Source organism: Thunnus thynnus, chromosome 6 (assembly GCF_963924715.1).
Source record: "Thunnus thynnus chromosome 6, fThuThy2.1, whole genome shotgun sequence".
NCBI lineage: Eukaryota > Metazoa > Chordata > Actinopteri > Scombriformes > Scombridae > Thunnus > Thunnus thynnus.
In genome coordinates this window covers 26,482,447-26,714,774 of record NC_089522.1, presented here as the reverse complement: position 1 = coordinate 26,714,774, position 232,328 = coordinate 26,482,447, and the positions used below count along the sequence as shown (strand labels likewise).

Below are 232,328 nucleotides of genomic sequence, written 5' to 3'. Positions count from 1 at the left end.
GGTCTGAAGCCATAGGTGGCCGTCATAGTCATGTACACAGAGAGCCATGACCTCATGTATGAGGTCAGTCAGAGGGGACAAACACATACTTTGGGAATAGATAATACTGGTATCAGCTGTTAGTCATTCTCTCCTTTACTGTCTGCCTTGAACTGAACAGCTCTTGCGTTATCTACACACACAATTATCTATTTGATCCCTTAAAGGATCATGATTTGACAAGAGAAATATTCCTTTCAAGTGTTTTGCCCCCTCTGTGTGTGTGTGTGTGTGTGCGCGTGTGTGTCATCCAGTAGCAACTTAACCTGCAAGCCAGCACATATAAAAGTGTATTCCAACCGTTTGCATATTTTGTGTGTGAAGCCAGAGCCTGATTCTGCTTTTGGTGATGCGTAATTGGGTCTGGCTAACTGAACAATATTTTCCATCTTGCTCTAACTGTGATTTCCGTTGAAAAAAGGGGGTGTGGTTTTATTCCAGTGCCTCAGCTTTGACATCATCACTTGGCCGCTATGGCAACAGATCTGAAGTGCAGCAAAACACTTATGGAACATTTCACAGGACTCTACACAGCTGGCCGACTATTTTAAATATAGACCTGACAGATTGGCACTTCTGCAAGGCCAGGCGCGTATATATTGTATGTACATGCACGTAGACACACACACAGTCCATGAACACACACATTCAGCGACTCCTATTCCTCCTCTCTGGTAACTGAGCATATGTTTTCCGATATATAGTGAGACAAATTATTAATAGAGTTACCGCAAGGCCTCTTAGTGTCGTCATCTTCACACAGTTATATCAAGATATGAGGGTGTGAACTTAGTGTGCTCACACTGCTTCTCAACTTTTTTTTATTTTACATATTTTTAACAGTTGACATGATAGGTGTTATAAGGTCTTCTTATCTAACTAACTAACAAGAAAAAATGAGGAACTATTCCTTTAAATAGTGGCAGACTGGTGACAAGTGATGTTTCCTTTCATATTTAATTAAATCTGTGTAATTGCCATATAATGATTTGTAATGTGTCACTGAAAGGAGAAGCAGCTGCTTGAGAACAGAGTTCACACCTTCATATTTTGATGACTGTGTGAAGATAATGACACTAAGAGAGGCCTTTGGGTGGTGCCCAGATGTTGAATGATTACTTTAAGTGTAAATCTAACTTTTACAACTCCTTCGCCTTCAGCAAGCAGTCACTATTTTTATCTTCCTCTTTCAAATGATCTTTATACCCGGAGTCCACAGCCTACACCCCCGTCCTCATCTCATTTCTCTTTCTGGCACAAACGGTGAGCTGACGTTGATGGGCTGCATGGGGGCGGGGTGGAAAGACACCCTGATGGCTGCCATTAGGCAACTGTTAGCCTTTTAAGTCGCAAAATAAACACCATTTTACCACTCGGGAACAGACAGTAAATAAAGACCACAACAAGCGACTCAGTAGTTTGTACACAGAAGCCACCAGTCACAACAATCAGGAGGATTTCACTTCTGTTTGTTCCTTTAAGCAGTTTGCCAGCTCCTTTTTGGGCTGTATTGGATTTGTGATTTAGTTGTGGATAAAAAGACTTGTTGAGTGAGGAAATTGGGGGGTAATGATGGAAAATGTGGTTGGTGAACAGAGGGCTATACTGTTGTGAGAGGTCAGCTCTGAATCATATAAATCTTTGATTCAAACCTGCTCTTCATCTAAACCTTGAGCCAGAAACCTGTACTGAAATGCCTTTCAAACACACAGTGAACATTTCGCTTCCTCCTCCTCCTTCCTCTCTCTCTCTCTCTCCGTCTCTCCTCAACTGTAGAAACGCTGTGATACACATCTTAAAGGCAGGAAATTCCTCCAATGTAAAAGCCTGCCTGGGCTTCCTGTTTCAACGAGTTCCTTCTCTTTGCGTCTCTGTTCAACTCGCACACAAACACACACACACGCTTAAATACACTTACAATCCCTATCCTCTTTTCTTTCCCCTCCTGTTACATTCCCCATATACAAGGAGGAAGGGTGGTGAGGTGCTGCTGATTGCTCCAGCCAGTCTGAGACATTGCATACTGGATGACAGATTTGTCATGAAGAGGTGGAAGTCTTGAGCTGGCCAATGTTGCTGAGTGGACCGTCCATTGTTTTCAATACAAGCTCTTAGCAACGTAGTGGCTGAGTGAATCATATGATTGTTTTAGATGGAGAAATCATCCCGGAGGCTCCTTACAAGGCAAAGATCACCCGCCCTCCTGCATTATGGTTTCCTCTTGTGAGCTTTTACTGTCAATCCAGACAAATTGAGACAACGTGTGTGGGGAGCAAGATGATCCAAACAGTGTCCATTGTTTAGTTACCTTGTTAAAACAGCCACAAAAACGCTTGAAAATGAGCAGTTGTGTTTTTTTTATGTACATCTGCTAATCAGTCTGAGGGAACAGAGCAGTAAAGCAGCAGCATACAAGCTGCTGGGGGGGGGGAACTACTGTGCTCCCAGCGCCTGCAGCCTCATCCTACACCCAATAACATACACAAGTATCCCGAAACAGTCAACATTTACTGCCAGCGATGCGCTTCATGCAGTGTTTAGTCTCTGTCCTACCTCACTGAACTTGTTTGCTTAAAAAACGCAACTTTTTAAGAGACTGCATAAAATGCTTGACATCATTTAATGAGAGGTCACTGAGGCAGAGTGGCAAACTAAGACTAGATGCGAGCACTCGACTGCAAAACATGTTACAAGGTGGGCTTATGAGAAAATCCTTTTTAAAAACCAGAATCAACAGTGAAACATAAAACTGGATCACAGCAGGCGATATTTGCAGGTTAGCATAATGAAACAATGAGAAATAAACCACAGGAGGATCCCGAAACCAGGTCAAACCCCCGTTATAGTGAACAGGAATGTTTGAACTGGAAGATAGCGTCGCACAAGACGTGCGTGCACAACCCGTGGTCCAGTTTCACGTTCAGGTCCCGTGTTCAGGGTGTCATGTTTTATTTGGATGGCCTATTTGTCTCTCAGAGTAATGGTGTGCCCCCTGACCCCCCTCCTGTGTTTTCCTATTGGGGCGGCCGTGCTGCAGGGCCGCCGACAGGCCTCGGAGTGAAGGAATGCGGCTGTAAAATGTGTGTATCTGGGGGTACAGCGGGAGAGGGCAGTGAATCAGTGTGATCACTGGAGAGCCTCGGGGTATTGTTTCACACACAAATATACTCACACACACACACACAAACACACACACACACACACACACACATATATAACCATTCACACATTCCCTCCAATTTGCTGCTGTTGCTTTCCCACACCCACACCGCTGGCAAAACATGTCTGACACAATACATATGGAAACAGTCGCACCCGGCTTCCCATGACAAAAACAAACTGCACTTAATGTGAAAATAGATAAGTATAGCTACTGCTTCTTCTTATATTCACAGACGTAAACATAAACATGTTCTTTTTTTATTTTTATAGCCTCGGGATAAAAGAAAACAGAATCAAGCGCATACATGTTTGTAGATGAAAGATTGAAGAGGGCACAACGCTCATAAAAAGGCCTTTGTATTCTGACTTGACGACAATCGTGCTATTTACAAATCAGGAATAGTTAAACCAATACTCCAAAAAAAACAGTTGTCCACACCACTTATCCACACCCTCGTTTCCTCTCGCCCAGACTACTCTAATTCTTCATTTACTTATCTGAGCAATGCAGCAGTTGCCCGACTACAGTTGGTACAAACACTAGACATAGAGAACATATCTCTGCAGTCCTGGCCAAAATACATTGGCTCACATTTGGCTTACATTTGTCTCAGAATTCAACTGAAGACTTCTCTATGTTTGACCACTCCTTGAAACTTCTTCTCTTATATATTCTATGATATTGTATTTTTCTGTGCAATTGTGAAGCACCTTTAAACTCTGGCGCTATAGAAATAAAGTTCACCCACATACTTACTTACTTGAGAAATCTCACGGTAAAGAATTGTTGATGGCACCAGTAGACACAACACCGCGGTGGTGCCTTTCAACATTTCATCAGCCGAATGGCGACATGTTTTTCCTGCACTGATGGAGACATTTCTGGATGAGACTGATGGAACAACAATGACGGCAGAAACAAAGGCTCCCTATGTCTCCGCCACATGTTTGTAATAAGACAGATGGACAATAGAGCATGTTATTTTTTCCTGCATGTATCATCTACATTATAACAGATTAGACTTGAGTTTCCTCAATCTTTCTGTTTAATACGTTCAAGTTGTCTCCTCCCTCTTATAGTGGAAGTCCACATTTATCACTTTGATTTTTTTCCATACACTCATGCAGCAACAAAGTACTCAACACAGCATGCCAAATGCTTATATACAGTACTTTGATTGTTTCCTTTTTGATTCATGTAGTAAAAACAGAATCCAAAACCTTTAACATGATGTGTTCTGGGGACTCATACTTTAAGAACTGCAATTATTTTTGCTTTATCTGTCATCTGACTTTACTTCCTGATGTATTGTGTGGTGCGTCCGGTCCAGACTACGCTCGAAAGAATGCACCCTACTTCAGCTGTGTCACATTCTGTAAACATTAAAAACAATGTTTGGGATGGTGAGTCACAATGTCCGTTAAAATGTTACACCTACCCCCCTGACTCCCCTTAATCTGTCTTGCTCCTCCTTATAAGTCAATGTTGATGTTAATGCTGTCCAGACCACCGAGGTGTCACACACGCTCGCACAGCCTTATATAGAAGCCATCAGGGGTTTATGATCAGTGCATTAGTCGTATCAGCTGGTGTGAACCAACATGCATGAGGGTATTCTGTCATGTTACTAATGTACAAGTCAGAGCGAGGTCACACAGTGGTGGTCTGGTGAAGCTGTTTAGTAAAAGCTCATACCCTTCCCTTATACAAGTCCTTCCCCCCCTGCTCAGCACAAGCGTTGGACGAGGGGTCCTGGGATTTGATTGGCATGGTAATATCAGTTTTTGTGGCGGGTTCAGATGAATTAGGGAGTCAGAGGAGACTTGGCACGTATAGCGTGTCCTCTATCTAGATAGGGTTACATCCCAAACAAACCAAAGCATGCACACAAGCAAACAGCACAGAGGGGAAGTGAAGTGTCCTCTCTAATGAAAGAGTGCGAGGTCAGCAGCGTTATTATGGTTCAACTGCAGGTTTTTACCTCCACTTGTGATCTGACTCACCCTTCAGGTCCATGTGTTAAATACCAATAAATCTCCACCTGTTTTCTGAGTCCACCTTTTAGTTTAAATAAAAAGAATTTATTTGTTCAACAGTATGATATATATTGTGAAAAGGTTGCTCCTCTCCTAATATTACTAGTGCTTGTGTTTGTGTGTTTGTCCAATATTTATATCTATTTATCATATATCTTATATTTATCAGTCATGCTGCACAAATAACAGAATGCAAGGTTCAGTTGAGTAATTTATGTTTCACAAATTTAAGTTATATTTGTAGAATTTCTCTGGGTTAATTTTTGCCCGTCCCATTAATATTTTTGTTGAACATCAGCGCTTTTCTGCTTCGTCAACATACCTTTTTTTATATATATAGTTTTCCAGTTCCAGACAACATCATCTGCCCTTTTATACACAGACACACACACACACACACATATACATATATCATACATACATACAGACATGAAGTTAAGAGGAGTTGATATGAACATAAATTCATTGTTGAAATTCTTAAAACAATAGCCAATAGAGTGAACAGGCAGGTATTTTTATTGTTGCTGAATCGAGCTCTGGCACATCTCCATGGAAAATCTTTTTAGTAGGCCGTTTGCTTTTGGGACAGTCGTTAATTCTGAATCTGCTACAGCTTGTACGACTGCTCTCCTGGCTATAAGGCATCCATAATTCAAACAGCCTGCTCTTGACTAAAAATAGCTTCTCCATCTTGCTTTTTTATTTTGCTCAGTATAGGTATCCAAACTCACATCCCAAGCACAGAGCGAGGTCCTGTTCACCTCTGTGTAACGCTGAATTGTAGAAATCGTATCGATTGGCCACTCTTTGGTATGCTTTTATCAGGGAACACATGCTGCATCATTAGGAGGTTGCCATGTTGCCACAGCTCAGGACTGCAGTCAAACAATCCTAGATTTCCTGCGTTTGTGTTCAGGAATGTTGTGTTTTGGTCCTGCTGATGAATCGCCAGCTCTTCAAAGGGAAAAGAGACTCATTTCACAGCTTATTTAACGTCACATGTTGTTCGGGGCAAAAATGTTGACATCTCTATGTGTGACTACTTTATCTGAGGCCATAACGAATGCTGCATTAATGCTGTCATTGGAAAAACATGACAGTCTCACCCACTTTTCTTTAATCCACCATTTGCGTAACGCTGCTATAATTATATTAAATGCATTATGGTTATTATGGGTATAGCATTGACAAAATGCATTTTCCTGACCACAAACCGTGTAACAGGCATAACTGGTAATGTAATATAAAATAGCTTAGGGCTCAGTGAAGGACCACCTACACACTGGAGCTACAGTAGTGTCTTCCCTGTGGGGAAAAGGACAAAATATACATTTTTAACAACAAAGCTTCCTCTTATTTCACTAAAAACAAATTTCAGGAGTGGAACACCCAGGTGGAAAACAACAGGAAGACATTATCTTGCTAGTAGATAACTTCCCATAAAACTACTACAGGAGACGGAAGGTTTATATCACATATTTCTTATTAGGGTCAGATGCAACCAATAAAACATTCAGTAAGTTAGAGGCTCTTCATTTAAACTTTTTGGATATATATAGAAATTCAGGTTCAGGTTCATTCCTATTTTTGACATATCATGTTTTTTTATGATTTTCTGTTATTTTTATACAGATACACATATGATGTTGGATGTCTATGTTAAACATGGTCAAAGTTCCAAAACTTGTGGAACTTTGAACGTGAACGTAAGTAAAAATGCTGCCTGAAGGTCAAAAGTCAGGGCTTCAGCCTGTGCTGAACACTTCGTCTGCAAAGTTACCTCCACTTCCTCCTCATGATAACATCAGATTTTCCATGCACGCCAATAAACGGCCATGCATTCGATAGCATTTGTTGCTAAGGTTGTTCCACAGGTTGTTCACGTTGTCCACTTGCATATTTCAGATCAGATTTGGGCTCCAACATATACAGATGTATTTGAGAAGTTTATACTTTGAGTAAAGAACAAGAGAAAGAGAAAGAGCTGTTGTTTGTTAACGTAGTCTCCAGAACTGCTGCAGAGAGCTGGAGAGACAGGCGCTAAAACTGCCTGTTTCAAGCAGAGGCTGATCTGAGGAGCTGCATAAAGAGCCAGTAAAAAGTAAATAAGGAGATTTTGCTAATCTTCCAAAGTCATACTAGTACAGCCTCGAGATATAAATATAGACCTGGAAATGAGTCACTTTGCAAGGCAGCTGGATGCGCGAGCTCACAACATCCCAATATCAAGAATCCATCTTGTCAGGTTTCAAGTTATGTGCTTGTTATGACCAATCAGCATCCTATGAGGATATCTCATGAGATTACAAGATCACGCAAACCCAGCTGCCTTGCAAGGTAATACAGCAATAGACAGCGATACACAGATGGTTCATCCAATCATTTGCCAGATATTTTTTGAAAGTGCCTGCTCTTTTCCAAACAGTTTCCATGGACGACTTCTCAGATGGTTCTGTGAAACAAACCATCTAACGCGTCAGATTAGGAAATGAGCATGACACGTCACCTTTAATGAGTTTCATGGACACAATAAAGCATTTATGAGCAACTTGCAGCTTTTTCCATATAATCATTTCATTGCAGTTTTTTTAAAAATGAAAATGAAATAATATGTAACGATCATTTTACCAGTTTTTAAGACTTATTCGGGAAGTGATGGCCCCTGCTCTGAATGCTGATTCATCTCTTCCAACTGGAGACTAAATGCCTCACTCCTAGCAGGAATTGACCATTCATGGTCATACCTATCTTATGTAAAGTCTGCAAAGCATAAATACCAACACCTAATGTTTGTACTAAAATGCTGATTCATTCTCCCTAACGAATTCCCTCGGGAGAGATTATGCTGCCGATGCCTTGTGACTCAAACCGCCATCCAAATGTGATTCTAAATAAGGCAGTGTACTTCTCGGTACCGTTTATCAGCGTGTTCCCCACTCACTAGCACTCACTGTCCCTGCTTATGACCTGACTAACAGTACAAGCAGGCAGAAAAAGACTGAAGTGGAGCCACTGTTCTTACACAGCGGATGCCTCACACATGACCAGCATGGAGCTTCTCCAGGAGGCAAAGGGAGAGGGGTAAGATTGTAGAAAATATGAAACGGAAGTCTGCTTTATACAGTAAAAAAGAGGAGAGGAGGAGAGGAGAGGAGAGGAGAGGAGAGGAGAGGAGAGGGGAAAGGCAGCTGTAAGGAGGGTAAAAGGTCTGGTGGTCTTGAGAAAACATCTGATTCACAAAATTACAATGATGAGTCATCTGATCTGATGTCCCAATGTCCCAAATTACACAAGTACTTAAATTCTTCCCCCTCTATTCCCATATCACACATAGTTTGTCTCATAAGAAAGCATGATTACACCATATTCAACTTTTCACATGTGCAGTGGTTATCTTCTACAATACTGATGGCTATGTTTCAATATTCTAGTAAGTTCAAAGTTGAAGAAGCTGGGTGGTTATTGTGTGTGTGTGTGTGCATGTGGTTGTAGTTAGGAGCTTTATCCGTTAAGCCAATCAAAAAGATGTCAAGTGGTGGAGTATTTTCTCACATATACAGTAGACAGAGTTTCAAAGAATTATCTCAGTTAAGTGCTTTGCTGGCTTCCTCCTTATCAGTCAGCAGTACTCATCTTGTGAGTGGATGGAGAAATCTCAGATACAAAAAAAAGGGAGTTAACGCTCCCGTCTCAGCCAGTCTCCGGGGGGTAAATGATAGTTGAAAGTTTGTTATCTGGTTCGGTTTCTTTCTTTCTTTCTTTCTTTGCCTCCTTGACTTACCCTTCCCACCTCCTCCTCCTCCTCCTCCTCCTCCTGTTCTCTTCCGTCACTCCTCCAGTGGTTCCCTCTGGAGCTGTGCAGTGAAAGCCTCACTCCTCATGCGCCATGCGTCTGGTTTCTATTAGTGATTTGGCGCAGGCCTCTGCGTGCGTTCTGCCTAGGTACGGGAGCTGTTAAGGCAGAAATTTCCCTTTTACAACACAGCCCCCATCCCTCGGTCTGTCTCTCTTAGTTTGTTTCACGCACATATGCACATACAGTATATATATACGATGCATAAATCCACATCTGCCCCCCCCCCCCCCCCCCGCTGTCCCACCCCTGCGACCAGTGGACAGGAACGACATGGAACATCTGAGTCTCCAAGTAAACTTGTGTCCATTGGTTTCCACTGGTAACAAGGAGGGGTGGACTCCCCGAGGAGCTGCTGTCATGGGCGCGCCCGGCTTTTTTGGACGGACCCTCTTCAACTTGTCATGATCTGGCCGAAACACGGCAACTGAGGAGTTGGGTTAGTCTTGGAAGAGGTACCTTGTTTTTTTGTAATACCCCATGTGATGTGAACGATAATGACCTCTGCCTGAAGGAAAAAAATAGTACTGATATGATGGGAGGATCTGAGAAAATGCTGGATAAGCCTGTGAGAAGTAAGTGGTGAAGAAAAATTATCGTCTGGATTCGGAAATGATTACATGGACTTTATGAGAATCAAAGTCGTTGGTGTGAATCCAAGAAACAAATAGTGATTTCAAGGACCATATCATTGGTCTTGCATTTTTTTAGCCCATTAAGAACAAATTGCGTATACTTGACATTACTGCTAACCATTTTCAAAGCGTACCATAAATTCCTAGATTGAAATGCTTTCCTCAAGTCGTTACATTATGAGTGGGACTTGGGGATTCAATCATTCATCATCATCATCATCATTCAGCTGCTTTAATTTGTCAACGTTAAAATATTGTTTCATGGCACTGAGAACTTTAGAAGGGACAGCTTTTAAAAAGTCTTTTTTGGCTGCTCTGACATCTCAGTCAGCGGCTTAAGACCATTGCACATGTTGCATTGGGAAATCAATCCAAGGAGAGATAAACAATGATGAAAACCTGTGAAAAAGATCGTGTTACTTTGTTCATTTCTTCCAATAAATTTTGGACATTGGACTATCCTTGAATTCAGTTTTTTTTAAATACTTCAGTATCAAATTTAAATTCTCTGTTGGCTCATGTTCATACTTTACTAGAATGAATAGAAGTCAATCAAAAAATGCATGAAGTGCTTTGGAAAAGCATTGAAGGTGATGTAAAGTATAGATAGTTTGTAGTTAATGGGATAAAACATGCAAAAAGTGGGATACTCCAGGAATGTATTGCTCTTTACTGTTTGGGGCCTTGCAAGAAACATTTACATTTACAAAAGATTCATCAAAATCAATGCAGCAGACACAGACTCCATTAGACAAAAGCGGGAAAGAGACTTAGAGCTTAAGTAACGAGGAATGATCTTTTTATGTTTAAAAACTCCTAATTGTTTCTATGATTTAAGGTAAAGTATGAACTCTCTCAAATCGAAACTGTACATAGAGGATATTACACAACAGAAAAAGCTCCATAGAATCAACTTTTATGTGTTGGCACTTTAAAAAGCAGAAGCAAATTTTTCCTTCAAATGTTGTAGCCCTGCAGTGTGTTACAACATTTCTTTATGTCGACATTTTGATATTCAAAAGTCACCTCGCCTTTGTCTATACTTGGCACAAGCAAGTCAGACCCTCGGGATAAGATTTTAAAAGAAATATATTGGTCTTTCACTTTTAGCTGCAAGAAAATGTATAACAATTAACTGGAAATCTGAATACCCACCTACAATCTCACATTGGCTAAATGAAGTTTTACACCCTTTGACAAAATTTATCATAACATTCATTGTAAAAAAAAACCTTTTTGAAAAACTGGCTCTCACATACAGAGTTAATGGCTAACAGAGCTGCTGGTATGAAAAGGTTCTGATTTGTGCTTTGCTGCTCATTTATATTGATATGCATATATACATGTAGGTATACTTTTTATTGTTATTTATTCATTTTTCTTTCTTTCTACTGTGTTGTTTGTGTCTGTCATAAGTCTTTGTATGGCATTTCTCCAGGGGTTGGGTCAAGTTTGAGGATGGGGAAAGAAGGACGGTGTCCATATTTGTTAGGTTTTTTTGAAAAACTTAAAAATAGGAAAGAAAAATCAGTGCAGCAGAGGCTGAGCTATCACTGACTTGTACTCTGTAAACTACACTTACTCTCTAAACTACACTTACCCAAAATGTAACTTGATAGCATCTTTCATTATACCTCCCTGTCTGGTAAATGCCCATGTCTTTTAAACTCCACGCCCCGGTTGGTAATGTAATTTTCCTTTCAAAATTGAAAGTCTCCAAGCCCAAGTTGAGATCACTTTGATTTCATCATCAGGGTTATTTTTATCACTATAACTTCTCAAAACTTCTGCAGAGCCACAGAAAACTATACAAGTTTTCACAGGCTGAGTATTTCCTCTGATAAATGACCTGATCCTCTTCAGTAAAATAGCTGCCCCGTTAACTAACATACGCTCAAATCCCTTTGTTTTCTTGGTACAAGACATTAACAAAAAGTAAGTTTTCCTTCTCCTAACACCACTTTTCCTGATAATTTTTCTTAGGTTGCTCAGATTTGACTTCACCCTGCCTATACTGTATGTTCCTGTGCCTGCTGCTATAATTGCTTCCATGTCTCTCAGTTGTGGTGCAGGCCATGCTGATGATGTTAGTGAGAGGTGGAGAGGGGAGGTTTTGGATGAGCACAGCAGAGCCCAGCTGGGTGGGGTCATTTACTGGCTGTGGAGAGCTTATTCTCTCAGCTGAGAGTCCTGCACGCTGATGACACAGCTATGGAGACCTCTCTGTGTGTGCTGTATGAGTAAGGCTTTCCTTTGCTCATAACGTGCTATTTCCATGGCAGTCATGTCGGGCGTCCTTACGTCTTGAACCGCAACCTCCTACAGCCAATTAAAGTCACCACACGCTTAGCCAAAGTGGAATGAAGTAAATTCAGCACATGAAAACCTCTTATAGTTTTTTTTTTTTTTTTTTTGTTGAAAGATCCTCAGATGTGAAGTGGAGATAGTTAGATTTGAAACACATTGAAAAGAATTTCTTTAGTATCATGCTTCCAGTTAAAGAACTCTTTTTGATCCGTGGAAATCTGCAGAAGCTTCTGAAGATTTTTTTTTTTTTCACTTATCAACACATGTCAGACTGATAAACCCGCAGACAGACAGACCGTCAAAGTCAGATATTTTTAGGGCAAACAGACTGAACTCAGTGTCCAGACTGTCTCCAGGTGTTTGGACGGACGCTCCACACCCCCTGACAGCAGGTGAGGAGGCTGAATTCCATCCGCAGGTGAGATCTGGTCGTCCGTCTGCCAGGTGTTCCCATTTCTCAGAAGATGCCCTTTGATAAGAGCAGACTTTGCGGTGATACCAGGACAAACATGTGTGCCTTTCTTGAGAAGCAAAAAGAAAAAGGCACTGACGATTGAAATGATTAACTGATACCAACCTAATTCTATTCCCACATCACAGAGAAACTCAAGCAAGTCAAGCTGTAACAGCAATTTCATGAGAACAACCAATTGTTCCCCACTCCTGGGATCTGTGTCTTTATCCACCACATTACCACCAATTTGAGGGTGGCCTGCACTTTCTTTTCCAATGTTTACCACATAAAAAAACACTCAGATCATCTGTTAATAACACAACTCAGTGTGTAGTTAAAGGGGTTTGGTCGCTGACAGAGTCTTACATATGAGAAAATGTTGCAGTACAGAGAAATAGGATCTCATCTGCGTCCTCAGTCTGTGACTCCACACCTACTCACTTCCACCGTCTGGGGGTCTGCTGACTCTTCCCGTGGTTGTTTTTCAAACATACTTGACAGAATGAATAACAGGATAGCTGTTAAAATTGTTTATTTGTTTGCTCACAGAGTGGTGTGAGAGAGAACAATTTCACAGTTGTTGAAATATGAACCAGACAGGAAAATAAATAATAAAATAAATAAATGAGATACATGAGAGAGACAGAGATCATCTGTGACCTGATTCGTGACTGTGATGGGCACAGATTACTTAGAAATCATTATAATGTGAAACCTTTAAAAAAGATTTTAAAGGAATAGTTCAACATTTTGATTTTGTTTTGTTTTTTATCTGCACAAAAATGTAAAAATGACAAGTTGTGGTTTTACAGGGAGTTATGCTGTAACTATCTGCGGGGTACAGGAAAGTATGTATTAAACAAACAAGATATATTGTGTTAAATTCTACATTTTAGAGGTGCTGGTAGGTGGATTTTTAAACTTTAGACAGAACCAGGCTTACTTTTGCTCCCTGCTTCCAGTCTTAATGCTAAGCTAAGCTAACCGTCTCCTGACTCCAGCTTCATTTATAACAGACAGACATGAGAGCAGTATCGATCCTGTCATCTAACTCTCAACAAGAAAGTGATTAAGAGATTTTCCAAAATGTGAAACTATTCTTTTAAACCATGAGGGGAAAAAGAAAGGTTCCCTATTTTACAAAGAACATTATACTGCACAAAGATATTTTATGTATTTTATGATGCAGCACCATTGCAAAGTATGGCAGTGCACAGCAATACAATTCAATCTGTACAGTAGGTGGATGAACATCAACAGAAAGACTAATAAAGTAATGTGCTGTAACACCATGACTGCAAAGCAACACTATGCAGAAGTTCAGGGTGTGTATCCTCCTGTATTTGACTAACACGTCTATGAGAAAGAAAGCAGTTTGAGGTCGTCACATTTGACACAATGACTAATTTTACTGGATAACTTGCAAAGGTTGTACAATTTGAACCGACCTTGAGGCGTCTTCGAGACAGTGCTGTCTTCACTGCGAGTCTGTGACTTTATTTTCCTTTCAAGGGATAAAAAAGACAGATTTAATGCACTACGCTAAAGGCTCTGTAAACTGGAATGAAAAAAGCAATAAAGCTTATCTTAAGAGTGCTATTCTAAGAACACAGACCGATGTATGACGCCAGTATTCCTCAGGCCTCCTATTTATGTAGATATGTACATACACAGTAGCTGAAGAAATCAAGGGTCAAACAAAAACAGAGATCAATGTAAAGGAATAGTGCAACATTTTGGGAAATATGCTTATACATTTTCCTGCCATGATTAAGCTAAGAAGATCAATACCTCACTCATGTCTGTTATATCAATCTAATGGTGGCAGCTGGTTATCTTAACTTAGCAAAAAGACTTGAAACAGGGGATACAGCTAGCCTGGTCGTTTCCCCTGGTTTCCAGTCTTTGTATTAAGCTAACCAGCTGCTGGCTGTACCTTCATATTCATAGCTGCGAAGCGTATTAAGTGTATTTCCCAAAATGTTGAACTATTCCTTTAAAAAATGAAGTGTTTAATGTTCATACACACTGTTATACAAACAGCTCAAAGTGTCCTTATGCTGACTTTCTATAAGACTGTGGAACATTTTTTTCTCAGTGCTTCTGGTAAAGAAATGATCCCTGCCCTGATCTTGTACACTTCCTCACACTACAGCTCAATTTTCCCGCAACCTCCTCCGCATGCAAGAGCACCCATGCTGAGTTAAGGCACCGGGTACCTTCATTAACACAGCATGGGGCTCCAGCTTCCTTATTCTCAAATAGGGGACACACCCTGCTCCAGCAGTGATTTAAAGCCAAGCGTTAACGACATGGGTTCCTAAACTTTCCACATTCATATATCACTTCTATTTCTTCTAACCTCTCATCACTCTTCACCCTCCCGCTTCCCCTCCATCACCATTCTCCCTTTATCCCTCTCCTCTATGTAATCTGACTCATTATTTTCTAATCTGCACTAACTTTTGTTCCATTCATCACTTTTTTTTTGAGGCATAAATTAAAGATGATACAGACAGAGAGAAACTGGAGCATTGCTTGGTTTGATTCTAAGCACGCAAGCATAGATGACCACAATAAATACAAGAACATGCCTCAGAAGAGTCCTCCCTTATGACAAAGAAAGAAAGGAAACATTAATGTAATGAATGAGCTGCAGCTGTTAGTTCAAACTCAACAAAGGTACTCTGACTCACCGGCTTTTACCCCATAATCAGCCAAAAAAAAAAAACAGACATTCAGGTGATTCGACAAAGAGTGCACTGATTCACCTGCCAGCTGCTGGTGAGGGGGGGTCTGGCTGCTCAGGAGGGGAGGCTGTGATTAGTTAAAGGCTGGGAGATGACCTCTCCTCCCTGGGTGAGTGGCCACACTCTGCAGGGGCCTAATGAAGGGGCCTGAATGCAAAGAATGGCCTGCAGGGTCAAAGTCTGATGTCAGTGAGAAACTACAGAACCCTCTAATCTAGTGACACCAAACACAGGGCGCAGAGGAACGGACACGTGTGTGTGTGTGTCTGTGTTTGTGTGTGTGTGTGTGTTTGTATGAACATATGATGTACCTGAAGGGTTCTTTAAACTGTTGGCTCACCCACAATGCAAAAACAATATTTTTCTCTCTCACTGCCATTATTTTTACTAATTTATGTGTCTTGTAATTAATACTCAAAATGTAAAAACAACAACAAGTAATTTTGCGGTGGGTTACAGTACGAGTTTGAACAATTTCTTTGCCAGGAAAAACACGCCAACAACACACAAAACCGTAGCAACAACATTGGCAACCAAGGCTACAGATCAGAGGGCTGTTTATGGGCATGTGTGAGCCAACATCAGCTCGTTTGCAAGGTAGAAAAAATCGTCACAAACGAAGTGGCTTTTAACTTGCAGGGAGCATTTCTACATACATTAACCTCAAGTTTTGTAACTTTGACCTTGTTTAACATAAGCATCTGACATCATAACAGCATATAAATAACAGAAAACCAGAAACGGCATAATATGCCCCCTTTAACGGTTTTTATTAGGTCTTTTTACTTCAGGAGAGAGCAGTTCCCATTAAAATTGGCTGATGGGGACACTGTTTCAACGTTATGAAAACCAAAAATAGAATTTCACTCACCTCACTTGTGTTGGAGGGGAGACAGAAATCTCTTGACAAAAATCTCTGGACAAATAAAACCAAAATTGTTTGTTGGCAGAAACAATTTCACCTCTTGGTCCATTTAACCCAATTATATTATATGATCTTCATCAGCAGAGTTTGCTAAATTGTCATGGAATTGTAGAATAACTACTCGTAGAAATCTTTCTGCACGTGTACAGCGCCGGAGGTAAGTGAAAAAATATGTTTTCGTAATTTGAGTGGACCAACCCTTTAAAGGGCACGAAAGGTTTCACATGGAAACCAGACCCTTTAAAGAGGAAATGTATTTTAATAGTGACTCAGTGGGAAAAAGTAATTCGGCTAAAGATGTGAAATACGGGGATTACCCATCACTCACTGGGATGTAAGCCACGGTGTCTGCTCAGAAAAGGATCAGTATAAAATAAGTGTATCCGCTAACACAGTCAAAACATCCCTAAGAAGTCTGTGCCCACCCCCTAAAGATCCACATTCCCCCAGGTCTTCCAACACCAAATATATACAAATTTTTCACTTTAGTGTTTCATCAGTCCAGAGGGAAAACGCTAATGGCGTCTATTTTTAAGCCCTTGTGCCACACCAAACAACGTCTTTTCAGCACTCGAGCTACAACATGATGGAAAAAAGTGGTGGCCTGTGGGAACCAACACCAGAGGGTGAAATGAGGCGTATCAGGACATATTCTAATCATTAACCATCTAGCTGCTCTCCAGTTCACATTACTTCTCCGAGAATTTATGGCAGTTTGAACTCCTCATCTCTCTCTCTCTCTCTCTCCATCGGTATCTCCGCTGGAGTTTAATCTCGGGGAGGTCGTTTTGGGTTTCTATTGAAATATTTTATCAGCTCCCAGGATGCTGTCTGACACGGGAGTCAAGTAAATCTGTACCAAGATCACAGCGGAGCCTTCTGATGTTTTTCAGGAACGCCTCGTCAGTCTCTGTTAACTCTTAAAACCCAGACAAATGAAGATCCCCCGGTAACCAGATTTCTTTTGCGATTCCCTTTGAGGCCCGGTGGGAAAACCATGAACCATGACGTTTTTTTCTGGGAGCAGCTGGGAGTGTCTGGTCAAGAAGAAGAAGGAGATCAAATTGACATTCAGCAGTGTCGTGACCCTCTTACTTTGCCCTCTTGCTGCCACATAATCTCCCCTCTTTACCACTTTACACAGCTCAGGTGACTCTGCGTGCCAGTACTGGTATCTTTCGAATCCTGCTGACATGGATACTTGCAACATCTTCTAGAGTGGGTGTTTTTTTTTCAAGCAAAGCACATTGTAAAGCAGGGAAATAGGATTTTTCTGTTCTGCCGTCTTTATTTTGCACCTGGTTTAGTTTTCACTGATTTATTCTGAACATAAACTTTAAAAATGATCCAGAACAGAGGAGCAGCGTAAACAGAAACCAACTCGCCATTCCAAAGCATTTAAGAGCTTAACCCCGTGTTCATTTGGTTGAACTGATCTGTTATCTGTTACTGATTGCTAACACTTAAAAATTGACATCAGCTCACAGATGCGGAGCAGATCTTTAAACAGCCCAACTCCGAATGACCTCACATTACTTTGTTAAGCCCACAAGTCGAAGGGATGTCACTCAGTGTCCGGATGAGCGGTTTATTCCTCATAGAGAGGCCTCCGATACTTCCATTCTCTCAGAGGGGATCTGCTTTCCACTAAAACCCTAGAGAGAGGCTATAAATAATCGCCTGAAGTCATCCCTGATGTGTAATTAATTTTCAGTAGTAGTCCCCTACTGACGAAGCGCTGCAGTGTTATGACAAGCCCCTCCATCAAGCCCATCACCTGTTGGACTCACGCTACGCCTGTTTTTCCAGCAGTAATCTGAGAGCAGGCCCTGATTCCCACTCAGCACAACTTGGCACCAATGAGACAGCAGGTAAAAAATAGCATTTGTGCATTTCCTGACATTAAGGACACAAAAATATATTTTTAGATATTGTTATATACCAGTTAAGATCTAATATGTAAAATTAGAATTACTAGCATTTTTGCTGGTGAATTTGAACCCGCTGCAAACTTTTACCACAAAAACCTAAAGTTTCCAAAGCAGGAACCATGTGGGAGTACTTTATAAACAAACCAGTGTGTAACACGGATGTGCAATTAGAATCCGTTCAGTAAACTTAAAGGGTTTACCAGAAATCTGTGATTAAAGTTTAAATTTTATCACATCACTTTAATCACCATTATCACCGCTTTTACGGGGAATAAGAAGCAGTCAGCCAAAATACAAGATTTCTTATCAGCTTCAAACTAAACTGCACCTGTAAGCTTAAGCGGCACGTTTCCTGAGTTAACTCTACCCTTTCAGGTTATTCCACGAATGGAAAACACCCTCCACCCTCCAACATCCCACACACACATAAACATACACATACACACACCTCTGCCTGCTCCTGTATACATGTTTCCATGACACCACAGGCAACGAGAGGGGAAAAAAAAGTGTTAGCCCAGGGCACACAGTATGGAAACTCTTACCCACAGAGACGACAGAGCAAAGCATTGTTTTTACAGGTATATCAGCGAACCCCTTTGTAACAGGAAATGAGGTCATTTGGATAAAACAATCAATATATAAGACCGCTACTGAAAACTGAGCTACCATAAATGCCAGCACAGTCTGACTCCTGCTGAGAGTGACTATGACTGACCAGTTTTATACCATGAGAGAACCAAAAAGTACTGCAGGAATATGGCATTAATTAAGGGGTGATTTGCCTGCCGTGATGGGGGGTTAGATATTTGCCACAAGCAGGGACTTTTACATGATTCACTTAATTGTCCATTAGGGAATAGGGCACATGGACAGGAAGTGATTCTGCTTCCTTTCCCAGATTTTCGCAAACACATATCCCACTTATTCCCACAACTTCTCCAACACAAAGTCTGACCCCCACAAACATGCCATTGATCATGTGAGCCTGAGGCGACAGCAGCGGGACAGAGTTACAACAGCACTGTTAGAAAATGTAAGTGCATTTAGACAAAGGCTCATCTGTTGTAACACAGTGTAAACACATTGTTTCCCCTTCTTTCTTTTTCATTCTCAGGCTTCAATGTTTTGAAGGAATTACTGTAAAAACAAGAGTACACAGCCACACTAACAGCTCTGTGAGGGTGCTCTTAGGCACAACGTGGCCTCAGTTTGGGCCTCTCGTTTATTACGTTACAACCACGTCACAGAGCTTAGCATCCATTTCTCTTAAAAATAAAGATTTTTCAAACATCACTGGATATTTAGAGGAACAGATGCTTAGCTCTGTAATTTGTATATAACACTACATGGGAGGCACAAACTGGAGCTAAACACAGCGTTGCTTTCAGCTAAATGCTACCATCTGCGTACTAATATCACCAAATATTTACCAGCTTAGTTTAGCATGTTAGCAAGTTAACATTTGCTAATTAGTACCAAACACAAAGTACAGCTGGGGCTGATGTATTTGGTCATTAACCAAAGTATTGGACAAATAATAATTTACATAACCAAAGTTATTACAATTCATCTTGAGGGCAACTTGAATTTGATGGTAATCCATGCAATAGCTGTCAAAACATTTCACACAAAACCACAAATGTCAGCCTAATGGTTGCACCAGAGAAACAGTCAGGGGATCAACAACTAAATCATGATATACTAACTTTTGTGGCACTCCAACCAGTAGATGTGGAGATATTTCACTGAAAAAGTTTAAACTTCGGTTGACTGACTGACATACCGACAGTTCCATCTCTACAGCCTCACTGCTAGTGTGGCTAAAATGTGGTTTGGAGTGTAAGAGCATGAATTACATTCTTATGTAATTTGCAACATCATGACATAACAATACCATACTAGGAGGATGATATCACACACCACCTATGAGTCCCTGAACCTTGAGATCTTTTGTCACATTACCGTCATTCGCTGTGACTGTTCACGTCCCATCTGACACCTTAAAAAACAAAACAAAAGTAACCATGAACAAATCCTCAAACAGGGAGACAATCAACAACCAAAATTACACACCGCTTTCATCAAATTCAAAAGAGACAATTTGTAAAGACTGTCTTTGTGTTTACACTGATTAAAAGCATCCTCAAGGCTTCACGGGTCAGACAAGACATGCGGATTCCTCTTTCTCCAGATACCTCTGATATGAAGTCATTTCTTTTCTGTCCTCGGGTAAGAAAGAAAACATTCAGATGAGGTTACCCACTGGTTGTTGTTAAGAGGCTATGTAAGCATATAGATATTTAAACTTCCACCTCGAGGAAAGCTGGGCACACAGCCAGTTGCTTAGCTAATGGGATGGTTTTTATTACAGGACTGAAAGGAAGCAAGAACATGTAACATTCAAAAAAAAAACAAAAAAAAACCACATACACAAGGAAACATGCATGGAACAGAAACTACATGCTGATTTTTTTTTTACAGTCACCTCCATTGTGTATGCTGTTTTACAGTCATTGTTGTTTATACTTTATTTTTTTCAAAACTAAACTCAAAACTATATTCATGACAAAGAAAATATGTAATCAAATGTGTTAAAATAAGCAAACAAAACAAACAACCAAAAAGTGGGAGATATGACCAACAGGTTTAACTTTTTGTAGGCTGTGTTAAATACATTCACATATAGGCTACATATATATATGTGTTTCCCATACATATACTTCTGTGTATGCACACCTGAGGATACACGCTAATTGTAGAAAGTGGTCAGATATTCAGTAACATAGTCGTCCATAGTAGAGAAGAGTTGTTGCTGTTGTTAGGGAACTTGGATGTAGCATGACGGACATGTCCTTGGGGACCAGCAGGCAGAGCAAGACACGCCATATTTCAAACAGCTGTGGACACACAGCTGTTTTTCTGGTTCGGCTGGGAGTCACTTGCCTGTGCTGCCGTGTTTTGTTTTCATTTTTTACTTGTTCTGGCAGTGCCATCTTATAGAGGCTGATGACATACAAGAAATCATCTGGTTTTGGCTTTACTTTTTCTCACACATTGAAATCCTTATTTAAAAACACACATTAGAACCTGGACTGCATTCATAGATATGGTGTCAGTTATCACAAATGAATTGTATACAATGTTTTGTTCTGTTACATGCACATAAAACGTATTTTCACTGGTGTTAATGATGATTCAGCATCTTTTGTACAGAATATTTTCTAGTTATACCTTATAAGTTTTTCATTATGACCACCTTCTCCCCTGTGATATGGAGGACCACAGGTGTCATGGCACAGTTTTAAAGCATTGTTTTAATTTATATCTATTTGAACAATAAAAACAAATTAATATTTCGATAAATTGATTGAATTATTTGATTCAATTGAATCAAACTCTCTGCAAGTAGTCAGTTGATCAGTGTACTTTATCTTCTGTTCCTCACTATCTCTAATCTGACGCACCAGATGGTTTGTTTCACAGAACCATCTGAGGAGTCGTCCATGGAAACTGTTTGGAAAAGGGAAGGCACTTTCAAAAAGTACTTGGCAGGTGATTGAATGAAGCATCTGTTTATCACTGGATTTGCAATGCTGATTGGTCCGAACCACTGGTGGTTTTGGACAATTTGGAGAAGCTCATAACTTCAAGCCGGCCAAAATGGATTCTCGTGTGTTGTTGTAATGTCGTGATCTTGCAAATCCATTGGCCTTGTAAGGTATGACTACAACATCCTGTTGTTCTATTAGTACAAGGTAGCAGTTAAATATACATTATGTGTCTATATGAGTGATGTAGCTATATTTCTATATGTATATGAGGATAAATGTATGTAATGTCAAATGTACTTATATGTTTTTTTCATTCAACTTGTTTAACATGCTTTCTTTTAGTTTATTTTTGCTTTGCCTTTTCTGTTATGAATACTTCTACTCCATGAGTTGTTGAAATTGGAAACGGCATGTATAAAAACAGCAAACAAATCAAAAAAACACATAAAACTATCTTCATGTCTAAAGCAACCCTTTAAGGCAATGGTTTCCAACATGGGGGGCCGTACCCTCTCAAGGGGCCGCAGGACAAATCTCACAAGTCATTAGATGACTAAGAGGATGTAAAAAAAAAGAGAGAGAAAAGAAAACATTCATGTTCCACAAAATTGATTATCTTTCTCCAATTTTTTGTTTTTACTTTGTGAAATACTGCTCATTTCACCTCTTCAGGCCTAAAAACGCCTAAAATGAAACAATCCGAGAGAAAAAAATCTAATCTCTAATGTCAACATGAAGATTATAACCTGTGATGAGGTATCGTCCTCTTTTTATGGGGTCACAAGGTCAAAAGGTTGGGACCACTGCTTTAAGGTTCCTTATAATATACGGTACATATTCAATAGGTACAATATGTACAGTACCAGTCAAACATCTGGACATGCTTCCTCATTCAAGTGAATGACTAGTACTGTATTAGAGAAACTGTAAAAGCATATATTTAGGGAAAGTTTAGGGATATATATATATATTGCCAAAGAGAAAGTTTAAGTAGCTACAGGTATTGTTGACATTTACTGCCCTCATTGTTTCCTTCTTCCTGGTTTCAGGAGAATATTTAGATCCTCCCTCCTGAGCACACAGAGTGAACTTTTGTGCTGGAGGGTCTGGATTTCCCTCCTCAGTTCAGCCAGCATGTGAAGAGCAGTGCAGACTAGTGAAAATACCACGGACCAGTTTTATGAATAGTGCCATTTAAAAGGGATTGGTTTCGGTGAAGGCCTAATGATGCCATAGTGCTGGCGTCACAGAGAGAGAGGGGGGAAAGAGAGAGCATTCTTTCCAGGCGCTGGAGCAGCACTTTCAGACTGGTAGACTGGAGTGAGGTGGTCTGGCAACTTTCCATTTCACATACGTCACTCCTAATGCCCAGTTGCTCTCTATGTCTCTGTCCAGTCACAACAGTAAAATTGAAGCCCAGATAAAGCTGGTGATTTTGCACATCTGTCAACACCGGAATTTCTGGTGAGCCTTGAGATGACTGTGGGAGCCATTCTGTCCCCTGATTATGATGTTTTTTTAATGTCCTCACAGAATATTTCCACAGTCTTGTGATGGGCTCTATCACCAGCCCTGAAACTATCAGACCCGCCTAAGTTCTTCCGGCCATTGGTAAGGTACAACAATAGAAAACCAGAGGCCGGAAAGGTTAAACAGATGATGCATAGTTCTCAGAGCTGTGGACCGCTGCCACAATTGTTCCATGGGGTTCCAGAGGTAATTTGTTTCTGCGTGTTTGTGGTGTTTGTGTGAGCCTATTCCCAGTCCACTGGCTAACTAGATAATGATGTACACACAAACACAAACATACGGTTACTGGCAAAGAAAGAAAGAGACGGGGAATTTTAACTTCAAGTATAGAGACCCTTAAAGAGTTACTTCAGCAATTTAGTGTTTCACTTCCACAAAACTTCCAGGAAACTTGCAAGAGGCATGTTGATAACAGAAAGGTCAAAATTAAAGCAGCACAGTCTGAGATATGCTGGTCCTATATTTCCCATAATGCAACTCAATAGCATCTTTTGTTAGACCTTGATAAATACCCACATCTTTCAAACTCCACAATCTCAGCTTGTAATATAGGTTTCTCTTATAAATTAAATAAGTATACCAACCTAAGATAACCCTAACAATGTCATCGGGTTTTTTGGGGGGGGCGCGGGGGGATTTGGTTATTTTTTGTTTATTTAGAAACCTCTTCCAGAGCCACAGAAGACATTATACAACAGGGATTTTACAGGGTGAGTAATACTTCTCAGGGTAAACACAATGAACTTCATGAGTAAAATTAGTGCAATTCCCTTTAATACGACAATATGATCTTCCTCTTTACGATAATAGCTGTCTCTGAGGAAGTCTCACAGTCACTGATGTTAATGTTATCTGTTCTAGGGTTATCAGTATTTATTTTGCAAAGCTAGTTTAAGGGAAGTAAATGAGTCACCCTGCGTACATCCTGCATCCCAGAGCAGAGACCTCACAGTTGTGTGGCACATTGGCAAAAGGCAGCGCATAGGAAGCCACTTCTGGCTCATGAGCATGGGTAATAAAGGGGAGACATTGTGTCACTTTACCCAGCTAGCAACTTCCTGCTATTGAGGAGAAAAAAAGAGCAGATATTTTGGCTTCTGCAATCAGTTTTTATACCCAGTGTATAAGCGAGAGGCTCCCCTATAAACTATCAAATAATGTGTAATCTGCTTGTACAGATGCTGAAAAAGGTGTTTACTTACAGACACTGATCATTTAGAAGAATTAAAGTCAGGCTAGTGAGGGTGGAAACTGGTTTGTAAAAGAGGCTGTCCTACTTTTACAAAGTTTGCATCACATAGATAAAGGAAACACTTTAAAGATGGACTATAACTGGATATGTTTATATCTCCAGTGGTACTATAAGTCAGTGGCATGGATAAGATGTAGAGCCTCAGATTTCAGAGGAACAACTGGACTGAATGAACACTGCATGCAGCTGCATGCAGAGAGCAGGTTGTGTTTAGTAGGAATTTGCTGAGTTTATGCTGCCATCTAGTGGTCAATAAGTGTGCTGCACCTGGCAGACAGTCATTGTCATGACCTCCAGAGTCTGAATGAGGACAAAGGCGTTTCATTTTCTGCTATGTTCCCCTCCCTTTAGTGTGACTAAACTTATCCTACAGATTTGACACATTATTAGGTCAATCACATCAGTTCCAGTGGAAATAATCTTTCCTTAGATGCACACTATCAAGGGAAGTTGATTAGATTCAAAGACTCCCTGTTAGTACAGTAATATTGAGAACAGTAAAAGCACAAAAATAGATCATCGTTATGGGAGTTACCCATTTTTGAATACATTTTATATATGTCATCTTCTACACACTTCAGAATAGTTTGTTTTACATATAGTTACAGTTACTTCTGTGTAATAGTAATCCTTCCAAATCCAGCTCATAGCAAAAGATGATCAAAGGCAGAATGACCCTGTAACCTTTCAGTTGTGATCACTCACCTACTGAAATCAACACACATGAATCTTTTTCCTTTTTGAAATGAGTACTTTATTGTTTTTATTTTGTATAAAAACCTTTTTGTCCACTTTAGGCAACAGTTAGCATGAGAGTACTTCTCACAGCTTTTAGATGAAGTCTAAACTTATCAGTCTTTTCAACAATCACACACACACACACCCCTTTCACACAGAGAAACACACAATCACATAGTGTACTGGAGTTAATTTGATGCAGTGATCCCAAACCTAAGTCTATTAGTAGAAAGCCGAGGACAATAGCTCAACGATAGGCAGCTTGTAATCATCATCACTTCAAAGATGGTACTATGTCAAGGCAAGTCACGCGAACACAAAGGGCCACAATCAATCTACAGCCTCACAACAACAACAGGAGACTGCTTTGTTAAAATCTGATGGATGAATGCATCGTTTCATTAGGTTTGAAACCACTGCTTTGGTGCAACTCTTAAGCGGGTTTATATTAAGACAATAACACAAAAAAAGAAAAGAAAAGAAAAAAAAAAAGGCAAAGAAATACATCAGACATCTCATACACAGCAGCACATCCCCTGTTAGGCAAGCTGTTGCAAAAAAAAAAAAAAAAAAGCAACAGCTGTAATTGTAGGCAACAAAACAAAGGACTGGTTTTGTGTAAGAAGAGTCGGCACACTTACGCAGATCAGTATTAATCAGACATAGCTTAAAAAAGACATTTAATGACCAGAAATGTTATACGATTGCATTTTACATACTCAATGACAAAAAACACCTCATTCCATAATCACCGTGTTAATGATTTGCAGTGCAGTAGCTATTGCGTTCCTACGAAGAGGCTCTCCAACCCTTTCGCTTCTTTAACGTCAGTCATCGAGAAACATATCTCCTTATTCGTTATCATAATATTTCTCGTGATGGTAGGGAGAAAAAGCAGTGAATTGTAAATCTGTAACATCAGCACCTTTCAGGAATAAAATATGTATCCTCACTAATATACTCCCCCCCCCACCCCCACCCCCATTCCCCTAATACAGTACATACACATGTACATGCACACACAGATGCATACACACCTTTCTCTCTCATACAGACACACACACACACATACAGATTGAACAAAAAAAATATACAAATTCAGGGTGTCATCAATCTGCTCCATAAATTAGTAACGTCACATCATGTCGTGTAACTACTTTCACGTTTTTTTCTTTGACTCTTTAAATGCTATTTTCTTCATATGAAATTTGACTCGGTTCAGAATTAGCTCTTCCTTCCGAGCGCAACTCGTCGAAAGAGGTGAAAGACTAGGAAGGTCTATTCTGGTGTTTTACCGTAACATGACATGACTGACTACATGGCATTACAGTCTAGGAGTATTAAAGAAATAACGTTTCCTTTCACTCGAAAAAAATAATAATAAAAGCAAAGACTGTGAGGACCTCAGCTTGCTCAAAACCAACAGTATCTAATCCACAAAAGACACGTTACTCAAAGAAATAATAAGTAATATCATAGGCATTGCAACTATTACAGGTAAACTAGTTTTTTTTTTTTTCTGACAAATCGACTGCATTTGCAGCCCAAGGTGAGCAAGAACATCAGCTAAGGCCAGTGCTCGTCTGCTGCTCTGTTTGGGTTTACCTTCATGTCTCATTGCAGCAGAGCCACAACGCTCGCTGCCCCCCCCCCTCTGTTCACAATGTGCATACAGATCAAAAAAAGCAGCAACCTCGGCTCTGTCTTGCACATTGTAAATGCATATACAGTACACAAAAACAAGTATTTCCAGGATTATTAGGTCTATTTTCAGCAGAGGATACTATCAGAGGCCTTCATTTGGCTTGACTACAGCACACGAGTTTGCTGTAATGGAAAGTGAGCCAGTAAGTATCTAACTACATCAGCTTCTTGCGCGCACTGCAAAACAATTTTGTGTTTAGTGTTGATAGCTTTATACATCACCAAACTAAAGGCTTATGTCAGCATTCACACACTGTGTTTTCTGTTTGCTTGCGTTTGGAAATTAACAAAGCACTACGAGCTGTACGGTCTCGTCGACAAATGACTCCTAAACACGAGTGTTTTTAATTTTTTCCATTAAGGCCGCATTCATCACCCCCGACAGAATCACATACGATGTTGCCCTGTAACTGCATCCATATTACTTCTGGGGAGTGATCTCTATGTGCTTTCAGCATCCCCCCCCCCTCCCCCCTCGCTCATGTATTGTAATACTCATTCTCCACATAACTCAATGACAGTCACTATTAGAGATTGCAACCTGTAGTCATTCTTGATGATAGCAGTAATAAATGTGAAATGTGTAATTTATTCATCTTAGATGAAGCTATTGTGCAAAATATCTGCAGAGACGCTAATACTAAACTTCAGGAGGCAGTGGATCCACTTCTCCCTCCAAGCAGGACTCCACGTGGCACTGCTCTTCGGGGAGGCTCTGCTGCAGACTCGAGGGCCTCTCCTCCACTACTTCCACGCATTCCTCTGAGCGCAGAATCACATTGGTCAAAGACTTGCCCAAACTCTGCCTGCAGGAGACCTCTTCAGGACTATCATCCTTCGACTTCTCTCCTCTTTCTAGTTTGCCCTCCACACACTCGCCTCCTCCTGCGTCTTGTTCTCTCGCCGAGCGCTCCTCCTGCTCCACCTCCGCTGCTCTGGGCAGGGTCTCAAAGGCTACAGGCTCTATGGGACTGAGCTGGTAGTAGAGCAGAGAAGAGGAGTCTTTAAGGAGGTCAGAGGGGCTCTCCTCCTGGTTGTCAGTGATGCAGAGCACTGTGGCGCCCGTGGGGAACGGCCCCTGCAGGAGGACCTGATCCACACCCGGCACCTCTGCTTGCTCGGGCAGCTCCCCTCCCAAAGCAGCGGGCAGGAGGCAGAGAGGCTGCTCGGCGAGACCTCTGGCGCCCAGCTCCTGCTGCACCGCTTCCCCGTCGGCCTCCTCCCTCTCCCTCCTCTCCTGCTCCTCGGCGCTCTGCAGGTGCAACACGGCTGTCTCGTTCTCTCGCTCCAGAATGTCCTGCTCCGCCAGGAGATCCTGAACCTCCATGACCGTCTGCACCTCGCTCTCCTCCAGCTCAGAGTCCAGGCCGGCGACTGAGGATAGGTCCGGCGATGTGGGGCAAGTGGAGGAAGGGGAGGACGTCGGGTCAGATTCAGCATACTGGTCCCCAGTCCCTTGTATCAGCATCCTCCTCTTCTCCAGGTCCAGCTTCATGATGGTGTGCAGGTAGTGAGTTCTGACACGGAGAGGGTTGAACTCGATACGGCCCGCCATGTTGCCACAGCCGTCCCTCGAGCATCCACACGGGAAAGACATTCGATCCACCTGAGGGAACAAAGCAGAAGTTATTTCAGTTTTACTTACAACATGACTTATAACAACTTCCATAACACAAGTGGCATGGAAGTTGCAGAAATGTTTATAGCTTGACAGATGACACGGTACATGTTGCGGTGGGGAAAAATAAATGAAACTGAGCGATTATCCGGTAACTGTGTAATAAGTCAGGTTGAGACAGATGTGCACTTTCTACTAACAAGTAAAAACAGAGTCATTTATAAAGTTAAACACTCCGATTTCTAACCTCAACTAACTAACTAATTAAGCTAACTGGAGAAGAAAAAGAGCAGCTCAGGCAAAATATATGTCAGTATGTCATAACCTGAGGGACCAAGCATAAAGAAACCGCCTTTGATGTTTTATTCTCCTTCTTTTTCAATGTGAAAATATTCATCTTTTAATAGTTTTATTCATTTTAACTACATACACACACAATCATAAACACTACTAATTGTTCAGTAGAAGGAACCAAATCATGCAGCAGCTCTGATCCTTCACTGTCAACACACTGACTCATACATTTACACACAAAAGGGTAAAATGATCTTAATATTCTGACTGTATCATTGTGTATCAATGCTATCTTGTCTTGAGGTTTTAGAGAGATGAGGTCAACAAGTAGATTGATTGATGATGGATTCCATACATCAGCGCATTGATTTAAAAATACTTCTGATCCCACTTTACTGATCAATAAACAACGGATGCATTTCAATCTCAATCCATCGATCTGGCGGCGAACCTGTATCATACGGAAATGCTTTGAATATAATATGCGTTTCTTGTCTGTATCTCTGCTACTGTTGCTATCGAATGAAAGCAAAAAGAATGAAAAACAAACAACAAAATGACACAGTAAAATCTGCCGTAACTACTCTGCACATGTGCGACGGGTGAACTACAGCACGGAAACTGGATTTCAATGCCAACGCAGACAGACAGACGGAGCGATCTGGACATTTTCAGTCGATGGCAAGCAGCACTGTGGTTTCCAAAAATATCACAGTCAACTATATATACATATGCAGTGTGTAAATTTAGCAAAATTACAATGAAGAACTGCAGGAACACATGTGATCTATGCGATCACTTTTTAAAGCGACACATGTTTTCATCTTTTCAAACAATATGAATAGTCTAAATGGAAAAAGTGAGCATATTTATTTCATGCATATCCAAAACTGGCTGATAATTCAAGCAAAACATTTGCTCTTCAGATGAAATAAATGTGAAAATAAATGCTGGTACATATGACTTTACTGAGCAGTGAAGACTGACTCATTCGGGTTTCTTCTTCCTTCACACGCACACGAGATAAGCCAGCAATCCTTACCTGGCACTTAATGCCAGCTTGGCTGCAGCCACAGTGGCGAGGGTCACAGTACAAGCGGCAGTCGCAGCCACATTCCTCCCGTGAAAGGCGGATCGCTCTGAGCTCAGCTTTCTCTCGCGCGTCTATGCGGGCGATGCCAGAGGCTCGCAGGAGGGCTCGGCGGCGTTTAGTGGGTAAAGGCTGGAGGAAGAAACAGTCGTCAACCTCCACCCCGTCCACGTCCAGGTCCTCGTCTGATACGTCCTCCAGAGTCAGCAGGTCTGCCTGAGCGCACTCCACGGTGCCGTTCCTCGTCAGCTGTGGATGACAGTCGGTGTAGAACCGTGAGCTGAAGACAATACGAGACTGATTCTCTATTCAGAGCACAAGTGGTTGATAATTATCCTCAACACTGATACTTCAAAAACAGCTTCATCTGCAGCTTCATATTAAAACTTTTAAACAGAAAACGTACTCAGATCCTTGATTTAAGTAAAAGTACCAGTACTAGATTGTAAAAATACTCCTTTATAAGTAAAAGTCCTGCATTTGAAATCCTACTTACATAAGTATAAGAGTATTATAAACAAAATGTACTTCAAGCATCAAAAGTAAAAATATTTGCTCTGCAGGAAATTTGCCCCTGTAGTTAACATATTATTATAAATGTATATTACATTATTAGATTGTTAATACTGTTGCCTTAATATATAAGCAGCATTTTACTGTTGCACTACTACTAGTACTACTACTACTACTTTACATATAATTTGGTTGCTTAGTTTCTAAACTGGGGTTCGGCTCCCTCTAAAGATAAACCTGAGTGGTGTTGAGATGATTAATGAAGTAGGAAAGGAGAAAAATGTTCTGCCACACAAATATTATTCATTTTTCTCTAATCTTTGTTATTTTTGTTAAATATTGGAGAGGTTCACCTCTATTGAGCTTCAAACAATAGGGGTATTGAATGAAAGGGAAGTTTAAATGGTGGAACTGCTAATAAATAATGTGACAAAGGGCCCAAAGTAGACGCTGCTTGTCAGGAGTCACAAGCCAGAAAGATTGGGATTACATGAAATCTTAATCTGAAGAGTAACTAGTAACTTCAGCTGGCAGATAAATGTAGTGGAATAAAAAGCATCTCAAAACTGTACTTGAGTAATTGTGCTTAATTACTTTGCACCGCTGCAAAAGGAAACATCTGCTTTTCAAAAGAGACCACTGATTGGGCCAGAAGTTTTGTCAAGACACTTGACCCAATTCCCGACTAAATCTATATTTACAGTTACAAATAGTAATGTACCCTCATTTTTTAAGATGTTCTACATGTCAAGTAAAACAAGACACAGGGCTCACTAACAAAAATTCTGATCAATAAAGGCTGCATAACATTTTGTAAGACATCATGTCATGCCGTATACTCGACCCAAAGAAAGAAAGGCACAAGATGTTATCATCAGACTCATCCCTTTAATCCACCGATCAGATGAAATGTCTTAAATCTACCTTCATCTTGCGGGCATTGAGCTTTTCTTGGCGCAGATGCTGGCGTAAAGTGTGGCGGTGGCTGGTTTCCTGTTCGCGGGCGAACTCGCCCAGCGTGTAGCGTCTGATGGAGGAGTGGTGACGGGCCATACCCAGGGAGCTGCCCCCTTGGCTGGGCACGCTGGTGAAGCCCTGCCGCCGGGGGAAGTAATACACCGTCACCACGTCGAAACGTACCCGTTTCCCCCCCGGTGACGGCTTGTGCTGTCTGAGGATGGAAGTGGCTGATGTTGTGGGGGGGCGGGAGATGAGGGAGAAGAGATTTGGGATGCGATGTTACACATGAGTAATTCAATACGTGTGCTAATTAACTGTTTGATTTCGAGTGGGTATATTGCCTTTAATGTGTGTCTTCTGTTGTTCCTTACGGGTAAATGCGGTGCTGGAGGGAGGGTTGAGGCTGTCACAGCTGTCAGCGCTGTCACTACTGGAGATGTCATCGTCAGAGTCCTTAGGTGTAGAGAATGGAGAGCTGTTGTCCACCTCTTCATATCTTCGTTTGAGGCTGAGGGACGAACCTGCCTCCATGGAAACTCGGTGTCTGAGGGGCACAGAGTCGAGCCACAGTCAGCATCGGGGTGTATGAATGTGATGAGGATGATGATAATTTGCATCAGAGAGAGACTGAGTGAATATTAATTTGTGGAGCTGTGTTTAATACTTGTTTACTAACTGAAAAGCTTAAACACAAACTGTTCCTGTCTAAGGTCACGGAGGAAAAAAAAAAAAAGTGACATCTTGACAGCTTTTGGCCCTGTCTCCTTTCATCTGTATTCCAGCTCCATCATTTCCTGTCTCTGTACCCCCCCCCTCCCCTTCCCCGCACCCCCCTCTCCACTTTGAAATCATCAAGTGAAGAAACGTCACCATGGCAACTAGGCAAGCACGGTTTATGCGAACAGCCTTGAAGCAAATTATCTGTATGGCTTCACAGTCATTTTTTTTCTTCTTCTCTTAATTCAGCTATAAACAGTGCGGGGAGGGGGGGGGGGGGGGGGGGGGAGTCAATATGAATGAATCTGAAAGCTAATCAATCACATCAGCGGGGGGGAGGTCAAACAAGGTGAATGAAAGCAACTGAATATATTATATCTTAGACTATATAACGTCCTGAAGGTTTGTGGTCGAACTGCATCTCGCAAAGTTTAGTATCTTAAAGATCAATCAATCCAGATGAATGAATACTCACACTGACTTTACATAAAAACTGTGCCTTAAGCTTATCTTCCTAGTATGAGTAAGATACTTCTAACTGTAATTAATGATTCACTACGTCTGCACACATCTTTACTGGGCCTGTGTTAACATGTCACACGCTTTATCTTCATTCCTACATGGGACATCAAATGAGCTGTTATCTGTTCTGGTTTCACAGTTATCAAAGAGAAAATGCAAACTTAAAGGAGAGGTTCACAATCTTTTCAAGTCTGCCCTTTAAAACAACAGTCAGGAACCCAAATGAACATTGAAATTCTTGCTGTAATCATTCCTCCTGTTCGTACTGACCGTTAGAAGATCCATTGTGAAATGTGCTTACGACGTAAGTGACGGTGGATAAAATCCACAGTCCTCGTCTTGAGCGAAAATGTATTTTAAAGTTTATCTGAAGATAATATGAGGCTTCGGCCATGTGAGTTATTCAAAAAAAAAAAAAGGGAAATGTTCCACAGTTAGTTATTTTAGTAACAAAAATTACCTCTTTGTGTTTCCTCAGACAGTGTTTTCCTGTTCAGCTGCAGTGGGAGGATTGTGACTAAAAAAGGGAATTTTGGCACTAAAAAGACTTTAACTTTACAAGATATTGACTTGATTTGCCTCATTTGGACAATTGAAGCATATTACCTTCGAATAAACTTTGAAATGCACTTTTGCACAGAAGGAGGCTTGTGGATTTTGTCTCCCATCACTTAAATTGTTAGCGCATCATGAGGCTGATCTGTTAATGGTCATTATGAACAGGAAGGAATGATTACAGCAAGAAAAAACATGTGTCAGTGTTCATCTGGGCTCCTGACTGTTGTTTTAGGACAGACTTGAACAATTGTGGATCTATCCTTTAAAAAGGTTATTACTATGATATTTTACTGTACAGTGAAGTTTGTCCTTAAGCCAAACAGCGAAGACAGACTGTAGCAATGATGTCACACAGAGCCAGATCCTGGAGCTGCTCTGTGGACAGCGAATGACGAAACACCTGCCGTCGTAGTAATATTACTGGGATATGAGGATGCTTTCTGTGGAAAAGATACAAACCTGATTTAATACCTCTAACACAGAATATGTGCTCTCTCTCACCGATTCATGTCTTCATGTTCGGAGAGATGCTGCAGCTGTCTGTTGTTTGACATGTTACTGTGCACAGTCACTGAAACAGCGCAGAAATTCAGTTTTTATGTGGATTTTCCCTTTTTGAATGAGGTTCTGAACTAAATTTAACCCCTGAAGAGGCTGTGACGAACATGGGTTGGTCTTAAAGGTTCCTGCAGATCCAAAAATGAATCGTTTTGCAACTGGGACTCCAGTATAAATAGAGCAAATAGAGCAAGAGGCTGAATTTTTGATAGTAGGTTCATTTCCCTTATGAAAATCAAGAATCACCCTCCTGTTCCTTTAAGGACTTACAGTAGTTGGACTGTTAAGAGTGTGGCTACAGTGTGTTTACAGACAATTGTGACTTGATGGTGTATTTACATGCAGTGTGGATGAGGTATTTGTATAACTGGGTACACCTTTGGTGGATGCAGCGACTGACCAGGCCAACTGTGTTGGGGGAGGTTGGATGTTTATCAGCCTGACAGGCAAAGACAACCGCCCTCTCTCTCTCTCTCTCTCTCTCTCTCCAGTATACTGCCCAGTTTTTACATACACACACACACACACACACACACACACATACACCTACAGGCACACAATGGCAAACCGCCCGGTTAATGTAATACTAAACCCTCTTACCTGGGGCAGAATCAGGGACCCTTTTTCCAACCAACTCGTAGGTCGTTTCCCTTTTCCAACGCGAGCTGCACATCAATCTTTTAACGCCCTATGAAGATGCCTTTTTTTGTGTGCCAAAACCGATATCCCTGAACCGAGTATCCACACTGCAACCGTGGAGCAATGGTAACCCGAAGTGATTCGCCTGAAAGCTTTCCTGATTGTCAATCTGCAACACTTAACATCTGACTATAGAATAGGCTACTTAAGCTCCATGCTCATTGTTCTGCACACTGAAAGATCACGAAGAGAGCAGGGGCTTTCTGTGAGACCTGCGGGTTTCATTTAAATGTTGCATGCCTATCCACTAAAAAAAAAAAAAAAGAAAAAAAAAAAAAAAAAGACAGACGAAAGGGGGAAGAAAAGAGGGACGTCATATGATTCGCTGCGATTTATTTCCCAACATTTTCGGTGCAACATGAATAATGTAAACAGTCGAATGTCTTATCTTCCTGATGTAAGCCTTGAATTGCTTGCAATGGAGAAATCCGCTGACATCTGTGTTCGTTTATCCTTTTTTTTTCTCACCGGGGCGGGTTCAGTCGGTTAGGCTTACTTCGTAGTCTTCTTGCATTAACGCGGATTTGGCCCCGTTTCGTTTAGTGTCAGAAATGTTGCAGTGTGGGTTTTTTTTTCCTAACGAGAAGACGCCTTTCTCCCCGTTTCGCCCCTGCCCCGTTTGTTACAATGTAACAATGGAGGAAGAAATTCTTCCCTGTAGCCGTATATATACTTATTGTGACATCACAGGCATGCCCGGCGCCGGGGCATGCTGGGAAATGAAGTGATTTTTTTTCTTTTTTTTTTCTTTCTTCTTCTTCTGTTTTGTTTTGCAGAAAGCAAAGCAGACATAAAATTTTTACAGTCTAACCACATGGATGGCATTTAACACAAAGCAGCATCTTCTTCACTCATCCTGATTTACAGTGACATGACATTATCATTATTATGTCTTGTCAAAACTAGTTTCCATGGCAACAAAATGACTGTGCATGTGTGTAGTAAGCCTCCACATTTGTCAAACAAAGGAAAATATTCTGTGTATATTAAATTATATCACCTTTGAACATTATCTGGGGAGCTTAATAACAATTAGGACGTTGTTAAAAACCACATTTTTTTTTTATTATTTTTGCAAATATTACCAGGACAGAGACAACAGATGGCGGCCGTTACATGGGTAAGTATTTTAATAAGGCTGATGAGATGGGGCAAAGATATCTAAAATGTCAAGCTATCGATTTCATGTAAGCAGTACAATGGATTGAACATAAACTAACCATATCTTTTCACATGCAGCTCTGGTGTGCCCGACAACTCATTACATGTAGTAGTATCTGGAAGTGGTATTATCCAAAAAAACAATGACGGAGAAACATAAGTATGTTAAAAAGATTATAAAATCTGCCAACATAATGCATGATTCATTGAAAAAAAAAAAAACTTTTAAAACAACGATCTACATAAAAAAAAAGTTGGAAAATACCAAAAAAAAAAACAAAACAAAACAAAAAAAACTTAATGAAATGCTGATGTGCTAAATAAGCTGATAGGAATAGGAAGGACAAGGACCGGAGACGATTTGCTGGTGTTGCCGTTGCGATCGCTAACATAGACAGTGTTTCATCGTCATTCAAGATTCATATGTAACAACCATGAGTGCCAATACTACACTAACTACAAGATCCTAACAGTGTTTGGGAGTCTGAAAAGACACAGTTAGCCTTCCAAAGGAATCACAGGACAGCTGGATTCATAACAGTTTCGCTTAACGTCCTGATTGTTGATGCCTCTTGTGGTGCTTTCGTATAACGGTGTGATTGTATGAGCTATACCTTGTTTCTTGCAGTCCGGCTTACGTGAATCCCAGTAAGGCCAAATTCTTGTCAGTTTAACTGTCTCTCTTTTGACGCTTTGACTTTTTTTTTTTCCCTTTTTGGTTATTGTTTTCATAAAAGAGACAACAAACTCGATTCTGAAGCACAGAGCTTTGGCACACCAGATGCTCAGCAAGCTAACAGCGATAGCAGCTGTAAGTGCCACTAACCTCTTTCATGAGACATAAGTGACAAGAGGGAAAATGCAACCGTTTTAAGGGAGACGATGGCGGGGGGCGAGAAGGAGAATGTGTTACATCGCTGTGGTAACAGGGTCACTCCCTCAAAAAAAGTAAGACAGTAAGTGAGGAGAGGCCAGAGGAGAGGCCAGGTGCTTCAGTCGCGTGTTCCTCCTAGCAGCCTCGAGAGGTGTCTTGGGGGCATCTCCACATATTCCAGGAACAGCAGGGAGTATGAAGCTCTAGAGGGGCTGACTGGATCGGGTCTAAGGAGAACAAGGCTACGCTATTGTCCTGCCCAGTATTCACTTCAAGATGATGTGGTAGCCGTCATTTGTCTCATCTGGCAAGAAAAGGAAAAATAATCAGTAATAAAAAAAAAACGTTCATTATGGGTCTGTGTTAAATATAGAAACAAGACAACGTTCAAATACCTTTCATTGTGTCCAAAACAAAACATACTTCATCTTGGAAGTTTTGAATCATCTATGAAGAGGAGAGCAAATGTTAAAATGCAGAAAAGAGACACTCAGTAGTCCATAATCTCATTATATATAGTATTAATTCACAATATGTATGCGTAATGACAACTAGTCTCTATAGGTGTCATCTCATATGTCAAAGTGTCGCCTTGGTGGAGGTAGAAAGCAGAGGCAGCAGGGTCTCACCTCATCACTAACGAGTACATGGATGCCGGTGGGGCCCTGTTTAAAGATCTGGTTAATCTGTCTGGGTGAGATGTTGAAGAGCTGAGCGATCTTTTCTGTCAGCTCAGCAGCTGTGAGGTCCTCCAGGTAAATGGCGTGATATACTGCGGGCAGGTAGAGAAACAGGTCATTACACAGCAAGTAATGCGTTTTACTTTTTAGAGCTACACCAACAGCAACTTGTTTGACATTAATTCATTATCCGGGGGGAGTAGTCATGAGCAAAAGCAGCAACTGCAGCTTAACAAAAAAGCCTAGAGATACACTCGAATGTAAAGGAATAGTTTAATATGTGGGAAAGATTGCTACCACTCTCGTGTCAGTATGCTGAATATATAGAGCCAGCAGGCCTGCTTAGCTTAGCATAAGTTAGCATAGACTGAAAGCAAGGGAAAACAGCTAGCCTGGTTCTGTCAAATGGTAAAAATATCCCTGTACCAGCACCACAATGAAGTGTAAAAAAAACAACAATTTGTGGTTTTGTTGATTTCTATTACTTGATTAATCTTTATACTTTATACAATGTAAGAAATTAGTGAAGAATGCCCATGACAATTACCATAAGCCTGAGTTGATGTCATCAAATCACTTGCTCTCCCTGAACAACTCTCCAAAACCCCAGAAATATTCAGTTTACTATGAAATAATAAGCAGCAGATTTTCAAAATTGAGAAGCTGGAACTGGAGATTAATCTGTTATCAAAACACTGTTGTAATATGATTATTGTAATATATCAACAAATAAGAATTCATGTTCCAACATTCTCCAATTCAAGCTTCTCAACTGTGAGAATCTGCTCTGAATAATCAACTGATTGTTTTTAGCTCTGTTGCATTTCAGCAAAGATGCTGCCAAAATTTAAATGAACATAATCCTCAAAGTACTTTATGTGGATTACCACTTTTATAACTTTTTATTCCAATGCAGTGATGTGCATAACAATGTCTGCTAGACAGACACCAACGCCGTGTATATCAAACATTCATTTATTCACTTTGCTACCCATGAACTATGAACATGCACTCACCAAAAAAAGTGTTGGCGGCAGCGTCTCCGTTTTCATGTTTCGGTTGCTGCTCGCGTGCCTGCTGAGACTCCTGGCATACGTAGATGGTCAGTCTCGGACGCACCACCCTGTACGCAGCATCCATGGAGACAAACAACAAAAACGCCTATAAATTCAGACTCGCTTGTTATGTTTCGTAAGTGACAGGACTATAAAAAAAAAGAAGACCCACCGTCCCTTCAGAGCGTTGAAGAGTCTAATACCGTCAGCTGGACCACAGATCTGAATGACATCCTCCCTGGTCAGCTTCAACAGGTCTGCCCCTGGTACACAAAACAAGATATTATTCCCAACATCTATATGGTAAAATCCTTCCCTCTAAATGTAAACCTGAATAATACAACAAGTTTGTTTTGGAGGAGTGAAATATTTTACTACATGTGCAGCAAAATTATAAAAAAAAGACGACAAACCACAGTCATAGGGGGCTGACAGGGATTCAGTGTCTTGCTGAAGGACACTTTAGCAGATTTGTGTCATGCAGGTTGAGGTCTCGATCCCCACTACGCTACCCTGCAACACCTAAATAATACCTGATTTCTTCTCTATGGCTCTTTAATCTCTAAAATGTTACACAGGACCAGCAGCACCAGCGAGGGCTTCGCTTAAGGAACACCACCACTGAAAATGAAAGTGCTGAATTTGTAATAATTCTGCATTCGGTGGGGGGGGGGGGTGTTTTACCTGAGAAGTTCGTGAAGAGACGACAGAAGGGTGAGAAGCGGTTTCTAAGAAGCCACTGTTGTGCATCCTGCGGTGTGGCTGTGGGTAACAAATTCTGAGAAAAAGAAAAAAAGACAAGAGTTCAAGTCAAAACAACAACAGTGTCAAAAGGTGAACGTTCTCACTGAAGTTGTGTTAAAATCAGCGGAGTGTTTTTACAGCCACTTTATGTCATACATGTCCTGAACTTGAAAAAAAACATTAAAATAGAAAAAAAAAATGTAGGATGCACAAAGATGATTAGCAGATTTGACTACAGTTTCATCCTGTTTCATTAAAATGGAGGAATTTTTGAATAGTCATAATCTTGTGATTAGACAAAAGAAACAATTACAGAAACTGACAGAACATTAGACTCTTGTTAACCAATCTTGCTGACCAATCTTTGTACCATTGATTTAACTTGGAGTTAATTTATAATGTGGGCAACAAATTAATTTGTGCAGAGCTTTATTAATGTTTAGTCATCCTACTTGGGTTACATAATCTTTCCATCATTTCTCAATAGGTCTATGTGGGTAAAGCATAAAAACATATCAGCCAGACAGCTGCCTAAAGTTTCACACCAGAAGCTTTGAATCATTGGCTAGTTTAAGATATAAAGAATTGCTCCAGGAAGTTGAATATGACCCTTGTATTTGTGATTTATCATTAACAAATGTTATCACTCACACCTTGAGGCAGGAAAGGCTTATTTTTTTGTTTGTTTTAGGTTTTCTTTCGGTGCTTCAGTGAATCTACCGGGAGGCAGAGGTTTAACATCGAGATGTCAGCTTTGCGTTTGTGAATATTAATACGCAGCGGTTCGGTGCAGGCAGGAGGTAGCCAGGCAATAAATCCAGAAAGTGAAAATACAGTTGTACTCACGTCTGCTACCTGAACGACAGGCTCCGGCTGGTGGCTTGGTGATCCGTTTCTAAAAATGGATGGAAATGTGACCGTGTTAGAAAATACTGAGATCATGATGGTTTCCTTCCTCGTGGTCATCTACATTAATAAGGAGAATCCAAAACATCACGTGTTTTCCTCACTAATTGCACACAACCACAATGTGGGTTTTATGGTAAATTACATTAACGTACTGCAGCCGGCATTCATCGTGAAGTATTGTTAAACACACATACCCTTCCGCGACTGGGAAGCTGTTTTGTGTGCTGTTGAAGCCGGGAGATGGGGAGTTGTTGACATATGTGATCTCAGGCCAGGGAGAGCACTGCGAAAGACCAACACTTGTTATTATGACATTTAAATAACCTCAGAAATGAATTTTTGCTGCTGCCAGTTATGAGCTGCAGTTTGCTCCTCCGTCTGTTTGTGTGTCATCCACACGGTGGTCGTTATTTGCAGCTCTAGATGGAATACATACAGACTTTTTGATGTTGACCCACTTCCTATCACACATACAGTATATTCTTCATTGGCGTTCATGGGTAAATAAAGCTATGTTTATCATTGACGACCCTTTAAAGTTTAAAGTAACATGCTAACCTCTGTAAGGATTGTGGTTTCATACGAGGGCTGATACTTCTCCTTTTCCTGCGGCGCTCTCTTCTCCATTTTCTCCCTGTCTGTCTTCTGCTTTCTGTCTGCACCTTTAGGCTGAAACAGATCATGTAGAGGTCATTGAGGTGGCACATCACCATCACCAGGGACAATTAAAACAAATGTTTCCAAGACTTTTTTTCCCTCATCCCTCTCACCTTAAAGACTTTGACCTGGCAGGAGGCTGAGTGGAGATGTTCTGTGTACTCTCCACTCTCGTTCTCTTTGAACGTGTCGATCTGAACGCGAAAAGGAACACCCTTTTCCCCTCCGTGCTTGCGCATGGTAAATTCTGTGCTGATGCAGTGAACCTAAAAAAAGAATAGCGATGTAAAATTAAAATATATACAGGAATGATGACATAACACCAAACATAGATCAGAAAAACCGGTAACTTAACAGGATTTTGGCAGAATTGTATTAGTAATTCTTGCCTGCAGAATGACATTCAGATTACTTGCCATTTTGCCAAACACAATAGATGAGTAAACTTAATATTGACAAGCTTAGCTCTAAAATGCCAGAATGCTCTAAATTACCTCAGATTACTGTCATTGCTTTTAATGAATCAAAGTAATTCAGGATCAGTGTTGTCCATCATGCTACCTGGATAAAAACTGAGGTTCTTTTTGATGGTTCCCAAAGGAACTCCACAGTGTTAAGCTGAGTAGGGTTAGCCCTGGGGTCGATTATGCCAACTGACATGGGGATATCTGCAATGGATCAATGTAAAACAGGCTGTTATCAAACGAGTTCTTAATGCACACCATCTTGTCCACAATATCAGCACTGTCATCTCAACCTTGTGTTTACATTAAAGGTTAACAGTCAATATCTGAAACTGATTTAATCCAAAAACTATTGGATGGTTAATATACATACAAGGCCACACAGCAACATACTTTCCACACACAAATCTAATACAACACATAAGAACCAGAACTTTCTGGAACAATCAAAGTAGACGAGACATTTTTTTCATCCAGTGCTCACCCAGGTCCAGGATACGATCACCAGGCCTGTTCCAGCGCCAGCCTTCCAGCTGCTGGTGCTCTGTGTACTGAAGTCGTCTGTCGTGAAACACCACACGGATAATGCTCTAAAATTAAGAAAAAAAATCATCTTTACAAAAGGATTTAAGGCAGATGTTAACGCTATTGAAGCTAACACATGTATGCTTGTCCTGTGTAAATATATTGTAACGTATGATTGAACCGGCGTGTCAGAATCTTACCTTTACCATTTTACCAGTGATTTCCGGAAGTTCCCCAATTTTCCGATTGTCAAGCATTATAATTTCATAGGACTGCCCTGCAATGACAAGTCCACATGTGAATAAATCACTTAATTCCTACAAGGCTGTCACAAATCACCAAATATTCACAGCTGATATCTAACCTTGGTAGTCTAACTAATCACAGTCATGCTAACACAGTAATAATTTGCTTGGTCATTTATTTCACCTCAGATGGGAGTCATATGATATGTTTCCCGTGGTAACCATGGCATTACTATATAGCTAATTTTAAAATACCACATACAGTACACTGCCAGCAGGTAATCATTTATGATACATCACAATATCTGTGCTACAGAGGAGGAAAAGATATCTTATAAACTATTTACAGGCTTAACTGCCAGACATGAAAGTATTGCTATATCGGTGCCAATGTATCAAAAAATATTCACAGTCATCCAGGTGATAAATTATCTATGAGTACCAGGTTTGCCTCAAGGCACTTTTGACTTGGTATAGATATCAATAGATTTACTGAGAAGTACACTGTGGCTGGGATCCACATGCTGACCTTGGTTGAGGTAGGTGAGTGTTTCATCATGCAGTTTAACGGCTGGCGAGGTAGCTGCACACAGAACATACTGGAAGGGAAGGATCTTGTTGTCGGTGTCTGGAGGCAGGTTGGACTCCTCCTGCTTGAAGATGGGGAGGGCGAGTACATCGCTGGAGAACAGGCAAAACAAAAACGACGCTGTTAATAAACTGCCAGAGCTGTGACAAATTCACTCTTTCCTTTTCATAAAACAATTCTACAGAAAATGAATGTTGACAGCTGAAAACTGTTAAATTAAAAAGGAGACTCTCACACTGCCCACCGTCACCAGTTACCACTCGAGGCTGAATGGCCGGTTATTGTGTTCTCTAGCTTTGCAGTTCATTAGTTATAATGGAGGCAACTAGGGCAACACTACCAAATACCAAGGTATCCAGTCTGGATCTCATTGCTCCTCTCAACAGAAGAATTTCAGGAACAAGTGGGCACTTTGCAGCTTGTACAGTATCATATAACAGAGCACTTAACCAGCCAGGAGAGGGACACAAAAGAGAAGGATCTTTCACTAGCTGAGCAATAAGTCAGCAAAAATCTAAATTGATTTTACATAACTTCCAATCTCTCTGCATGAGGACATTTCAAGCAACAGGGATCATTAATATCTGTTTGGACATGTAGTCTTGAATAAGTCCTCTTCAAATGAAAAAACACCTAAACGGAGAACAGCTCGAATCATATTTCATCTTTCATCTGACTATCAGAAGTGTATTGCTTTCCAATTCATATGCATTTGGTAATTAATTTTCCCTTCTGCTATTCATGTTCAAATCCAAAGTGTAAAGACATTTCTCTGCTCAAAAGGCACAGAGACATGGACACAAAGCCTAGCTCAGAGGGAATATTATTATTATTAGTAGTAGTATTAATAATAATAATATTAATAATAATAACAACAACAACAATAACAATAATAATAATAATATATATATATATATATATATATATATATACATATATATATATATATATATATATATATATATATATATATATATATATATATAACACCTTTAAAAACAGTTTACAAAGTGCTTTGACAGACAAGAAAAAAGCAGGATACCCAAAAGGTAATATAACTACAAAAAGCCAAACAGTAAGGCCAAACAAAAGGAACACAAATGAAAATAGTTCAGAAAAAGTTAAAACAAGAAGACAAAAGACACAAAAACACAGTAGAGAGAAGACAGTAGGATGATGAAAGAAAAGACGGGGAGAGATAAAAGACAATTAAAAGAACATTAAAAAATGTAAATATAAATAAATACAAATCAAAAGAATAAAAGCAATAAAAAAATACAACATCACATAAAAGCAAGTCTGTAAAAAAGGGTTTTTAGAGATGATTTAAAAGAAGTCACTGATTCTACGAGCCTCATCTCCTCAGGCAGGTTATTCCAAAGCCGAGAGGCCCTGATGGCAAAAGTACGGTCACTCCTGTAGATTTCAACCTTGACTTGAAATGAAACACGGCACGTGAATAAATTTGATAACTTATCTTTAAACGTGAGCAAATATCTTCATAAAACAGCTCATACCCACAAAAACATGTTCTGCAAATAATTTTGAAAATAAAAACGTAAGGAACAAACTACAAGTCGAGGTCAGAAGTCATAAAATTGTCCTGTTAAAGCTCCGGGTCAAGTGAAAGCACAAACTGCTGACATTTAAGGTCAAGCAGGTGAGACAGTTTCACTAACTTTAGAAAGTGTCAACAGAAAGAGATATATCACTTTGTGGGTCGCATTACTACCACTGCCTTTTACAACTACACCCCCTTGAAAACACATAAACAAACAAGTTTTGACTGTATTTAATTAAGTCACAAATACATATCAATGAGCAACAGAAGAAGAAGAACTCAGTCCAACAGTATTCTTGACACAGAGGGCTCGACTTATACTGTACCTCATGCTGTATGCCCCAGCACCAAGCTCCTGACCAATGCCCGACAGACTGGCATCAAAGTCCTGGACCAGTCCGGACTCAATCACTTCATCCGTGAGAGGCAACTTTAGAGCCCAAGCCATGGTGACGATCTTACGGAGTGCCTTTCCGGTTAAAACTGGAGCCAAGTTTCACCTGTTTCCCACCAACCTTCAGTGGAAAAAAGTGAAGGAATTAATGTGCCATCACTGAAATGTGGCTGCAACTTGATTCCAGTTAAAATAAAGCAACAACCAACTACGTCTTTAATCGACATACGCATCACAAACAAGACACAAGGATCAAATTAGCAGTTTATGTGCTTGTCAGTAACAGGTTATCATTTTGAACAATGCAGAGCTGTTGTGGTTAACGGTAACGATAGTCTGTACTCATGTTTTATGCAACCGTGCATTGCCGCACAGTTAAGATGCATACAACTTGAGTTAAGCCATATTATTATTATTATTATTATTATTACGCGTCTTTATTCTTTTTATTTGGTTAAGTCACGTTAAATAAGTAAAGACATATAGCTTACCTTTAGTGAAAGAAGTGCAGCCACTTGCTATCACTGCGACAGTTTCATGCCATCATGTCGCGCTCCTTCGCCCAGCACTAAAATAAACATGTCGAGCTAAACACTTAGCTATTTTAGCCTGCAAGCTAACTTAGCTAGTCTGATGTTAGCCCTTCTTTTTTACTGTTATTGGGGCTTCAAGGGAACATATTGTCCCCGATATACATGCTTTAAATAAAATAACGTCAATACATATCTCAGACTACGAAATAAATGTAATATAATATCTTGCTTTTGTTTGTTTATCTAGCTTCGTCAGGAAAAGGAGCTGCCGTAATTTCCGCTTCGTCTTCTTCGTGATGTTATTTAATAGTACTAATAATGAACACGCGGGCTCATTACCGCCATCTACCTCGTCTACTTGATAAAACATGAGGTTGGGTTGTGTTGTTACATTTTTCTTGAAAAAATAGCTTTTTCTCCCAGTTTCTCCATTTTATAATAACCATTGGACACTATCAGCTACTCTAAAGGATACAAATGAGTTGTATGAACACACAACAATACAAAGTAATTAATAAAGACAGGGTTTATTTTATTTATTTGACAAAAAAAATGACAAAAACTTATGTCCCCCTCCCCATCTCGCAAAGACCTGAACTTTGTATGTGCTTTGCAGAGTCAAATGACTAATAAATGATATCTTATTATTCTAATTTAGCTCTTCTTTACTCTAGTCATAACTTAGTATAGACTATTAAACAATATCATATATTGTCTTCCCATATTGAACATGAAAGTATAACACATGTTAAAGCAAGACCTTTGCAATATTAATTATTATTGTTAAGGTGTATGTCCACTGAAAAATAAGCCTACTCAAAAGGCAAATATGAGATGGACCATAAAATGCACCATTCAATGTGTCACTGACAAAACCAAAAATCTTTTAAAGATGTGATTAATGCATATTAGCTTTAATATTTCATCTGCATAAAAATTACATTAATCTTAATTATCGATGTTGCTTGTCATGTTGATGATTGCAATTTTGCCAGTACTGCTACATTTTGCAAAGCTTTTTGCTGTCCAAGAACATTGAAATACAGAAATTAAATTCTCTCCCAAACATGACTGGAAATTTGCACTGTACAAAACCATTCGTAACCCTTTTACTCCTCCTGCTGTCACTAAAGTGCAAAGAATTCTTGAAGAATTGCCAAAGGTAAAAATAACTGCCATTATATTGTTCCTACAGAAAATAACTCCATACTGCACATGCAAACACACTCATTCAACTTAAAAGTCATGACACATTAAACCACAATACCCCTTCCTTGGCTGAGCAGTTATTCAAATAAATGTAATTCTGTTAATCAATTTGATTCATATTAGGCTTATTAAGGATATCTAAAAAAAAATCTGGCACTACTGTATCAGGCAATGCAAGACTATTTTAAGTTGAATGGGCCAATTAAGCTCCTATTTTAAAATATATACTGGATCTGCCTTGGGGTGAAAATGCAGCAGAAGCAATGTCAGGCCATTAAGGGAACAGTTACAACAACGAACAACGAGAAAACACAGAATACTCTCAGAGTATCATAAGCACATTAAACAGAATGTGTAAAAACAGGACGGACTGTGGTGAATTCACAATCATTTGTGTAACCACATGTACAGTATGTGTCAGCAACTCACAAATGAAACAAACTATATAAAAAAAAATGAAATATGTTTACAGTTCTGGCATCATAGGCAATAGCCTAAACTACAACTTGATTTTAAAAAGAACCAATTGTCCATGGAACGTCAGAAATGATTCTCGATATGAACACATTTCACACTGCTGAAGAAATGTACGTATCAAAGCCAAACAAGAGGACATGACTACAGCTTTAACTTCACCTTAGTGATTATCAATAATATCAAAATGATGATTGTCCCAAAACAGTTATTGCAGAGTCAGGAGTCCATGGAGGGTAACATGATTTCTGATGTTCCTTAGACAACTAATTCTAATTAAAATATGGTTAGGTTAGAGGTTACTGCCTACATATTGCCTACAGAATCTCTGCTTAATTTAATATATTCTATGTTTGTTTTTGGAGAGCTGCTCCTGTAGTACAAATACCATGTGAGTATAAAATAAATGAGCAGCAAATATTCAAAAAAAAATCCATGGTGGCAAAAGCATATTATTCAAATATCAGGGTAATATCAGTCATTGTGCCAAAGTGACATTTATGTGACTAAAATCAATGTGACTTAATGTAAACCAGAGGGGTATCCTAGAAAACCACTTGTATAAAAGTTCAACAAATGTTTTTTTTATGTTATTATCAATGTATTATCACTGTATATGATAAGAGGACCATGCAGTTTGACTTAGTACCCACCACACACAAGTAGTGAACACATATACAGCCTTAAAACACAATAACTTATTTCAGTACTCTTGCATAAGGCTTGAAATATGTGTAATTTCCTTCATTTTCTCATATTCTTTAAATCTCAATGGAGTTTAAGTCATATTACAGACAGACTTCAAAGTTCAACTTCCCAAAAGGACAAAAGATTTGTAGCAAGCTCTGCCAGAACTAGGTCACTACTGGACCTGGAAGACATTGATCTTGCTTGTGTTTTTCAGCGTCTGTCGCCGGTTGCAGAACCATACTCGTACAACCTCTCGGTCATAGTTTAGCTCCCTTGCAATTTCTGTAATCTCTTGGCCTGTTGGCAGAGCGTTCTTCTCAAAGTAGGAGTTAAGGACTTCTATTGCCTGTGGTGTGAAACTGGTGCGCCGCTTGCGTTTTTTTGACGGTTCACCGCCAACAAACTCCATCAGGTTCTGCTGGCCTTTCTGGTTCCAATGCTCAGCTTCGGCCAACCACTTCTCCAACACCGGCTTCAACTTCTGAGCGCTCTTCGGGGTGATATCCAGCTTTTCAAACCTGTGAGACAAAAGATAGTTCAATCTGAACTACTTCGTAAGAACACATTGCATATAACTGAGAAATTAAATCAATCCCATCCATTCACATAGACCCATTTAGCCGAGAAGTACCTTATACTGGACATTTTGGGTACTAGTCCACCAAGCTTTAACCAGACTATTGACAAATGCCTCATTACTTAACCTACTTTATTACCACTATATAATGATGACTCCATTGCTGTCCATATTAAAATGCCACTTTAAGATCTTGAGCCATTTGGACAATTTTTCAATTCATTTTCACTGACTACTTTATTTCTATGTAGAATAAAGCCCAAGCAAGGAAAATGTTGAATGTTATTTTTATATTACCTAATCACATCCACATTTATGCATTCATTAAAAGAAACGGTTCGACATTTTGAGAAATACTCTTATTTGCTTTCTTGCTGAGATTTAAATGAGACCATCGATACCACTCTCATTTTTGTACACTTCATATAAAGCTACAGCTATCAGCCCGTTATCTTAACAGCTGTTGCCTGGCTTTGTATAAAGGTAACATAATCCGCCTAGCAGCCCCTCTATAGTTCAGTAATTAACACAATATATCTTGCTTGTTAAATCCACACAAAACAAAAAAGTGTAAAAATAACTGTTTCTTGGCTGGGTGCACTGACTTCCTTCGCAGTGAGTCCCACACCCTGTAAAAACATAACCTCATTTTTTACACTTTGGTTTTACAACTTGGTTTTAACTTTAGAGGTGCTGGTAGTATTTTGTTATTATTATATTTTCAGTTATTTTCAGTATTTTGTTACCTTCAGAAAAAGCCAAGCAAGCTGTTTCTTCCTGTTTCAAGTCTTTATGCTAAGCTAAGCAAACTGACTGCTGCTGACTGTAACCTCATATGTAACAAGACGTGAGAGTGGTATTGATCCTCTCATCTAACTCTTGGCAAGAAGGCAAATAAGCTTATTTCTAAAATGTCGAGCTATTGCTTTAAGGATTTAATACCATCATCTGTTACAAATGTCACACTTCTGTTACTGCGATTGCACTTAACCCACTAAGCATGACTGTACTAACTCAATCAGTATAGATAAGTAGATGTTTGCAAGGCTGCCTACATTAATATTTTACTTGTATTACAACTGCAATTTATTATAGGCAAACAAGGTCAATATATGCACAAATGCACTCTTTACACCCTGACAATGATGCATCACTGATGCTTTACAAAGAGAAATAAATAGATCTTTTACAGTAAATTACTGAAAAAAGCTTCCATATTAAGAGGCAACATGAACAAGCTTGTGATTTACCTGCAAATAGCAGACTGGCTATAGGCTGGACCCTCAGTTGCAGTCAGGGCCTGCCCTACTTGTGTCTGAGTAAGCCCCAAGGACAGCCGACGGATCTTGAAATTCTTGGCAAACTCTCGAATTTCCTCGAGATTAATGCCCTCCTCGCTGCTGACTACCTGTTGGGGTTCTATAATTGTGAAGAGTCTGGTTAAAAATATCTACCTGCTTAAAATGGATCTATGTTTTGATAGGAGAAGCAGGTGTACGTACTGCTGACAAGCTGGCCCACTTTTGCCACATCTCCACAGGTGATTGGTACTGTGGAGGAGAGCGTGGTGGCGGTCTTCAGTACAGACGGCTGCGGTGCGATGACAACCGGTGACTGAGTGACAGCTGTTACTGAGGCCTGCGAGGGAACAAATAAATCCCGAATAAATACATAATAATCTTAAAACTGTAATAATGAAAATGGCAAAATGTCATAATATTTAAATACCTTCAGGAATTAATTATCTGCCAATCAACTGAGTCTATTTAAGGATCATGCAGTAATTTTTTTTTGTCTGTTTCAGCTTTCAAGTGTAGCTGCGTCCTCTTTAATCCTAAAAAAAAATTTGGACAGATTTTTGTTTGTCTACCTGCGTGCTTGGTTTGGAAAGTGTTGGAGTAGCAGCAGCTTTGGGCAGAACTGAAGCAGAAGTCGTGACAGTGGTGGGTCCGTTCCCTACAGTGGCAATGATCTGGCCCTGGGTGTTGAAAAGCAGCTGTGGGGTGACAGTCTGGACCTGGAGACCCTGGAGGGGAAGGGTGGGAGTCGCAGCCCCTCCAGCCAGAGAGGCTGGGTTCACCAAGAGCGGGAGAGTTCCTATGACCTATAAACATATGATATATTTGAATGCAACCCTCGGTCATAGTATTTACTTACCAAACCCACTTCAAGAATATCAAAGGACCTGTCATGACAGTGTTTTTGTGTCTCCAAAATAATCCTATTAGCAATTCACTTGGAAGGAAATCATGTCTTTCTAGATTAAACACTGCACTACTAACCCCAATGAGCTGCAATAATGATAAGATTGAGTAATGGAACTGCTTGAGAGGACAATCAGTTTTCACAGAGACTGTCTTATGCTCCACTGATTTGAAAAAGCACTGCTGATCATCCAGATGTTAACTGGAGACTGGCGCTTGTTTTAAGAAAAACAGAAACTAAGCATGAAAACATTCTGATTGTCCTTAAAGAGGGTTTGATTATCTCCCTGTATGAACATTTGCAAAAATGTGAATGGCAATAGGGAAAACACATTTTCAGTGAATTACTTGTTCTTATACCTTTGTCATTTTGTTATGAAGTCTGTTATGTGTTCTAGTCAGACAAGGGTCAAAGATTTCTTTTCGGCTAATGATACACTACTACAAGGACAAGGATGATGTTTTTTCCAGATCATTCATTATATGTAAGGCACATTCCCTTTAGCTGGAAGTATACAGGAGAGAGACTGCGGGCAGTTGGGGGAAGGTGCACAAGAGATGGATCATAAGTCAAGTCCATATAATGTGATACAATACAATACAATTCAATAATTTTAGGTTACCCACCTGCCCCTGGGCATTTGTGATAATCTGGCTGGTGATGCCAGCCATGCTGGACATGGCACTGGTGATGATGGGAGTGGAGGTGAGGGAACTGAGGAACTGGGGCTGCGCTCCCAGGGAAGCCGCATTGATCTGAGCACAAAATCACAACATGAGCATAGAGCATAGGAAAATAAACGCACATGACTGACTTATCAGATGTAAACAGTGCAGAGTTGTAGGAACAGATTTAAATCTTTGACTTGGCACTCTTACAATGGCAGGATTGATGGAGAGTCCTGCAGTCTGAAGAGCTGCTATGGATATGTTGGACTGAGAGACGGGGGTGGTGATCGGGGTCGCCTGCGTTGCCGCAACCTGAGCAGCAGTAACTTGTGTATTGGTCACCTGTGTTGGCTGAGACGTCACTTGCTGCATAGCAGCCTGCACTTGCTGTAAAGAAGCTGCTTGAGGCTGGAACACCGTCTGCGCATTTGTCTGCAGCTGGGGCTGGACCGAGTTCAGGACTGTTGCAGCTGAGAGAAGATTTAAAAATATGCAACCTGTTATTGTTCTGTGGTGAAGTTATTCATCGTGAGAAAACATTTTAACAAATGCTCTGTGAGCTGCTAGTGTGACACAGGAAGCTGTACTGAGACACAGCAGTGCTTTGAGCTAAATGCTAACGTCACCATAGTGACATGTTCACAGTGACAATGTTTGTATGCTCATGTTTATCAGATATAATGTTTTCTATGTGCAACAACTTAGTTATGCATGTTAGCATTCTAACATTTGATAATCAGCACTAAACACAAAGAACAGCTGAGGCTGATAGGAATGTTATAAACCAAAGTATGGCACTAGAAGAAAAGTTAAGAGATCACAAAAATATTACAATTCATCCCAAGGGGGGCATGAATGTTTGAACCAAATTTCAAACATTTCCATGTCTACATTTCCAATTTCCACCCAATAGTTGTTGATACATTTTACTGAAAAACACATATGTGAACCTCATGGTGGTGGAAAAGTCAGGGGATTATCCAAATCGTTGCAATTCATGCTCTGGGAAACAATCTGAACTATCTTCCAAATGTAATACAATCCATCAAATAGCTGAGATATTTCAGTCTGGACCAAAGATGTGGACTGATCAACTGATACTGCCAACCTATTGTCAATGTAAATTGAGTGTGCATATTGTTTCTTTTATTTGTGATCAGTTTTTTATTGGTATTTAAACATGATTATATAGAGGTGGGGTTACAAGTTAGTAGATCCCAGATAAAGTAGATGAATAGAATCGCAAATGTCCATTAATCAGCACAGAACTGGCAAGCAACTAAAACAAAACAAAAGAGAAGAAATAAGAGCATTTGTTTTGCAAATCCCTCTCCCATATCCTTCCCTTTGGCTCCCTCCCACCCAACCCACCTTATGGACCAAGAGAACAGTTATATTAAGGATGTTATTATAGTAATCGCTTGTTTCCAGTGTGAAATATTTTCTGTTTTTGCCTGGTGCATGTTGGCAGCCCAGAGTTCCACGCTTGCTATGTCTATGAAGTCAAGAAGCCATCTCTGTATATTGACAGAATGAGGAGCTTTCCATCTACAAGCTATTAGTCACTTGGCAGCTGTAAGACCAGCTAGCCAGAGACGTCTCTGCTTAACACAGAGCTCCAAGTTGGAGCTGTCATTAAGCAACAGGACTTCTGGCAAGTAAGGAACTGTTTTGGACAATATGCTTGATAGCATCTCTGAAACCTTCTTCCAGAACTCCGCAACCCTTGGGCACTCCCACACCTTATGAAAAAATGTACCCAATGCATTTTGATTGCATAAGGTGCAGTTTGGTGATGGTAAAGCTTTCATTTTATGCAATGTGCAGGGAGTGAAGTATGTTCTGTGCATGACATTAAAATGAATAATTTGATGGTTGGGGTTCCTGGAAGATAGTTGCATGTTATGCCAGATTAGTTTCCAATTTGGGTTGGAGCTATGAGAGGAGAGGTCCACCTTCCACAGTTTGTCAATAGATAGGGGCTTACAGGAGGCCTTATGCAAGATGGAATATATTGTCGAGACCAGTCCGCTGAGGACGGTCAGAGCTGTATGAAATAGAAAGATGCACCAGGTAGACTGAAATGTTTCCGGATGTCTTGAAATACTCAGAGGCCCACAGGACCATAAATGTCAGCCCTTTACTGCTCCATTGAGGGAATGAAATTTGTTGGCTATTGGAGGTTATTGTTATGAAAAATGCATATTGCGTTTATGTACTACATATGCACAAACAGTTTGTGTTTTACCTTGGAGGCCAGCAAAGGGCAGCTTGAGGAGGCTTCCAGCTGTGTTAGCTGCTGCGAGCCCAGGGAGAGTGGCGACGTTGGTGGTAGGAAGGGTGAGAACAGCCAGACCGCCCTGGCCACCGATGGAGCCCGCCATGCTGATGGGGATGAGCAGGGGCTGGCCCAGTGACCCTGTCTGGGCCATCATACCAGTCATCAGAGTGGCCAGACTTTCCTGGGTCAGCACCTAATGTAATATAGTAAAATATACGTTTTACATCAACTTTTGTGGCTGTAATGAACAGTCAGGTGGTATTTTTACCTCTTTTATCTACTTTCACTGGCATTCTGGTGTTTTTGCAGGAGGAATTTCACTGAACTAAAGAGTAATACATTTTTAATTGCACATGTGCTTTGTGTTGTTTAATTTTGCATTATTGCATGTTTTAAATTTTGTTGAGGCAGCAGTATGTATTAGTTAGAATTTTCTCCAGTTGCTGACTTTGTTTTGCCAACAGTTTCTACAACCTCAGACTATGTATTCAGGTGTTTGGGATCAAATTTGTTCCATTTATCACGCTGACGGTGCACTAGAGACAACTGCCTCTGCCAGAGACTTCAGTAAATCACCTACCGTAGCCTGTGGCTGACAATAGTGATATTAATCCTTCTGACACATGAATATTGGACAAGAAATAATATGTGAACAAGGTGAAATGCACAAAGGGTACCCTATGAATTGAAGGATTTACTTTGGCTCCCTCATTTTTATTTTACAGATATTTCCTGCGATGTCAAGGCCGATGCAACGGTCCACAGCCCTTGTTAATTTCTGACTCGGAGACCACCAAACTAATGACCACAACTGTCTCTGATGGCTAAAGATGTATACAGAAAGAGCAGTGAATGTGTTGATTCACAGTCATACCTACCTGTGGACAGCCTTGTACAGAGATGGGCATGGCGGCCTGGGGCTGCGGCAAGGACACACTGATGGGAACAGCAGGAGTCAGCGTTTGGATAGCAGGGGCCGGAGCTTCTACAGAGACCACCTGCTGCTCACCCGGCACTGCAAGAGCACAGCCACGGTTGGTTCTTACTGACATTTGAAGTGTTTCTCACAGCTGTCATCCCTATTTGCATTACAGCCATGTGTCATGTATGTATGTGTAATAAGACATCTGCTATCCATTGTCATCATAGTTTAACCGTGGCTTACCTACTCCCCCGGTGTTCTGAGGTACGGTGTGGCCATCGTCAGGTTGCTCTGCGGCCCGAGCTACTCCCTCCTCAGCTTTGCCTTCACTCTTCCCATCAGGTATTGATGATGGCAGAGATGCATCGACCTCTACCTCTAGCACACGAATAGTCTCATGGCCAGACATCACAATCACCTGCATAGAAATCAGGAGTAAAAGCTGAGATGACTCAAATCAAAAAAAAGGAGCTGCCTACTATATTCTACTTCTTCAGTGCTCTGTTAAGATTATATAATAAATAAATCACCAGTTTAAGTAAATAAAACATTTAAAAAGTGGTAAAAGCCTCACTTGATCTACCACCTGAAGGGTCACAAAAAATAGCCAAATTTAGTATTTTTCCACCTCACTTCTCCCTCTAACTACATGCAGCTACATGTAGTAAATCTGACTTTTACTTGACAGATGATTCATGGTATGCAATAATGAAAGGCCTAGAGGAGAGGCAGCGAGACAACCTGGGCCGGAGGACAAGGTGCAGAGAGACAATGCAGGAAGAGAGAGGAAGATGCATACCTGGTTGTCTTTGGCAGGGAATTTCAAAGTGCAGGGTTTAAATGGCTGAAAAAAGACTTCTGCAGTCAGACAGTGAATGGCTAAGGAGAACAGAGAAGCCGAGCACATGTTAGGACACAATGACCCAAAACAAACAAACAAACAAACAAACACACAAAAAAAAAAGAGACACAAATGAAAAGAGCATGAGTACACAAAAACAATGACAAGAGCATCAGCCAACAAGCAGCTCAAGCAATGCTTTCTTCAAGCTGCCCTCTGTGCATCCGTGAAGAGCATTGCTTTTGTTTGCTGACTATGTCTACACAGCATGTTACTAGAGAGAGAAAAAACACAATTAATTATTAAGCATGGCATTTTAAAGATCGGTAACCCTCACAAGCATAGAGCAGCAGGTATTAATAGGTGGTAAAACACGAAAAAAAAAAGTGGGTCCTGATCTCAATGAACTGCTGTGTGGAGTTAATCGTTCCATTATGATATGGTATGTTGTCGGCACATGGAGGGTGACAGGAGCAAACAGCAGCAAAGAACTTCAAGACAACATAAGTTATAGAGGGGGGGGGGGTTCGGGTCAGCTCAGTGTGCTTATAGAAGGAAGAGAAAGTCCTTCACTGTGCTTTAACAGACAGGTGTTTGTTACCTGCTCATTGACAGTGAGTGGGGCATCTTTGGCAGGGAGATCCTGGGAGTTCATGGCTCGCTGCTGCACCACCACGGTCACTTTCTTCCTGGCATTCTGGGCAAACAAACACAGCTTAGATAAATTCTGAGAAACTTATCTCTGTGACTAGTCTGTTTGTGCAGCCATTTAAGGAATAAAAACATATATCCAGTGTCATGATTGTGTCCCACGTTACTCCCAGTTTAGAGACAAATGTTGGCTTAGACAGACCAACACATGCAGAGGACTGTTTTTTTTAATTCATGGCTATTTCTGTCATTGCAAGACCACACTATTTAGAGGGGCCTATAAACAGGCCACACTGTGTTGCACTTAAGCTGCAAGAAAACGTGATGAAACACGCTGATCGTAGACATGAAGTGTTTACAAATTCATCACAGAACCAAAAAAAGATCCAAGGTGATGCATTTCCTGCTGCAATGCCCCGTTAGAAATGAGGATCTGTCAAAACTTCAGCGGGTGTTGATGGGCTCCCCACCCCCATCCTGGCCAATAAAAGTCTCGCCGCGTCGGCCACTTTTGAACACAAGCTGTAACCACCGAGCGCAGGCGACAGAAATCATCTCACACCCGTGCCTAGAGACCGAATATTATGTATTTCCCTCTCTTTATCATAAATATATAAATTATGCTAATTACGAACATTGCATATTAACCAAAACTCATTTCCTCTCGCCATTTCGCTGCTATGCGCGAAGAGCAGGCTACAACAGTGTCCGGTTATTGAATTCAACTTACCGCGTAAATGCAGCTTATTTTCTGTAATCCCCCGCTCTTATAAAGGTCCTTGTCACAGTTTGTTTCAGTCACACATAATTAAAAATTCATCTCAGCTCCCAGACAGGCGCTGTGACTGCACACAAAAGAGGTATTTGCATTGATAAGGAGGGTTGCAATGTTAGGATCTCCTCTCTCTTAATATTTAATGACGATGCCCTTTCTGCAACAGTTCAGACAATCAAAAATCCTCGAGGTGTCTCACAAAATCCTATTTGAGCTGTAAAGTCGGACAAAATTGCCACAAAATTGGCCTTTTGCACTACGTCATGAACATAATTTATGCAAGAAAAAATCTTGCATTGAAAAATGTCTGCCTGGACTTGAGAGGTGCCATGGTTCTCTTAAAGGGGACGTACCTCCTAATAAAAGCTCAACACTGAAAGCAGCAATGAAGCACTGACACATCCACATAATAGATGAAAGATGTTGCCGTTACACGAACAGTTTACTTACGTCTGTTTATTTAACTAAATCTACGGCAGAATAAGAGTTCACACCTGTTTACTTCTGTTAATGAGTACAAAATTATGAAAATAACCAGGGTGCAATTCGCAGGGAGGGGTAGGGGTGGTGGTGGTGGGGGGGTTGGTCTACATAGCCCTGCTTCACTGAGTTATTTATAGGGACAAAAATGTATCCCCTTCATAGTGATTTATGCTGCCTCACCCAGAGACCATATAAAATATCCAAAATATAAACAGGCTATTTAAAAGAATCTAAGTGAAGCGCTGCAATGTGAGAACAGTCATTGGTGCAAACAACAATAAAATCAGAAATGGACTTGACAATGAGTGACAGTAAAGATGACACTGCGTCTAGGCTACGTGGTGACGCAGTGAATGGACCAGTGAGTTGTCTCCTTCTCCCAGCTTCCCTGAGATTTGCAGGGTAAAAGAGGGGCGACACGCCACGGATGACCCCTCCACAAGACAGCATAAAAAGAAGACAGAAGCCCGTCATCAAAGCAGAACTGTGTCTTTAGTCTGACAAGTAGACATCTACTGTAGCCTGTTTATTCATATGATGACAAAACGTTGTGCTATTACATGTTGTGATTATTTTCTATTCAGTATGGAAGTTTGCTGAGTGCTTCGCAGAGAGCTGAATTAGGGTACATTCACACTGCAAGCTTCAAGGCTGATTTATGGTAAGTCACTCGACACTTTTCAACAGAAAAACGTATGGGTCGACACTTTCCGTTCATGTTGCACATTTTCTTGCTCTATTTGATTGGGTAGTGTCACTAACGTCGCCATAGAGATTGTAGTTTTCACTTAACTTCCTTATGGATATTTTGGTCTGTAACTTAAGATAATTTGTGACTAGGGCTGGGCGATATGGACAAAACCAAATGTCACAATATTTTTGACCAAATACCTCGATATCGATATTATGACAATATTGTAGGGATCGGTGCTTTCACAAAATGTGTACACAATGATATTTTTGATAAATAATCATCAGTTTTGTGGATATAATGACTATGTGGGTAAAGGCAAATAATAGAACAGCTAGAACAATCTGGTAAGTTCAGAAAATTACATCACTTTACTGTGATGCAGCCTTTAAGACGAGGAAAAGACAACACTTATACCACGATATTACAATATCCAATATATCCAATCTAGTCTATCACGATATCGATATATTGGCCGGGCCCTACTTGTAGCGTCCATGTTTAATTAGTCTGGGTTGGGATGATAAGGCTAATGTAACTAAACAAGACGACTGGAGGATGGCGTCTGGTTACCATGGAGACAACTGAAACCCTTTGCCAAGTATAAATTGAAAACTCTTTGACTCTTTAATTTCTGTTGAGCAACACTTGTCAAAAGTGTCAAGCAACCTACCGCAAATCAACCTTTTGTGCTCAATTCAGAGCTCAGAACCGTTTTGGGTTTTTTTGCTTGGTTGTTCACAGTATTATTTTTTTAAATGTGGACAATATTAGGTTCCAGGGTGAAATGGTCACGGTCCTGAACTGACCCGCATGCGCAAAAGAACAATAACACCGACGTCACACGCAGCACGCTGTAGTACGGAAGTAAACATGGAGGCCGCTGAAGTCAGCGTTTACGGTTTAATTTATAAGTTGACGTGCAGTGGAAGCGAGCGAGTTTGTGAGCAGATGATAACGAGGATGAGGAGAAAGAGAGCCACATTTTTAATTATGGCTCTTTGTGGCGAAATGGCTGATATACTTCTGTACAGAGGTGTGTGTGTGTGTGTGTGTGGATGCGGAGTCGGAGGAATCGTGACGTGAATGGCATCATAGAAACAGATTTCATCCAAAATTTCAAGATGTTAAGGACTACTTTTAAGTCTCTCCTCAAGACACAAGACAATCAGTCTCAGGCTACCAATCTCCCTGAGAAAGCGTGTAGGAGTTGAGTTGTTTTGGGTGGAGTGACGTTAAGTAACATGAATTCCGATATGACATATGAAAGTGGCAAAAAGATCAGATTCCATGTGATTTATGCTGTTCACACTGTTCTGAAACAAATAGATCTGAGGGGGAATTGAGCCACTGTTGCCTACAGTCTGAACGTAGCCTTAAACAGTAGTATTGGTATGTAACAAGTATATTGGTATGTCTGGTTGAGTGGCGCCATCCACAGTACTGAAGGGAGGCTGAGGGTTAATTCTGGCATGTAAAATTAGCATTTAACCTTTTGTATATGATCACATCTGCTGTGTGTCCAGGAAGGGATGTGAGGAAAGGATAAGTCAGGAACATTACATCACATCCCTGAGAATGAAAATATCACACTACTTGATGAATTATTTAAATTAGTTTATAAATGCTATTGTGACAGCTGCAGTGTGATTCATAGTCTATATAGGCCCACTGTGGTTCTGATTTATTTTCATGAATAAAAACGTTTCAAAAACACACCCCTCTGATATGTTTTCATAAATCACACCCTGTAAACAACATCAGAGGATTCCTCAAAACCAAAAAAGTACTTCCGTATAAAATGGAGAGGGTTTGTTTTTTGTTTTGTTTTTTTTACTATTGCACTGCTAATATATGTATGTATTTTTATTTATTGAAAACTCAATAAATATAGTCCTATTCATGGACCTTCCTTCCTTCTACCTAAATTACAATCTGACTGTGTGTGTAGTTGTGTCATACCTGCTTTGTCTTTGTGTGTGCTTTGTTAAGTTAGTTAAAAGAAAATGTGTACTGTATGTATTTCTAATTGGATGAACGTATTTTAACTGTTAATACCACAAATAAATAAAAAATATGGAAGAAAAACTGATCATTATTGTAACCAGATTGCTCACATATTAATGTATGATAGCCTACTCTATATATTCACCTACTACAGTAGTTTCTTTGTCAAAGAAATTACAGTCTTACCATTTGAAAACTAAATATTTGTAAGCTGAAAAAAGTATATAGATCTATTCATAAGAACATTGTTATTTATAAATCTGAATTTCTACATAATACGTAAGTGAATCACTTTTATCCTTTAGCATTTGGGCATCCCTGCAGCATATGAGATCAGTATCTGTGAATGTTCAGTGATGGAAATTAAGTATACCACCTTTTAACAATTGTAAGTCAGTAAAACTTTATTTATATATTGCTCTTTTCAAAACCAGGGTTACAAAGTGCTTCACAGTTACAAATGGAGAATGTGAGTACAAACAGTAACAAAAAGCATATAAATAAATATTTTAGTAAAAGATGTGTAAATTAAAAAGTAATAGTGCTAAAAGGTTAATAATACCTTGACTGTCCAATCCTGCAAACGCAGAATTATATTTAATGTGTGACTGGATGTGCCAACCTTACTTCCAGTTAAATAATGATTAAACTCAAATCATTGTGTTTGGTGCCAAAGAAGAATGATTAACTTTCAATCCCCAATGTCAAAGACCACAGACCAAGCCAGAAATTTGGCGTTAAGTTAAGAACACTTACCTGAGTCTTTTCATCCACATTAAGACAGTTACACAAAATCAGGCTACATTACTTTTATCATTAGTAGGCTTGACTTTTGTAATGGTCTCTTTACACATCTCCCAGAGACAGCTAAAGCTTTCACTGTTGGAGCCAAGAAAGTGGAACACATTACTGCGGCTCTCAATTTGAATACTACTATTGATTTAGAAAGAACTTCACGGGCCAAATATATATTTCTGATCCGCTGCTACCTTTTTGGACCACAAACTTGAAGAAAACTTGGGGCCTGCTCTAAACCCTGACAAGACAATGGAACAGATTGACGAACTTATAATTGAAGGCTTCTTCTTCTTGATCTACTGTGGCCTGGCTTGTAACTAATTTGTACCTCACTTTTGACAAAGGCATCTGCCAAATGAATAAATGTAAGTGTAAATCTATGCCTTGTCTTTCATGTCTTAAGTAAAGTACCTTTAATTGCCTTGTGGTTGAAAGGTGATATACAATCTTGCCTTACCTTGCCACAAAAGGCCTTTTGTTTTCTGTTGTTGCTACATAGATATTATCACTATAAAACAACAATGAACCAATACATTGTGTGAGCAACACAGATATTTCACTATGCCTGCCTATGAACATTTGTTTGTGAATTTCAGCTCGTGTTCTAAAATATGTCTTTGTCCTGTGTATATTTTACTATTAGTTAGTTAGTTAGTTAGTTAGTGAAAATGTCTCCTAGAGTGAAGTGGCAGCCAGTAAGCGTGTTGTCCATCAAAGAGTAAAACAATTAATTGAACGATATAGTGTTTTGAGACTAGCATTTGTTTTACTTTTTAATAAAATCAATATGAGGCCTAAAAGAAAATTCAGAATCAATCCAAAGTCCCAAGTATTCAAATTTATCAACTTTATTAAGTAAAGATCCATCAGTAAAACTAATAGACAACTCAGCAGATGAATGATTAAGATTATACCTACCAAAAAACATACTACAATACTTCTGTTTGTTTAATATGAGATTGTTATTTAAAACATTTTTTTTATCAAAAGAACATTCTGACTGCAGAGAGCTTTGAATTTTAGTTATATCGGAGTCAGATGTGTATATAACCGTGTCATCTGTAACTGAATAGAGCAATTAAACCAAATTTTTGGAATCATTACTGGATCATTAATAAATATAGAGAAAAGTAAAGGTCCCAAAATAGATCCTTGTGGTACACTCCTTTCAACAATTAAATAATCTAATTGGCTGTGATGAAAAGAGACACACTGATGACGGTTGTGAGGGTAAGAATTAAACCAAAATAATGCCTGTTGAGAAACACCAATAGCATAAGGTTTATCAAGAAGAAGATAATGGTCAACCAAATTGAAAGTCTTGGTTAAATCAATAAAAACTGAACCTGTAAATTGACCTTTGTATAAAGATCATCACTGTATCATTGGTAAACTTTACAAGGGCAGTAGTAGTAGAAAAATTCGAACAAAAGCCGGACTGAAAGGGGGATAAAATATTGAGATTATTAATATACAGTGATAATTGATTAAAAATGAATTTCTCAAATATTTTAACTGTGGTGCAAATAATAGAAATTGGTTTATAATTATTAAGATCTAGTGGATCTCCTCCTTTATGAAGTGGAGTTATTTTAGCGCATTTCCAAATACATGGAAGACTACAAGTAGATAGGGACATATATATCCTGATACGCTATACTTCTATGCCATTGTTTCTCTGTGAACAGCCATTTTTATATTTATACAGCCAGTTATTTTAAACTTCTCTTAGAAACATATACATTCCTGATTATAATATAATTATATATTTTTTATTTTGCCTTTTCAAAAAAAGTCACTGTTGAACTCCCCTCCCGTTCCCGCTATGGGTGCATCCGTGATTCCGGCCTGTAGGGGGAGCACGTTGGTGAAACACGTAGCACGTACAACCACAGATAGAGAACGAGTGACGTCAACACTCGACAACAACAAGAAGCTGAAAAACAAGGAAGTGAATGATTGTAAACCGTAATAAGGCCGTGACAAGATACGCAGAGCTCAGTTTAATCCGAAATTCCTCAGCCTCCGGATCAGTCGAGAACAATGAACAACAAAGGTATTTATCCGGACATTATTTAGTCAGCTGTTCGCTACATGACGTTGACGTTAAAGCGAGACATGAAGAGCCTCCGTTATGGCCATCTGAAGCGGGCTTCACGTTTAGCTACGTACACGACAATAAACTGACGTTTTCTGCATAGCAATGTAGCATTCACGTTGAGCTTTTATTACCTTTTTTATGATCAAATACGGTAATTGTTAATAATAAACGCTTAAATTAACCGTCACTGTGTATTACTATTTGTGGCCAGGTCACTTTTCAGTTGGCTAAACATGACTAAATACAGTCAAGGTTTTAAAAGCGAAGCTAACATGATTTCACTGTTTTGGTTCACCGTTTCCTCATGTTTTGTAAGACTCAAGCAAGGGACTCCAAATCTATGTCAGTAATGTTAATAGCATTAATCCTTATAGTCCGTTTTTATTTGCTAATTTGCACGTTTATTTGCACGGTTATCTATATGTTTTATCTTTTTACTCTGCTACATGCATCTCATTTTTGCACCCGAGTTTTGATGCACCCGTACACTTCAGATGTAGGCCGGTGTTACACCGTATTTGGTGACCCATCAGATTATGTGACCTGCAGTGTTGGAAGATGTACTTAGAGCCTTTTACGTAAGTACAAGTGGCCTTATCAATACCACAATGTACAAATACTTCATTACAAGTAAAAATCCTGCCTTTAAAATCATACTTTAGTGAAAGTATAGAAGTGTTACCAGCTAAATTTACTTAAAGTACTATTTTTGCAGAAAATCGGGATAAGACTGATATATTAAAATGCTGCCTCCGCATTGACTCATCAGTATTAATGATGTACTTTGCTAAATATATTTAATATATCAGATACTTTTACTCAAGTAAAGGATCTGAGTACTTCTTCCAACACTGCAGGTCACAGAATCTGATGGGTCACCAAATACGGTGTAACACTGGCAATTAATAATTATTTTCAATATTGATTAATCTACCACTTATTTTCTCCATTAATCATTTGATCTATAGAATTTTAGCAAATAGATGGAAAAAAGGCCCATCACATGTTTACCAGAGCTCATTGTGTGTTCTTTTGTTCACCAGAAGACAAAGAAAACCAGAAATTAGTCACATTTAAGAAATTAGAACCAGAGATTTTTTGCCATTTTTGTTTGCAAATTACTTAAACAATTAATTGATCATTAAAATGGTTGCAGATTAAGTTTGCATCGATCAACTAATTAATTAATTGACTAATCGTTTAAGCTCTATATAGATATTTTATAATTTCATGTTTTTCTCTTTTTTTTTTTTTTTCCAGTTTTACAGACTGGTCCTAAATACACCACATTTGCATTTTTTATATTTGGATTTGACAAACTTCAACCTGAAGTTGTGTACAGTTCTGTCGTGTTAACATTAAAGGATTTATGAAATAATTTATCTTAGGGTCCCTTTTCTGTTTTTTTGTGGTGAAAATACATGTCACTTTAGACAATAAGTAATTTAACCGATTTAAAGAAACTTAATCGGCAACTATTTTGACAATCAATTAATCGATTCAGTAATTTTTTAAGCAAAAATGCCAAATGTTCATTAGTTCAAGCTTCTTAAATGTGACGATTTGCTGTTTTTCTTTGTCATATATTACAGTAAGTTGAATATCTTAAGGTTTTGGACTGTTAGTCTGGCAAAACAAGCAATTAAAGACATCACTATTTTGTAGCATTTCATTGACAAAACAATTAATTGATTAACCGAAAAAATAATCAGCAGATTAATCAACTGTGAAACTATCATTAATTACAGACCTATGTGGAAAAATTCCTCCTATAAGATTTTTCTATTACTGATGAAAATCTGGTATTCCTCGCTGTAGTCTGCCAGTAAACATGTCTTTGTCGTGTCCTCTTTAGCATATTTTGCTATTTCTGAAAAACAGGTCTGACCTCGAAAATTCTTGTTTTACCGCTGAAACGTTTCACAACTCTTTACCACAAAAAACGCCACCGCTCACTGAAAGTCAAATCTTGTTTTGCAGGTTCATATCCACAGCAGGCTGTGTACCCTCAGCAGAGCACTGCACCTGTATACCCTCCTGCTATGCAAATGTCTCCTCAGGCACCTCCTTACACAGACACACCACCTGCATACTCTGAGGTAACTATAGCATTTATAAGTCAAATGATAACACAAGCAACAAACACCACATGAACACCATTGTAAGAGTTAAAAATATTTTCAAACCTGTGTTTTTTTTTTTTCACCTCTGTCTCTGCAGATATACCAGCCCAGATATGTGCTTCCACCTCAGGTGCCTGGTCAGGTGCCTCAGATGTCCTCTCACTACCCTGGTGCTCAGATGTTTATGCCCATGCAGCCACACATGTCTGTTGGGCCAGTGGGTCAAAATGTCCCCATGGCTTACTATCCCATGGGAGCTGTGTACCCCGCTGGCTCAACAGTGATGGTGGACAGCGCCTATGATACTGGTGCTCGCTTCACAGCAGGCAGCAGTGTTTCCATCCCAGTGAGTATCCACCCAGTTAAGTGATTTAAAGGAGGCAGATTGATCGCAATTAGGATATTGTTGAGATTGCGGTTCTATCTTATCTAATGCCTGGAGGACAGAATAAGCCAAATTCGTAAAGTTGATCAGCTCTCTATCTCTTGTTTGTGCTTATTTCTAGCCCCCACCTCCTGGACATCCCCCAAACGCAGCTCAGTTGGCTGCCATGCAGGGTGCCAACGTTATGATGACACAGCGCAAGAACAACTTCTTCCTGGGTGGATCCAGTGGAGGTTATACCATCTGGTAACAGCAACTCCTCAACTCCTCCTTCATGCCTAAACCGTGTCCCCGTCCCAAATGATGCCCCGGTTCTTTCCCCATCCCATACGCCTCCCTCTTCAGGCTGCTTGGCCATGCCACAATACTGATATCACCTAACGGAATGTAATATTTTAGAGCCCTTGTGTAAGGTACAGTACTCCACTTCTGACGTAGAGATCAAACGATGAATGCCACTGCCTGGAGAGGACAAATGCAAATTTTTAATGTTGTTGAATTCATTCCATAATCCTTCATTGGGTCTAACCTTTTTGGTCATTCCAGATAGGACCTCTTTCAGGCATCTGTATTTGTTCAAGAGACCTGGTCTCCTTTTGATTGAATGGATCACAAATTTACATTGAGATGTTCTTGTATACCTGTAAAGCTACGTAAATGAAATGTTGACATATCAGACCCGCATTAACTAGTTTAGCAGCTTTATGGTGAAAGTGAAACGCAGTTACAAAGTGGCAGTTAAAACGCAAAAAAGAAGCCTCCACTTGTCTTTTTTGAAAACTTTTAGTGTAGTTAAATTACTAGATGTGTAATAGTTCCATGTAAATACCAGTATGATGATCATGAGAAAATTACTTCTCAGCTATACAAAAAAAAAAAGAAACTCAGCATCTTGGATGCTTTTTAGCTAGAATTGTCTTGTCTTTTGCACAGTATCCAAAATACCATGGCAAATTTGTTGCATAGTGAACTGTCTAACTGACAGATTATTACATTTAAATCACTTGTAAATTAAATAAATTAAATTAAAGCAAATAGTTCAAGAAAAGATTCCATGCAATATCCAAAGTGGTTTACTGTACCTTGTTGGGCAACTTGTAGATGAACATAGTCAAGTGCCAAAGAGCACTGGGGATAGCCCTAATTTAAAGCAAATTAACTTCAGTAAACTTAAAGGAAAGAAATTAAGTAAATCCAAATAGTAAGTTGAATGGGAAGGGGTGGTTGGTGTAACATTTTAGCTTTTTTTTTTTTTTTTTTGTCTCCTGTTTCTATTTCACAGTCGGATACCCAGAGTTTATACACTAAATGTTTTAATGTACATATTTCAAGAACTCACCACCATTGTTTCTCTTAGTCTTTACACAAAGTATAATTTGGTATCATCAAACAGAGTCTTAAAGTATTTATTCACTGTAGAAACATAGGATAGCGTTGTGATAGCAGTAGTTTCTAGTCAACATTTTCAAAGGTTGAGGAGACTTTAATAAATATTCCATTGTTTCTTTTTTTTTTTTCCTTCATTACTTTTCCACATTTAAGTGATTTACAGAAGTAGTTAGGGTAATAAATTTGTTAGTATAACCAATGAGCTGGTTGTACCAAAGATTTGGTCTACAATGCACTTGTGTTTAGTTGTGACTTGAAATTTTAAACTTCACAATTTAAAAGCAAACATATCATCGAATAAACAGTCATGAGGTTGTCGGTTAGACCTTCAGTCTGACACGACGGCAGTCGTTAGTTAACGTCACTTTAAGTGAGTCAATTGCATCTTTAAGTTGTTGCATACTTTTGCACCTTTGCTATGTACAAATTTGATTAAATACTTTTTATCTGAGATGCACTGCTAAAGCAAATCTTAAGAAGTTGCAGACAAGGGGCTACTCTCTTTTTTTATTCTGGTTTCATGTCTTTTTAAAGAAAGCTGTGAGATTTTTGAACATTTTTAGATTTTAAAGATGCTACTTACACATCAAATCTAGTCCATTTAAAAAAAAAAAAGAAAAAAAAAAAAGAAGTAACATCAAAACGCGTCATGTTGTTCAGAAGCCTGAACGTATATGCAGACTTTTTGCAATGAGGCTATATCACTGTCAGTATAATTCTTCATTTCCAGGACATTTGTGTGCTGCTAATGAAACTCCTTTTAGAATCTTTACATAATTACGTTATCTTACAAACTTAAAAGTATCTGAAAGTAGGTAAGTCCAAGTACGGATACCATCAACTGATGTTTGTAGATATTCTTCATTTTGGTGTCTGGTAGCGTCAATGTGTCACTGGGTATCCGACATACCATATCAAGTTTTAACAGCTGTGGCCCCCCCAGTAAAGACACGCTGTTGCTGTCAACCAACATTTAGTTATTTCAGTGTTATTGAGGTCAGAAAGACCAGCTGTCTGGGAAACCTGCTTCATTCATTGGATGAATCTCCTCTCAAGCAGCGCGTATGAAAAGCTACTCTACCAGACCGCGCATTTATTGTGCCATCATTCCACGCAACGCTCCTGGGGAAGAAGCCACAGCTATTAAAACTTTTTTAAAAAAATTTTGATTAAAACAAAAATATTTTCTTTTTTTTTTTCCTTCCATCTCTGCTCTGATTGTGTTTGTAAAGCAGCATAATGGTGGCTTTGTCCCAGCAATATGAAGTACTGTAAACTACAGCTGACCAGTAGATGCTATGCCAACCACAGCCAGCAAAAGGATTACTCTTTGTTGAAGGATTATGGACATTTATAGTTCAGGGATTCTCTTTACAATATTTTGTAAAATAGATGTATGTACTAAAGTGATGTGATGGACTTTGGTACACATTCTATCTTTTAAGATTACTAAAGGAGACGAGCGTCACTACAGTTTGCTGAGACATGTCAAAGATGGAATACTTTGAAAAAAAAAAAAAGAACTTAGGTGCACTTAACTTTTTTATACTAAACTTAAAATTTAAAATGTAAGTTTAGAATAAAGGTTATTTTGGAAATTTGAAAAGCTGCGAGTTTGTTTAATTTTATTCATATGTATGATGTATTAAAAAAAACGGGGGCAGATATGTTGTGATTTTTAGCTTATATGTTGTCTTTTCACGGTCAGATTGCATCACAGGTATTTCATTGTTCAAGGTGAGTAAGATGATGATGATGACTTCCACTTACTTGGCCTTCATATTAACATCCCTAAAGATTTGTTGTAATTTTAGTCTGTAACCTGTACGAACAAACCAACAGTCACACCTAAATTTTTTTCCACTTTGATATAAAAGGTATTGAGTCAAAAATATGGATGTTTTTTTTTTTTCCCCCCGACCTAGCTGACACTCAGTTGCCAGTTACTCGTGTCCACCTACACACATCTGTTGCTGTTTAATCCAACAGCTCACAATAAAGCACACCTTTTATAAGCCTCATTATATTCAGTTCTTGTTGACATTGTCAGAGAGGATTTGACTCACATCTATGCTAATCATTTTGCAGGTGTGGTGTGTTGTATTAGGATTAATAATACTGAGAGGTGTTCATATTTTGTCCACCTGAATTTATATCAGCTTAAAAAACTTAAGCTTCATAATTGTGAGTTTTTGTATGGGATTATATTGGGTGTACCTCTGTATTTACCAAGCTGGCGACTCAGTGTAACGTACAGCGTGTTCTCTTTGTCTATTCAAAGTCAAATTGTGGGCAGCGACGCACAATGTATAGTGACAGCAGTCTGAAAACAAGTTTTATTGCCTTCCATATTTATCTCAAACAAGGAAGTCATTAGTAACCATGTCTGGAACTATACAAAAACAAAGCCAGGTACAATATTCATCAAATACAAACACAAAGTTTAGCTGTCTGGGACTCAGAAAAACAAGATATTTTCTGGCAAGCTTATAAAAAGAATAGAAAAACTATCATTTTTAAAATCAATAAAAAAAAAAAGTAACTGCCCCAAACAGCACCAGAACATCTTATAGAAGGTGCGTGAGAGGGAGAAAAAAAAAAAAAAAAAAGCACTGAGAAATACAGTATCTCTGAATAAAACAACATAGTGCAGATACTTGAAGAGATAAACAAACATTGCTGATAAATAGTGTAGCGGATGATCTAGTCTTACATTTTATTGCTACCGGAGTATTCACTGATCCGAGCGACTTTGACATTTTCAAATCCCACCACCTGTTTTCATGCCTAACTCTGCTAATCTGTGCACACCTGTTGCTCGTCACCTGCTCCACATCCATCAATATACACTTTTCCCCATTAATAATCTCTTCTTTGGTTTTACTTTTGCATCTCTCTGTGTGTTTTTTAAGAATATAAAAATCTCAAGGTGTTTTCTCTGACCAGTGTGCAGCAAGTAGATAGTGAAAAAAAACATTACTTTTTCACTCTTCAACAGACATTTTTTTTTCCTTCCTTCCTTAAGTCCCCACATCCACCAGGTTCATATGAAGTATTCCTTCTTTTCGCTCACAGCCTGGTTATTAAACTCCTCATCGGGGTCCTCTCCTGGAGCCAGTTCCCCCGTTGTCCTGTAGTCTCCCTTGTTATGGCAGAGATACCGGTAAAGCAGGGCGCCCAAAGCAGCCACCGTCAGCAGAATGAGAACAATAACCACTGGAGAAAAAAAAAAAAGGCATAATTTAAGAAAAAAGAGACATAACTGCACAGTGGGACAACAAATAGATCAGAATAAAGTGTTACCTGCAATAACTGCAGAGTCTGTACTTGAGGGGACTGCTGTTGTTACCACTGAGAAACAAACATTAAAACAAGGTTATAACTGAGAGGAAGTGCCTCACTGGTGAGTGGACGTCTCAGATGAATCCAGGCAGAGACTGTTTTTTTTTGTTTGTTTTTTTTACACCAGTAATAGAAAACATAAAAAAAGTGTATAAGTTACCCTGAATCATAGTGGTGGCTGCTTGTGTGGGAAGTGATGTTAAAGGCTCCATATCTAATGCTGAAAGAAAAACAACAAGCAATACAATGTGTTGATAAAACAGCACAAACTATAAGGTCATGATATCAGAATACTTGGCTACGATTCAGCTTTTCAAAACCAATTCAGTACATTCAGAAAGAGATCTAAAAAAAAAAAAAACCACAGCGTACTTACCCTCTGTTGTGTTTATGCCTGGGGAGATTGTTGTTAAAGGCGCCGTATCTGGAGCCGAAAGATAAAAAAGCATGTTAAAAATGTCCCATGGCTCTATCTTCGACTTGTGTAACTGTGCATAGCTGCTGGTCTGGCTGCGGAGGGCAATATTAAGTGTTGTGACACAGTAAATCAGATTATTAAGGGCTGGGACTGAAACAAACCTGTCAACTTCTTATTTATGTCTGAATACCCTGTGATGCAATGATTTAATCAGAGAACACGTTGTGCACAAGCTGGTTATTTTTTTTTAATAATCAAAAAAATCAAGTGTGAAAGAAGCAGTGGTGGAAGAAGTATTCAGATCATTTACTGCAAGTAAAAGTACCAATATAGCAAAGTAAAAATACAACATTACAAGTAAAAGTCCTGCATGATGAATCCTACTTATCAGCAGCTGATATATTACTGTATATGACATCATTAGATATTTAATATTGAAGCATCAGTGTGTGAGCAGCATTTAACTCTTGAACTACTTTATATACAGTTCGCTAGTTTAGTCCAGTGGTTCCCAACCTAGGGGTCGGGCCCCTCTAAACCGTCACCAGATAAATATGAGGGGTCGTGAGATGATTAATGGGTTCTGATACACAAATCTGTTTTCAGTTTTTTGGACTTTTTCCTCTAATCTTTGATTTTTGGTGAAATATTGGATCATTTGTACATTTATTAAATGAAACTATGTGAGAAGTTTAGAGGGAAAAATCACTATTTGGTGGAGCTGTTAACAACTCATAGACATCTGAAATGTGACTCCGACGACACACTGCTTTTAGTAAGACGTCAAAAGCCACAAAAGGTTGGAAACCACTGGTTTCATCTTTAACAATGTGTATTTTAAAAGCTTGTTATATTATCCATTGTGTCAAATCTTCATCTGAAAAGTAACTAAAGCTGTCAGATAAACGTAGTGGAGTAGGAAGTAGGGCTGGGCGATATGGGCAAAATCAAATATCGGGATGAAACAATACACAACGAGATTTTTGATAAATGATCATCATTGATGTTGATATAATGACTAAGTCTGTAAAGGCAAATAATAGAACAGCTAGAACAGTCTGATAAGTCCAGAAAATTACATTACTTTACAGTCATGCAGCCTTTAAAACCAGGAAAAGACAACACCTATATCACATTACAATATCCAAAATCTAAGACCATATCTAGTCTCATATCACCATATCAATATAATTAAGATATACTGCCCAGCCCTAGTAGAAAGTACAATATCTCCCTCTGAAATGTGGTGGAGTGGAAGTATGAATAAGCACCAAATGGAAATAGTAAAGCGCCTAAAAACTGGACTTAAGTGCAGCACGTGAGTAAATGTATTTAGTTACTTTGCACCACTGGAAAGGAGACATTTGCAATGATACAAAATAAAAACGTAATTGAAGTGAAGAAGAAAGGGGAACTTACCATTCATGGTTAGTTACTAGCTGGATAACTCTGTGGCTACCTGTAAGAAACACGCAGCGTTGTGAAAACCAAGAAACAACCACATATTGTTGACATTTCCGCAAACTTCTAAATCACGTTCAAGTAGGCCTGCATGTTAGACATTTTACTAAAAATGGAAAATGCCGGCCGTTCAACAGGTTTTCCTCCATTATCACCCGACATCAAACTTCACTGATCAGCTGTTTCTTTCTTTGTCTCCTTAAAAAGTAAACTTCTGACCTTTTAAGGGAAGACAAACACATCTTCACCCTTCATGAACTTAGCTTGCTTTGACACAAACTAACCCGGAGACAAACTCCACATGTGACCTACATTTTCAGGTAACGTATCCGCGATTTGAAATGAAAGAAGAAAAAAAAAAAAGCACATTGAACAATCAAGACATCACAGCTGTGGAGGGAGCTTACCTGGGCGCAGCCGAGCGCGTCACAAACCAACGAATCAAACGTGCTCACAAACTGAACTTTGACGGTGGAGAAAAGAAACGCACACTTGTGTCTAAAAGCTGCCTGAAGTTTGACTTTTAGACGCTGACTGACTCTGTTTAAAAAAAAGGCGTCTGAAACTGCGTCGCTGAAATACGGTAAGCAGTTATACTTTTTTCTCTCAGCGCTCGTGAGTCATGCGGCGCACGCTCTCGATTTCCGCCCCTCCCTTTCCTCTCGGTCTTCTCCGCGCGCGTCGAAGATCGTCTATAAACCAAGATGAATCACTTCCGAGTCAAAAAATGTGGATTGTGGAGAAAAACTTTCCACTACTTTACTAGGAAATCTTTGTTTTTTGGGTTTTTTTTAAAAGATCCCCTTCAGGTTTGTTATAAGATGTATACAAATACTACTCTGCTTTGAATTATTGTTTGTGTCTTGTATTTTTCCACCGAAAAAAGTTAAATTACCTCATGAGAATCCTTCAATCCTTAATCCATATGTATTAAGACATAAAAAATACTCTGTTTGAAACAATAAGGTGTGTCTGATATGATCCCTCATTAAAAAAATTCCCCCAATCAATAAACATGCAAATATGTTTTATTTCAGAAGTTGAACTACTGAACACAAGATGTCCATTCTCAGTGTTTGTGCACTGTGGAGGCTTAAAGATTTCACATCACACCGGTGTAGGTTGATTATTGGACCACAGTTTGCTTCCAAAGTAGTTGCGAGGTCACAAATTATGCTTGTGGGTTCACCTTTTCAAATCTGATTTTCAGTGAGCACAGAGGAACTTTCCACTTTCAGCAGATGAGTGTGAAAACAGCCTTTAAATGTCAAACACTGCACAGTGAAGCACAAACATCCAAGTGAAGTAAACACATTCTTGAGTGGAGGGGGTTACCTCAGTAGGATGTTTGTTGACTGATTGTGACAAAAAAAAGAGGGAATTTGGCACTAAAAAGACAGTAACTTTGAAAGATATTGACTTGATATGACTAATTTGGATGACTGAAGCTTCATATTAGCTTAAAATAAACTTTAAATACATTTTTGCACTAAAGGAGGATCACTTACATTGAAAGTGTGTTATGCAAAAACAAAATTCGTCATTGTTCATTTGGGCACCTGACTGTAATTTTAAGACAGACTTGAAAATACAGGGACACTATCAATGTAATGTTTGTCATTGTAAATTTAGTGCTTTTACCACTATGACAAACTGTCTGCTGTGAAAAAAGCCTATGTGGCTGTGTCTGTGTGCTACTTGTTACATGGCAACAAGAGCAGAGAAACACATAGAAATGGAGCACAGGTGGCATCAGAGGTGGCAGATATGTTGTTAAATCTCTATCAGCTGATAATTGAACAAAAGCAGGTGATGGAGACACTATTGTAAACTTTAATCCAATCATATCACAGCATTTAAGTGTTGCTAGAGACAGTAAAGTACCTTTTCCATTTGGATTCAGCCACAAAAAATGCAAAAAAATATGTGTTTAGTCCTATTGTTAACAATGCTGTTGAGAAATGTGCAGCACAGTGCAGTCATTTCAGGTCAGAACAAGAGGCCTTTTTTGGGTCCCAAAATTAAAACAAAACATCTTTCATACTCCACACTCAAGCAGAGATGATATCTCTAATGACACCATCAGGGTTATACTCTCAGAGTTTATGAAGCTCCCTTGAAAGCCAAACGTGTTTTCACAGGCTGATGACAAATCAACTGATCTTTGTGTGTAAAAAAAAAAAAAAAACCAAGTGTATGTGCGATGATGTATGTCCACCATACTGGAGGAAGTCTGCAGACACTTGCCTGGCAGTGATGCCAGATAATAAAGTTAGGCATCATTCCAAAAACACAGCAAGAAGATGATGCATGGTTATACTGTATACTGACATTGCCCAGTCATAAAAGCAATGCTCCTTCTCTTCTGTTTTTGTGAACAAAAAAAAAACATCCTCCAGTCCGCCCACTCTCTGTTGTTGGCTTTAAACTAACTGTGTGACAAGTAATACAGAGCTCATGTCACAGAACAATAAACATCCGGATGTCTTGACAGTTAAAAGAAAGGGTTTTTGAAAGGGTTCACTGATTCAAATTTGCTTAAAACTACAAAGCAGAAATGAGCTTCATAGCTGTCATTTGATATTTTTTCTACTCTGTGGTTGTTGTTAGTCGGCTTAGTCAGTTGACTTCACATTTCACAGAGAAGCAGGTGTTTCACTGTCACCCACGTAATCTGAGGAAGCAGCAGAGTAGTACCATAATAAACATTTGTGTTGTTACAACTCAAGAAGTGAGAGATATTCGGGTCAGTTGACCACACCGAATTTCAGGAAGCTCACACCTGTTGTATTTCTTTTATAACAAATGAAGCATAAATAAAAACATACATTATGTTTTAACATATTGATCCAGTAGAGGCTAACCTCTCTTAGCCAGACTATTCCTGACATTTTAGCTCTGGAATTTGATATTACGCTCAGTCTTGTTTAGAGTTTAGTCCAAATAAACCTCAGAGTATTTAAAATGATGGATACTCGTTGCAAAAAGCCATAACTCCCAGCTTGTCCAGTAATGCAAGTTATGTTGTTGACATTTTTAGAGCAGTGGAATCCGGGCTGAGTGAGACCTCGTTTCTCATTTTGAATCTCAGTGAGCAGAGCAGCAACCACAGCTGTTGACAAGTTTGAAATTTAATGCATTTTTATTATTTAACTGAACATATTTCACAATAATTCCTACATATATGTATATATTAACCTTATATATGCGTATCAATCATTAATTCAAATAGAAAAAATAGAAAAAGCTTTAGTATAAACATGATTCAAAAAAGATAGAAAGAAAGTTACATGTGGATTTATCTTCCTAGTGTGCAGCTAGTTCATAGATTCCAATGTTGTGAGTAAAAGTGATCAAATATACATTTATTTCAAGCTAAAATGGCAACAGAAGTTTTTAAAAAATAATTAATCTTAAGTAAATCCCTGCTATCAACTGGTTAAAATGGCAACGTGACAGTGAAACGTAGCTTAGTTCCTTATGAAACTGACACCACAGCACAATACATCTGCATACAGTGACTATGCTGTAATCAGTAAGTGTTTGAATAATGTAAACCTAGTAGTGTGTTAACAAGTATTCAGCTCATAAGATAAGTACTCTGATATGTACCTGCTTAGTGCAGAATATGATGCAATGAGTGGGATAATCACCCTGCCGTAATGTATCCATATTTGAAAGGATAATTAAGATGAAACAGATAAAACAGATGAAAGATGAAATTAAGTTTTGCCCATAATGTATACTGTGTGTGCAACTAATTCTAATAAAAGATACATTAAAAAAAACAAACTAACAGCAACAAGTCAACACGCAACATGTATCTGTGAAGCTCTGACGCCACAGTTGGATACTTGAGTGCGGCTGTCTCCAGATTTTTTTTCTCTTTTGCAGCTGTCGGCTTCAATCTCTTCAGGGCTATCCTGTTCAAAACAACATAGGGCAGACGCAGATGCATGAAAAACATCAATTAAGAATCAATGGAACAAGATGAATTATATTATGTGATGGATTATATGCATTAAAATTGCACAAACCTGTGCAAAAAGTGTAAGAACTTTAAACCTCTGTGCTTTTTGAGTCATGTTTTTCTGCAGAAGCATCCTAGAGAGGGCACAAAAAAGAGTCATGACACAAAACAATGCATAGAGGAGGCCTGCACTGCAGATCACCACATCTCATCTTTGTGCCAATCAAAAGACAAACCTTCTGAGCGTCAGGGTTAAACCCAGAAACTTCACCGTTCTTCAGTCTGCTTGGTTTAGGAGTGCTGAGTGTTACTGAGCTGTCGTCCCCTTCTTCAATGTGCAGCGGGTTGTTGTCTGCTGCAGACAGCTGGAGCTCCAAGCTCTCTGAATCACAGGAGTTGTTCAGTTCAGAGCTGCTATAACTCGGTGGAGCTTTCTCAGCACTCTTATTATCAGATTCTGCAGGAGGCTTTGGCTCAGACTCTTCTTCTTTCAGGCCCTTTTCCCCCTCCACCTGATTGCTGTCTGTGTCTGGCTTCAGCTCATTTCCAGCCGCCCCCGCTGCGCTGTCATCTTGTGCAGCAGGATCGCTTCGACTGGATTCTGCGTCCAGATCCCTGGACATGGATTTTGGGGAGACTGCATGGAAGCTGCTCCCTCTGGGCAGTGAACTATGGCGAGGTTTGTCCGGGGACTTAAAACTAAATCTCCCAGTTTTAGGACTGAGGCTCCTGTGAAACTCAGAGAAGCTGGTCCTCCATTGCCTAGGTGACAGAGTTCGTCTCTTCAGGGAGCCATACCTGAAATATTTAGCGAGAGTAATATCAGATGAAAAGCAATGATTTGGATGTTTAGCTTCTCTTCCCAAATACAGACATGAGCTTATAAAAAGAATAATTCAACCCGGGATAGAAGCAAGTTCACCGGTATGCAATTTATCAGAGGACTCAGCTCAGTGCTGTGTGTGTACAGAAACCAAAGCATTGCGAATGGGGAAAAATATAACAAATTATGAAGTAAATATTGGAGCTTTGGAGCCACAGTGCAACTGTTCCGCTGCAAAACATTTGGAATATCAACATTAAATGCCTTTAAGAGTTGGAAAAAAACAACGTGTTAACATCAGTAGTTTGGGAGAGGGCTGAGAAGAGACTGTGGGAGGTAATCTGTGAAATTTAGTGGAGCTTTAACCGTCATGAGTAAATGACATAATTTTGCGGCAAACTATGTCTTTTAAATTGCCAGGCATTAAAATAAAATGACTTCAAAACTCAAAGCTAAAAAGAAGAAACTAACCGTTGCAGCCCTTTCAAAGTAAACACTTTGTCTGGATGCTGGGCCTGCAGCTCCTTCATCACATTGTGTAGATCAAGGTTGAGCTAGAAAAAAAAGGAGAAAACACACTTTTTAAAATTGAGTGCTGTGTGCCAACTGAATTTAGTTGCTCAGCCAACTAAGAGCAAAACATACCTTGCTCATTTCCTTATAGAAGATGTCTCGTACATTTGATACGGCTGAGAAGACCGACACATAGCATCCGATGCGGCTAAAAAAAAAAGAAAAACATCAAAACAAAACATTAGAAATGAGTATATCCACACTTATCATATGTTAACAGAAACTATTCTATCAGACCTGTCACTGAGTGCAGGGAGCTCGTCTTTTAGCTCGTTGTTGATGTCTTCATAAACACTTTTGGCAGCGTTCAGCTCTTCCTCTGCCTGCAAGCAAGTGAAAGGAATTCATTTTCATGTATATTTTTGAAGAAATGAAGGTTTAAATACACAGTGAAATGAATCATTTTTTTCATGACCTTGTTTATCTTGACATCATCCTTCTTCTTAGCAGTCTGCAGTGCCTCCAGGTGGTGACGGGCAGAGTCGTAGTCGACCAGCTTTCTTCCCCTCTTGGCAACTTTCTCCTACAGATCGGAAAAGGCAGAAGATCCGGATGCATTATCTGTGTGATAGTGATAGTGTGTGTGTGTGTGGGAGAACTGCATGCACGCCTTTGTTGGTTTTCTACGTGTTTGCTCTCGGGCCTTTTGTCTGTCTGTGTGTTCGCTTCTGTTTGTTTGCACACTTAAGTGTCTCTTAACTTACCCTGACATCTGGGAATTGGCTCACATATGACTCCATGGTTCGTGCGGCCTGGTCTAATAGCTTCACCTCGTAGTCATTCCACAAGAGGTCCTCCCCCTTATTAAAAGGCGCAGCACAAATATTGCATTAATTATGTATGAAGAGAGGAGAAGAAAGGGGTTTTTTGGTCCCCTGGCAGTGTATGAATCTTCCAGCTTTTGCACTTATAAAAGAAAAAATGTGCAGTGGTTCATACTGGCTTATCTTATTAGATTTTTACCTCAACAATGGCTCCTAAGTCATCCTCTCCGACCCAGTCAGATTCATAAGCATCAAACAAAGACTGGGAAAGACGTCTTGAAGCTTCCCGCATGTCTATAAAAAAGCAGAAGTGTCTATTTGAGACCTACAAGAAACACACGCAATCTACAGTTCTGCAGCACGAAAGGATTTTTCACCTCTGACTGCATTAATGTAGGCCCTCAGATCCTTGAATATTCGGTTCCCGTCAGTCTGCAAACAGACAGAAAGGTTTTCAGGATGATTCACTGAGTGTATTCAATAAATCATCACAGTATTCCCACACATGGTGAAACAGCACTGGAGGATTGTTTGTTTTGAACTGAAAGCAATTTTTCTATATATATACTGTAAATCTTTTTCAGTTGTTTAAACCTTTAAATCTGTTTTACTGTCCAAATAAACACAGAAAAGTGACGCCATACTCTATTCTGTTTATTAAGCAGGGGAATGATTACCTGCTGGTCAGTAAACTGTTGGATACAATGTTCAAACTGGTCATCTCTGGTCTCCACGGTCTTCCCCAGCTTTTGCAGTACCTACAATGAAAAAAAATAAGAGTACATATCTCAAAGCAACATCAATAAAAAGGTTATATCTTCTTCTCCTGTCATTTGGGAAACAAGAACTTGCAGAGTATTACCTTTTCTTTGCCTCTGCTCAGCTGTCTTTGGACTTTTTTAGTAAAGACGCCAGAGTTGCCCTTTTGACCAGCGCTGTCTGCCATTTTTTTTTGTCTGTCTTTGTGTTTATTCCTGAGATGAAGGCAAACAGAGAAGAAAGAGTACATTATAAACTCTGGCCTGTAACACCATGACTGTCAAGTACAGCTCTGAAGAATTTAAAGAACAAATACTTTCCTCCTGAAAGTAATGTCAACATTTTTGATTATATTTTATTATCTTAACAAAATTAAATAAAATGATCCATCCTCTCCAACCTCTCTGGCCTCTATAGTGATTTTTACATAAGGACATCATTAGATAAGTCAGCGTTCGGCTTTAATGATGCACTCTGCCCAGTTTTCACACCTTTGCACTGTTTGATTCCTGTTTACAGACCACAGAAACAGTTTCACCTGTATGCAGACAGACAGTCCTTTTGTATCTGAAGCTTGTTGTGTTGTTCTTTTGTGTAAGAACATTGAGAGCCACTAAACCAGAGTCAGATTCCTTGTATGTATCAACATAGTTGGCCAATAAAGATGATTCTGATTGAAAAACACCTGTGCTTTATCCTCAATTATATATTTCTACTATTATTTTTATTATTACTATATGAGTAGAAATATAAGTGGTGGCAACATATCTAACTCTACATTGCAATGCATAATGTCATATAAGTACTATTATACCGTAACTTATACTATTATTATTGTACTTTTAAATTATATGCTACAAATCATGGTACTCTGTTATGGATATTTCATAGTATTGTATTATTATTGTATGGTGTATATCACTTGTACTGCACAGACTGGATTTGGGTTTGTCATTACAGGATTTAAATCTAATTACATTAGATAAGGACGCAACAATTGGGAGAGTGACGAATATGAGAGTAATGTCTCTGTGGTCTCCTCAGTGAGCAAAGTGAAAGTAGCAATACTACACAGTAAAAAATACTCCATTACAAGTAAAAGTCCAGCATTTAAAACTTGAGAATTGGTAAGTGTTATCAGAAATGTGTGCATAAAGGACGGATTCACAATTTTTCAAGTCTGCCTTCGAACAACAGTCAGGTGCTTAAATGAACACTGAATGAGGTGTTTCTTACTGTAATCATTCCTCCTGTTCATACTGGCTATTAAAAGATCTCCTTCAAATGTGCTTTCAATGTAAGTGAATCTAGAGTCCTTGTTTTAAGCAAAAATATATTTAAAGATTTGTCCGAGGATAATATGAAGCTTCATCCATTTGAGTTAGTCAAATAAAGTGAATATCTTCCTCATTTACAGTCTTTTTAGTAAAAAATTCCCTCTTTGTGTCATGGCGGACAGTGTTTTACTGTTCAGCTGCAGCGGAGGGATAGTAACAAAATGAGGAAATTTGGCACCAAAAAGACTGCGTGATATGTAAAATTATTATGTAAAATTAGTATTAAGTAACTAGCAGCCTAACTATAGCTGTCAGATAACTGTAATGGAATAAAATAATCTCTCTGAAATGGATGGCTGAATAGCTAGAATATGAAGTAACAGTAATGGTAAGTAAGTACCTCATAATTGTGATAAAAGTCCAGTACTTAATTAAAAAAAGTACTTAGTTACATTCCTCCACTGGCCATGTTGATACAGATGACATTGGTTATTGTTGAGGAATGTCAAGTAATAAAATAATGATAATAAAGAAAGAAGAATACAACAATAAATAAATAGATAAATAAATTGACAAAAAAGTAAGACATCTAATTCAAATCTCTTTTAAAAAATCTTGGAGCAAACTGCACATTTCTTATTATTAATAAAATTTAATAAAGTCAATATAATGTCCAAATTTAATGATGAAAAGTTAAAAAGATGGGCGAGCTTTAGAAAAAATTTGGGATTTATGGTTGTGAAACTTTCCATCACTGCCTCTCAATGACCAACGAAGGCTCCCTGCTGCTCTTAGTCTGCTGCTGCTCTAATAACTACAATACCCAGCGTCCCTTGCGGTGAAGCCATTCCTAGCAGTAGTATGGCAGCGGTGGACTTTAAACAGACGGTTTATTTTTCTTTGGGTGTTGGGGGAGTGGTCTTATGACAAACTTTCATATTCCTGAGCTGCTCTCCGGCCTGCAGGACGTGATCATGGGCAGCACTCTCGCCAAATGTGCCGTCACAGACCTGAGCATCCAGTGGGCCGGCTGGGCTCTGGCTGCAGCCTTCAAAACAGAGAAGTTCTACGATTTGGCAGGTAAAGCTAAAAAACAGGCGATCATTTCGATTCGCTGCCACGTGCTGACTAGTTTTGCAGGCTGGTTTGTTATTCAGCTGAATTAATTGGTGTAAACTCGACTCGACAGAAAAGCGATTCACATTTAAGCCTTTGTCAGCAAATTAAACCGTAAGTGAGCTGTTGATTTTAAAAAGAAAGAAGTGTTTTTGCCTCTGCGATTACAGGTTGAAGGGTCATCATTATAAAACCTGTGTTATCTAAAATAGATTTGTTGTGAAACAGCCCCAGAGCTCCTCCTTCAGCTTAACAAACGGCATATTGATCCAATCAGCTTAAAGCTTTAACTTAATGGTCCCGTGTCAGCAGAGGCGTGGAGAGGAAAAAAGGGGGCTTTTTGGGAGCCCAATCAAGAAGTGACACCCCAATATTGATTACACTGGTATGCTGGTAACCGAACAAATCATAATGCATCTTTGTCACTACCTGGTCTCACTTTTTCATTGCTAAAAAAAACTATTTCACCTCCAATTCAAACAGTCTAAACAGTAGTAAAAAGTAAGTAATGTCATAATTAACACAGCTGTTAACAATATTGATCAAATAAGAATTAGTATGTGCTCAAATTAATTCTTAATTTTTTCGTGCTTTCATTCTTTCACCATCTCTGTAACATTCAGCAAGTTTTATTTAACATTTGTGGCAACTTCTGAGCATAAAAAGCTGCAGCCAATGAGGAAGTCACAGATTTCTGATTAATTAGGTCAAATATCTAAATACACCTAAATAAAGTCAATTCTCAAATCATTTGTTGCATGTAGAACAGCGTAGCTTACCTGTCGACACCGTTGACCTGATTTCTTTTTAAATTTGGCAAACGGATCACCTTGGCGCTTCTTATACGTCCTCTTGTGGTGCTCCACTGTGCGCTGTGGCTGTGTTTTTACCCTTGAACTTTGGAACCAATCATCTGCAGTTACCCGGGTAGAAGATTTATCGAACACGCCTTACTCTGTGACAAGTAGAGCCATCTGCCATGCCCATGTCCCAACCGCCCTGAGTCTGCAGTTTTATCACCGTCTCTTGTTTTTTTTTTTTCCTCCAGGATCTGGCACATTTATACTACTTGCCCACCTGAGTCGGATCTGGGGAGGAGCCAAGCATATCCGTCAGAATGTGCAGACAGGGCTGGTGACAGCATGGGGACTCAGGTGAGTTGGCAGTATTGACCCCTCAGTATTATACATCCAGCGAGACCACTGAAACACAGTCACATAAAACTCCAGCAGATGCATGCAGAGATACCTCGTATATCTACTTGTTGCATTAAAACCCACAGAGTTTTGTATCAGTCCAGTCATGGAGGGTCACTGGCGAGGTCAGAGGAGGAACTAATGAATGTAAAACCTTACAGGCAAGTTAATGAATAATGCCTTGGTTAATGTGAACGGACGTTAACCTTGTTCTTTCTGCAGGCTGGGGACATTCCTCTTCATGCGGATCTTGAAGGACGGCCATGACCGCAGGTTCAACAATGTCAGAGACAGCCCAGGGACTTTCTTTGTATATTGGACCATTCAAGGTAATTGGAAGTGAGGTAAACGCTTTCCTCGCTGAAATTCTCATTACCATAGTCCTTGACCAACTGTTCGAAGGGAGGGGGGGGGGCGGGTCCTGTATAAATCATTGTCTAGTTTAAAGCTTTTTATATGCATTTATTCTAGCTAGGAGCTGTTGGTTATGTTGGAGTTAAAGTAAGCTTACTGTATTTAGTACGTGCAGTATCAAGGCAGTCATTTTTTCCCTGTTTCTTTCAGCTCTCTGGGTATTTATGACCCTCCTGCCCACCCTCATGCTAAACAGTGAGAAGCGAGACGTGCCTCTGGGAACGAGGGACTACATTGGCTGGGCTGTATGGGGCCTTGGCTTTGCTACTGAGGCTATTGCTGACCAGCAGAAACTGCTTTTCAAGCGTGACCCAGATAATGCTGTAAGTTAAACAGACTTCATGAGTTGTTTCTCCAGACTGCATCAGAGTATAACAACTGTAGCGCCCAATTTACTTTTCTGCCTCCAGGGGAAGTTCATCCAGAGTGGGCTCTGGGCCTACAGCAGACACCCAAACTATTTTGGAGAGATCCTGCAGTGGTCGGGTCTGTGGCTCTCAGCTTCGTCGGTAATGCAGGGTCACCAGTACCTGAGCGTGGCGTCACCTCTCTTCGTTTGGTTCTTGCTACGTTACGTCAGCGGCGTCCCTATCCTGGAGAAGCAGGCCATGAAGAAATGGGGATCAGACCCAGCCTTCCAGGACTACATCAAGAACACTCCTCTTCTCTGGCCATGGCCTAGATTTTGATGTTAGACATTTGTTATAACATTTAAAACACTTTCTCAACTGTTATCTACCAATAATTACCTCACAGAGTACATTATACACACTCAAGTCCAACAGAAATCACATTTAGCCATTCCTTTTTGCAGTCAAACATAATGTCAGTGTGTTTTTCAAAGGTACTGTTAATAGTTTTTCATTATTAAAAAGGAAGAAACAAAAGATCTTTGGGAAACTATCAGAAATGCCCCTTTTTATATTATCCGGCTGGAGGTGTGTCTGTTCGATTAACAGCAGCTGGCAGGCTGAGCTACAGCAGGAGGAGGGACAAAGTAAACAAATTTGTGCCATAACTACAAGTCACGGGTATGCAGTGTGTTATTATCAGTGATGCTGAAGAGAAAAGGACCACACCAGCATCTAAACGGACCAAAATAACATTTGCACCTACATTTACATGCTGTTTAATGGGCTGCAGCTAATTAGCAATCTAGCCTGCGAACTGACATTAGCAAGGGGGTTTTTTTCACCAGTAAATGTTTGTCTGGTGACTCATTCAACGAGCTACAGTGGAGGACAAGACATATGTTCATGTTTGTAGGTTAGATAAGGAGACTTAAGCGGGAAAGATAATGTGGGTTGTTCAGTCTGTGGTTCTATATGTTGAGTAGCAGGATGCTATCAGGCTCAGTGTGACCGTTTGCTCTCCCTACACATAAACAGATAACTGTTCTGGTGAATTAATGCAGAAATGTACTCATTTCTCCCTTTTGAGTTTCCTCTCAATGTCTCAGGACATGATTTACAGAACAGATATGTGTGCTGTAGCAGACAAAACATGCAATCTAATTTCAGTTGGACTTTTGAGTGTTATGAATAAAACTCAACTATTTTAAAATGAGTATGTAGTTATAATTCACATTTGCTGTCACTTTGTAAGTATTCTTTTAAATAAATTCATATGTATCACTACTGGTTTCCACAAATTATCTTCCTGTGTAAGATAAATAAATGCATTTTATTGGATGGAGCAGGACTGAACTATACAACTAACTTTATTTTGCCTTTTAGTCTCTACAGATTGAGAATCTCTACAATGAAGATGTCTGTTAAGATTCTCAATCATGTGAGATGTTGAATCATTAAACTGGTGGTTTTAAGGCGGAGTGTAGGAGGCCATCTTGGTCAAACTGGAACACCCATCAGTCCACATGATAATACACCACTTTCATTATGGTCTTGACATCCTCCCAGGCACTTTAAAGACCGATTCACACCGTGACTCATGTGATTACAGCAAATTTTATGACAGCTGAGTGAACTGATGACCCAGATGTGACTTTAACCACTCCCAAGGTGTGAATGAACATTTAGAGGTTAAATACCCAACTGCCAATTAAAACTGAAGAAGCTTTTTGAATGACAGGCGAAACATCCAATACAAATTGTACCTCAACAGGACATTTAAGTACATGTTTCTTATCTCGTTTCAGCCTCCAACTCAGGATTCAAAAAGTTAAATAAACAGCACTCAACATTCAAACAGAAAGGACACCAGACATTTTTTGTAAATGTTAGAAATGTATTTTATAAGTTACATGAATTTTAGAGTGTGTTTGTGTACAAAATTTGTGCCATGAGTTAATGAAATAATGCCACGGTAACTGAACTGGCTAATTTTACAAAGCAACTGCCTTTTGCACAGAGTTTCTCATGAGCAACCTCCCACAGTACAAACATTATACAGTGCAATAAACACAGAGGGAGCTAAACTATCCAACCAAGAGCCAAGATTACAGCCTGACATAAACCAGTGGACAATGTTCCTGATGATCACTGGCAGTGCAGGATATACTGTAAAAAACACAAGGACAGTTAAGACTCTTTGTCCCCTTTCACAAACAATAGCACCCATGAGTCATGCTTGCAGGTGACGATTCAAAGAATTAGTTGATGTGAAAGGTCCTAAAACTACTGTTTGTAGTTGAAGTATAAAAGGATTATAAACATTTACAGCACAATTCTCTGGGGGTGAGGAGGGGGGTGAAGACAATCGAACTTGAATAGAGATAAAAATGAAATACAAACATCAAAACTAGAAGATCTTACAAGCACACAAACATTCAATTACAACCTAGATTGAAATGCCAAAGAATCAGCTCTTCAACTTCTGAGTGACACATGAGTTGAAAAGCGAGAGAAATGATTAAATTTAGAAGCGGCGAACGATAAAAACTGTGCATATACAGTAATATTTTCAACTATGCGCACATTTCTCTAAAAGATTACAAAGTAAGTACATTCTCATTTGTTAAAGAGGTGAAATGAGAATGTCGTGTTAAACATTTAGCAAAAATTGCAGCTCTAAAGACACACAAGTGTGCCCATAGATGAGGAAACCTGCTATTTGGTTCAAAAAAAGAATCCTTTTACAAACATGTAAAATTGTCAAAATACAACTCTTACCATTGTGAAATATTAAAAATGATTATAAGTATATGAAGGAAGACTAAGATGGAGGTGTTTATAGTTATTATCAAAGCAGTACCATGTTGTGTATTATGCATAGATGCAAAAACGCTTTGCTCGTTTGTTATTGCAGTTTTAATGAAGGGTTAAGTGTAGCTGCTTTGGATTACTTCAGAAGTGGAGATGCAAAGAATTTCCCTTGGCGATTAAATCCGACTGCTGATTTGCTCTTGCTCCCAAATCTGCAACAAAGAGTGCACATAATGACGTTTAATGGAATTAGGAGTCAGTCAATAAAAGGGAGTCAATGAAGGATAATGAGATATTGTACAGTAGATTAACTTCAACGAAGATGTTTGAAGGAGTCAGCTACTCTTTAAATTTTAAAAAAACGTTACAGCTTTTCAGTACACATCAGCGCCGAATAATCTTTACATTATGGTTTGTAAAAAAAGAGTTAAAAAGCAGGGGCAGAGGCGGACTGTGCTTGTGTGTTTACCTGGGTGTCAGAGAGGATTTCATGCGCTGAGACAAGGAGCTGGAGGAGGGAGTTTTATTGAGCTGGTGCTCTGGAGTGGTCAGAGGTCCCAGCATGCTCACTGCAACAGATCAAACAGTCAATAATGCGATCTCAACCGTGCTCAGACTCATATTAAGTGCACTTCAGAACAACACACACACACACACACACACAAAAAAAAGTTTTGTGAGCCCGTACTTCTTTCAGGGGTGGCGTAGCAGTTTGCGTTCTCGATGATCAGGTGATCCAGGTTCGGATGCTCGTTTTCTGCCATCACAAACTGGCCCCAGTAATCCGCAGGCAGAGCCAACAGACGCTCCACAACCTGAACAGAAAGGGATTAGTAAAAAAAATGCAAAAGGATCAAGGGCATTTCAGTGTGTTGCCTCATCCTCTTCCAACAATGGCGAGCTGGTTATGAAGATGCCTCGGGCAAGACGGAGGGGGATTACTGAAATTGGGATGATTTTCTGAAGTGTAACATACAGTTAAGAGCTTTTTAGTGGTGTCCATCTTTTGTAATAGTTCAGTCTCATACATTACATAATTTAAATAAATACATTTTGCTTGATATTGTGAGCTGTTGATCACAGTTTCTGTTAATCTACATTGTAAATAACTTTAGTATAAAGTCAGGAAGTTGTGATATGTAGCACAACAAGCTAACAAACACTGGAAAATGAACTACATTCCTGCACATGCCACAGGGAACAACTCTCGGGAGACTAAAAACTGGCACAACATGGGGAAGCATTTACTGTGTAGCAGTCACCAAATCAACCAGGTCTGAAATCTTAAGGATTCTAACTTTAAAGCTTTGTGCAGAGGTTATTATATTATATGACTTAGAATTGAAGAAACATGATATACAGTTACACATGATCAATCATTCAGGTGTACCCTGGGTTGTCGTTTGGTGTCCTGTAGGATCGTCATGGGGTCGGGGTTGGGGACGGTGTGACCCACAATAGTCGGACCAAAGACCCGAGCCAGGTTGCTGATGTCCATCTTAGTGTCCAGACTCTCTGCAACTCTGAAAGATTTTATAAAGATCCAGTTTAGATTATTCAGTCTCTTTAATGATGGATATCTTTTTTTTTTCAAATTGATCAAAGTTTCTTTCATATTAAAATAAACTTTATTTCTCCAAGAAAACAAATCATTGCCTTGTTTAAAATTCAGGAAATTAGATACAGTTGATGTGCTTGGAACACATTTTTGCCTAAAGCAAAACAATTAAATTTAGATGGTACAGCAAAATTCAAAAAAGGTCAGACAGACTGGAGTGTTGTGTGAATATCAACATATCCCAAAACTGCTTTGATGGCTTGCATATTTCTGCTACAAATTCAGATCAAATACTTTTTAATTAGCTGTGTCGTGACATGCATGGCTCAGTTAGGTTTCCTAGTATTGTATTCAGAAGCTGCTGACCTCTGAAGGTGACAGACTAAGAAAGCCAGCGTGTCTCTGTTGGGCTGCGGCAGGTCACCGATGGTTTGGTACATCAGAGCTATGCTGTTGTCGTCATCTGAAACCTCTGAGAGAGAGAGAACAAAGAAAACAGTTTTGTCAGCAGGGATAAAAACCTAGAGGTTGTGTGGATTTATGAACAACTTGAAAGAAAACTTATCAGACTCCAGCAACAAAACAAATACAAAAAAAGGCTAACAAAGAGAAAGATCAATCTGTTTTTTTGTTCCAGGCTACTGCCCACCTGAAGTTTCCATCACTGCTCTGAAGAAATTGCAAAAACAAAGTAGACGCACTTATGAGACCTGCATTTAATGGGTCTGTTGGGGACATTTCTGCTGTTACAAAGGTTGCATTATTTAAAGGGGACCCATTGTATTTTTCCTTATTTTCAGTCATATATATATAATGTTACAATGTCGGATGTTTATATTCAACGTGGCCAAAGTTTCAAACAATGAGGTAAATGTATGTAAAAGTAACCCCTGAGGCTTCAGACTACTCTGAATACTAGGCTCCCAACGTGTTTTTTTTTTCTACATTCAAGACGAACTGACGGATCTTGTGATCATGACCGATTTCCTTATATGGTCATCTGCTCCAGGCAAAGTGTGCCCACAAGTGCTGCAGTGTGTGTTGGCGGGCTGCTCTCACAAGTGAGTTATATACAAATTGACATACAGTTGACAAGCACGGGGAAATTAGCTATAGAGACCAAAACCGTTTTTTTGTACCAGGCTGTAAACATGTTGCTGCTGTTAAGTTGGGCATTTTAACATGGGGGTCTATGGGGATTGACTTGCTTTTGGAGCCAGCCTCAAGTGGCCGTTTGGGGAACTGCAGTTTTTGGCACTTGCGCATTGGCTTTATTTTTCAGCCCTGGAAGTTGCCACCTGGCTGCCAGTACAAGATAAATAAGGATTCTTTTGAACTATGAATCATGCAAAGCTACTCTAGTGGAGTCCCAGAATAAAAATATAGAACAGAAAATTAGCATAACAACAGGTCCCCTTTAAGGTCCTGCTATAAATTTCTTTTATTTAGTCACACACACATACCGGCTGCCTCCATGAAGGGACGGTTGAGGCGGAAGGTGAGAAGAGGCTCCTTGAGGTTCCTCAGAAAGTCCTTGAGGAGGCCAGTGATGGCATGGATATCGTCCACCTTGCTGAGCACAGGAACAGTTTTGCTACGGAGGAACTTCTCCTTCAGGTCCTTCACTGTGCGATCAGCACCAGACAAACGGTACAGTCCAGCCTAAAAAGGGAATAAAGGCAATTAGTCACTATTCACTGTTGAATTTTTTTCCATAGAACTTTGGGATGTCGCTGCAGCCAGCCACTAGCCACCAAGAAATGGCTCTTCTGGCTCTAGCTTCATATTTCGCAAGAAAGCAAATAAGTATATTTTGCAAGATGTCAAACTATTCCTGTATGTTCTGCCTTTCCCACTATTTAAAAAGGAACAAATAACCAACATGCAAATTACCCACTTCCCTTAAAATCCCCCTTAAAAAATTGTCAGGTTTGGCTATGGAGCTAAGATATTTTATTGCAAAAGCAAAAAAAGAGAGAGAAAGAAGAGAATGTGAGACAGAAACAAAACAGTAAATTACAAAGAAGAGACAGCGACACAGTCACACAACAATCAGCCAAAGTTAAGTCATTTTAAGTAGATTTGGAGCCGTAACACCACCCAATTACAATTTTAATCTCCCAGGAACACATTGTAAAATCTTATGTGAGACGGAAACAAAACAGTAAACAAGAAAGAAGAGACAGCGACACAGCCACACAAGCAATCAGCCGGAGTTAAGTCATTTTAAATAGATTTGGAGCCCTACCACCGCCCAATTACAATTTTAATCTCCCAGGAACAAATTGTAAAATCTTAGTTACAGCTCTCCGTCTCAGCTCAAGGGTACGCAATTAAAGATAACAACTGTTATGTGCGACTTAACTACCTTTTACATTTCTGCATGACATTAGGACAAGAGAACATCACTCACCTCGTGCAGCCCCCTTTGCTCGATCTCACTGATACAGTGGACTACGAGAGGAGGAATCATGGGCGACGTGTCAGAGACGTAGTCTGCAAGCACGCCCTGAAAACAGACAAGAAATGGGGTGAACTGTCAGTACTATGTACCCGCACATCAAGAGAGAAATCAGGTATAAAAAAAAAGAAATAAAATATTACACACCTCCCCGATTTTGACCGGTGTACCACCCAGGTTGGGAATGCACGGCAGAGGGCAACGCTCGCGACACTCGGGGTGCGAGACCACCCTGCAGTCACGGCACTTCAGAGCAATCTTGCCAAACTTGATCCTCTTTCCACAGGGGACGCAGGATTCAGGCTTAATGACCTGTAAAAGACAACAGATGGCACTTAGGAGGGCTGGTAAAGATAGTGGGGCAACAGACACATTTATGTTCAGCTAAAGCTAAAAAACTGAACCTTGTTTTGGCAAAAAACTCAAGTAATATATACTGAATACATAAGGACAAGGAGCATTTTGAAATCTTTCCAATACTGGTGCCAATGAGGTGCTGCACAGTCACCAAAATAAGCCTATAAAAGTACAATTTAAGAAATTAATTATACTACAATGCAAGAACCAGATGATGGACAAATAAGTAAACTTATTGCCATAATGGAAAAAGGAAGCAATAAAATAACTAGGTTGAAAATAACCAGAATACCAGAACCTGAATATAGCAGAAAATTATCTTTTCTTGTCCTTTTAAAGCACTCAATTCTCACAATTTTCTCACACAAATGGCATTCTTACAGTTTTGGAGACAAACTCGTGATGACGGACACCTCCGTGGCTCTGAGGAGTGCTGGGCTCAGCTTTTCTCTGTTCCTCAGGGTTGCAAGGCTGCTTGAAGATATCCTCAGACTTGACAGATTCAGAGTCCCACTCCATGGCAGCTGAACAGGAGAGATAAAAAAAAATAAATACCTGCGTGTTATATACCATGACCATTCTGCAGTTATGAGAAAATATACAGTTGAATCACTGCTGCAGCACATTTAAAGTATATTCAGACTCAAGGAACCCATCAAAATAAGAGCATTGTGATTAATATGCAGATGAGCACAATCAGCTTTAATTAAGTTGTCATTTGATGTTTATCTGCATCACAACGGGGTCCTGATCGTATCTCGGTAATTGAGTTACGGTAAATTGATTTTGTGGTTGATAATTTGAAAGGAGCCTAAATTTTTCAGTTCCTCCAGCATGACTCAAAGTTTATAATGTTGCCATAATTTCATAACAGCCATATGCATTTAATAAATTTCATCAAATATTAATAGATTAATCTAGAGCGGAGTGACAACAATTTCACACTGATTTTCACTGCAAAAAGTATTGTATAATTATCCCCAAAAGGCTGAAAGAAAATTAGTCTCTTTGCCCTAAATTGATTTTTCAGTCTTACCAGTCTTTCTCCTGCTGCGAGTCCAATAGGGAACGGTCTCAATGGTAGAAACTGCCTCAACGGTCCCTCCATTCAGAGGCACAGTCACTGTGGTCTTTGTCAGAAGAGTCTCATTTCCCTGTCAGAACAACCACATACAACCATGTCAGAGCCCAACAATTATTCTTAAGACAAATTGTTTCCCAATAGCACAACATATTTCAGATTTCAGTCATGACAAAGTGATAAAGATATCCAGTCTGGAGCAAAGATCTTACCCTCTCTGAGGTTCTGCCTGTCGATCGGGACCTTTTGGAGGCCAGTGGAGGACCATCGACATGATTTCTGGAGGAGCGCTGAAATCCAGATAGCAGAAATTACATCTAAACCTCCAGAGAAGATAAAGCTATTCCTTCAAAAACAAATGTTTGAAAGAGGAAAAAGTGCACAAGTACTTAACATACCCTCTTTTCTCGTTTCTTGAGTCGCACCGTCCTCACAGTGGAGGAGTCCCAATCCTGTCACAAATCAAGCGTGCAAGAACGTCATTTAAAAATTACAGTTAAAGGAGAGTCTTTTAAATTGTAAAATATGTATTAAAACGTGACACTGAAAATCAAAGTACTTACAAGAGAGTCATCAGTTTTATCATAGCTGATATCTGATAAGATGGAGGCAGACTCATCTATCGTCATCAGTCTATAAGGAGCAAAAGAAAACGTGTGTTAGAGCTAGTCCGCAGTGTTCTCCACATGTAGAATTTATTTGAGCTGCCAACACATTTTTACTAATTGTTTTAATTATCATTTCATCCTTTAAAAAAATCTAAATGGAAATGCAGTTGAAAGATTTGGAATAATTAACTGGATGCAAATGAGAGCAGTTGGAAATAACTCCCCAGTTTAAAGTTAGCTTGTGAAAACAATCTCGTATTGCATCTCAAATCTAAGTGTCAGATGTTCCCACGTGCAAATTATCCCCCCACTGGGTTAACCAGCAGGAATACTGACGCCTGTATTATATCATGTGGCTCGAACATCAGCTATTGTAGCAGACACAGCACTGATAAGGCAGGTTTCCAAAATAGAAACTCTGTTGGCCACAGACAAGAACTATAAAACATGTCTACACTATATAACTGTATGAGAGTTTCTTACCTTCGGCTGGTATTCAGGTTGGCTGCTGCCTGACAGTTTGTGTTCAGGAAGGCCAGAGCTGAGCGCTGCTCCGCACTCAGCTGAATGCTGTTTGTGGATCCCTCGGTGGTCAGGAGGTCCCTGATCAACTGAATTTGACGGTCCTGCATTATAGAAACACAAGCAGAGCACAAATGAAAAACTACTTGAACCAGATGATAAACTAACAAGAGTAGACTTACTACATCAAGATACGTTAGCAAACAAGGGTTGACATTTGCTCCGACATACCAACTTCTCACAATCAGCCTCGGCCTTTTGTCTGCGCCGGATCTCCACATCGACTTGATTGCGGGCATGTTTCAGTTTGACCTCCAAGGCTCCCCTCTCCGTTTCGGCTTTGGTGAGAATCTCTTTGCAAGAGTCAAGCTCCTGCTCTGACCTCAGCCATTTGCGACGGCAGTCATCAAAGTTTTGTGCCATCTGAATGAAGTCTGGGAAAGAGGATGGACATAGTAAGGTGGCAGGCATCCGTATAGGGACCTAAGGCATCTGTGTCAAATGATATATTGTAAAGATAAATAAAGAACCATAAACTACTCACTGGGTTCAATGTTCTCGTTCAGAATATCAGCTTGCATCCTCAGCTTATCATATAAGCTCTGGAGGCTCAGCACAGCCTCCATGATGTTCTATAGGTTCAGACCCTGAAAGGGAATACTTTACAGGTTAATTACATTTAAATCATAGGATAACATGAGTTATATAGACAGAGTTGGTGTATGGTTGTAATGTAGCTATATTAAGACATCTGACAAATTAAGAGGAAATCAGACATAAACTTACAGCAAGTTACCGGTCAAAAGTTTGGACACACCTTCCCATTCACTTCAATGAAAAGGTGTGTCCAAACTTTTGACTGGTTACTGTAACTGCAATGAAAACAATGCATTAAAGTATCCAACACCCCCAAGTGTACGCACATGTTGATATCTAGATCTACAACGATTAATTAGTCGCTTGAGTTAATCGATTAGCTGCCGACTATTTAATTAATCTGCGACTATTTTGATATTCAATCAACGTTAATCGTTTTGAGTCATTTTTTTGACAGTAAACTGAATATTTTTGGGTTGTGGACAAAACAAGACATTTGATGTTGCATCATTGGCTTTGGGAAACAGCGATCACGTTTTCACCATTTTCTGACATTTTATGGATCAAACAACTAGTTAATGGATGAATCGAGAAAATAATCGATAATGAATATAATCGTTAGTTGAAGCTCTATTGAAATAACGTTATATTACAAAATTTCATCTTCGAAAATAGAACTATTTTGATTCTATCCTACTACTTCTCCGGGGAATAACGTTACACACACTAAACCCTTTGATTGAAAAATAACACGGCGGTTACGTTGAGTCTGACGTTAGCGGTTAACGTTAACTTTTGTTTTCAATCCCACGTAAGCAAAAAAAGATACCCAGCAGTTACTTACCGTTTCTGAGAAAACGTTGGACAGCAAAACCCTTTCGGTGAGGTTTATCAAACCGCTTATTTCCTGTTCTTTTTCTTAGCGATCACCAGCGTTGCACCTTTGTCCGCATCCTGAGCGCGTTGCATTTCAAATTTTGCCTTTGGCCAATGAGCTGCGACCTCACCGCGCTGCTGCGTCACTGCAGACAGAGAGGGAGGAGAAGTGACTTCCGTGTTCGTACTTTCAAATGTAAACCCCTGTGTACTGCACTCACACAACATCCAGAAACGACAAAAATCGATAATTAAATGTTAGTTAAAATATATAAGGTTATCAATTGGTTATCAATCTGTCACAATCAAAAAAAGAGAAAAAAAATAGAGAATCAAGAAGAAGAAAAATATTACACTTCCGGTCGCAACTTTCAAAATAAAATCCATACCAGCCATCTAGTCTATTACAGTAGTTCTCAAAGTGGGGTCCGGGGATCCCCAGGAGACCTTGAGGGAGTATTAAAGGGTCCCCAGCAAAAAGGGGAATAATTGATTTTCACCATAACTCCTCCATAAGTAGCACAATGACAGAATGTACGACTATTCTGGTCACAGGTTTCATACACTTTCTCTAATAAAACATATAAAAACAAAAATCTTATCAAATGGGAGTCTATGGTCTAATTTGTGTCAGTTTAGGGGTCCTTGATATGAAAAAGTTTGACCACTGGTCTATGATATTAGCAAAGGGACCTTTCATGCAGCATGTAAGTGGAAAAATAACGACCACAGAAAGTCTGCCTAAGAGCTACTGCATGCAGTTGAGCTGGCAATGTTTGTATGCCACGCCTGTGAGGGAAAGGTGTCCTGCATCTATGGCTCTGTGTCAAAAACTGTTTTTCAAAAAAAAAATTTCAAATGAGTCCATCCCTACAGCCATGTGTGGTTTGTCAAAGTGCCTGAATTTCTGTGGTGGAAGAAGAAGTACTCAGATACATAAGTAAAAGTAGCAATACCACAATGAAAAGATACTCAATTACAACATTCACCTTACTTCATCATATCTTACATAGGTAAAAGTCGGCTACATAAGTATAATCATCAAAATGTACTTAAAGTATCAAAAGTGAAGGTACTAATTTTTCAAAATGGTCACATCTAGCACATCTAGAGTGTTATATTTGTTATACATGTATGTATAAAATATGAATATTAAAACTCAGTTAATGTGTGCATGTAGGAAGCATTTTAACGTTGAGTTAGAGCAACACCTTACACCTAGTGTTGAATCTATATGAATCTCTATAACATGTTGTTATATATAACAAACTGATCATATATTTACATATAAAATATTGATCTGAGAAGTAACTACTAACTACAGCTGTGACATAAATGTAGTGGAGTACAAAGTACAATATTTCCCTCTGAAATGTAGTGGAGTAGATGTCTAAAGTAGCACAAAATCGAAATACTCTAGTAAAGTACAAGTACCTCAAAATTGTACTTAAGTTTGACCAAGACACCTACCCCAATTACCCCTCTTTTAAATAAGTTATATTTATAGCCTGTATTTGAACGCCATTGTGTTCATCTGTGGATATGAAATACTCTTAATTTGTGCTAAAATGTCTTTAAAGGTCTTTGAGCAATTAAAACACTGCAGCATTTCTCCAATTAAACGTATTCTATCGTGTTCTACTCTACATTATTGTATCATCAAACACACTACTAGCTTAGATGATGAGCTTATGATCATTATAATAATTGAACTGACACATTATTTTTAATTAGCAAGGATCCAATTGGGTTATAGAAGCAACATATAAAATGCGTATCAATAAAATTGGCTGTTGATGGTTCACTAAATATTATATTGTCTTATAATTACTGAATTTCGACTGTTAGGAATGCTGAAGCAGCTGAAGTCGCACGGTAGTCTATACCATCACACTGTCATGATTAATTTCTGAGCCAATCAATAGCCTATAAGGAGATTGGAAGAGGGCGAATTAACGAAGAGAGTGAGAGAGAGAGAGACAGAGAGAGAGAGAGAGAGAGAGAGAGAGAGAGAGAGAGAGAGAGAGACCACTAACCCAGTGAGGACAAACTTGAAAGAAGCGGGGCATGCAGAAAAAGCTCCGCAAGACAACAGTGCAGCTGCTCGGCGGGTTTTGAGGCTACAGAGGCAGCGGAGCTTGTTGCGGATTACAATGATTGCCACAACTCAACAAAACATGACCACGGAGCTGGTATGTGTGTGTTCATTTTTATTATTATCATTAATAATATTATTATTATTGTTTTATCCTCACTTCCTCAGATTCCTCAGATGTGTGAGTGTGTGCGCGCAGTGTGTGTGTGCGTGTGTGTGTGTGAAGAAGGGAGATCCTCTGGTGTGCAATGGGGAATTCCTCGTGTATGGTCACTATGCATGCATGCAATAACCATCGATTAGTATTTTAGCCTTTTCGCACATTCAGAGTTTTTCCCACATCAATATCCGTCTCACTCTGTGCACTGCGGTGCAGGCTGCTGTAGTAACTCGACGTCCAGTCCTGCTTACTCTGTTGTCTCTCTGTCCCATGCAGACTTTTTATAGCATAATATCTGCATCAGTAACATGCTCATTTTTCAAATATTCAGACATAAGTCTCAGCAGACTTTTCCCCCTACAGCTTGGACCTGCACAGGGTCTCAAAACTACAGCCTGCACTGTATGATTGATTATCCCTCTGCTGTGTAGGTGTATTGTCATTGAACAAAGACTATAATCCAACATCTTCTATTTTCTGATCACATACTATGCATTTACTACTGCATTTAGTCAAATATCTTTTATGATTTGTAAATTATTATTTAATGCAGCTCTGCTATTCAATTGTAACATACATGTCAGCTCCAATGTGACTTTGAGACTTTCTCTGGTTTATTTATAAAGCAGTTCATCTTTGTTTGTATGTCAGAACTTGTGAGCACACAGTGGATTTCACACATTACAGAGATTCATTGTTCGGATTTCATTCATTGGATTTTACATAATTCATAAGGCTTTTTATTGGCTTAAAGTGTATAGAATTCTTTAAAATATCAGTTAAATTTTTGATAGTGTTAAATGTTTGTATCTGAGTAATCATTACACTAAGATTTCATTGCATGACTAATATCTCTGCATAACAAATATGCTTTATTTCCTTCTTTGTATAAAACTTTCTTATTCTGTATTATCAGTCAATGTCCAGAAATCTTACTGTGGTGCTTCTGTTTCTGCACAGTGCAGTGCACAGTGCAAAAGCTTGCCAAGTTGACTAATTAACAAATCTAATCAAACTGTCACCCCTCTTGGGAAAGAGTTTCAATCATGAGATCATTAGTACACAGTTGCCCTGGTGGAGAAAGTGTTGTGTGAGAGAGTAGATAGGAGTAGTAAAAAATTATTAGTTTAATTATGTTTAATTGGTATGTAATATGATGCTGAGCACAGTGATGTTTGACGTGAAGTGACACACCGACCATTAGTTCTGTTACTCACATGCTAATGCGATGAAATCTTGGTGAAACACGCCTGAAGCGTCTGTGTGATAATCCTGCAGCATTGTTGTCTCCCCGAGGGGGCCACACATAGGGCTGCGGGGCGTACAGACAATCCATTACCTACAAATGTCGCAACATCTCATGTCACAGCCCCCAATCAATATGCTTTACACAGTGAAGCGATTAATGAGCTAAACCAGGTTTTGTTCATTTTGGGTTACAGTGTCTCACATGTGTCTCTGCTGAGTAAATGCAACGGTTAAGGGGATATCTCTGGGTGCTACTTATGTTTGTGTGTTGTAATATTAGACACATTGTGATACAGTGGGTGCAAAGTGCATTGCGGAGACCTTATAAATGTCTAATGATATCACACATTACCACATCCAACTAAAAAAGCAATGTCACAATTTCGTGCTAGAAAAACATAATACTTTTTGTTCTGGTTCAGTTAATCTAAAGGGGAAAATCACAGTGATTTAATTACTTTTTTTTATTAAGGCAAATATGTTTTCATTCTTGACACTGATAATGTGACAATATCTCATAGTAAATACATAGACTGTAAATCTTGAGCATATCATTTACTGATAGAGTATTTCTGTAGAGTCTCAGCTACCTGCAATACATATTCTGTCTCATATTCTACTATAACTGTACATCATGTCACACGCAGCTCTCCCGCATGTGTTTTACTGTCACTGCTCGTTTCCTAAGGCAGGAACACAGCCGCTATGAGTGGCCGGACATGCTGAGGAAAAGCTCCCTATACAGGACCCTTTTGTATAGTAATATTCTTATGCATGATGGGGAGCATGAAAAGAATAAGACAGTAGGGCAGCCTTGCAGCAGTAGAGGCTAAAGCGGCAGGTCTTTTATTTCACTAAGGCTTGTGCTGCATTGTCAGGCAATAGCCTCGAGGCCAAAAAAAATCTGCCCAGTTAGTCCCATATGGTGTCTATACCACCTACTACTTTTTTTTTTTTTTTAAAGATAAAAAACACCAGAAAGGAAGAAACGGTGGCGCAGTGAGTAGCAGCACAGATATTACTCTGGATGTGATGAAATATAGCCTGGATAGGAATCAATATCAAGCTGTAGTGTCTCATTACTTCAGCGGGTTGGTTACCATTTATTCCAAACTGGCTAAAGTTACAGCTTGCTCTAATGATGACCTTCATTCTAAATGAGGCAGTGAGAGATATTGACAAGGTAATACATACGTGGGTTACTTGCTAATCTACAGCTTTCCCTTGTGAGCAATTACAATGAATCATTAAAATCAGGTGCATGTAGGCTATATTGAGGGTTGTATGTGTCTGCCAATAGACCCCCCACCCCCCACCCCCCACCCCTTTTTATGGTGGCGGTTATATCTTTGATGCCTCTGCCAATGTCATGTATGTAATAAATATCATTCCCTGATGTTAAATTGGGGTTTAGAGGTATGTAAATCCACAGCCGGTATCCACAAACAGCCCACATTCGTTCCCTCATTCCTCTGCATGTGATTTATTGTTGGATTCTGTGCGCCTCAAAGACACAGAAGATGGAGTTAAGGAGGTCTCCTGAGCCTAATTTATGAATTCTTAGCACCGCCTGGATTCTGCAACCTAGTTGTGGTACATGCTGTGCAGATTGAGTAAATGTGTTTGGCGTGGTTTGCTCTTTGAGGCTGCATTCTCAATCAATACAATTGGAATTGTTTGATTTTGTTTGCAGCGCTCTGAGAAAAAGGCGCCAGTTAGCTGGAATCTGTTTGTGCACAGTTTAATAAACGGCTCCAATCCGACAGGTATGATTTTTAAGTTGAAACGGTGGAAAGGTCAGAATAGGTCTAGGTATTCCACATGGATATGTCACACTTTGCAAGAAACAGTGCTTAACAGAGCTCGCCTATCTAAAAGTCTGCTTTACGGCTGTATCCCCTCTATTAATTGTTTCCCTCTGGACCTTGTGCAACTGTACACCTTATCGATTCCCTTATTTGGTTGAGTGAAAATCCCCGAGCTCTGCTGGCAAAAGTAAAAGCTCTCTTTTCTCTAATGCAGTTCTGCATGGTCGGCCAAAAAGCCATCTCAAGGGGATTCCTTCAGGAGAGTTATCCATAAACATAAGGACCTTTGATTTGCATTCTAGCACTCTTAGGTGTTTGACTGACACCTCATCTTGGCTTCCACTCTGACGCCCACGGGATCACGCCAGCTGAATAAAATAGATGGCTCACTGAGGAAGGTCTACGTGTGATTCATGTTTGATCAGCAGAAAACCTGCTCTGAGATATATTTGCTTGTCCATCAGGGTACTGACTGAAGTCCGGTCTGTCACCCGGCCCAGCTCATCATCTGTTCACCTGTGCCAGCAGTTTGTACTATATTAGATTTCCTCGTACATTGTGACCAGCAGCCAGTCGTCACTATCAGCTTTGCCAGTGTTCACTCTGGGATTCTGCTCAGCGCGTCGGTACCCCATTTGCAAGTGTGACAAAACTCCTCGTTCACCCAAATGTGTGATACTCCCTGTCTGTCTTAACAACTATACAACCTTAATTGGAAGTGTGCTCTAATGTCTGGGCTCAAGGGAATGATAGGAGCTGTGCATTACATTAGGAGGATGTTTCAGCTCTCACGTTGCACAGAGTAATTAGAGAGAGGACTTGGAAATGAAAACACAATGTGATGGAATCAGTCAAGGGGAGAAATTTAATTTAAAGCGACATTTTCTACTATGAGATCTTGGAATCACTATATAATTCATTATATGTTTAAATGATATGTAACCATGATACAAAACCATTGCTATTCATGCAGTTTTATACAGTATAGGCCCAGTTTGCTATGTTAAAATTCAGTCATACAGAAAGTGCTGAAGTTGCAGTATGATTCAGTATTGACTGTATACTCCCAAAGCCCCTGTAGACTACTGTAGGTTTCATTTCTGATGGAAGGATAATGATGGTTCACTGAGAGATTGCGTGCCGCGAGGGCAAGAGAATAAGATAAAAACAGTGTTAGAAAGGCTAGTAGATACAGAGCCTTGGACATCAATCACCTAGCTCTGGCCTACACCGAGGGTTCAAATATCACTTAAAAGTTATCCCTTCAGGTGCAACTGGTAGTGGTTTTTAATTTGAACATGTTATTATACTGCACCCAAGGAGATCTATTAAAGATGAGACCTTGGCAGGAGTCCTACGCTGGCAACCGGTCGAGATAAAGCAGACCTCATATGTCTTCCATTCATCTCAGAATAAAGTAAACCTGCTTCCTTACAGTGAGGTGAAAGCTCCTGAAATGAATTCTGTGATTAAAAATGTGCATCAAGGATTTTACGCTATAATGAATTAGATGCCATATGGAGCCATAAAGGGAGTAAAGAAATCCCACTGATTCAGGTTCAACCGCAACAATCTTTAATCTTCTTGCAGAATTCATCATGTTGGACTACTCTGAAATGGGTTTTAAGACATTTTGACTCGAGTTATGTAAGTACACTATCAGTTTTTTTAGCACTTTAATACACCAAGTGCCAGATGTTCAAGGAAGATAAAGAGATGTATGTTTGTGTGTGTGAAGAGGAAGTGCAGGTGGGGGTATTAAGGCAAGTGTGGCCGATATCACAGATTCAGGGGAAACTGGTGTCACCCAGGGAGCACGGAGGAGTAGCAATCTGTCGACCAGTGAACCGCTTAGATGCCCTCCTTCCACTGCCCGCCTCCCCATGGCCTGGAGGAAGGTGATCGGGACAGGCGAGGCTGTGAGGGTTAAGCTAAAGGGGTGGCCAGCCATCAGGAAGGCTGAGTTTTATGGCTGCTCTGTGATTGAACTCTCACACTCCAGCAGGCATGTGGCTCCAGCAGCACCAGCCTCTCATTATGAGGGAGTGGAGCGCAGCCTGGGAACGGTACGCAATTGTGTTTAATTGTGACCGATACTTATGCTGGCTCAATCCATCAGTTCCCCCTGATCGCATATAGAGGGTACACAAGGACTTGAGTCTAAACTTTTTGTTTTGTTGGTTTTTTTTCTAAGTTTTGCGCTCTTGGTAGCTTTATTCATAACTCACCATATAGTTATACAGTCCCATCTTATTTTATTGCCTCATTAACAACTTCATCCAATGCTGTTGAATAAATCCTGATGTTCTGAAGTACCTCTTTGCAGATGAAGTAGCTTTTTCTTGAAAGCACACTATATTTTAAGACACCACACATTTCACGACAACTCTGCCACCAACTCCCCCCCCCCATATTTTAACCATACCACATGCCCCATCAGTCATGTAGCAGGTGAAATGAGGCGATAGTGAGGAGAAATTATGGTGTGGCCAAAATTGCTACCACAATTATAGTCTAATTTTTCATATGCGACAATTTAATGCAGTTCTCATATGGAAAATTTGTGTAATTCAGCAAGATCTCTGTGAAGCTGAAGACTGGTCTCAATCCCCCCGAGGCTCACTGTACTGATATGCCTGTCGGGGAGAAATTTCTGTGAGACTGTGGAAATGAAGCAGCACTAATGTCCTCCCCCTCTTCGGCTGTGCTTGCATTCATCACTGTGTTTGTGTGGGTGTGTGTGTGTGTTTTTTTCATGTCAGGACCTGGGGAGTTCAGACGGTCCTCCGCGGAACTGGAAGGGCATAGGAATCGCCATGGTGGTGATCCTGGCTGTCATGTCTTTGGTTATTCTCTCCGTCATCGTCCTCACGCCTGGTAAGAATGTTGAAAAAAGACATGACAAAAAGGGTGTGAAGAGATGAGGGGAAGAGTAGCAGAGTTAAAGGATAGGGCTTGCAATTTTTTCTACATTTTTCTTATTGTCAACAAATCTCATGTGCAGAGCCGAACCAAACAATGGACTGATCTACTTATAAATATTGTGTGTGTATCCAAAGCCTGATATATTGTATTCCTCCATGCCATAGACCTCCTTTATGATCCAAAAACTATCAAAAACACAATGAGACATGTTCCTTCATGATGAAGAGTTTTGGGCACGTGAGTTTGTTTAGAAAAGTTTCAAAAGACTATCGATCATGTTTTCAGTCACCAGAGAGTAGCTCCATGTAAGGCACTATGCATTTTGACTGTGTACTAAAGTTCTTTGAGGAATTTACAATGTAGTACAAAGTCAAGATTGTGATATGTAGCACAACAAGCTAGCAAAGCTCTGTAAACAGAACCACCTTCCTGCTCATGCTCAGTGGCCTTACACAGAACTTCTCTCCGGAGACTCTGAATCTGATCTGATGTCTTTTGAACCATTTCTAAACAAACATATGTGCCCTTCCCAACTGAAAACATGTCACCCAGTGCAACGTTGAGGCTCATTGACATGTTTTTAATTGCTGGTTTGGCTCCGCACTCTGAGAATAAAAATATAGAAAATCACCAGTCACATCCTTTACGTTGTAATGTGGAGATTAGAGGAAGGCGTAATGCATAAACATATCAATAGTGACATTGAAAATGCAAAAACTGAATCCAAGACTTATGCAGAAAGCCAGGATGTAAGCCAGGCTGCAGACATGCTTAGAATTCACTTTTCTGTAAACAGGAGAGACTTTCTGATGAGATAACTAACTCTGCCTGTTTACTTTTGAAGATGAATCTCACATGTTACTCCGTTCCCATCTCACCATGGAGGATCTGGAGAGTGAAGATTTCAAAGTTCATGACCCCAGTGTGGCATGGTTGAATGGTAAGACTCCTGACTGACAAAGTGCTCTTGACAGCTTATAACCACTTTAGTTATCTAGTGTGAAACTGAGCCACTAGTTTGCAAAAAAAAAGCAATTGTTGCTGCCTCTGTGGATTTCTGTCATCACTCTAATAACACAGGACCCTCTTCCCTGAACTGTCTTAACCCTGTCAGAACACGAAGTGGCTCTCCGCACCAGAGAGGGACACGTCCTGTCATTCAGCCTCAACAGCAATCTCACCACTACCCTGTTGGACAACAGCTCCCTGGTGAGTTGTAGCCATACAGCTTATGAGGACAGAGGACAGATTTCAGTATTGATTGGCTCATATCCACGGACAGCTGGACAAATTAACTGGCCAATAGAGAGGTGCTCCCAGATTGAGAGAGAGTGGCTTTAGAGCCCCACTGGTTCATGTTCCACAGTTGAGACAAAAAAAGATTTGGCTGACAATATCAGCTCATTTCTCCCCCAATCTGGCTTTTCTGTGAGCCCCTTCAAAGAGAATTTTCCAAGCAAGGGCATCATTTTGAACACCGCCTCTGCACGACACTGACAGACTTATATGGGTCATCACTGCGGAGCTTAAAGCAGGGTTGTGTTGTCAGGTTGAGAAGAAGTCTCTACGTGGTGTTGTGATATGGTGTGTCATCTCTGCTGCTCTTGTTAGTTCCAGAAAAAGATATTTGCTTGTGTGAACGCCAGCTGTTGGATTTCCCTACATAAATGAATAGCTGAGGCAATTTTAGCTAAATATAGTGTCAAAATACGAGATTAAGATTCACAGTGCACAAACAAAACTTTTTGTATATAGCACTTTTTAAAACCAGGGTTTCAACATGCTTTACAGTCACAAAAAAAGATAATAAAATTCATCTGAATGAATATTTAAATCAAAGACAAGCAAAAAATGTTAAAGAATAAGAGCAAATTAGGGCAAGGAAGCATTAATAAATGAGAAGGATTTTGAATTCTGTCCTGAATCTTAAAGAGAGCCAGTGTAGTCAAGCCATCAGGGGTTAATATGGGAAAATTAGGGAGTTTTAGATAGTAATCCTGCAGCAGAATTTTGAAGTGATTGTAATCATGCTACAGCTTCATGGTTTCAACAAGTTTACAATTCATTATAACAGTCAAAACGTGAGGAGATGAAACAATAGATGATGCATTTAAGCTGGTGGAAAGACAAGAAGGGGCTTAGTTTGAAGTGTTGCCAGATGTTAAAGTGTTGTACCAGAGGTTTAATATTATCATAATTTTCTTAAAAATATGAGTCATAATCAAGAGAACAAATAGGTGTAAATGTGTAATTTCAGAAAACACATTTATTGAGACAAACACATTTTTGACACCACCTACAAATCTAGACACATTGTTAAAAAAAAATAAAAAATTGCTGACATAGTTGTATGATGCGTGGAAGGGGGTAGTCTAGAGTTGTAGCCTATTCAGCATCTACATGGAAATTAAATAAGTAAAATGTTTACCTTATTAGCTCAAGTTTCACATAGCCTACCGTTGTGCAATCTTCAAATAGGCTACTCTATATGTCCATAACTCCATCGGTCTGATTCAGCACTCATTTTCTTCATTTTTTTCACATGGATGCAGTAGTAAATTATCTGGAATGACGTAGGATCCATATTTTGCTACCCTGATCGTGTCGGGAAATTAATTAAAATGAGATAGCCTAGACTGTTTGTACACTGTTGGATATTATAAAACATATTATAAAGGCAGCAAGTTAAATGATGAAACTGATGCCAGAAAGAATTCACTGTGAGAAGTGGGGGTGATCATTCCTCGTTCCCATGTTCACAACAGTCATTAATTAAGGTTTCAGCAACTCTTGTCTGAATAAAGCCGTAGGGAACATGAGAAAAAACCATCACTTTAACAAATAGATGAAGCCAGTGATGCTACTTATTCCATGCCTGAATCAGCATAGCAATGATAAGAGACACAGTTAAACTGACAGATAAGCCTGTTAAGGGAGAATAACAGTGGACCCAAGATTGACCCTTGGGGAACTCCTCAGGTGAGAGCAGCACAATCTGATACTTAATCAGCAATGGATACAAAGAAGTTATGATTAGATTAATAGGAATAAAACCCTTCAAGTGCTATACCAGATATCCTGACCCATTTCCCCCACAAGAGAGCAAATGAAAGTTGCTGATTATCTAATTTTGCTCTTGTTTCCTACAGGACCTGACCACTACTAAATTCCAGGTGTCTGCAGACAAGAGGTTTGTCCTCTTGTCATATAACATTAGACTGGTAAGTTTTCTCTTTATGCCAAGTTGACTATTCCAAAAAGCACCATCAAGATTTTTACCTTCAGGGAATATTCAGATCCATAAATTATCCACTAATATCAAAGACAAGCTGTTATTCATGACAAACCGCTGCATGTCTAGCAGGCCACTAGTGACTGTGAAACAACGGTGACATGCATCTTAATCAGGGCCCCTCAGAAACAACAGAGAGAAGGAGTGTGAACATGAAGGAGGAGGTTGAGGAGAAGGGGTGTGTGTTTGTGTGTAAGTGTGCTGATTCTTTTGCTGCAGTAGTCCTTAGCTCCAAAACGCAGCCCGCCAAATGACTGGGATAACATATGGGGAGTTGAATATTTAAACTGGCTGATGGAGGAAGGTGCAGGGGGTTGAGGAAAGCTTTGAGTGAGTGATCAGCGTGAATTGGATGGTGGAAAGGCGGGGGAGGGGAGATCAAGGAGAGGAGGTAAAGTTGGAGTTGCGGTAATGAAATCGCCCCAGTAGTTCGGTGGGGAATTTTAATGAGAAGCTGGCGAGAATCACAACTGCAGGTGGTTTCAGATAAGTGCCAGGGTTAGACACAAAACACAAATCTTTCACTTTACTTTAGCACCATATAGCCCCATTCCTCCACCCGCCCCACCAGCCGTCACACTCTGTAAATACCCGCACCATTAATAAATAGTTGACTCTTTCCTCAAAGGGCAGGCAAGTTGTGTAATGTGCTAGTAATCGCTGAGGGAAGAAAACAGAATTAGAAGGAAATAGAGCCCTCAGCACATTTCCCTCGCATTTTTATTAAAAATCTGAAAACAGATTTTACTGTTGTTTGGCTCTCTCGTACTCTCATTCGTTCAGTCCCTTCTCCCTCTCTGGGTTTCCTCTAAAGATCTGCTTCTGCTCTAATCACTGTGTGTCATATTTTCTGTGTGTGGGGGGAATGAGCCTGTTGCTGTGTTACGGCATTCGTCACACACACAGTGCATCCATTCTAACTGAATTATTGAGTGTTTAACATACGTTCCATCAGTTTTCAGTTATCTCGGTAGAGAAAGGGCTCAGCTCTTTGCCCAGTTTATGGGTTGCTTTGGTAGATTTATGCCATTTCATTAGCATACTTCCTTTGATATCTGCAGGCATTGTCTATTCTCATTTGTATGCTCAGTGTGTACGCACACTCAAAGAAATCAGCGACAGTGGGAATGCCACCTTGAATCATGTGAATATTTAGAAATGTGTATATGTGTGAGCATGGTTGTCATTTTATGCGTGGGGGCTATTCCTCCATTCTCCCCTTCTTTCTAGCTCCCTCCTTCTCTCTCCTGCTTCATCTTCATCGCCCTCACTCACTTTATTCTGTCTATCTCTGGGGGGATTTGTGCTGACTGAAGCAGTTTGCACCAGGCACCAGCTTTGCTGTTCGGAAGAGGAGCTGCTGAGAGTGGCAGAGAACCAGAGAGAAAAACAGGGAGAGCAGCAGGGAAAGCCACATGCAATGGAGGAGGGGGAGAAAAATGGGATATGTACAATTTGCCCAAATACACTGCCCAGTTAAAATCAATCAGAATGGCTATCAAAGAATAACAGAGATGCTATAAGACGAGTACTGCATTGGAGAGAAATGGATGAGCAGGCTGTGGGTAAAGTTAAAAGGCTTCTCTGGATTTTGTATTAGCTCTGGAGGCTTTAGGGAGGGTTTTGTGCCTGGTGGGTGAAAATAAATGGATTTTGATAAGGGGTTATACATAGAAGTGACTTAGGGATTTGACCATATAGGGACAACAGAAAGCAGATTCCCTACAAGAAAATGTCTTTTCTCAAAGCCTGTGTAAATTCAGCAGGATTGTGTGTGTGCATGAGAGAGGGGAGAAGGAGAAAGAGAAGACATACATATTTTTAAAAGAGCGATAGTTTAGAGGAGATGGAGGTTTTTGGGATTGATGAGCTCAGTTGAACTGACTGGTGCCTGCCAAGACAGTGCAGTTTAGGGACAAATAAAATGCCAAGAGAGTCGTGTCTGCACTCTGCAGCAAACGCTGATGGGTGCTGGTATCAAAGGCAGCGCATTGTGGGGCTGCTAAGAAATGCTTGTAAGGCAGGAACAATGTTGAGAAGGAAAGATACTGCTATCTCTGTATTGTCTGTCTTGCAGCGCACACTAGATCCCAATAGCTGCGCTCATGCAAAGGGTGTTTTAATCACTGTGTTTTCTTTTGTCATTCGAGATTCAAGAGATTTATTTGTCACATGCATAGTTGCACATGTACAACAGCAGTGAAATAAAATTCCAACAAATGTGCAAATAACAAACCATGTAAATAGCAATTGTGCAAATAGCAAATGTAAAGCTATATAGCCATATAAAAAATTCAATTAAAAAATATAAAGCTACACACAGGGAAAAGTAAAGGACTATAATAATATAAATATAAAGCTATATACAGGAGAAAATAACACATTATCCCAGAATCTATATTTACATAATAAAAATAAGGTAAAAATAAAATAAGTAAGAAATATGGCAAGTTATAAACAATCTACAGTGTGTAGGGGACAATGGGCAAAACGCAAAGTGGTAAGGTAACGAAGGTGCTGAGCTGCAAAAAAATACAGAGTGCAAAATACGTGCAGATGTGTGTTGTGTAGGTTTTAAGTGTTTATGGACTGTATGGCCTGGGGGAAGAAGCTCCTTCTCAACCGCAGTCTTGGCCATTAGGGAGGGGAGAGGCTTGCCAGAGGGTAACTACTGAAATAGTTTGTGACTGGGGTGGTGAATCTCCTTAATGATCCAGTTTGCCCCAGACCTGCACTGCCTGGTGTAGATGTCCTGGAGGCAGGGAAGTGCTGTCCTGGTGATGCGTTCGACACACCGGATCACTCTGTGAAAGGCTTTGCTATTCTGAGAGCTGTAATTACCGTACCAGGCAGTGATGCTTCCAGAGAGTACAGACCCTACTGTTGCGGTGTACAAGGATTTCTGGAGCACTGTGGAAATCTTGGATTCCCTCAGCTGCCTGAGGTGATACAAGCCTTGCCTTGCCTTTTTCACCAGGGTGGTGATGTGTGTAGACCGTGTCAGGTCCTCAGAGATGTGAACTCCAAGGTACCTGCAGGTGGTCACTTTCTCCACCGGAGTCCTGTAGATCCTGAGTGGTGTGTAATGGATCCCCTGCTTCTCCCTCCTGAAGTCTACCACCATCTCCTTGGTCTTGGAGACATTCAGGTCCAAGTTGTCCTTACACCATGATGACAGCACCTCCACCTCATGCAGATAGGCTGTCTCGTTGTTGTTTGAGATCAGGCCTACCACCACATCCATTCATGAATCTCACAATGATGGTGGAGCTGTGCAATCATAGGAGTAAACAGAGTAGAGCAGAGGACTCAGGACACAGCCTTGGGGGCTGCCAGTGTTGAGGATTCAGATATTGGAGGTGCAGGTTTCAACCGTCACCACCTGTGGTCTGTCAGTCAGGAAGCTCTGGACCCCAGAGTGAGGAGCTCAACCCCAGGTCCCTGAGCTCGGTGACCAGTCTGGCGGTGGGAGGAACTATAGTATTAAACGCTGAACTGTAATCAATGAACAGCGAGCACGCATAATTCCTATTGTCATGTTATCCCACGCTATTTTCTGAGTGTTTAATCTGTGTGTTGTGCCCCCCACCCCCGGTTTTGGCGGCATGGATTGGAGAACAGGCGGATAGTGAAAGGGGATGACAAGCAGAGCGATCTGGAGGATTTATGACATACTACTGGCAGCTACATTAGAATTCACTCTGCCGCTCTCTGACTGTTTATCACACCGACACACAATAACGTACGGTCTGTGCCGCCGGCTTCATGATGTTAAATCACGATCAGAATCACTGCGTTCCTTAACAAATCATAAACAGCTGATTGAACATGGTGCTCATGGCAATGCTGCCCCCTTTGGTCTCGAAGAGTGAGAGCCCTGCTCTCTCTAAAACTCAAAATACTGTCAACTCTGGCTGTCAGCCAGTGCCGCTCCCCTCTCTGCATCCTTTCCTTTCCTTCCTGTCTTTGTTTCTTTCTCTCTATCACCTTCCCTCACTTTTCCCTTCAGTGTTTGGTCAATCCATCCCTTCCTCTTCCTGTTCTTGCTGTTATATTTTGTTGTAACGCAGCTGTTTCCCTGTACACTGCCTTCCCCTCATGCTCACCGCAATCAGATTTCAATTTCATTTAGATAGCTTTAGAATTTATTTCCCCTCTTTTATCCCTGCAGCTTTAACCCTGCGTCACTCCACCCATGCATTTTCCAACAACAGACAAACAACACGGAAAGAAATCCAATTTCACTGCTAAGTGTGCTGTATAGAGGATGTGACATTTAATTTCTTTAGGGACTGCTTTTCTAGGAGGCTCAGGCTTTCAGAGGCCAGTGGGCAAATAGCCTGCTTCCAACCCTTTGTTTGTAAAAAAAAAAAAAAAAGAATGGTAGAAATCAATATATTACATAGAATTCATCAGGTAATGCTTTGATCAATTGCGGTTAACACATACACACATACACACACACACAGTCATTGATTCTGGTCCTTAGTCTTCTTCGGCGTGTTAATTTAATTATTCATCGAGCTGCTGATGCTTTTGTCAGGGTTGAGACAGACTTGTCAGCCACAATAGATCTCAGTGGGAAGGATATTAGCTGTAATGATGCTATTTAATAAGAATGTCTGTCTTACTTTCTATACTTTCCTTTCTAATCTCATGTCTCGTTGTCTCTTTTACTAAGTCTTAAGGGTCAAAGTGATACAAATTTTTATTATTCAGATATGATCTCAGTAATGATGTAATATGGATGAAATTGTTACCAGGGGTTTAATAACTGATATAAATCAAGTCTGGTAATTTCAGTAACAATCAAAGCAATATTGAAACACTTAATGTGCTAAAAATGACCACAGATAATTACAGTAAGAGGCTGTTTTTTTTAGATAAAAGAAAAACTCTAAATTATCATATATATAACTATTATCAACTAAATTATTTAATGTTTGTTGAACATTTTTCTTTCTAATTTTGTAGCTTTATCATGTGTTGCTGCCATTTTATAAAAGCAATAAGCCACTTGATGCAGTGCTTTGCAGTGATTGTAGAAGAACCTAGAAAATGCAAACACAGCTTCCTGTTGCTTATTGTTCATGTTAAAGATTGGCCTCAGCAGTGTCCTTCATAACCTCTGTTTCATTTTCATTTAACCTTATTTATACATGTGTACGTATGAGCATGTGTGAGCACTAAAATGTGTGTGTTGTCATCTTAAGTGTGGCACACCTGTATGCATGATATCCTCTACCTCTTTCAGGTGTTCTCTCAGTCCTTCACAGCCTCCTATGCTATCTACAATGTGGCTAATGGGTAGGTGGAATCATGAATGCTAATGCATGGGCTGCACTGGGCATGAGCGTTACCAATGCAAGCAGACCTGAGGATTGAAAAAAAGTACTTCGTTCAAGTGTGTCTCATCCAATCAGAGCCTCGTGTTTCTGTCAGACATGCATTCATTCATCAGTGATCCTTCCAGGTTCCATTTCCCAACATGAGGTTTGTACTGTACTTCAGATTTCACTGCTTGAGATTCATATACAGCATTAAATCAGTGATGAAACTCTGTGGTAGCTATGTGGATGATCCCTGGAACTTCTGAGGAATGGTTCTGCAAAGGATTTCAGGAGAGAGCTACAAAATTGATCATTGCCTGAGTATGCCTTGGAAGAAAAAGTGCAGCTAGAAATATGGGAAAAGAAATGTTGCACTCTTGCATGAATCAACCCTGTTCTCTGTTTGGTTTTCCCTCTCTGCATCTTGCTCTCTTGTCCTCACAGTGCAGTCTCTCTCTCTCGAGCAAAGCTCAAGGGCATGGATGGACCTCAGAGGGCTTTAAACAGGACAGTTGTCTCCTAATGGAAGGCTTATGTCTGAGCTGTGTGTGTGTTCCAGGGATCTGATGGAGCTTAACCCACCAGATATGGAGAAGGCAGTGCTACAATATGCCTCCTGGGGGCCACAGGGGAACCAGCTGGTAAGCCAGGCACTTCCTCATTCACCTGATCAATCTGTTTTTGTTTGTTGTCTGCATCTACTAACCTGTCAAAATGATTTAAAAACCCCTGCAGTCTATAATACTGTAGTCTGTCTATGAATGGAACCTCCTTTTGACATCATTTTCATAATGATAACATCAATGATACTGTGTCTTTGTGATTATGAGATGAACTCCAGCTGGGAGGTTATTGCAGAGACCGCTTTGCTATAATGGGTTTGTTTTACACTGATAATAAAATTCATCTACTTTCCCTGTATCGTAATTGGCGTCTGCTGCTATGTCGGTGCTCATCTGCAGCATATTAACTGGCAAGTAAAGATGTATTGGCTCTCACCCATGTGTGTGGGCCAATGATTCATTCATTCTTGGATGGCATCCGACGCTCGATTCATGCAGCCATCGATGAAGGCTGCAACCAAACTGTCTTTGATAATGGATTGGCACTGTCTGTCTGTGCTGCTCGTTCCAGGTTTATGTGTTTGACGGAGATATCTATTACAAGCCGAGTGTGACCAGCAAACCCCTACGTCTCACATCTACTGACCAGGAGCAGAATGTGGTGAACGGGCTCTCTGACTGGACTTATGAGGGTAGGATTTAGTCCAGATTCATGAAAGAGTTGAAAAATCAGCCAAACCAATTTGACAGCAATAGTCATGAAACACAGGTGTATGCTTTGAGTTTAAAAATGCTTTCTATCTTTTAAAACAGAGGAGGTTCTCTTGACATATGTTGCCCACTGGTGGTCTATGGACGGAGCCCGGCTGGCGTACCTCACCATCAACAACTCTGCCACACCTGTGATGGAAATACCCCACTTCTTAGGTGGTCTCTACCCCTCCAATGTGTTCTTCCCCTACCCCAAGGTGAAAACTAGTTCAAATAAAACTAATGCTGTGTCACAATTCTATACTACTTATTCAGTGCGTTTACATGCACACAAATATCCTGGTTTTGATCACATTCTGGATATGGCATTAACATGAAACATGAGAAACCTGGTTATTCGTAACAGTTGCAGGTTTTTAATTAATCATCTGTGTCCAGTTGTGTCTTTATTCTGCAAAATCTCAGCCACTCATTTCTCTACCTACAGAGAATATGGAGAAACCTGGATGAGGTGTTTATGTGACAAGGTATCCTGGTTTCTATTGGAGTACTCTAAGTGGCATATCCAGGTTTCTCAAAGTCAGAATAAGGTTTCTAAAACCTGGATAAGAGGTGCAACACATAACCGGAATACTCCAAAAACCTGATCATAACCAGGATAATGGTGCACATGTAAACACACTCACTGATTCTGAGCAGGTATTTAGAATTAAGTGTGTTTACACTGAAAATATTAAATATAATCAAAACAGACAGAATGGATACTAAATACGGTGGATTTGTGGGTGTGCTGTTGATTCACACTATTCTCCCGCATTGCAATGCACAAAGGAAATGGAGGGAGCGCATACTGTATGGATTTGGGATGCAGCTTTAAGGATCACAATTTTTCAAGTCTGTCTTAAAACAATAGGGAGGTGCCCAAATGAACACCGAAACAGGTTGTGCTCGCTGTAATCCTTCCTCCTGTTAATACTGACCATTACATTCCTAATGAGCTTTCAATGCATGGGATGGGGTACAAAATCCACAGTCCTCCTTCCATGCAAAACTACTTCAGCCATCCAGATTAGTCAGATCAAATGGATATATTTCAAAGTTACCGTCTTTTTTTTTTTACTAAATTCCTTCTTCTCTTCTCAATCTTCTCAATCTTCTCAACTCCTGTTGAGCTGAGGTATAAGGATTGTAGCTGTCCAGGGAAAGACCAAGAGGGAATCTTGTATTGAAAAGATATCCACTTAATTTTCTTAACTCGCCCTGCTGAAGCTTCATATTAGCTTCAGATACACTTTTAATCACCCTTTAATGGCTAGTATGAACACGAGGAATGATTACAGCAAGCAAAACATCTTTCAGCGTTGTAATAGGCACCTGACTGTTGTTTTAAGACAGACTTGAAAAATTGTGAATCTCTCCTTTAAGTCTCCACAGCCATGCTAGCGACTCTGTGAGGATGCACTGAGGTGGCACAGCAGTGCTGCATGCTAATACCAGCATGCTAACATGCACACAATACTAACATGGTGATGTTTAACAAATATAATGTCACCATCTTAGTTTAGCGTGTTAGCATGGTAGCATTTCCCAATTAGCACTACAGAAAGTATTACCATAAAGTACAGTTGAGGCTGATGGGGATGACATTGGTTTTACAGGTATTTGTTTGAGCCTAATTTCATGGAAATCCATTTCATATTTATTGAGTGGAAAAGAAAGGGGATCATTGGGATTCGTCGTTTGGGATCCATGTATGTCTGTACCAAATTTTGTGCCAATTCATCTAATAGTTGTTAGGATATTTCAGTCTGGATCAAAGCAGTGGAAGAACAAACCGACCCACATTGCCATCCCTAGGCCCACACTGCTAGCATGTCTAATAAGATTTACAAAACTTACACATAACATTATTCATGAGTTCATTTGATCATGAGCATATTGATTTTTTTTTTTTCTTTTACTTGTGCTCACAGGCCGGCTCAAGTATCCCATCAGTCAGTCTGTTTGTGGTGAATCTGTATGGTCCAGCTCACACTCTGGAGATGATGCCTCCTGACTCCCTCAGGACCAGGTAGTGCACATCTTTGTGAATAAAAGACCGAATAAACCTTTAGGACCTTAGGAGCTGCCTGTCATAAATGATTACATACTGTAGGTCCAGGTTCCTCTCCTCCTCATCACTGCTTCTTTTTTCCTTTGCACCACTTTCCAATCCTCATTTATTATTTTCTGCATCAACTCTTCAGAGACAGCTACATCTCCATGGTGACTTGGATCAGCAGCACCCGCCTTGCGGTTCGTTGGCTGAATCGTGCCCAGAACCAATCAGTGCTCTGCGTGTGTGAGGCCACCACAGGGGCATGCTCAGAGGTGAGCGGTCATCAGTCGTTCCACATTAGTAATCCGAAGCGCCTTGGCTGCAATGTACAGCTTTAATAGAATTTCACTTCTTTTACACAGTGTTGGGAGTTAGGATTGATTTCCTTAAGCTCTCAAATCTCTGCTGGCAGGATTAATATTTAAGGTCATTTGCTGCATGAGAAGAATTTTCAGTGATGTACTGCAGTATTTTATTTCTTGTTCCCTTTCTGTAAACCCACACAGATTTCAGTTTACCCATTGCCAATTACCTATTAATGCCATATTTAATAATTAATAAACATAATAAGCTTTGTTTATGCAATGCTGTTAATATCAGCCTTAGATGTTCATGTGAGTGTGTTTTAAATAGTGTGACTAAGACATTTATCTATATTGTGTGATTTTAAATCCACAGAAACACAAAATGGCCATGGACATAATGCAAAACCAGCGGCAGGTACGCATTGCTCATGTTATTTATCATTATTTATTGTCTGCTTTATTTCTCTCAACTCAATATTTTCCTCTGGCTCAACAGGACGTGCCGTTGTTTTCTGCAGACGGCTCTGTGTTTTATACGATCCTGCCAGCAAAACAGGGCGCTCGTGGAGAGTTTCACCACATCGCCGGTCTGTCAGCCCAGGTCAGTTCGAGGGTAGTTAACTTTTACTCCCTCCTGTCATCCTCGAATAATTTCTGACAAAACTGGTCGTTAACATTTCAGTAGGAGGTCACATTAAACAGAGTGTGATTACAGATCTCCGCAGCACAGAGCCAATGCCTTCCTCCTCCTCCTCCTCCTCCTCCTCCTCCTCCTCCTTCTCCCTCACTATCGAAGCAATTTGTTTGCATTTATTTTCTCCCTAATTATGCAAACAATTACTGAAACGCCATTTTATCTTAGGAGTTATTTCTCTCGTTAATACTTTCATGGTCGTTTGCCCTTTCCCTTTTCGAAGGAATTCAGTTCATTTCAATTAAATAACTCATCCCCCACAGGGCAAATTAAGAAAGTTTAATGATGCTTTTTTTTTTTTTAGAAACATAAGCAATGAAGGAGGAAATTACATCTGCTCTCTTTTTTCTTTCTCATTGAAGTATTAAGTTGTTTGAGTCCCACACCTTTAGGCCTAGAATTCACTCCCAATGTCAAAATAAACAATAATTAAAAAGTACTTCTCTGAACTCTCTCTGTAGCCATCAGTGTCTTCATTCGGTTTATGAACCTATCTTTCCCATCTTGTGACAGGCACTCGCTGTATCGCTGCACCTATTTTTATTCTGTATATGTGCCTGCTCCTACATTCATCTCTGTATTTCTCTGTAACGCAGCCTGCCATCCCTTCTGTCCCTCCTCGCTTCTTGACATCAGGGATCTGGGACGTCACCCTGCTCTGCGCCCTAGACGAGAAGGCTGGAAAGATGTACGTGAGAGCCACAGTGTGTGGAACGGGGTTGAATCATCCTTTATATCGCCTCACGCCTTCGTCAGCTCACAGCTCCTTACTATGAATGTACAAGTGACAAGAAGGGAGAGCAGAATAGCAACCACCATCATTAAAATAATCATTTCTTGCTGTAAGCTTAGAGCAAAGTCTAGATGCGTCAACTGCTGGGGAGCAAACTTCTTCATTTGGTGGGATTCTGGGAATGGTACACATCATTTAAGACAGTACAGTATAGTGTATAGCATTGATCTTGGTGAAACTGGCAAAAGAAATGTGTTTTCTTGAGGCATTTTAAGGGGACAAAGGATTACTTGCATTTGACCAGAACACATTATTGCTGAAATCTGTCTTTATCCTACTGGGGACAGAAACCCCTCATGAACACATTAACTGCAGTGTGAACGTCACGGAGAAGTAAACATAGTCAGTCGAAGATCTTTCCAGTCGTCTTCAGTCCCAGACATCACAAACAAGTCATTCTCCTCTGCAATACTCTTTTTACATTAACAAAGAAGTGGTCAGCATAATGTACACTGATGTATATCCACTGTTCAAATAATTTAATCCAACATCTCTAGCGGTGCTTTAGAAATTAAATGGGATACGCTGACTTCATCAACACATTGAAATATGTAAATATATGCAGATAGATTCCTGTCATGAATAATTGATAACCTGGATAATTATGATGAAGTAAAGACACCCAAAGGTGATCAGCAGTTTTCAAATAGTGTTAATTAACTTGCTGTGTCTGAGGTTCATTTTTCTCATCAACAGTTATTTCCTGAGCACAGAAGAATCCAGACAAAGCAGACACCTCTACAGGTAAGCACACTTTCCTGTGGGAAATGCTCTAACTTTGACTTAATACTGATTCTATACAACGCTATAAACAGATACAATACTGTCATTACTGTAAGATACAATGTCTTGTGGAGACTTATGTGTTCTTATTTGTTGAGTTTTGAGACTCCCTTTTATTCAGTCAAGCTGAGGATTATGGGAATGCCATTCATTTTGAAAGTGTTTGGTCATAAACCTGTTTTGTTTTTTTTTTAAATGACCTGAATGTGGCTCTGGAGAGAAAGTGAACGGATCACAAAAGTTATTACGATTCACCCTGAGGTGATCAGAGTCAGCTTTATTGGCCAAATATGTTTGAACCCAAAAAAATTTGATTCCAGTTTCTAGTGGAAACTCTCTCAGTGCACTCAGATACAATGTACTGAAAGATACATACATACAGAAGACATGCAGCTAAACAAGTACAGCAGGCTAACAGAGATAAGCAGTATAAACATATAGCTGTTATGTACAGGCATGTAGGTGAAAAAGAAGAAAATGGACAACAACATACATGCAATGTCTATACGGTCAAACTGTCACTGTAAACTTTGTACAGTAGTGCAAATAATATGGGTGATGTAATACGTTACATTAGGTGCATACACTGGGTTACGTACAGTATATGCATGTAGATATATACACATTTTTGTCCAGCATGTACAGTCATTTACAACAATTTGTACATGTTTATTGCACAATTTGAATCTAAACTGATTTGCATATATGATTAGTCGATGTAATCAGTTAGTGGTCAATTTATAGTACAGGGTTATTGCACAGAGAAACTTTGTTGTCAATCCATCTCGTAGATGTTTCAAAGGATAAGTGAAAACTTAGATGTTCTGGTGGCGTCAAATGTTGAAGTCATTATTCGTCATCCTCTGGGGTCCTTGAATGTCTTTTCAAAATTTCCTGGCAATTCATTCAAGAGTTGTTGAGATATTTCAGTCTGAACCAAAACAAACTGCAACCATGCTGCTAGCATGGCTAAACATTCAAAGTACTCATTTTGTTCACACTCATTTTGTTGATGTGTGAAGTCTTTATTCTTGTGTGCTGTAGATGCTCAAGGCCAACAGCTGAATTCACGCATTTATAACAGAAAAAAACCCACTCAGATGACAAGGAAGATCCTCTGTGCTGCTGAGGCCCGAGTCATTGACACTTATGGTCCTACCTGTCTGTGATAAACACACTTGTCTGTACCCTCATCAACCTCCAAGGTTTCATATGTTTTATTGGCTTACATAGCTTTGGGCTTCAGGAGACAGATCAGTATTATGGAGGAGGGAAGTTGTCTTGTTGAAACTGCCTGTGTGATTAATCCAGTATGAAATCTATAAGCAGCGGTGTGTAGAGGGACATCTAGAGACTGGGCACCGCCCAACAGGGCAATCAGTGTAACGGCTTTTATGTCTTACCTTACTGAACCCCATTTGTTCCCGAAAAGTCAGCTGCCTGACTAGTTTGTCTCTAGACACTGACACTTTTGCTTAATATCTTAGCAATCAATCGCCCCTCTCCCGGAGCAAATCAAACCGCTTTAGACTATCCAGTTCCTCTTAAGTGTTGTCAATAACCCTCCTCTCTTATTTCCAAGTGTGGACCTTGATGGAGTGTTTCAGCGCCAGTGCATCTCCTGTAACCTCATAGATGGGTGTCGCTTCTTTAAAGCTGAATTCAGCCCCAATCAAACCCACTTTATCCTCTACTGCTTAGGTAAATGAGACATACACTTACATGGGATGTGAAAGCTTCACACAGCTCTGACAGTTGGTTTTATAATGTTGTCATTTGAAAAACTCCCCAGGCCCGGGAATCCCTAAAGTGACACTTCACAGTACAAAGGACCCCTCCAGTGAGTGTTACATCTGCTTGTCTGACTAATGATGCAATTACACACATACACAGACACAAAAACACACACACACACATACACATAGGCTGTCAGCAGCTTCACATGACAGCCTGAAGAGGGCGCTATATTCAAGCAGACCAGAATAGAGATTCATTAATGTCATGTTTGTGAACACTGCCCTCTGTCCGTGGCTCTCAGTTAGAGACATTTCTGCAGACATAATCTAGATTTGAGCCACAACCTCATGGGTTTCTGTGTCTATCTTAATGTTCAGGATAAAAAATATGACACACTGGTGTTTTATCTCTTGTAGGATACGTTGTCTTGGAGGATAACGACGCTCTGTCTAAGGCCCTGGAGGACAAGAGCCTCCCTGAGACTCTGTTCAGGACACTTCCAGCTGACAACCATGGTACAGCAAGAAAAACATTGGCTATATTTTTTTTTGTTTTGACTCTCACCTTATTAAATAACCAGTCTGCTCTCTAAACAAGAGGGTTGTGGTTAGATATACTAGATATTGGTTACACAAATACAACCACAAAGCAGTCACATAAACCATTTATTGCCTTTCTCGAGCAATTAAGCGGTCGGACTAAATTCAGCAGTGACAATTGAGCTCTGGCTGCTAGTATCTCAGCCTGGAAGGGACAAATATAATTAAATACCAACCAAAGCGGTAATTTCTTCTATTTGGTGATTAGATAATTAGTGTGAGTCATGCCCACCCTCCAGCACCAGCGCCAAGTGTTCCTTCAGAGAACAACTGTGTATATTTGTTCATGTTTTGTTCAAATTAAGATTGTCTTTTTTTAGAGGTTCAGATGAGGCCCGAAATTCTTGTAGTTATCCTGATATGTAAACAGACATATGACCTTGTTCAACCCGTTTGCTCTCCTCAGATCTGCACCTGAAATTATCTCTACCTCAGGGTTACGAGGCCAACCTGCACCCTCTCCTCATCATTGTGTAAGTGTCATTGAACAAGTACGCTACGAGCTATTTTGTGTCACCTGTTTTGCAACCTATGATCCTTTAGCCCTTCCTTTACTCCTCCGAGCCGAACACCTGTCACCATACTAGCTGATCTTGTTCGTCTTGTCACTCAGAGACGGCCTCCCCGGCAGTCAATCGGTGACGGAGGAATTTGCCCTCGACTGGCCTCATGTCCTCTCCAGCACGCACAATGTGGCCTTGGCCTGGGTGGACGGCAGGAGTGGGGTGGGCCGTGGGCAGAAGACCACCGCTGTGGATCCACGCAAGCTTGGCTCACTTAAAGTCAAAGATCATCTGGATGTTGTAGAGTCAGTACAGTTATGCAACAACATGACAGACAGACATGTCAGAGTATGTGAGACTAACAGGCTTTTATGATGTTCCCACAGGTTGTTGATGCAGCTGCCTTATATTGATGATCGTCGGATGGCCCTCTATGGCAAGGTTACAATATTTTCTAAATTTGGCAACTCAATATTCCAAATAACTCTTTCTACAAAGCTGTAGCATGCTTTGTGTTTTTTAGCACTTTTCTATTTCTATCTACAGGCATTTGGTGGTTACTTGACTCTCAAGATGTTAGCTGCAACAGATAAGCTCTTCCAATGCACCGCCGCTGTGGCGCCGATAACTGACTTTAGGCTTTATAGTGAGTTGAGATCATGTCATTGACTATTTGTACAATGAGGTCATGGAAATTGCGATAAAACTCTGAAACAGTTCATGTTCTAAAGTAAAAGTTATTCCACTGTTTTCAGGTGCTGCCTTCTCAGAGAGATATCTAGGCCTTCCAGCAAAGGAGGAGCACGTTTATTCGGTGAGGCTCTGAAACCAATGCTCTGAACTGTGGATATACACTATCTTGCAAGTTTATTACCCAAAACATTATCTTCACAATGAGTATAATACTCCATTTTTGTTGTCTAATATTTTGTCCACCCCATTTATATCAATGAGGGTAGATTTAATAATATAAACATCTCTCAGTATAACACAATACAATTCAACTGCACCACAACAGCCTCCAAAATAACCATAAAGTTCACTAAAACAACAAAAACATTAAAGCCTTTATGACGGTGAGATTTATTTCAGGAATGTTGTAATAGACTGCATTACTTTTAGCCAGGTAGTGTTATCTCATAAACCACTTATATTGCGATGATATCTTTTCAGACTGCCTCTTTGCTGGAGGAGGTTAACAAGCTGAAAGATGAGAACTTCCTTATATTACATGGAACTGCAGATGGTAAGAGTTCATTCAATTTTATATGAACTTTTATATATTTTGAGTTTTCCTACTCCAGTTTATATGTTTGTGTATCTTTGTGCCAAAGCGAGGGTACACTTCCAGCACAGCGCTGAGCTCCTGAGCCGACTGGTGAAGGTGGAAGCCAACTACTCGCTGCAGCTGTACCCCGACGAGGGCCACATCCTGAGAGAGCCGCGTAGCATCCAGCACTTCCAGCGGACAGTGGTGAACTACCTCCAAAGCTGCTTGAAGCACAGCGTCCTCTTAGATCCCGTAGATGACGAGGAGGAGGAAGATGACTGAGCCCAGAGTTCCCCTTCCCTTCTTCTGGAAGGACTCTTTTCAGACTGTATGCCATCTTACCTTGGGTCAGATTACCAGGCACAAGAGCACAGGAGTGGGGACCAAACACATCAGATCACCTCCTACAACTTCTGGAAAATTTGATGTACTGTATACCTTGTTGCACACAATTATTTCTGCTGTTATACTGTATGTTTTGAGGCCCTGTTTGTTTACAAAATTCACATGAGATGATGTGTTTTAGTAGGCTACTGATTCTGCCAAAAGTTTACAAAGTTTAGACATGCATGTCGTAATGGCTGCATGATGTGGAGTAGTTTACATTGCATTTTCTGTGTTTTGCAGGTCTAAATCTCACCCATCAGGGTTAAAAGTGCAAAATCTGCCAACAGCTGGGAACACACTAGAAGACTTACAGTACCAGTCAAAACCAGTTTGGACACACCTTCCCATTCACTTGAATGAGAGGGTGTGGCCAAACCCTTTGACTTGTACTGTAAATAATCCTTGTTGATGCTTTGAGAAGACTCAGCATCAGTGTTACACTTTTAATGGCTGCATAAAATGACTGAAGTTCCTTACAGGTTTCTGAATAAACCAGCTCAGACTATCACATTCAGATTTGTGCAGATTCCAGTCATACAAATCAAGCAACTGGGACAACTCCGATGTAAGAGATTTGAATCCTAAACTTTAAGATAAAGCTGTCCATCACAACCAGCCCTACTGGTCACAGGCCAGCCCTACTGGTCACAAGCCAGTACATAATCTCCACAATCTTCAAGATGTCATTGTAAATTATTACAGGTATTTTGTACAGTGTGTTCCCAGCTTAGATAAAGTTAGATGAAGCTAGTTAGATTCTAAATGTGCCAAAAACATTTTGTGGACTTTATCCACATGTTTTATTAGCGTTACTTGCATTACTGTGATTAAGAATGATTATGCAACTGAGATTATTTACACCACAAGCTCCGATTCAAGAATGACTGCAACAACAAACAAGCATAAATTTCTGTCTATGTACGTAGGTCTGTTTATCAACTGTATATGTAAGAACGGTATGTTTCTGTTTTGATACATCTCTGCATTTGAATCATTTCTTGTACTGTATATTGCAGAATTAAATTTCATTGGACAAACTGTTGAGCAATTGCTTTACAGTCCACAAAGGCCTGACCATAAAACTATCAACCAAACCATAACGGTGAGCTGCATGCAGATGTTTTAGAAATGAATGCCCTTGACTCTAAACAACAGGCTACTCCTTTTTTTTCCAACAATCCTTGACAATAAAGATTGAACTTATGGTTTTACAGCAAAAATGTACTTTGGTTTCATTAACCTTCATGGCTATATTCTAAACTGAGCCATTTGGGAGGATAATTTAAAAAAAAGTATCATGTACTAACCAACTTTGATCCCTGAAAAGTACAGCTCTGGCATTCACAGCAAATATTATCTGCAATTATTACTCTAAAGGGCTACAAAGATCAGCGGCCGCTGATATTCATTTAAAGTGTCTGCCAATACTGATAATCGTCAGAGATTAGAGGATCATTAAATTCAGAAAATCAGGTCACTTGGTCTCCATTGTAATGTCCCTCATTGACCTTGTTACCACATTTTGATACTGGAGAGACATTTACATTTTTAGGTCTATTGGAGCCACATGTAAGATGCACCTGTGAAGAGAGAAGACTTTAAAAGACGGGTTCACAATTTTTCAAGTCTGTCGTAAAACAACAGTCAGGTGTCCAAATGAACATTAAAATAAGTTTTTCTTGTTATAATCATCCCTCCTGTTGATACTGGCCATTAGAAGATCTCTTCATAATGCACTTACAATGTAAGTGATGGGGGCCAAAATCCACAAACCTCCTTCTGAGCAAAAATGTATTTAAAAGTTTATCGAAGCTAATGTGAAGCTTCAGCCGTCCAAATGAGTCAAATCAAATAGATATCATTTTTAGCATTACAGTCTTTTTAATGCCAAAGTCCTTCTTTTTGTTACTATACTTCCACCGCAGCTCAACAGGGAAACACTGTCCGAGGAAACACAAACAGGGAATTTGATGCTAAAAAGACTGTAAATGTGGCAGATATCCGCTTAATATGATTAACTCAGACTGATGAATTGTCATATAAGCTTCAGATAAACTTTTAAATGTATTTAATGTATTTAATGTATTATATTTTTGCACTAAATGACTGTGTGGACACACTGTGGATTTTGGCCACCATCACTTACTTTGAGAGCACAATTGAAGGGGATCTTTTAACAGCCAGTATGAACAGGAGGAATGATTACAGCGAGGAAAACCTCTTCACTGTTCATATGAGAACCTGACTGTTGTTTTAAGACAGACTTGAAAAATTGTGAATCTATCCTTTAAATAATGGATTGTTGGAAAGGGATCGTTGGACCGGGTACTTTATCAACAGTAGTCAGTATCATATTAGTTTTGCTGTAACCATATGGAACAATAGTATGAGACTCATTCATTTTTTTATAAACAGCTTTATAGAAACAAATACACAACAAGTTAATAGTATCTTGTGTCTACAAACACACCAGGGGGTGAAAAAAATAAGAAACACTTAATTAAATATCTTGTAAAGCTTACAATAGTTATACATTTTAACAGCTTTTTTGCCTCAGATATTGAATAAATGTGTTGTTTGATATTGACAGTCAGCTCTGAAAATTTTGGCTTTTGCTTAAGAATACTGATTTGTGAATATAAAATTTGGTCAAAATAGAAAGTGAATTAATCAAATAGAATTGCGAACAGAGATTCTCGTCATATTCAGTGAATTCAAACAATACATTTTCCCAAAGTAATGTGAAGTGAGGGTAGATATGATCAGCAATAAACCGTGTCAATTTACTCCACAGTTGTTTTGTATGCCGGCAATGTTCCAGCGTTTCTCTGAGCTTCCCACAAAAGGTTCAACTTTCATCAATGTCTGAGTTTCTGCAAATAATGATTAGTTGGATAAAACCTGTGAAGCATTTTAAAAGACATCTCTTTGACTCATGATAATAGCAAAACTCAAATGTGGACCAATATGATAAAGCAGAGGGTGTACTTATGATGTCTCGTTGAAAAAATTGACAGATCATCTTATTTATACTCTCAGTTTGCCATGAAAAACAAGTTTTCCCAGCAATTGTTTCAGTTATATCTAACAGTGTAGGGTGATTGCCATTTCCCTTAAAACCTTTAAAAAGCTGAACAATACTCAAGGGGACAACATCAAAGACAACTGTGAAATCCTTTGGAGAAACAGAGATTTCATAGTGTTGAATAAGTTGAGTATAATTATAGAGTTGACCATGTTGGTTGACTGACTTTCACTCATTACTGCATATTTGAACAGACTGCAGACACTGTACACAACCACCTATTATATGTATATAAAGTAACATGTCTTACTTTTACCATTTAATAGTTTTCTCATCACTCCATGCACTCTTCACTTCTTTGCACTATTTGTATGCTGTTCAGTCATTCCTTGTGTATATTTCTGGAGATTGTTGTGTAATTATTCTGTGTAAGTAGATTGAGAGCCACTAAACTGGAATCAAATTCTTTGCATGTGTAAACATACTGTACTTGGCCAATAAAAATGATTCTGATTCTGAGACTTGTTCTTTTGTTCCTGTTTTTTCTCAATTTTATTGGTCAGAATATGACATACAAAACACACACAAATAATACACAAATACAGGAAATCATCACACAAAATAAACAGTCGAACAAATTCATAAAGGACAAAGAACAACATAAAAATCACAGGAATAAAATCATATATACAGTATGTATAAAAACAACAACAACAAAAACCCCAAAAGAAATAAGAGAACTGAAGACAATAAATAAGTAAATTACATGTTTACATAAGTTCTGAGTGTCAAGACAGTAGTCAGGCACTTATGTGGTTCTTCATATTGCTTAAGGATTGCAAGAAAACACAGAAAACTAGGGAGGGGATTTAGAAAATTTACGCTTGTGGATATAAAATTTAGCCATCAAAATATAAAAACTGACAATCTATAAGGAATTATGGATTATAGATCTATAAGGAAATGTTCTCATGTCAGAAAAATATAAAAACATCTTACAAAATAAAAGTATAAGGCTTATCAATGAAGCTGAAAATATGGGTAGCAAGTTCTTGCCAACAGGTTTATATATAAGACTTGTTCTTTTTCTCAGTTTTCAATATTCTAGCTCTTTGTTTCTTGACATAGATGATATCTTTTTTTCATCTCTTTATATATAGAAACCGTCACTTACAGCATGTGACATTAATTAAGACAATAACAGAAAACACTTAGGCATCATAATGAAATAAAGATCACATAATAGGCATGCCTTCACTTTCAATTGGTTGATAGATTCAACATGGTAACAGGACATAGGGTAAAAGTAATAATAGTAAAATTGAATAAAAAATAACATAAACAGAAATTAACAGATTTCTTTTTTAAAAAAATCTTTGGAGCTTACTGGCTGTATGTACGCTTTTCTTTTCGTTTATGAGTTGAATAGACTCAAAATAAAAAGTTAAAACGATGGGCGAGACGTCGAGAACTTGGATTCCTAAATGTGAAATTTTCCAAGTAAAATTAATAAATTGGCAGTCTGGTTTTTCTGGTTTTTGTTTTATTTGAGACTTGTTCTTGAACAGACCCTGGTCATCAGCTGTCGTCATACACAGCAGGGGGGCTTCTGTCCAATCAGCACACAGCCGATGGCGCTTTAGCCAATGAAATCTGTCTACGCTATTGTAACGATCCGACCCATCGTCCAATCAACAGCGCTGCTACTTGCGGGCCTGAATCCCTCTTCAACCTTCTGCTTTCCGGAGGGGCACCTTCAACCAGCTCCGCGGTGCACCGGCAGCGGCTTACTTAGTTGTAAAGAAGAAGTGGAAATAACACTTTGACACAGACACAATGTCTTTTCTGTCGGTCAGCAGGCTAGCGCCTAAACTCCTCAATTCAAAGGTAAGAGGGCAAGAAACGGCCGCGATGTCACTTTTCTCAGTCAAAGCCGTTGACGTTACTCTGAAAGCTAACGGAAGGTTAGCCGGCTAACGACGTAATGGCAAGCTAGTTAACAGTTAGCTCGCTTAGCTCTGTCAGCCACATTGTGAAATGCCAAGAGCGTGGCTAATATTAGCAGCGTAGCAGCATAAAACAGCGTTAAGAGTTTTATTAATAGTATATCTTGCTTGTTGCACATTGTTTATATAATATGTTAAAGCTTTTTAACACATGTGTCTTGTTAGCTACCGTTAGCTTCGTTGCTCTTCATGCTGGCCTGGTATTGTCACAGCCTGAACATGTTCAGTAGTGACCGTGTTAACTTGGTTTGATGGTAGTGACTCGCCTGTCCCGTTTCTTTTGTTATCAGAATTGCAAATAATAATTATTTTTAAGCCACTTACAGACACTGTGATTGCTTTTAGACTCGGCATCAACTTTGCGTCTCTTCACCACCACCCCGTTGACCTTCAAGTTAAGATTTCAGCCCAATTAATCTAATGTCTGATTATATGGTGAAGTCCTCAAAATATGTCTTATGTTCTTTAACATTTAAAAGTCACTCAGCACTGTGGAAGAAGGTGTGCATTCAGACATCTAACACCAGGCTGAAACATCTATTCTCAGTTGGCAGATTTGGCCATTTTAGAAGATGAGTTGGAAATGGGAACGGCTTTAATAGCTGAGTATGTTGTAATTATACCTCCTCAATTCTTAATATGCTTTTGCCTGCCAATTAGTCATCAAGTAAGCTTTGCCTTTCCATGCTGATTGTAACCTTCCCGTGACTATAACCTACTGTCTTACTCCACTGACCTCTCAACCCAGACAACTTACATTTAATGACCCTCATATCAACTTTTGTCACACACTACTGAAGAATTCATAACAACTTACTAGATATTCCTCGCCTCAAGGAAATTATCAGTGACTAGATAACTTCCTTCCTTGAACTCTGTACAAACTAGGGGGAAATGTGTCCGTTATCAGTCTTGTAATTAGGAGTATGTACAGCTAACCTTTGTCACACTCACCCCTTCCTCTCTTATCAGTTGTAATCTTTGCTCAGGAGATTTATTAGTGTGCATTTTTTGTGTGGTTATTACATAACATTCTTTGATCATAACATTTTTTTCTCTGAAAATCATATGATTCACATTTTGAGAGCAAGGACAGCATTCATGTGAAGGTCTCATAAAATTTTTCTTGCTTCAGATCACTTCAGTTCTTCAAAGGAGAAAGTAGACTTTCATGTATCTCTAGATTTTTATGTCACAAAAATTTTAAATGTCAAAACCTGTTCCCCTTATTTTAAAAAGTGCAGGAAAGAAATGAGTGGAGATGTGGATTCAACTAATTCTTAATTTTTCTGAACTTTGACTATTGATGTTAGAATAAATGCAGAGTTTCTCTGTTGTGTAGAAGTTAAAGTGTCACTAACAGATACAAAACACGCCAGGGTTTTAATCTCAACAATGGTTCATCCTCAAGTCAGGTTTCATGTTTAGTTTTGTTAACCTAAGAGAAGATTTAGATTTACAGAACATTTAGTTGTTTCTTTTACACACAGCCTCTGCCTTGCCTCCTATATCCTTCTTTTAGGTGTAGTTGCTCTAACCTTTCTCCCAGGCAGGTGGAAGCTGGGAGTGACTGAGAGAAACTGGCGCTCTATATTTAAGACCCTGAGCTGTTACATAACCTCTCTCTCAGCTGTGTAGTGACGCAAGGTCCTACCTTTTTGTTGCGGTGATCCTTGTCTGTCCTTTACTCCTCCCACCCATTGTGGTCATGGGAAGGAGAGCCTAGCGGGACCAGAGCCAGCTGTCCCCTGTCCCCCCCAGACTCCTCCCTCACCCATTGAAATTTTAAATAAGCTGACAGAGGAGTCCTGTTTCGGTGGTGAGCAGCAGCAGGCTCGACTTCTTGCTACTGTCACTGAGCTTCCAACAAGATTACTAGCCTCCAAACACTTTCATAACCTGGGCTGGCCTCAACTATGAGTCAGTGTGTGTTTTTTTTTTTTTTTTTTTTAATCTCTCTTATATCCCCTAGTCTTGTCCCAGTTGTAGCAACAGTTCATAGCTATTTTTTCCATTGCAGAGTTAATCTGAACATGGCAGCAGAAAACCCTTCAGAATATCCTGTATTTGATCAACTAGCATGAAATTCATAATAAGTTGTGATTTGTTAGGCTGACACAGTCCAAATTTGAGCCTGGAATGCCTTGAAGGGTATGCCTGTACTTTACTAAAGGTTAAATCTAAAAGTAAAATAAAAAGACTAGGAGCATTTATAACTGTGTCCACAATGCTATAAATGGCAAATGTTCATAAAGTATCTAAAAGAATTAGGGGATGCTTTGGATAAGAAATGAGAAAATCTGAAAATTCTCTGGATTTGAAAATATAGTTTGATTGTTTCACACTAGCTAGAATTATGGGAAAGAGAAAACCAAATGAACACATAAATCAATGAACATGTTGACATATTGTGGACTGGTGGTGTGATCATGATGTGGCATGTTGTTGGGTGTGTTTTTTTTTTTTTTTATTGGCACCCACAAATGTTGCTCCAGAAGTGGATATTGCTCCAGAAGTGGAGCAATATGTGTGCAACTCAGAACATCTTTACATCATTGTCAATCAGTTGCAAGCCTTCAGTTTGTGAACATATTTTTTTGGGGGGCAGGATAATTCTCCTTATGTCATGAGAGGAATGTCCAGCAATAGTCATCACCACATGTTACTTGTTGCAGCTGTTTGTACTAATCTGACCAATCACCTCATCTAAGTGTAAATTTTGGATAAGGTGGAGTAGAAATGAACCACTAATCAACTACAATGGAAACAAGATGGTCAAGCATCCTGATTGGACACTTGATAAAGATGAGGAGTTGAGGCTTCATACAGACAAGAAATGAAATGCTTGTCAATATAAGAGAGGAAGGATTAAAAATTTAGATCCTTGATTAATTTCTAGCATTCACATTGTTTAGGAGTTTATGATGATCCAATTACTTAAGGAGGATTGATTTAAAACCTATTGAGTTACTGAGTTCATAGATGTTTGAACTGGGAGACCGTTAAAAGAAAGAGCTGCAGTTCTTCATGTTTGACACAGTTGCAAGATCATCTGACTTGTGAACTAACAAGAAGTCATAACAGTATGATGTTATTGTCCAAAATATTTAGAGTTTTCAAACACGATGTAACTTTTAAGCTGCTGCAAGGTTGTCTCAGTTCATATGTGAGGAGCTTTAGTCATCTAGAAATGCAGCTGTGTCCACTAAATTATTTGTTAGGGTTTTTCATTGTGCTACTAATACCAATTCTTTGTCTGCTCCACAGAATGCCACTTACTTCCTTGTGGCTGCCAGAAATGCCAGCGCATCAACAACAGTAAGTTCACTACAAGGTCGTCTGCTTTATTTTTTTCCCCAGGTTGCCCTTCTTTTAGTATAAGAGGTAATCTGTGTGCATTATTTGGGGAAGATGTTGCATTTCATACTGTATTCTCAACACACTGACCTCTGTGGAGCTACAGATCAATTTTTTTGGTCCTGAAATGTTTACATAAACTGTTTGATTAACCCTTGTTCATATTAGAGGAATGAGTTTTATTTTAAGACTAGATGTTTATTTTAATGTTGTGTTTTTACAGAATTTGAAGGATGTTCTGGCAGACCTCATCCCTAAAGAACAGTCCAGGATCAAGAACTTTAAACAGCAGTATGGCAAAACCAACATAGGACAAATCACTGTTGACATGGTGAGTAACTCTTCAGCTCTGAAACCGCAAATAAATAAGTTTGCTCGTTTCCTGTGTGACACGTTAATATAGGAAGGAGCAGCATGTAGGCGTCAACCGTGATGCAAATTAGACATGGCATGTTAGTCTACTTAATCCGTCTGGGCCTGCCCAGCCTTATTTACTGTGTCAGGTATCACTGCCCGGTCATCTTCCAGAGGTCACAATATGAAACCACACTGCTCTCTAACATCAGAGACATTTTTAGCTGAGTCACTCAAACCTTTACTCTACATTGCCAGTCTCAAACTCGTAACAATGTCGTCCTCTTCTGTTTATCATCCGTTTCACCTCTGACCTCTGGATAGTTGCCACAGGGATTTTAGTCGAATTTCTTGGGTCACTGGGTCTGTTTCACTTTCACACAATGAATAGGCATCAATAAACAACACGTATTTCAGTTAGAGCTGCAATGATGAGGCGACTGTTGACTAGGACAATTTTGATAATAGATTAATTGTTGTAAGTCATTTTTATTAAGAAATCGTGCCAAAATTATCTGGTTTCAGATTCTTAAATGTGAATATTTTCTGGTTTCTTTAGTCTTCTATGATAGTAAACTGAATAATTTGGGTTTTGAACTGTTGGTTGAGACAAAACTTTACATTTGCAGTTGCACCTTGGGCTTTGAGAAACAATAATCAACATTTTTCACCATTTTATAGGCCAAGTTAAATACGTAAATTTAATTTTTCTAAAATTCCTGTTAACATGACAGGAAGAAGTTGATAACTCCTTACTGTCATTACTAACCAAAATTGGCAACTGTTGAGTTTCAAGAGTATGATGTAATAGTAAAACAGTCAGATCTTGCCTTAAAAGGTGTAGTGTTAAATAACCGCAGTTACTACAAATGTACAGCTGTATATATGAAATGTCTGTATAGGCTTATGTTTTCTATGTTCTGATCCACAGGTCTATGGAGGTATGAGGGGGATGAAGGGTCTGGTGTATGAGACCTCTGTGTTGGATCCTGAGGAGGTCAGTATACTGATAGTTGAAAGTAGCACAAAGCATTAAGATGGTAGACATTCTTGCAGTGGTTTTATATTTTGAACACCCTTGGTGCCTTTGAGATTAGCCTTCCTTTTAGGCACTTATCTTGATTGCTCTCTTACTTAACCTGAGAGCTTTCAGTGGCAGAATGGCACAGTTGTCGTATATCTTCCTTTTTTTTTTTTTTTTTTTTTTTTAAATCACAACATCTATTCAGTTTGCGTCTTTTCCTCTTTCTCCATTGATACACAGGGTATCCGTTTCCGGGGCTACAGCATTCCAGAGTGTCAGAAGTTGCTGCCCAAAGCTCCAGGAGGCGAGGAGCCGCTGCCTGAGGGCCTCTTCTGGCTGCTGGTCACAGGACAGGTGCCCACTGAGGAGCAGGTGAGTGGGAGAGGGGCGTTGCTGCTGCAAAGACCATTTTACACTATAATAATAAGAAAGAGGAGGGGCTGTGCAGATTCTGGCAGAAAATCCTCGTGTGTCATCATCCCTGTATTTTAGCATTTTCAGCATATTGCTGCAATGAAATGTCAGACAAGGTGACATTCATATACATTTATAAACATGGGAAGGTGGATCACAAGACGTTTGGCAGCCAAATGATTGTATATGACTTGTCTATCTATGACTTCAGACAGCTGTCTTATATGAGCTAGAGATTGTTTTATAACTGGGATAACAAGACGCAATCTGTACCTTTTACATAGGCCTTTTTAGTGCAGCCGGCTATCTCCTTAAAGGGTGATATGAGGATAACCTTACTGATAAGCCTTCTCGTTTTAGCTTACCACAAGTTTTCACTTAAAGAAATGCTTTCACCTCTTTGTCCTTTTGATAGTGTAATTTTTATAAATGAATCTGCTGTTGACTTAAAGGATTTGGCTGATCATTTTCCATTTTTTTCTTATTGTCACAAATTTCATGTGCCAAGTCAAACCATTAATGAACTCATCCTACATGTATCCAAAGCCTGATATATCTTATTCCTCTAAGCTGTAGACTTCTGTTGTTGTCCAAAAACTATTAAAAACATGTCAATGAGTCACACCGTTGCACTGGGTGACATGTTCCTTCATCCCTGAAAACCACAGTTACCGTAACTTGTTTAGAAACGGTTCCAAATACAATATATCAGACATAATACTTGTTAGTAGATAAATTCATTGTTGGTTTGACTCTGCATATGAGATTTGTTGACAGTAAGAAAAATAAAAAGTATAAAAAATCAGCAGCCAAATCCTTTAAAGAAGTCAGCTAAGGAGGATAGGTCATATTCATCTTTTTCTTCCATAACCTAAAAGTTTGGTCTCCTTGGCTTTGTGGTTGTACATGGTGAGAAAATAAATGAACGACTTAACCTCCCAACTCGTGTCTGTATCATGCTCTGTAAACAACATGTAAGCTTTATATAGAAAGGGCAGAAAAGCAAGTATTAAGGTCACTTACATTGTGTGCTCCTGTTTCCCAGGTGAACTGGGTGTCCAAAGAGTGGGCGAAGAGAGCAGCGCTTCCCTCTCACGTCGTCACCATGTTGGATAATTTCCCCACAAACCTACACCCCATGTCTCAGTTCAGCGCTGCCATCACAGCTCTGAACAGCGAGAGCAGCTTTGCACGGGCCTACTCTGAGGGTGTCCACAAGACCAAGTACTGGGAGGTGAGTTTACAGTTACACACACAGGAAACCTATCTTATCTGAAACCAAGTTGGTGACTTGGCACTAACGGAAATGTGAAATATCTTGACAGCCAGTAGATGAATTGTCAAGGAATTCGGTACAGTGTGTAAATCACATTACAGCGTTGCTAGCATGACTGTAGCCTGGTTTTATCTTCTGCTTCCTAAACCTTGACAGTGAATTACATACATAAAAATGTAATCCAACTTATTGTTTATGCTTGCTGCTTACACACGATCGTTCCTCTGTTTTCACATTGATTCTCTTAGTTTGTCTATGAAGACTCCATGGACTTGATTGCAAAGCTGCCCTGCATTGCCGCCAAGATCTACCGCAACCTGTATCGTGAAGGCAGCAGCATCGGAGCCATCGACTCCAACCTGGACTGGTCCCACAACTTCACCAACATGCTGGGCTACAGTGAAGCCCAGTTCACTGAGCTGATGAGGCTCTACCTCACCATCCACAGGTGCAACTTGAAACACATCCCACTAGATTATAAACCTTCATTTCTGTTTCTAGTCCCACTTTGATCAAAGTCACTCAGTTTTAATGTCGAGCTTGTAACAAACTCAAAGTGTTTTAAGAATTGGAAACCACTTCAAACAGAGCAAAACATAAGGTTGATAATGGTATATAATATACACAGTGTCATAATAGGATAAAAAAAAAAGTGAAAACATTTTGTCTAGTAACTGTAACCGAAATAACTGTCCAACATTAAGCTAATATACAACTAAATACTAAAATAATGAGCATAATGTGGTGACTCAGGATTGCTCCTTTTGTTAAAACTTGTCATCTTAAGAGCCCCAAAGATGAGCCTAAACCTAACCTGTAAAAGTCCTCTAGATTTAGACAACTTGACATGTAATTTGAGATTGTTCACTACATATTATCTCAAGGCACCTTACCTGATTGCATACTGGTTGTGATGGTTTACCGATGCCACATGTAGCTACATGAGGAGGTTTTCAGAAGCCTCCTCAGTAATGCAGCCGTTTGTGTGGTACAACTTCTTCTGTTTCTACCCCGAGCTACACTAACAACAGTCCTATCCTGTATTTCCTGTTACTCACACGAGTTCAAAGAGGTGAATTTACTAAAAACTGTAGCTTGTTTGGACATCAAACTGGTCCACCAAGCAGAACAGGTGCAATCAAAGTTGACATTATCAGAGTAAAGTGTACATTTGTGCACATGCCCATTTCAGATAGCAGCATCCAGATAGCAGCATTGCTGTCACCTAGTGTTGACATGGGCAGAACAACAGTATAATGAGACAATTTTAATCTTATGCTGCTGTAGAAATTATGCTTTTTTTTTTTAATTGCTTGATTTGTATATTTTTATTATTCTGTGATGTTACAGTGACCATGAAGGAGGCAACGTCAGTGCCCACACCAGCCACTTGGTGGGTAGCGCCCTGTCTGACCCCTACTTGTCCTTCAGCGCTGCCATGAATGGTCTGGCTGGTCCTCTGCACGGCCTGGCCAATCAGGTTTGTACCAAACAGCTCTTTTTTTTCACATACAGAAAATGCAACACTGCTGGCTATTTTCACACATGAAATGACATGAAATGAGTTTTTTTTCTTTTTCTCCTCACCACGATGTAGTTTTTTATTATTAGTTAATTAGTGTAATTAATGACTCTGCTGCCCATTTTAAACATCTGACAGCCCCCAAGCCCCTACAGTTTAAACAAGATGTCAGTTTTTGGCTCTCATTTTATTCTCAGTTTGGTCACATACTAATGAGTTTTACAGTAAAATGGCTTTGGGCTTCTGTCAAATATGATGCCAACATTTTAAATTGCCAGAACACCTACAGCATGGTACCATATGGTGGGAGGTGTGAAACAGGCTTTACTAGTTTCTGCTACACCCCCCTGCAGTGGTATTTGTACTGAAAAGCAGCATAAGCTTCATATCAAGTAAATGTATAATCATATACTTTGTGTTATTTAGGATGATGTATGATTATTGCACAGAATGACTGTATAGACTGATGACTGCAGACACACAAATTCAGTTATAACTCATCCATGTTTATCTTTCTCCTGCATTTCACAGGAGGTGCTGGTCTGGCTGACTGCCCTGCAGAAGGAGATGGGAGGAGAGGTGTCTGATGAGAGGATGAGGGATTACATCTGGAACACACTCAAGTCTGGAAGGGTAAAGACACACCCTGTTCACAACCAGTTCTAGTTGTCAATATGAACTGACATTCAGCAATATCAGGATACGCCTGGTAGTTTGGCAGATAAGGCCCTATCATCTCCTGTCATTGTTTCTGTGGAACTTATTAAGCCCTGTTTCAACCAGAAGTTCCAGGTACTTTGGAACAAGATGATCTAATCTCAGGAACTAAACTTGGAACTTTAAGTCCCTGTTGTGCAATCCTGTTTGTGTTTCCACCGTATCTGAGGAACCAGGTAGATCATGAGTAGACCCATGTGGGATTTAAAAAATTATGGCGGCGTTGAAATGTAGCTTTCACATATGAGGGAAAAACACAGATTTGTCCGGTTCTTTGTATTTTCTGTTGTATGAGGTTTATGTAATGAATGAATGAATGAGTGAATGAAAAGGAGAAATGCAAACGAGGAAATGAAACAGAAACTAAGAGCGTTTGTCACCACAGTAAATCATCTGTTGAGTGTCTGATGGTTATTTATTTCTGCTTTAGAACGTAACCGCCATGAAACAACCACAAAATAACGTTTTATTTCTCTCATTCACTGGCTTTGTTCTCACTACTGACACTCCCTCTCTTCATTTACTCTCCAGCTCGCTCAACCACCGCAGTGCTCTCTCTCTCTCTCTCTTTCTCTTGCTGGCTCATGTTCTGAGCTCACTCATACTCTCTCTTTTAAACGAGTCAGGAAGCCGACAACAAAACCCAACATTACTTTTAACGTTAACAAACACAAAGAGAAATGTCCTCCACTTGTCATAAATTGATACTAGAACACTTCCTTAGTTTGTGAATGAAGCGGTACACAAGGTGAAGCAGCCACGCTGTGTGTGTTTGACCAATCATCAATGGTCATCCCTGCAAACCCCACCCCCAAAGTTCCTGTTCTTTTGGAAAATACTAACCCCCCCAGCAGGGACTCTTTAAAACTTTTTTTTTTTTTTTTTATAGATTTGTCTATAACTTGCCTCACTTAGCTTGTTCCTTGTTGTTGCTTAGCTTATCCCATCAATTATTAACTGTTTGAAAAAAATGCTTTGCATAGATTACAAGCAATAGGAGGATTGTCAGTATGTTGGCAGAGTTCAAAAGTTGAGGAAAATTTCTCCTCTCTCTTGGCTGTAGGTGGTGCCCGGCTATGGCCATGCTGTCCTGAGGAAGACTGACCCACGTTACACCTGCCAGCGTGAGTTTGCCCTGAAGCACCTGCCCAACGACCCCATGTTCAAGTTGGTCGCCCAGCTTTACAAGATTGTTCCCAACGTGCTCCTGGAGCAGGGTAAGGCCAAGAACCCCTGGCCCAATGTGGACGCCCACAGCGGAGTGCTGCTGCAGGTAAGACACGCGGCGATGGCTTTTAATCATACATGTATGTCGTCTTACGGAAAATATAGATCCTGATGTGTCTTTGTTCACTCTGTGCAGTACTACGGCATGACTGAGATGAATTACTACACTGTGCTGTTCGGTGTGTCCCGAGCCCTCGGCGTGCTGGCTCAGCTGGTGTGGAGTAGAGCCCTCGGCTTCCCCTTGGAGCGCCCCAAGTCCATGAGCACAGAGGGACTGATGACACTGGTGGGAGCAAAGTCAGGCTGAAGAATAACCTGAGAGGAGTTGGGGGTTAGTGTAAAGGGTGGGAGGAGGTGGAGATATCAAAAGGCAGACATAAGTTGACCCCCTGTCATTCCCGACCCCAGGGATTCAATGGGATTCAAAGAGACAGTACGCTTTTAATGTCATTTCACAAAAGAAGGGCCTTTTAAATCGTCACACCATTAGTGTTTGAGTGTGTTTAGTTAACCACTGACAAGTTTTCCCGTCATGTCTCCATATTTGGAGCATGTGAGGTGAAAACTTAAAGACACACATACATGTAACCCATTGTAGGCTCAAATTACGAACCATTATAAGTCTGCTAGCATCGCTAAGATTTTCCCCCTGAGACATTTGTGCAGTGCCTGCCTGTTTGTCATTGGGCGCACTGGGTCTGAACTATGAATAGGCAGTGGCATTCAAAGGGAATTGTGGAAGTGAATTACACTTCCTTTGTATTTGTTTTAAAGATCTAAAGTTAAATACCTGACTGAACCTTTGCTGCTTTCGGCTAATGCTGTGATTCTTTTTGTTTTAGAGGACATCCCCAAGCAAAAGAACTTTTTTTTCCCCAAATTAAGACTTAACTTAGTTTCTTCTATGCAACGTTCCCAGATGTTATCCCACCCAGTCTATCCATGCGTTTCACTCCCATTAATGAACACTCCAGTTTAGAAAATAAAAACGGTCCTCACCAGTGAAATTAGCAAACTTTTCAAGTCATACATTAAAAACAACATGAAAATCGGTTAAAAGATACTGCCCCTTTAAATCTTTGGTCTCCCCTTTTTCTCCAACTTATAGTTCTTTTTTTTTTCTTTTTAATGATGACATGTCTTACCTCTATGATCAAAATAACTGTCTTGTCTATATAGAGATTACTTTCTTTACACTTTTTCATTAACATGCTTTACTATTTTTAATGGGGCTCTCTGCTCAAAAGGGTCTTCTGAATGGTAGAGAATCAAGAATAATGTACAGTAACAGAATCACTTTGAGCAAAGGGTGTTGTAATTGGCAGCCTGTCGTAAATCCTTAAGAGCAAGCTTGAATAAAAAAAGTGGGAAAGGGGGGGCTTTGTATTTGTTGAAGTCCTGTCTTATTTGAGTGTTATGTTTGTTAATTTATCCCCACAGGAGAGCGCTTTAAACATCAACTACTCCAAAATGAGCACTTGCTTGATTGGATTTCCTAATTTGTAGCGGTAGAAACCCCCAGATTGATTGTATCCCTTTTTACAGAGGTTTTTGGTGTTGAATATGTATAAAACTATAATCTTTGGGTTCTCATTTTGTGGTTTTATTTATACTTTGTGTACATAGGTATATATATGTATAGCTTGAATGTATGAGCTCAGTGCGACCATTTGCTTGTAATAACCACAATGATTACCATAGTTTACCAACAGCGTAGTAGTGTCCAGTCTCACTGTAGTGTTCAGTCTCACTGGTCACTGTGAAAATTTTAACAACGAACAAAAAGAAAAAACTTGCAGCTATCTTGTATATACACGATTTCTTGCCTAGCTCTGTCTGTTTTTTCAAGTGTTTCACTTGAATGTTTCAAGCTTGCTCTTAAGTCCTGCAGCAACTTTACCCGCTGCCCCTGGCTTTGTCAGCACTCCATTTTTGTGTAGTTTAAGTTGCATCTTGGATCTTTTCCCCCGACCCCCCCCCCCAAAAAAAACAAATACTCTTGCTGTGTTAGTCAGTAGTTCACTCAGATGTTTGGATCTCTCTGCTCTGCTTACCATCTTCCTTCTGGCTTCATCAGGTGTGTTTTGTGTTTTACTGTAGTGTTCGTTCCATGTGGTGGGTTGTTCAAGATGTGTGGTTATTTTGATCGTAGAGGAGCATAAAGGTTGTACATGATAACTGGGAGGATTCATCAGAGAAACACTTGGGGGATGGGGCTGGATGGGTCAAACGGGCAAGAAAATCTTGAAGAGCAAATATTGGAAAACCTAAGAAAAACTGAAAAACAATAAAGGTTTTTATTAACACTTGTTTGGTGTCTTTTGTTTCATGATTTGAGTGTAAAATAAAGCAGGTCACAGGCCTTTTTCACAGAAGATATTTTGAAATATCAGTAGAAAAGGCACAGGTGGCCTACAGAGCCATTAATATTTTAGTAACTGCTTTACTCTGCTGTGAAAAAGACACATGTTGTCTCACTTTAGGATACAGTAGTCACTGCATCTATCTGATATTTCTAATGAATAGAGCTGAAAACGGTCACTGAAGTCGAAGGTCGCAGTCGTGTCTACCTGATTGATGGACGACCTCGTCCCCTCTGGCTTTTCTGAGAATTCCAGTCATATCTGCATGCGGATGACATTCGAAACTGAAAACACACTTGCCTTGTTAAAGAGCAAATTCTTACTCTGCAGACTGTCAAAGAGTTCAAACATCTGTCATCAGACAGTCGAATTTTTGGGGACAAGTATTGTTTTCAATGCAATACCCAAAGTGAAAAGCCAGTATTTCTAGTAATAACATTCACATATCAAGACGACTGGTGCAGAACTTAAATATAAATATAAATATATGCTTCAGCTGCTCTGTGTCGTCTGATGTGATAAGAGAAGTGTGGAGAAGCCTGACTTTTACGTGACAAACGCGATCGACATGATCAAGGAAAGGATGGTCTAAATGCCCACCTCTCCCGTGTGCTGTTATTAATAACTGGCCCACATACCAGCACTCCACTCTGGTTTCTGTGGGTCAGCTGCTTTTTTGGAGCGCTGCGTCCGGCCTCCGTTACAGTTACCTATGACGACTCCCTCCTCTCTGCCTGTGTGTCTGTGCCTCTGACTCACTTGAAGCCCACGGACAGAAAGGAATAAAGAGCAAAAAAAAAGAGAAACCGCACACACACACAGATAAATAACACCTGTTTTTTTTATTTAAATAACAGCTCTGAAATGCACCCACAATATTTACAAAGATACATTTTAGCCTGCAACATAAAATAAGGTGATTGGACTGCGAAATGATGGCAATATTTTCTATTGTAGCAACTCTTCAGCCAGTGATAATAATAATACGTCTCCGTGTATAAATACTAGACTATCATTATTAAACAGTCAATCCTACACCTGCAACTTGACAATTACTGTGGAAATACACTGAGCAGGTGGAGGAAAAGGTGCTTATATACTTTAAAATATTTATTCTGTTTACACTGTCCTCTCTTAAAATATTTTCTCGATGTTTCTGCTGTGTATTAGCACCAACAATGATACAGATTGAAACTCGGAAGAAGTGAAGATGCATTCTTACATGATTACTGACAATGTGAACACCATGTCTGACCACTGAATAGTAGATTATATATTTTATTGTTTAAAAATATAACAATCTTCTGATAAGTTATAGGTTATAAGTTGTTGTTTTCTTTAAAATCAGTATGTAACAGTAATTCACAGACCCACTTTGATTTAATACACATTCTTCATGCATTGATGATCAACTGTCCCTTCATTTCCAATCACCTCACTAATGGATCAAATTAAGCCACATCAACATTGAAGCCAAAAATCCTGCTTTAAAAACCACTCAGCCATATTTCAGTTATATCAGAGTATGAGACTTGGAGCATGTGGACACAAAACCGTTAAGTTACCTAATATAAAGGAAGGACAAACACTTCTTTCATTGACCTTTTGGCAACATGAACAGGCCAGTCACCTCTAGAAATATGGCAAATACAATCAGTTAACTTTATGAGCCCTCTATCGTGGAATAAAGCAAAGGGCTACTTTTACATCAAATATAAATCCCAACAAAATGTAGTCATGCCCTAACAATGTAACACGGAAACACTACAGGATGCAGTAACTAGATTTGCTTCTGTGTTTGTTACATCCATGCATAATGTATTTAAATAAAAGCTAAAACTTCCCAAAATAAGCATGAAACCCATAGACAATGATAAATGATTGATAATGTTTTATTCTACAGCCCACCAGTATATTTAATACTAATAATGTACATGACAGAAGAGTTAACATGCTCCCCTGGTGTTCTTCAGAGGATGAACCACAAAATACAAAACAGCAGAGTTTGGGAAACTTTTTACAACATCTGTTACAATATCGGTTGCTATCACTCTAGTGATTGGTTGGATTATTATAACTGGGACATAATCAGACGACAATTAGTGAGTTTGCCACAGAATGACTATTTGGCAACCGGTTTAGCAGTGAGATAAGTTGATCAACCGAAGATTTATTGTCATGTCAAAAAGCAAAAAAAGTTAAAAATCCAGTGGTTCCAGCTTCTCAAATGTGAATATTTGATGGTTTCTTTAGTCTTCTGTGATGGTAAAAAAAAAAAAAAACATAGACAAAACAAATGACTAATTGAAAAAGAAAGAAAAAATTGGCAGATTAACTGATCATGAAACTAATCTCTAGTTGCTGAACTGTTTTATTTTCCATCTGTTACAACACTTAACCATGATTTAAAGCAGCACTCAATGTGATCATCTGAAATACCATCAGAAATGCAGTTTTTACCTACTTATTTTCAGCTATAAGTTTGCACAATCAAACAAAATATTTATCAAATATAAAGTTGCAGTTATCATATCACATTTTTTTCTTGTTGTCCCTTTAAGAGAATTCCCTCTAAACTGCAGATGGATTCATTCAAGTGACCTTGGTTTTGCAAAGTTACATTCCACCATGTTAATCTTTTGCTAGTTTCTACTGCTGGGCTGTAAAATAAGACATTATTAAAATTGGCAGGCCAAGTCTCAAGTGTCCAAAAACACAATCTTCACAGCACAACAAAAGCCAAATTAAAGCTAAATGTCCCAAACCTCAAAGTCAACTGAGGTCACAAGCTGGCTAATGAAAAAAAAAGAAGACCTTTTTCCCCCCTTTGAAAAATGTTGCACTTCAGTGAAATTGTCACAATATACAGTGACAACAATCTGTCAATGTCCCAAACATGGCACATTTAATTTGAAACCCAATATAACATTTAATTTGCATAAACCACTGCTGAATAAATTAAAAACGATCGAATAAACAAAGTTTTGCTCCAAGCTCACTACTACATGTCAAACAATATATTAAAACCTAAATTTGAAATAAAAGTAAAGGCAAAGAATACACTTGCCCACATACAGTATAATCAGCTGATCCAAGTGCTGAAGTGAAACTGACTTGATAACGTGTCAGCGAGGTCACATTGAACTATAAAGACTTCACCCAGAGCAAAAGTCTGGATCAAAGGGCCTCTGTGCCTTTTGTACAAAAGAAAAAAAGTGTGTTTTGTTCAGTGTCACTGTGCTGTTTGTTTAAAATAATAGTCGACTTTCTATCATTGGTAACATGATATTGCAATCATTTACTGTTTTGTTTACATAAATACAGCTGATAACTGCCATGGAGCGAGAGCAATGGCGGGTTCCTCCTGCTAAATGTGGATCCCTTCGGTGGAGGTAGAAAGTGGACTGACGTAACACGAAAAAAAGGAGGGAGATGAGCAAGAATTTGTTGAGGCTGGAATAAGAATGATCAATACTCCAAGATAATGCTTACAAGGGTTGGATGTCTAACATCTTCAGGAGCCGCTACGATGTCAGTGTAGCGGTGAAGACTCGGAAGGGATGGGCGACTAAGCAGCATCATGCAGGTTGGTGGGGAGAGAGGGAATAAAGGTTGGTGTGGTGCTATGGGTTTAAGGCCAGATGAGGACATACAGCAGTTGAGATCACGTCTGATGCACCTCGTGGAACATCAGCTCTCGGGGGATACGAGTCTCTGGGCCGTAGAGCTTACAGGCTCGACGCTCAAACGCAGCAACGTTCTGCTTTACAACCTCATCGAAGAACATGGTGGCTAACTGGGAGTGCAGCAAAGAGCGGAACTCAAAGGATATCTGGTAAAAAATACAAAAAATACGATTTCTTTTCAGTATATGCCACACGGAGTAGATGAGTCATAAAAAGTGGAAATAATAGAAAGCAGATGCAGAAGAAAGCTACTGGCTACTTACAGAAAAGTCTACTGTGCAGGTGCGAGGGTAACCAGGAATGCCAGGACTAAAGCGCCATATTGTCTCCAGGTGATTGAACAGCTTTCCATCCGTGCACACTGCCTAAAAATCAACCAAAAGAGAAACTCTGTGGTTACAAATGGGAGTTTGGGGAAAAGAGTACTGGCTGACATTCCAAACACTACTCTTGCTTCGACTAAAATTTGCTAAAAATTTGTTACATTCAACATTTAACATCATCCACACAACTGACAGACTCAGTGAGGCTACTGGCACTTACTTTGACTAGATGGGGTCGGACACTAGTGATCATAGATGTGTATCTCTCCACCACTGGAGGGAATCCCACTTCAAGATGAGCTTTGGAGTGGCCTGCTCTTCTCATGATGGTCTGGGACTTCTTACACCAGGGCACAAAATGCTTGTAATCATCGACATTGGCCACCACATCATACATCTCCTGCATAGAATACCTAAGACAGCAAGTATCACAAGTTTAAGGAATAATAATAATTTTAAAAAAACACTCAGAAATACAGTAATTGCTCATAATGTACTGGAAAATTACCCGAGTATCCTACGCTCCGAGTACTCCTTCCTTTTGTTGGTGAGGCTGATGAAGTTTCTGCTTTGAGGAACAGCCATTGTCATTGTGTCCCAGTCTTGAAGGCAAAGCACTCTGGGAGTTCTTGTCATTAATATGCCACATGATGACAAGTGTCTAAAAGGTAAGAGGAAATGTCCTGTAAGCCACATTCTGGAAAGAGTGCAACCTGCCACAGGCACAGTACACAACAAAACAGGCCCACTACATTCCAGTTTCCAGCTACCAGTGTCAATAAGTACACCTGTATTATGCTGGACCATGACATGTTGTGAGTTTGCTGGTAATTTCTGAGATGGTCCTTTAATATGAATAGAAAAAAGAATAGTAGTGTGACACCCACTCACTCTTGTTGCACCATTTCACAATGTGTTTTCTGGTAGGTGATTACAGGCTGACACATGTGACTAGAAAAATACATGATAACTTACTGAGGATCAGTACATAAATCTATCTCTATCAGCGGATACAAGGTTAAACAAGCAATACTGTAAGGGTCCAATAATTAGGTATTCCTTATAATTAGCTGATTATTTTAATAGTAGTGTGCCAGTATTGCATCTGTCAAATGATATTAAAACTGTTGAGGTCTTTTTATTTAGGAAAAGCAATAAACTGCCTTATGATACTACGCTCAAATATAAAAAATACATTCGCAATATTGACCAATATTGTGTTTGCTACCTCAAACTTAAACAAGCCATACTGTGTGGGTCCAACATTAATTAGTTTTTCTTTATAATTAGCTGATTGTTTTTAATATAAACATGTCAGTATTACATCTGTTTTCTTTTTACATCTTTTTATTTAGGAAAAGCAATAAGCCACTTGTGCTGGTGCGTTCAAACATAAATACGTTCTCGACCAATAATGGTAAGACAGTACTGGATATTGATCATGGCTTCAATAGCATATTTTGTTACATCCATGAGGTGTTAAGTGTTTGTTACTTAAATCTTGAAGTGTAAACTGTGACATTAGCCACCAGGGTTTAAAAGTCACAGAGCTCTTACCCTGGTGCAGGACTGTCACACTGTTTACATAAGAAAACATAAGTACGACTACCCTGATAACGTTACCTGATGACCTTTTCCTCTCTACACCATTTGATCCACGGGAACACACAGTGTCGGTCACTACGCACTGAAGGACTAGCTGTGTGTCATTATAATAATAGAGCCAGTGTTTCCGTGACAGGCTCACCTGATGTTTTGTCGCATGCATCCTCTTGGCACCGCTGTACGACCCGAGCGAGAGGAGCCCACAGCGGCAATCTGCAGATAGTCACTGAACGTCCGCACACCCATGGGTAACCTCCGGGCACTGGCCGTGGCTGCCATCAACCCAGCCACTCCGTTCAAATGGGTTAGGTCCTGGCTGGGTCTTTGAGGCTGACACCGGGGTTTCAGTCCCTGCTTACGCCCGTAACGTTACGACTTGTCAGAATAACCAGCTTTCACCGGTTGTCAACGTAACTAACGTTAGTTACGGCAGTTAACTGCTAGCTAACGTTAGCTAGCTAGCAGGGTTTCATAACGAGTCCGAACAAACGCGACGTACAGCCGCGTTCCTCTATTTTTTCAGCAATACTCACATCACTCCACCTCTCAGGACCCAAACGTGCTGCAAAGTTATACTATTTGTGTTAGTTTCGGTTTTAAGTTTCGTCAAATACGGCCCAGCTGCCGACGACCTTCTCCTGCTAAATAAAACGCCGGTGGGACAAACTGTTCCTTTCTTCTGGCCGTTGGTCTTCGGTTTAGCTTAACGGCTCTGTGGTGAAATGCTGCCCCCTCCTGTGCTGGAGGCTGAATGAAGCTTTTATATCTATTATATTTTAGTTCTATTTTTTATTTCTATTATATTGTTTTATTATATTTTATTTTGAGCAGTAGTGGAAGAAGTATTTATATCCTTTACTTAGGTAAAAGTACCAATAAAGCAATGTAAAAATACTCCATTAAAGTAAAAGTCCTCCATGAAAAATCCTACTTAAGTAACTGACTGATATATTATTATTTATGACATCATTAGATCATTAATACTGAGGTATAAGTGTGTAAGCAGCTGTTGTAGCTGCTGGAGGTGGAGCTAGTTGAACTACTTTATATACAGTTAGCTAGTTTAGTCCAGTGGTTCCCGATCTAGGGGTCGGGTCCCTCCAAAAGGTCACCAGATAAATCTGAGGTGTCGTGAGATGATTAATGGGAGAGGAAAGAAGAAAAAACAGAGTTCTGATACACAAATCACTTTTTGGACCTTTTCTCTAATCTTTGATTTTTGGTGAAATATTGGATCATTTGAACATTTATTGAAATGAAACCATGTGAGAAGTTTAGAGGGAAAAGTCCCTATTTGGTGGAGCTGTTCTCAACTCATAGACATCTGAAATGTGACTCAACTACACACTACTTTTTGTAAGACATCAAAAGCCAAAAAGTTTGGAAACCACTGGTTTCATCTTTAACAATGTGTTGTATTTTAAAAGCTTGTTATATTATCCATTGTGTCAAATCTTCATCTGAAAAGTAACTAAAGCTGTCAAATAAATGTAGTGGAGTAGAAAGTACAATATTTCCCTCTGAAATGTAGTGGAATGGAAGTATAAGAGCATAAAATGGAAATGCTCAAGCAAAGTACAACTACCTCTAAATTGTACTTAAGTACTTTGAGAGTAAGGCACGTCCCAACTTCAACAACTGACCATCAGGAGTTGTAGTCTACAATATTGACAACTGATCCATCTCCATGACAACAGAGCAAGTCCATGAAAAACATGAGATGCCGTTGAGAGCACCAGAAAAAGCTATTAAGTAGATATTATGTCAAACCTAAAGAGCCAAGTACGATTAAATTCTGGTAATAAATGTATAGGAAAATTTACCTTGTCATAATTTGGTAACCTGTGACCAAAATCATATCAAGTGGATATCTGCCACATTTACATGTCTTTTTAGCATCAAAGTCCCTCTTTGTGTTTCTTGGAGAGTGTTTCCCTGTTGAGCTGCAGTATAATAGCTGAAGTATAGTAACAAAAAGAGAGACTTTGGCACAAAAAGACTAACATTGAAAGATATATACTTGAATTGACTCATTTGGATGGCTGAAACTTCATATTAGCTTCAGATAAACTTTTAAATACATTTTGGCACAGAAGGAGCCTTGTGGATTTTGGCCCCCATCACTTATATTGTAAGTGCATTATGAAGGGATCTTCTAATAGCCAGTATGAACAGGAGGAATGATTATGATTATCACAGGCCCCAAAAGTTTCACCTCAGAGAAAATTGGTGCTATCATCACATCATATGTTTAGTTCTCTCAATCTTTAGCGGTGTATTAGGAGGTGTACGATGGAGTATTAGGGCCAGACTGAGAGGAAAGAAATTGTGAGATTTCGAGAAAAAAGTCATAATTTACGAGCATAAAGTTGTAATTCATGAGAATAAAGTTGTAATATTACAAAAATAAAGTATTAATTTGACAACAAAAAAGTTGTAATTTTATGAGAATAAACAGTCGCCTGCGTTAAAATGAGGAATGTGAAGCATTTTGTGAAGTTATACTTTAGGTTTCACAAATAACCAAATGATTTGGCACATCAACACCAGATTATTATGAGTATCAGACTTTTAAATGACTGTGTGTTTATTCCGAAGAAAGAAGCATACAGACTTGAAAGAACTTACCTCTTTTTGTGGAAAAGGAAATGACTGAAAGTGGTCGAATGCAAGACTACCAGTGGTTACATCTGATATTAGCACTTTTTTCTCATATAATTATGACTGTCTTCTTGTAAAATTATGACTTTTTTCTTGCAACTGTATACTTGTAATATTATGACCTTTTTCTTGTAGAATTACAACAGTATTCTTGTACTATTATGACTTTTTTCTTGTACAATTATGACTGTATTCTTGTAATATTATGACTTTTTACTTGTAGAATTATAACATTATTCTTATAATATTATGACTTTTTTCTTGAAGAATTACAACTTTATTCTTGTAATATTGTGACTTTTTACTTGTAGACTTATAACATTATTCTTATAATATTATGACATTTCATCTTGCAGAATTACAACTTTATTCTTGTGATATTATCACTCTTGTAGAATTATGACTGTATTCTTACCATATGACTTTTTTCTTGTAGAATTACGACTTTGTTTTCGTAATCTGAAAAAAAAATCTATATTTTCTCTCAGTGTGGCTTTAATACTCCGTCTTAGTGGAAGAGAACATTGTAACTTTTTTTTCTTTTTTTATGTCAATGAGCAGTGGAGCAGTGGAGCAGCAGCGTGCTCTGCGGGTGTCTGCCGCACGGTGTCGCCTTTTCACCCGAGAAGGCGCGAGCAGCCGCCACGCCTGTAGGCGGAGCGGCACAGTCGTAGCCAGGATCGTCAGACCAGACATAGGATACAGACAACAACAGTGACAGATCAAGACCGCATTTCTGACAGTTTGCAACCAGCTATGGGTGCAGTCTGAAAAGTGGACACAGTAGCGCACCGCAATATACCTCGAAGTTTTATCCTCATGAAGGAGCTCCGTCCTGGCTGAGTTTGGGAGATGGGAGTACTCAACATTGCAGACCAGGTACGCTGAAAAGAAAGCGCTCCGTGTTTGTGCTGTGGCGCAGTCTATTTGCTGGGAGATTCCTGCTCTTGTGCGCAGCATATTACGTCTTATCGGCCGAACGGCTTGTTTTCGTTTTTAGCTTATTGGCGGTGCATGTTTATTTGATTGGATATCGGCATCATAATGATATATCCCCTTACAATTAGCGATCCTCGGCGTTCATTACGTTGCTCTTGCCCAGGCCCAGTTCTGGGTCGCGGCCAGCTCTGGAGCAGAATTAGCTAACGTGAGCTAGAGCCGATGAGCTAGCTGACGTAAGACAACGGCCTGTAGTGCAGGCCTCAGCCAGGGCTCTGTGTATTTACTGGAGGGAAATAAGAATCGCATTCGGTTATTTACAGTAAACGCATTAAATACAACAACTAACATCACTATTAACCATGTCACTGAATTGTTAACGACTATAACGAAGATAAAGACGTGCTCAGAGGAATCAGACATAGTGGTGATGGTTATATCCGACTCGTCGCTGCGGGATCAGCTTTAACGTTATTTAATGCAGCGTTAACTGACCAGATTTTTCTATATTGCAGCCTCCTCTGGTCCAGGCCATCTTCAATCGTAATGCTGAAGAAGTTCAACTATTATTGCACAAAAAGGAGGATGTCAATGCACTGGTATGTATGTTGTGCAGTAAGTTTCAATGCAAAACGGGTCCAGATCATGAAGGGCCCCAGTACTATCAGTTAAACATGAAAATTAAAGATTGATTGATTGTATTTTTTAAATCCTACAGGACCAAGAGCGCCGTACGCCACTTCATGCTGCTGCCTGTGTGGGTGACGTCCATATAATGGACCTCCTCATTGAATCAGGTGAATGATTAAATGCATGCATTCCTGACACCTGGCTATGTGTTGATAATATAGGCTCTTCTGTGTTAAAGAAGTGTGGTGCATACTTAATTCTTTGTCACTATGCCAGCAGATATCCCCCCCCCTTCATTGTTAGTTCACCCTGCAGAAGCATTGCTCTTTCACCTGTAAGATCCTTGTTATTCTTTTGAATAATAGTTGCTTTCTTTGTCTTCCAGGTGCCAGTGTAAATGCTAAAGACCATGTATGGTTGACCCCGTTGCACAGGGCGGCTGCTTCCAGGAATGAAGTGAGCAATAAACTCTTCCCCTTTTGCCATTTTGAAGAGTCTAATTATCTCTCAGTCTGATGACTTCATTCTCTAATTCTATTATGTATTCCTCCATGGTGATTATAGATCTCATTTAGATTTATGCACCAAAATATTGCGCTGACTGAGGGAAATGCAGCAAACTGCAGATATGATATATGCTTAAAGCTCTTGCGATTGCTTCCCTCTCCCCAGAGGGCAGTGGGTCTGCTGCTGAGGCGCGGAGCAGAGGCAAATGCACGAGACAAGTTTTGGCAGACACCACTGCATGTGGCTGCTGCCAACCGTGCCACACGCTGCGCAGAGGCCCTGCTAACCCAGCTGAGCAACCTGAACATGGCAGATCGCACCGGTCGAACTGCCCTGCACCACGCTGCTCAGAGTGGGTTCCAGGAGGTAAGACATGGCACAATCTTTTTTTTGTTTGATTTATTGCCTTCCTTTTTTTAGACTCCTTAAAAGAGTTGTTCCTACAGTTTTATTTCATGTCTTACAGATGGTGAAGCTGCTGCTGAACAAAGGGGCCAACCTGAGTGCCATCGATAAGAGGGAGAGACAGCCTATCCATTGTGCTGCTTACTTGGGTAAGCGAGTTTCGCTCTCCAGCCACTGCTGCACAACACAAATTCCCATTGTCAAATAGCAGTAAAAGCTCCTATTGTTCATGGTGAGTTTTACTTAAACGAGAAGCAATAACATGGAGAAGTCCTTGTGTCACAGTCTGGGGGTGAAAAACGCCACAATAACCGTTTACTTAAACCTCTCTATATGTGGCTTTTATTGCATTGAATCCGTCAAAATAAATAGAATTTATGTTAGAGATAATCCTGAAATGTTTTCTCTGGTTTTGTGTTGTATCCTGTAGGGTATGTGGAAGTTGTGAAGTTGCTGGTGTCCCGCAGTGCAGACAAGAGCTGCAAGGATAAGCAGGGCTACACACCTCTCCATGCTGCTGCTGCAAGTGGTCACATCGAAATTGTAAAGTACCTACTGAGGATGGGGGCAGAGGTGAGTGATTCTGTATTCATTTAAAAAAAAAAAAAAAAAAAGATTTCGAAACTAACTAAATTAGTCTGCCCCTTTGCTTGTTTTTATTAAATGTCACGGGGTATAACCAGTAGCCTTTCAGTATGAGCAAGCAGCTGAAATCTGATCAAAGGGCTTTTATTTTAAGATTTCAGGCTCAAGGCACAGACTGAACTTGCGTCATGTTTGTCTTTTTTCTCTGTCAGATTGATGAACCCAATGGCTTTGGAAACACTGCACTCCATGTGGCTTGCTACATGGGACAGGAAGCTGTGGCTACCGAGCTGGTGAACCACGGAGCTAATGTTAACCAGCCCAACAAGTGCGGCTACACCCCTCTGCACCTGGCCGCCGTCTCCACCAACGGTGCCCTCTGTCTGGAGTTGCTGGTCAACAATGGGGCAGATGTCAACCAGCAGGTATGTAACAGGCTGAAAGGTCTCAATTCACTGTGCTGTTATTAATAATTAGATGATCTGGTGATAATTAAATCAGTCACTCTGGAGGAAGATTGTGTTCGAGCCACTTTGTTTGTTTCTCATTTACAGAGCCAGTGCTGTGTGTGAAGTAGAGCTAGTGGAGCGTGAGGAGATATTAGCTAGATTTGACAATCTGCCACCAGAATCACTGACTCTACCTTCTTAAGTCTTTATTATGTTACACTACAGACATGGCAGCGTAGTACATTTTGTATTTGTTTACTTCAATCTTTGTTAAAGTTGAAGATCATTTAGACACAGTTTGGTTTGTCCAACAAATTTCAAACCAAAGATTTAACAAAAATATTGTTTTAGGATTGGTCCTGTAGTCCAAAGTGGTTAAATCAACATATGGGGGTGGATATGGAGAAAGAATAAAGATAATACACATTTTATTCCTGCCTATAGAAACACTTTTTGTAAAACTGCCTAAAATTCAAACATTGCACACACACCAGTACATTTTTAAGGATTCATGTGCTATTGCTTACTCCCTCTGTGCATAGCTTACAAGGCCTTCAAATTATCTTATTGCCCAATTCCAATAACACTGTCACAGAAAAAAATATTGGTTTGTGGTTAAGACAACCATTCAGCTCCAGCCAAAAAAACTTACCACTTCAAGTATAATTTTCTAAATAGATCTTGTGAGCAGTTGAGTAAGAGTGGAAACAGACTATCTGCTGCTACCTACAAAAATGTAAAAAAGCAGATGTGCATGATCGTTATTTTGGTCTTATTTGTAAACTGGACATGTGGATCTGCTTTTGTTCACTGTGGTCGTAGCAGTTTTTCTGAAGCTTGTTCAAAAAAGTGAATTGTGATTTTTTTGTTTTAATGATCTCTGAACTACACTTCAAATGAAATATCCTGATTTTTATATTGTGTTTTTCTTTCACCCTATACAGAGCAAAGAAGGGAAGAGCCCCCTGCACATGGCAGCCATTCACGGACGCTTCACACGCTCTCAGATCCTCATCCAAAACGGTAACCATGACTATGCTGTCTAACTGATCAGTAAGAGTTTGGTGGTGCAGGATTTCTCTCTCCTCCATAATGGCTTTTCTTTTTAATTCACTCCCTCTTCCCTTACTTCCCATCAGGTGGGGAAATTGATTGTGTGGATAAGTATGGCAATACTCCTCTCCACGTTGCTGCTAAGTACGGCCATGAACTTCTGATCAGCACTCTGATGACCAACGGAGCAGACACAGCCAGGTCGGAGAAGCTTTAAGTGGTGTTGCTTAATGCTATGAGATGGTTTGGTTTAAGTGGGCTTGTGTTTTTGATATTGACCGCTCGGCTTCTAACGAACTCTTTGTGCTTTTTCCAGACGTGGGATCCACGGAATGTTCCCTTTGCACTTAGCTGTGCTGTACGGGTTTTCAGACTGTTGTCGCAAGTTACTCTCCTCAGGTTTGTCTTTGCTCCATCAACGTGTGCGCTCTGATTCATTTACACTTTTACAAAGCCGTTACCATCAGCTGTTTCTTCGTCTCCCTACAGGTCAGCTGTATAGTATAGTTTCATCCATGAGTAAGGAGCACATACTATCTGCTGGGTTTGACATAAACACCCCTGACAACTTTGGGAGGACCTGTCTACACGCTGCTGCCTCTGGAGGGTAGGACGCAGAATCTGCTTTGCATTTGCTTAAAATGTTCCGCTATTAAATGGCATCTGTTACTCCAAGTTAATTTCCTCTCTGTGTGCATCTTTCTTTTACAGAAATGTTGAATGTCTGAACTTGCTCTTAAGTAGCGGTACCGACTTGAATAAGAGGGACATAATGGGAAGGTGAGTTTCGTCCTCGTCTTTGTAAGATGTGCTAATTTTACTGATGCTGCAACATGTCTGTGCAGCTGACTGAAGCGTCGACTCACTGTATTCTCCCTCCTTGCCTTAGGACACCGTTGCACTATGCGGCTGCTAATGGGAGGTACCAGTGCACTGTGACCCTGGTGAGCGCTGGCGCTGAGGTCAACGAGCCTGACCAGACAGGCTGTACTCCCCTGCACTACTCTGCCGCCTCCCAAGCCTTCAGCAGGTTGGAAAAACAAAAAAAAAAAATCTCTCTCCTTCTGTGTTCTCTCAGTAACAGGAGAAGCAACACAAAACCACCAAATGTTCGAAGTCCAAGACCGTTCCAAGTCTGGCAGAAAGTCAACCATTGTTCCAGAACACTGATTGACTGGTTAAACTGTCAGATCGGTCGGTGGATTTTGAAATTTGTGTGTCTTTACTGTTTTGCTGTGGTTATTCCTCAATTCTCACACCCATTTAGTTCAATAAATGTAAAGTTTCATGAAGGCATAAATGCTCTAAATGCTTGGTTTCATAGTCAAGTCACACGCCCAGCGATTTCTCAACTTTTTCAGAGTTGATCGTCATTTTTCTGGGAACCATCAGAATGATGAGGATGAGGCGAAGGAGTCGTACTTGTGAGTTTTTTCCCCTGACTAACGTGATTAAGGCGTAAAATTCAATAAACTGAAACAATGTTTGTTTGTGGGAAAACAAATTTATCGCCACTTCCTCTTTCTTTCTCCGCATCCTTCATCGTCCTCTAATCACAGCTGCTTGGAGCATCTTTTGGACAATGGTGCTGATCCATCGATGGTCAACTCAAAGGGTTACAGCGCTGTTCACTATGCAGCTTACCATGGCAACAAACAGAACCTGGAGCTGGTGCGTTCCTCCGTCATATCATGTCACACTTTAAACATCTAGTAAAGGACTTCTTGATTGATATTAACATGTGCGGTTTGTTTTTTCAGCTCCTGGAGATGTCCTTTAATGCACTAGGAGACATAGAGAGCAGTATTCCAGTCAGTCCTCTGCATCTTGCTGTAAGTGTTTCACATTTCGCCAACTTTCTGGTTCGACAGCGATTCAAATCGGCCTCTTAATCTCAACTAAATGCAAAGTTGTGACCGTCTTCCTCTGCTCCCTCAGGCTGATAAGGGTCACTGGCAGGCTCTGCGTGTGCTGACAGAAACTGCAGCCTATGTGGATATGCAGGACGCTGCAGGCCGTTCTGTGCTCTACTTGGCCGCCCAGAAAGGCTACGCCCGCTGTGTGGAGGTGCTCTTGGCTCAGGGGGCCTCCTGTCTCCTCAATGACAACCGCCTCATGTGGACTCCAATTCATGTTGCAGGTACGCTGCACCCCCGCTGGAAGATTTCATAGCAAACCACCCACATAGAGTAAATATTATGTTATATATGAATGCATATTTAAAAAAAGACAATCTTTGTTTCATATCAGCTGCCAATGGTCACTCTGACTGCCTGCGCATGATGATTGACTACGGGGAGGAGGGGGATCTCACCAACGTCGCAGACAAATTTGGCCAGTGAGTGCTTCTCTTTGTTGTTTACTCTGAAAAGAATGGCTTCACTTTGTATATCCAGCTGTTTTGATCAATGAGCTCACAGTGGGAGGAAGAAAAAAAAAAACACTTCTTTATTGTTACTTCTGTCCCCCCTTCAGGACCCCTCTGATGCTGGCTGTTCTGGGAGGTCACACTGACTGTGTCCACTACCTGTTGGAGAAGGGTGCCTTGCCAGATGCTAAGGACAAGAGGGGCAGCACAGCTTTGCACAGAGGGGTGAGTCGAACACACTCGACCACACTGTGTGGCTGTACGTTCATGACATATAATCCATACAAGACTAATTGGTGGGTAAAGTGCAAGTGGTACGTTAATCAGTAGAAATCATACAAGCACTGTTGGTATGAAAACCATGGACTACTATAATAGACAACCTTCGTTCTCACTTCAAAATAAAATAGTTTAGAAAATATGTTTAAAACAGGGACCTGAATGTAAAGCTGCATCATTAAAGGAGTAAAATATTAACAGAGAGGAATGAAATGATGGTTGAAACTTCTTTTAAATCCCTTAGCACGATGTTATTGGCACCTAATCGGCATCAGCTGATAAAGGCTTAAAAATGAATGTCGGTCATATCAGCCTGAAATGAACATTTCTGTTGTTATGACAGGCTGATCAGATGCTTTAATTATGCGTACGTGTTGCGAATTGTTGACTAAATGCTCGATAAACTGTTTATCTGTTTGTCCCGTAAACACACTTCATGCAGGTGGGTGTTGTCACCATGTCGGGTATTTAAAAAGCAGTGAAATGAGGCAACCGAAGGATTTTTTTTTTAGTGATGCTGTTCTCTTTAAGTGTGTTAGGGATACATGTTTGGGGATGTAGCTGCAAGGCGAAGAGGAAAAGGGTTTAATGGATGAAGTTAAACTGCAACATTAATCTATAAGGCTTATATTTCTCTCTGCTGGTCCTGCATAACGTCCTGAGAAGGATGTCTCAGTGCTTGATGTAGTTTAAGTTTTTAAGTAAAAGTAGTGATTTGGTTCCTCTGACTGATACAGTTGTAAGCAAAAGTTTGGGCACCTCTTGACAAACAACATATTTTGAGGATTTTTTTCACTCTCTCTAGGATTTGGAACATAAAACACAATATTTTCAGCAACATTAATGCAGTTAATGTCATAAAAAATAATAATGAAAACATCATTGTGGCATTGGCAAAAGTTTGGTCCCCCTACATAATCAGTACTTAGTAACAACCCCTCTGGCAGAAATCACAGCTTACAAACACTTTTTGTTGCCAGATAAAAGTCTTTCAGTTCTTGTATTTGGGATTTTCTCCCAGTCCTCCTTGCAAAATGCTTCTAGTTCTGCAATATTCTTGGGCCGTCTTGCTCTCAGCTCTTTTGAGACCTAACCACAGATTTTTTTCAGTTATGTTCAAGTCAGTGGACTGTGGTAGAAGCCATCCTGTTTTCAGCTTCAGCTTTTTTTTTTTTTTACAGACGGTGTGATGTTTGTTTCCAGAATTTGCTGGTATTTAGCAGAATCCATTCATCCCCTCCGCCCGTGCAATGTTTCCTGTGCCTCTAGCTGCAACACAGCCCCAAAGCATGATAGATCCACCTCCATGTTTAACAGTTTGCAAGGTGTTCTTTTCATGAAATGCTGCTCCTTTTTATCTCTAAACATACCTTTGCTGATTGTGGCTGAAGATTTCTATTTTAACTTCATCAGTCAACAGCATTTGTTTCCAAAACACATCTTCTGTAGATGTTCTGTTGCATATTTGTGACGTTGGATTTTATAATGAAGATGCAGGTATGGTTTTCTTCTACCGACTCTTCCATGAAGGTCGTTGGTGTAAGCATCACTGCTAGTGTGACCCAAGTACTTTAAAGCTTCGTACGATGCCATGGTATTCCAATGGTGAAATAGGTCTACCCGCAAAACCTTTTTTTTTTTTTTTTTACACTCTGCCTGGCGAGCAAATATCACCCGTGCACTGACACCTGTCAAGGTAATGGGTAATACCAGTAGACAGACATATTGTGTAACCAATCAGAGAGCTAGAGTAAGTGGCCACGCTGTGACTCACAGTAAGTGACGCAGCAAGGTTGGTTGACAGCACTCTGTATACTGCTCATACTATGATGCTGTTGAGAAGTAAAACCACTTGTTCTGAGTGCAAATACGCTGTCAGCAGGCAGTTTATTTGACGATAAGTAGCCACAATGACATACTGGACAAAATACGTAGGGACATGGAGAAGTGCTCCGTGCTCAGTTTGTTGTTTTAGGGTTTCTGCAGACGTGGTGAAGCTTACAGCTGTGTGCGGTGAAGGTAAGCGGAGCTGTGTGTGCTAGCTAGTGGTGTGTGACCGGCAGCGAGCCCCTGTGTTGGGTGTGTGCTCAGAAAGACGTTGTTGTGCAGATATAAAGAAGTCACACAGCTGACACCAAAAGAAGCCCAAATGAAGGTACTAACGGTGTACCATCACTCCTATGTCTGCTAAATCTTCCTGCAGGTTTTTGCAGTCATATGGTGGTTTTGATTTGCCTTTCTGTGCAGCACACGAGCAGTTCTCTCTGAGTTTTCTTGGCCTTTCAGATCTCATCTTGACTTTCACAGTTCCCCTAAACTGCCAAACTGTGGAAACTGCAAGCTGACAACACTTTGCTATCTTCTTCTAGTCCTCTCCTGCACTGTGGACATCAATCACTTTCAATTTCAGAGTCTTACACAGCTGCTTAGAGGAACCCGTGGCTGCTGAGCGTTCGTACAAGGTTTGAACAGTCAGAGTATCTGTAAAGCTTTGAAATTGACATCAGCTGATGTTTCCTAATGACAGTTGTTGACATGCTCAGGCCTAACAAGTTGATTAAGGTTTCTGAGACTTGGGAACTCTTTGAGTGCCTGAACTTTTGCACATGCCACAGTGATCTTTTTATTTTTGTTCAGTTTATAACATTAAAAGTAATTATGCATTAATGAAAATATTGTTTTTTTTTATGTTCCCTATCTTAGAGATGCGGTGTTTACATCTTATTAATTAATAAAATCACCAAAATACAGTATGTTATTTGTCAAGAGGTGCCCAAACATTTGCATACAACTGTATATTATTATAAATGACATCATTAGAGTACATCATGTCTATTTATCTTCTTTTAGTTGGCTTTAATTGCAGTACACAGCCAACAGTTTCAGTTGGTTTTGCACTTACTCTCACATGATTCCTGTAGACAGAGATTACATTTACTTACTTGTTTTGCAACTTGTAAATGGGTCCGATTTGCTCTGGTTGTGGCTCTTGTCAGGATATTCTTAGGGAGAGCATCATCCGAGCCTGTTAAAGTAGGATGAATCTTAAAGTTTTGTTTGAAAATGTTACATAAAATGAAATATGGCGTGTTTTACACGTAACCTGTGAATGTGTACATTTTGAAAAGCATTGTATTTTATGTCTTCATCTGCCAGTGGGCCATCATGATAAGAGTAGAGATAATAATATGTTAATTCCACTACAAGAGAGACTTGTTGTTCTCTGTGATTAGCTGGTAAAAACATGTGCATATATCTGTATCGGCATCAGCAGTCAGACAAAATGAGTTGGTACAAAATTAACTTTTTTGTCCACCGGCTAAACGACTAGTGAGTGTTGAAATTTTACCATCTGCTCAATAGATTACCATTGGGGGGTTTTTTTGGCTGGTGAGTGAAGCAGATCTACCAGCCACTTGCATATTTAACCAGCATTTGGCTGTTGCCTGGTGCTAATTTTGTGCTCTGGTTGGAAAATATCAGCAAAAATCCAATATCATGCCTTCTTATAATGCCTGATAGCACCATCTGTTCAAGTCTTAATGTTCAAATCAAGTCCAGGGATACTAGGTGACCAGTTTCCTTGATGGGTATTTGTCATGGTCCTAGATTTTAAGAAGTGCCAATTAGCATCTATTGAATAACATTTTTAATCTAGGAATAGACTCAATCCTTGTCCAGGAAAGTAGTGTAGATGTAATTAATACTGCTGTGATCCAAGAGCAAAATACATAACAGAGAAAAGTGAAGGAAAATGACTAATAGGTAAAGAATTTGTGGTCATATTTTTCACAATCACAAAGTCTTTGTTGTTTATGTCGGTGGAGATTGTCTCATCGCTCCTCGCTGGTGTCTGTTTAGGCGGTGTTGGGCCATGATGACTGTGTTACAGCCCTGCTGGAGCACAAAGCTTCTGCACTGTGTCGGGACATCCAGGGTAGGACACCGCTGCACTACGCAGCATCCAGAGGCCACACGGAGATCCTGGCCAGTCTGGTGCAGGCCGCCATGGCAACAGACCCACAAGATAAACTGCTGGACAACAAACAATACACCCCATTACACTGGGCTGCTTACAAAGGTTTGCTCAGTTTGATTGACTGGAAATGGCTAATCCCCCAAAGCCTAAATGTTGTAATTAATCACTGTAACATCTGTCGTCTCTAATGCTGAGTGTGTTTGTTCTCAGGGCATGAAGACTGTTTGGAGGTTTTACTTGAATTTAAAACATTTATCCATGAAGAGGGAAACCCTTTCACCCCCCTGCACTGTGCTCTGTGAGTATTAACTTCTTGTCTTGTGTGTCACTGTGCCAAAACTAATAACCTTTACTCAAAAAAAAAAAACCCACATTCTGTAGGTTTAGATGAAATCATCATTTCATTAACAAGCTTGTTTTGCTGGTAGGATGAATGGCCACAGCGGTGCTGCAGAGAGGCTGCTTGAATCTGCTGGGGTCCACATGATTAACACCAGAGATGCCAAAGGAAGGTGAGACTGCAGAACGCTTGTAATGATCTTAAAGAAACAGGCAGTTATTAATGCTTTTCTCATCATAGTAGAGTTAGATTCATTATCAGCATCTGTTCCTTCTTCCGTTTTGTCAACTGTTGGGTCGTAAAGGCCCCACAGACACTAAACTGTAACACTGATCATATAGTAATTGGTTGGACTGTCCTGGTCTCTGCCTGTAGGACCCCACTGCATGCTGCTGCATTTGCTGAGGATGTTGCAGGACTTCAGCTGGTGCTTCGCCATGGGACAGAGATCAATGCAGTGGACAAAAGCGGACGCTCTGCTCTGATGGTAGCTGCTGATAAGGGACACAGTGGCACCGTGGGTAAGTCCGCTCAGGGAGATCATGTAAATGCGTCGATCCAACGTTTTCTCTGGTGACATTTTGATCTGTTATTCTCATGAGATTCTTACGAGCTGAGTGTTTTTCCTAAGAACACATAACTGCATGTCACACATTAGTCTTAAATAGGTCTGTTGTGCATCTCCTCTGACTATAATTGTCAGATAGGAACATATTTAGTCTCTCAGGAAATAAATAGTTTGTGTTGATGTCGTTCAGCCATCCTTCTTCACCGGGCCAAGGCTGACCTGACACTGCTGGATGAGAACAGGAACACTGCCCTGCACCTGGCCTGCAGCAAGGTACGCATCACAATCATAAAGCTCCACCGTACTTCAGCAAATACACTTTCTCTTCGTGTAATACGGTAGAAACACTTGCATTTTCTTTATGCTTCTTTTGTGTTTTGTCCTTTTTTAGGCTCATGAGATGTGTGCCCTGCTGATTCTGGGGGAGATCCACAGTCCCACTCTCATAAATGCCACCAACAGTGCTCTGCAAATGTGAGAATTTTTAAATTCTAAATTTTTACAAAAGCACAAAAAAGGCCAACAGCATTGAAATACTAACGCTGAATTGGAAGGGCGCCATTCTTAATGTTATTAGTAACACCCGTGCTTTTCCTGCTATGACCAATCAAAATGTCTGTGCTGTGATAAAGGCCTTTTGGTTTATATCTGGTCACTACTCCTCAGCTGGATCTTACGTTTAGTGTGTTTTTCACATAGTAAATTAGTTGGTGAACAGTTTGCCGGCTGTCTCTCAGACTCTCCCTCGTTCTCCTGCAGGCCCCTCCATCTTGCAGCACGTAATGGCCTGGCTACGGTGGTGCAGGCACTGCTGAGTAGAGGAGCCACTGTGCTGGCTGTGGATGAGGAAGGTGAGGAAGGCTCTGTTCATATGCACTTTTTCTACTCACCATTCTCCACAACACACCATACTGTAGTGTTTAGATTTTGGAAAAAAAATATATTTTCCTAGCTTCTAGACAGCCATTTATTGTGAAAATGAACTTATGAAGACCTGAAACTTGTCAGGATAAACGATCAATCACAAATGAAAATCATGACGGCTTTTAAGTCAACACTGTGTGGGAGTAAAGCTGAAAGCACAGATTAATGTTAAGTCATCTGTGTTCATGTGCTTGGTACATTTTTTTGGAGTTGATTACTGAAGCAACCATAGTTGTATCGCCGTCTAATCTTTTAGTTAGATTTCTGAGCGTGTGAGTGTGGTAGCTGACTCACCTCTTAGATGTTGAAGCTTTATTTGTGGTAAAAAGATTAAACAAGCAAAAACCTTTTTAAAAGTTGTAATTCACATGTGATTTTCAAGCGTTATATGTGTGCACTAACGTGACTTTGCCCGTCGACCAGGCCACACTCCAGCTCTGGCCTGTGCTCCCAACAAGGACGTGGCTGACTGCCTGGCTCTGATCCTCTCTACCATGAAGCCTTTCCCCCAGCGGGACCCTTCCTCCTGCTCCTGCTCCTCTCCCACCGTCTCCCCCTCCCCGGGTCTCAACTTGCTGAAGCACTGCGGCATCACCGCCGCCTGCGCCCCCTTGCCCAGCAACGGCCTCCACAACGGCTACGTCAAAGACCGTCACGGTGCACCGGTTGGCCTGGACGGGTGTCTGTCTGAGTGAGAGGTCTTTGTGCCCCCCCTGCCCCCCTCCGCCCCCCCGCCCCCCTCCCTCCTCCCTCTCCCCCCGCTCAGTCAGCTGCTATCACCATCATCACCACCAGGGGGCGACTCCCTTTAACATGGCCCAGAGGACCAGGAGAGCACCCGCCCACATGTCTGTTCTCTGTGTATGTATGTGTTTGTGCGTCTGTGTGTGCGTGAGTGTTTGGTCTTCTCTTGAGGTGCAGTCAAACCTAATATGCAATTAGATCCCATTCCTCCATCTCCTAGTAGTGCTTAATACATAGAGGCTGATTGCTCTACAAGGTCACTCAAGATGAAGTGTGGCATCCAAAACAAACACTAGCAATCTGGCCATCTCGAAAATCATTTAACCCTTTAAAACCATGTCGACATAATTATATAACCGACATTTAAGAGCATGGAAATCTCTGTATCCTCTACTGTCTTTCTCTTCATATCATTCAATATAAACGTCATATCATGTTTAATCAGTCGCCGGTGACCTTGTAGAGGAACAGCCTTCCCAAAAGAATGATCAAAGAGTTTCTTTGTTTGTTGAGATTTTTTTTTTTTTTTTTCTTTTTTCTTTTTTTGTTTTTTTTTTTTGTTTTTAAATGTCCGTTAGCATAGATTTTTATGAAGGAACCACACAAGGGAAAAAAAAATCTAAATTTTTTGCTTAAGAGTGCAATGCTTGTGTACTACAGTACAATCCGAAAATTTGGAAAAGGGTCACAAAGATGTTAATTCCATAGTGTACTTTAAATGTAACGGCCTAGAATTGTTTGGCATTTTAAGATAATTTGGATAATGCTGCTGAATACATTAGCATGTCTCCTTCTAAAAGGAGGGCCATGCGCCATGGTCAGCGTTGTAACATCAATTTGTTCTTAATGCTGACTTAATGTTTTAAAGATGCTAAATAAGTGTTTGTTAAGCTAGAATGTTTCTAAGCATATAAGTTATGACCAAAGTTGATCAACACTACTATGGCTATAAATTATTTATTTGAGATGAACTGTACTGTATAGAGAAAGACAATAGATCTTGATATACCTCGTCAACTCGTTTAGCAGCTGCTTCATCTTCACCCAGGGTCCGTAGGCCTAATGTTCTCTTTTTGTAGGACTAGAGAACTACTGTAGGATAGTGACTGACTGAGGCCTTGTTTATTTCTAGATGAAGGCTTTACTAGTAATATCTGCCAACAACACCTCATCAAAGCATCATATATCTGAGCACATAAATGAACAAGCCATTTCAATTTATTTCCCATCTCTTTAACAGTGGTTTTTTTTTTCTTCTTCTTCTTCTTCTTTTTTTTTTTTTTTTTTTTTTTGGAAAACGATTTCAGAATTAGGGGTGGCCTAATGATCGAAAAAGGGAGCGATCCCTTTTCGTTCCTTTTTAGGCACGTTTTTTTTGTTCTTTTGTGTTTTTTTTTTTTTTTCTGAAGTTGAACTGGCCATCAGCGTTGTGGTTTTAACGAGCTCTTACTAAAAAAAGGAGTATCTCTCGTAGCTGGTGAACTAGTCTTAAACATCTAATAGCTATATATATATATATCTCAACTTCTCGGTGGTCATCAATTTGAACAGTTAAAGAGTATCGTCTGCTATTTTTATTGGGCAGTTTTCAAGCAATATTTTCTTTTTTGGCCTTTTTTTTTGTTTAACGTTATTGAATAGACAATCACTGTCACAAGGGCTTTTGTTTCCCTGGAATGTGTTTATTTGTTTTTGTTTTTTTTTCTTTCTTCTTTTTAATATTTCATGAAAAAAAATTTACCTAAAGACTAAACGAATGGCTCTGTGTGTGCCGGGCATTTTACTGTCAGTGTCAACACAAATGCACTGGATTGCCTTTATGGCATCTCATGAAATGCCTTTTGACCCATGCCTTCCGTAACACATCATTTCAGTTGGATAGCGTTAATGGCAGAGTATGAGGAGCCCTGAGACTGATTATGTTTCCACCCATTTGAAAGCAACAGCATTGAACCACAGTTGCACCAGTAGTATCTAGTGGGGAATAAAAAAAAAAGAAAAAACATTGCCCGGCATATAATACCTTATATGTTTCGGCGCTATCGATGACCAGGGAGTTGATATCCCTTACAGAAGTAAATAGGGCTAAGAGGAAAAAGGAGAGGGATCTTTGCTTAGGCCAATACCTGTTGTTTAGATTTCAGGAATAGCAGAAATCCAAATATGTGCTTTTTTGGTGTTCATTTTGTTGTCTCCTCATCCCATTTCTGGTACTAAGCATACTAAAGATGATTGTATCGGACCACTAGAGCTGTTTGTGACTTTTCGATGTTATATCTATGCTATTTTGTCGTTTTTTTTTTTTTTTTTGGTTTTTTTTTTGACCATCCGCCGATGGTTAAATTACACTGAGTCAGATTGTTTTCATTGGCGTGATAACTTCATATCCACTGGTAATGAAGTGGCACAATTGCACACATTAGTTGACTGGATGAGAGATGAGGACCTAGACTAGGCTTTGTCGTTAATTACCCCCCTACAAAAAAGTCTTTCATGTTGGTTTTTTTTTTTTTTTTTTTTTTTTTTGGATATACTAAAACCGGCACAAACGCCGTTTCAGAGCAGTGATTTGATGTCGTAGATTCAGAGTTTGCATTTCAATTGACCTCCATAACTGACTGAATTGAAATGGAACTAATTGGTGACCCCCCAGCCTTCGTTCTCTTGATGGATTTTTATGTTTTTCAGGAGAACAGTTATATTATTAATATTAGGGATAGGTACATATTTTTCTTTGTAATCTCAGGATCTGTGCTGAAGCAGCAGGCAGAATTTATTACTCCAATCAGATCTCAGCAGGATAATTATGTCTATTTCTTTTTTTTTTTTCTTTTTTTTTTTTCTTTGGGATGGGATGTTCCATAATTTAATTCCTTTTTAACCCGAATCCCACAGCACTTAATTAGATAGTCAAGCACGCACTTTAGTACATTCAGGTTCTAAGTGTGCAAAATAGAGCAGATGTAATGTATGTACTTATGTTTACATGCATGTGTGTTGCTGCTGAATACAGGAAGGGGAGGGTTGCAAAAGACAAGCAAAGGCTGCAACAAAATTGTACTCAATGCATTAATTTAAACAAACAAACAAACAAAAAAAAAAAAAAAACAAGTGTCTCTAAGCACTTCGGGACAGTGTCCACTGCCCACTGACTTTTTTTGTGCTTTCTATTTCTGGGCGGCCGGCCCAACAAAAGTGACAAGGTTACATTACCCAGCCTACTGTGTTAACAATACAGACTCTGGCCTAAGTCACTTAAAGTCAGTCCAGTGATTCAACAGACACCTCAGGCAGGCTCCTAAAAATACTCTACATACTCACTCTGCCATCTGTAGGTGCTGTCAGACCAGTCTGTTCAGGCAGGGATTTTTTTTTTTTTTTTTTTTCTTCTCTCTCTTGTGATGTCCTTATCTGACCAGTAAATGGAGCCATTGCCCCCCTTTCAACTATACAAGTTGTAACTGAATCCTTTTGTTGTATCACAGTATTCTTATACATGCTTTTTTTTTGTGTGTGTGTGCGCGCGCGTGCGTGTATGTATGTGTGTGTGTACCAGTGATAACTTGAGTGATTGTGCATGGAGCTACATCACAATTTTGACATAGTAACGATGAAAACAAGTGGAGCATATAAAAAAAAAATATATATCTGGAGTCAGAAACGGAAAGCAATGAAAGGTCCAATTGTAGCAATAGAGAGTGTGTGTAATCGTGTGCAGCACAAATATTGCACTGCCATCCATTTAGGCCAATTCAGTAAATCATAGCATAAATGCCAATGGAAGATTTTAAAATGCGGGTTAGATGTTATAATCTTTGGTCACAAATAAGGCCTGTTTTTGCCAAAATGTGTGGCAAGAGGAGGGGGAAACCTCTTTAGTAAAGCAGCAATGGATTTATGCATATGTTCAAGCAGTTTACAGTCTGACCATCAAATCTGAGCCATGAATTTTCTGACTGAAATGAATGTAGGGTCAGTTTGGAGCAGGACAAATTTGCTTTCTCCTGACTTAAAACTGTTGCTCTTCATTTGTCTTGCATAGATACGATTATACAGGTAGCATGTAATAACCTAATTCTCTACATATTATACAGTATGTGTAGTAGTCTTCCTGCATTGAGAGACTGGATAGGGTTTTTTTGTTTTTTTTGGCATTATTGTTGGAGTATAGGCCTGCTGTTGTATAATATCGCTCTTCTTTCTCTATACATATACATATTTGTGTGGAGTGTAGCCTACAAGGTAAAACAGAGGACAAGAGTTCAGATGAATTTTAACATACACGTTCATCCATTTCATTGAGATTGCCTTACAGCACAGTAAAACAAGAGGGACAAAAAGGTCTACAAGTAGATATGATCACACATACTCGTAAATAGCCTATATTTGACAAAAATGCACCTAAGCTACACCCATTTAGTGCCATAGAAACCTTTATTTGCCTTTAGACATAAATCATATTACTTGGTCAGTAACTTCTTCAGACGTAGGCAGGATTATTACAGTTTTTGTGTTCGGAGCTGCATGTCCGCTCGCCAATTATACTAGTCAAAGAAAAACTATAAATATTTGCATGGAATATTATTACTCAAATGCAAGTATTCTGTTCAAATTTGGTGTTGGTAGAAGTCTATTTTATAATTGGACATTTTTGAATAACATAGTTAGTCCCTTTGGTATTGGCAAAGCAATCCCTAGGTTGTGTGTTTGTTTAACAAGATGGTTTATAGTGTGTGTGTGCGTGTGTGTTACCAGGAAAAAAAAAATAATACGTTTTTGATGTCCAAAAAAAAAAAAGAAAAAAAAAGCATGGTATATACAGTATAGAATTGATTTGCCTCAATGGATGTCTTGGTTCTTACTTGAAGTAACGCTGATAAATGGCAAATTTCAATTCAACTCTCTGATCCACTGTTGAGCCTTTTGCCTTAAAAGCTGAAAAAAAGGAAATGATACCTGGCAGTACCTGATAAGTCGCATCACCTGTAGAGTTATGCTACTTGGTTGGATTGCTTAAAAAACAAAAAACAAACAAAAAAAATATACAATTTTGGCTAATTTTGTTCTTACAGACATCCGTGGGTGTCGAGAAGCACACGAATCAATTGAGGTAGCACATAGCTCAAGGTTGCCATGGTGCAGAGATTGTTCTGAGAGGTTAGGATATCGCCATATTTGCCACTGTGAATGAATGAATTCAGAATTCACTCGTAAACAATCAACTTTGGCTTCTCTGTTATCCAGAGCCAAATGACACTGGGGATTAAAGTGGTGTACCTCAAAAAAAAAAAAAAAAAAAAAAAAAATTATTCAGACGGAAAGGAAATTCTTATGAAAAACGCTTGTACAGCTATGCTAACAAAGAGTTAAAATCTCGTGATCCATCTTGTCGTGGGGTAGTGTAAATCTGCTTAAACCAGCCTAAATCAGAAGTGTATCTACGCTGAAGTGTTAGATTAGTGTCGGCGGATATCTCATGTTTCCTACCTTACAAAGGGGCAGCCAACTGCACCTTGTACTTTTTATTGGACCTGCAGTTTTACCTCATCAGTGATCTTTTGTGTGACGACGCTGACATTGATCCTCTGTGATTTCTTCTTGTTTTTCCTGATGCCAGTCGTGTAGATTTCTCTCGTATTGTGCGTGTGTGTGTGCGTGTGTGAGAGAGAGAGTGTGTGTGACTTTTCAATATATGCATGCCGATCCTAAACATGCACAAGTCCCTTTTTTAAGTCCATAAGAGCATAGTTACCTTGTTTGAACATGTTTCTCATTACTACAAGCAACAGACGAGTCTGTTATCTGGTGCAAGTCATATAAGGTACACACCGTACATACATGACTGTACCTTATATATACAGTACGTATAAGGTGCAGTCATAAAGGACACGGTCTAATTCAAGGTGGGAAATGAAGGTAGCTATTAAACTTTACCTCTGCAAGTGAAAACAATACAATTTTACTGTATGACTAATGCTAGTTTGACCGCCTTCCCTGCCTGAACACTTGGTTATTAATTTCCCCCCACCAATAGGACCTGTGTAATATCGAGCACAGTGGTGGCATGGTGCCTTTTATTTGTTACTACCGAAAGGTACGGTCTTCCATTTGTATTTCCCAGAAGCCTTATAATGGGAAAAAAGAAATTACACTGAACGACTACAGTAGATAGGCTCATATTCCCTCTGAGATGATTATTTCAACCCTACGTGATCTGAGTTTTTTTCTTCTTCTTTTTTTTTTTCTTTTTTAATTTTTTTCGGAAAAGCCTAAATAACTCCTCCTTCTGTATCTGGATTTCATGATGCATTTCCAGTGACTGAGTGCTCCCTTAGGGTGGCAGAATAAATTGCACATTACTGATGCGATTTTTTTAGGGCACATCAAACATTGAATGGATGGGGATCAATGGTATGAAAGCACAAATCCAAAGAAGGCACCGCGGGGCTCAGTTGGCTCTCCCAACACCACCGAGTGAAGGAGCCTATAGACCAAAATTTAGGCGCAGACGTGAGGAGCAAAAAAAAAAAACAACCATCAGACTCCTCTGAGTGCAGAAAACATGAGGTTTGATTGTCAGTAACACATTAACTGTAGAAAGACTATTGTCTGGAATTTCAGAGCTGCTTCTGATTGTTCTACTAAACTCTTTTTTGGGTATTCATCGACGATTAGTAACTTCACAATACGAACAGAGTTGTTGTGAAAAAAAACGACGCGGTACCTGCATTCAAGATCAAGTGATTACATTTAGGCAAGCTGTTTGTTGTGACTGTGTTGCAAAATTGATTGTGGAGATTGTTTTGTGTTATTTAGGGTAGACTGACCACAAGTAGGGTTGCAGTAGTAGCTGTGTGCAGTGTTAATAACGGTGTGATCATACTATAGAAGTGACGTAACATTTGTTGTCTTACTACGACATTAAGGCATGAATCATCTTCTCTCAAGCTGACCTCGTTTGAAATAGACAAAAGATAAAAAGTGCAATAACCTTTTGTTTATCATTGCTTCCTCAGTTGAAAAAAAAAATTATTTAATATGCTCTTTTTTTTTTTTCTTTTCTTTTTTTTTTTTTTTTTTGTTAACACCAAAAGTCACTCGTCTGTAGCAAATGAAGGATTTCAGTGGTCCTCTTGTTTGCATTCAGAGAGGTGGTGTTTGATAGTGGAGTGTGTGATATTCCATTCTTAAAAACTGTGATCAATATCCGACTTTAAAAAGCTGCCTGCTCAGAGAAAGGACCGTGCACAAGTTGACTGATAGATACGAGTAGGTGCTTTTGTTTCCTTCTTCTTATGGATGGACTTTTGATGGTATTGTAGTTTGGACTTTAGACCTAATTCCTTGAATTCTGGTTTATAGCCGGTAGACATGTTCATTTGCATGTGTAGATGTATATGCATCCTCTTCCTCCTTGAATGAAATGTTTTCTCAAAAATATTTAGACCTGCTGTCAGTGATGTATGCGGATAAAAGGAATTATGAAATGCCTTATATTTGTTTTCAATGTTAAGCATTAAGGGTTCTTACGTGTCCCTCCCGTTTTCAGCGTGTAGCCTAAAGCTTGTACAGTTAAGAAACTCATGAGATTTATATCTACTGTATAGCCTATGTGTTTTCAGAATTTGTTACTTGGAGGTCCTGTGATTGTGGTTTTAGAGAAACATTCCCCTTGAAAGTGCCGTTTGTTTTCACCAGCAGAGGATATGTCTGGGGGGGGGGAAATAATGTAGTATTTACACGAAGGAAAACAAATGAAATGTTTCAAAAAAAAGAAAAAACACTTTCCGGTGTTTTTTTTTTTTTTTTTTTTTTTTTGTTGAACTGAATGACACAAAGTATTTGTGCAGGTGAAGCAAGGCAGCAATCTTCTGATGGAGCACCTTATCGACTCGCTCCTTCCTTCTGTGAGCCCACGATGGAAGTAGTCTCACACCAAGCTTCATTACTCTAAAGCAGAGCCATATCAGAGAATTTGCCCATTAGGAGCCCCCTTGAATGTGCTATTTAGGAATAGCCTACTGTAGGAAAGGATGTATACTGCATGTTCTGTGACATTTTAGTAGTGATAGTCCCTTTCATGTTTTTATGTTTAGTCCGCTTCACTGTAGATGTTGCCACCTCATTGCAACTCACAAGCTATTAACAATCCTCTCACAACTGGACTTAAAGCAGGCATTGATCTGCTGCTGAGGCAGCCTTAATTCATCGCAAATTTAAAAAAAAAAGAAAAAGAAAAAAAGAAGAGATGATAGATAATGGGTTGCCTGTTTTACTTTGAGTGGCTTATCTGGGGAAATATAAAGGAGCCCTTATCATGAGTGGAAGGACTCTGAATCAGGGCATGTGATGAGTTACAATCAAATAGTTTCACAGCGCACCTTCACAAAAAAATAAGATAAAAACCTTTAAAAAAAAAAAAACAACAACGTTGGCTCGTCCACCCAACATTCCAAAGTTGATTTCATTTTCCACAGTCCTGTCCCGCTGATTGAGGAAATCTTTTTTTTTTTTTTTTTTTTTTTTTTTTGCTTTGCTAGTGAATGAAGTGGGCATGTGTGTCAATGACAGGGTTCCCTATTTAGCCTAACGCTGATTACCTCATTTACAAATCTGCAAATATACTATTCTACTGTGTGTAAAGGAGTCAATGCCATCACCAGCAGCGTGGTCTCAAGACCTGTGATGACAACAGGACCAATGAAGTTACTCTGTTGAACTTAGCCAATTTGATATATGACCAGTCTGGGGGATTTAAAGGGTTAAAGACACGATTCAAATTTTGTAAGGCCGAATGGGCTGCTAAGATTTCTTCAGTTAGTAAATCACCACAGCTGCTATCCCGGTTAGTGTCAGGAGCTATCAGAAAAAAGCAATGACACCATTTTTTTTTTGGAGATTTTTGTCTTAATTTGACTCGAAGTGGTCAAATCAATATTCCGTTTTACAAAATCAAGGTGAAAATCTTAAACGTTACAGTTGTCAACACGCCGCTCCTTGAAACGCCGGCTGGAGTAGCAACTGTGGGGTACTAGCATGGTTCAAGAAGTCAAGCCGAAGCCTGGTGTATCTCACAATTATTTAAGCAAACGATCATGTTAGCATCACTTACTGTTTTCAGTAGCATTTCTCCTACCTCCTTGTTTTGCAGCCTTGAGTATTGTTTGTCTCTCCACCTGTTCTGACAAAGAAAAAAAAAACAGATTTATCATAAGCAATGGTAGTTATACATTAAAAAAAAAAAAGTGTGCTTGGTTGTGCTGTATGTGTATATGTCTATTTGACGTTGAAAAAAAAAATATTTATGAGAAGCATTTATACGACAAAATACCACTGGAATGTGAAGCCAGACAATGTTATGATGCAGATTATGATGATAGTCTATCCCCTTTAACATTCAGTGGCGAATGGTCAGAGGAGTGTCATCTTTTAGAAAATGAATAACCACGCATTGGCTTTTTTTTTTTTTTCTTTTTTTTTTTTTGTTTAAATATATATACCATCTATCACTTCGGTTTCCTCGTGTGCATATACTTCCCTGTCTAGCCCTATAGTGTACAGTATTTCAACGTTTACAGCTTCATTCTGGGTCAGCCATTGATTGCCCTGCAGTTGGACTCGATACCACAGGTTGTCACAAGAAAGATGTAAGGTGGATTTGTTAATTCAGTACGAGGGCGAGTTTGAGCCCCTCGAGCCGTATGCCTTTTGAATCCATCTGTCCACTCTGAACCAAAATCTGCTACATAGGCGTCTGTTTCCACACTGCCCCGACATTTTACTTTCAGTTTGACTACAAGGGGTACAGGACAAGGTGAAAGGTTTGAGGTTTTCTGACCAGGGCCCTCTTCTCTCCCCCCCTCCCTCCCCCCCCACATACCCTCCACCTCCTGCCCCACCCATGCCTACTCCAGGACAGGACCAGCCCACTCCCCAATCCCCGCTCCACCCCCCCACCCCCACACCCCACCCCACCCCACCCCACCCACCCGCCGTCTCACCTAAACCTCAAGCCATTCATTTTTCTGTTTTGTTTCTTCGACAATGCAATCCTGAAAGCACTTTGCCTTGTTATTCCTTTGTGTGAACATGTGAATGATAATTTGTTACAAAAATGTTAAATATGTAAAAGATCATTCACTGTTTTGGAAAAACCTGCATCTGTCTTTCTGACGTTAAAAGAAAAAAAAAAAACAATTTAGTGACATTAAACCTGAATCTATTTTATAAAATGTTTGCTGCAGCCAATTGGTCTTGTCATTCAGTATTGTGGCTTAGGGTTGTTTGTGTTCAATAAAGTGCTATTGCTAAATATTTACTGTGTCTGGAGTTATTTCTTGCTAATTGATCAACATTTTTGGTCACATAGGTGTTGTTTTACAGTGATGGAAAGCAGTCAAGTACATTTACTTAAATACTGTACTTAAATAAAATTTGAGGTAGTTGTACTTTACTTGAGTATTTCCATTTTATGCTACTTTATACTTCCACTCCACTACATTTCAGAGGGAAATATTGTACTTTCTACTCCACTACATTTATTTGACAGCTTTAGTTACTTTTCAGATGAAGATTTGACACAATGGATAATATAACAAGCTTCTAAAATACAACACATTGTTAAAGATGAAACCAGTGGTTTCCAACCTTATTCGGCTTTTGATATCTTACAAAAAGCAGTGTGTAGTCGAGTCACATTTCAGTTGTCTATGAGTTGTTAACAGCTCCGCCAAATAGTGATTTTTCCCTCTAAACTTCTCACATGGTTTTATTTTAAAACATGTTCAAATGATCCAATATTTCAACAAAAAACAAAGATTATAGAAAAAGTCCAAAAACTGAAAAGAGATTTGTGTATCAGAACTTTGTTTTTTCTTCTTTCCTTTCCCATTAATCATCTCATGACCCCTCAGATTTATCTGGTGACCTTTTGGAGCCCTTGGTTGGGAACCATTGGACTCAACTAGCTAACTGTATATAAAGTAGTTGAAACTAGCTCCACCTCCAGCAGCTACAACAGTAACATGCTGCTCTAACACCGATGCTTCAGTATTAATAATGTAATGATGTCATATATAATAATATATCAGTCAGAGGGACCAAACCACTACTTTTACTATAATACTTTAACTACATTTTCTGCTAAAACTTATATACTTTTTTCTCCAGTATGATTTTTCACACAGGACTTTTACTTGTAATGAAGTATTTTTACACTGTATTGGTACTTTTACTTGAGTAAAGGATCTGAAAACCTCTCCCACCACTGTGATTTCATTATTTCCAACACATCAGGTTTGGTTCACCAAAACACATGATACATACTGTGTGTATATATATACATGTACATATAAAATGCATTTCTCAGCCACGGACTGCAGCAGTGCTCTGTGGGTGATAAGAGGCTAAACAGGAAGGAGAGGAACAGCAGCCAGCATGCAGAGTCTGTGGGATACGGTTTAACAGAGGGACACATTGAAAACATGAGTCATCACTCACTACCACTGTGATTACATGTTCCAACACCGCCAAAAACCAATGTCATCACATTGCATGAGTACTCTTAACAAATAATGTGGTTTTGTTAGTTTTAAAATATATTCTGCACACTCTGTACTGTAAGGACTTTTTTGTAAGCTCATCTGGGCTTGGTACCCTTTTGGTGTTTGACATTTGAAGAAAAATACTGATTCATTCATTGTACTCCATCATTATTTTCAGGTCTATTTGAGTATGGTTCAGTCTTTTTTATTCTTGTCTTTGTGGACTGTTCCATTTTGCAGGGATGGATGAGATATATTAAGGTACACTGAGAACAAAGGTGTGAGCTTCAAGTTCAAAGTGTTTTGGATATACATGTATGAATAAATACTATGCTGACGTGTGTAAATCCAAGTGTAAAATGGGAAAAACGATAGATGGATAGACAGATAGATAGATACTGATGACTGACCAATCAAAAGCGCTTAATTTACGTCATGACGTTTCCACCCGCTTGCGTACTGACGACGCAGGGAAGCGTAGGATGTAGCACAGGACGTGGCTAGCGAGCTAGTAGTCAGAGTAGGACGACCGAAAATACATTTAAAATCGTGACTAGGATCTGTTTTGCTACATGTTCAAGTAAGTCAATCACTCGGTTATGATGTTTTATTCCAACGTGGCTGATTGTAAACAGACATTAGTCGGTGTAGTTTGCCCAGACTGAGCTCTGTCTGGTTAGCTCGATGGCTAATATCCAGAGGAAACCAACGGTGCCGTAGAGCTAGCTAGTTAGCAAGGCTTTTCCATATTTATTACATGACGAGCAAAGTACACTGAAATCTGAACTTGATTATTTTTATTCAGTCAATATGGCACCAGGTTGGGCTCGCTTATGACATTGTGTTTTTTAGTGTAACGTTAACAACGACAGAGGAATCTGTCACATACACACACACATACACGTAGCTGACGTTAGCATGAAAGGTTCGCTTGTTTGCAAGGCATGCTGAATGCGATGGGAGGAAAGGGATCTGAAAATCGCCTCCAGACCGGTGTGTGCTGCCTCCAACTGAAATTAGGTCAGCCACCAGTCAACGGGGACAACAGGATCCTCTGCTCGGATGTGGGAGCTCCACATGTCGAGGATAACGATAGAAAACGTTACGGATCAAGGACGTCGCTTCGAGGATTTATTGAGTCATTCTGTCTTAATTAATTTATCAATATGTGACAAAAATGTGTAGATTAGATATCAACATTCTACTATTTCTTACCTTTTATAGGGATATCCTAGTATATATATTTGTCAGTTCATGATAAGGCAGGTTGGAAATCACTAATGCCTCAGCTATTTAAATATGTCTGCATTGATGTTGTGTTTATGATGTTGGTTAGGATGACAAAGCATAACTTAGCTTGATATAACCATCAGCCAAGCATCAATCTTTTAAAAACTAAATAGTCAGTGTGGATTTTTTTCTTCAATGTATTTTTATTTTTTGCAGGGAGTCTTTGTGTCTCTTCAGCCAGACAGATGACCTGTGCCAGATGTGACCTGTCAGCAACACATCCAGAGCTGAATGGAAGCATTTGAGGCCTTTTGTGAGTGAGGTAGGCTCTAAATATTTTCTCCCTCTATAACTGAGTTTGTGTGAAATATCTGCAGTCATGTCTTGTTGCAGTTAAGTCGTCTGAAAACCTAATTTGCTTGGTTGTGTGTTGCTCAGGAGGTTGCGGCTCCCAGTAATGTACCATGGGGTACGACGTTACGAGGTTCCAAGGGGAGGTGGATGAAGACCTGCTGTGTCCTATATGTAGTGGAGTGCTAGAAGAACCTGTGCAGGTGAGTCATCTTCTGATGAATCATAAGCTCTTAACCGTATCAGCGCTTTGTCAGATTTTTAAATTTTTTTGGTCTCATTATAATTTTCAGGCCCCACACTGCGAGCATGCCTTCTGCAATGCCTGTATAACACAGTGGTTCGCCCAGCAGCAGATTTGTCCTGTTGACCGCACAGTAGTGACACTAGCTCACCTCCGGCCTGTGCCACGCATCATGCGCAACATGCTGTCTAAACTACAGATCAGCTGTGACAATGCGAGCTTTGGCTGTGTAGCCACACTACGGCTGGACCAGCTGCAGTCACACCTCAAGGACTGTGAGCACAATCCCAAAAGGCCTGTCAACTGTGAGGACGGGTGTGGGTGAGTGACTTCCGTTTGTCAGGAGATAGTTAGAGTTGAGTGCACTGATTATTAATTTGTCTGTTCAACCTTCAGAACCTAAGTTTCTAAGGTGTGGGAGATCGTAACTCAGCAGCTGCTCAACAAAAAATACAATAATCATTAAATATTGTGTCAGAAAATATAAGTATATGATTTGTAAAAATGTTGTATCACTTTGTATGGTATTCAATTTTCTTTTTTCTCTCTTGTTTATCGTTTCTTCCTCTCTCGGGCAGCCTTGAGATGCCCAAAGATGAGCTCCCCAACCATAACTGTATCAAACACTTGCGAAGTGTCGTCCAGCAGCAACAGACTAAAATTTCAGATTTGGAGAAAACTGTGGCAGAACATAAACACCAGTTGGGGGAGCAAGTAAGAACATTTTTCCTGCTTATTGATATATTAACCACCTAATATTTAATCTGCCTATTCCTGAAAGATATTGTTTACAAATGTGTGTGGATCAGATTTAGAAACAGCCAGGAGCATATTTCTTTTCCATAACAACCACTTTATAATGACTGATTAAATTTTATACTAAAATAAGCTGCACTGCACTCTATCTCAGTTACTCTAATGCTTTTTGGGTTTGAAACATTTGGTTACATATGATCATTTGTAGGACGGGATCTATCAGTATTTGAGTGTGATATGTCTGTGTGGTGTAGCTATCGACAGAGGTCTGTGTGTATGATGTTTGTGTTTGGTACTGCATTGTTTTCTTCATGAACCTATTTCTAAAAGTGGTATTAACACGTGGTGGTGGGAGATGTGGAGAAAAATGTGACTATTATATTGCGACTGTGGTGAATTTTTTTTTTTTTTTTGGTACTGTTATATAACATACTGTATATTCCAAATAGATAATTTTGAATCTGCCCTCGCTGAAAGAGTTGAGAGTTAGTATTTGTCCAGAAAAAGTGATTTAAAGGCAGAATACTGGATCCAAAGAAATAAAAATATTTTACATCCTGGTATGTGCGACTTTTCAAGGTGACTAGACCAGACTAGTTATTACCAGTTATAAATTCCTTTCAAAGCTTTTAGAAAGTTTGAGATTTTTCACTGACTCTGGTGCTCTTACACTCCAGAAACGGGACATTCAGCTGCTAAAAGCCTATATGAGAGCAATCCGCAGTGCTAACCCTAACCTGCAAAACCTCGAGGAGAGCATCGAGTACAATGAGATCTTGGAGTAAGTGAACTTTTGTCTTCTTTCCCACTTGTGGTATTCAACTTCAGTCAACTTTGTCAAGCTGCTGCAGCTCACGTCCTAATTTTTTAATGTTTTTTTTTTTAAATCTTAATCTACAGGTGGGTCAACTCCATGCAGCCTGCCAGAGTGACACGCTGGGGCGGCATGATCTCCACTCCCGATGCCGTGCTCCAGGCAGTCATCAAACGCTCCCTCATCGACAGCGGCTGTCCTCTCTCAATTGTGAACGACCTGATCGAGAACGCCCATGAGCGTAACTGGCCGCAGGGACTGGCCACTCTGGAGACGCGGCAGATGAACAGGCGTTACTATGAGAACTACGTTGCCAAGCGTATCCCTGGCAAGCAAGCAGTAGTGGTGATGGCCTGTGAGAATCAGCATATGGGGGAGGATATGATCTTGGAGCCCGGGCTGGTCATGATCTTCGCGCACGGCGTGGAGGAGATCTTATAACTGTACTGCTAGCTGAGCTGATCCAGAGACAAGTGGGGACGTTTTGCTTGGGGGTTTGCTGTGACGAGTAGGTTTTTCCTCGCTGGAGTGAAACCTTCCGAACAAATCTGGCTTATTTAAAATAAAATCTTATCAGAGGCTCACTCCTAAGCTTGATACCTATGCCTTAAAGTAAGGACAAATACATTATGAACCTGGCAAATAGAAACTTAATCTGACTGATATCAAAGATAAAAGGTGAGATATGATGTTTACAAGGTTTATATTTAGTGCATTATATGATCTGATTGTTCTGCTCTGTGTCCTAAATATAGTGATAAGCTTGAACCCCCATTTAATGTCCTCAGTTGTATAAATGCTTGTAAATACAAATACTATATTGAATTATAAATGTCATTCTCTTATTCCTCTCACTGTAATTAGGTTGTGATTTTTTTGTTTATCTCGGTTCTGTTTAGTCGGCTTGTGTTAATGTTTGCAGGGATGTCAACTCGGAAGTTTTTTGGGGTTTCTTTTGCGTGCTTGCTTTAGTATTTAGTTTCCTGTGAATATTTCACAAGACATTGTGCTTCTCAGTTTAGATTGTCCAAACCTTCTGTGCCATTCGTTTTATTTATTGTGTTGCCTTTTACACAAACATGCTTGAAGATGTTACCATTTGATGTATGGAAATCTGCCTTTTTCGGTGCATTTGAAGTACGTTGCAGGAAGAAAAAAATGATTTTGTGTTTTCTCTGTTGCCTCAGTTGTATATAGTCTGTATGTTGGGTCCAGTTGAATCGTTAAATTTGAAGTTTAACATCTGGGATTTAACTATGTATAATTAATTTTATTTGACAAATCATAATGGTTCACGTTATATGTTAGGTGATCCTTATGTCATGTTTTGATGATTGAAATATAGACATTGATCTTATTCTTCACGGTTAGCAAACATCTGTTCTCTTACATGTCACTACAAAAACCACAGCTTGGAGATTGTAAAAAAATATTCGTAAAGTCACTCTTATGGCTTTTGAGAGGTAAAATGTTTCACCATTAGTCACTTATAACAAGATATCAGATATTCGGTATAAAAACCCAAAAGAGCAGTAAACATAATTTCGGATTGTGCCCTTTATTCTTTTCCCTGTTAATGTTTTTATTTGTTTTGTGTCTGTTATGTACTGTGTTGTACAGGCAAGAAAGTAATAAAATGTCAAACGTCATCCCAAAAGAATGTATTTTCTCATTGGGATAACAAGATTTTAAATTTAGCATCTTAAGTAGAGGAAAAAATGCAGTTCCTTCCTTTGCCACACCATGTCATCAGAGACCTGTAAGGAGCCACGTTTCTTAAGGGCACATCAATTGAAGCACATTATATAAAGTCTTGTCTAAAGGAAGTTATTGCTGCTTTTTACAGCAGCGAGGAGTTGATGTGGGATCTGAAATGGTGCTGATCCAGGTTAAGATAATGAGGAAACGTTTAACCACAAAACTCGGAGTGAGAGAGAGAGAGAGAGAGAGAGAGAGAGAGAGAGAGGGAGGGAGGTCTGACCGCTCTGACCTGACTCATCTCCTTTTCTGTCTAACCAGACACCCACATGTTTTCCATGTCTGTTATTCTCTCTTGCCAGCCTTGTCCTCATTGTGGAGCATAATCCCTCACCATTGTGGTCACTGGAATGTGAAATCATGTGCTTTACCAAATACTGTGGCTCTGTTATAGTCCTACACACATCATTATGTGATGTGATTGGTCTCTAAAATGCATACAGCGGTCCCCCATACTGAACATGTTACATGAATATGTTTCAACATATAAATTACATAAAAATGTGTCTACATGCAGCTTATTTATTGAAAATGTACTGCACACATACGTAAGGTTACTATGCAGTGTTGAAGGAAGTTCTTAGATCCTTTACTTAAGTAAAAGTTGCAACACTAAAAATATTCATCATAAGTGAAAGTCTGTCTGCAAATGTTACGTAAGTAAATATATGTGAGTATTATTAGCTAACTGAACTTAAAGTATCAAAAGAAAAAGTACTGTAGAATAATGGCCTCTGTGATTGTATGTTATATTGTCAAATCCTTAATGCTGCATTAATTGACATTGTTGACATTGTTTAGGTGGAACTTCTCTGAACTATTTTATATGTTGGATTGTTAAATCTATAACAAAGCATCATATTTTACAAGCCCATGATATGTTTTATTGTAAACTATTCAATTGTAAAGTAGCAATAGTTGTGAAATGTAGTGAGGTAAAAGTTACAATATTTTCCTCTGAAATAGTAGTATTGCAAGTTTTAAGCGGTATTAAATGGAAATAATGAAAGTACAAGTACCTCAAATTTGTACTTAAATGCAGTACCTCATTATGAATGCAAATAGTTATACTGCTGTGCTGTAAGACAGCGTCATTAAAAATAGTCGTTTCTGATTGGCTGCTGACCATTAACCTACTCAACAGTTTAATCACTGCGCAATACACGTTAAACGGCAGGTAACCGTTTCCACAGCAACAATATTCGTTGAATATGTGAAAATAGCTAAACCATTGTTTAAGTGAACAACTTTATTCTATTGTCAGTGTTTATTTATTTTTTGTTAGTGATCATGGTAGCTAACGTTAGCTATAGCCTAAACACTAAGGTATAACAATATGGGAAAATAATGGACAGTGTTTTTATTCATATTTTAGGAGGTTGTGGCAGTTATGGCAGCTAGCTTGATACCCAAACACGTAAGTTATGCATAATATATAAAATACTACAAAGAAAGTGAATTAACTTAGCTAAAACATCTTGTGTACAGGACTAGTGGTAAATTAAAGCTCTATGGCATCTGTGAGGGGTTTATAGATCATAGATGGAGCAATCAGTCTTTAATCTTAAAAACAAATCTCCTTATTTTATATCAATGTTTGGGATATAACAGAGTAAAACTGACTTATGGTGAGTTGACAAGTTTGACTTGTAGATGAAAAATGTGCATTTTGTGTTTGCTAATAGGCTCGGTGAAACTGAGGTCAACAACTCTTTAACAGCATAAGCAAACAATCATCTTAATACCTATATTCATATATCTGTCAATCATTTACAGCAGGTTTCAATGTTGTGCTTTGAATTTTATTAGTGGGGCTGTAGTTTACATTTGGATAAAGTTAACAGATTAAAAATATTCCAGTCATTCCTCCAGATACAGCTGTACGCTCCTTATCAGGGAAAAATGAGACATCCTGGTATGTGTTATTTTCATAACACATTCTTATCATTCATGGATCGTTCGTATCAGAAATTCTTATCAAATTTGTTCATGTCTTTCCATCACCTTTGCTAGTTACTTACTTTCTGGTCTTTTGTCTGTCTGACATATTGTTATTTTGCTCCCCTTCATGAATGTTAATGGAGTGAGCAAAATATTGGGAACTTTTCAATATTTTCAATATAATGCACTCCAGTAAACCACCACCACCCACTACGACCTCAATAATAAACAAAAAGTAGAATTTCTGGCAGAGCTGTTGTATTGGATTTCATTAGATTGCACAAGTGTTCCTAATAAAGTGCTGGAGGAGTGTTCATTTATTACCTGCAACAAAAACACTTTATGGCCCTTAGTTTGTTAAAAGCACAGTGATAGAAAGTATAGTATATTCCATTTAATGCTACTTTGTACTTCCACTCCACTACATTTCAGAGGGAAATATTGTACTTTCTACTCCACTACATTTATCTGACAGCTTTAGTTGCTTTTCAGATGAAGATTTGACACAACAGATAATATAACAAGCTTTTCAAATACAACACCTTGCTAAAGATGAAACCAGTGGTTTCTAACCTTTGTGGTTTTTGATATCTTACAACATGCAGTTTTAGTCAGGGTCGCATTTTCAGAAGTCTCGAGTTGTTAAGAGCTTCCCTCTAAACTTCCTGGTTTCATTACAGGAAATGTTCAAATAATCCAATATTCCACCAACAATCAAATATAAGAGAAAAAGTCCAAAAACTGAAACCAGATTTGTGTATCAGAACTTTGTTTTTTCTTCTTTCCTCTCCCATTAATCATCTCATGACCCCTCAGATTTATCTGGTGACCTTTTGGAGGGGCCAGACCCCTAGGTTAGGAACCACTGGACTAAACTAGCAAACTGTATATAAAGTAGTTCAAACTAGCTCCACCTCCAGCAGCTACAACAGTAACATGCTGCTCTAACACTGATGCTTCAGTATTAATAATCTAATGATGTCATATATATAATAATATATCAGTCAGAGGAACCAAACCACTACTTTTACTGCAATACTTTACATTTTGCTACTGATACTTGTACTACTTGATACTTATACCGTACTTTTACTTAAGTAGGATTTTTCATGCAGGAATTTCACTTATATTGGAGTATATTTACATTACTGTATTAGTACTTTCAGTTAAATAAATAATCTGAATACTTCTTCCACCACTGTAAAAGCTCTAGCAACATATAGCGCACGTTACATTGATTTTCTCTAAGTGGGCAGAATGATAATAGCTCAGCTAGCACAGCTGCATAAACCTAACGAGCATTATCTCACAACTTTGCAGATGTGTGCACGCTGGTGTAACGTGTGTGTATTGGTTAGCAAAGAGGGTGCAGAGCAGCTGAGGCGGTGCTTGACAGGAGGGATCTGCTCAGTCAGTCTCAGCACTGCACTACTTCACCGCTTCCAGTCCGTCGACCTGCTGCCGCCGCTGCTGCTGCTGCTGCTGCTGCCGCCTCCATTTAAAGTTAACGGCCACTTTCCTTCGCATCGGAAAGCAGGATTTTTGACCGGCTGTTGAGCTGCACCGAGACGGTTTCCATTAAGACTTAACGACGGAGCGGCGATAGGAAGGTAAATAAACCTACAAAAACAAACAGCAAGAGGCGTATTGATTGAAGTTTGCAGTGCAGCTCTGGACGGCTTTTTGCAGCCAGAGAACGGACAGTGAAATACGGAGAAGGGGGGGGTGGTGGTGGATAATTTTAGCCTCATATCTTTTGTGCTCTTGTCAAGAAATGTAAAAATCCGAGGAGATGCATGAGGTAATTGACGGCTTTCAATCTTTGCATGGGTTGTTTTGTTTTTTTGAAAGTGAGTGCTGCGGATAGTCGTGTGTTGATAACAGAGTCATACACTCAACCGGGTAATAACCAGCAGGGTTATTGCATTTAAATGCACACTTCTCTGCCTCCTCTTTAATCCTCATAAACATCCTTTCAGCTCCCTTTTTGCAGTTGTGTCATAACATTATAATGTCAGGCTACTTAAGTTACCTGCGAGGGAACCCTTCACTTAGTCTGGGCTATTTAGAGAATTGAGCAATTCATCTGTCAGAATAGAGACCCCGGAGCAGTAAGAGGCATTTAAACTATTTGGGGTGTCATATCTGAGGATACTGTGGTGTAAAGCACTAAACCACTATTTGTTTAATTTGTATAAACCCCAGGAAGAGTAGCTGCTACCTTTGTAGTGGCTAATGGGGATCCAAATAAACAGTTAATCAATGTTTAAACTTGTCAAGACAGCTTTGTACATTGAGCAGCAGTAGTGTTATCATTTTATCAGAGTGACTCCCATCTGAGATTGTTGCAGGACACGGTGGAGACAGTGAAAGCTCAATCAGAATAGGTGTAGATAACACATCAGAGAGGGGGTTTCCCTGTGTTTTTGTCAGTTCTGGGATAGTAAAATCCTTCATGGTGTGAAGGAGATGAGGGTGGGCGTTGGTGGGCACTGTCACTGCTGTGTGTGTGTGTGTGTGTGTGTGTGTGATCATTGTTTACTACAACACTTCCCTTTCACTGTCATCTCACTGCAAATGGTGACTTTCCGCTCTCATGCTAACTGGCAAAACAAAACATACAGGAAAGTCTTGATACTTAGTCAAATCTGCATTTCCTCCCCTTTTTCTTTTTTCTCTTTTTTGCCTGAAGTCTCAGTTTCAGAGGAGCTTATTTCCCATATATGTGTAGTCATCATGAGCTGGTTGTTTAAAAGCTGATCTCGTCTGGTCTCATTAGTATTTGTTTGTTTTGTAGCTGCGAGAGAGTTTTCAGTCACAGGCAATCAATACTGTAGTCAGGTCAGTTGGCTCATTGTTAATGTTTAGATCAGAAGCTAGAGGCTGTAAATGAACTAGAATTCAACCCATTTTGTGATATCAGATTAGTTTGTGTTATGTTAGCAGTTGCGTTATGGAGTGCTCAGAGAAATGGTATGACCGTTTGTTTATGAACTGTTTCACTTCTCTAAATACAGCAGTGCTATCTTCTATTTAGCCATCACTTCCTTTATTATATTATTGCCGTGAGTCTGTTTAAATCCTGTATGAATGACTATCATCTGCTAAACTTCCATAGCTGATTCAATACGTTATTATCACGTCATGGAAGTGATTGGACTTTTCCACAGGGCAGCTTGAATCACAAATCCTGGAATTTATAATCTCACTTGTTCTCCTTCTGTTAGTCTCATTCTTATTCTCGTAATTACTCACATTAGCCAATCTAATTATTTATATTTTCAGTCTTTCTGAAGAGCCCCAGATCCCTGGAGATTACTGGCATAATAGCCGAGATTACTACGTGATTGCATTTTTAGATCGCATCATCGAAAACACTGAAAAATGTGACATTTAATCTTTCATTTTCACTTGCGGATCGATCTGTGGCCAAACCAGTCGAGACTCCCTGATACATGCACACATTTACGCCATAAAAGCAATGTGGTTGTTGTATGGCAGCAGGCACCCTCACAAGTCTGGGCAGGTTTGAGGTTTTGTTGTGTTTTTTTTTTATTTTGGAGAGCAGCATGGTGTTCTACAAGGCTGCCTCCACAGGAAAGAAAAAAAAAAGCTATTATATAAGTCGCATTCAAGTCTGAACTCAGAGTGATGGGCAGTCCTCACTTTGAAGCCGCAGAGTGAAGAAAAAAAAAAAAAAAAGCCTCGCCTACATTTTCCAAGAAATCTGTGATTCATACCGTGGTGAATGTCTTTTGGTTTTTTTTTTATTTAAGTGCTTTTGTCTCATTTACAATCCATGTTTATTGTGTTCAATATCTCCAGTCTTCCTACACACTGGTGTAGTTTACATAGCATTCAATTCTTCCAGTATTACAATTAAACATTACATGAGACCTTCCTTTTTTACATTATTACGCAACAGTCTTATTCAACCGATAAATCTTACGCTATCCAGATCATCTATCCAAAGAAAAAAACCCTTTCATGGACTATATTACTGTATGCATAACCTCATTCTACTTGGCAGCGCCACACTGATACTATACTGAACTAAAGCGAAAAGGTGAAACAACCAGGGGAAGTAGTGGTTACAGACTGTAGCTCTAGGGATACATAAAAGTTAAAAAGTGCCCTTTTCCTTTTTTTCTCTTTGATAGTTCCACTAAGTCAGTAAAATATAACTTGCGGCTTGTAACTTCTGGCTCAGCCTGTAAAGTGACCCGTTGAGCAAACTGTGTATTTATAGTAAGGGAGTATTCCCCTGTTCAGGCAATGAGTCACAGTAGCATCTGCATGTAGAATGCAATTTAGAGCGTGGCCTCTGGCTCAGAAGGCCAAACGAGGCTCATGGCGTGGGTGGAGGTGGAGCTGGAGGGGAAAGACTCAACAGTTACAGACTGGGCTCCCCCCTTCCCTGTGCTGGCTGCCTCCCTCTCTGTGCCTCCTCCTACCTGTTAGTCACCCGTGGCAGCGCTCTGACGGGGGAGCAGCTGATGGAGGGAAACACTTTCCATAGCAACCGAGCATGTCCGTCCTCCCCCCTCTGTTAACCTAATGCAATCTGTACACACTTCAGTAAGAGAATTGTCATAGTTTCTGGAGAAAAACAAATGCTCAAGATTAGATGCAGACTTCACTCTCTGTTCAGAGAACCTACGCAGTGTTTTCCAACCACAGAATGACGGAGTCAATGGCTTGCACCCTGCAAATGTTGCAAAACAGCAGATTTCCTTGACACAAGGCGTGGGCGTTATGACAGCTTGCACAAACATTAGCCTGCATGGAAAAAGGTCATCCCCAAGTATACCTTGAAATGCTTCTTTTAAAGAGATTGTTTTATGAGTTGTTGACATTTTTATATCAAGAAATTAAAGGTACATAATAAAACACACAGCATGTGTGAACGAAAATGCCAACTGAGCTGTCCACTCTAATTTTTTTTTTTTTTCTAAAGCAGTTGTTGGTGCAGTTTTTGTTTGGTGTTTTTCATTTGAGTGGTCAGAAGCAAAAGCAGAGGTTCTTTTCAGAGGTTTATGGGGGAGTAGATGTTGCTTTCATAAGCTGTTGCTGCTTGAAGAACCACTTTTAACATTTAAATTGCTCTTTTCTCTTATTTGAAGAACCACTGGTGGCCCCACTTAGAGCCAGAAGGCTGTAGCTCTTGTGCGTTTCTGCTCAGAACACGTGCTGCACTATAAATTCTGCACTGAATATACGGAGCGACATTTTGTTCAAACAGAATTCTATCTCTTCTATCTTTCAGTGGAGCGAACCAAAGTAAATTACTCTGAATGATGGCTACGTGACTCCTGTTAGCTCACGTTTAAATCCCTCTCATGTCGACTCAACACGTCTCTACCGCATAAATGTTTCTCTAAAGCGACATAAACAGTTCCCTCATAAACCATCTACCTTTTAACTTCAGCGCAGCAATGTGACCTTATCGAGAATCAGGCCAGAAGCAGTCGGTCACATGGTTTGTATTAAGACTTAGAAGCCTCAGACATTCCTGAAACCTCCTGAAATATTCATACCTGCCTCAGTAAGCTCATTTAGATGGTGCCGTTGCTTTTTCAAAACTCCATCCAGTGTTTGAGAGTGGAGTCACGGGATATATTACTCTACTCCTATCTTTTCCTCTTAAGTGTAGGGAATGCCTCTTCCTGTGCTATGTGCTCTGACTGGTTCTGATTCCCACTCTGCGTCGTGCATGCAAATCATTATCTAATCAGGAAGCGAGGAATCAGATTACTCAGATTGGCTCGAGATCATGTTGGACCAGACAATAATGATGATGATACTCAGCTGGTGAGGAGACAAAATAGAAATGATGATGCTCAGGACATCACGCTCCTGTGGAAAGCAGAAAAAAAACAACACCCAGGAGTTATCTAAAATAATAGATGTGTTTTATGTGACACCTCTGAAGCCTATTTATAGGTGTTTGAAGAGGGAGTCATGAGATTTTTTTTTTTTTAGAATAAAGTGCTCTGGCTCCAATCAGGCGATCAGCAGCTTTTCTCTTTTCATGATTCCTTCATGTGTCACTTTGCTGTCGTGGCCCACCTGATCGGCTGCATAAACAAAACTGCTAGGCAACGCTGCTGACCTTTTGAGAGAATTAAGTGAGGACAGTGTGAACCTTTCACAGTCCATCGAAAGCAAGTAGGTGTTATTTCAGATGATTTAATTTCCTTTTCTCAGTTTGTTCTTTGTTCTTCTATGATTTTCTGTTCAGTGCAGGCAGCCGTCACAGATACCTGCACTGGCTGCACTCAAATGTGTGATAACACCTATGGACAATGGTGTGAACTATTACGGTAATGTCGTATTCATCATCCGGGACTGAAAACCACCACACAGTCTTTTATTTGCTGTAGTTTTGTGTTTCTATAGCTGATGAGAGAATAGTCCTCCACATGGAAGATTGGATTTACAGTGTTTAAGTCTTTAAAACTATTAAACCAGGTTCAATATGTTTATTTATTATATTTTAAACTCTTTCTTCTCGCAGTTTCCTCATTAACAATCATATTTTTAAGTGGGAAATTACCAGAATCACAAGATGATACTTGGTTTTAAGCCAAAAGTCTGCTATTGTGGGCCCTGAAAACATCTCATTTGACTTGTAACTATGAGCGATGTGGTCCTACATAAATATAAAATATACTTTCAAAGTTGGAACAGTTTTGTTTATTTATAGTTTTGTTCCTTATTTGTTGTTAGCCAATGCTAACAGCTTAGCTCCAGGTCTGGCAGTTTCAGTCCACCAATGTCCCTGGAGGAAATATTCTAACGGTGGCGGCGATGCTCTGATGTTGCCTCTAACGCCACCAGCAGGTCAAGGATTTCACTTATACTGCAACTTGCACAAAATTTGGTGCAGACATTCATGGTTCCCAGACAATATATTCTAACAACCTTGGTGATCCTCTGACTTTTACTCTAGCACCACCATGAGGTGACTATTTTGGTACTTTATTGAAATAAGATGCCTATTAGATTGCTGTGAAATTTGGTTCACACATTCATGGTCCTCAGAGAATGAATTGTAATAACTTTGATCTCGTGACTTTCCATCCAGTCAACCACGGTCAAAATTTCATTTTGTCTAATACTTTCGGTTATAACCAAATACCTGCAAAACTCATGATAATCCCTCCAGCCTCAGCTGTACTTTGTGTTCTATTTTGCAAATGTACATAAATATTAAGACAATAAATCAACACGGTGAACATGATAAACATTGAACTTGCTAAACGTGTTTGTATTATTGCTGTGAGCATGTCAGCACGATGATATATAGCCTCACAGAGCCGCTAGCACAGGCTGTGGACTCTTTGTTTTTCTTGTTTTCTTCTCGCTTGTTTGAAGTGGGTGGGGCTTCGCTGGAAATCGGTGATGTCACATACTTCTGTGCACCAATCAGCAACATTTGAATTAAAACTTTGATGTGAAGTTGTTTGTTTAAGTTGACAGCGCTGTCAATATAAATAGTAAAATATTGTGTACATAGTGTAATAGAGTCTTTAACATAAGTTTGCTTAAGTTTGCTTAACATGAGGCACCATAACTTACTGGTCATACCAGACCAAGTAAGACATTAGCAAAAAAAAAAAAAAACCTTGAGAATATGAAATAGATTATGGGTGGATTTCCTTTTTTATTAACTTAAATGTTTATTTGTAAGTGGGATAACTTATTTTATCTTCAAAATTACATGCTCTCTTTAACACAATTTTTACGCCTCCACACCGGCAACAGATGTGGCTGGAGCGATATCACAGGAACGCCTTGAGGGAATTTCCTCAAAGTTGACAGAAACGTCCGCTTGGACTCAATAATCACTCACTAATTAGAATTTGGTGGTCAAAGGTCAAACATAGCAAAACATGGCCATAACTCAAGAATTCATACGCTAATTATGACAAAGTTTCACACACATGTCTAATAAGGACAAAATGATGAAATGATGACATTTTATATCCAAAAGGTCAAATGTCAACTTCACTGTGACATCATAATGTTCTGCAAAAACATGTTTATGGCATTTATTCAACACCATTACTCAGGAACAGAAATGGAGATTGTGACCATATTTCACATTTAGTCAGATACTGAATCTTTGACACTAATCTTAGGTCTCTACCCTGAAACTGCAGTGATTGTTCAGATCTGTGCTGGCGGGTTGAAGATATGTGTGAAGCATCACACATTTTTTAGAATTTGTAGCCTCTTTGCAGAAGCGTCCATATCTGAGGCTTCATCTGCTGTCATTGCTTCAACTTTGTGCTCTATCACAATCAGCTTTATTGGCCAAACATGCAAACACATACAAGGAAAATAAACTTAATATCTTTTATTAAATTCCTCACTACAAATATTATATGAGTCTGGACAGACATGCATGTAAACTGCAACTTGACTGGTTGGCTTCATATGACTTCATACTGAGAATAAATTTATTGATGCTTGTTATACTACACTTATCTGGAAAGATCAAATTTCTTAGCTAACATAATTGCAAAACATATTGATTATCAACTGCATTAGGCATTCTTCAAATTCTGTATTGATCTATTGTTATACTTCCTATTGCACCATTGCATCGGCACGCATCTACCAAAGCAACATCACACAGGATGTCAGTATGGCAACGTTCTCCTCTCCATTAGGTAGTTCCTCCCCTTCCTTCAATGATTAATTAACCATACATTTGTCTGTTTGTTTTCCCGTCATTAAAGAATATCCTTCCATTATGTGATAACAGCATGTTTGCTTCTGATAAAAGTATTCCACCAAATGTTCGTCCAGACGCCATCCTTCTCTGTGTCAGGTTTAAATTTCATGCTCACTTTCAGCCGTGTATGACATTTAAGTCTCTTGCTTTTGTTTGGAGGGGAGGTCCCTTGACAGTCCAGTTTCTTTTTTTCAGCCTCCCCGAAAGTTCTTATTGTTTATCTCTGTAATTTAACACTTCGTCACGCCCTTTTGTTCAAAACTAAACTCTCTGTATCTTATTTTTTATTAATCAGATATGGGCCAGTGAGTATATGGAAAAAGATTTTGGGTGCAGAGAATCCCTTGAGTGGAAGTATCATGGGTACCTTTAGCCTGACATCATTTCTACCAGAGTTTTGGCCCAGTTTTGAATGTTAATGATGGTGAGAGATGTGAAACATAGATACAGTATACAAAAATGTTTGAGCATCTTGTCTTCAACAACTTTATCACTTTTAGACACGTTGAGTAAACATTGTGAGTTTATGAGCACGAGTCACCGTGTTATGATATATGATGGTTAGCTACAAACATCTTTAATTTCACATGTCCTGCAGATGTCCTGAATGTTCTTACTTGCTTCTGAGTCACTCAAAGTTTAGATGTTGAGATGATGAGTATGTATGCTCTCTGTCTACAATCATGGATTTTTTTTCGAGATGAAAGATGCTATCTTTCGCTCGCAGCCTTGCTTTTTATTCTTTTACTCAGAAGCAGGCTAATGTGCACCCACCTTCTCTTTTCTTTCCGTCTACATCTCACTGTTCCTCCTGTCTGTGCACAGGCAGTTCGTGCAGAAGCAGGCACCATGTCCACCCCCACAAACCCAGAGGTGAAGGAACTGAACCCTGTCGACTTTATCCAGCTACAGCAGTACATTGAATGTGAGTACAGACAAGGCGGGCAGGCGGGCAGGCAGGCGGGCAGGCAGCTTTCTCAGCGCTTAACGCCCCCCCCCCTCTCTCCACTTCCACTTCCACCCACACATACACATTCATTTACACTTGCTCATATTTCTCATATCTAGAAGAGGTGACAGTCTACCACATTCTGTTTTTTTGCAAATAAAGCACACACATATTCTGTCGTTCTTCAGATAAATCTATATTCATCGTGTAGTCGTGTTTCAGAAATGTCGGTATAGATTTATGTAAAAAAAAAATTAATGTTTGTGAATGACCCTCAAGTACATGTGTATCCCTGTGTGACCTGTGTGTCTTTGCTTCCAGACTGCAGCTTGAAGGTGAAAGACGTGCTGAGGGAATTTGATGCAGATGGCAGTCTGGCCCGGCACAGACACGGAGAGGTGAGGGGACGGTGTGTCCTGCTTTTTTCCACCATCAGGTCTTTGCTGCTCCAAAACTCACTCACAGTGATGTCAGCTACAAGGCACATAACTAAGCTGAATTATAGGTCTCACTGGAGCAGTTTAGTGAGAAATGAGCATGTGATTTATGCGTATTACGCAGTTATTAATTGTCCTACGCTGATTAATTAGATTCAAACCCATCGATCATGTTGACTAAGCCGTCCGCAAGAAATATCTTCAACGGCATCCAACCGAGGTTGCAAATGTAAATTATCTCCTTATTTTTGCCCACGCAGCAAGGCCTTGCTGAACAGTGTGCTGGCTGCCTCATGCAGTGTAAGCTCAAATGTGATTGAAAAAAGATCTTTACAATACTGTACATCAGTGACTGACTGCCAACTAATGGGTACAGGAAGCAATTGTAGTTATTTCTGATGGATTACTATGGCTATATACATTTTTGATTTGATAACTGGAGGGAAATGTTGGTTTTTATGATAAATACAAACACTGCCATAAAGAAACAGTTAATAGCTTGTAAAATACACAGGACATCGACAATATTTGCTGTAAATGCAGAATAATGATGCCGTTCCCTCACGCTCACTCTTGTTTGCCTCTTTTTTTTTCTTTTCTTTTGGTGGTCCGGCTGCCATGCATAGACATTATTTATTACTAGGGCAGCTCTGCAGGGTATCAAACAGAGAATGGAGTTATGTCAACAAGAAATGGGTTTGTGGTTCACCATTATCAAGGGAGTACTGCTTGTTAGCCCTACAGCATATAGTCATGTGAGAAGCACGGATACCAGGTCAGACAGATGGACTGAAATCTTGAACCAAGTGCTTGTTTTTTGTTGCATGTCATCGTCACAAGAAGCGTTGCAACTGCTCCAATTTTGGAGACAGATTTACAGTTGTTTATTCACTCGTAAATGATAGATTAAACGTCTCTTCACAGCCTGAGAAAAGTCTTTGGCCTTTGAAGTGTGTTTTTCTAAGTTAATGAGAAACACTCGTCAGATGCAAAATTTTCACACGGTTGCGACAATGTGATCTCCAATGCGTCATCTTCCTTTATTTTCACAGTAGGTGAATCTAAAAAATGCAGAAGTGCCTGTGTGCAATTGTTATGTATGCACCACATACTCAGACGCTGCAGATATTTAATTACACATTTCACAAAACCACTGCAAACCAAATACGTCTCTCCCATTCATTTCCTTTTCCAGTGCATCAATGAAGAAGGCTTTCGTCTGTTCCTGAAGACTTATTTAGACGTGGAGGACTTCCCTGTGGATCTCTGCCAGCGACTCTTCTGCTCCTTCCAAAACTCTGAACCCACCCAGGAAGACTGCGCCAGTGAGATTATACACCACGTATTAACACAACTCACTGCCTCCACGCTACTTTGCAGCAGACCTTTATCAATTTACACCATGGCCTATTTGGCATACATTCATTTATCACCACATGCCTGCGCAGTAGTGTTTGTGCAGATATAGTAACCATAGTATTCACAGCCCCCCCCCCCCCTCTCTCTCTCCTCCTTCTCTCCTGTAGAGGAGGTCTTTCTGAAGGATGTTTCATGTTACTTCTCTCTGCTGGAGGATGGCCAGCCCAGGGATAAACTGGAGTGTGAGTCCGTTGTTTCATTTCTGCTCAAAATAATTTGAGTGATGACTTGGTCCAGCACTTCCACTTTCATTTCCCCTCTCTTTAGTTGCTTTCAAGCTCTATGACAGAGACGGCAACGGAGTCCTCGACAGCTCTGTAAGTTGTAAAGAACATGTGATTGTAGAGTACAGTACGTATCATTGTCAAGCGCAATACTGAAGTGTTTTGTTACTTTTTACTAACAGGAAGTGGATAGGATTATTGCTCAGATGATGCATGCTGCAGAATACCTCGGATGGGATGTGTCAGAGCTCAGGCCGGTAAGTCCCAGAATGCTCTGCTCTGAAATATAAACTTTCTTGAAACACGTGAAAACCTGCCCTCAAACTGCACTTTAAATCATCAAGATATAGTAATCGTACATAAAAAACGACAAATTTGTTTGCACAAGATATGTTTTACGACGTTATGGACATTGTATGGCAGCACTTGTAACTCATTTGCCAGGGTTAGTAAAATGATAAGCATCTCTGCACCAGCAAAAGCCACAAATTCCCACGCATGAACAGCTTCAGAAAACATATGGCCTATATAGGTGAGAGAAATGTGCGCGCTGATTGGATAATAACAACCAAATGTCATTTCATCAGGTCCTGAAGGACATGATGACAGCAATTGATGCTGACAGCAGCGGCACGGTGTCTCTGGAGGAATGGGTGGAGGGAGGCATGAACAACGTTCCCTTGCTGGTCTTGCTGGGTCTGAAGGTACATTAAAGCAGCATTTATTTCACAGTTTCATCAAGTGTTGGCTCCAGAAGCCTCACTCAGATTATAGATATTTCATTTTTACAGCAGGTGTCTCACAAAGTGGTAAAACCTACTTTTACTGCTCTTGTGAAACTCTGGCCTTGCGTGCCTCTCCTGTCCTTTGCCTCCTCCTCATATATGCGGCCGTTTTGCCGACTCAGGATTACAGGGTGTGGTAATGTCATCTCCCCTCATGCAAGCTCCGCAGTGCTTTAGTGTTTTCCATTTACTCTGCACTATCTGTGCCCACATTTAACGAAGTGCTGGCACAAAATAGAAATCTTTGAGCTAATACACTATATTTATAGTGTAGAATATATTTATATACTAAAGAAATTAATAATATAAATATTGGTTGTACACATACCTGATCTGTTCTTGCCTGCATCAAGGACAGATCAGTTTTGTGTTATGGGTGTTGCCAGGAACGTAAAAGTCATTTATTGTCAGTAAGTCGCAATCTAAAACCACGAACTAAACTCTGTCACTGGGTTTGGCCTCTACAACAATGCTAGGGACTTCCCCTCAGGCTATTTACAGCCACCAATGGACATTTGAAGCCTGGGGTGCATGAATTCAGCCCCCTCACAGTTGCTGTGTGCTGCTGCTAGGGCTGCCCGCTATGTCTCGCGCAGTAAGCGACAGGATGATGCATCATGTTTGAAAGAAAGCTTTTCAGTCCGTAATCTGGACAAGAGTACTGATCGCCCCATTAAAGGATTGAAAGCAATCCTTAATAATCTTGAGTTGAGAATTTGAGATTATAGTCAGTGTTGATTTGAATATCCACGGTGCTGCACAGCATGTCATGATATGTAGAGCCACTACATACTGCATAATCAGCAATCTCATTAAGGCAAGGCTAGTCATGAGTGGGTGTTAAAAACAACTGTGAAATACTCGCCTTTGCCACAGTACGTTTTACGGGAAGGTCTGTGTTGTTTGATCCAAATTTAAATAAAAAAAAACAAAACAGATATAAGTCTACTAAACTACAAACATTTATCATAGAAAGGCCTTCCTGTATGCTTAACAACTCTCTGCTTTTCCAAATGCAAACATAGTTGCGCAATCACAAAGATCTTAGACCGTGATATACTTCTCTTTCTTGCATTGCCTCCCTGCACCAACCAGATGACCCAGAAGGACGGACAGCACCTTTGGAGGATGAAACATTTCAACAAGCCTGTTTACTGCAACGTTTGCCAGAGCATGCTGCTGGGTCTGAGGAAGCAGGGACTCTGCTGCACCTGTGAGTACCTGAACTCACCAGGAGAGGGAGATATTGCTGCGCAATTTAATCACTGAAATTATAAACTGCATTATACTGTAATTACTGTCATAACTGAGAATTAGAGGATCCTTTTTAGATTAATACTCATCTGTCAGCTTTTATTTTGAGAGGGAGATTTATATTAATGTATGGCAATGACATCATATGACAGCTGTGTTATGTGTTCCCATTGTTAAAGGTTGCAAATACACAGTCCACGGACGCTGCGCCAACAGGAACCCTGCGCCTTGCACCAAGACTTATGTGAAGTCAAAGAAAGAAACAGGGGTATGCCAGCGTCTACATGACAACATTAACCTTCATCCTGCGTGTACGTGCTGTATGTTGGTGTAAGACAGTTTTATCCCACATTTCAGGTTCCGACACACGACTGGGTGAGCGGGAACTGCGACTCTAGGAAGTGTGATAAATGCCAGAAGAAGATCAAGAGCCTCCAAGGTTTAACGGGCAAACACTGTGTGTGGTGCCATAGTATGGTGAGGAAACATTGTAGTTTGTGACTGACTTTAAGGGATATACAGTTATACTTTCAATTATATTTCTACTCATATGTATTCCAATCAAACTGCATCTACTGCTATCTAGTATGCCACTTTGATCTGGATTTAAGATAATTGCACTATTGATTTTGCACAAATGTTTATGCTCCACTGGTCAGGATAATGTACTGCATACAGCACTCTAACTTTGATCTGTTTTTGGTTATGTGTATAGTATATTTATATTACTATTATTACTTTTTCTCTCTTTATTTGTATCATGTTCATATCCACCTTTCTGGTTTCTTCTTGTGTTGCTGTAATGCTAAATTTCGCTCCTTGGATCAATATTATTTTATCTCATTTAGTTTCCAAGTATTGAGGAAGAATGTTTGTCTATAAGGCATTGTGGCCCAAGTATAAACCATGTACTCATGAAGCTATTGTTCTGGTTCTGGTTGGGGGATGTTTGATGTTCGACACCCTCCTCTCCTACTTGTCCTGTCTTGTTCCACTGTGAGCACTTAATGAAGCAGAAATACAAAAAAAAACTTTTAGAAAGATACATTTGGATCCTGTCAGTTGTCATCTCTGTTGTGCCGGACGTTTACGTAACGTGTCACTGTTGGTGTTTCACAGCGTCATGATGAATGCGCAGAACAAGAACCAACAGAGTGCTCATGTGGGCTGCTCAGAGACCATATCCTGCCTCCATGGGCAATATATCCTGTTATAAAGGTACAGAGTTATCCCCAGGCACATCTCAAGCACATGTACAGTACAAACACTGCCTGTCACGCCAACGCAAAACACAACATCAGCTCAGGGCTGTTTCTTGTTGTTGGTAAACCCTTCTCACCTGTGTGACATATTGACAGGTACAGTGTGTGGATATTTTTTTCTCTGTCCTCAAAAGGAAAGAAAACCTATTAGATTTTCTCAGGTTTACTCAATCTCTGCCTTTGTTTTATTCCCTAAAGGAGAGACCAAACAATGTGAAGAACGGCTGCTCAGGCTCAACAGACGAGAGCGAGCTCAATACTACTCCTGATGGACAAGTGCTGCAGGTACTTTCCTGCACAATGAAGGCTTTTTTTTTTTATCTCTGCTGAATATTTATAGCTTGAAATCTGAGTAGGCAGATTCCTTTGTTCAGAAAAATGTACAGTAAACTCAGTATAGATACTTGTTTTCATCTGTTACACAACTGTTTTATATATTTTTTTGTTTATCTTTGAACAGATCAGCCCTGTGCCAAGCACCCATCCTCTTCTAGTGTTTGTCAACCCTAAAAGTGGTGGCAAGCAGGGAGAAAGGTGAGTCCAAACACAGTTACACTCATGGAGAAATATATGTCTTACACATGCACATTTTTAGCCTGGTTTTATGTATTTCAGAGTCCTGCGTAAATTTCAGTATTTACTGAATCCACGGCAGGTATACAACCTTTCAAATGGCGGACCTGGACCAGGGTGAGTGATTTGGTACAAAGGGATCTGGTTAAAATACACTGATCTAAGATTATTTCAGACTAATTTGTCCTAAATATTTAGTTAGGCTCTGTATCATGCCCTGCTGTAATAGTTCATCCATCTTTTTTTTCCAGACTGAGTTTTTTCAGAAATCTGCAGGATTACAGGATCTTGGTGTGCGGGGGAGACGGCACAGTTGGCTGGATTCTAGATGCGATAGGTGAGACTGTTGGATCAAGTACCGTAAAAGACGCATTGGAGCGTCTACACGGTGTGATTCTGGTGAAAATCACTGACGCATTTCCTTTTTCCTCCCCTTTTTCCTCTTCGTGTGCTCAGACAAAGCCAATCTGTTGGTACGGCCACCTGTTGCTGTGCTTCCTCTGGGCACAGGAAATGACCTCGCAAGATGTCTGCGATGGGGAGGAGGTGAGAAATGAAGATAGGGGGATTGTTTCCCTATTTTGAGACAATACTGAAACAGTTTTTTGCATATCCTCTGATGCTGTTTCTGTATGTTTATTGCATTCATGCAGATGAAAATCATGTTTTATTTTTACATTTTGCCAGGATATGACGGCGTGGATCTGAGTCGTATTCTTAAAGACATTGAGGGGAGCTCCCAGGTGTTGATGGACCGCTGGAGTGTGCAGGTCATCACAGACGAGAATGAGGAGAAGGGCGACCCAGTGCCATATGAAATCATCAACAACTACTTCTCTATTGGAGTTGTGAGTTTCCCCAGAAATACATGATATCCTACCAGAGGAAATGTTTATTCTTCAGCTTTTGTGTCACTTTGACCTTTTGGATCATTGCTCTGTTTTTGTTATGTTGACAGGATGCCTCCATTGCCCACCGGTTTCACACAATGAGGGAGAAACATCCCCAGAAATTCAACAGCAGGTATACATGTAAAACACATGTAACAGCAAAGAATATCCCACTCTTAGTTATAACATACAGTATAGTTTCATTATCATAACTCTGACAGATTCACTCCAACGACAAAGTAGAAGCTGAGAAAAACTATTTCCTTTTTTTGTCTTCATTTTTACTTCAGTTGATGATTTTTTTTTTCATAGCTGAAAAAAACTGGATGCAGGTGGCGACAACAGATGTCTGTGGCAGCGAGTGTTGCGACTCTACTCCTCCTCCTTCTGATGAACTGTGTGTGCTAAAAAGAGAAAATGTCCTGTGAAAATGAAACATCACGTAAACCTTACAGACGTACTTTTTTTTTTTTTATGACTGCAGAATGAAGAACAAACTGTGGTATTTTGAATTCGCCACTTCAGAAACCATCTCTGCTTCCTGCAAGAAACTGAACGAAAGTCTAACGATTGAGGTGAGAAAAATCGTTACCAACATTGCATGTGTGCATTTTGTGTTTGAACAGTTTATGTATTGTGATGAAAGACTTTTTCACACATACAGCACTGATGCTACCTTTGTGTGTCTCTCTCTCTCTTCTGTCCTCAGTGCTGCGGTACTCCACTGGATCTCAGTGGCCTGTCTCTAGAGGGGGTTGCGGTCCTAAACATTCCCAGCATGCACGGCGGCTCAAACCTTTGGGGTGAGACCAAAAAAGGGGACACTAAGGGGCTGACGAGTCAGGAGGAGCCTGAGGTGATTGTCGACCCAGAAATCCTGAAAGTGACCTCCCAAGGTATATTGTCTTTAACCTTCAGACCGGTGTGTATGTGAGATTATCAGAAGTCTGATTTAAAGCTGCACTAATCAATATTTTTTTATATTAACAGTTGAACAAGTGACTATGTGTGATGTGAAAGGGGTCGCTTGTAATTATGGAGTTCCCCTAAGCACTACAGAGCCATTTAGCTTCCTTTATCTCACTTTTTTTTGTCTAGTCATCCCTGTTAAAAGCTCTGTTAAACCGACTTTACACTACCTGCCCAGCACCAAATGACTCACTGACAAAGTTAACAGTTAACTGGTGAACATAGTGTACTAGACTGTAACCCCATTAAACACATGGAAATAGACAAAATACAATAAAATGAAGAGAATCATCTTCATAACACATATGCAGCATGACCAAAAACTAGAAAACACAACCAAATACAGAAATGTGCACTAGGAAGTCCATTTCATTGTACTTCTGTATTCGGTTGTGTTGTCTGTACTTGCAAAGCATTTCATTTTACTGCATATGAGATGTCAAATTGGTGAATGTGTTTTCAACTTGAAGCTGCAATTTCAGTTTGTTTTGTTTTGTTCTATGTGCATGTTTCCTTAAATCTCTAAAAACTGATATTTTTTTGGCCACTTGAGGGCAGCGGAAACAAGTTATGAACACAACATTGAGAAAGAGTCACATCCAGCAGCTACAGATTAACATTATCATTTATTTGGAATCGTGTTTCTGTCAACCTGGTGAATTTAAGTTCAATATTCACTCTCCTTTAGCTCTGTTTTTGATTTCTATCAACTCCTGAGGGAAATATCTTTGTTCTTTAGTTGCTAAATGTTCCACTATGTTCACCAGCTAGTGACTAACTGTGTCTGTTTGCCATTTGGCGCTGATTTGGTGGTGTACAGTGTGTTTTTAGAGCTTTTCCTCTGAAAAACAGCTAACCACTGCAGCCAAAAACAACACTATCAGAGCCCTGAGAGAGCTGGACACCAAAACAATGAGCAGAAACTCTGTATAAAGCTCTGTAAAGCCAAGGGAAGCTGCAGAGAGAAGTCTCTGCAGGTTGATAGGTGACTGATGTTTGTGTTTTGTTCTGATCAATGTTCCCTCTCTGTGCGCTGGATGTTTACCTGTTCTTTTCAGATCTCTGCGACCGCCGATTAGAGGTGGTCGGCCTTGAAGGAGCCATGGAGATGGGACAGATTTACACGGGCCTCAAGAGTGCAGTGAGGCTAGCGAAAACATCACAGATCACCATCAGGTGAGAAAAAACCACCACACAGACAAGTTCAGACTTGTCGAGCCTTTGGGCTCTCAATTCCGACAACGGCTTGAAATTGACTCTGATCACCAGCTAAAGATGATGCTTAGCTGGCTCTTTACCTGACAGTAATTACATTCATTGGCTTTCCTTTTGGTATTTTAATTACACGAGGGTCATTGATGTTGTTACCTGATGCGTGTTGTTGATCCTGCACTACTTTACCCTCAGGACGAAGAAAGCATTACCGATGCAGATAGATGGAGAGCCGTGGATGCAGCCTCCCTGCACGGTAATTACCGCACAGACACTGAAACGAGACACCATGGCTGCCTCGGTGCAGACCAGTAATTAAATATTAAAGTTTCCTAAATGGCTCCCTAAAATGTGTGAAAAATGTTTTAATTTTACTATGTGGTATATTTTCTTTTCAGATTCAAATCACACACAAGAACCAGGCCAGTATGTTGATGGCTCCTCAGGCCAAATCTTCTGGCTTCTTCAACTACAAATGAAAACAACTGCTCAGAAGCATCTACGTGCACTTGTTTATTGTATAGACTGACACTTTTTTTTATATATTAAATCAGTTTGAATGTGTGTGTTGTAGAAATAACCGCATTGTAACAGTCAAAGTAAGGATAACTGCTTCAAGGCATCCCTATAACACATAACCGACGCATGGCAGTGTATGAAAACAAACTGTGTGGTAAGATATGTTTGTATCATGGCAAAAATGATTTTGACCAAATTTATTCAGTGTTTTTATCAAATACTCAACACTCGTTGTGTCAATGCTTCTGTAGGAACTTAAAATTAGGTTAAAGTAAAGTGAATATCACGCTAAAAGACAAACTGTAATCTTCGTGTGCCTTTACGATCTGTTCTTCATGGTTATGGCTTTGGTAGAAGACATACAGAGCGCTGTGTTAGGCGTGCACTTTGGACATAGACCATGTAGTATTGCTGTTTTGTTGTGGCTGTAAAGTTTTAGAGATGCTGCGATATACTATATGTGTTCTTGTCAGTTTGGGGGCGAAGGATGGATGAGATTAAATCTCAGATTGCGGCTGAAGTAATCTTACTTTTTTTTTTCTTACATTTCAGAGGATACTTGAAAGTGTTTTTGGGGAACAGTAACAGGAAAATCATTGCCAAAAAAGTGCTGCATGTTGATCAGGCTGCAGCAGTCTGTCTATTCTGCTGTTCCTGTGTGTGTGTGTATGTGTGCGTGCATGTGTGTGTGTGTGTGTGTGTGTGTGTGTGTGTACGTGTGTGAGGGCAGAAAGCCTCTGCTGTACCTTTTGTTTGGCATAGAAAGCTGAGGTGTTCACTTCTAACTTATAAATTAGTGATGAGTTGGATTTGAAATTATCGGTTCAGATGTGTTAAAATATATGTAATCCTTATTTAAATGTCATATCATGTCAGTATATCAGGAGGATGTTACGGTAAAATATGCCTGAGATAACACAATGTGTAAAGATTCTAATAAATCATCTGGACCTCAGTGTCTTGTATACTTTATTTCAACGTTCAGTCATGTTTCATATATTATGTGGTAGATTATTTTTCCATCACAAGGGGGCGTCATTCTCTTTTTAGTCTGTCGCCACAGACGGTTGCAACATGATCTGCTCCACTGACTCCATACAAGTCTTCCCTGCCTCTTTAAGACTTTACCTTACATTGAAATTAATAATATCTTAATAACTGAAATCTTCTAGTGATCAAAGTGGGTTTTTTTTAATCAGAGTTCCTTTTAACACGCACCACTTATTAGATTAGTTGGAGTATTTCTGACTAATTACAATAAAAGGTTAATGAAGTGCAACAAATGCTGCCTTCAAATGCCGTGGGACTATTCTCGAGTACTGACGTGATCACATTTTCGTCACCTTTTGAAACTTTGCATCAGCTTTTTGCACATGAAGTAAGATCCCTTTTTTTTTTTTTAAAATGTTGTCATATTTGTCAAATTTTGTGCAACAGTGCAGCTCGGTTCCTGTGAATTTTCACCATCCATTCTAGTTTTCTTAGTTTTACTTATTGTTGCTTCACTTTGGTGTTTGAGCTTCACTGTGTAGAATCATGCATGTGCAGAGTTTGACGTAAAAAGGCTGTTTTCGCGTTCATCCGCTTAAGGTAGAAGGTTTCTCTGTGGTCACCTTAAATCTGAGTTTATGATGCATGAGTTGTGACATAACAACTACTCTGGAAGCCAAACCTGGTCGAATATTCAACTTACACAAGTGTGATGTGGAAACTTGGACGCCTCCAGTGCACATACAGTGAGAATGGACTTTACAGTGAAGTAGGAGATGTATATTCACAGACTCTTTTCAAAGAGGGAAAAGGAGTAGATGTAATATTGAGGATTTAATAAGGTAATTTAACATTTTTTGTGGAAAAACCATGTCAGACACACTGTATTATTTAAAGCATAGTATTTTTATATATCTTAAAATATGTCTGGGGGCTTAAACCTGTCATTTCACTGAGAGAAAAGGTTTTCTTATACAAGGAAGAATTGTCATGAAAAATTATTATTATTACATTATATTATTACTTAGGATAAATTAGAGATGGAAATCCCATTTGGTTGTGGGAACTCAACAAAGTCTTTTATGTCTGTGGAGGGATTTCTGTTCACTGAACTCAACACAATCACATTTATACTTGACATGATTACATGCCTTGTGAGCATAATTTTGTAGCGGTCACCTATTTGTGGGACTTGCTGTCATTTCCCTGATCCAAATTCGTACAGCTGAATGTCGAGATCCCTCTGGGTTGATTGGAAGATTATTCAGACCCTCTTGACTCCAATTGTGTAAATCTGCACCTCTTATTCTATAATTTAAGCATTATTTTACTGCATATCAGTCGTGGAAAGTAACTAAGTACATTAACTCACATATAATTTTGAGGTACTTGTACTTGAGTATTTCCATTTGATGCTACTTTATACTACCACTCCACTACATTTCAGAGGGAAATATTGTATTTTCTACTCCACTACATTTATCTGACAGCTTTAGTTACTTTTCAGATGAAGATTTGATACAATGGATAATATAACAAACTTTTAAAATACAACACATTGTTAAAGATGAAATCTCCAACCTTTTTGGCTTTTGACGTCTCACAAAAAGTAGTGTGTAGTCGGAGTCACATTTCAGATGTCTATGAGTTGTTAACAGCTCCACCAAATAGTGATTTTTCCCTCTAAACTTCTCACATGGTTTCATTTCAATAAATGTTCAAATGATCCAATATTTCACCAACAATCAAAGATTAGAGAAAAAGTCCAAAAGCTGAAAACAGATTTATGTCTCAGAGCTTTGTTTTTTCTTCTTTTCTCTCCCATTAATCATCTCACGACCCCTCAGATTTATCTGGTGACCCTTTGGAGGGGCCCGACCCCTAAGTTGGGAACCACTGGACTAAACTAGCTAACTGTATATAAAGTAGTTCAAACTAGCTCCACCTTCAGCAGAAACAGTAACATGCTGCTCTAACACTGATGCTTCAGTATTAATAATCTAATGATGTCATATATAATAATATATAAGTCAAAGGGACCAAACCACTACTTTTACTTTAATACTTTCGGTACATTTTGCAGCTAATATGTACTTTTAGGAGGTAGGATTTTCTTTTACTTGTAATGGAGTATTTTTTACATTGCTTTATTTGTACTTTTACCTAAGTAAAGGATCTGCTGCGTGGGCGACACCAAAAACACTGCTTCCTACATTTGAAACAGGAACATCCGAGGTGTACGTGAATGCAGCACGGCTCTAATTTGTGTCTTTCACCACAGAGTCCCTGCCTCTCTCAGCCTATTCACAAGAAACACTGAGACTAAGTGGTTGTGCTCCACGTTGAAGCTCAGAACTCAGTGAGCATCTTCTGCGGGAGGACGACAACAACAACAACAACAACAACAACAAAAACACCAACAAGAAAACACTTTATATCATTTTTCAACAAGTGAAGTCAACATGACGTTCAGGAGGCTGAAGAAGGTGAACTCTAGCGGACCAGACAGCGGAGCAACATCTCAAGACAACGACATTTATTTCCCTTCGTCAAAGTCAGACAGCTGCAAGACTGCGGACCTACCGAGAAACTCCTCGGAGGTTTACAACTACAAGACTCTGGCTTACTCTGGCGGGACGCTGCCTAGAAACTTCAAGAAGGTGAGAAGTACATTTTCACACGTTTAACTTAAATTGTACCTGCAGCAGTGTTGCATGTTTCTGTCTTCTAACTCATTCACTGAGTCGTGTTTGAGGCTATTAATGTTTTTTTTTCTGTAAAATCCTGGAAACAAGAGAGAATAACTGCAGGCTTTAAAGCATTTATGTGATATCAACTTTAAGAGGCTTTTTAAAGTTACAAGTGTTCATACTGGACTCTTAGACCTGCTGAAATATAAAAGTTATCTACTCTTGCTCCTGAGGAAGCAGAATAATTTCATTTTTTATCTGCTTTATCAGCATCAAATCACGTCCAGTCCAGTTTCTGGTTCTGGATAGTGGATTCTTGCAACTTTTTCTGTTGAATTTCATGATTATTTCATCAGTTAGAAGGAGGAGACTTGCAGAGATCTCATAAACTGTGTATCTACTCGTGCAAAACAGCAAAAAAAATCTGCCTAGTTGAGGGTTTTTCTGTTTATTTTTCTGGGGATTTATTATCTGAAAATGTTTGGAAGCTTCTGCTGGAAGCTGTTTAAAGTGTGTTTACTGAGTTCATCTCACTGAAGGTTTACTGTGTGGACCACCCAAACACTGGATCTGATTTATGCTGTGTCAGTCAGGTACACCTGGACTCTGCTCCTCTTCCCTACATGCAGTTATCCAGATTGCTGTGTTGATTTTTTGACATAAAAACCTGCAAAATGTCACATTTACATTCACTGTTAGACTCTGTAGGATGAACCCTAAATATAAACTCACTTTCAGATGCAAATGACTCATTTCCTCAGAGGGATGATGCAAAATGTTGATAAGATTATGATTTTAGGTGAGACGAACACGTAGCTAATTGAGAAACTTTCACAATCTGTTCATGTAATTATCACAATAGAGGTAGCTAAACATGATATATTATACAACAAACTAGTAAGAAATACTAAAACTCATTTAAAAGTTTCTGATCAGCCTGAAAAAGAGTTTAACTAAAGCTTTACAGTTTGAAATTTGTAATTTGAACTTAAAATGTACTCGCACTTGTGTACAATTGGGCAGAAACACCTAATTAAGTTCAAGTTGGAGTATTTTTATCAATCAGATTTGACTTCTGAGCTTCACTTTGCTGAAAACTGGTCACACAGTACAATTTAATCCACTTTACGATGATTGTTTTTGACTCTGTACTCATGTTGCCTTTAAGAGCGCTCTGTTATTCAGTATAACTTCTAAGAAACTGACGTCTAAGGATCAAACTGGCTGCAGGAGAATGAACAGGATCATTTTAATCTGACATACTGGATCACTTAAACCACGTATGAAGAACAGGGTCCAGGATTGAGAGCCAGTGATGTCTCTAATGGACAGAATGACACCAGCTTTAGCTTCAGGTGTTGCATAATACTGACTCATGGGTCAGTCGACAACTTTTCCTGGCTGTTATGTCTCTCATGGAGCTCATTTGATTAAAAACAGCATGTTTTTTTTTTTTTTCTTCTTCTTCTTCTGGAGTCTTGCACAAGTGGACACATCAGTTGGAAGACTAGCTCAGAACAGACATGTGTAACACTGTACTGTAAAAGAGAGAGAGGCACAGTTATCCACAAAACCTAAACACTAGTGTGCAGTAACTTGGACTGAGGGGCTACAACAGTGCATTGTACACGCACAGGGGACGGAGATCCTGCTCGAGCCACCCCCGTCGGTCTCTGTGGGGATTTGAGAATAAATGCACTCATTGAGAAGGGGCGCGGGACAATTCTGTAAGTGTTGGGACATAAAGAAAGCAACATTTTACTACCCAGAGAGACTGTGGCCACAAAGCAGCCTTTCATAGGAGCAGCATTTGAAAATGATTGAGTTGGAACAGAGGCGGATTGATTGTAAGTGATTAAGTGTAGCCTTCTGGACAGATACCTTCCTTATTTACACATTCAGGTAGGGCAGGGTCCTGACCTGCTGTTGACTCCTGGGTTTTCCCTCAATGTCGTTATTGTGGCAGAAAGCTCAGTGTTCATGTCTTATTTGTTTCTTTAATAGGCTGGAATTTGCACAAACTGCCTTCAATAATCCTACATTTCAGATGGGCCAACAGTTTCAGCGCCTAAAGGCAGCGGATTTGGTGTGAAATTGCAGCTAAAATTAGCTGCTCTTCTGACGTCGTGAGCGCTTGAAGTAAACAAATAGCAGCAAGACAAGCATTTCTGGTTTCAGTGCCAATGTTTCCATACCGGCGTGAATCCTTCAGTAGCTTTAAAATACAAACATACTACATGGCACACGTGTGCGTGCGGCTTCTAGACTTGATGGACCAGTCGATACACGGATGTGTACAGTAGGTGTTGACTGAGAAGTACTAGGGGAACCCCTTATGTGTAGTCTTGCGTAAATCCCACGCAGGTGTCTGACACTCTTTGTTTTGTTTCATTTTCTCCTCACAGGGTGGCGGCGGGTCACAGAAATGGAAACCCCAAACAGAGTCACCAGAACCTCAAAGGTACAAACCTCCTGCATCATTTACAGGCGTTTATTCTCCCTTTACAGTAATCTTTTCATGGCAGCGTCTTCCTACGAAAAAAAAACTTACAAGCAAGCAGCCTCATCTCAGAGTGAAAGACCCTCATTCAAACCGTCAGGACGGCAGCTATTGTTATGTGTGACGGTCTTAAAGGTTGTCATGAATTTTCATGTATTTAACCGACCCTGCATGAAAGAGTTTGCCTTGACGTCCCTCCGTCTAACAGACCCTCGCACTGTATGTTGGGCTGTGACGTCCAGATGCTGCCGGACACAGAAGAAGTCCTGTACAGCTGGAAGAGATATCTTGTTAAGCAACTTAGATAAGCACCCACATGGAAGAGAAGATTCTAGCGTTAAATATCTTGTTTACCTCGTCTCGTCTGCTGTTTCATAAATGATTCTGAGAGTCATCATCATTAGAATACTGATGGATGGGCTACAAAGTTTAATATTTCTTTACTTTAATTCTAATATGACACTTGTGGGGGTTTTCGGTTTTTCTTTCAAAGTGATTTAATACATAAACATATCCCATCATACAACTATGCAACTAATTAATCTGCAGTTTATTTGTTGGTCTATAAAACATCAGAAAACTGTGAAAAATGCCCAGATGATGATATAAAATGTCTTCTTTTGTCCATCCAACAATCCAAAACCCCAAAATATTCACTTTATTATAATTTACGATCAAGAAAAGCAGTGAAGTCTCACATCTCAGAGCCTAAAACCATGAAATGTTTTGGCATTTTTGCTTGACAAACGACCTCTTGTCTCCACCTCTGCCTGAAAAATTGGGACGACTTAAATCAAATCGATCACATTACTTTTAAAGGAAAACTCAGTTGCCAAGAGGAAATCTGAGGATGTTGTGATGTAGAGCTGCAGCGATGAATCGATGAGTTGATCAACAGAAAATGAATTGCTAACTATTTTAATAATTGATTAATCTTTTGAGTAATTTTTTAAAAGAAAAAATGTCCAATTTTCTGGTTCCAGTTTCTCAGATGTGATTATTTTCTGGTTTCTTGAGTCATCTTTGATAGTAAACTGTATATCTTTGGTCTGAAGACCATCTGAGGAGCATTTGCGGATGTCACCTTGAGACATTTTTCACCATTTTCAGACATTTTATGGACCAAACGACCAATCGATAAATTCAGAAGTTGTTATACCTGCAGAAAAGAGTTCAATCAACAATGACACTTCCTTTTTTTTTCATATTTCCAGAAAGTTGGTGGTCCTGGAGAAGAAAGACGAGGAGACGTTTGGTTTCGAGATCCAGGTAAGGGGATTATCAGGGAGATGGGGGGTGGGGGGGCGGTTATGAGCCTCTTGAGCACCATTTAACAGGATTCCCCTGATCTCCCGCATCTCTGTCAACAGATGATGATACTTGAGTGACTGAAGCATTGTACATCTTACTCTGTAAATCTCTTAATCCGAGCATTTGCTTGCGCCGGAGGGGAGGGGAGGTGAAAGGTCACGCATCAGTCAAATAACCCGTTGATGTTAGTCCCATGACTGGCGAGAAGAGGAGATGTTTTTTCTCCCAGCGTCTGTATTTTAAGCCGTGTGGTTTGCTCACACGCTCCCCCATGTAATACCTGCTTCGCTTTCAGCCCGCTCAGCAGGCAGACGCCTCGCACATTTAACCTCAATATCTCTCTGATCTCTCTCGCCCTGCTCATGTGTCCCTGAAGCGCTGCCTCACAATGCCGGCTCTGTTTTACAGGCCTTCGGGTTGATGCCATTCTTTAAATAGTTTTCTGAAATGATTAAATGTTTATTCGGCTTGTTTGAATCTCCGTCTGCTTACAATAACGTGGCTCCTGTGAGGCTTTTAAGGTCAGTCGAAAGTCTCTGGAAGTGGAGCGCTACATCAAGGAAAGGATATATTGTTCTATTTACAGTTTCGATGGACGTTACCGCCCTTCCTGCCTGCCTGTGGCCAGGAGGAAGTGAGATCATGAGGGCCTGTTTGACGGTCAGTAGAGAGAGAGAGAGAGAGGGAGAGTCAGATGAATTTGGAGTCTTGGGTTTCCTGGTGGTTTTCCTCCCTTGGCATCTGTTATGTTAATACTGATGTGGGGCTGAGGATCCAGTATGTAAATGTAATATTTGCATTTCAATGATATTTGCATGGTTATATGTTTATCTATCAGGCAGCTGAGGAGGAAGCTCACAGCGAGCCGGCAGCAAACGCACAGGCAGATAGATCCTAATCATCGCAAATTTCCATAAGAGACACTCATCCAAGTTGGTTTCATGTTTTAATAGGAACACTTGCCTATAACCGATTTGAAACCTTGATAACTGGAGTGTCGTTTCATGAGACGCTGTCATGGTTCTGTCAGTCTCTCAAGCTGTCTGTTGAAGGGGAAAGGTCCTAAATTTCACACCGCTGCAGGGGAAGTGTAACTGTGGCCTGCAGCGCCCTGACCTTCTGCAGAGAAACTGTGGTGACTGAAACAAGGAAGAGCATGCAAATACATGTGGAAGTAACAAAAGCTGTTTCCAAGACAACAAAACGTTAACGCTGTCAGAGGTACAGATGTGGAACAAGATGCGTCAAATGCTGTAATAGCCAGATATAGAAGTCGTTTCCACATTTATTAAGGAGAGCTGCTGTTTTCTAACGAGAGCAGCAGGTTTATTGAGTGTCAGTTTTATGCTGGACGTTGCAAAAGTCCACCGGTGGTTTTGATTTTAATCAGACGAGAGAAAACAAACCTCTGACTTTGCATGTTTGCGCCACGTCTCTTCATGTCGAGCGATACGATCTGCTCTCCCTGCGTGCTCACTGCATTGTCCGTCATGGCTTCCTCGGCTTGTCATTCAACGGTTTATCAGTGTGTTGCATTGTATGGTGGCAACATTATCTGGAAACTGCTGACATCAATCACATTGTGTAAGACAATTCCTATACATGAAGAAGAAGGAAGCATTTCTGAGCCTTTTTTTTTTTTTCAGTTTTTCTTTCGTGCAGCATGATTGATTGTGTTTTCTGCCTCTTTTCAGACTTACGGCCTGCACCATCAGGACCAGAACTCAGTGGAGATGTGTACGTTCGTGTGTAAGGTGCACGATGACAGCGCAGCCCAGCAAGCAGGCCTTAAAGTTGGTGAGTCACACCCCCGCCCCCTTTTTTTTTTATAGACTAGTGTCTCACCTACCTTCTGTTTGTATTTGTCATGTTATTTGAACCATCTATGCCCTAAAATAACGTGGAAAACAATCAAAATAGACATGTAGGGAAGTAAGCGTGACAGGAGGTTTTGCCTCAGCTCTCATCCTCTTTTGTGTTTGCCGGCTGACATTGTGCATCAACAAAAGCACTCATGAGTTTCAGCAGGTTGTTCAGGGAAGTACAAATATGAGCGTCATTATCCAGTCAACAAACAGTAATGAGCAGCTGTTTCAGCCAACACGTATTTGCCAGCTCCTCTCACCGAGGCGCCAGATAGAGTAAAAGCAAAGACAGCCAGGTTTAAAGCAAGTGTTATTTTTATTTGGCAAACACATCTTGTTTCCTTTTGGGTGCTTTTAAAATAGAAGTAGAGCTGCAAATAATTATTATTATTTTCATTATTAATTAATCAGTCGTTTATTTTCTCGATTATGGTCTACAAAGAGTTTTCCTAAAGTTGACATCTTCAGATTGACTGTTTTGATCGACCAACAGTCCAAAACCCAAAGATGCTCAATTTACAGATATAAGACCAAGAAAAGCAACAAATCCTCACAAACTACTGGCTGGAACTGAGGAATGTTTGACATTTCTGCTTTAAAAGCAACTGAAATGATTAATCGATTATCAAAATAGTTGACGATTACTTTTCTGTTGATTAATCGACAAATCGTTGCAGCTCTAGATAGAAGCAGCTCCCGTCGATAAACCAGCATGTTTATCCGGAGAGGATCAGTGAAAGTGATTCTGAATGAGAAAACATTTGTAAGAAAATGTTTTTTAAAGTAAGACGAGGAGAAGAAGAAGAAGAAGAAGAAGAAGAAGAAGAAGCTCTGTGCTGAGCGTCATGCTAAAGAGCACTGCAGCGCTTCATTTTGCTTCTATAAATTCTTCCTGGTTTTTCTAACTCGTGACCGCTCAGTCACAAGCTGGCTGCTCTCAGCGTTACGTTAATGTGTCAAACCCACTCCTTCCTTCATCCACTCGGCGTATGTCACTTCAGTTTCGCTTCCTACATTCCTGTCATGCCTGGCCTATTGTTCCCTGAGTCTTGCTTCGAACACAGTGACTTCATCGCATAAAGCAGATCAGGCGGTGGTTTTTGAAAGAGGAAAATAGGCTTTTTTGTGTGAAGCCTCACAAAGGCCACTGTCACGCATGAGAGTTCACACCACACACCACATCTAGAAGTAGAACAGTGTGACTTTCGTAGATAAGTATAAATTTATGGCTTTGACACGTTGAAATAAACAGTTTCTTTTCGCATGAGGTGACCTCAGCTCAGCGACGAGCCGTATGCCACGACTGCACATGCACGGCCTTCCACATTTGTGTTGCACATGTGTCAAAGATTCATTTTGGAATCAAACAAGCTTCAGTTAATTGAAGCCACAGCATCCTGGCGGCTGCTGGTTAACACACATTGGTTTTTTTGTTTTTGTGTGTGTGTGTGTGTGTAGGGGACACCATCGCAAGTGTGAACGAGGCCACAGTGGAGGGATTTCGGCACAAGGAGATTGTTCAGCTCATCAGGGCCTGCGGTAACACACTCAGGTATACAGATTTAGAGAAAAACAGCAGCAGCAGCTGTTGTATTACAATCAAAACACTGTTATAAGTGTTTCTCTGGTATTAAATTCATCAGTAAATATATTAAATTTATTCCAGCACTGAAGCAGTTTGTGGATTTGATTGAAAATTTGCATTTTTTTTTAATAATCAATTAGTCTTTAAACTCGGTGAAAGTTACAAAGTTTGGACTCATGTGGCTACAAGAACTCTTGTCTTGCTAACAAGGCTCAGAACTCAGGTTAGTTAGAATTAGTCAAGGACGTCATTAGTCATGACGTAAATTACAAGAGGAGCAAATCTGACAAAAGAAAAAGAAGTTATACTTAATGAGAAAACACGTCAGTCACATTCAAAATATGAAGTCTATCTTCCTTTTTTTTTTGTCTGAATTCTGCAAAGTCATTTGCACAACAGTAACTCAACAGGTTGTTATGTCAGTACAAGTAACAGTTACAAGTTTGTCCATTACATGCAAGGGGGATTTTTTTTTACAATATGCATGACATAAAAAGTTTTGTGCCTGATATGACTTTCACAAACAAAGTATAATTATTACTTTAACATCCTTAACATGACCTCTTCTCCTTCTCACTCATCAAAAAGTCCAGAATCTACGAACACGCAAATACTGTTCATTTCACAAGTTTAACTCCTCCTTCACTGTAAAGTCTGTTCTCAGTCCATTCAACTAGTTGTGATGTCACAAATCCTGCTCGTAGGCCCGCCCCTTAAAAATCAGATATTTAATGAGCACAGAGAAACTTTCCACTTTGAGCAGATAAATGTGAAAACAGCCTTCTAGTGTCAAACTCTGCACATACTTCATTCTGCACAGTGAAGCTCAAACATTCAACTGAAGGAACAAGAAGAAAAACATGTTTTTGAGTGGAAGGGGACTTTAACTTATTAACCTAGCGAAAAAAAAACTATAAAAATGCTGATCCCAGCTTTTCAGATGTTAAGATCTGCTGCTATTTAAATCTTATATCACTATCAGTTGCATATATTTGGGTTTTTGTCTGTTAGTTGGGCAAAACAAGCAATATTTAGTCACCTCAAGCTCTAGGATATTGATTTCTAACATTTCATAGATTAGAGGAGGAGAAATAATCAAAGGATTTAAACAAAAAATGACCTATTATACTCCATTTTATTCAGTTAACTCATAGCTGGAGAGTGTTGCACACCACTGTCAGGGTTTGATATCTGGCATTTTGCTGAGTGGGTGTTTAATTTGAACCACACTCTCTTCCTCACCCTCCTTCTCTGCTTGTAAAAGATTAAAAGGACAATTAGTGAGGCCCCGTCTGTCAGCTCTGAGTGCTGAAGCAAAAAAAAAAGAAAGAGGTAAACCGCATCAGAGTGCCAGATTTTATAGACTGACATCATCAAATTATACTTACAAGTCAAGTCCATATAAACTCCATACGTCGGCCGCCCCCCCACCCCCGCTCGCTCATATGATTCAAAGGATTTGCAACTCTGAAGTGTCTTGAGTGGAAACTGTATTTGTTCCTGATCCCACCCTCCCTCTTATAAACTGTTGACACCATGACACCAGACTAATTCCCGCCACCGTCTTATGAAAAGAGCCTTTCATATGGTCGAGCTTTTTTTTTTTTTTTTTTTTTTAAATCACTGTTTTCTGGTCTTGTAGTTTTTAGAAGTACTTCCTGTAACGCCTGTTAATTTTGATGCCATCTGGTTTTTCACTTAAAGGCTGGAGACGATTTACAGCGACTCCATCCGAAAAGCGGAGCTGGACGCCCGGCTGCAGTATCTGAAGGTGAGTTTTTTTTCTGTTTAGTCTTACTGCTGCTGCTTTCTTATCCTACAATGACTGTTTGTCAGCAGTGAGTCGGCCTGATTGTGTGTCCGGCAGCTTCTCACACACACACACACACACACACACACACACACATTATGTTACATGCTAGATATAGACACCACCACCCCCTCCCTCCACACCTGTCTCCCCGATAGCACCACCTGTTGCATCGGCGGTTTCTCCAGCATGCTCGCTGCTGGCTGCAGACATTCTTGACTAGTGGCTGTTTTAAAAAGCTGCCTGTGAAGTGGCTCAAGAGAGCGAGCTTTTCCCCAAGATTACAGCAGCTGTCCGGCTCTAATCCACGAGTGTCTGAGAGCTGCCTGCAGCACAGCCGGCTTTCTGAGATACTAATCCAACATTTTAAAGATTAAGCGCATAACCTGCATGCTGAACACTCTGCATTTAAAAATGTTGATAGATCTTTCTATTATTATGATATACATGCTAACTCATTTATGTTGGAAGTACTGGAAAAGCACTACCTAAATCCCCATGACAAACACTGATACAGTCATATGTTTCATGTCAGTTAGAAATGTTAGGGAAAATCCCTCTTCCTGTTTTTGCCTGTTAATCCTGTTATTTGTTTTTCTGTTTCCCACATCACTGTGTTTTTAGAATATTCCCCCTGAGTTCCCTTGAAGTAATTTGGTTTAACAAGTTACGTGAGAGTTAAAGTCCCTTTTCGTGAGTTGTTTTCAAAGCGTGTATGTCTTGGGTTTTTCTTGTCACAAGAATTTAAAATATCTTCTTTTGTCTTCTTTTATAGCAAACTCTTCATGAGAAATGGGATGAATACCGGTCGTTGATGGTGCAGGAGCAGAGGCTCGTTCATGGTAGGTCACCTGTCTTGTCAGTTCAGTCTGTCTATGAATAGATTGTTTTGTGTGTTTTTTTCACATTTAGGATTTACAACAAACATTATAAAAACAAAAATGTACTCAGTCCTAGTTTCATGCATCTTGTGTGTCCAGGAATATGCTGTAGTTAGATTCCTATCCTCACTGCCTTTCTTGTCTTGTAGGTATAGTAATGAGTGATGCTGCAGTGTACGAGTCCCTGGAGTCAGCAGGCATTTACGGCAGCCTCGGCGTCCCCAGCCCTGCCGCTCAGAGAGCCCTCCGCTGCACCGGCAGCACCAGCAGCAGCGCCAGCTTTCTCAGCACAGCCACCGAAGACGACCCTCTCTACCAGACCTGCCTGTACCAGGCGGACGGCAGCGCAGACTCGGACAACACCAGCGCAGACAAACAGAAAGAAAAGCTGCAGCCGCCGCAGAGGCTGCAACGTCTCCGACCGGCCAGCGAGTTCTTCACTACGGCCAAGACGCAGCTGACCCGCAGCGCCAGCACACGCAGCTACATGAGGGGGTCTTCGTCGTCGTCGTCGTCCACCTCGGGGGAGAAGCAGGGAGGATTCAACTCGCTGCAGAGGAAGCCCAAACAGAAAAGCTTCCGCAGGCGCCTCCTCAAATTCATCCCGGGTTTAAACCGGCCGCTGGAGGAGGAGGAGAGCAAACTGTGAGCAGCAGACAGAGCTGTTCATCAGACCCAAAGACTTAAATCTCCAGTGACTTTCAAACTAAACTTCCAAAGAGTGCAAGCAGCCCCAAAGAGTGAAGAGATCGAGACCAAAGTGTGATGGTTCTGTAGTTGCACCTCTCCATGTTTAAATGGGTAGACCAATGAACATTTGGCCACGTTCTGTAGCCTCCAGTGTTTCCAAGCTGTACATAACTTTTGTTTTCTTTTGTTTTGTTCTTTAAGTTATTTATTTATTTTAACGAGTCTGCTTTATGTACAGAATGAAGGATTTTTCAGTTTTTACTGCATGCACCAACTTAGTTTGACAGCTGAATAAATGACCCGTCATGACTGTGATTGTGCAACGCAACATTTTATAAGAGACAAGTTTGATATCTGCTTTAGATAACTCAGATTGATCCTGTTTTATTTTTTTCTGCCAAAATCACGGTTCCTAAAAATAAAATGTGTGGCATATTTCAGATTATACGCTCGTTATTTTGTGCAGAACTTGCAAGAAAAGCTATTTTGTTCCACAAGCCACAACTGTTTGTGGGAATTGTAGCTGCCAAACTTAAATTAGCGCCCAGACCTCGAGTGTACACACAATCTGTTTGTAATTTCCCCCAGTGGAGATGTGTCTTATTCCATGTGATACTGTTAAATATAGCAAGCCTTTATAGTTCCACAACTCTTCTTCCGTTCAGGAATGTTATCACCCGAGTTTTAGAGGTTAGCGTGTGGTTTTGGATGGTTTAAGGCTTTTTTATGTTGCGAGGTGTCCAGAATGGAGGCTGTTGTATCAGCTCTGACACAGTTTATTGTTGGGAAAATAGTGAGGAATGTGCAGAGAAAGGCATGACCCAAAATTCCAAACACAACCACTTTCTTTCAGCTCCTGCAGACGAATGCTGATTCCTCCTCTTCCACGCTTCCATATTCCCATGGCGGCTTTCAGTTGTCCGAGGGCTAGCTGGGTGTGTGTGTGTGTGTGTTGGGCGGGGGTTGCTTGGAGTCTTTTCATTCCTGGTTCCCAGCTGACCCATGAGGTCATGGTGGTCACTCTCTCCGTTCACTCTATGCAGTTGATCCCTTTTGTCCTCCGCCGCTCAATTCACAGATGCGTCAGGAGTGTTGATGGTGGTGAGCGATGGTATGCGACCATGTGTTAGAGCCGGACGCTCTTCATTCCCTCTTCTGACTGTTGTTGAGCACATTAAAAGAGGGAAGAAGAAGGAGGTGGGGGTGGATGGGACGCTGACATAAGGGATTTGTTATGCAAGCTTGCTGGTGCTTGAAACATGAGTTTAGAGAGAATGGGCTGAATGCATAACGAGGGGATGATTAGTCAAGATGATGGTACACTAAAAACAATGCGTGAAAGGGCCATTTAACATAGAGACCAAACAAGGAGCAGGCAGTTGCTCTGCAATTAACACAGCTGGAGTTTTGGGGCGGGGGGCAGTCAAGATTGTTGCATTTGTTTAAATGTCACCACATTGCTAAAAACACGACTGTTGACTCAAGACTAATGAATTTGTTTTGTCTGTGTACCAGTATTGGACTGGGTTTGAGTAAATGTTTCCAGTTGCTGCATCCTCCTGTAAAAATACAGTTATCTAACTTCTGAAGTTTTAACTTGGTTACCATCTCAACATTGTTACTGGAACATGTGTTGAAAGAGGCTGATTTATAAGTTTTTCTCCATTGTTTTGATGAAATATTAGAAACTAAAAGTCCCGGTTTAAGAATAGATGACAAACACACCAAAACTGAAAGTGCACACTCCAATTGCTGTCTTCATATTGTCACCAAAATCAGATACTGGTGTTGAAAAAGAAAACACTTAATTTGGTCAGTGAAAGTGCCCATCACAATATCCTAGAGCCCAAGGTGAAAACACCAAAATATTCCATTTACTATAAGACCAAATCTTTGCGGTTCTAGTGGAAATAAACAAAACTAAAAATAAAACTAACTAAATATTTTTGGTTGTACGTCACACCTACTGTAATATTCCCTGTAAAATTCCCTGGTCAGATAAAAATGCCTTGCGTGACAAATCCGGCCTTGGCATGACCGCGGTGATGTCATCGCAGGCCGAATTCATGTCCTCTGTGTGTGACCTTGACATTAGATTCCAGTTTGAAAATTTTCCAACTGTACACAGACAATAAAAATCTCACTTTCATTGAGGAACAGAGACCATTGATGTTGTTGACATGTCTGCTGAAGTGCTGCACTGCAGTCTGTCAAAAAACTTTTGTCTCCATATATTTTAGCACCTTACATTTGTGCTTCCCTCCATTCATGGACTGATTATGAGATGATGGGCCCTCAGTATGTACTGTGCAGCTGTATTATATGTAGGAAAAAAACAGTAAAACAAAAATATAGTAGAAATAAATAACAGATTACACTTTTTATAGACAGGATACCTCATATTAAAGGACTTGGCTCGAGATCAGGAGGAAAAAAACATGACTAAGACTGAGCTCCAGGACATTCCAACAAGAAATGTCACTTTACTTGGTCAATTTTTCCATTTTTTTTTTTTTTTTGCAAACACCAGGTAACCAAACTGGTGTGTCTCTTTACATGTGACTTCATACTAATTACAGTGTTAAAAGTTTTCAGCAAATGAGGCGACAGACGCAACAGAAACAGATTTTTCACCACTGAGAACAAGATTGAGACTATAAGAGCAGAGGAGTCTCATTCAAACCTGCATTTATGTTAAAGTCTCTGGAAACCAGGCTGTCAATCTGATAGTTGTGTGAAAAGAGCTAGGAATCATCTAAAGTTACGCCTGTTTGTAAAGTATACATTTAAAGTTGTGGCCACTGCATCGCTGAATTCGTAGTTGGCAGATGTACATTAAATCAATGTAGAGAAACTTTATTAGGGCCGGCATTTAAATAAAACAAACAACAAAAAAAAAACATTTGCCTAGTGGTCCAGTCCTGTTGCCGCCTGTCAGTAATGATAGATGAACTTTGAGAAGAGGAAGCAGAAGAGCCTCTAGGACAAAGTTTAGCCTCTGTGGTCAAACAGCTCACACTAAAATGCTGTTTCTCAAGCATGACATGCGTCACAGTCCTCTGAAGAGACGTTAGTGTCTCTGGTCAAATCAATGGATATGTTCAGATGTTCCTCTGGTTAAAAATAAGGAAGCAGTTGGATGTTTGTTCTCAGCACTCGTGTTTTTATACCGTTGCTTAAGTACACAGAAAAGACAAATGGAGAAAACACACGTTTTAATCTCACACAGGAAATTAACCCGTTTGAAGCAGAAATTAACTAATCTGAAGCAGAAATTAAGCCATTTGTAGCAGAAATTTCACTCAATAGGGGAAGTTTTGATGTCATAAAGCGTGGGTGGCCTGTATGGCATTTTGGAGTGTTGTCTAATGTAGGGAAAGGAGCTTGTGTGGGCTGTCAAGGCACAGGATGTGGGTGACAAATGTGCCGGAAATCCACCATAAAGATAAGATAATACAACTGAAAAAAGAAACCATTACACGCATGTGCCTATTTGCCTGTGCCATATTTGTCTTTCTGTCAGTACGTGTTTAACAAAGAGAGTGAGAGAACAGGTAACGTGCTATAAAATGAGTAAGCACCACATCAGAAGGGACGCCTGCCTTTTCGGAGGTGACAGGTGTGAATTAAAGAGTTCAGGGTCAGACAATATAAAGACGTCCTTCCCTTTCTAACATGTCTACAAAGCAGTTAGTTCAGCACACGTGGCCAACAAGTGGAAACAAAGATGTCTGGCGTGATTTGGACGAATCAGCTTAACTGAAGAACCGTCACATTTATCTTAACACTTTAATGAATGCAAACGTTATTCACTATCACTATGTGAGATAAAGATTCTGCATTTTGGTTTCCCAGCAGCAGCAGCAGCAGCGGCAGCAGAGATATGATACCTTGAAGCTTGTGTTGTCTCTTTGTGGCTTCAACAGCCTCTTTCCTGGAGCTGCTGCTCATAATTTCCACCTAACAGCTTGTTAATGGACAGCTCAGCTATACAGTCAGAAACTCTACTGTAGGAAATGGACAGCAGCTGTGTGTTTTATCAACCCCTAGATACAGTCCAGAAAAAAGTTGCTAGTAGCTGTGCTGGTCTAACAGATCCAAAAAAAACCACATTTTAATGTACAGTTACTAGCACCAGATAATAAAAAGATTCATTAAGATATAAAAATATCTTTAAGTCCCATAAAACCAATCAGTTTTTATTATGAGCTATGAGGTTGTACACCAGTGGTGTAATATAAATAAGTACATTTACTCAAGTACTGTACTTAAGTACAATTTTGAGGTATTTCCACTTGATGCTACTTTATACTTCCACTACATTTCAGAGTTAAATATTGTACTTTCTACTCCACTACATTTATTTGACAGCTTTAGATACTTTTCAGATGAAGATTTGACACAACAGATAATATACGAGGCTTTTCGAATACAACACATTGTTGAAACCAGTGGTTTCCAACCATTGTGGCTTTTGACGTCTTACAACAAGCAGTGTGTAGGCGGGGTCACATTTCACATGTCTATGAGTCGTTAACAGCTCCACCAAATAGTGTTTTTTTCCCTCCAAGCTTCTCACATGGTTTCATTTCAATAAATGTTCAAATGATCCAATATTTCACATGCTGCGTACACACTGATGCTTCAGTATTAATAATCCAATGATGTCATATATAATAATATATTAGTCAGAGGGACAGAATGAGTACTTTAACTTTAATACTTTAACTATGTTTTGCAGCTAATATGTACTTTTACTTAGTAAGATTATTCATGCAGGACTTTTACTTGTAATGGAGTATTTTTACATTGCTGTACTGGTACTTTTACTGAAGTAAAGGGTCTGAATACTTCTTTCAACACTGTTGTACACGAACACAGTTTTCTGCCAACAGTTTTGGTCATTTTACTTGAGAGATTTCTGTACAGTATTTGTCATTTTTCCAATACTTTCCTCTGTGGTTTGATGTAGGCGGACCTCAAAAATGGTGATGTCACATATTTCTGTGCACCAACCAGCAACATTTGAATCAAAATTTGATGACACTTGAGGAGTTATTTGCTTATGTTGCCAGGCACTGCCAACAACACAGTCCTTTCTTTGAGTAACAATACTAACTTTGACTTTACTTTTTTGTTCATTTAGTTGTGAATATTTAATGTTTTAGAGTAATACTTAAGAATTGAAACCAGGTTTTCAGGGGCTTCAATATGCACAAATTTGCAAATGAAAACCAATATGTTACTGGGATCTATTGGACTTCATTACTGAAAAATCATGATGTTTTTCTGGCCTGCATCTAAAAGCAACTAATAGATCTGAAGTCTGTCTAACAAAACTGACAGATTGATGCATAATAAAAACATTTCTGGCAGATGCTTATAACAACAAATGTTGGACTGCACTGAAAATTGTGATCTGGTGGAGTTTTGGACTGGAAATGTAGAATTTATTATCTAATATAAATGCTTGATTTTCTCAATTTTATTTTAGTTCTATGAGATATTAACAGATCTTTTGACCAAGTTAAAGGGGCACGCCACCAAGTTTACACATGAAAAAGTTTAACACTTCTCAGCCTGTGAAAACAGTTGTATAACATCTTTGGTGGCTCTGAGTCTGACAAAATAACCGAGATGAAACAAATTTTTAACGGAGATCAAAACTCCAGCAACGCTTTTAGTATAAAGAACAACCTTATTGTGTTGTATGATGATTCTGATTAAGGCCACAAGCTGAATTGTGTTGATCTAATAAAGTTATTCTGTATTCTAAACGTGTTGCTGAAGTTTTGACCTCGTCAGACTTTTTTCCTTTCTCTACACACTTTAGAAGTAGGTGAAGTCCAGAAATCTCCACAGAAAGTCTGCATTATCAACATGGGCATTTACCAGGCAGGGAGCATCTAATGAAAGACACTAGTGAGTTGCATTATGGGAATTGTAGGCTCTGATATATTTGGAGTTTTTTTAGAAATCTGTCTCAAAACCTAATGAAAACACTGTGCTAAATGGCATGGAGTACCCCTTAAAGGATGAATACAAAAAGCAATTAAAATTTGGTTTTACTCATTGACTGTATACAAAGATAGACGTAGCGAGCTGTGGCGTTGCCCATTGGTTTAGAGCTGGTTTGAAGCCCAGCGTTGCTGCTTATGGTCGGCGCCACCTTTTCCATTTGGAGCCAAGACCTTCCAAAAAAGCAGTGCAGGGTGTTGCCTTTCACACTCTGGAAACATGCCTCGCTACCTTGAAACAGGCACACGCTAGCTTACTGGGAGAACACTTTGGCTAACATTAGCTACTTTTGCTAAATTGTGCTAATAGGGCAGGTATCGTAATCAAGTAACATTAGTGCGAGTCCTGGAGCCGGGGAGAGCAGCAGATGAGCCAACTGTCAATCACAGCTGTCAATCAACGCCCACACAGCAGACATCAAAGCTACTACAAGTCTTCAAATCTTATTAACGGAGCAATAATTTCCAAAATGACCACCAGCACACTTATTAGAGGGCCTGAATTTAGCGATTGAGACCATAATGACTTGTTGAAAAAAATGATTGACTTAGTTTTTCTAGAGAGAAGTTGATGCATTTTGAACGGGAGTCAGTTGGTGCATCCAGTGGCTGCTGGTGGTGTTGCACTTTAAGATACTGCTACACTGATTTCAGCCACAAGCCACAGTAGTTCCCACCAGGTATTTACCGGGCAGGGAGCATCTGAGTTGCATTATAGGAATACTTGACTCATACCTGCGATTTACGTAAGCCCCAAAAACTAATGAGAGTTCAATACTAAGTGACTGGAGTGCCCCTTTAAAATTTGGTTTCACTGAACAGATCTCTCATTATAAAGCAGAACTGTTTTTAAGTCACATGGGGCAAGGACGTCACTCTGGGTTCTGTTAGGCCCTAGATGACTAGTCTATGTTTTATTACAGGAGAGCAGGTAGGTATTTGCGAAAGTAACACTGTCCACAGCTATAAAAGAGAGCTGTGTTCAGTTACTGCGGCAACACTTCCTATTCATCATCATGCGCCTACAAAGTAAGACCTCAAATGACTTCATCCATCACCCACCCACCCACACACATGCGCGAACACACGTACATATATATATATTTATTGGCCGTTTAAGGAAGTGACAGGTGTGAAAGTCTGTCATTGAATATGCTTTTATTTCCCATTACGACTCGTATGTCAGACAGACCGTGACCATTTAGCTCTAATGCCAACACAGGAAACACAACAGCTGCAAGTGGCTAATCTCAGTATCATTTTAAGGGGTGAATGAATGAATCATTTGTTGTTTGATATTTTTTCCACATATTAGTAGGTAGTAAAAACATCCTGAAGTGGTGTATCATAGACTTTAGTTTTAATACAATACACATGTGCATGAGTTTCTCTTTTCTGCCCTGCTTACAAAAGCATCAGTAATACAGCAGGTCTGGAATAAATCTGGACATCTGGAAGGTTAAATCTGGTTTAAACTTTCTTATTTGCAGTTTATTTTCTCAACTTGGGGCATTGGGGATGCTTCTCCTCAGGATGTGAAACATGTAGTACTTGGTGTGTGTACAGATGGTGTACAATAGGCCTTATGTTGAAAGTTCGGTTAATAAACCAGTTCCTCTTTTTCATGGTGGTTTTACGATGTTTGAGAACACAGAATTAGATAAGGAACCACCTGCCAATATTTGTTCACTGCCCCCACCCCTCCCCCCTATCTCAAATTCAAATTCAAATTCAAAATAGCTTTATTGGCATGTATGTCACAACAACAATATTGCCGAAGCATCAAGAGTCAATGAAACAAAATAACATTAACATAACATTAGGATTGATATATATTAATTATATATAGTATATCTATGTATTTGTGTATATTTATATATATATACACAGTATATCCTATGTATGTATTTGTGTGTGTGTCTAGGTAGGTCACACACACACACAGAGTTAATCTAGCATCAGTTTTTTCTGTTGATAATGAATTTATGCTTCTCTTTCTAATTTTGCTAATGTTTATGTAAAACTGTCCTGTGTTTTACTATGTGTTCCTGTATTGGGAGGTACATTTGTAATGTATATTTGTATTTTTTATCATCTAAAATGTTTACCTCTCAAGTCTCCAAGTATTTAGTTGAACAGAAAAATCTCCACAACTCTCTCTCTCTCTTTTCAAGGGGAATTACCTATCTGTACTTAGAGGAGTGTTTTACTGTACTTTTACTTTCTTCTGTATTTTATTTTACCACAGACTTTGGCCTGTGGGGTTTCCTGGTGCTCTCTGTAGGCTATTGCTCATAGACTGTATATCTTGCTAGCTAGCTAGCTAACTAGCTACGTTATGGCAGCATGGATGTATTATAAGAGCTGGATACCAGACCAAATATGGCGCCCATTCAGTCTAATAAGAATTGCTTGCCTGGTGCATACATCAAAAAAAGTTTCTAGCTTCCGGGTTTGCTTCTACATTGTGTGGCCCACTATATATATATATATAATAAGCAGTGGTGTTTCCCTCGCTGGCCCCGTCCACAGGTTCCAGCTTGGCCCATAGGCTTTACATTGTGATGACATAACAGACTTTGAAATAGCTTCTCTCGGCTCGAGGAAAGTTTTAAATATATAAAACCTCCATGGATCAAAAATTCATAATAGAGATAGTCATAATTGACCTTGTTTGTAGTTCGAGGTGTCCTGTTAACAGTTTTACAGACGTCTCTTTTACAATGGTGGCTTATGGGGAAAATGCTTTTTGGGCTGCAGAGGTATTTTTTGCTGCAATACTGCAAATGACCACTGGGAAAAATTGGCTGCAAGGCCAAGCGGCGGAGCCCTAACCAGCTCTTATTATAAATCCATGTATGGCAGTTACATCCACAAATCCCGTAATGTTAGCTTGCTAGCTAATTTTAGCTAACTAAGTGGTAACAGATACGTTCATATAATTGTAATCAAAGTGTAAATGTTTTGTAAAACAGTTATACTGTACATTTCGTAAATGTATAAAATGTTATTTTACACAGAATTTTCTTGCTGTGTAAAATAATGTAACGTATATATGATGTGTAACTAGTGATGTTATGGCAGTTACATCCACACCTACAGTAATGTTAGGTAGCTACAAAGTAGCCTAGTTTGATTAATAGCAGATATTCTTCCATAGTTATGATCAAAGTGTAATTTTTTATAAAATACTTTTATAATATCACATGTACAATAATTTTAGATACATAGCTACAGTTAACTAGCTATAAAGTAGGCTATTTTGAGTATAATGGCAGATACTATTTCACATAATTGTAATCAAAGTGTAAATGTTTTTTAAAACAGTTGTACGTTTCGTAATATCAAATGTATAATATGTTATCTTACACAGCATTTTTGTAACATAATGTAACATTAGTGGAGTGGTTATACTAGCTAGCTAACTAGCGACATTATGGCAGTTACACCCACAACTACAGTAATGTTAGCTAGCTATAAAGTAGGCTAGTTTGACTATAATAGCAGATACTCTTTTGCAATTGTGATCAAAGTGTAGAGTTCGTGTAAAATAGTTATAAATTTCATAATATGATGTATAAAATACACATAAAACTTAATTTTACACAATATTTTCTTGCTGTGTAAAATAATGAAACGTTAGCGTAGTGGTGATTCATGAGACGGTTATCTATCTGTTTGCTCATAGACTGTTGGTAGCTAGCTAACTAGCTATGCTATGGCAGTTACATCCACAACTACAGTAATTTTAGCTACATAGCTGATGTTAGCTAGCTATAAAGAAGGCTAGTTTAATTATAATAACAGATACTCTCACATGATTGTAATTAAAGTGTAATTTTTTGTAACAGAGTTATACATTTTGTAATAGCACATGTATAAAATGCAATTTTACACAGTATTTTGTTGAGATGTGGTTCACAGTGAGGCTTTTGTAAATCTGACAGAGACCAATAAAGACAAAAGATTCCTTCAAATTTCAATACTATACATATCAGTCATTTTCCACTCACTTATAGAAAGGCATCATAATAATAGCCCAAAGCAAAATCTAATTTTCTTAGGAAGTATATGGAATAAAAACAAATGGTAACACTTTATTTTAAGTTCCCCTATAAGCAGAATATAAACAGGTACACTAATGTGGTTGTAAGCAGATTTCAGCGTATTCATGTACTTGTCAATAACTAAAACTATATTAGTAACAGTTGTAATAAAATAAAATACATCTTCATAGGAGAAGTTATAGTTGACAAATACTGTACATAAATAAACTTAGAACAGCTGTGTGTGGTAAACCATTTATTACATGTTTACTGCTTATATAGTAAATAATAAATACAGGGACTTAAAATGTGTTCCCGTACAAGTGAATGGGGAAAACAAGACATTTGACGAATAGCTGGAATACAAAAGATTTTTGATATGCAGCCAGGTCATTTTTGACCCACCCATGCATGTGAGGGTTAAGGACTGAGCCCCTGTTATATAAAACCTCTGACAGCTGTGAGTGTGAGGGCAGAGTGTGCACACAAAGACAGAGAAAGTCCTCAAATACAATTGCAGGAAGTGTCATGGGGTTATAAACACTATGGCCTCAGTTTGAAATCTTTTCCCAGAAACAAAAATGTTCAGTTAGATTATTTGCTAAATCCATCACTTTTTTCCCCCCACAGAAATAAAGCCCCAAAACTATAGATTTGAGCCACCACTACTGTCTTGAGCAACATGCACTCTTGTGTTGAAAGAGAACGGCGACAGTAACTTCTTCCTGTCTCCAAACAGAGGAAGTGGTGGGGATCAGCCTGTTCTGGATGTCTTTTTTTCTTTCCAGGGGATGCCAAACAAACAGAATGACCACGTTCACATTGTGCAGTACAGCAGACAAGGGTACAGCACATTGTCCTCATCTCCCACCATGTCTGAGCAAATGAAATCAGCATGGCAGCCTGAAAGCTCAGGCTGTGGATGGAGCAGGAGCGTCTGGGCTTCAGGAATGCTGTAAGCTGCGGTGTTTGTCCAAGAGGAGAGAGGATGTTGACTCACCGGGGCTTTTTCAAGAGCCAGCTCCCGGAAAACAGAGAGGATGGAGCTCAGATATACTGTACCGTGTTCCCAGAAAACATTATGATTGCAATTAGATGGAATTCTCTGTTATTAGGTAGATGACATTATGTTTTTGTTTGATTAAAATGTTCAAAGAAGTCACAAACAGACCTGAAATTGATATGAGCCCTGGTCCGAATTAACTCGGAATATCCACAAAGCTCAATAAAATTTATACATTATGTGGGTACACAGTGTACAAGTGCTTTTTATCCGAGGTGTTAAGAATATTCTCACTTTTTGCCCACACACACTCTAAGAAGGTATAACTGACTCATCTGCGGTAATGATGATACACAGACACACTTCATATTGAAATTATTACATTTTCTTTTGAGGGGGATAGTGACATGTGAATGACGACTGTGAGAGAAGACACTCTGTAAGCTGTAATATCATACCGCTAAAAACCACTGTAGCTGATTAACATATAGATACTTTTATAAAAGTAAGGAAGGAAGTATGTCTGTCTAGTCTACTTTGTGGTTTCTTTGCTGCTTCTTCTTTCTTTTTTTTTCCATTGCGCTTTAGATCCCATGATTACTAGAATGCATCTTACAGCATGTTCTTTTTCTTTTCTTTTTTTTTTCTCAGCAATCATTTAACAGCTAAGGTTTTTTCATTGTTGAAGTCTGAATGTCAAAAAACTCTTTTAATTCTTGACACCTACAGATCTGTAGTTTTCACCTGACTCACTGTTGCGTTGTTTGGTTTTCCAGTATAGAGTGAGGGTAATTTCTTGGGCCGAATTTAGTACCAAAACAGACAGTGACTGTACTCTGCACGCCAATGAGGGCGGGGAATTCACTGTGATTTGAAAAGAGACCAAACATAAACACATTGGGACAAAGCTATTATCCATTTCCAGCTGAATGGCAGCTGTGCTTGTGACGTCTGACATTTCTCCTCCACCCGCTACAAGTTTCTCCAATCCCTGTCTAATGCTCACAAGCAAGGCTTTGTATTGTTTGGGGATTTCTCTTGCATCAGTGCGATCAACCCCCGGTGTGCACACAAACTTTTCATGAAGTCCCCTTGCTTACTCTTAAACAACTGGCTCCTGACCTTGAACAGGTCCAGGAAATTTTGAGACAATAACACCGCTATTTCATCCACAGACTGTATCTGGAAAAACAAGAGGAAATTCATTGAAGAAAAAAAAAAAAAAAGAAGAAGAAAAAAAAAGTTGAAGATGAAAAGGAGCCAAAGTCAGCCAAGAGCCAATATGTGAGTCACTGATGGCGACTGTCCCAGGCTTGGAAAGGAATCAAAACAAAAGCAGCAGCAGCAGCCCAACACGCTGGCCGTGCAGTCCTGCGAGGAGATAGTGGTTAGAGGGAGTTCCTGGAGGTGTTTGGCGCTGTCTCTCTCTCTCTGGCTTGACCAAGTGTTTGGGGCCTCATGTAACACTTCCTGTAACTCTTTTCCTGTGGGATCTGGGAAAACATTCTCCACCCTCGTCCACGCCTCTGCTCAGAGACAGCAGAGATGACCACAACCTCGACGACATCTCCTTAAAATCCAGAAGGAAAGAGACACAAAACCGAGGTGTGAATAAAAGCTATGGTGTTTCCTGTCTGAGACTGACCTGGTTGTTTTTCCATGAACTGTACTTTAGTAGACTTTTGAGGCACTTGTACTTTACTATATCACATATTTCAAAGCTCATGCTACTTTATAAAGGTGAATATTATACTTTTTACTGCTTTACATTTATCCAACAGCTATAGTTACTTTTTAGATTAAGATTTTAAATTAAAAACATAAAATAAGCTAATAAAACACCATTTAATTAATAATACATTGCACATTAAATTAATAAAACACACAGAACTCATTGTTAAAGATTAATGATTCCCAGCCTTTTGGTTTGTGACACACAGAAAAACAGTATCTAATTTTAGGTCCCTTGACACGTTTCAGATGTCTATGTGTTTGCAGTTTAACCAAATTGTGATTTTCCTTCTAAAGCTCTCAGATGGTGCCACTTAAATAACTGTTTGAAGTATTCCATATTTTACCAAAAAAGCAAAGAAAATTTCTAAAAATGAATACAAAGTTGTGTAGCAGGACTACTTTATTCATCTGGTGACCTTTTTTTGTCCACCCCTGTGATGGAAACCACTAGTATTTACAACTAGCTCTACCAATAACAACAGTAAAATGCTACTTATGAAGTTGCATCAGTAACAATCAAATAATTGGGGCCGTTTTTTCTGAGTGCTTTTTCCTCTGATTAGATGAGAGGATTGATATCTCATATCTGTCCTTTTTTTTAAGGTTAAAGTCAGCAGCTGGTTAGCTTAGATTAGCTTATCTTTAAGACGGAAAATGTGGGAAAGCTAGCCTGGCTCTGTCCAGAAGTGACAAATTCACTAATAAACATGTTATATCTTGTTTGTTTAATCTATTTAAAGTGTAAAACTGACAATTTTGCATTTTACAGTGGGGTTATTGGCTTGACTATATCTTAGCTCTGAGCAGTTGCTGTGCCTGCCCAAGAATAACTGCAATAAACGCATAAAATGATGAATTGTCGCTTTTACACTTTATATGGATTAAAGTCATAACATGTTAATCAGTGAGTTTGTAGGTGGATTTTGTTACCGTTGGACAGTGCCAGGCTAGCTGTTAGCCCCTGTTCTCGGTCTTTATGCTAATCTAAGCTAACTAGCTGCTGACTCTAGCTCTCAGTTTTTGTACAGATTAAACAAACAAAATATAAACCTTTAAATTAATGAGCTTTAGAGGTTCTGGGATGCAGATTTCTTTTAACCTTTTCCCCCTGTTTCCAGTCTTTATGCTAAACAAAGCCAACCACCCATTGGCTTTCCAGTAGCTTAGCATAGAGATATGAGAGTGGTATCAAAGTGCATTAGCATATTTCCCAAATTGTCAAACTATTCCTTTAAGTGGAGGATCTGGGTACATCTTCCACTGTTTTCTTATGTGATCAGCTACTCGTAATCCACACCTGCTAACCCTGTGTTGAGCCCCAGTGACATCAACAGATCTGTCCTAAAGAATGAACCCAGTGCTGGACCAGTCCAGTGTGTGTGGCCCAGCATATGTGGGCAGTCGATGAGGGAAGAATGTGAGAGTGGGAAGGCTCAAAGGGGGACATTCTTGTGACCTACAAATGGACGACAGAAAAGATTTTGTCTCCCGGCGTGACAGAGACCAGCATGAAGACAGAGCTCATTATTCAAAGTGTGTGATGAAACGTCTCTGATGACAGCACAGACGAGCCTTGCGTCATTTTGACTTAATGTAAGCTGGAAGGAAAATTACTGTTCAATATTGACAACCAAATGGCAAATTAAGCATGAGATTGTGAAATAATTCATGTTTTCATTCCAACACATCAGTATCTGCAGTATGTGCCTACAACATGAAATTGATTTTTAATAGAAATTCTTTGAGACAAATTTAGTAATATAACACCAGACATGAAAATAATTTGTATCTTCCAAGATTTAGAACAAATATCCTTTAATTCAGAGGATCTCAGCGGAGTAATAATCATATCTGCAGCACAATCTTCTGTTAAATTCAAGCTTAAAGCTTGTTTCATGAGCCAAACTACTTGACTTTTGTATGTTGTGGCCTTGTCACTCCTTGTACCATTTCTATGCTATACCTTAGCAGCGATTGTCATATTTGTGTCCACATACAATTATCAGCTATTCTTTATTTTCTCCTGTTCATATTATGTTTTTTGTGTTGTGTTACCTGTGCATGATACATAAATAACTCACTAAGTACAACTAATATTGCCTAATATACTGCTACTGATATTGATGTTGTTCCACAGCTGTTGATCACCCAGCGAACACCAAGAAGACAGTCAGTCACTGAAATACAAGTTTTCTCCTTTAAATGGCCAAACATTCTTGAAAAACAGAAAAATAGAGCCACAGTGTCTTGTCAGCTCAGTTCATATGACACTGAGCATTACATTAAATGAGGTTACTCAGTTCATGTTAGGACGCTGCCCTCCAGTGGCGATTTATTTCACACACTTTTCGCATGATTTTGAGGGTGTTCATTTAATTTAAATGGTGAATGTAAAGTGGAGCACATCAGGTTATGACCTTTGATTTCAGAAGATACAAACACTTATTTCTTTAATTTCTTTAATTTAGTTTACTTTTCAGATTTGAGACAAATATTGAAAAGTTTTATTTGTCACATGCTCAGTGTGTATGTAGTGTGTTGTGCAATTTGTCCAGTACAAAAATGTAAAATATACTATATCACAGCTTTAAGGCGATTTTGTACATACTGGAGTGCAAATATGCAAATATGCATGGAACTGCAGAGGATTCACAGAGGACAATGTGCTGACAAGGCCGAGGATATACAGAGGTCAGAGTTCAACATACTAATGACCTGAAAGAAGAAGCATTTTCTGAGTCTCTCTGTGTTGGATTTATGGCTACAGAGGCGTCAGTAACATGTACTGTAAGTACTGTAAGTAACATGTGAATAATTGTCATTGGGGTACTCAGACATGCACAGTATATATATATATATACATACATACATACACATAATTTACACATATACATATACTCATACTGTATGTAGTCTCAGTTCCAGTTATTCCATACAATTAGGCTGCTTTTATTTCCATTTAAAAACATTTCTATTCTTTTAATCAACATTTTAATGTTTTTAAATTGTTTTTCTTTTTTAATGTTTTTAATGCATTATATAAAGCATTTTGAATCGCTCTTGTGTATGAAATGTGCTATACAAATAATCTTGCCTTGCCTTGTTTGACATCCTGAGTCATGCAAATGGTTCAATTTCTGTCAAAAATATTTTATTTAAAAAGTAGTTCTCCTCCCACAAATTTTTTTTCTTTATTTCATTTATTTTATATTATTGTCATACAAAAACAGTTAAAAACATTATAGATTTAAGTCCAATCATTGTAAGTCCTTTTAGAGTTCAAATAAAATGTACTTCATTTAAAGTATTGAAAGTCTTCTCAGCTTTTTTGTTCTTCACATCTTGGATTAAGGTGCAATACTGGCTGAATTCAACAATAAACTGAGGAAAGCAGGTTTGGAGCCAGACCATTTAGATGAGTGGATGTGAAATTTACTGAGAATGATCAGCAGGTGAATTATATACTGTATGTAATATCGCTATCCATCCCACTGACCACAAAATACAGCATCACATCATATACACCAATCCCCAGATAAGTACCAATTTTCCTATTTATAAAATTCTACCAATTCTATTAAATAAAGTTGAATGAGTACATTGGAAGAACAAATAATATATTGTTTCCATAATTACATATAATCTATATTTAGCCTAAATCTTTTCAACACTTCCCTTACATGGTAAAATCTGATATAAAATCTTGAAAGTGGGTCATTTTTTTCCGTTAAGTACATTTCCTGGACAATATGAAAGCATTTCCCTTTTGAATACGAGGAAAAAAGGCCTTTTCACAACAAACATTTTGACTTGTCATAAAAGGAAAAGTATGGGTGTTACTAATAACATTAATGATTGCTCAGTTCTTTAAAGTGTTACAGTAAACAATGACAGTGTGACAGAGAGCCAACAAAAACTGAGAAAACTGAGAAATTTATTATTTACACCTGTGCTTTTCCTACTGTGACATGTCAAAATGTCTGCTTTGAAACAGGCCTACCAGTCGAGGATTTATCTCTTACTTGTATCATCTCTTATGTGTCCTAACATCACTATTACTCATTCACTATTACTGTTAATTGTTAGTCCATTCATAGCTGTTCTGGAGCTTTTGCATCACATGAACTTCATCAGAAAATGATGTTTGCTCAGCTGTCATGCAATTGTAGATGTTCAAATTTAAATTTTTCTGAGCACTTACTGGATGCTGAAATTGCTGAAATTGAGAGTGAAAGTTGATTCTTCGCCTTTGAAACAGCAGTTCACAAAACAATCTCACCTCAAGGTCTATTGGTGGCTGTTCTGGAGCTTTTGATTGTATCACACTATCTTGCTCAGCAGAAGGAGTTTGTGGTGAGTTTGTTTTGTTACCAAGGCCGAGAATGAATTTTAAAAATGTTAATATATCGAATTGTTTGCACCTCAGCACAAGATTAAACTCCAATATATCAAACACCCGCTCTGGTCTTATTTATCTTCCACTTCCAGAATCCAAGTGTGATTTCTTGTCAAATCCACACGTCTATTTTTGCAACAAATGTGCAGTAAAGATCAAACAAACTACATGGGATTTACACTTGAATGTCATATTCCCACACTGTACCACCAGATGGAGCATGAACAGTATGTGATACATCCTCTGGTTGGTGCAAATGTCAGCAAAAGTTGAGAACGCATATGAGATGTCTATAAAGTGTGATGTGTGATCCTCTTTTCATTTGAGCCTGGAAAGTGGAACCTGATAAGGACAGTGGTGACTTAAGCTTCCTGGAGGAATGTGGGAGCGATAGAAAACTGCCTCACGTGTTTGATCAAAAAAAAAAAAAAAAAAAAAAAAAAGGGGAAGAGTCACAGTAGACCTAGTCATGTTTTCGTCATGGGTACAACAGCTTCTCAGAATATGTAAATTTCAAGGTCTGTGTTTTCTGTTTTTTTTGCAACATTTTCCATATGTGATGTTGATGGATTGTATGTGTGGAAATGTGGAGATACAGATGACCAGAATTGAAAATTAGACAAATCCTTCCTGTCTTACAGGTATTAACAAAAAAGTCTCTTCCTACTTATCTTGTACAAGTATGACTGTGAGATCATATCTGCCCAAGATATATCTCAACAATAATATGCTGTTATTGATATGATCAACTTTATTTCTCCCATTTGGGAAATACAAATCAGTCACAAATTAAAGGAACAACTTATAAAACTTATAAATGAGGAGATCAAGAAATACTGGCTGGGAGCTAAATTAGCTGAGCGTGCTTGATCTGCTATACCCAGTGGGACCAAAGGAGACCACAGCCTTGACTCGAGCTTTGCTGGAGAGGAAATATTGAAAGCGGCGCGACAGGACGCGGAAGCTGGGCAAGCAAGGAGGAGTGCAAGCTAGGCTAACTGTTAACTTATACAAACCAGCAGTTCCAACAGTCATGCTGCCTAATGTTTGTTCTCTGGACAGCAAAATGGATTATATAACTCGCCCATCAGTGCTGGTCACTCGTTTACATACAAGAACTTTCTACATCACACTAAGACATGTACTTTATTTATCCTTTCTGTTGTTGTTGCACTGCTGTGGGCTGGGAGGAACAGCATTTTGGGGGTTTTGTCTGTATGTGTGTATGCAAATACACAAGAAAATGACAATAAACTAAATCTTGAATCTTGAATCTTGAATAATGAATGCAACTGAACATTTGTGGGAGACTTTGCAGCGTGACGGTGCTCTCCACCACCATCATCAAAACAACAAAGGAGCAAAAATGTTTTGAAAGAATGGTCTTCATCCCTCTAGTAGAGTTATTTATTGTACCAAGACGTTTTAGTCATGCTATCGACGTGGCTCTAGTAAAGGCGACGTTGGCCGGTCAGTCAGTCCACCACTTTGGTTCAGATTGAAATATCTCAACAACTATTGGATAGATTGACCTGAAGTTTTGTGCAGACATTCATGGTCCCCAGAGGATGAATCCTAATGACTTTAGTGATCCCCTGACTTTTATAGCGCCACCATAAAGGTTGATATTTGTGGGTTTAAGAGAAAAATATTGACAACTGCTGGATGGATTGCAATGAAATTTGGAACAGATATGTATGGTGCCCAGAGGATGTATCCTAATTACTTTGGTGATCCCCAAACTTTTCATGTAGCTCCACCAGCAGGTCCTCTTATCAAATGAAATATCTCAACTGCTATGGATTAGCTACAGTAGCTACAGTAATCAGTCTCTTCATAATGAAGGAATATGTCACCCAGTACAGCAGTGTGGCTCACTGACCTGTTTGTAATAGTTGGCAATGGAGAGCAATAGAGGTCTATGACACAGATGGATAAGATATAACAGACTTTAGATACACACACAATAAAATAAGCAGGATGAGTTCATTATTAGTTTGGCTCTGCACGTGGCATTTGTTGACAATAAGAAGAATATAGAAAATTGCCAGCCAAGGAAATAGGCCACAAGCGCACACGTACACAAACATGACTCCATATCATGTTGCAAAGATCCAAACAATCCATACCTTGCACACCCCATAAAGCCATTTATGTCACTGCTTAGCATGAAGAGGCCAGTAGGCACAAAGGCATGTTTGAACCCGGTCACTGAGAGTTCCCGATGTTCTGCCTGCTGGGAGAAGCTGATATTTTGAGTGCAGAATATGAGCTGTGTCAGACACAAATGTATCTGCTGGTCCTAAAAGAGACAGGTGTTGCTTTACTCGTGTCGCGTACTGGCAGTGTGTTGTCACTCTGAGTAAATGCTGACACTCATTATTATACAATCTGGAAAGGACAGGGGGGATGACACATCCCTGGAGCGTGTTTATACACTGACCTGCTGGGTATAGCTGGTCAGGAATTAATGACACTTCACAATAAAGACTTAAAACTCTATTAACCTCCAAATCAATGAATGAAGCTGCAATGTCTTACAGGCAGAGCTAAAATCAACAATTGTGCATATGCAGTGGAATCCTCTAAAGTTTGGAAAAAGATGCAAAGCACTACTGATAGCATCATCTCTGCCTCATTTACATTTGTATGCAAATTATCACGGATCTAATAGATAACTGACTTCAACAGCTCTAACAGCCTTTTCTCCAGCTATAAAAGTTGGAGCTCAAGTCAGTCTATCTGATGAAACACTTTGTGTGCAGCGCTCTCATCTGTTATCAGTCTTGTCACAATGCTTAACTCCCTCATGGAACCCCTGATAGTTCTCCTGGCAGCCTGTAGATTTGAAATGAGATGTTAAACAGCTGAAATCCCACCAGACGATGTTTTCATGGCACGACAAGTT

At 39.7% G+C, this 232,328-nt stretch overlaps 15 protein-coding genes and 1 long non-coding RNA gene across 22 annotated transcripts; 8 read left to right on the top strand and 8 right to left on the bottom strand.

Moving 5' to 3' along the window:
* Nucleotides 1-25,146: 25,146 nt before the first annotated feature.
* Nucleotides 25,147-35,282, bottom strand: csrnp2 (cysteine-serine-rich nuclear protein 2). The gene is made up of 5 exons (XM_067593083.1): nt 34,302-35,282; nt 31,718-31,890; nt 31,311-31,573; nt 29,826-30,122; nt 25,147-28,477 (listed from the first exon to the last, which is right to left on the bottom strand). The coding sequence occupies exons 2-5, from the start codon at nt 31,875-31,877 to the stop codon at nt 27,512-27,514; spliced, it is 1,686 nt and encodes a 561-aa protein (XP_067449184.1). The 5' UTR covers nt 31,878-31,890; nt 34,302-35,282; the 3' UTR covers nt 25,147-27,511.
* Nucleotides 35,283-35,484: 202 nt separating this feature from the next.
* On the bottom strand, nt 35,485-45,091 carry tfcp2 (transcription factor CP2). The gene is made up of 16 exons (XM_067593084.1): nt 44,750-45,091; nt 44,191-44,379; nt 42,244-42,395; nt 41,670-41,746; nt 41,429-41,534; nt 41,042-41,148; nt 40,594-40,746; nt 40,382-40,492; nt 40,018-40,106; nt 39,761-39,809; nt 38,855-38,948; nt 38,343-38,433; nt 38,132-38,238; nt 37,065-37,207; nt 36,831-36,882; nt 35,485-36,739 (listed from the first exon to the last, which is right to left on the bottom strand). The coding sequence occupies exons 2-16, from the start codon at nt 44,310-44,312 to the stop codon at nt 36,702-36,704; spliced, it is 1,491 nt and encodes a 496-aa protein (XP_067449185.1). The 5' UTR covers nt 44,313-44,379; nt 44,750-45,091; the 3' UTR covers nt 35,485-36,701.
* A 211-nt stretch (nt 45,092-45,302) lies between these two features.
* Nucleotides 45,303-56,446, bottom strand: pou6f1 (POU class 6 homeobox 1). 3 transcript variants are annotated; one of them, XM_067593080.1, is made up of 11 exons: nt 56,040-56,446; nt 55,260-55,355; nt 54,061-54,235; nt 53,774-53,910; nt 52,863-53,088; nt 50,825-51,084; nt 50,573-50,701; nt 49,612-49,845; nt 49,244-49,379; nt 48,992-49,160; nt 45,303-47,682 (listed from the first exon to the last, which is right to left on the bottom strand). In XM_067593080.1, exons 2-11 carry the CDS (start codon nt 55,311-55,313, stop codon nt 47,337-47,339), a joined length of 1,866 nt encoding a protein of 621 aa, XP_067449181.1. In that variant the 5' UTR covers nt 55,314-55,355; nt 56,040-56,446; the 3' UTR covers nt 45,303-47,336. The 3 variants fall into 3 exon arrangements, with proteins under 3 accessions (XP_067449181.1, XP_067449182.1, XP_067449183.1); XM_067593081.1 differs by lacking the exon at nt 56,040-56,446 and adding an exon at nt 55,685-55,894; XM_067593082.1 differs by lacking the exons at nt 55,260-55,355; nt 56,040-56,446 and adding an exon at nt 54,617-54,696.
* A 5,523-nt stretch (nt 56,447-61,969) lies between these two features.
* On the top strand, nt 61,970-66,692 carry dazap2 (DAZ associated protein 2). The gene is made up of 4 exons (XM_067593075.1): nt 61,970-62,119; nt 64,145-64,263; nt 64,385-64,633; nt 64,794-66,692. Exons 1-4 carry the CDS (start codon nt 62,107-62,109, stop codon nt 64,920-64,922), a joined length of 510 nt encoding a protein of 169 aa, XP_067449176.1. The 5' UTR covers nt 61,970-62,106; the 3' UTR covers nt 64,923-66,692.
* Nucleotides 66,693-68,369: 1,677 nt separating this feature from the next.
* Nucleotides 68,370-71,953, bottom strand: LOC137184940 (small cell adhesion glycoprotein-like). Of its 3 annotated transcripts, none has more exons than XM_067593077.1 (6): nt 71,690-71,953; nt 71,241-71,280; nt 69,780-69,827; nt 69,564-69,623; nt 69,365-69,412; nt 68,370-69,277 (listed from the first exon to the last, which is right to left on the bottom strand). In XM_067593077.1, exons 2-6 carry the CDS (start codon nt 71,245-71,247, stop codon nt 69,105-69,107), a joined length of 336 nt encoding a protein of 111 aa, XP_067449178.1. In that variant the 5' UTR covers nt 71,248-71,280; nt 71,690-71,953; the 3' UTR covers nt 68,370-69,104. The 3 variants fall into 3 exon arrangements, with proteins under 3 accessions (XP_067449178.1, XP_067449179.1, XP_067449180.1); XM_067593078.1 differs by lacking the exon at nt 71,690-71,953 and adding an exon at nt 71,502-71,618; XM_067593079.1 differs by lacking the exon at nt 71,690-71,953 and adding an exon at nt 71,595-71,618.
* A 2,442-nt stretch (nt 71,954-74,395) lies between these two features.
* On the bottom strand, nt 74,396-81,573 carry bin2a (bridging integrator 2a). 3 transcript variants are annotated; one of them, XM_067593073.1, is made up of 13 exons: nt 81,344-81,573; nt 78,275-78,386; nt 78,090-78,170; nt 77,790-77,844; nt 77,612-77,706; nt 77,353-77,448; nt 77,064-77,171; nt 76,886-76,971; nt 76,721-76,796; nt 76,547-76,629; nt 75,489-76,050; nt 75,316-75,386; nt 74,396-75,200 (listed from the first exon to the last, which is right to left on the bottom strand). In XM_067593073.1, exons 2-12 carry the CDS (start codon nt 78,356-78,358, stop codon nt 75,342-75,344), a joined length of 1,371 nt encoding a protein of 456 aa, XP_067449174.1. In that variant the 5' UTR covers nt 78,359-78,386; nt 81,344-81,573; the 3' UTR covers nt 74,396-75,200; nt 75,316-75,341. The 3 variants fall into 3 exon arrangements, with proteins under 3 accessions (XP_067449174.1, XP_067449172.1, XP_067449173.1); XM_067593071.1 differs by having other exon boundaries at nt 74,396-75,205; nt 75,320-75,386; nt 81,344-81,572; XM_067593072.1 differs by lacking the exon at nt 81,344-81,573 and adding an exon at nt 80,381-80,486 and having other exon boundaries at nt 74,396-75,205; nt 75,320-75,386.
* On the top strand, nt 80,134-83,809 carry si:ch211-210c8.6 (uncharacterized). The gene is made up of 5 exons (XM_067593074.1): nt 80,134-80,528; nt 81,613-81,718; nt 81,983-82,089; nt 82,325-82,497; nt 82,585-83,809. Exons 1-5 carry the CDS (start codon nt 80,372-80,374, stop codon nt 82,861-82,863), a joined length of 822 nt encoding a protein of 273 aa, XP_067449175.1. The 5' UTR covers nt 80,134-80,371; the 3' UTR covers nt 82,864-83,809.
* A 964-nt stretch (nt 83,810-84,773) lies between these two features.
* Nucleotides 84,774-93,531, bottom strand: racgap1 (Rac GTPase activating protein 1). Its single transcript, XM_067593070.1, has 17 exons — nt 93,367-93,531; nt 92,470-92,572; nt 92,157-92,359; nt 91,887-92,029; nt 91,359-91,428; nt 91,194-91,247; nt 91,008-91,085; nt 90,751-90,868; nt 90,096-90,238; nt 89,505-89,669; nt 89,310-89,405; nt 88,360-88,558; nt 87,263-87,368; nt 86,729-86,861; nt 86,027-86,153; nt 85,808-85,907; nt 84,774-85,550 (listed from the first exon to the last, which is right to left on the bottom strand). The coding sequence occupies exons 2-17, from the start codon at nt 92,549-92,551 to the stop codon at nt 85,475-85,477; spliced, it is 1,893 nt and encodes a 630-aa protein (XP_067449171.1). The 5' UTR covers nt 92,552-92,572; nt 93,367-93,531; the 3' UTR covers nt 84,774-85,474.
* Nucleotides 93,532-95,447: 1,916 nt separating this feature from the next.
* LOC137184935 (inactive dipeptidyl peptidase 10) lies at nt 95,448-121,913 on the top strand. The gene is given in 26 exon segments (XM_067593069.1): nt 95,448-95,505; nt 95,508-95,590; nt 101,472-101,586; nt 102,479-102,574; nt 102,749-102,843; nt 104,784-104,855; nt 110,181-110,233; nt 110,816-110,897; nt 111,391-111,511; nt 111,633-111,787; nt 113,504-113,601; nt 113,777-113,900; nt 114,307-114,348; nt 114,430-114,534; nt 115,224-115,315; nt 116,117-116,164; nt 117,786-117,904; nt 117,996-118,043; nt 118,357-118,455; nt 118,946-119,012; nt 119,153-119,347; nt 119,429-119,483; nt 119,589-119,688; nt 119,798-119,856; nt 120,216-120,288; nt 120,377-121,913. Coding segments are annotated over 26 exon segments (2,454 nt in total). The 5' UTR covers nt 95,448-95,465; the 3' UTR covers nt 120,595-121,913.
* A 3,535-nt stretch (nt 121,914-125,448) lies between these two features.
* On the top strand, nt 125,449-137,930 carry cs (citrate synthase). Its single transcript, XM_067593066.1, has 11 exons — nt 125,449-125,611; nt 128,998-129,048; nt 129,311-129,418; nt 130,373-130,438; nt 130,706-130,837; nt 131,925-132,113; nt 132,404-132,603; nt 133,506-133,635; nt 134,209-134,310; nt 135,458-135,667; nt 135,758-137,930. The coding sequence occupies exons 1-11, from the start codon at nt 125,561-125,563 to the stop codon at nt 135,926-135,928; spliced, it is 1,410 nt and encodes a 469-aa protein (XP_067449167.1). The 5' UTR covers nt 125,449-125,560; the 3' UTR covers nt 135,929-137,930.
* On the bottom strand, nt 136,502-144,283 carry coq10a (coenzyme Q10A). Its single transcript, XM_067593067.1, has 5 exons — nt 143,741-144,283; nt 142,502-142,654; nt 142,214-142,406; nt 141,934-142,035; nt 136,502-141,816 (listed from the first exon to the last, which is right to left on the bottom strand). Exons 1-5 carry the CDS (start codon nt 143,875-143,877, stop codon nt 141,649-141,651), a joined length of 753 nt encoding a protein of 250 aa, XP_067449168.1. The 5' UTR covers nt 143,878-144,283; the 3' UTR covers nt 136,502-141,648.
* Nucleotides 144,284-146,931: 2,648 nt separating this feature from the next.
* ankrd52a (ankyrin repeat domain 52a) lies at nt 146,932-159,990 on the top strand. The gene is made up of 28 exons (XM_067593065.1): nt 146,932-147,138; nt 147,714-147,797; nt 147,917-147,995; nt 148,214-148,284; nt 148,501-148,701; nt 148,802-148,889; nt 149,171-149,313; nt 149,538-149,750; nt 150,719-150,797; nt 150,914-151,028; nt 151,144-151,226; nt 151,317-151,434; nt 151,539-151,607; nt 151,717-151,857; nt 152,189-152,251; nt 152,387-152,498; nt 152,588-152,659; nt 152,766-152,967; nt 153,078-153,165; nt 153,303-153,420; nt 157,336-157,555; nt 157,664-157,751; nt 157,882-157,965; nt 158,169-158,314; nt 158,552-158,634; nt 158,753-158,835; nt 159,121-159,212; nt 159,709-159,990. Exons 1-28 carry the CDS (start codon nt 147,112-147,114, stop codon nt 159,978-159,980), a joined length of 3,234 nt encoding a protein of 1,077 aa, XP_067449166.1. The 5' UTR covers nt 146,932-147,111; the 3' UTR covers nt 159,981-159,990.
* Nucleotides 159,991-172,022: 12,032 nt separating this feature from the next.
* Nucleotides 172,023-176,616, top strand: rnf41 (ring finger protein 41). Its single transcript, XM_067593064.1, has 7 exons — nt 172,023-172,152; nt 173,019-173,124; nt 173,241-173,356; nt 173,447-173,718; nt 173,976-174,111; nt 174,831-174,934; nt 175,054-176,616. Exons 3-7 carry the CDS (start codon nt 173,267-173,269, stop codon nt 175,406-175,408), a joined length of 957 nt encoding a protein of 318 aa, XP_067449165.1. The 5' UTR covers nt 172,023-172,152; nt 173,019-173,124; nt 173,241-173,266; the 3' UTR covers nt 175,409-176,616.
* A 3,442-nt stretch (nt 176,617-180,058) lies between these two features.
* Nucleotides 180,059-198,857, top strand: dgkaa (diacylglycerol kinase, alpha a). The gene is made up of 24 exons (XM_067593062.1): nt 180,059-180,276; nt 188,235-188,334; nt 188,680-188,756; nt 189,991-190,120; nt 190,322-190,396; nt 190,482-190,531; nt 190,621-190,695; nt 191,026-191,142; nt 192,319-192,436; nt 192,657-192,745; nt 192,835-192,954; nt 193,597-193,695; nt 193,938-194,024; nt 194,200-194,273; nt 194,355-194,429; nt 194,564-194,649; nt 194,769-194,858; nt 195,000-195,160; nt 195,271-195,335; nt 195,687-195,777; nt 195,912-196,098; nt 197,230-197,347; nt 197,579-197,639; nt 197,782-198,857. Exons 2-24 carry the CDS (start codon nt 188,259-188,261, stop codon nt 197,860-197,862), a joined length of 2,202 nt encoding a protein of 733 aa, XP_067449163.1. The 5' UTR covers nt 180,059-180,276; nt 188,235-188,258; the 3' UTR covers nt 197,863-198,857.
* A 2,301-nt stretch (nt 198,858-201,158) lies between these two features.
* On the top strand, nt 201,159-212,664 carry tamalin (trafficking regulator and scaffold protein tamalin). Its single transcript, XM_067593063.1, has 8 exons — nt 201,159-201,552; nt 203,988-204,043; nt 205,297-205,351; nt 207,088-207,190; nt 208,717-208,810; nt 210,548-210,614; nt 211,429-211,495; nt 211,684-212,664. Exons 1-8 carry the CDS (start codon nt 201,355-201,357, stop codon nt 212,181-212,183), a joined length of 1,140 nt encoding a protein of 379 aa, XP_067449164.1. The 5' UTR covers nt 201,159-201,354; the 3' UTR covers nt 212,184-212,664.
* Nucleotides 212,665-223,879: 11,215 nt separating this feature from the next.
* LOC137184931 (uncharacterized) lies at nt 223,880-231,758 on the bottom strand. The gene is made up of 2 exons (XR_010928727.1): nt 231,550-231,758; nt 223,880-224,860 (listed from the first exon to the last, which is right to left on the bottom strand). It is a non-coding gene; the product is annotated as an uncharacterized lncRNA (long non-coding RNA).
* Between the last annotated feature and the right edge of the window lie 570 nt (nt 231,759-232,328).

What these genes read in the sequence shown, in the direction of transcription:
- tfcp2 (XM_067593084.1), bottom strand. Translation starts at nt 44,312, where the DNA reads ATGGCTTGGGCTCTAAAGTTGCCTCTCACGGATGAAGTGATTGAGTCC. An exon ending in TCTCTTCACGAACTTCTCAG is followed by an intron (nt 38,434 to 38,854) that starts GTAAAACACCCC and finishes TTTGTGTACCAG; the next exon opens with GGGCAGACCTGTTGAAGCTG. An exon ending in TGTTTTGGACACAATGAAAG is followed by an intron (nt 36,740 to 36,830) that starts GTATTTGAACGT and finishes TTTTCTTGCCAG; the next exon opens with ATGAGACAAATGACGGCTAC.
- tamalin (XM_067593063.1), top strand. Translation starts at nt 201,355, where the DNA reads ATGACGTTCAGGAGGCTGAAGAAGGTGAACTCTAGCGGACCAGACAGC. An exon ending in GAGTCACCAGAACCTCAAAG is followed by an intron (nt 204,044 to 205,296) that starts GTACAAACCTCC and finishes TCATATTTCCAG; the next exon opens with AAAGTTGGTGGTCCTGGAGA. An exon ending in CCCGGCTGCAGTATCTGAAG is followed by an intron (nt 210,615 to 211,428) that starts GTGAGTTTTTTT and finishes CTTCTTTTATAG; the next exon opens with CAAACTCTTCATGAGAAATG.
- LOC137184940 (XM_067593077.1), bottom strand. An exon ending in AGCCACCACTATGATTCAGG is followed by an intron (nt 69,413 to 69,563) that starts GTAACTTATACA and finishes TTTGTTTCTCAG; the next exon opens with TGGTAACAACAGCAGTCCCC. An exon ending in AGACTCTGCAGTTATTGCAG is followed by an intron (nt 69,278 to 69,364) that starts GTAACACTTTAT and finishes TTTTTTCTCCAG; the next exon opens with TGGTTATTGTTCTCATTCTG.
- csrnp2 (XM_067593083.1), bottom strand. Translation starts at nt 31,877, where the DNA reads ATGGAGGCAGGTTCGTCCCTCAGCCTCAAACGAAGATATGAAGAGGTG. An exon ending in CTCCAGCACCGCATTTACCC is followed by an intron (nt 31,574 to 31,717) that starts GTAAGGAACAAC and finishes CCACAACATCAG; the next exon opens with CCACTTCCATCCTCAGACAG. An exon ending in TCAATGCCCGCAAGATGAAG is followed by an intron (nt 30,123 to 31,310) that starts GTAGATTTAAGA and finishes TGTCATCCACAG; the next exon opens with CTGACGAGGAACGGCACCGT.
- cs (XM_067593066.1), top strand. Translation starts at nt 125,561, where the DNA reads ATGTCTTTTCTGTCGGTCAGCAGGCTAGCGCCTAAACTCCTCAATTCA. An exon ending in CTGTGTTGGATCCTGAGGAG is followed by an intron (nt 130,439 to 130,705) that starts GTCAGTATACTG and finishes ATTGATACACAG; the next exon opens with GGTATCCGTTTCCGGGGCTA. An exon ending in AGGTGCCCACTGAGGAGCAG is followed by an intron (nt 130,838 to 131,924) that starts GTGAGTGGGAGA and finishes CCTGTTTCCCAG; the next exon opens with GTGAACTGGGTGTCCAAAGA.
- dgkaa (XM_067593062.1), top strand. Translation starts at nt 188,259, where the DNA reads ATGTCCACCCCCACAAACCCAGAGGTGAAGGAACTGAACCCTGTCGAC. An exon ending in ATGTGTCAGAGCTCAGGCCG is followed by an intron (nt 190,696 to 191,025) that starts GTAAGTCCCAGA and finishes TCATTTCATCAG; the next exon opens with GTCCTGAAGGACATGATGAC. An exon ending in CCTGAAAGTGACCTCCCAAG is followed by an intron (nt 196,099 to 197,229) that starts GTATATTGTCTT and finishes TGTTCTTTTCAG; the next exon opens with ATCTCTGCGACCGCCGATTA.
- bin2a (XM_067593073.1), bottom strand. Translation starts at nt 78,358, where the DNA reads ATGGCAGACAGCGCTGGTCAAAAGGGCAACTCTGGCGTCTTTACTAAA. An exon ending in ACTTAGGAGCCATTGTTGAG is followed by an intron (nt 77,449 to 77,611) that starts GTAAAAATCTAA and finishes CCTTTTAATAAG; the next exon opens with GGGGAGGACCTCTTGTGGAA. An exon ending in TTAACCCTGACGCTCAGAAG is followed by an intron (nt 75,387 to 75,488) that starts GTTTGTCTTTTG and finishes TGCCCTCTCTAG; the next exon opens with GATGCTTCTGCAGAAAAACA.
- rnf41 (XM_067593064.1), top strand. Translation starts at nt 173,267, where the DNA reads ATGGGGTACGACGTTACGAGGTTCCAAGGGGAGGTGGATGAAGACCTG. An exon ending in TGCTAGAAGAACCTGTGCAG is followed by an intron (nt 173,357 to 173,446) that starts GTGAGTCATCTT and finishes TATAATTTTCAG; the next exon opens with GCCCCACACTGCGAGCATGC. An exon ending in AACACCAGTTGGGGGAGCAA is followed by an intron (nt 174,112 to 174,830) that starts GTAAGAACATTT and finishes CTTACACTCCAG; the next exon opens with AAACGGGACATTCAGCTGCT.
- racgap1 (XM_067593070.1), bottom strand. Translation starts at nt 92,551, where the DNA reads ATGGAGGCTGTGCTGAGCCTCCAGAGCTTATATGATAAGCTGAGGATG. An exon ending in TCCCTTCATGGAGGCAGCCG is followed by an intron (nt 87,369 to 88,359) that starts GTATGTGTGTGT and finishes TCTCTCTCTCAG; the next exon opens with AGGTTTCAGATGACGACAAC. An exon ending in AAATCCTCTCTGACACCCAG is followed by an intron (nt 85,551 to 85,807) that starts GTAAACACACAA and finishes TCTTTGTTGCAG; the next exon opens with ATTTGGGAGCAAGAGCAAAT.
- dazap2 (XM_067593075.1), top strand. An exon ending in CACCACCTGCATACTCTGAG is followed by an intron (nt 64,264 to 64,384) that starts GTAACTATAGCA and finishes CTGTCTCTGCAG; the next exon opens with ATATACCAGCCCAGATATGT. An exon ending in GCAGCAGTGTTTCCATCCCA is followed by an intron (nt 64,634 to 64,793) that starts GTGAGTATCCAC and finishes GCTTATTTCTAG; the next exon opens with CCCCCACCTCCTGGACATCC.
- ankrd52a (XM_067593065.1), top strand. Translation starts at nt 147,112, where the DNA reads ATGGGAGTACTCAACATTGCAGACCAG. An exon ending in TACTGAGGATGGGGGCAGAG is followed by an intron (nt 149,314 to 149,537) that starts GTGAGTGATTCT and finishes TTTCTCTGTCAG; the next exon opens with ATTGATGAACCCAATGGCTT. An exon ending in TGCACCTGGCCTGCAGCAAG is followed by an intron (nt 158,635 to 158,752) that starts GTACGCATCACA and finishes GTCCTTTTTTAG; the next exon opens with GCTCATGAGATGTGTGCCCT.
- coq10a (XM_067593067.1), bottom strand. Translation starts at nt 143,877, where the DNA reads ATGGCAGCCACGGCCAGTGCCCGGAGGTTACCCATGGGTGTGCGGACG. An exon ending in TCGGAGCGTAGGATACTCGG is followed by an intron (nt 142,407 to 142,501) that starts GTAATTTTCCAG and finishes TTGCTGTCTTAG; the next exon opens with GTATTCTATGCAGGAGATGT. An exon ending in CCTGCACAGTAGACTTTTCT is followed by an intron (nt 141,817 to 141,933) that starts GTAAGTAGCCAG and finishes ATTTTTTACCAG; the next exon opens with ATATCCTTTGAGTTCCGCTC.
- pou6f1 (XM_067593080.1), bottom strand. Translation starts at nt 55,313, where the DNA reads ATGAACTCCCAGGATCTCCCTGCCAAAGATGCCCCACTCACTGTCAAT. An exon ending in CTGTACAAGGCTGTCCACAG is followed by an intron (nt 53,089 to 53,773) that starts GTAGGTATGACT and finishes ATATTACATTAG; the next exon opens with GTGCTGACCCAGGAAAGTCT. An exon ending in AGCCAGTCTGCTATTTGCAG is followed by an intron (nt 47,683 to 48,991) that starts GTAAATCACAAG and finishes TTTGTCTCACAG; the next exon opens with GTTTGAAAAGCTGGATATCA.
- si:ch211-210c8.6 (XM_067593074.1), top strand. Translation starts at nt 80,372, where the DNA reads ATGACAAACTTTCATATTCCTGAGCTGCTCTCCGGCCTGCAGGACGTG. An exon ending in TGTATATTGGACCATTCAAG is followed by an intron (nt 82,090 to 82,324) that starts GTAATTGGAAGT and finishes TGTTTCTTTCAG; the next exon opens with CTCTCTGGGTATTTATGACC. An exon ending in AGCGTGACCCAGATAATGCT is followed by an intron (nt 82,498 to 82,584) that starts GTAAGTTAAACA and finishes TTCTGCCTCCAG; the next exon opens with GGGAAGTTCATCCAGAGTGG.